This window comes from Petromyzon marinus, chromosome 47 (genome assembly GCF_048934315.1).
Source record: "Petromyzon marinus isolate PM22_M1 ecotype Great Lakes invasive population chromosome 47, UKy_Petmar_22M1.pri1.0, whole genome shotgun sequence".
Classification (NCBI taxonomy): domain Eukaryota; kingdom Metazoa; phylum Chordata; class Hyperoartia; order Petromyzontiformes; family Petromyzontidae; genus Petromyzon; species Petromyzon marinus.
This window is the reverse complement of record NC_133713.1, coordinates 12230702-12512750: the sequence shown is the minus strand read 5'-3', so window position 1 is coordinate 12512750 and position 282049 is coordinate 12230702. Positions and strand designations below refer to the sequence as shown.

General features: G+C 48.4%; 7 protein-coding genes across 11 annotated transcripts; 5 read left to right on the top strand and 2 right to left on the bottom strand.

The window, feature by feature from the left end:
* The first annotated feature begins 4227 nt into the window (after positions 1-4227).
* LOC142931058 (nuclear cap-binding protein subunit 2-like) lies at positions 4228-8521 on the top strand. Its single transcript, XM_076074411.1, has 4 exons — positions 4228-4434; positions 4837-5018; positions 5682-5820; positions 6588-8521. The coding sequence occupies exons 1-4, from the start codon at positions 4318-4320 to the stop codon at positions 6687-6689; spliced, it is 540 nt and encodes a 179-aa protein (XP_075930526.1). The 5' UTR covers positions 4228-4317; the 3' UTR covers positions 6690-8521.
* A 128-nt stretch (positions 8522-8649) lies between these two features.
* LOC116952556 (immunoglobulin superfamily member 10-like) lies at positions 8650-35116 on the top strand. Its single transcript, XM_076074410.1, has 9 exons — positions 8650-10316; positions 16356-16534; positions 17274-17403; positions 19292-19688; positions 21440-25447; positions 26035-26968; positions 27283-27799; positions 28537-28936; positions 30802-35116. The coding sequence occupies exons 1-9, from the start codon at positions 10311-10313 to the stop codon at positions 31944-31946; spliced, it is 7716 nt and encodes a 2571-aa protein (XP_075930525.1). The 5' UTR covers positions 8650-10310; the 3' UTR covers positions 31947-35116.
* A 15506-nt stretch (positions 35117-50622) lies between these two features.
* LOC116952607 (transmembrane protein 126A-like) lies at positions 50623-60221 on the top strand. The gene is made up of 5 exons (XM_032972128.2): positions 50623-50778; positions 52706-52894; positions 53844-54037; positions 55978-56092; positions 57419-60221. Exons 2-5 carry the CDS (start codon positions 52737-52739, stop codon positions 57609-57611), a joined length of 660 nt encoding a protein of 219 aa, XP_032828019.1. The 5' UTR covers positions 50623-50778; positions 52706-52736; the 3' UTR covers positions 57612-60221.
* A 1193-nt stretch (positions 60222-61414) lies between these two features.
* LOC116952606 (5-hydroxytryptamine receptor 2B-like) lies at positions 61415-172871 on the bottom strand. Of its 2 annotated transcripts, XM_032972126.2 has the most exons (5): positions 172396-172871; positions 112926-112987; positions 104713-105944; positions 69355-69555; positions 61415-67393 (listed from the first exon to the last, which is right to left on the bottom strand). In XM_032972126.2, exons 3-5 carry the CDS (start codon positions 105407-105409, stop codon positions 66441-66443), a joined length of 1851 nt encoding a protein of 616 aa, XP_032828017.2. In that variant the 5' UTR covers positions 105410-105944; positions 112926-112987; positions 172396-172871; the 3' UTR covers positions 61415-66440. The 2 variants fall into 2 exon arrangements, with proteins under 2 accessions (XP_032828017.2, XP_032828018.2); XM_032972127.2 differs by lacking the exon at positions 112926-112987.
* Positions 172872-192566: 19695 nt separating this feature from the next.
* Positions 192567-210711, bottom strand: CCDC152 (coiled-coil domain containing 152). The gene is made up of 8 exons (XM_076074409.1): positions 210505-210711; positions 204182-204287; positions 202791-202859; positions 202375-202439; positions 200762-200864; positions 199028-199155; positions 198262-198351; positions 192567-196918 (listed from the first exon to the last, which is right to left on the bottom strand). Exons 1-8 carry the CDS (start codon positions 210541-210543, stop codon positions 196796-196798), a joined length of 723 nt encoding a protein of 240 aa, XP_075930524.1. The 5' UTR covers positions 210544-210711; the 3' UTR covers positions 192567-196795.
* Positions 210712-213732: 3021 nt separating this feature from the next.
* Positions 213733-254838, top strand: LOC116952619 (uncharacterized). 4 transcript variants are annotated; one of them, XM_032972156.2, is made up of 31 exons: positions 213733-214051; positions 217958-218067; positions 218255-218455; positions 220668-220792; positions 221855-221948; positions 223494-223607; positions 224104-224244; positions 224627-224714; positions 226626-226721; positions 227561-227634; positions 228910-229066; positions 229957-230210; positions 230363-230522; positions 231105-231232; positions 231763-231863; positions 232284-233340; positions 234488-234683; positions 235984-236199; positions 237317-237592; positions 238531-238628; positions 240426-240627; positions 244164-244436; positions 245209-245390; positions 245800-245947; positions 246291-247096; positions 247621-247740; positions 248906-249017; positions 250577-250783; positions 251337-251445; positions 252914-253013; positions 253901-254838. In XM_032972156.2, exons 2-31 carry the CDS (start codon positions 217960-217962, stop codon positions 253934-253936), a joined length of 5979 nt encoding a protein of 1992 aa, XP_032828047.2. In that variant the 5' UTR covers positions 213733-214051; positions 217958-217959; the 3' UTR covers positions 253937-254838. The 4 variants fall into 4 exon arrangements, with proteins under 4 accessions (XP_032828047.2, XP_032828046.2, XP_032828043.2 ...); XM_032972155.2 differs by having other exon boundaries at positions 230339-230522; positions 245209-245378; XM_032972152.2 differs by having other exon boundaries at positions 230339-230522.
* A 2663-nt stretch (positions 254839-257501) lies between these two features.
* Positions 257502-278733, top strand: LOC116952442 (pseudouridine-5'-phosphatase-like). The gene is made up of 4 exons (XM_032971785.2): positions 257502-257683; positions 267153-267371; positions 274560-274789; positions 275635-278733. The coding sequence occupies exons 1-4, from the start codon at positions 257623-257625 to the stop codon at positions 275821-275823; spliced, it is 699 nt and encodes a 232-aa protein (XP_032827676.2). The 5' UTR covers positions 257502-257622; the 3' UTR covers positions 275824-278733.
* The last annotated feature ends 3316 nt before the right edge of the window (positions 278734-282049 follow it).

Genomic DNA, 282049 nt, shown 5'->3' with positions numbered 1-282049 from the left:
GATTAGTGTCCAGGCTAGTCAAGGTCAGACCATCTGCATCAGTGAGATCAGTGTCCAGGCTAGTCAAGGTCAGACCATCTGCATCAGTGAGATCAGTGTCCATGCTAGGCAAGGTTAGACCATCTGCATCAGTTAAATCAGTGTCCAGGCTAGTCAAGGCCAGACCATCTGCACCAGTGAGATCAGTGTCCAGGCTAGTCAAGGCCAGACCATCTGCATCATTGAGATCAGTGTCCAGGCTAGTCAAGGCCAGACCATCTGCACCAGTGAGATTAGTGTCCAGGCTAGTCAAGGCCAGACCATCTACATCAGCGAGATCAGTGTCCAGACTGGGTGACTCAAAACCAAGGTCAAGGACCAGAAAATGTCCTTGAGCTGCTAGCCTCAAGGCCGAGGCTTGGTCTCGAGGTCCCAAGACTGCTCTTCGCAGCCATCTACAGCTACCTACGGTCAGAGGTGAATCAGGTGGCTCAGTGGTCAGGGTGGAGAGGCAGCAACACTGACCCAATGTCTGGGGTTTCAGTTGGCTGTGATTAAACATGTTCTCCGGTGTAGTGAGTTCATGGTCTCAGCCTGATCACCAATGACTGAACACACACACAGATATATTCCTTTTGCTGCTTCACTTCAGCTGAATAAGAGCGCTGTGTATTTTTTTACAGTTTGGCTGTCATGCACCATTGTCATGCGAGAATATTTTTTACGTCGCAGAACCCGTGGGAAAAGTACCACCCCAATGCGTGGCTTACAAAGGTCACTTGAAGGTATCTCGGAATTGGTTTCGTGACATCCCGCTCCGTACACTTATCTAGCACGGGGTGATGTACTAATTAGCGAGAGGTCTGATTCTTTGTCTTATGACATGTCCAAATTACGAGTCACGTTGAGGTGTGAGAAGAGCACGGGAGAATTATCTAGAGCCGGTGTTTAGTTTGTTGACAACAGGTACTAATTTCTGGCTAGGTGGACGTATGAGAAGCTCACGCAAGGTTAACCAACATTACATGACTTTGCTATGAAATGCATAGCGTCTGCATACAGGGCATATATGTTGAACTTATTTTGCAACGTAAGCAGACAACTGTGCGCTCTATATATACTGTACTGTGTAATACTGCCATGCTTTTGTCAAGCACACAGCCCCTCTGTAATTCTTCGTTATGAGGCAATTTATTGTGGAAGTCTTAGGGATCCTACATGCCCTGACACATGCCTTGGCAGGGTATACTTTACATAAGTTAATTTCACTTACGTAATTTTTACAACTCGGCTCCTACTACGCTTGCAAAATGTCGTGGTGTTAAATGTGGCGACCTTTGATGTTCTAATAAAAAATATCATAAAGTGCTTTCATCAGGGGGGAGGGGGTTACCAACTCATAAAGTTTACCAGCGAACAGTCCATTAACATATCAACTTTATTCATAATAAAGGTTTTTGGGTTAGATCGCGTTATTTATATACTACACCCCTTTGTCAATCCACTCTCCTTTGATTACGATCAGTCCCATTACCACAATCATGTCAAGCATGGGCATTTGCTTGACCATACTTCACCATGCTGGTCAGTGCCAGTTGGTGAAGGGGTGGAGAGAGGGAGTGTCTAAGACTTCAGATTTTACTGAATTGCCACAAGTGGATGAGTGTGTATATTGTATGTTGAACTTGTGTATGTTCAACTTCTTTCGCAGTGAATGAAGACGGAACTCCTCACGCTATGGGTTAAACCTTCAACTTAATGCAAGGCCTCTTTTAACCAGTGAAAACCAACATGTACTGAATGTATGTTGAACTTCTTTCGCACCGTACGTATCAAACCGCACTAATCGGAGATGCGGGGGAAGGACAACAAACTAAACACGAAAGGCACAGTCCTGAAATGTCAATTTTTTTGTTTTGATAGGGCACACCTTCTACGTAAATCAAATATCACAATGCAGCATTTTCTTTGCTAGAACTGAGCACCAATGTTCTGCGACTCAATGTGGAAATCCACCGCCCCACCACCCTTGAGTACCCAGAACATTGTGGTACAGTATTCCATTGAGATTTATCAGACAAAATGCACGCGTTGCGGTTTTCAATGCATGTAAAAGGTGTGCCCAATTTTTTTTTAAGAAATCTGTATCGCCCACTGAATGATATTTGTACACCGCCTACAATCGATGAATCACTCTTTGGTTCTTTCGGTAAAGTCACGTAGAAATAAATAAAATAAAATAATAATAGAATACGTTTCGATTGCAACACAAGCAACCATCATCAGGTACAAATGAATGAGAAAACAAATATAATAAACTTGGAAATATAGTGCAATACAACACAGAGATTCGGCCAACAAATGAGTCAACACCCCACCTGGTTGATTACGTTCTTCCAAAGATTGCTAAATTTAAGAGACAAAACATAGACACGGAGACACAACAACAACGGCCATTCGCCACTAAGTGGCGGTGACGTCACCACGACGCTTGTGCCAGGCCATGTGCACCTTGAGGCCACGTGAAGTGTCCAACGCCCGCGGGCAGGAGGTCACGGGGCAGACCCAGGTGCCACGGGTCGACTGAGATGATTGGCTGGTGCACCACCTGTGCCCCCTACTGTGCCAACCTGCTGTGCTTTAGCCACCTGGCGCTCCGCTCGTTGTTGTGAGCGTTGCTCCTCCGCCCTCCGTTGTTGTTGGAGGGCGACTGCCTCCAAATGCCCAATAGCGTCCTTCACGAGCCTCCTTCACAGAGGCCGATCTTGACACGGCTGGTACCAGTCATCGGCAAGTCCACTCAGCTCCACGTCCTCCTGTACCACATCACTCCATCTCTTCTCTAGCCCGTGCCGCGCCCGTTTAGCCCCCTCGATCCGGCCGAACAAAAGCTGTTTCGGCATGCGGTGGCTGGGCATGCGGGCTACACGACCCAGCCAACGCAGCCTTGCCTGCCGGAGGAGCTCACCGATGGGACCTTGCCCAGATCTTTCAAGGATTTGTGAGCTCCTCACGCAATCCAGCCTAGTTAAACCCAGGATGGATCGTAGGCAGGCCAGCCTAAATGTTTCCAACCGGCGAAGATGTTCCATTAAGTGGGTCCACGTTTCGCAAGCATAGAGAAGGGAGGGAATGACCGTGGCCGAGAAGACCTGAAGCTTAGTGCGGAGCGACAGGCCAGGTAGCTTCCACACAGCGTTACGCAACCGATGAAAAGATATTGCCGCTCGACTGATTCGGAGTGAGACCTCTGCTGTTAAACTGGAGCCGGTCATAAGCACACTGCCCAGGTATGGGAAACTCTCCACTCTCTCCACAACTGCCCCATCACCGATTGGGAGTTGTGGGGGTGGAGTGTCCGATGGTACAAAATACCCAGGCAGGTGCTTAGTTTTGGTGGGGCTGATGGTAAGGCCCCCTCTCTTAGTGGCACGCTCCAGTCTCAGCAGCAGCGTCTCCAACTCCTCCTCTGAATGAGCAGCTATTACCAAATCATCGGCATACATAACGTGGTTGAGCAATAGGGAACCATCCCTTGACCGCACCCGGGCATCGATCAGCCTCCCATTATATCTGTACCAAATGGAGATTCCCCCGATACAGCTATTGAAGGCTTCACGAACTACGTGGTCAAAATAGATGTTAAATAATGTGGGAGCCAGAGGACATCCCTGTCGCACCCCAAGGTGTACAGGGAATGGCTCTGACTCCCGGCCACGTAGTTTTACCCGGGCCCGCTCACCATCATGAAGGTCCTTAATGATCGTGAGCAGAGGGTCAGGTACTCCAAAAGCACGAAGAACGACCCAGAGCCCAGGCCTACTGATGGTATCATAGGCCTTGGCCAGGTCAATAAAGCAGAGATGTAGGTCTTGTTGGAATTCCCTACACCTCTGCTGTAGCAGACGGACAGAAAATGTCATCTGTGCAGGACCGCCACGAGTTAAACCACGGAGACACACAGACAGACACACAAGCAGACAGAGGCTCACACAGAGATTACTGCCCATAGCGGCTGGAGGAGAGAATGGACTTATAAACAAGCACAGTAATTTAATTTCAATGAAATATTTAAGTTGATTTCTTTATACGTGACTTTACTGAAAGAACCAAAGAGTAATTCCTGCAGTCACGAAAGCTTCGAAAATAGTTTGAATCGTTCTTAAGATCACCCCAGGCTACGTTGTGGCACGGCAGTGGGTGGCGCTGTGCGGCATTAAAGGTTCCGCTCGGAACCTTTTACTGCCCCCCCCCCATCGCTATAGAACCCGCCACAGTTTCCTCTCCACGCCGCCCGGAGCGGGCGACTGGGACCCGGCCGCTCGGGACTCCGTCGCCATGGCCGCTGCCGCCGCCTCCGCCTCTTCCTCGTCGTCGTCGTCGCTACCACGGCTCGCGACCCTCGAAAGCGACTCGTACGCCGAGGTGACGCAGTACCGCGACCAGCACTTCAAGGTGAGGCTCGTTGGCGGAGCAGAGGGAAGGAGGCGGCGTCGCTGCCAAACGCAGCCCTCGACGGGTCAGGAGTAGGCCAGGCCCGAGGCCTAGTGCGAGCGCCTTGCCTACACCCGCCACTTTATCATCATCACTGTACGCTGTGTATGTATGTATATTGAACTTCTTTCGCACCGTGCGTGGTCAACCGTGCTAATCGAAGGGTGCGGGGGAAAGACAGCAAACTAAACAGAAGTAGTTCTATAAAGAAGGGAGTTTTCAATGGAGATGAATGACAATTGCATAGGCCAGGTCGCTTTCTAATATATTGGAATGAGACATCTCGTGCTGTTTGCTATTACTTCCTTTTATTACCGTTCCACGTGTGTACCAATGCTTTGACTGTTCCTTGTGCCAAAAAAGGGCAGCCGTACGGAGCAGGAGGAGCTTCTGAGGAGGAGCTGCACGCTGTACGTGGGGAACCTATCGTTCTACACCACCGAGGAACAGATTCACGAGCTCTTCGTCAAATGCGGCGACATCAAGCGCATCATCATGGGGCTTGACAAGGTCAAGAGGACCTCCTGTGGGTTCTGCTTCGTCGAGTATCCTTTGGTCTGTGAGAGGCCGTCACGTAATAGTATTGTACATTCATTTACCCAGAAACGTCTCGCTGACTCTTGAGTACGTTTTTTAGGAAGGCACTATTTGTACGTATGTTGAACTTTTTATCGTATGTAACCAACCGTGCTAATCGAAGATGTGGGGGAAGGACAACAAACCAAATACAAAAAGCAGTTATAAAGAAATGAGTCCCTCCAAGCACAATACTCCAGAGCAGCTCCCCTCCCATTCGCTGGCTCAAGAGGGTAGCTGCCGATATTCTTGACTGAAGCTTTCGTGGCTGCAGGAATTCATATTCTTTGGGTTTTTTGGTAAAGGCACGTAGATATCTTTGGGTTTTATTTTTTTGTACGGAACTGGATAATTGATGTGCAGCGTTGTGGGATGCAATCGCATGAATGACGCTCTATAAAATGAAATTATGATATACATTTCAGTTTATATTATTTTTTACCCATGTGACTTTACCGAAAGAACCAAAGAGTATTTACATTTCAGTTTGTCGAGAAATTAAATTGGGTTGTGTTCATTCATAATTTTTCACATAATGCACGATTCTCTCGATCCCCAGTGCCACTGTGGCTTGTGTGTGACGAAGTAAAGCTCCAATGTCAGAAAACATTTTCACCTTCACTCGAGCCAAGGTACTACATCCGCTCGGATGCGGAGAACGCCCTGCGTTACGTGAACGGCACGCGGCTGGATGACAGGATCATCCGAACGGACTGGGACGCGGGATTTAAGGAGGGCCGCCAGTTCGGCCGTGGCAAGAGTGGAGGCCAGGTAACCCTTGACTTGTTTGTGTTCTACTGCACTTGTAACAGTAAATCGATACAATTCTAACGTGTATGTATGCATTGAACTGTGTATGTAAATATGTATGTCTTACGTTTTAGGTTGTTGAATAGAATGATATAGCTTACAAATGACAACACAGAGGAATAATGGTATTACAAACCAGATATTGCCATTGAAACAGGAAATACAATTGAGACTGCAAATTCCATTCGACTCGATTGATTTTAAAACGTAATTATGTACAGTTTAATTAAATCTTAGGATTCGGGGCCACAATTCAATGTTCTTTTTTGCAGTTGGTATCATAGAATATTTAGTGTTTGTGAGGTTCACATACAGTATATACAATAAAATAATCGTTTCTCATGCGCATGTGTCGTAATGTTAATTTTAACCATTGAATAAATATCATTGCATGCTGCTGAAGCATTTCTCGCCAAGCAAAGATGATTATTTAAGTTAATTGGCATGGTCAGAAAAGTGTGAAGTTTCAATATGGCCTAAATGTATTGTCCTCATCGAGTAGCGATAATGATATCCCACGGTGATGATTAATAGTGTACTGGTACCCATTTGGACGATAGCGTTAGCTCTGTAGAGGGCAGCAGAGTAACGTTGAAACATTAAATTTTCACATTTGGATAAACGTCACTGCTTTGTTTATATTTATACCTTTGGTCATGCTTTAAACAATTCTCCCTCGTTTACCTGTTTAATGTGCGTGTGCGTGCGTGTGTGTTGATTGGTTTCAGGTACGAGACGAGTACCGGACGGACTATGACCTCGGCCGTGGTGGCTACGGGAAGATTGCCCAAGTGCAAACCATACAGGATCGCGGCGGCATGATTTTCTAGAGTTTGAAATTACAACAAACTACGCAAAGCATAAGTCAAGTAAACCAGGAGACACCAGAACATGTCAAGTCATGTATGCATACCTATGAATAAAACAAAATGAGGGCATTTTTTAAATTACATTTTATTAATCTTCATGCGCTCAATTAAATTTCTTGAAAGGCCACACAATGTTCAAAGGTGATGTAATTTTTTATTTTATTAAAAGGTGTTTATTTGTTTAGGTTCTACATTGAAACATTGGTCCTGGCAGTCGACGATGAATGTGTTAAACACATTATGATAAACTTAAATACGATTTTTATGACATTAAACATCCTAGTTGGCCTTTGCAAAAACGACTCGCTCAGAATAATTTACCAAATAAGCTTTAGGTGTGGATAACCACTAAGACGTGCACATTTACACATGCACCGGTGAACAAGAGATCGAGAAGTTGAAGCATCATCAGGGGGAGCAGCTTGATGGTGCACTGAGACACTGCACTATGCATCTGGCAGCCTGAGCTTGATTCCTGTCCATGGCTAACATCAGTGGCGAGTGGTATTGGAACAGGTTTTGGGTTGTGCCCCCCTTTGCCAACCCTCACTGACCAACATGGTGAAGTACGGTCAAACAACCCCCAATGACAAGCACAGTTGTGGTGAGGTCTTCAGCAGTGCATTGGAAGTGGCTGAATTTTTTTTTCCAATTACAGAATGGAGAATGCATATGGATAATTGGCCATGTCTCCCAATAGAACATTGTGATTGAAATGGTAAAGGTGGAGAAGCATGAGTCTCCCTTGTGCACACAGCCTGTGCAAGTGGTGCAGGGCAGCACCTGAATGACCTGTAGCCATTGCTGCCAAGGGCAGGGCTTGATGCAGGGGTTCCCGAACTCCCTCGCGACCCACCATGGTACAGGTATCCCGTGATTTACGAAAGGGATGCGTTCTTCAAAAAGACGCGTAATACATATTTCGTAAATCGCAACGACTTTTTCCCATTTAAAACTAAAAATTATCGGTGTTTCGGATAGCCATTCCAACTGTACCCCGAATTTTACTCCTAACCTAAAAACACACCCCTATATATTTTCATAATACATAAATAATAACAAATATGAAAACGATTGAATAATGAAAAACAAAAATAACCTCTTCAGGGAACTCGGGCAAAAGTTGTTGGAATTACTGTAAAGGCGATGTGGAGGCATCGCTGTGTCATTGAAGGGACACCGTGACACTAGCAGATGGATGACGCAGCCTTCCGGGTGCTTTTTTGATGATCTCGTGGCGCGTGCTGTGAAATTTTGTTAATGCGGAAATTCGATTTTGTCAATTGAGTAATATCCATAATTTGTCAAATGCATCCAAGGTAAATTCCGTAAAACGAACGCTCGTAAACCCAGGGATACCTGTACATTCTTCCGAGTTTACCCCCCTTTAAAATAAAAATTTCTTCTCATGCTTAATTTCGAAACACGTCAAGTGGGAGACTTAGACATGATTTCTATCTTCATTTGAATCGGCACTAGATAACGTGGAATGTGTTTCGCTATCATCGAGGCGTGTGAAATGCGCATCTATGTAATGTGTTTGAAAGAAGGTGAATCGGTAAACATGGAAAGACACCGCTGTGGTGGGTGGCCAAACCCTGGCCCAGGTGCTTCACGTTGCTGGCTCCTTACCTGGATAATCCAACCTGTCGGGTGCTTCAGAGGCTGAAGCAAATCTCTGCAGCCCATATTGGACCTGCGTTGTCTATGCTCGCGTGCGGTGTGTAAATACAGATTGCGAGTTGTATTGATTTGTGTCCCTCTTCCACAGTAAACATGTACAATTTTGTTAATTTCTGCATCGTGGTCAAACTGCATAATCGTTCTCGGAGGAACTGCTTAAGTACAAATGGTGTAGGGCTTCGGTTGGGGGTCTTAAGCGTTAGGAATGTTTTGGTATTTATCTGTTATAGGCGTTTGCAGGTTTGATAAAACACTTCTGTGATGGGTGGTTGAATTAGCTCGATTATGGTTGTATTTGTGGGAAACGATGGATGTATGAAGGTCCGTGAATGTTAGAGACAGCCGATTGTTTTTGCAGATGATTGGGGCTCAGGCAATGATGGACACGTTAACTGTCATCCACTGTTGGATGGCAGCCTCACCACGCCGTGTGGGTTGAGGGTTTTTTCCTAACCGTGATTTACTTTGCTCATCAATGCAGGGTCTTGTACACCGTAGTCGCCCCTTCTGAGAACTATCCAGACACGATCTCCGTTGGCTTCCAAGATGTTGCAAGCTTGGGCTCATATATATGCTGTTTAGTCATACAGGAGGCAACGAGCTACAGAGTGACTTGTCAAACAGACTTTAAACAAATCACATTTGTCAATAACTGTCCGATAGCATACAATTATGTATTGGGGCCATATTTTTGTCACCACTTTTAAAATGTTACTAGGATGTTTCATCTTCTGCCCCATCCATTGTTACCTTTCATTCATAATGACTACGCATCTCTTAACGTTGCAGAAAACGAACACAGATTTGGGGGGAGAGGGGTGGGATTGTTTTCCATGCAGGTTTGAGCGACCCGAGTTGGATAGGCGAGCCCCACTCGAGCGTTTTCCGCATTGTGCGGTTTTTCACCATCCATGATTTTTTGGGGGGGGGCGTGGGGTTCCGGGAAACGTCCGTAGATTGCTACCTCTGAACCCCCATTAAAGAAGATCAGCAGTGAGTTTGCGTGGTCGGGTATGGCCCATGGTACAAAAATACAATTTGTAGCTGTCAACCTCACCAGCCCCTCCATAGCCCCACGCCCTGGTCCCCTCCAGCCCATGGGTCCCCGGTGCGGTTGCACCGCCTGCACTCAATAGTAACGACACCTGGTCCTATGTAGTAAGTCAATGGGTCGCAATGTAAGTGGGTGACTTTTTAAATCTATTAGTCCAGTGGTGGCCAACTGGCATCTCCCGAGCCGCATGCGACTCTTTAATCCACCACATGCGGCTTTCTGTTGAAGGGGCATCACGTAGAAAGTAGATACTATAACAGTAGGAAAGAATGAATGTCTCCCGTGCTGTGCCGAAAACTCAATAATTACAGTATACACTGATATATATACACTTGGCTCTTTGCAGAAAACATGGCTACTTTTTTGGCTCATGGTCTGTTGAGAGGTTGGCCACCGCTGTATTGGTTAGTGCTGGAGCATGCTTGACAAGATCCCTGGTCTCAGGAATACAATCCTTTTTATCTCCCCCCCCCCCCCCCCGTATAATGCCTCCCCCCTCTTAGTAGGCCGTCCCATGGGGTTTCTCCAGCTGAGATTTCCCCAGTTGCGGTTTCACTCCGTGAACGCTTTAATAGCTACGCCGCCTCTCACACGACGAGGGGAGGGGCAGGCAGGGCTCTCTCTCGATAAGAGAGAGCGAGGAGGGTCGACGGAGTCACTGCTGGCAAAGAGTGGGGAGCAGAGCTCCCAAGAGCTACTGAGCGGGGGGAGGAGGAGGTAGTAGTGGTGGTGTTATCTGCACGGACTCTGGGCTTTGGCACGAACAGAGACTCAGATTCTGGAGGAGCTCCGGACGGAGCAGGAGCGAAGTGAAGTCCCGGAGTGAGCGCCGATTGGGAGATTTGATGGCGGTGAGTCGGCTCGCCTCCCGTGACACGCGCGTTTTCACCGTGACGGCCGCGCGCATCCACCTCCTTTGATCCGCTCGAATTGATGGCACGCTCGCGATAAGTGTTGATGATGTCTCGTCTCGGGCATGCCGCCACATTTTCAAGAGACCAACCCGGACCTGTTTCGTAAGTCGTTACTGGGTCTATAAAAAGGGTCAGCAACCAAAATAACAATTAGAGCCTTTTGAAAAAAAACGGTAAAATAACTAAATATTTCAAGAGCCGCGATCGCGCACGTGAATAACGTCTAGAATCAGTCCTTAAAGAGCCACTGCATGCGGCTCCGAAGCCGCAGGTTGCCGACCCCCTGGTCAATATCATTAAAACTGTGCTGATGTGTACCGTAAAAAGTCAACAACTCCTGCCACACGATCTCAGACGCCATCTCCCGGACTGTCTACGTCGACCACAGTTATAATGGCTATTATAATTAATTACTCTTTGGTTCTTTCGGTAAAGTCACGGAGAAAGAAAAGAAAATGAATAATAGAATACGACGTTTCGATTGCAACACAAGCAACCGTCATCAGGTATGAATGAATGCAAGCTCGGAGAGAGACATAGAGAGAGAGAGAGACACACACACGGACAGAGACGCATACACATAATATAGTTATAATGCATATTAATTATTATTCAATACAGTTACAAAAAATGGATATACGTGTAATGTGTTTTCAAACTCAGTCACGGTATAATGGCTATTATCATTTATAATGGATGGAACTGCAGTTCAATATGATTTCGGCTGTAATTGCATTTAACATTGTATTTGTTGATAACTACTTTGATGTAACCAATGGGATGTGATTATAACTGGATAAACCCACAACTCATTCCAGTGCAGTCTCACGCCTTGTGTGGCGCCTGCTGCTGAGGTGGAAGTATCTTGAAACATACATAAATACAATTAAACGTTGCCTTGAAAACCTAAAACATCAACATATTTATTCTATATTAATACAATCACCTAAACCTTAAAAAAACGCGCATTTAATCAACCTACTATATAAAATCCATTAATCAAATTGAATATTATTACTAATTGTATATGGTTATATCTGTAATACAGTAATTGTATATTACAACGAATTGGATATGATTGCAACCAATTAAATGTTTAATATAAAATTGCATTCGTAATCACAGCCAGGAGTCATCCAGGTGTAACCTATTGGCTATGATTACACTGTGTAACACATTTTTTTGTTCCTGGGTAGTAAGTGTTATAAAGTACAGAACATGGCTATTATTCCCCACAATCTTTGCTTTTGTGACAAGGACAGCGATATTTTGAAATGTACCTATTTTCAATGGGAAAACAGGCGAATTTGTGTCTTTTCGTTCACATAATTCAGAAAAAAAACATGAATCAAAAGTCACATGTATTTGTACTAAAGTAATACAAAAATGACTTCAAAAGATTTAGACACCAAGGCGCACTACCACAGGCGGGACTGGCCACAACGGACCGAGTTCTCTGTGGGGAGGAACAACGTCAAGTGGGAGCCACTGGTGGACCCCCAGAAGGTGCTGATGTCACCACTGCACATAAAATTGGGCCTTATCAAACAATTTGTCAGAGCTGTAGATCAGGAGTCGGCAGCCTTCAAGTACCTTCAAGACTTCTTCCCTAAGCTGTCTGAGGCAAAGGTCAAAGCCGGTGTCTTCGTTGGACTACAGGTAAAGAAGATCCTGGAGTGCAATGAATTCCCCAAGAAGCTCACTAGTAAGGAGAAAGCGGATTGGAACAGCTTTGTCGCAGTGGTTCGTGGCTTCCTGGGCAATCACAAGGTCGAAAACTATGTGGAGCTGGTTGAGACTCTGGTGAAGAACTACGGCACAATGGGCTGTAGGATCTCCCTCAAAGTCCATATCCTTGATGCTCATTTTGATAAATTCAAGAAGAACATGGGAGTGTACCCGGAGGAGCAAGGTAAGCACTTCCACCAGGATATACTGAACTTTCAACGCCGCTACCAAGGACAGTATAACAAGAACATGATGGGAGACTACATTTATGAGCTGATTCGTCAAAGTGATTTACAGTATAATCATAAATCTCGAAAAACTACTCACTTCTAAATCTTTTGTAGTAATTTTTGTATAACTTTAGTATAAATACATGTTCATTTTGATTCATATGTTGTTTTTTTCTGACTTTATGTGAACTAAAATATACAAATTTGCCCGTTTTCTCATTGAAAATAAGTAAATTTCAAAATATCACTGTCCTGGTCACAAAAGCAAAGTTTTGGGGGAATAATAGCCATTTTCTATACTTTTTAGGCATAAGCAATTACGACAAACACTTACTACCTTGAAGAAAAATTGTGTTACACAGTGTTATGAATGTAATTGGATATTGTTTTGAAAACTGTACGATTGGATGCAATGTATCACGTTAATCTTGAGAATAGGTTTTATCCTTTTTTCTGGCAACAAACAGGTGTTAAGATATTAGACCACCAAACTGAAACCTTTTACAAGGAATCATGTCTGCATTAACCACAATACTTTTGGCGTCCTCTGGTCTAACACCGTTTTGAGACGAGGCTCAATAGAAAGCTGTCTCTGGTGTGGACCAATCAGTTTCAAAGATATTGCATCATATATTATCAGAGTATTTTTTTTTGCATTCTAACCACAAGTATTGTGGTTAATGCAGACATGATTCCTTGTAAAAGGTTTCAGTTTGGTGTTCTAATATCTTACCAACTGTTTGTTGCCAGATAAAAGGGAAAACCTTTTGGCATCCTCTGGTCTTACAGCGTTTTGAGACTAGGCTCAAAAGAAAGCTGTAAGGGAAAACCTATTCTCATATTTTGGTACTGGCAAAGGAGGTCCCATCACGTTAATCTTATTTGTTTAAAATGAACACCCTGTGGCCTAAATTCATTTATTTACGGAGATGTTTTATTGTGAGGGCGTGTGTTCACTTGTATCCACGCTACAAATAAAAAATATATATATTTACCTTCTCGTCGAATAAACATCGCTGTGAAGTGAAGATTAAGATCATCTGAAGCATATTTGGGTATTTCGGTAAAGTCACGTAGATGGGTTCAAAATAAAATAAACAAAAAACTACGACGTTTCGATCTCAACACAAGCGGTCGTCATCAGGCGAATAATTAAATCGTCTCCCAACGTTGGTGCTGTCCACGCAGCACGCACCATCAGCTTACTCACTGCAGGCCGAGTTTACCTACAGGAGAGAGGTCAAGAACAGGTTCAGATCCACAGCCGTCTCGATGGAAATTGGAGGATCTTTGAACTCGTGTGAACATGGGTGTGTAAATCATCATCATCATCAGCAGCAGCAACATACGGGGCTTGGTCATTAAAGAGGACGTATTTCGAACTCCTGGCTTTGACATTCCTCCTCGAAGATACTGGCGTAACTATCAACCCCATCAAAACATCCCACACCTCCGATGATCACGTTTGTCAACATACGGTAGGAAAGAAATTAAACGTACATTCTGTACAACAGGCCCATTTGCACATCTTCAGAAATGTAAAATTAAATACGCGGGCCACAGTCGTGCGAATGCGGCCATGCAACCCAAACTATGGACCATATTGCAAACCCATAGAGACGCATAGAGATACGCAGAGATACACTAAAGATAAGCCACAGTAATGCCATCTCATGGCCATGCAACTCAAACTATACACCGTATAGTAAAGTCGCTATAGTGTGCCCTCCTTCAACGGAAGAGGAACAGCAAAGCGACACCAACTCACTCTTAAATCCCTCTCGTCGTGGCGAGTAGCAGACCTCTATATTGGTGGCATCGAGCTCATGAACGCATTCTCATTCGGAAGAATATAATTGCCAAACAAAATTGCATAGAGCAGCCGTCTAGCTGCTATGTAGGCTGTTTTTGATCTCCCAACTATCTCGATGCATCGTGCGCGAGTGTCCGACGGAGACTGCATTCCCTGTGATCACGACCAGCGGCTATCATCGGCGTTCTACTCCCGAACACTTTGCTGCCGTCGCGCGCAAAAAATAGCATTTGCCACGAAGACGCACGCTTTTTGGGTGCGTCTTACTTTCCGCGGCGTCTTACAGAGTGGAAAGCGCCACTCTGTAAGATGCCCTCCAGGTTGTCAGGCGCACGCGCACACAACGCGCAGTGCGCCCTGGAATTCGTGGCTCCGCTCGGGCGTGCGTCAACACGTTCCGTCTCCCAGCCCCCCGAGGCTCCCCGAGCTTCTTGAATCGCAAAGGACGTTGTTGTTGTGTTGTGTGTTGTTATTTAAGCTACAAACCGAAAGCTAGAATCTTGAGAAGTTGCGGGTGAGTCGTCGAGTGAGATGAGGCTTCATGTGTCGTTCATCTGTGGCCCATTTCTGGAAATGTATAGCCATACGAAGGCACCGCGACATCAGACAGACACGAATATAACAATATAATATAGAAAGTATGAAATCCGTTGAAAAGAAAATACATTTTAAAAGCACGAGTACAATTCTTAAACTATTTTCCACCACCATAGCCATTATTGTGTTACTTATATTCTCGACGATGATGTAAATTATTATTTAATATTATGTATTATCCAGTTTTGTTTTAAAAAAATAGGACCCGTATCTCTAACACAGAGGGCCCTTGCCTCTAAACATCTGGAAGTTCGTTCACCAGGATTAGTCCAAGCGAGCAGCCTGACTCTTCTGATGAGACATTGAATGTCAGCAGCAGCCCAGAGTTTGCTTGTGTTGGACCAATCTTGCTGATATGCACTTCCAGAAAGCGGTGTAAAGCCGTGGTTGTGTAAAACACATTTTGCGATGTTAATTTGTAGAGACAGTTCTTGTGAAGGTCAATCCAATCCCCATGACTGACGACAACATCGTGCGATGGCCTTCATCTTCATCCAGCAGTGGATTTACAGTGCGCTGTCAATTATTAACTTAGGGTATTCGGTGTTTTTTTTAATTATTCATATTTTCATTATGTTGTCAGGGTCTGATTTCATTAAGGGTTGAGGTGTTAAATTTCAAGCTATGAGCAGCAGCAGGTGTGTAATGTACACGGATGGCGATCAGCTACGCCTGCAGGCGGGATGCCCCCACCTACCTGCTGATGATGATCACTTGAGAACACGTAATTCGTTTCTTGGGTGAGGTAACGGGGGTGAGGTAACGGGTTTGGAGCCTATCAGCCCGCACGAATGCACGCTGGACGTCTTACGCACCGTATGTAGCAAGCCGTGCTAATCGGAGGTGAGGGGGGAGAACAATAAACTAAACACAAGTTCTAAATAAATTAGTTTTCAATCCAAACGATTATTTAAAAGTGCAGCATAGCTACCAGTGGCTTCCTAACATCGGAAGGGAGAGCGTTCCAGACGGCCGCAGAAGCGCATCTGAAAGCGCCGTAATGATGCAGTGGCCGACGACTTTGTTCGATGGCTGAGCCAAACGCTGAGGATCAGAGGCTCGGGGGAGGGCGCAGTGGCGGATGGGGCCCGACCTTTTGCGAGGCAACCTAAGTTCAATTCCCGGCCATAGCAAACTAACATCAATTGCTAGTAGTTGAGGAGGCTGCTAGTAGAGGAGGCTGCTAGGTGAGGAGGCTGCTAGGTGAGGAGGCTGGTAGGTGAGGAGGCTGGTAGGTGAGGAGGCTGGTAGGTGAGGAGGCTGGTAGGTGAGGAGGCTGGTAGGTGAGGAGGCTGGTAGGTGAGGAGGCTGGTAGATGATGAGGCTGGTGGGTGATGAGGCTGGTAGGTGAGGAGGCTGGTAGATGATGAGGCTGGTAGATCATGAGACTGGTAGATGAGGCTGGTAGATGAGGAGGCTGGTAGGTGAGGAGGCTGGTAGGTGAGGAGGTGAGTAGATGAGGAGGTGAGTAGATGAGGAGGCTGGTAGATGAGAAGGCTGGTAGATGAGGAGACTGCTAGATGAGGAGGCTGGTCGGTGAGGACGCTCGTAGGTGAGAAGGCTGGTAGATGAGGAGGCTGGTGAATGACCGGGCGACTGTGAACGCAGGGAATGGCCGTGCCGTGGCTGCTGGGCGTGGTGCTGGCCCTGCTGGATTCGCTCCACGGTGTCGCGGGCTGCCCGCGCGCCTGCACGTGCTACGTTGACACGGACGTCCACTGCACCTTCAGATACCTGCACGCGGTGCCGCCCGGCCTGCCCGGGCACGTGCAGAGAGTCAACCTGGGGTGTGTGCGCATCATCACCATCGTCAACATCATTACTGCATCATCATCATCACCACTACCATCATCATCAGCATTATCATCAACCTCATGAGCATCATCACTACATCGTCATCATTATCACCATCTTTATCATCTGCATCTTCATCATCATTGTTACTGCTTCATCATTATCATAATATCAATATATCATCAATCCTGAATCGCTGCATAATGCATAATATTTATCACTGCCACCATAAATACCTTATCAGCATTAACATAATCACCGTCCATAATAATCACAAACAATGTGATTATCATCATCATCACAATCATCGTTATCCATACCGCTAAGAGGATTGGCTGGATCCTTGACCATCGGTGCGTCGCGGTGGCTAGATGTTAACTACCTCGCCTGGTATTCAGGAGGTTGTGTGTTCGATCGTAACCCTGACGCCTGCTGTATATTTGAAGTTTGCGTATCTCTCTCCGCGTGGTCGTGTTGATTTTTCTCCGGGTCCTCCAGTTTCCCCCTCCACATTTAGATTCAGCACTCGTTTATAGTATTTGGTTGCTATAAATTTCCACATTTTAAGCCACTCCGTTGAGCTATAATTAGTGATAGCCATGTCGCTTTTGAAAAAGAGCTGTATAGCGCAGTGGCCTTGCCTGGTAAAATACAAACAGTAGTTTAGTTTGATGTTTTAGTTTAGACACGGAGCGATGTGCAAATGTCCCGTGCTCGCTGTTTGCCCCGCAGGTACAACGGCATCCTGCAGCTCACCGAGCAGTCCCTTCCGGGCCTTCCTCACCTGGAGATGCTGCTTCTGCACAGCAACAGCATCCAGCGGCTCAACGGGAGGGTCTTCCAGGACCTCAAGTCTCTCACGGTCATTGCAGCCCACTCGCAGACAGATCATAGTCCGTAATTATCTGTAACTTAGCGCTGTGGAGGGGAGGTGTTCGTGCATCACGCCGATGTTTGTGGAGCTGCCAAACCCAATTGGGGCTGCGAGATGGCAGGACAGTGACGATTCCGTACGACCAGCGAAGGTCGACCATGAGACATTCCTCTCTGAAGTGATAGTCATTCCATTGTTTTGTCTGAGAGTTCGTGAATTGCAGATACGCCACAATCACATCAGGTATCAAAACCTTCCAAGGTTTGTGCACAGCCAGTTAAGTGCTGCCCATTGTTTCCATGGAAGGTGAAACCCAGGACATGGTGGTGTTGATGGAATCGCTGATTAGCTGTGTGTAGTGGAAGCCGGGCAGTGTGGTGGTGGTGGACTCGCTGATGAGCTGTGTGTAGTGGAAGCCGGACAGTGTGGTGGTGGTGGTAGGCTAGCTGATGAGGTGTTTGTTGTGCATGTTGCTTGAAGCCCACCGATTGCTCCACACCATCTCCATGCTGTAGTCTGCAATCTTGTCAAGTTTGTGCCGCAGGCTTCCAAAGCGGCCGAGTTCTGGACCTCAGCCGTGGACTCGCGACGTTGTTCAGATCATCCCTGCCCGCCAGGAGGTTTTGGATGGCTTCTGCTCAGTCCAGCTGGCAGAGCGTCGCAGCGTCGTGAGAATATACGGTGGCACGATATTTGACAGCGCAGCAAACCAAGGGGAGAAATGCCGTAGATTTTAAAGGTCCGCGATAGTTCGCATCGTGATGTTCCTTTGAGTATCGATAGTACAGGAAAGAGTTTTAATCAATTTGTAAGGATTATCTTAGTGATATTCCCTTGTATGCGTAGGTTTCCTCCAATAACTCCAGTTTCCTCCCATGTTGTTCAACACTCATCAATGGGATTAATCAAACGTAACATTCAGCACCCTCTTGAAAGCGAGTCGGGACAATCAGGCTTTCCCGACTGGAATGTTTACATTATTATTTCTATGATGATGTCATGGTGTGAGGGTTCCCACACTGGACTTTCGCTCCAGAGGTCATCGGTTCTTTCTCCTGGCGAACGAATGGGGCAAAGTTTCTTCAAAGTTTATTAAATGCACCCCGCCTCTGTCCACCCAGCAGCATACAGTATATGGGTACACTAAAGTTTAGACTATCAGCAGGTCACGTGCAGTGGGGTAAGGTGTGGGTAATCCCACCTATTCCAAGATATCTAGCCATCCTGGAAGAATAGGCCAAATACCATATAGAGAGGTGCTGAAGAGCTTCATCTATTGTAGGTTTTTCTTTTTTTTCGCTGACAGTGGCATGTGTAAGGAATTTCAGGGCTGCCTTTTTCATATTTTACCTTTACCAATCGTGGCAAACTTTATTAGGATAAAAAGTTTAGTTTGCTGGCTGGCTGGCTGCAGAGAGGAAGGGATGGCAAGGGACCAATAGGTGCTCACGCCCAAAGCACGTGTGAGCTGCTGTTATTATTATTAATACAGGAATACCCCGGTTTACGTCGGAGATGCATTCCTGAAAGGTCCGACGACGAACATTGAAACGACGTCAATCAAAGTGATTTACAGGGTGCGGTGGAGGCGGAGGCTGAGAGGCGACAGATACGAGAAAGGACGGACGATGCTATTGGCGATGTGAGTGTGTGTTAGGTAGCGGTGGTGTTAATAATGAAGTGACGACGTCTTTGTGAAACGACGTAAAAGGGGGAGACGTAAAATCGGAGAATTGCCGTATTTCAATAAATCGATGGCAGCACGATGACAATTACCTTGACCCAGCTGTGTTGACGCTGCCAACTGATGGCCGTGTCCGTCCCCCCCCCCCCACCCTTCCGTCTCTGCCCACCGTCGCCATCGACTCCGCCGCAGCTGCTGAAGCTGAGCCACAACAAGGTGCGCTTGCTGGGCCGCGAGGCCTTGCGGGGCCTCACGTCCCTGCAGCGCCTGCACCTCGACCACAACCAGCTCGAGTTCCTGCACCCGGAGGCGCTGGCGGGCCTCGTGTCACTGCGCTCGCTCTTCCTCGAGGGCAACCGCCTGCGCCAGCTGCACCGCGACTCGCTCGTCACCTTCTGGCTCCCACCGGGGCGCCTGCTGCCAGCCTCCTCCTTGCGCCAGCTGCACCTGTCGGGCAACAAGCTGCGCTCGCTGCCCCGGGGCCTGTTCTCGTCGGTGGGCGAGCTCGAGCAGGTGTTCCTGCACGACAACCCTTGGGCCTGCGACTGCGGCCTGCAGTGGCTCCTCGACTGGGACCGCAGTGGAGAAGGTGCGGCGGCCGCCGCCGCGGCGGCGGTGCCGTTAGCGGCGGCAATGGACCTTTGGCCCACCCGTGCGACGGTGGAATGTTCCCGCGAAGGTCTCGTTGATGCCGCGGTGATTGATCGATCTATTGATCGACCGATTCGTTTATTTGCTAATTTGTATTGGCGACGCGCGTGCAAGTTGAACGTAAAGAGGAAGTTCAGAGAGGCGTGCGCGGGAGAAGGGGTTGAAGAGAGAGGGGGAGCAGTCAGCATGAGAGGGCGAGTGAATTCCAGGTGACGTTCAGCCATGCCTGGTTCGAAAGATGACAGCTTGAGAAGGAGGCCACGTGAGGCAGATGGGATGGTTCAAGGTTAGTTATCAGAGGTTAGGTACAATTCACTCTATCGTAACTTGTGTGTGTGATTCAGCACGGTGTAATGGCTAGAACACTGGACTTGCAATCCAAAGGTCGCCTGTTTGACCTCCTCGCACGAGAAATTGAAACAAACGATGCAAGTTTCTTAAATCAAAATCCCTCTGCCTCATGATTTGTTGCTCGAGAGACCAGGAGATCATTCGTTAATAGATGCTCAGTCGTCAGGTTGATGGCATGAGTCGTGAATTCTCACGTAAGCAAGTGGGCTGCGTGAAGACTGTCATCTACCACTGCCCCTTGCCTCTATCTACCCAGCAAGTTTCGATGTCGACACCGGTCAGCTTTCACTTATGGTATTGGTGTTGATGGCGATCACGATGCTGTTGATGATGTTGATGATGGTGACCACAGTACGATTTGATGGGGAGAAAAGACGACATTTCTCTAGCAGCTCTGTATCTCATACGTGGCCGACAACGTCCTCCCCGGGGGGAGAGGGGGTGCAAGGGGGGGGGCGAGGGGGTGCGAGAGGGGGGCGCGGGGGGGCGACGGGGGGCGACGGGTGGCAAGGGGCAGGTTACATTTTCCCCACCCTCGAATTAACGATTGTGAATTGAAATTTTGACTTAAAACTTCCGTGACTGCAGGAATTCATGTTCTTTGTTTGTTTCGGTAAAGTCACGTACATAGAAAATGTATTTGTGATAGCCACACCGAAAGAACCAAAGAATATGATTGTGAATTTAACATTGTGCAGGATTGAGCCCGGATATTGCTCGAACGGGGAGACTGCTTGGGAAGAGCAGTTGCTTTGGCATTGCCGTGGGGTTGCTGTAGGGTTGGGGCTGGCTGCGTGGTGTGGCCAGGGGGGTGGAAGCGCAGCAGTGTGGTTCTTAAGTCTGTCACCACGGAGACGATTCAGTGCTACCCCCTGCCACGCGTGGTTTTGTGTTCTCTGGCTTCTCGGCTTTCCTCCGGCAAGAAATTATGGCCTCTCATTGTTGATGCTGGCCAAACATCTCATGGTAGCACTGCAGCATTGTAGCAGCACCCTCCTGGAAAAAAGAGTCTTGAGACTCGGCGAGGCTTCCCGAGGTTAATTGCAGTCTAAATGTTATCATTTCAAAGTGAAAATGCAATATGATCTGCAATGCAATATGACCTGCTATGTATTCAACTATCGTTATTATTTTCAATTAATTGTCGATCTACTTTGGATGAAGGACTCTTCATGCCATATCTGTAATGGGGATCGTTTAACTATACTTCACCACGCTGATTGTACCCCCCTCTCACCGATATTTCCCCACTGGATATTTGACAAAACGCACAACGCTGCCAGTGACGACGGTGACGGTGATGATGGTGATGACGCCCGGTTGCCTTCTCACCGGCAGAGCTTCTCAAGTGCAAGAGGGAGCGAACGCAGGGCGGGCGACTTTGCCCGGTGTGCGCCAGCCCCACCGCTAACAGGGGCCAGGAGCTTTTCACCGTGCCGCAGGAGGCCGTGTCCTGTCGGCGTCCCTCCATCGCCTCGCCCCTCAAGCTGCGCAACGTCTCGCTCTGGGGCGACGCGGGGCCCGACGGGCCCCAGGGCCGACCGCTCGGCAAGGTCGGCCTCGACCTTTCCGACAATGGCGGTAACAGGGGCGGCCTCACTTGCGACGCGTTGAGGCCGGGCGGTGGCGGCGACGGCGACCGAGGCGCCAAGCTGGACGTCTCTGAAGGGCGCCTGTCGGTCCGGGCGACGATCGCGGTGCGCCTGGCGTGCACCATGGAGGCCGGTGACATGGAGAGCTTGTGGAGGATCCTTGCCTACTACAGCGACAGCCCGCTGGTGCTGCGCAGGGAGAGGACATTCCCCAACGAGCGGGAGTCTGGGCCGAGCTACGCGCAGGCATCAGACAACGGCTTGGGCTTCTTCAGCGACGTGCGAGCAGTGGTGAGCGGCGACCTGCCCTGGCTGCTCGACTCGGAGATTTCCCTGAAGTTGAACAGGCGGCTGACCTCCGCCACGAAGCTCTATCTGGACGCGTCGGTGGAAATCAACGCGACCTATGACCTCTCGGACCTGCCGGACAAAAAGAGCCCATGGGTGATGATCAGAAAGGAGGACGCCGCCGAGTCAGGGCTTATCGTGCCATCGGGGGCCATGCTCGAGATCGAGTGCCAGTCCTGGGGCTTCCCCAACCCGGGCGTGCTCTGGACGTTCCCCGATGGCACTCAACAACCGGCGCCGTATGACGGGCCCGACGGGCGGGTCACGGTGTCCGCCGACGGCACCCTGACCGTCCGTCTGGCAGTTGCCTCTGACCGGGGTGTCTACTGCTGCGTGGCAAGGGCCAACGAAACGAGCGACGCCGTGACGTTCAGGGTGGAAGTCGTGGACAGCAACGTGAACGAGCGCAACGCCAACGGCGCCGCCCTCACAGCAGCGAGGGGACAAATGCTGGTGCTCCCGTGCGCCGCCATGGGGAGTCCGGATCCGGAGGTCGCGTGGGTGCTGCCCAATAAACACGTTGTGCGACCATCGCCGTCGCCGTCGGACGGGACGTACGTGGCCGACAACGGCACGCTGGTGGTACCAGAGGTCACCGAAGGCGGGTTTTACCAGTGCGTCGCTATCAACAAGTTGGGCACGGAGCGACTGGTCCACAAAGTGAAGGTCACCGCGGCAAGCGGCGAGGGTGGGCGCGTGACGAATGAGATCGTGGAGAGTGTGGAGATGGTGACCTCGGTCGCGCCGCCCACAAGAGCGCCGGATGACCTCGCCGCCGGGCGTTACATTCTACAGGAGGTCACAGAGGGGCATGGAGTGACGGCGAGGGCCCGGCACACCGCGCCGGGGCCAAGCGTTGCGATGCAGGGACGGCGCGAAGGACCGACGAGCGCCACGATGGAGAACAAAGACCTTGACAACAACCTCAATGATGATGATGATGACGATGAAGGCGAGAGATCGCTGAAGACGGAGACGAAAACTCTAGGTTCCCGCAATCGAACTCACTCAACACTGTCGAGATTTGACCCTGGCTGGTGGGCGAAGGTGCTGGAGAATGTCCGCAACAAAATAAGTCCCCGAGTGAGACCCACACTGTCGCTGCTGCCCCACACAAAGCCACCACACACAACCTCTCCCGCCAGGATAGAGGAGGAGAAGGAGGAGGGGGAGGAGGAGAAGGAAGAGGAGCAAGAGGAGGATAAGACAGAGGAGGGTAACAAGGATATGAACTCAGTGGAGGAGGGAGGTGGGAGGTCGCGGGCCAATGATGAATTGACACGTGGGAGCGATGGTAGGGCCGAGGCTGAGAACGAGGAGTCGTCGGCGGACGATGTGGACGTGGCCGTCACTAAGTTTAACTCCAACCCCACGCCACAGACTCCATATCTTCCTACCACTAGACCGGGAATAGTTTATGTACCCCGTGCTGGCCTTTCACCACCCATCAACCGGATCTTCACACCCAAGCCACTGGGAGAAGACAGTGCGATGGAGCCCAACTACGATCTGAATTCATTCTCAGACGGTACGGACGGCCAGCGGGCCAAATGGCACGACATCCGTCCGACAGAAAAAAGTGATACGGCCACCGTTGCACATATTGGGGGTGAGCATCAAGACTTTAAAGAGGAGGAAGAAGAGGAGGAAGAAGAGGAGAAAAAAGAGGAGGAAAAAGAGAAGGAAAAAGAGGAGGGAGAAGATGATAAAAAAGAGGAGGAAAAAGAGGAGGGAGAAGAGGAGGGAGAAGAGGAGGAAGAAGAAGCAACAAATTCCTTCCACCAAGAAGAGATGCACATGGACAGACATCACATGCAAGATCCAACTGCTCGCACAGCCTCACGGGAAAATGCAGCCACGCCCTACGAGCCTGGCGTGGATGAACTTGATGGCGGCAGCGTAGTGAGGGACACGTTCAATTCCCCTCGCACGGACGAACCAGAGGCTCCGACCAAATCACACGCGGCTCTCCCCGGGGACAAACGCGCGCTCGCCGAGGCCACCTCTGTCGATGGTCGAGTGTCATTGCTCGGGAAGCATCGCCCCGGCGACAGCGGGCAGCCAAGCTCCCGGGGCAACTCGGTCGAGACGAGCAAGGGCGGCGGCGGCGCAGGGAGTGAAGGAGGTGGAATGAGAACTGGAGCGCGGGGGAGCGCTTACGACAGGACGCTTGGCCATAGCGAGGAGGTGGAGCGAAGGTATGGCCCGCGCATGACGCACCGCTTGGGGGAGACGCCGGGCGGAGCGGCCGGGCGCAATGTGGAGGCCGCACAGCCCACGCAGCCCACTGGAAAAATGGACAGTGGCGCCACGTTGGGCCGAGCGGACAACATAGGCAGATCGGGCAGGCACAGGGTAGAGACTCAGGCCGTCATTATGCCAAGACCATCGCACGCATTCCCCATGCAGGGAGGGAGGGATGAGCAGTCGCAACAGGTGGGTGGAGCAAGCACAGGGCATGTGGCACGGATGCACGGGTCGGCAGGCAATCGACTCCATTTGGGAATCGCACGGGAAGAGAGGCCGCTTCACCCCGGCGGTGTGCAGGGAATTAATCACTCGCCTCGCAGGACGCACAACCCCATAACTCATAAGCCGCAATCTCGGCAGTTCCACCCACAGCAATCTTGGCAAGAACATCACCATCGCCACAGCAACCACTACGTGCACGGTTACTCTCCCGCGCGATATCACCCGCTTTTGCCAAAACTCTGGAATTTTTACCCGAAACGGTTTAACGGAGCGGTGACAAACAGACCTGAAATCACGGCGCTGGTTGCAAAACCCACGCCACCTTTCCGCAAGGTGATTTCGACCGAGCTGGAGGATGACAGGACCAGGACATTTTGGAATCCACTTCCGCCAAGGCCGCACAGCGCCCCGAGGGTCGCCGTTAACTCCCTCGGCACCACACTGACAGCGACCGAACGCTTTGAAAATTCCCAGGGCGGCGCTGGAGCTCAGAGGTCAAAAAATTGGCACCCAAGCAGACGTGGCTCTGGAAATCACGTCAGTGGTGCCCTGACCTCGGAAGCGAAAGCCATAGAACGCCCCAGACAAGCTTCGCCGCGCTCACAATTACCAAATCTGGGCCCGAGAGGAGGCATGAGGCCCACGCAGCAGCTGCCGACACCGCCACCGTTGGCGCGACTCACGCCGCTCTGCCCCGGCTTTGCCCGGCGCTTTGGGACGACGGGTTCGGGCGGCGGCGGTTCCGACGTGGGGCACGCGCGGAGAACCGACGGTTCGGACGCGGGAGCCTCCAACGATGTTGTGTTGGACAGGCGAGGGGTGGCTGAGGAGGCGCCGAGTGTCACCACGGCGGCGGGAGCGGACGCGTTCCTCCCGTGCGGCACTGTGGGGGGCGGTGGCTCCGTGGACGTGCGCTGGATCAGGGCGAGCACAGGTGCGTTGTCATCGTCGCCCCCCCCCCCCAGCCCTCCCGCGTTTGTGTCCACCCCCATCGCCGCTCTGTGCCCGACTACACACCTTTCACTTCACCGCCAATGGGCGCATTGCGACGCGTCGATTTATCGATTGAAATCGAAGCTCGCGCTCAAAACGCATGCACGTGCAATCGAGCATAACAGTAAATCGTTTTTAGTTATTTTTTTCGCGTTTCTTTACATCCAGGTCGTTCACAATAATAACACCGCTTATGTTTGTAGAACTTATTTCGCACCGTACGTATCTTACTGCGCTAATCGGAGGTGCAGGTAAGCTCACGGGTCGATATCTAGAGACATTCACTCTGGTTTTCATAATGTTGATGATGATGACGATGTTTAAAATGTTGACGATGACAGTAATGACATTGACAATAATGAAGCTGTTGCCAATGACGATAATGATGACATTAAAGAAAATTATTACTCTTGACGTTGAAAATAATGACAATGAGACGACGATGATTATTATTCTACTCCTGCCGCTGTTGCTGCTGAGTAAGCTGATGATGACATTGGGCGATAATAATGATGTGCACGCGTCCAGGATCCATCGTCGCATCCTCCTCTGCCCCCTCCGGCCGCCGCGTGGTCGTCCTTCATGACGGCACGCTCGCCGTCCGCTCCGCCTCTCCCGGCGACGCCGACCGCTACACCTGCGAGACGCCGACGGGTGGCAGCGGTACCGACAGGGCGACCGTTGCGCTGCGCGTGGAGTCACACCCGCCCCGGGTGCTGTCCCCCCGCTGGCGCGAGCTCCGCGTGTCCCCGGGCGGCACCGCTGAGGCCGAGTGCGCCGCGCAGGGGAGCCCACCACCCGCCATCTCGTGGATGCTGCCCGATCGTTCGTCCGTGGCGGTGGCAGCGGCAGCAGTGGCGGCGCAAGACGGCGGCGGCGATGGGGGGCGCGTGTCCGTGTCGGAGCGGGCGACGCTGATTGTGCGTGACGTGCACCCGTCCGACCGCGGCGACTACTCCTGCGTCGCCAGCAGTGCGGCCGGCACCGACGCTGTCACCGTCCACCTGCACGTGCTCCCTGCCAGGCCGACGGTGGTGCGTGGTGCCACCACCGTGTCAGTGGCGGCCGGGCGGCCGCTCTCGCTGCCGTGCACCGCCTCCGGGTGGCCGGAGCCAGCCGTGAGCTGGGCGCTGCCGGGGGACGGCGGGCAGCTGCTTCCCAATCAGCGGAGTGGCGCGGGGTCGGGGGCGCGGGTTTTCGCCAATGGCACGCTGCTGGTGCCGGCGGCAATGTGGCGCGACGCCGGCACGTACAAGTGCACGGCCGCCAACGTGGCCGGCGTCGACAGTGCTGCCGTCATCGTCACGGTGCTGGGGCCGCCCCGCGTGGCGGCGCCGCCGCCGGGGGACGTGGCCGTGCCTTACGGGGGCGCCCTCCGCCTGCGCTGCGTGGCCGAGGGAGAGCCGCGGCCGGTCGTGGTGTGGCGGCTGCCGTCAGGCGGGACGGCCAGCGCATGGTTCGCGTGAGTGGCTCTTCTCTCGCGCCCGCGGTTTCCAACAATGCTCGAAATCGTTCATCCACGAGCTCTGTCTGTCTGCCATGGTGGGGCATGCTCGCTCTCTGAATGATAATTCGATGCGAGTTATGCGAGGGTACAGTTCCGTTGCCACTACGGGTCTCAACCCTACAAAAAACCGGCCGAATTAATTGCGTTGACCCAAATCCCTGGAGATGAAAATCAACGTTTAAAGGATCCCACAACTCACCCCGCCACTCACCCCACCACTCCGCTCCCTCCCACCCCTTCCCCTTGCTCCCCGCCTCCCCCCCGCCCAGTGCGGATCGCCGCATGCGTGTGCTGCCCGACGGCAGCCTGGCGCTGGATGGCGTGGTGGCGTCTGACGCGGGGCGCTACGTGTGCACGGTGCGCAACCGGCACGGTGAGGACAGCGCTACAGCCACTGTCTCCATCACGATGCGCCCGGCTCGCATCGAGCGCCACTCCGGGGACACCCGATCCTCCGGTGGCAGCAGCGGCAGCGTCAAACAGAGCGTGCGTCACGGCGCCAACCTCCGCTTCGACTGCGTGACCTCCGGCTCGCCGCAACCCCGCGTCTCATGGAGCCTCCCCGACGGCGCGGTGGTGCCGGCCGATTTCAGAGCCCAAGCCAGCGGCGACGGTGGTGCCGCGGCGATGTTGGCTGCAGGCGGCGCTCGGCGGTACGCGGTGTTCGGCAATGGCACACTGGCGCTGAGCAGCGTCGGCCTGGCAGACAAAGGGGACTACACGTGCTACGCGGAGAATGCCGTGGGCTGGGACGCCATGGTGGTGCACGTCGCCGTCGAGGGACAGGTGGGAGGCAGCAGAGCGCTGGTGGTGGCGGCACACTGGCAACATTATGGTGAAGCTCTCCTTAACTGGCGCCGTGGGATTACCGGCGGTGCAAATGCACATGTTGCAGCCCACAGTTGCCAAGTGATAGCTTTACTCATCCATCGTCTCCATTACTATCATCTCCACTGCCTTCACTCGCTAAGGAATTAATCTGGGGAAGTGACGTGGCCTTCGCGGTCGCGTGTTCACCGCTTGTTGCACGGACTCGTGGTTCTGTTCAAGCGGCCGCCCCGGTTAATATTGCAGTGTGAACCGTAACAATTCTAAGCACCGTCTGGTTCACAGCGCACAATCAAGATCCCGTGGCGTAAATTCTGAAGAGTTGGCCATTGTGGGCTGGCATCGTGGTCCAAATGTACTCAATTCTGATCATATATCCACAGCAGTAAGTAATCATCACCCCCTGCCAGGAAAGGTTAGCAAAACCCTCCTGAAAAGACTCATGAGGCTGCTATAAAAACAGCATAATCATAGAAAAATATAGCTCAATTAGTTATTTGTCACTGCCTTGTCTGGTAAGCACATTAAACATGGTCAGAGTTGTATATGACGTGTTAAATCTTTCCATCATTATGACAACCATCACCATCATCATCTCATCATTAACAACATCATCAAACATCATCGCGGCCATCAACACCATCGCCTCCATCATCATCATCATCACCACTGCCACCGTCGTTGGTATCAACCAGGCCCCACAGATCCAGGACAAGCCAGAGCGAGCGGTCGTGCGCATCACGTCGGGAGACTCTATCGCCCTCGAGTGTCGCGCTTCGGGCGACCCGGCCCCGCTCATCACGTGGCGACTTCCCGACGGCTCCCAGCTCCCACCGCCATTGTCGCTGCCTTCCTCACCGCGAAGGCCTCGCTCGCCACGCACGCCGGGCCAAGAGGCTCCGCGCCGGGCGGCGCTGTCGGTGCGTGGGAAAGACTCGGCGTTGGAGGTGCACGGGGCGCGGATCGCCGACGCTGGGCGCTACGTGTGCGTGGCGCAGAACGCGGCTGGCGAGGACTCGCGTGCCGTGCGGCTCGATGTGCTGCCAGCGCCACCCTCCATCAACGGACGCACCGGCACCAGCCCCGAGATCAAGGGTGAGACTCGTTGCCCGGTCCCCTCATCGCCCGGTCCCCTCGTCGCCCGGTCCCCTCGTCGCCCAGTCCCCTCGTTGCCCAGTCCCCTTTGTATGTATGTGTGTGTATGTATGTATTTTTAACTTCTTTCACACCGTACGTAGCGAACCATGCTAATCAGAGGTGCGGGGGAAGGTCAGTAAACTAAACACATAAAGCAGTTCTCAAAAAATGAGCTTCAATCTAGAGTTAAAAGTGCATAGCTCCAGTGGCTTTCTAATATCGGAAGGAAGAGGGTTCCAAACGGCCGCAGAAGCGCATATGAAAGCGCGCGATGCAGTGACCATCTTTGTTCAACAGCAACAGTGATCTATCTACTGGATGATGGCATACCTCAACAGTTTGCCATTCCTCATGGGTCCACATTGAAATGATTCACGTGGCTCCTGCACACGAGCCGTAGAGTTCCCTGGCTGTGCCGAGGTACTATGCGAGCACCACTGAGATCTTGGCTTGAAGCCCTTCTGCAGGCACTATCTATCTTTTTTCCCCTCTCAGCAGGCTCATAATGGCCAATTCATGGCACCAAGCCATAATCTGAGCTCTTTGTGAAGAGCTCACAAAGGCGCTGTCAGACATAATGAACCTGCATTGCTCACATTCTGCTGTCAAGCTCTGTAGCTGGGTTCATAGTGGCCATGTCAGGGCACTGAGCCAGCACTGCAGAGACCCTTTGAGCCTTGAAGTTGGTGGGTGTCTCTCTGTCTCTCAGAAGGCTCGTCATGGACACGTCGGTGACAGTGAGCCAGTGCTGCTGGCATGACGCAGGCGTCTCCAGCGTGGCGAGCTCTCGGCAGTGCGTGACGACCGACGTTGCGTTTGCACAAAACGACTGGACGAGGCAACACGATCCACGGAAAACAGCGGTGCCCTAAAACCATATGGCCTCTAAGGCCTCAACACTTGAAGCTGACCCCTTTAACCCATTTCTGATCGCAGTGGGACCCGGGGGGTGGGTTGTGATCCGTTCGCTTGAGAATCCCTGCGCTCGATAAGTAACAGGACAACGGGGCTCAGTGTGGTGACACAAGTACAGGTTATCCTGTAACCAGTCGGTGTGATTTAGCCAATGACCGGATTAGTCTTAAACAACGTCCAGTCTCGTCGAGATCTCAGAAGGTAAAGCAGCGTTGAGCCTGCTCAGTGCTTGAAGGTATTGGCTTGGGCTGCAAGGCGGTCACTAGGTGGGTACAGCGATGGATATGTATTTACGCGTGTTGAACTTCTTTCGCACTGTACATAGGCAACCGTGCTCATCGGAGGTGCGCGATAATTTAATCCATCCGTGTGGAGCTTTCGGTGCTATTCTCATGCACCAATCGCACGCTTTCAGATGCATTGCGCACTTTCAGATGCGCTCCTGCGGCTGAACACCTTTCCTTCCGATGTTATGAAGCCACTGGATCTATGCATTTTTTAATAATTGAAATTGAAAACTAATTTCTTTATGAGTGCTTTTTGTGTTAAATTTGTTGACCTTCCCCCACACCTCCGATTAGCATGGATGGCTACGTACGATGCGAAAGAAGTTCAATATACATACATACAATCAGTACCCTAATTTCCTCCCACAAATGCGCATTAATATATAACAACGCAATGAGAGGCTTTCCTAAACAAATAGAAGGTATCACCGTCATTCCATCCCCCTTACAGGCCTGTGCTACGTACACCTCATAAAACACTAGAACAGTTGCCGCTGGGATCCCCTTGGCAGGACATTGGAATGGTTGAGATTGGATGTGACGTTAGGGCGTTTGAGTCGCGAATGTTCGGAAGCGCCCTACGAATGCCAACCCTCCGTATCCTCGATGTTCCTCCCGCAGACTCGGTGCCGCAGGGTGCGCGCAAGCTGCTGCCCTGTGCCGCGGACGGAGACCCCCAACCCCACGTCGTGTGGATTACGCCCTCCGGCGCCTTCCTGCCGGTGCCACACTCCTCCGGCCGCCTGCTTACCCACGCCAACGGCTCTCTGGAGATCCGCTCGGCGGCGCGCTCCGACGCTGGGCGCTACGCGTGCGTGGCGCGCGGGGCCGACGGCAGCAGGGACGCCCGCCTCTCGGTCGACCTAACCGTGATGGGCGCCCCCGCCCCACCCTCCTTCCTCGCACCCACCACCGAGCGTGTCGAGGTCGCCCCAGGGGCCTCCGTGGCGCTGGCCTGCCCGGCGCGTGGGGAGCCGCCCCCGCAGACGACGTGGACGCTGCCCGGTGGTGCCCAGCTGGCCCGCGGCAGCAACCGCGGCGCGCGCTTTTCGGCGGGCCTCGACGGCGCCCTGCTGGTGCGTGGCGCGACGCTGGCAGACACCGGCGTCTACCGCTGCTCGGCACGCAGCCCGAGCGGCGTGGCCGACAGGGTGGTGCTGCTGGAGGTCGGGCCGCAGCCGCGGATCACGTGGATATCAGGCAGCAACGTCGCGGCGCTCGTCGGCGACACGCTGTGGCTGCACTGCGTTGTGGCCGCCGGACGCGCATCATGGCGGCTGCCGAGCGGCGTCACCGTTGAGGTCCCCCGCACGAGCGGCCGCTACACGCTGTTCGCGAACGGCACGCTGTCGGTGCGCGACGGCTCGACGCGCGACAGCGGCGCGTACGTGTGCACCGCTCGTGGGGCCGCCGGCACCGCCGCCGACGGGGAGAGCCGGACGGTGCGGGTGGTGGTGGTGGCGCAGGCCCCACGCATCGTGGACGGGCCGCCCCCCGCCGTGGTGGTGCTCCGCGGCGCTCCGCTGCGCCTGCCGTGCATGGCGAGCGGTGCCCCCGTGCCCGAGGTACGGTGGGAGCTGCCAGACGGGGCGCGGCTGTCGACGGGGACCCCGGCGGCGCACTCAGCGCGGAGCGGCCGCTACGTGCTCGCGCGCGGCATGCTGGTCGTGGCGGCGGCCGCGGTGCGCGACGCCGGCTTCTACCGATGCTCGGCAAGGAATGCCGTCGGGGAGGAGTGGCGGCGCACGAGCGTGCGTGTGGTGTGACGCGGAGTGTGGGGGCCTGGCCCTCGGGGCGGCCGCCGGCGACCATGGAGAGACTCCATTTGGGGGTTCTGAGTTCACCTCTCGATCACAAAATTGGCGGGGTTTTATTCAATAGGGATTTTGGAGGAAATTAAGCAGCAGATAAAAAACTAATTAATTCATCCTTTAAATAAATGTATCTCACGCACAGGAAATAAATGTATGCCGTCTTTTAAACTTCACGGATTCACTTAATTTACAATGCAGAGAATACAGTTTAGGCTGACTCCCCCTCTCTCTTGCCTCTGGCTGGAAGAATCAACCTATCCACATTAATAAACCAGGAAAGGGCTTTAAATAGGCTGTGACACGTTATGTCCAACCATGGATGGTTACTTATTGTGATGCTTTGGTATAAATGCACGCATAAATTACAAGACGCAATACCAGGTGTGTCCGTGACAGAGAAACGAGCCGCTTGAGAGTATAAAGATGTCACTCGACTCATGCAAATACGTGGGGACCACAGTGAGGCACGCACTACTGGGTGTTATTGACAATTAGATTTTTAGTACATTATTGGTTCGCTGGTTGAAATTCTTACCTTTCCGATACATGCGTCAATATTGTTTGTAATTTGAAAAAAAAAAATGTGCATGCAGATGTTACTTGATTTTTAATGTTTTTGGAATGAAACATGCAAGACGGAACAAGCCAAACTCAGCAATCATTGGAAAGATGTCATCAACCACTTTGGGTCATGACTTGACTTGTGTTTTCTTGGCAACCCCCACCGTCAGCAGTGTGGAGCGAGGTGCAATGATTGCCTGGCGGCCCTTTGATTGGTGGACACCCACTGCCGGTTAATTGCTTTCTCCTACATTAACATTAGCTGCCCCGCCCATGCTGCTGACACACTTGGGCTGCGCCCATCTCTAAACCTTTATAATCAGTTTGCCTTTAGAGGCTAACCCCTCTTTTCCTGATGACGCCTGCTTGTGTTGTGATTGAAACGTTGTGGTTTTTTAAAAATATTTTTCTAATTTTTCTATCTACGTGACTTTACCGAAAGAACGTAATAACAGACGGAAAGGATTTGATTCTTGAATTTAATTTTGACGATCCCTTGATTTATTCATGACAATTCCCCAAATAGATTGTGATAATCCCTAGATTCGTGACAATTGTTTCTCTTCAAAGTGACTTTACCGAAAAAACTAAGAATATGAATTACTGCAGTCACGAAAGCTTTAAATCAAAATTTAAATTCCCCGAATAGTTGGTGGCCATTCTACAGATCATGGGCAGGGGGGGTTGCTGTGGGAGTGAAGTCATCGTTGCTCTCCCATTAGGGGTTATGTGTTTGTACTCTTAGCTCTTATGGAAAATGTTAAATTTACACTTTTTATTTTTTTTAAAGCAAATGTATTTTAAACTGTATTGGTGCTTAATGTGTGCATTGCATGCACATGTTTATGAGTATGATATTAAGGTAACGGAATTGCTTTAAAACGACCATGTATTATAACGTGTTAACTTAACTCTAGACTAGAAGAGGGGGGTTGTATAATTTTATTTAATGTTTTATATGTTAAATCTATGCATTTTTTCTGAAAATAACTGCAGGATCGAATTTGTAAACCAGAAATATTCTGTGGAAAAATATTAAACTTTCTCTTCACTTCTGTGTTCTGTCAACAATTTTTTTGTACATGATTCCTCATTTTTCGATTTAAAGCTTTCGTGACTGCAGGGATTCATATTCTTGGTTCTTTCGGTAAAGTAACGGAGAAGGGAAATAATAAAATAATAAATAATAAAACATAATAAAACATATTGTTTTATTTTTATTATTTAGGAATCATATTCTTGGTTCTTTCGGTAAAGTCACATAATAAAGAACCAAGAATATGATTCCTCATGTGACAGTGATCTGAACGTTAACTTATCGGAGACAATCTGTTTTAACTCGCTGACCTGCCCACACTGGACGTCTGTGAAACAGAGCTTCATAGCTCATCGGAATCCTTCTGCAGTCGAACTAAAGATTTTGATAAGAATGTTGAATAAACGCAACCAATGAAACATTCAGTTTAATTACAAAACAGGTGTCCTTGAAGCCAAAACATCAATGCCGTCAGCAACAACAACAACCATTACCGGAGGGAGACCTCCACGAGTGAGCTAACTAACTAGCTCGGGGCGCAGTGAGGGTGCAGATTTTCCGCTGTCGGTTGACCCTGCCAAACCTGACGCTAAATGACCCGAGATCCACATGGCCTTGATTAATTGTTTACTCCTGTCCCCCCATGCTGCTTTAAGAGCTCTGTGCTACTAAAACTTTAAAAAATGTGTTTTACGAAGTAAAGTCCCCTGAACTATGTATCTCTTTCTGAGAAGCGACCTGGCCACAAATGAAAGTTCAACGAAGTGGCTTATGTGGAATTTATAGCAGCCAAATACTCTAAACGCGTGATATTGATTATAAATGTGGAGGGTAAAAGCCGCAGGGCCCTGAGAAAAATCCACGCGACCACGGGGAGAGCGAGACACACAAACGACAAATATACAGGCCCCAGGGCCGGCATCATACGCACGACCTCCTGTGTACCAGGCGAGGTAGTTAACATCTTGCCACCGTGGCGCCAAAGCTGTCACCATCTCACACCTCTGATTAGCACAGATGAATATGTACGGTACGAACGAAGTTCAACATTCACGCATACCTGAATACACCTCTCACGTTCATCACGATTTTATTTCCGTTTCCACGGCGGTGGAAGTCCTCTCAGCCGAGTTCACGGCTTGGGCAGCCGCTCCATCCTCAGTCTCGACCACAGTGATGACGCTTCCTGCCCAAGGGCCACTCGAGTTTTTAAATATTTTTTTTGTCGTAAGAAGCCAATGCGATTGTCGACCGCGTGCGTCCTCCGATCCGCACGGTCTTGCTTTGGGTCTCTCGGTGCGATTACAAGCGTGTGTTCTAAATAATTAGAACAGACCCGACCCCCCCCACCCCCCCGCATTTGAAGGCGTGTTATCACCTAGTTATTTTTACAGGCGTCGTTATCTTCAATCACGTCCAGGCTCTTGCATAATTAGGCAATGTGTGTATCTTCATCCTTTATTTCGCCGTGCGTTCTTGTGGAATGTTGATATTGATATTTTAAAATAAAGTGAGAGGGATGTGACGTGGATTTTTCGTGTAACTTTGTTCGGTTTTCTTTCAGATCACAAAGTGGTTTATTTCGGCATCCTAGGTTTAATGTTTTGGCGACGGGGTGAATCTGACACACCACACGTGTTCGTCGTAAAATCGGGTAAGGTTGCCCCATGTGTAAAAATAACTAACTTTTAACATGCTGCCGATAGTCATACAAGTAAAAGTTTATAGTGGACACAATGAGTGCGATCGCCAAAGAGTAACATCTCACCATGGTGCCGAGATGTTAACTACCTCGCCCGGTATACAGGAGGTCGTGGGTTCAATCCTGACCCTGACAATGCCTGTTGTATATTTGGAGTTTGCGTGTCTCAACACAATCACGGTCGCTAGGAGATGTTAACTACCTCGCTTGGTATGCAGGAGGTCGTGGGTTCGACCCCAACCCTGACGCCTGTTTCTTTGGCGTTGAGTTTTTTGGCTATCAATTTCTACACGATCTGATATCCAGGTCGTTTCTGAAAAAGAGCTACATAGCTCAGTGGGAGTTACCTGGTAAAACAAAACAAAGTTTAGTTTCATAGAATATAAAAAATAATAGTGACAGGTGGCCCAGGGGTTCGAGTAGTGACTGGAATCCTGGTTTTGTGTTCTCGAGTGTAACGAGTTGATTGGCTCTCCTCAGAGCCGTGGATAAACATCTCGGCGCACGGGCCTACGGGTATCATCCTCGCGCCCCCCCCCCCCCTTTCCGACCCTACCGCTGTTGCTGCTGTTGCACCCCGGCACACAAAATAAACGTTGAGCCACCACCACCGCTTTTGGTTTCATTACCAACACCTTGGGTACACCCCCCCCCCGCCCCTTGGCAGAAGTCTGTCCTGCCCCTGCAGAGGGTTGTCAACCGCAAGTTCTGCTCGTGTGTTCGAGAAAATATTTGCCGGAAGGGCTCCCTTTGAGCCGCGTCTTTGATGTTACTTTGAGTATCCCAGCGAGTGCCCTCTGGCAAAGGGGAGCGTTTACTTAAAATAAAAGCGCTTTGCGTCCGCAGAGAGACGAATCTCCGCTGTGCGGTGCCACGTTGCCCGACGATGCATCCACCGACAGCTCGCCCACAAAGTGGACGGTCAATCTGCGCGTCATTCACACACCGCAAATGTTTCGCATCACGAAACGCCGCCACAGCGGCAACGGGGTTTTTTCTTTTTATCGGGGACTGTAAATAATAGGACGTGAGATTATGGAGAACGTGCACCGAGGGTGAGTGTCACAAAGAGGTTTCGCTTTAGTCAGGTTTTTCAAAAAGCATCCATACGCACGGATTGTGTCACAATTGTCATCCCGTGTTTGTCTTAGAAAGTGCATGGAAGCCTTTCGATTTAAAGCTTTCTTGACTACAGGGATTCATATTCGTGGTTCTTTCGGTAAAGTCACGTAGAAGGGAAAGACCCAAGAATATGTATGGAAGCCGATGGGTATCTGTCAGGCAAAACACGATGGCATACCTATGAGTGAAAAAAAGTCCCTTTTTCACTCTGGTGTTTGTGCAACTCTGATCAATGAGGCCAGCTCTGAGAAGAGCAAGTCTCTCAACTCAACACAACGTTATAGTCAAGCGTCATTCATGTTGGATCGTTGCAAAGGGCGGGCTAAACTAAAAAACATCGAAACCATTTTTATTTTACAAGGTGATGCCCACTGAGCTATATAGCTCGTTTTCAGACGCGACCTAGCCACAAATGATATGCCAACGAAGTGGCTAATCATGTGGAAATGGGAGGACGCGGAGAAAAATCCACGTGACCACTATTCGAGAGACACCGCAAACTCCAAATACACAGCAGCAGGCGTCAGGGTCGGGATCTAACCCACGTCCTCCTGTAGAACAGGCGAGGGAGTTAACATCTCCTAGCCACCACGGCACCCTCTGATTGACGGAAGGCAGGGCTCATGCGCGAACGTGTTCGAGTTGCTAATGTTACGTTCCGGATGGCTGGTAGCGGCAGGATATGTATTTGTTTTAATAAAATCGCCTCTCTGTGGGATTTGCTGCGGCTATGGATGAGTTGAATGTGCTAACCCTGGTCATGCGAGCCAGTGTTGCAGGTGCTGTTTCAGCACTGCGGAAATACCGAGTTCTTCAGGCGCAAGAAATAAGGGCAAGCGATGTCTCCTTCGCGGAGCTGCCGCTGCACATAAACAAACATACAAGTCGTTATGACACAAGCCAATGGATCCCATAGTATTGTGGGAGTGCATTATTTCAGCAGGCTATCCTTACTTATATGCGGGCTCTAGGTTATGCAATTTTGCGTATATGCGACGAACCCATGTCTACCCACAATTTGCTCTTGGTGGATTGAATTCACTGGACATGCGGCTGTGGTCGGACGTGCGACGACATTGCGTACTGACATACTGTTTGTGTATTGTGTGTGTACTGTGTTCTCTGTGTGTACTGTGTGTGTACTGTGTGCAGGGCCGGATCATGGTTCCGTGAGACCCCTGGGCACATGTCTTTTGGAGCCCCCCCCTCCCCCGCTTTCCTATATTGGTGTCTTTTTTGCCTTTCTCCTCGCAAAATCATCCACTGGATCGTCAAAATCTAGCTGTCTAACAAGGTCTGACTCTATTGACATAAGTGACAATGAGCTGAGACGTGTTTGGCAGATGCTACTCCGCAGCTATTTTTTTTATTCTGCCTAAAAGGGAAAATGTCCACTCACCCTGGCAGTTTGTCACTGGCAAAGTTAAAAAAGCAGAAGTGTCACGAAAACATTGGGGAACACTGAATGCAGTTTAAGTGCCTGCAATGTCTCAAGCAATTTAGGTCGGCACTTGTCACCCTCAGAATCAGAAATGAAAAGCTTGAATTGGATGAGTTCGTTGGAAAAGTTCATGTCCATGTCTGATGGATTTGCAGCGGAGAGTGCATTTACCTTTTCACTATGACATCACTATATTCTTGGATCTTTCAGTCAAGTCACGTAGATAGGTTCAAAGAAAATAACAAAAAAATAACAAAAAAATAACAAAAAACTACGACGTTTCGATCGCAACACAAGCGGTCGTCTTCAGGAAAAGGGGGGTTAGCTTCCAAAGGCAAACTGTTTATAAAGGTTTGAAATGGGCGTAGCCCAAGTGTCAGCAGACAATGATAATGTAAGTGGTGGGCAGCCAACCCGACGGTGGTTGGTTTTCCACCAATCAAAGGGCTGACAGGTTAAAATTAGCATGTTAAAGAGAGATTAGCATGTTAATGGAAGATCGCAGCGCTGCAACCAAGGGGTCGGTGCACAAAGTGACTGTGAAAGTGCAAGTTTGAAATGGGCGTAAAGCACAACTAACATCGGAAGGTGGTAGGATGGGAACATCATAGCCTATTATGACTTAAATTGGTTGATAACGTCCTTCCAATGATTGCTCAGTTTGCACCCATATTCTCGGTTGAAATTGTGTCTGTGTCTGTAAATATGGATGGCTTCATGAACTAATCTTTGTTGATAGCCAATGGGTTTGCAAAGTACCTTCGTCTTAGAGAAATCTGTTTCGTGTGAGCCCACCGCATTAAAACAATGATCAGCCACGGCCGAGGTATTGGTCCAACCGTGTTTCAGATCCGTCTTATGTTCACTAACACGGTCCGAGACATGTCTCTTAGTTTCTCCAATGTAACTACTGCCGCAGACATGTAACTACTGCCAAACACCCAGGGGCCTAGTGGTCAGCTTGGGCTGTGCCCACTGAGGGCTCTGGCGTTCAACTTCCTTCGGAAGTATTGGGCCATGCACCTTGTGCGGCCCGAGGCTTGGAGCCCCCTGGCAGTCCGAGGCCCCGGGGCACTGGCCTCACTGGCCCGGTCCATAATCCAGCCTTGAGTCTGTGTGCGCAGTGTATGTACTATGTCCGCTGAATATGTAATGCGTGTGTACTGTGTGTGTAATAGTGTACTCTGTGTGTATGGTGTGTACTGTGAGCCTCTCTATCCACGAGGTTTACGTTCTTGAAAACACTCGCGAATGCAAAAACCTTGTCCCAATGCGAACAATGGTGCTACGTTCCTTGGTACGAGTGAACATAGGGGGAGAAATGTTACACGTTTAACAACACTACAATAAATTAGACTGTGAAAGTGCAAGTTTGAAATGGGCGTAAAGCACAACTAACATCGGAAGGTGGTAGGATGGGAACATCATAGCCTATTATGACTTAAATTGGTTGATAACGTCCTTCCAATGATTGCTCAGTTTGCACCCATATTCTCGGTTGAAATTGTGTCTGTGTCTGTAAATATGGATGGCTTCATGAACTAATCTTTGTTGATAGCCAATGGGTTTGCAAAGTACCTTCGTCTTAGAGAAATCTGTTTCGTGTGAGCCCACCGCATTAAAACAATGATCAGCCACGGCCGAGGTATTGGTCCAACCATGTTTCAGATCCGTCTTATGTTCACTAACACGGTCCGAGACATGTCTCTTAGTTTCTCCAATGTAACTACTGCCGCAGACATGTAACTACTGCCAAACACCCAGGGGCCTAGTGGTCAGCTTGCGCTGTGCCCACTGAGGGCTCTGGCGTTCAACTTCCTTCGGAAGTATTGGGCCATGCACCTTGTGCGGCCCGAGGCTTGGAGCCCCCTGGCAGTCCGAGGCCCCGGGGCACTGGCCTCACTGGCCCGGTCCATAATCCAGCCTTGAGTCTGTGTGCGCAGTGTATGTACTATGTCCGCTGAATATGTAATGCGTGTGTACTGTGTGTGTAATAGTGTACTCTGTGTGTATGGTGTGTACTGTGAACCTCTCTATCCGCGAGGTTTACGTTCTTGAAAACACTCGCGAATGCAAAAACCTTGTCCCAATGCGAACAATGGTGCTACGTTCCTTGGTACGAGTGAACATAGGGGGAGAAATGGTACACGTTTAACAACACTACAATAAATTACAAAATACAATGTCTTGTTGTATTCCCTATGATGATGGGGATGGTGATTTGATGACGATGGAGGTGGTGGTGAGGAATTCAAAAGGATGACTCCTCGGGAGATGCAGGCGTTTGACAACCACGCTGCACAGTTCTTTATCATTCCAGCACTGGGCAGTGCGAGCGGCAACACGCGCCCCCATAATTGCATTCGCCTTCTTTTAATGGACCTCGTTTATACCAAAATGTCTGAACGAGTGGACTGTCATAAGAACTCTGTATGAAGTAAAAATGCACAGCAGCGAGTTCAGAGCGGGATCACTACGAGACCGAGAATACAGAGAGCAGCCGACGGAGCGTGCCAAATCTCCGCAGACCATTTCACGTGCAACGACATTCTGCACGAATCTCCCTCGTGCCGGTGGTCTCGCAAATACTGGAGACCGGCGGGTCGCGAATAGGGAATTGGTATACATTTAGTAACTAGGCGGAACCCCCGATTCCAGAACTCGCGGATGGAGAAGGTTTACTGCACTGCGTGCGCGACCTCGACAGGCAGCGCTCTCGTGCGATGCATTGTGGGCTGGGTGACTGTACATGATCATAATCAGAATATTTACTCACATTGCAGGAGGAATCCGATGAGCTACAAAGCTCTTTTTCACAGATGTCCAGTAGGGTCAGGTCAGAACGTTACAACAGCAAACAGTACAAAAACACAATAGGAGTGCAAAGTACAATAAAGGCAAATGAATCACCCAAAAAATGTATACAAATAAAACTGAACTCTTTTTTATATTACCAAGTCAGGCCCACTGAGTTACTAGACTCTTCCCCAGAAGCAACCTGGCTACAAATGATAGCTCAACGAAGTGACTTATCATGATGTGGAAATGGAAAGCCCTTTTTGTTTGGAACACATCTATCCCCGCATAAAGCGAGGTAAGAACCTGTATTCTATTCTCAAGAGAAATGCATTCTGCACGAGTTACTCTGGGCCTATGTTTTGGGATGATTTTCTGGTCACTGATGGGACGATGCTGCATTTTTTTTGCTCATGAAAAATAAAAGTAAAGACCACTCCGGTCGTCCGTTTAACTTTGCCGAGTCACCGGTCTGCGGGCCGAAGGTCAAGTCGAATAATTTGTTTTTGCACGCGACCAGCAATGGCACAGAGCCGCGAGTAAACTCACTCCGGGCAGTAAACACGCCGACTGCTTGGCTAACGTTGGCGCAACGTTGGCATGTGGTCAACAACCATGAACCGACGTTGGCTCAACGTTCTATGTTTACTGGGTACCTGCCCTGATCGCACAAACAGCGCCACCCCCCATTGAAATAGCCACAGTTAATAATACAAATAACACATCGTTCACATTGACGTGCAGCCTCTGGTCGTCAAAACATGTGGAATGCGTCCAATCTCGTCAGCTGCCAGAAGCCAAGGAAAATTGGGCTTGAAAAACGCTTGGGTGGGCCACCGCTGTACCTACGTGGTGGGCATGAGAGGGCAGCGCAGCAAGATCCATCTCCGTACCGCACTTCTATGCTTCGCTATTCACGTTCTGTGCCTTCACCAACCCGCACTCACAGCGCGGTGAGGTATGGCCAAGCGACTCCTATGACCCGCGTGGCCTGGCTGAGGCCGTCGTCCAGCGGCGGATTGACAAGAGGGGCACATGAATGTCAGATCGCACATCAGATCTACGCTAGATCTACGTTAAATCTACGTTCAATCGCACATCAGATCTACGTTAGATCGCACATCAGATCTACATTAGATCGCACATCAGATCAACGTTAGATCGCACGCGTGCACGCTGGGCTGCAGCGAGCGATCTTTGCACGGGGAGCTGCGCTTTGTTTTGCACGAGCCAGGCGGTGGCGATGGGGAATCGTTCCCTGCCTCCTGTCTCGCGACCGAGCTAACGAGCGCTGGACAAGCAGCGGCTTGTGCTGGCGGAGTCGCACGCAGGTTGCCGGGACACGACGATGACACCGTACATTTTGCCGCGGGGGGAATTTTTTGTATCCAAATACCATGAAGTGTTTACAGCTTGGCGTGGAGGCAACGTTATTATTATTATTATTTTGTGTTTTACCCTTAGTCTCCGGTTACTCCTTGAGACCTCCTTATGCGCCACACAGCATTTTGGTTGTGATGTAAACGAATAACAAAATAGCACATTCGGAATTATTAATATGTTAATACATTTGTTTAGAATCGAAATGCCCTGCCACTCAAAGAATGAATGAGTCAGGAGTCGCATCCATGCTTGTTTGCTTGTTCAGAGGCTTTGGGTCGACGTTTATCAACGACCTTTTATGGCCCCTTGGCTTGAATCCCGCACTTCTAAAGGCGTCAAGGAAAATAACTTGGGAACAATTCTGTCGCTGATGCAAAAACATTGCTCTTGAATTTACAATGTAAACATTTGGGGAACAAAATGTAAACAAAAAAATATATTGGTGGCCCCCAAGGACAGATGGCGAAGGAGGGGGGGGGGGTTTGATGTGGGAGTGAAGGTGGGCGATGAGCCTAAGAATATGTGGAGGAAGAGGGATTAGAGAGAGACTAGGGAGAGCTGTGAGGGATAGTGATGGAATTGGCGAGGGCGTTAAAAAAGCCAGCGGAATTTGCAGAGCGAAACGATGGGTCCGCCCAATGCCGCGCCAACTAGCCGAGTGAGCCAAGTGTCGTTTTGTGGGCAGGTGTGTGTGTGTTTGTATGTTGAACTTCTTTCGCACCACACGTAGCCAACCGCGCTAATCGGACGTGCCAGTATCATTATACACTGCATGCACTGGAATTGGCTATGGCTGACAGACACATTTAGCCCAAATTGTCGGTTCCCGTCATAACTGGAATGTTGGAGGTCAGATTCCGATCTCGACGAAAGAAGAGCTAACAACGGGTCACCTCGGCAGTTTGCGCCCAATATTGTCGTCAAGATGAGAAGCAGACGCTCTTCATCGGGAAGGTGTTTAGACTCACTCAGAGACCCACAGACTCACACAAAGACCCACAGACTCACACAGAGACCCACAGACTAGAATAGAGGCCTATCGGCTGACAGGGAGACACACAGACTAACACAGAGACCTACGGACTCGCACTAAGACCCACAGGCTCACAGCAACGCGACATAAGCCAACAAAAATGCACAACAGCAACAACAAGTCCACAGGCACACAATTTTACCGTCCTTCGAAAACCCGTAGCGCCGCCCCCATCTCCGTCCGTCCGACCCAACACCCCCGCGTGTCCTCCACAGTAGCGACGCCGAGATTCATTTCGCGCCAGAGACAAACCCCATGTCACTCGGCGAGCCGCTCGCTGTGACCAAAACATGCCTCGTACCTGTCGGCGTTTGCCCCCCCCCCCACGTCAGTGGCGACTTAAAAGCCCCCTGGAATGTCCCCTTCTGCTGCCAAGCGGCGTGTCAAATCAAGCCTCTGCCCTTCTGCCGCCTCCTTTGCGGTAACAATCTTCTCGCGTGCGACATTTAAAGCGTGTCCCGCGAGAGCCAAGGGAATCACTCGGGAAGGGCAGCGTGGGGGGGGGGGGCGGGGGAGCTGCGTTCAGGAATGATTTTGAAGTTGGAGGGAGCGAGTGGCCTGAAGAATGTTTTAATGTTTTAATTGATGGGCAGGGATCATTTCTCCACCCCTCCCCTCTGTCCATGAGTTTGGAGAGCAGTTGTCCCTTCTAACCCCCACGTTACCCTATCTGTGATTCGTAGCAGTTTGAACCGGGCGTGGTGGCGCACAGCATGGGTGGACAGGAGTTAACAATTCACCAAGGCCACGTGGATCTCGCATCATTTAGCGTCAAGCTTGGCAGGGTCATCTGGCAGCGGAAAATCTTCTCCCCCACCGTGCCCAGGGCTCACCCTTCAGGATTAATGGCTCGAGGTTAAGGTGCTGCTGGAGCGCTACGGGTTCGAGTTCTGCTCACGGCCAACACCGGTGACGATTAGCTGGACCGATTCTGTGCATCCCCTAGGTCGACTCGGCCTCAAATGAGTACCTGGTGCGGTGTGTAGTAAGCATCGTCACTCAGGCGACAAAGGCAGCCGGGTGCGGTGCTGGCCACCCCACCCGCTCGTGTGCGGTACCGGCCTTTATAGGTGCTCGCAAATAGCACTCGCCCCAAGAGTGTGTCAAGGCTACACGGGGGATCTTTGTCATTGGCGCCTTGAAGAGTAAGGGCAGTGCCTTGAGTGTGCGAGCTTCAGCACGGGCGTGTTAAGCCGATCGCCTGTGAACCGTCTGACTTTCACGTGGATTTGTGAAATCCACGATAAATAATAACAAACTTGCGAGTCATCGCATGTTTCTTACCCGCAGAAATGAATCTGCATGGAACGATTCTTATTTCAATAATAACGGCGCCTCTTAGTGGAGAGCCTCCGCTGTTTCGATACACGTTGATCGGGTGGGTTCCCGATACACTGAGATGTGTGGCCAATTCCTCTTTCATTAATGTTTGGCTTCGCGTGGTGAGGAATGACAGCTACACTAATGTATTATAAGTACAGCATGTGCGTGAGGAGTGTATATACGTGCTACTAATGGAGACTTCGAATAAACGGTCATGGGTATGAGTCCACACACGCATAATGAACATTCATATACATATACCTGTTCTGTATAGTATCAGGTAGTGTGCTTTTCCCGCTTTCTATCAGATTTAGCGTCACACTCTAAGGGAGTTGATTTGCTTGCTTCACTGAGGATGGCGGTCATATATTTGTAAGTGTATAGAACGAACCAAAGTAATGTGTAACTTTAATAGGCCCGACCTATATAATGAGTAGACCGCCTCACTCTTGGCTGCAATTTTTGGGAAGCAAAAATGTGGTCATTTAGGTTTCCGCTCGATTATTGTTGCTTGACTCAGAGAGGCGTGAGGAGGATGCACCAAAGACGAGCGAGCGGGAAAGGCAGCAGCCACGCGGTGAGCCGGCGTCACCAAAAATTGCCCACGCTCTGCTGTCCTTTATATATTGAGGTGCGAATGACCAGTTCATGAATTGTTTACACGGAGGAAATAGGAGCACCCGGAGAGAAAAAAACCCACGCGTCCGAAAAAAACCCCATGCTGTACATCCACTTATGCGAAACACCTCCGATTAGCACGGTTGGCTGCGTACGGTGCAAAAGAAGTTCAACATAAGGCACGTACATAACAAGCCTCCATAACGGTCCCAACTACTTCGCATACCTGTCAACCCATACGGTTTACTCCGTGTTCTTGTAACAGGGAAATTTCGTTTTCAGGTCCATACGGCGTACAGCCGTTTCAATACGGGCAAAATTTTGTTTTTATGTGTCTATGTATTTGTGTTTCCCCCTTGTGATGGGACGGGGTGACCAATAAGGTCTGAATTGGTCTGTAATACAGTAGGCACTGATAAGGGGTTGACAGTTATGACCTCGGCATTGACTACCCCCTACACGCACCGAGTTGAACAGGAATAACCCCGATGTATGGAGACAGAGGATTGGTAGTTGGTAATGAGCAGACGGGGATCAGGGGAGGGAATCGGAGAAGGCGCCGTGAAGACACGAAGGACGTCGGTAGGCGTGAAGGAAGGAGAGAGCTGTGGATGAAGGAGGGAACTGGGTGTCGAATAAAAGAAGTGGAACCGTGACCTGTCTGCGCGCGTTGGCGAGGAGAGTGTCCACTACATATGCATGTAGACGTACAGCCCTCCTGAATAGTCCGATGCCGGATGAGGGCCTATCTGTGCCATATCGATCGTGGGGATAATTTATCCAGATTACACCACGCCGCTGCATACGTAAGGGCATAGAAGTAGAGTATAATAATGGATTTTGCTGCACAGCACTCTGCTGCCCGGAAGTTAGCTCCACAGCTTATACCACCTGTTATGCACGGTGGTCAAACACCCAAGCAACAATCCAGGCTCAATTTCGTTGCTATGACCATATCACCTGGAACACACCCGATCTCATTAGATCTGGAAAGTTATAAGAATATACTCGGCCATATTCGGAGAAAAGTGCAGCTTGTTAGCTCTTCTAATGCATCGTTAGACTTGACATCATTCAGCTCTCCAGCCCTACTATATCATTAAGAGTTTACATTGATGGATGACACCATGTAAAATTAAACTATTACCTTCATATTGTCGTACATAAACGGCTATCTGAGTGCAAAAACACTCTTCCATAGTTGCCATTAACAAACAGCGCCTAAGACCTCCAGTGTTTATGTAAAAATCCATCCCGAGTTCCGAAGTCCGTGAACCATGTCTGGACAACTGCCGACCACATGGGTTTTCGTATAAATCATCGCCGCATGCCTACAAACACGTGCCCGCAGCGCAGCCAAGCTATCTATTCTCCTTGGGTAGCAGTGGCGGTGGTGGTGGCGGTGGCTATGCTGTACTGCGCTGCCTGTAATCCAGCGCTGTGGAGGCAGCAGCAGCGAGGGTTGGTGGATCGCCGCAGAAATGTTGGAATACTCACTTCCAGTAGGCGTCCAAGGTGCCACATCCTGGCTTGTCAGCAGAAGGGAGTACAGCAAGAGTGGACTAATATAATGTGGAAGTTAATGGAGCCTATGCACTTTTACACATAAATTGGAAACTAATTTCTTTCGAAATACTGTTCGTGTTTAGTTTAAATTTCGATTTAAAGCTTTCGTGACTGCAATGATTCATCTTCTTTGGTTCTTTCGGTAAAGTCACGTAGAATGAGAATAAAATAATAAATTGATAAAATAAAATAACACAATAATATTCTCACGACGTTTCGGCCACAACACAAGCGGCCTTCATCAGGTGAAGGGGGCGAGACTGTCTGGTAGGACAGCGCTGGAGTGAGAGAGCCACGTTCAGATCACGGCTTTTAAGCTGTGTGAGAGGAACAAAGAGCCCTTACGGAAATTTGAGGGCTCTTTGTTCCTCTCACACAGCTTAAAAGCCGTGATCTGAACGTGGCTCTCTCACTCCAGCGCTGTCCTACCAGACAGTCTCGCCCCCTTCACCTGATGAAGGCCGCTTGTGTTGTGGCCGAAACGTCGTGAGAATATTATTGTGTTATTTTATTTTATCAATTTATTATTTTATTCTCATTCTACGTGACTTTACCGAAAGAACCAAAGAAGACGTGTTTAGTTTGTTGTCCTTCCCCCGGACCTTCCGATGAGCACGGTTGGTTATGTACGGTGCGAAATAAGGTCAACATACAGACATCATCTGTCCCTTCTGTATGAGATAGAGTGTTGCCCCCTCGCACGCGTGGGTTTCATCCAGGTGCTCCAAATTGTGGTTTCGGCTCACTGCGTGGCTGTCCCTGACTTTCCCACTCGTCTGTGGTTCATCCTTGCGCCTGCGAGTCGTCCTATCTCCACGCGAGCGAGTGAATACCGTGGCGGCCCAGCGTTACAAGTTGAAATTATTCCACGAGCGATAAATATGCAAAGACGGGACCCACACCTCACAGGGTCTGGCCCTCTTCAAGGCCTGACGCTGCCCACCCATTTTGGCCCACAAGGCAAAGGAGCTCAGCGTGGACACAATCGGTTCGAGTCTGTTGGAAAGGAGAAAAAAAACCCCCACCAACAAGTAAACACGAATGTTCGTGAAAAGAGGTGGAAAATGATCGACTGCGCAGAGCTGCACCTGCAGGATGTTCAACCACACACGGGGTCATTGTTTGTGATGTCCCAAACAAAAGAACAAAATAATAAACAGTTGATCGGCGTCCACCTGGCGTTGGCATAAAAATGTCAGCGGTGAATTTGTTCCAAGCGTCGGTTGTTCTCAAGATGTACCGCACGCGAACCAGAATAATTTTTCAGCACACGCCGGTGATGAGAGCAATAAAGCAAGCGGAATTTTAAACTCGTGAATACTCTGACAAAACTATGATGGAGAGATGATCAAACTCCAGCCACATGTGGGGACTATGGAGGCTTCAGTGTACCTTGCCGGAAAAAAAATGATTGCTGCAAATGGCATCGGTTTTGGAAAAGTGTGATGGTTTCCTTCCTAAAAATATGCCAATATACTCTTTGTTTTTTTTTCGGTAAAGTCACGTAGGTAAAATAGAATAAATTAAAATAAAAGAAAACAATAAATCACGACGTTTCGGAGGCAACACAAGCTTCCGTCTTCAGGTGGAACAGTCACAGCAAGATTGCTGCATCAAAAAAAAACAAAGAATATGAATCCTTGCAGTCACGAAAGCTTCTAATCTAGAAATATGCCAATATGTTTAATAATTATCATTGTTACGCGGTTGTTTTTGTACGCATCTAACACGTACATACATAGATTTCCGATATGCATTCTAGATAATGTTCTAGAAGGGATAGAAAGCAGAGATTTGGCAGAAACATAGTTAAGCTGTTCTAAGGACTAAATACAATTCCAAAACAATAAACATCAAACTTGGGCTCCCAGTAATTTTGGCCTGGAATTTAGATTGGTTTCACACAAGTATTAAATATTTTTTGTTTACAATTTTTTTATATTTTACTATAAACTATTTTAATTTTAGCAGGTAAGGCTCTTTTTCAGAAGCCACCTGGCCACAGACAATAGTTCAACGAAGTGGCTTATCATGTGGACATTTATAGCAGGAGCCAAACACTCTAAACGCACGTTGATTCTCAAATGTGGAGGGAAAACTGGAGGACCCGGAGAAAAATCAATGCGACCACGGGGAGAACACACAAACTCCAAACTACAGCAGGTGTCAGGGTCTTGATCGAACCCACGACCTCCTGTATACTCGGTGAGGTAATTAACATCTCGCCACCGCGGTACCCTATTGGGACAAGTTCACCCAAGAGTTCCACATTGCTTTCCGGGTCGTCCAGTGTGGAGATGGAGGGATTTAATGTGCTCGTATGTATGTTGAACTTCTTTCACACCTTACGTAGCCAACCATACTCATCGGAGGTGCGGGGGAAGGACAAAAACTAAACGCAATAAACAGTTCTAAAGAAATTAGCAATCTCGATCAGGGGTCCCCAACCCCCGGGCCGCGGACCGGTTACGTTCCGTGGCCTGTGAGGAACCGGGCCGCAGAGCAGGAGGTGAGCGGTGAGTCCGCGCGTGGCCCGTCCCCATTGTTTTATTTACCACTTCCGTCCGCGCCTCTTTCCCGCACTGCGCACTTGTCTCAGTCACAGTGTTGGTAAGCCCACAAGCTCTAACCCCTAGTAGCCACAATGAGTAAAAAAAACAAACGTCGCTGGAGAGCTTCTTTGAAAAGGGGGAAAGACCCAATGATTAACCCCCCCCCCCGTCCGTGAAAAAATTGTCTTCCACGAAACCAGTCCCTGGTGCCAAAAAGGTTGGGGACCGCTGATATCGATTATTTGAAAGTGCATAGCTCCAGCGGCTTCTTAATATCGGAAGGAAGAGCGTTCCAGACGGTCACAGAAGCGCATCTGAAAGCGCGATGCGGTGATCATCATTGTTCAATGGCCAGTCAAAAGCCGCTGCTGTGAGGTTGACCAGAGTTCGCGCGATGCTTTAGGTATCGTAGTTCAATTGTGGCAATAACTTCGTGTGTAATGATTGCGACCTTATAATGTATTCGTTCGGCAACCGGAAGCCAATGCAGCTAGGCGAGCACTGGACGGACGCGGCTGGATCTTGCGGCACTCGTCACGATCACGTTTGCCAGATTGAGACGGATTGTGGCACAGCGAGACCGCGAGGGATGGCGACGGTGTAATTGGGAGGCCTTCATGCAGCAGTGGATAGAGCACCGGATACTCAAACCAAATAATATCAACAATGTATTACAACTGCTATTCGCGCTATTCTCCAACGCATGGATATCACGACGGCGCTATATTTCACATTGTCCGCTGAAGTTTTGCAGTAGGCGGCGGTGTTGTGCTATGAACCACCCAAATTTCGTACATTTACGGTGTTAATTTTTCAAATTTAGGTTTAGTCGGTGACTCTGGCACGCAATTGCCTACTCGTTTTAAAATAACGTCACGGGATCTTTCACATCCGTGTCGTGTTCATGTTTAGTGCACGCGCGCGGTATTAACCGGGGTGGCCGCGCGTGAGAACCGTCAACGGCGCTACCGCTGGCCCAATCACGGTGGCGAGATGTGAACTCCCTTGCCTGGTATACAGGAGGTCGTGTGTTCGATCCTGACCCTGACGCCTGCTGCTGCTGTATATTTTGAGTTTGCGGTGTCTCTCTCCCAATGGTCGCGTGGATTTTTCTCCGGTTCGTCCGGGTTTTCCCCTCCACATTAAGAAACGTGCGTTTGGAGAATTTGGCTGCTGTAAATTTCCACGTGATAAACCACTTTGTTGAGCTATCATTTGTGGTAGGAACGCTTCTGAAAAAAGAGCTATTTACCTGGTAAAATAAATGAAAAATGTTTAGTTTCCATTCATAATCTTCGTTCTTTCGGTAAAGTGACGTAAATAAAAAACAAAAAAATACAATAAAAATCATCAAAATAAAATTAAGGCGTCCTTGTGGACTGTACCATATAAGAAACACCCTCGCCACTCAACCGTCCCCTTGCAGCAACGCGCACCGCCTGAACTACGGTAACTTAACACCACCACTTCCCCCCTGCTCAGATTCGGAAATGGTTTCGCCCGGGAGGGACCTTGATGTTCCTCGTCAGCTTCCGTAGGTCACCATGGCGGCGCCCGTGTGCCCTGCTCCACGCGTGTGATGGCTCCATGTGACTGCGGCTCTGCCGTGTGACAGCTCCACGTGTAACGACGGCTCCGAGCGTGTGACGCGGTGAGACTGCGTACTCTCTCCCCGAGCATTCGTATATATTTGTTTTAAGTTACCCCACCTGAGCGTCGAGATCCAGCTGTTAAATTGTACCTCGCGTGAGGCTGTTGTACCTGAGGTAACCAACAGGCCGACACTGCACCAACATCTCCCTAGTGAATGCAAAGTTCATGACAAAAGTCTTGAGTCGTGCGGCTGTGGCCGTGCAACCCAATGCAGTGCTCCGGCTCCGTGGCCGACGGTGCGGCATTCTGGGAGAGGCGCCTGCCACGCACAGGGGGAAGGAGACGTCGGCGACGCGTTTGCTTTGCGCGGTCGTTTGGTGTTTGTGTGAACGTCGCCCGAGAATGTGAAGAGATCGGTGGGGATGTGTGTACGTGTGTGTGTGTGCATGCGTGTGTGCACATTTCCTATGATTACTGTTGTTACATTGTTTTTATAGCTTTATTTTGGTGATTCGAAAACATATGGTTAATCTAAATTGTCTTATGGTTGTCGGTGTTGGCTTGCACCACGTTGATTTTTGCACACAGCGTTTTTCTAAGTTTTTTTTGTGTGGAATATTTGCTGGTTTATTCCAGGATGTTTCTGTTACGCGTTGTCGCTTTAAGATGTTCTGTGTTCAAATTTTGTTTGTTGCGGTTGCACCCGACTTAAGAGCCGCATGGCTCACAGGGCTATACCTAATAAATGAAACTTGAAACTACGGCTCGGATAGTTACCCCGTAGTTTGTTGCCCCCCCCTCCCCCAGCACCTGCAATGAGCACGGTTGGCTACGTACGGTGCGAAAGAAGTCCAACATACATAAATGATACATGTAATGGGTTCAACTGAGTCGCAGACGTAGACTTTAGAGACAACACATTTATTCAGTTCTAACACACGGGGATAACTTCCCCCTGAACAGAATAACAACCTAAGGTGGTGACCACCAGGCTAACTACACTAGTTACAACGTAACTGCTACTATGGACCGGGACCAACGACTTCGGCCCAGGTCCACGTGTTGGAGACTCGTTGAACGGAGATCGTAGACGAAGGGTTTCTTCCAGGATGAACAACAACCCTGGTCCCTCTCGGAACCCGACTTATATTCTCTGTGGCGTGGCCGGCTCCGCCCTTGGCCACGTCTACATTCCAGAATCCTCGGGAAGGATCTGGGTCCCAATCACGTGACCCCCCCCTAGCCCCCTCTTGGTCCCCCTCTGTCAGCTTAACCGGCCACGTGTCCTCGCGGGTCAACCAGAGTGCCATGGCCTCACACAACCGTATCCTTCGGTCGGCACCCACACACCCTGTCCTGTAGGGTCGGCACTGCACTTAAAGCGTGGTGCCATCCAGCGCTATTAATCAGCGCACACCGTGCCCCTCTAGGGCCGATACTACATCCACAACATGGTGACATCCAGCGATGTCACTACACATACAAGAGTGGAGACGTGGAGAGTGAACGACGGTACGGTTGCGACTCCCGTTGTGTAACGATCTGAGTAATTATTTCGTGATTCGGGTGGCAAAAATCGATTCTTTTTCTTCTTTGAATTACGTATTGATCGTCATTTTTGAGTCGTTGCTACGTACGTCACGTGGGTATCTTATTTTGAGTCAGGTGAGACACGTGCGCTCACGTACGTGGAAACAATCTCTCCACTGGAGTCGGCACGCTGCCGTGTGGTGAACCCAAGTACACGCAGCGCAAGATCTCTTCTGCCGAATAAGCCCCGTGATTGTGTCACTTGGAAACATGATTACCAAGCATCAGGCACGTGCAGCGTGTAACTCGCACCTTAATTTTGCATTGGAACGTAGAACATGGGTAAAATTGGAAATGGTGGGTGGTGTGTGAGGAATGGAGTTTTTTTGCCAACCTTAGATCCTAGAACTGAGTGAGACGCATCACCCAACCTATCACTTCCTCCTCCTTCACAGCGAGAGTGATCAATCGTGCCACGTGACTGCAATGAAGATGACGACGACGAGGGAGGAGCTGAAGGATGACATGGGCTGGGACAATGAGCTGGAAAATGATCTGGAGCAGCCCCGCATCAGCCCTGTGACGGGCAGGGAACTGCGGGCGAGATTGCTCGATCAGATGGAAAAGCTGTCTTCCTCTGACAGGTAATGGCCCCGGGGAGACGTGTTTAGAACTGCCCCAGAAATACCCCAGCAAAATTACACTTAACTATCCATGTTGTGGTTTATTTCCGTTTGCTGATTGTCAAGGTTGTGAATTAACCATACTATTCCCACTGATTCATACCTAAAACTAAACTATTTTTTATTTTACCAGGTAAGGCCACACTGAGCTATATAGCGATTTTTCAGAAGCAACCTAGCTATCACAAATAATAGCTCAACAAAGCGGATTATCATGTGGATAACCTTCAACGCGCTTGCTCATAATATGAGCTGCCACTTCACTCATTGCATGTGACAGACTAATTTAAGAAGCAATAAAAACAAATGACATTCTAAGCTTTAACCCCCATTTATACGTATGTCAGCAATACATATTATTTATACCCTAATTTAAATATGTTTAGAGTTATTAATATTTTTTTCTTTTATCCGAGCCACTGCTGATCATTGACAATTTTACTTTCTGTTGTGAGCAACTCAAATTCTAAGCAAGCATTGTGGAGGGAGCGTGGGTTTGGTGGATTGCACAAATGTTGCGAATCTCCCTTCCCGTACCCTGACTCACCAGTAGAAGACGGAATAGGAAAAATGTGAACTCCACCTGTTCCTTCTGTACGGAATAGAACGTTTCACCCTCGGGTGCTCCGGTTTCCTCCCACATGTAAGGACCTAGTTAAGTGTCCGAAAACACCTTTGTATATTAAGGACCGCAGAGCTTGGGCAATTGTTGTTGGTTGCTCATCGCGTGGCTGCTGCTGCCTTCCCAATTGTCTGTGGTCACTTGCGCCTCTAGAGTCATTGTCTCACTCCAAGAGCGAGCGCTAGATCTGTGGCACCGGGGCATCACAAGTTGACATTTTTATTCGGTGTATATTTTTCTTCTCGCGTGCATTCAGAGCATGTCTTTGTGCTCCTCGCGTGTGCGCAGAAAGATTTTCAACAACGCGGCCCCTCTGATGGGGGTCGGGGCGGCAATGGGGGGGTTGGTGTCCAACTCGATGCTCCGTACGCTGATGCAGGTGCGCGAAGCTTCCCTGGCCTCCGCCCTTCCCAGCGCGTTCATCCCCTTCCTCACCGTCACCATGATCCACCAGGTCGTCCTGACCGAGTCTTTGTTGGGCGGTGAGCACCACACCACCGCACTGCACCACCACATCGCACCACCGCACCGCACCACCGCACCGCACCACCGTATCACATTCCGCCCCGAATCACGCATGGCCCTGCACGCTGACCTTGCCACCACCATCACTTCTTCTTCTGTCCATCTCGAACGATAACGACTGCGGCGAACAGCTAACATTTTTGCTGTGTGCTGGTGAGATGAGAGGCCAACCCTTGAGCGGACCTATAGGGTTCATCCACCGGAGTCATCAACCAGCGCTGTTGATGCCTTCGCCGTGACCCTTACACAGGTGCTGGGCTTTGCCCATGGGCCTCCTGCGAGCTAGCGGAAGGAGCGCTCTAAGGTCCCGTTCGTATTCCATGGCCTACACCGCTGCCTCAAGCCACTACGAAAGGCCATGGTGTACGAGGGAAGTGCTTCGCTAACCGGCGTGCCGCGGCAAGATCCCAGTAGGCGTTCTGCGGTATTTTATGAATTATAGGAGAGAACCTCGTTTATACGCAAGCTGGCACAGATGAACTCTCCTCCATAATGTTCAGTGGCCGATGTAGCCCCCCGCCCGCGCACCTCCCGCCCTGCCCTCTCCATTGGTCGTGTGTGTGCAGTACGGCAGCAGACGGCCGTCGGTCCCCACCTCCGTCCCTCTCAACTCCCTCATTCACGTGTGCGCAGTCAGGCAAAATCGGTGTAGCCCTGCAAGTTCTTGATCACGGCACTGCTGACGGGAAGGCCTCCACTAGAGCTCGAGAGAGCCCCACGAGTGGAGGGTATTTGGCCTACTCTTCCATATCTTTCATAAGGTGGGAGTACCCACACTTTACCCCACCACACATGACTGCCGATCCACTCACTGTGGTGTACCCTTGTACACTGCTAGGAGGACAGAGGAAGTGGTGGGGGGGGATTTAAGATACTTGCCCATCATGTCACCTGCCATCCTGATTGATGGAATCGAACTGGCGACCACTGGATTGCAAGTCCAGCATGGGAAGCCATCACCTCCGATTAGCACAGTTGGCTACGTACGGTGCGAAAGAGGTTCAGCATACATACATTACGCTGTGGTGGCACCAACCCTCGTAATAATACACAAACAAATGGCCAAAACTTTTCCGACGCAGTGATTTATTTTTGGTGAGTGACCGATAAGGCCTACCACCATTGCTTTATTCTGCTTCTTTACTCGGGAAAAGCCTCACCGAGTCTCATGGCGCTATTTCATGAGGATCCTGCCAAGTTTTCGCAGTAGGGGGCAATTATTGTTTTGTAGATTCCATTCGAGTCGTTGGTAAATGGCGTCCCCTTCCCAAACGATGTCACGGGATCTTTAGTGTCCGCTGTGAAAACAGGTGGTGCATATTTTTTACGGTTAATGCACACTACCGCGGTACTAATTACAGCAGCCGGTGGATCTGAACCGTGAGGCCGTGCGACAAGCGGTAGGCCCCGGCGCCATCCTAAATGATGGCTACCACCGAACAATGACAACGGAGCGGGCCGTACGGATTGAACGTGTTTGCACATGCCGGTCAGTTCAAGCATTGTTAAAATTGAACTGGATTCCATCGTGGATTCCATCACTTTTTGAATCCGATGAGCCATAATTTTGAACCGTTCTGCCGAGTGGACGTATATCATAGCTGTCAACCCATACGGTTTACCCGTATTCTTGTTTCGGGAAATTTAGTTTTCAGGTCCATACTGTGTAAAGCCGTTTAAATACGAGACTTTGTAGGATGAACGTTGATATTTATAAGGATACGGGGTGACCAATAAAGTCTGAATTGGTCTGTAATAACGTAGGCACTGATAAGGGGTTAACAGGTATGGTATAATTTGAATTTAAGCACGGTGCCATAACGGCGACTTGCGACGTGGCTAACGTACCCCGTGTATTATCGTGCGTGTGCGTGCATCTCTGCACACACGTGTGCAGGCCGCCTGAACTGTGAACTCTGCGCTACCACACGTGGCATACTCATCGGGGCCATCGGATCCGGCGTCCACCCCATTGCTATGGCACTGTTGCTCAACGGCATGCTCATAGCCAGGTGTGTTGCCCGGACACAACGTCGCTCACGATTTAGAGCGGGGAAGGGTGTACCTGGGGCCCCCGTGACTTCACTTCACACGGCCCATGGCCACAATGAGGCCTACCACTTGCCAGTCGCACCTCCGATTTAGCACGGTTGGCTATGTACGGTGCGGAAGAAGATCAACATACATACACACTTCACAATGGCCTGCAAGGCGATATTTATCCGTCACCGCGAGCAAATTAGCCGCTCATTCACTTCTCTCTCTGCAATGACCTCTTGCAGTTGGAAGAGGTTACTGAGGTGTGTGTTAATCTGTGGCCTGCTAAAGGGTTTTGAAAGTCCTATTTAGACCTGAGTAAGGAAAAAAGGTTTTCCACCCCTGAGTTACAGAAATACTTCCAACTGGAGGTGGCCGTGTGGCTCAGTGGCCAGAGCAGTGAACCGGTACTTTTGAGATGATGGGTTCGAATCCACTGTTTGGTCAACGTCATATATATTCCATGCATATACATGATTTTTTTCTAACTTGTTTTGTTATTACTCTTGAGTCACGACCCCTTCCTGATAATGAGACCCACGGTTCAAAAAAGCTGCTTTATATGACTACAATGCACCTGGTTTAAGAGGTATTCTACCCTATCACCGCGGTGGCAAGGTGTTAACTGCCTCGCTTGGAATGCAGGAGGTTGTGAGCTCAATCCTCCACCCTGGTGCCTGTTGTATTTTTGGAGTTTGCATGCCTCTCTCCCTGTGGTCGTGTGGATTTTTCTCAATGTCCTCCAGTTGTTCCCTCCAGATTTAGAATTTCCACACAATAAGCCACTTCGTTGAGCTATCATTTGTGGCCAGGTTGCTTCTGAAAGAGAGCTATACAGCTCAGTGGGCTTTATTTGGTAAAATAAAAAATAGTTTAGTTTTAGTTTTCTGTCATATCGTCCTTCCCTCTGTTGGAGAATGTGTAAAGTGTCGTCGTTTTGCGTTGGTACTTAGAGAAAGTCATCAATCCACTGCTGGATGATGGACTCCCCATCTTTCATTCATGGGTTTTTTTTTACCATACTTAATCACTCCGTTCATTGTTGTTTGGTGAAGGTGAGGGAGCCAGTGCGGGTATTAACCTGCCACCGATGTTAGCCCTGGCCGTTAACGTTAACATTCACTCCAACTTTTACTTAACTTTCACTTCAACCATAACCGTGATCGATCAAGGACAAGCACAGTCAACATTTATGATGAACGCACAACCCGTTAGATGTGGTCGAAGGAAGGCGATGCTTATTTAAAAGAAAAAAACGATCATGAAATGTCTACGTGCGACCCCCCCCCCCCGTCCTGCAGGTACCGCCCGTGGGATGCGCCGACGCCAGGAGAGGCGCTGCGCCACATGTTGAAGCTGTCGAAGCCGGTGATGCGGCGCCTGACGCCCTTCATGCTGGCGCAGGCCGCGTTCGGCGCCTACCTGGGCTCGAAGCAGTTCAGCGTCTACACGAAGCTGCGCTCGCTGCCGCCAAGCGAGGACCTCCCGGCGTGAGCTTGCGGCGCACCCCGGCCACTCTTGCCGCGACCATCGGGTCGGAGGTCACGCGGCAAGGGGGCTGTGTTACGGGAGAGCGATGGCTCGGACGGACGAAGCGATGCCCGTTGGCCAAAGTCTTCGCGCGACTCTGATCCGGAATTCCGTATTCGCCGTGAGTTTAAAAGTTGGCCCCCTAATTCACTTAGTTGTTTGGGAAGTTTATGTTTGCGTGACACAGCAGGCGCGTGCTCGCGATTTGATGAGTAGTTCCGATGCAGGGGTCACGTTGCGATCCGACTATGTTTTATGTTGCCGTTGTGGTCTGCGTAGCGCTTTCTAGTGGCAGCAGTGCTGCTGTGAGTGCTTAAAGCACGGGGTTTCCGAATACCAATAACTAGTACTCACACGCATGACGCGATGTGTGTACGGTGAGCGTGAGAATAAAATAAAGTTGACGGATCAATGCATCTTAACTCGCCAATTAAGCAGTGCACTTTGCTCCCGACTGGTTTCACCGAGACCGCCCCTTAAGTGATCACCTTCCAAATAAGTGCTGTTATCCTATAAAAAAAGTTTTTTTTATATTTGTTTCAACTTTATTTTGTCTTTTTATTCTGTTTGCACTATCGCCATCATGATGTGCGATGACGTGTCCACTTTAGGACTCTTCCAGAGCAGCGCGTCCCCCCGAGTGTTGGAAAACGGCCCGTGGAAGGATATATCAGAGAACTGCTTCTTCGATCACTGCAAGTGACCTAATAACATAAACTTGAGGATAACTGTACTGTCACATACACACCCTGCAACACAGAAATGTTTGTCGTATGGGAATCAAACCGATATCCTTTTAATTCACGGAGCCAGAATATAGCAAAAAGTAAGTAAAAAACGAATATAGCAAGATGGGTTTTTTATAGTAATTTGTGACTAGACTGAGACTGGCAGCTCACTCCACACTTTTTAGTGGGCGCCTAAAACCCAGATTTAGCACGCAGGATATCAGCATCGCTGGCGTCAGTGCTATTAAGCCTCGAGTCACGTGGCCACCTCTTAAGTGTCTCATTGAGGCTTCAACAGGGTTAGAGCAGCATTTTGAGGGTTGCTCTTAACTCTGTCCGTTGTCTCAACTCGCAATTTGCTGTGGCATAAGTTATACATTTTTAATTATCCAATTAATTTATTCGTTTGAAAAGTTGGTAAAATCCTGGAGCAGAGCATGATGCGGTAATGGAGACAGAAAATTGAATCAGAATGCCGCCACTTTAACTCAACTAAACTATTTTTATTTTACCAGGTAAGGCCCACTGAGCTATATAGCTCTTTTTTCAGAGGCGACCTGGCCACACATTACAGCTCAATGAAGTGGCTTATCACACATACATTTATAGCAGCCAAATACACATGATGAGAGAAACACGCCAACACCAAATGAACGTATTGGCGGTACACCGGTGCGCAGTATATAAGAAAAAGCAATTTTTTCACTATAATTATTTATTTTCTCATGATTCGCAGCCCCGGACAGAAAATATTGCGGGGTAGTGTTGCGGCAAAATCAGTTCTCGTGACGTCGAAGCAATCGGAAGACGAAATTTGTGAGCGGCTGCCCACAAAGCTTTGCCGTATAGCAGCACCCAGCCTGATGACGATTGGCTCCCATGTTCAAAAAGGAAAAGATTTGACTCCTCGTGCCCTAGACTTGGTCGGATGGTTCCTCGATTCATTTCTGGTATCATTTCTTAGCGGACGGTGGCATCAAAATATTGATGCTCGTCACGTTTGATTGGGAAAGTAGCTGCTAACTCTAAGTCAACTTTCTGATGGAAAATATGCCGCTCACTGAAGGGGCAACAGAGACATGGTAAGACTGTTTTATGAGGATCGTTGTGTTATCCTGCACCGGTGTACTGCCAATACTTACAAATATAGAGGCGTCAGGGTCGGCTTGGGGCCGATCTCGTACCTTTGCTGTCTATAACTACACCTCGCATTTTAGTTTTGTTTACCAAGTTTGCTGAGCACAGATTAAAAGAGCCGGAATGAAAAATGGGTGGCCACGCTCATGGGTATCTAGCAGATGTTTTCAATTTGACCACGAGGAGTTTTAATTTGTGAGTATAACACTCAGTGGCAACCGAGTTCTCCCATTAATTATTTTCTCGCAAGCCCATGTGAAGGCTTTTGTGGGTCCCTCGTTATTTTGGTTTAATGGCTTTTGGTGCCAACTTTGGGGAGCCTCTGCCTCGCCAATTAGCGCGTTTGGCTACGTGCGGTGCGCAATAAATTCAGCGTACATACCGATTGATGCCTGTGGCCTAGCCTAAAGCTGTAATAACCTGCCGCCTGCTTTTACAATGCAATGCAGGTCGTATTCTGCATTCATACGGCGGCTAATATGTGACTGTATCTTAAGATCAACACGGTTGGCTATGTACGGTGTGAAAGAAGTTCACCATACATACAAGATGCTTTGAAAAGTAAACAGAAAAATCCTGCGGTTTTTACCGTTGCATTTTTTGCGACACAAAACACCGTTTGTGCAACTGGGTTAAAAAATGTTCCCGTATTAATCGTCAAGAATAAATGTTGCTGTGAAAAAAATAAAAATGTGACTGTCGCACAGAGGGCCGTTTTTGTTCAAGTGGTGTTTTTGCAGTGAATTTTGCCCAGCGGTTGAGCCTCCAAAATAGATCCGGAATGAAGCCGGACCACGTGTGGGCTCGTGGGGGACACCCCAGGCTGGACCTGGTGCTGATCGCGGATCGTCGTCGCTCTCGATGACGCGGACCGTGTCTATCCAGCAGCAGGAGGAGGCCTGGCTAGGGGCGATAGATCGCAGCGACGCCTGGAGGAACCTAAATTCTAAACGGGCCCCATTGATGGCTACGCGACTATAACCGCTGCTTTTAAGAGTGACCTCTTGCAGTCAGGCGGGATTGTCAACAGGGGGCAGTGCAGGCAGGGGATCCAAGCCTGACCACTCCAGTGCATTTGCCTCTTGGCCACGAGCAACCAACTCGCTCCGTTAATTTATTGCTGTTTACAGTTTTGCTAAAAAAAGTTAAGTTGGCATGCCAGCCTAGTAAGGGAGCCAGAATTTGTTTTGGTTTCGACTGTACACTGTGTACTCGCAAGCGTGGGTTGACGCCCATGTGCTCTCGTTCTATAAACTTTTTTTTATTTCACCAGGTAAGGCCCACTGAGCTATGTCGCTCTTTTTTTCAGAAGCGACCTGGCCACAAATTTGATAGGTCAACGAAGTGGCTTATTATCACGTGGAAATGTATAGCAGCCAAATACCCCAAGAGGATGTTTCTAAATGTGGAGGGAAAAACCGGAGGACCCGAAGAAAATTCTACACGACCAATTATCGCTCATGATTGGCAATTGGCCGGAATCGTTGAGAAATCATCGGGATCGGTTGGAAGCAATAATTATGATTTAGACTTTTAACGGTGCCCCTCCGCCACACGGTATTCGCTCGCTCTACGGGAGAGGGCGACTCGGAGACACGAGGAAGAACCACAGACGAGCGGGAAGGCAGCGTTTATGATTAACAGGCACCAACAATTGCCCTAATTCTGCGGTGTTTTTATATATGAAGGTGTTATAAGCCAATTAGTGTTCAGAGGTATGTATGTTGAACTTCTTTCGCAGCGTACGAAGCCAACCATGCTAATCAGAGGTGCGGAGGAAGGCCAACAAACAATGTCGCTGTTTCGCATCCTGGCGATCCACCAACCCCTCACTGTTGCCCCCCCCCCCCCCCGCAGTAATAAAAGGCGTCGATGACGTTTGAAGCAGAGGAGGTCAGAAGACACCGCTGTAGGTACACCGCCTACTTTATTAGTCTCATTGACAACATTAAACGGCTTCCTCAACAAACAAAAAACGGCAATTACATTCGCATTGTACTCTGCCTTTTATAATTTCATATATTTATTTTAAATACTGTACGTAGAAAGCACCGGGTATATACACAAGTGCTTGGAAATATAAACGTCTTCTTAATGTATATATGTACATTGTGCATAAACCGAGACCTCGTCGCGCGGTAAGACGCACTTAAATTACGCAGACAACATTCCTCGTTTTACACCGTGGAATCAAAGAGGTGGCGTGAAGATTTTTTGGGTCTCAACGACAAATACAGTCGATGGAAGCTCTCCGATGCCCTTGTCGCGGCCGTGGTTTTGTCGGCGCAACGTGTCCAACGTTTCACGCCCGTACCCCGGCGTGGTTTTGTCGGCGCGACGTGTCCGACGTTTCGCTCCGCACGTGTTCGCTAGGGGGGGGGGGGGCGGGGGGAGCTTCTTCAATTAACTGAATTCAATGGACGGCAGCGGAAACGTCTGACGTCGTGCTGACGTTCCGCGCGGCTCAACCGGGAGAGCGCATCACAGATTGTGTGCAGCGCAACCGCAAAGAACCTCCATGGTTTTGCGTTACGGGCAAACAATATTATGGACTGCAACGATTCTTCCCCCCGCGACACTTCAGAGTTGCCATTCTATTGAAGATTCGTTTGTTGTATATTTTTTGTAACTATATTACGGTAAATGGTAGCAACCTCTATTGCTCAGCAGGGGTCATGCGAATCGACGTGTGCAATGCGAGCATAAGAATTCGTGATTAATCGATGGGTATCGGCCCACTACGCCCACGGTTGACTTCTGCAACGCAAGCTATGACGGGAAGCGTACCGTGACCGCGATCGTTTTTGATGTGCTATTTAACTCAGCGGTCTTTTGGCAGTGGCGGTTGCTGTGGTTGATATTTCACCTGGCAACTGATTCCTGCTGTTCCATGTAAAGCGTTTCCATTGAATCTTTTTGTAAAATTTTAGTTTTTTTTTCCCGTTTCACAAAGTCACTCCTATTTGTGCTTGTCGGAGTCGTGTGGCGGTGAAACTCTCTCTCCCGAAGTGGGAGCGCGTCATCTCGTGCGTTGGAAAACGGCCCGTGGATGGGGATATCACAGAACTACTTCTGAGATCCCTGCAAGTGACCTCCCTCCACGCACTAGAGGGCGCTGCGTGTTCCGACACGCCCTGCGACCAGATAAACTTTTGTTGCATGGCAGTCAAAACTCTAAAGTCGGTGTTTCTCGGAGCTGGGTTCTAGCCAACATTTTAGCGATACACCAAATTTAATATGACGTTTTTTTTGTGTGTGCGCAGTCATTGGTGGCCAGGCTGACACCCTGGAGTCGAACCCAGGTCCTCAACGGTACTGGCTCAGTGTGCTACCTCAGCTGTGGTTGGTTTTAATTAGCCTTGCAATGAGCAGGAGGGAATCTCCTTTTGCCGGTTTTTTCTCCTCCTCCCTAAGGTTAAGGGGGTAAACAGCGTTTCCACTTCATATTAACACGTAGGCTTTCGCGACAAATATTACGACTCATAAATTATTTTTGGGTCAGATTGCGCAAAGTAAAATGTGCATCGTACACACTCCTCCACCCGACACAGGCAATTAATAAAGCTGATGAACAAACGTTGCAATTTATTACCGCTTCAGCAGCACCAGCGATTATGTTGGAAAGCAATCCAACTGCCTGATGATGCTGGTTTAAACTACCAGCGTGAGTCCGTACGCAATGTTCAACGTGGTGTGGATCGCTCTCCAACAACAGCACCCACCCACCGGTGTATGTATGTTGAACTTCTTTCACACCATACATTGCCAATCGGAGGTGCAAGGGAAGGACAACAAACAACACAAAAAGCAGTTCTAAAAAAATGATCAATCTAGATGTAAAAGTGCATAGCTCCAGTGGCTTCCTAATATCAAAAGGAAGAGCGTTCCAGATGGCCGCAGAAGCGCATCTGAAAGCGAGCGATGCGGTGACCTTCCTTGGTCGATGGCCAGACAAAAGCCGGCTGCTTGCGAGGATGGACCGGAGTTCACGTGATGGTTTATGCTCCTTGACAAGATCAGCAAGATATTGTGGTTCAATTTGGCAAGCACTTTGTGTGTAATCAGGGCGACCTTATAACAAACTATTCGTTCGGCAAGTCAATGCAGCTCGGCGAGCGCTGGACGGACACGCTCGGACCTTGCAGCACCTGTCACGACATCGGTGTTGCTGCTGAAGGAGTAATCAATTGGCCACGTCAGTTCAACACGTGACAACTTTCTGAACTGGCTGTGTCGGGCGAACGAGGGAACACGGCGCACATTTTACTTCCACGGCGAACTGACCCGAAAGTCAATGGTGCAATGTTTCCCATTTGCCCTCTGTAAAGTGGTACATTTAATTATCTCCCAGCACGAGTTAAAACACCTCGGGTGTTGATTTACAATTTTGTGTGGAACCCCATGGGGTGCAGCTCGAGCAGCAGAGTAACAAAAACCCAGGCTGCCGTTTGTTTGCTTCAATAACTTTTAATTTCAGCTGGAGCTGTCCGGGGCTGAGCTCTAGAAAGATTTCAACGACCCACCTCCCGCAACTTCCTAGGAAAATATTACTTGAGAAATTACGCCGTGGTTTTAGTGTTAATACGATTCACTTCCCTCATTATACCGAGATAACTGCAGGACCTATGAACAATGTCACTTGCATCCCCCTACAATATCAGGAGAAATTCGATCCCTAACCGTCTCTGCTCTTCCACAGGTTAACAAATAAATACTATACAAGTGATTTAATATAGCGGATGGAATAATACGTTTGCAGGTAACGGTTGAGGCTGGAAGACCTTTGTCATGAATAGGAGATGATCTATGGTCGTATAGAACCTTGTCTGTCTAAATACATTCTCACACACAAGTTGTGTGAGAACCCGTATCCCGTTCACCAATGTACAGAGCATTGAGTGGTAAAAATGAGGTTACCAGGGGTAACGAACGGGTCATGTAATGATACACCATCCCTCCCCCTCCCGGGAATTTCAATGAATCGTCACGATCTGGGGGCGCCCAAGATTCGAATCGATTTTTTTCTCGTCTCATTTTCGCCGACTCGTTTTCATCTTTGCCGTTGGTTCCGTTTTGTCATCGTGGGATAACCCCGGCCGGCTTCGATCTTCCGCGAGGCTCACGCAAACCGTGGCAGCAGCTGATGCGGACACTTATTGATGACAAAGCACGGACGGAAGATGAAAATCTCTGGCAGTGTGCGGCGACCTTGGTCACCCTCAGCAGAACCTAGGGGCATTGAGAACGACTCGATGGCCGGTTCACAAACACGGAGGAGGAGGAGGAGGCGTCGTCATCGCAGCAGCAGCGACGCACTGCTCCGCTACTCCTGACGCAATCGCCCGGGCTCAAACGCCTCCTCACCGTGACGCTGCAGCTGTCGCTCAACATCCACACCAGCCGTACGCAGAAATCCCGTTGGCCTAAAGTGTTATCACCTCAAGATGTTGTGTATTTTGCGTACGTTTTTAAAATAATTAATTCTTAGAGGAACGATCCCCAGTGTTTTAGACCAATGTTTCTCTCATGCAGCGTTTCTCAAACTTGTTTATCCCCTCGGACCACTCAGCCCCCTCCCCTGGTGACAAAATGTATTCCCTTCTCTCTCTCTCACTAAATACCATTACTACAACATGATTCATATTACTGGAACATGAAAACATTATTTGTTTAAATGCAGCCAAAAGGGCTTTTTTAGAGGGGGGGGGGGATTTATATGTCATGGTGAGGCTAGTTTAATCTGTGTAGTTTACCTGACTTCAATTTTTTTAATTATTAAAAAAATATCAATGTCGGTAACAAAAGTTGCAAACGTCGTTATTGTCTAGATTAAGCTGAGTTTGCGATACAGCCCCGCGGATCACCTGGAGGAGCATCGTGGACCGCCGGCGGTGCGGTGACCGCACTCTGAGAACCGCTGCTTTAAACAGTTGATTGTGAGTGACCACTGGACTTGAGTGACCATAGATTTTGAAACCCAAATACTTCTCTCGCAATACCCGCATCGGATCGCGCCTTTAAGAATTGATTACTCTCCATTCGTATGCGTTACGTGGCATCAGTTCCCGTGACCCCTGAAGATATTCCGCTTCCGCCAAAATGCCAAAACAAAGCCAAGCCTTTGAATCAAGTCGTGACCTCGGAATTGCAAAACTGAGATGCTGGATTGAATGAAAATAACATAAAATAATAAATTCTTATTTTTTGTTACCTTCTTTGAACCTATCTACGTGACTTTACCGAAACACCCAAAGAATATGAATTCCTGCAGTCACAAAAGCTTTAAGTCAAGATTTTAGATGCTGGGCTTGAATCCGGGTCACAGGAGCCACCCGTTGATTAAACTGGTTTCTCAAGGTGAGTTGATGGTTTCAACCCGGCAGTCACCAATGACCACACGAACAAACAACCCCCCGTTCTAATTGATTATGCAATCGATTCGATTGAACTTCAGCTCTTTGTTAATTAAAGGGATCACTTTGACTGCCATGCGACAAACCATCTCATTGCGGAAAGGAATGTGGAAATTGCGTTCCCGACCGTTTACAGCTTAAGAGGCCACCTGGAAGGATTGTTCCGTGAAAATTATTTTCCATCGGCCATTCTCTGACGCATGTTGCAAGCTGCTTCGTGAGAGTTCCAAAATGGAGTCAATGCGTCAAGAAATGGGAAGAGAAGTAAAACGTAACAAACACCTCACAAAAAGCACTCTTCATGAACCCTGAAATTCTCAAAACGAGGTTCTGCTGAACCTGAAACACAAAAACAGATGGAAAGCGTGCAAAAAATTTACTCAGCAGCTGCAGTCCCCTTTCCCATAGAGCAGTGGCTTTTTTTCCCCATCGGTCGCAAACGGCAAAACCAGTCCTCGTATAAGTGCACACACGCGGTCACGGCGCCACTGCAGCCGCCGCTGCCAACCGCCGAGTCACACGCAGCTGGTCCCCTCGTAAACGTGCCGGGCGACCGGCGCCGCGTCCGCCGACAGCGCCGCCACGCCGCACCACTCCGCCTGCGAGACGGCGGCCTCCGACAACCGCCGGTGCCGGTGGCCGTTGTGGTGGTGGCCGGCGCCGACGACGCCGATGGCGGCGCTGTCGACGGAGTGCAGGCGCCCGTTGGGCGCGAGCGACGCCCGCCGGCGCGAGCCCAGCACCGTGGCCTGCGTGAGCTCCTTGGAGGAGCTGCGGTGGCGCGCGCGACGAAAGTCGCAGGCGACGTAGCGGCGGAACGCCTGGCGGTACGTCTGGTTGAAGAGCGTGTAGACGAGCGGGTTGACCCCCGACGACACGTAGCCCACCCACACGAATATGTCCATGAGCTTGGCCATCGCCTCGACGCTGCACAGCGACTCAGGGCACAGCGCCGACGTCACGTTGGTGACGAAGAAGGGGCACCACATGACGAGAAAGAGCGTGAAGACGATGCCCAGCACCTTGGAGGCACGCCGCTCGTTGCTGAGCGCCTGCGCCGAGCGGCTGTGCGCAGCCTGCGTCCTGCGCAGCGTGCCCATCGAGGCGGCGACGGCGGCCGCGGCACCGCCGACCGCGCTCAACCGCTCGCCGTCGAGCAGCGTCGGCAGGCGCTCCAGCGTCTCCTTGTGGCGGAAGATGACACGCTGGTGCTCACTGCCCCTCCTGGTTGACACCGACGTCACGGCCGATACCGAGCTGCTGCCCCGGCTGACCTCCATGAGGCCGACCTGTCCGCGGAGCAGCCGGATGGTGAGCACGTAGATGACGACCATGATGAGCAGAGGGAGGAAGAACGAGACCACCGAGCCATAGATGATGAAGTTTTGGATGTTCAAGATGCACGCGCCGTTCACGAAGACGTGCTGCTGGTCCTGCAGGCCCAGCACCGGGATGGGGCTCGCGATTCCTGGCCATGCGGCGACACGATCCGGGGGGTAGGGAGAGTGAAACGGAGCTCACCCATGCCAGGTGCGGTGTAGCCAGCATGCCTCACCACTTGCAGAATCGTCGCGATTTTAGGTACCACAATTCACAATTGAAAAACCTGCATGTACGTATTTTTTAAAGATCGTGGTAAATGGAGTGGCCTTTAGTGGCTCCAGGGGGTCGTGTGAGCCTATCACCTACGACGTATATATGGTCTACGGATTGGATTGACCAGTTGACCGATCCGCGTAGTGTGAACGCGGGAATCGGTTTGATCGATGAATCGATAGAGGCCTTGTCGGCAGAGAGGCAGGTCAGGTAAACGAGCAGGCAGGTAGACATACCCGATCACATCACCCGGGAATGCGACCAAGCCCATCATAACGTTAGAAGCTAAGCAAATTTGAGCCTGTATCGTGCTTGGATTGGTGGCCACTGTGCAAAAAACAGCGCTGCCATTGGCTGCGGGCTATGTCGTGGGCAGCAGAGGGCAATGAAGTAAAATCCGTCATTGTACTGTACCTCTATGCCTCCACGTCTATGCTCCCCGCCTTCACCAACCCACCCTGACCAGCACAGGGAAGTATGTTCGAATAGCCTCCGTGACCCGCACGACGTGGGGGACCATCCAGCAGTGGAATGGCAAAAGGGCTGTACTGTACGTGTACGTGCAGCTGTATAGGCAGGCGGATAGGTAAGTGGTAATAGGTTGAGAGGCCTAACGGCTCTGGGTGAGTACCAATCGAGACATTAACCACGAGTCCTGTGTTCGTTCAAGGGAGACATCGGATAAACACCGGGTGGAAACGGAAATGCAGGGCACCATTATTTTTTGTTCCCCCACAGAGGTTAATAAACAAAAATACGGCCAAAAGTTAAAATCGAATCGTAGCGCCACACGAGATGGAGCATTGCAAAGTGCCAAAAACCAGGAACAAATTGTGGTTTGTGGTAAATAAAATACCGACTGCTGTAACCCAGTGTGCGGTAATCACAGAGACTAAGCGGCAGGCCCGGAGGTGATCCCACTGCATACAAGTACTGTACGTGTGTACGTTGAACTTCTTTCGCACCGTACGTAGCCAACTGTGCTAAGCGGAGATGCAGGACTGATCCTCGCGGAGTCTCAAGACCGACCGCGAGGAGATGATTATTTTTAAATGCACTTGATTTATCAAGGTAAAAACCTCACTCCAGTGTCTGAATATATATACATATGTTGAACTTCTTTCTCACTGTATGTAGCCAACCACGCTAATCAAAGATGCGGGGGAAGGACAACAAACTAAACACAAAAATCAGTTCTAAGGAAGTTCGTTTTCAATCTATATTTTAAAAAAAACGACTTCCTTCACGAGGGTTCAGAATTGGGATGTCTGGCCATGACCATTCATGAGCGGTTTGGCTTCATGCGATAGGAAACCGGAGAACCCGGAGAAAACCCACCACACATCACGAGGGGGGGGGGGGTGCCCTAAACATCACCTTGGGAGATATCGCAGCCCCACGCCGACCAACGAGCTGTGGTGGCCACCCGCCCAAGTACTCACCAGACTCGTACCTGCTTGCACCTCCGATTAGCACGGTTGGCTACGTGCGAAATAAGTTCAACACACATCTTGCACCCGTATCGTGTATCGTCTTTCGAACTGTTTGTTGATGTAACGTCTGTGAAAAAGAGCTTCATAGCTCATCGGATTATTCCAGGATAAATAAAGATCATGACACTGAATTGCCCCTTGTTTGTCCTCACAGCGAACAAACCTTCCCCACAACGCCCTGTGCCAGGAACATTTGATCATTTAACTTTTAATATAAAATAGTTGTATTTATATATATACGGCTTTTTGGCAGAGACTTAAAAAAACACATTCCGAGCATTGCGGTAAATAAGATAAAAACGAAACGAAAATCGCGACCGCAAAGGTTTGCGCGGCTGACCAATAGATATGGCCCACACAGCGGTGATCTTGAGCAGCGTCTTGCTGCGTGAGTTGAAGCGGCTGTGCTGGATGGGCCTCTTGATGGCGATGTAGCGGTCGAGGGAGATGGCGCACAGGTGCATGATGGAGGCGGTGGAGAAGAGCACGTCTAGGAAAACCCACACCGGGCACATCTCGCACGGCAGGGGCCAGCGCATGTCTGGCGCGCACACGGGGGGAGGGGATGTTAAATGTGCACGTCGATAACCATGGTACAACTCCATCACCGTTGCCGAGGGGACGGATTTTTCACGTTATATTTTTTTTCGGTGGTCGCCGGCAGTAGGCTGCAGTAGGCGGCACCTGACTGCAGTAAGCCGTAGCCGTAGCGAGGGGTCGGTAAATGGATGTGGTGTGCTGGGCGTGGGAACATTTTCCAGGTCCCTGACCTGGACAGATCCAGCTGAAAGAAATACCGAGCTATTCACAATGAAGGGATTTTTTGGGGGTTAGATCGAGTGAGTATAAATGTTTAGTTGACCCACCACCACCCGACAGCCAATTAGTAAGGATTGTCACGTGATCAAAACGTGCCAATGAGCTATTACTTCAGCACATCGGTGTGATGGCGAGTAAACCCACAAGATTTATAGCTGTTCCTCCGTGGTGCCGGATCTTTTAAATATGATTTGTGGAGGTGACTCTGACGTCAAATGGACACTAAGCCAGCACTGTTGAGAACCTGGGGTCGATTCTGGATTTCTGCTGCCAGCAATGAAATTGGATTCTCGAGTGCAGTGAGTTTATGCTTTCGGTTGCCAGTTACTGCCCAAAATAATCTGTGACATTCAATTGTTTTTTAATGTAAATCATCAGCTTGACATCCATGTGATGAGCATTTCTGTCTGTAGCAGGGTATGTGGAAAATGCAGTAGGGGTTAGTGTGGATAAAAGTGGTTACATGAAGATATCTCAAAATAAGTTCAATGATATCTCCTTCCCCAGTCCAGTCCCTAACACAGGGTAAAAGACTAACCTGTGGGCGTTCTGAATGAGCACTTTATGAGACTAAGATTCGTATTTTCAACAAACTAACCATAAAAAAGCATTCCACTGTATGTTGATTGACTGTGAGCAGCCAATAATAGGTACTTCATATTCTCTGCATACTCTTAGATCAACATAATGTACATGCATTATACACATACATTATGTATTTAGATTAACTGTGAATTTAAAAAAACAATGATAGGTATGGCATATTCATTATATGACTACAATGACCCCCCTCTGGTCTTCACTCACAGTGATGACATCACTGTGAGCAGAAGGAGGAATTCTTCACAACTCTGGCTATCGCCTGATGATGCTGGTTGTTTTAATCACCAGCGAAACGTCACGGTACTCGAATTGTTAATGTTGTGGGTTTACTCTCCAACACAGCGGTGTGCTGAACGAGTAACTAATTGGCACATTTTGTTAACGTGACAAACCTTACTAATTGGCTGTGCCAGGTGGTGGCGGGGTTTAACATCACATTTATATTTATGCGATCTAACCCAAAAAAAACCTCTATTAAGGACCGTGTGTATAGTATGCACTCAGTACACTGAACTAATCATTTGTGGCTGAAAGCCTATTCTTGCTTTTTTCAAATGACTCAACGTTTTAACTTTTAAAGCCTATAAGTCTACGAGTAAGTGTAATAATAATAATGATGATACCCTTGACCACCCAAGAAAGGCCTCGCTGACTTTGAAGACGCGGCTTTTATTCGTTTCAGGAGAGTCCCGCGCTTGAGGTGTTTTGGCCAGATCCACAAACGAGCACCTGGAGACATTCCACCGGAGGTCGTGGATTCTATCCCTAAATGACTCTGACTACTGTGACGTTTTTGCCAGGTCCTCCGGTTTTTCCCCTCCACGTTCATAAACGTGTGCCTTTAGATTATTTGGCTGCTATTGACTTCCACATGATAAGCCACTTCGCTGAGCTATCATTTGTGGCCAGGTCGCTTTTGAAAAAGAGCTATACAAGCTCAGTGGGCCTTACCTGGTAAAATAAAATAAAAGTTTAGTTTAGATCAATATCAACACTCCACTTTCTGTACTGCCATCTCTTGGTCAGGTCATTTCATAGCCCAAGCCTGCAACACCTGGCATTCCAGAGGAGCCTGCCGCTACCCAAACAAGTGGCCATGCTGAACGCTGCTTAGCTTGGGATATCATGGTGCGAATGGCGGTTGGTGATTGGGCCCAGGGATGCACTGTGCAAGGGGGAGTGTATCGATAGTTGACTGCTGTCTTGCTGTGGACCGGGTTTGTTGTTGTTTTGCTGCCTTTCCCAAGCTTCCATTTGGTGTTGACGAATGGACAGGAATTTCGATACTTGTGCAATTTGTATTTATTTTTAGCAACTTGCTTACATTTTCTCGATCTGGCACTCATACCGTGTGTTGTATTGTTTGTTGATGTAACCCGCTTTACCCGCGCCTACTGAACATCTGTGAAAAAAGAGCTTCATAGCTTATCGGTCTCTTCCAGGATAAATAAAGATTCGGATTCTGAGTTGCCCCTTGTTAATCATCACAGAGAACAAAACCTTCCCCAAAATGCACTGTGCCAGCAACATTTGATCATAAAAAACTTTTTTTAATTTTATATATAAATATATGAAAGTAATACTTGTGATTATTGAAGGATTTGTCTGCTACTACAGTAGCTACTAAGAGTGTAACTATTCATATGTCAATTTAAAAACTGGTCACCAGAAAACAATTGTTTTATTTAATTCTAATCAGGCGCCCGTGGTTTAAAGTTTTTGTGACTGCAGGAATTTATATTCTTAGTTCTTTCGGTAAAGTCACGTAGAAGAGAAACAATAAAATAATAAAAATATAAAACAATAAAATTCACAAGCAATCACAGCAAGAAAAATTTTAAAAAATTCTTGCTGTGGTTTTCACACCTGATGATGATTGCTTGTTTTACAGTCGAAACGTCGTGAGAATTTTATTGTTTTATATTTCTATTAATGTATTGTTTCCCTTCTACGTGACTTTACCGAAAGAACCAAGAATAGGCCCCGTGGTGTTAAATGCAGTCTCCAACCCCTATTATCCACTCTATCTCTCTCCGCTCGGGTGTAATGAAGGGGGATCATTCCCAAAACGTTGCCAATTAGAAACTTTTTTTTTTATTCTAAGGCCACATTGTCGTTGACGAGGGTGGATTTGATCGTGTCAGCACAGCAATAAAGTAATAGCTATAAAGAGCAGAGGTTTTCTTTTTCTTGTAAGTTTAACATTGCAGCGCTGACTTGGCACGAAAGGTATTTAAATAAATAACCAAAGCACTCATATGAGCATTACGTGCATCTTCCCTGCATATTTGGCATTTTCAGAAATAAAAATTATCACGTAAAAGGACGCGTCGCTTCATTTCCTTGATCCCATTCCGAGGGGCTGCGGACCTTGGCCGAAGGTTGCGGGGCCGTCACGGTAGGGAAAACAAAAAAACCCCAAAGGTGCACATGCACACACACAGACGTCAGCGGCGGTCAAAGTCGGGCCATGCTCCGGCGTCTCGAGCGCTGCCGGGACGCGTCACGCACGGTAGCGCGGGGTGCGGCGAGAAAAAAGAAATCGCGCAGCCGATGAAGAAACTTCACATGGGAAGAGATCGATGGGGAAAAAAAAAACTCGACAATTTTTTATTTTGCCAGGTCACTGAGCTGTATAGCTCTTTTTAAAAAGCGACCTGGCTATCACAAGCCATCGCTCAACAAAGTGGGATTATCACGTGGAAATTACGAGCAGACAACACTATAAATGCACGTCGATTCTAAATGTGTAGGGAAAAACTGGAGTACGCAGAGAAAAATCCACGCGGCCGCAGGGAAAGAAACAAGCAAACTCCAAATATACAGCAGGCGTCAGGGTCGGGATCGATCCCACGACCTCCTGTATACCAGGTGAGGTAGTTAACATCTCCTAGCCACCGTGATGATGATGAGAGAGAGAGACACGCCAACTCCAATTATACAGCAGGTGTCAGGGTCGAGATCGATCCCACGACCTCCTGTATACCACGTGAGGTAGTGAACATCTCGCCACCACCACGCCCGTTCCAAGCGAATCCACCCGGCGACACTCGAGAAAATCTACCCTCTTATCTGGGGCAACCATGCAGGTGTGACGCACCGGAGAGCGCTTCTGCTTGAGTAAAAATTTCCCCAATGTCAAACGGCGAGGACGGTTTATTTCTGTCATGAATTTCTGTTCGACCGCCCGTCGTTCTCTCGTTTACTAAAAATTCACGTGAAGCAAGCCTGTGCTATGAAAAACGATTTCCGGGCCCGGCTCCGAGCGGCCCAGACAAACAGAGGGCCTGACGGTTCAGCCGCTCGCTCGGTCTCCAAAAAGGGCGGGCCCGCGTCCGACGCTCGCGACAAACGAGAGCGCGAAATCGGAGAGGTCCCACGCCGGTTTGACAGCTAAATGTTCCGCGGCAATTAGCCCCCTCATGGCTTGAGCCACTTCGCAGCATTGGCAGCGTTAACAAAATATAATCACCATAGTTCGTCAGGGGAGAAAATGACGAATGTGAAATTAAAGGAAATAAACGACTTTTGTGGTGTCGGAACGTTCCAAGGAATTTACGGAGCACCTCGCCAGCACAGCTCTGGTACATATATGTCTGGGGCACGGACACAATTCGTTGGGAAGAGCAAACTGTCGTGCACCCCGGTGTTCGTTTGTTTTCACGCTGCCTGCAATAAGCCACCGACGGCACAAGCAGATTTCCCGAAATTTGCTGAGAGAATGTTCAACGCCGTCGCGATCGTAATTGCGCGAAATGGCTCCTTCCTCCGCATACGTCCCCCCTGCCCCTGAGCTCACAACACCCCTCCTCAACTGGGGGGCCTCGCAAGCGCGAAGAGCACGGGAAAATGCTGCTGAAGCTCCGTCTGGGACAGGGAAGTCTGGCTAAGAAATCGTCCGGGCCCTTCTGCCAGCAGAGTGCCTGAATGCAGTGGTTCCGGGGAAAGAGGGGGAGAAGTCTTTAACAACCCAAGGGGCGCCTTCATTCCTTCCCACCTACTGAAGATGATTTTGCCGCAAAACGGCGAGGTTAAAAATCTACAAAATTACACTGTATAACAATTTTTTACTTATTTTTTGTTCCTGGGTAGTAAGTGTTATTTCCTAATTGCTTATGCCTCAAAAGTACAGAAAATGGCTATTATTCCCCACAAACTTTGCTTTTGTGACCAGGACAGTGATATTTTGAAATTCACCTACTTTTCAGAACATTCCACACAGATTCAATGCTGAGTAAACTTGGAGTAACTTCTAGAACATTCTAGAACTTTCTAGTAATATAATAGTTTAAATACAGCGGCCTTAAGCCCACCAGTTAATTTTAGTTCCAGCTGCCTAAGTGGATACATATCTGCATTTTTCTGAGGCGGAATCAAGAGGCTGCAAGCATCCAGCAGACGCATTTTGCTATGTCTGCGACCAATTAATCAAGACAAACGCTGGGCACTTCATTTCACCTGCGAGCAATTAAAAAATCTCTGGAAGGTACGATGGAAAATTGTTGCTCGGAATTTTATGTTATAAAATTAGTTAAAAATGTAAAAATTATAAAAGTTTTAAGTTTTAAAATGTTTTACAATTTTCAATGTTATTGAAAAAATATATCATATATGAAAAATGTTGCGAGAAGCTCTGACACATTAGTCATGGGTGAAATAATGTATGTTTGTACGATGGTACAGAGGGGAAAAGAGAGCCATGAAGTTCGCTATCCCAAGAATTTGGCGGGAACCCACTGACCACTCAAGCAACTGTTACTTTTGCATGGTGGGCCCTTCAAAACGTCGGATTGGCAAGAATGCACCTGCTATCACATATCCGGACCTTCTTTCATCACCCCGGTGCCACACTTCCATGAGCAACCCACCCACTCCTCCGGAGAGAGAGCAGCCATCTTTAGAAGAGAGCAGCAAGTCAGAAAGCGAGGAAGACGTTGTAGATCCAGATGACAATTTCAGAGGTGGAGCTGAGGAGAGAAACCCATACTACCCCTAACAAAAAAGACCTCAACGACTTGAACAGAAATCTTGGTCTCACCAAGTCCAATGCCGAGCTTTTGACGTCTAGGCTAAAGCAGTGGAACTTGTTGGATTAAAGTGTGTAAGTCACAAATCAGAGGTATCGTCACAAACCTTTTTGCAGCTTCTTCACCCGTCAAGATGGGCTCTGCTTCTGCCACAATGTGACCAGTCTATTTGAGGCAATCGGAATTGCCTGTTTCCCAGAATGAGTGGCGCATCTTCATTGACAGCTCATCCAGGATCCTCAAAGCCATGCTGCTCCATAATGGTAACAAGTAACCGTCTCTTCCCTTGGCTCACTCGGTGCACCTCAAAGAGGATTACAACAGCATCAAGACCTTGCTGGACGCCTTGAAGTATGATGAGTATGGCTGGGAGGTCATCGGAGACTTCAAAATGGTGGCATTCCTGATGGGTTTCCAAGGCGTTTTTACCAAGTTTCCCTGCTATCTTTGGCTTTGGGACAGCAGGGACACCAAGGCGCACTACCACAGGCAGGACTGACCGAGTTATCTATGGGGAGGAACAACGTCAAGTGGGAGCCACTGGTGGACCCCCAGAAGGTGCTGATGCCATCACTGCACATCAAATTGGGTCTTATGAAACAATTTGTCAGAGCTGTAGATAAGGCGTCAGCAGCCTTCAAGTACCTTCAAGACTTCTTCCCTAAGCTGTCTGAGGAAAAGGTCAAAGCCGGTGTCTTCATCAGACCACAGATAAAGAAGATCCTAGAGTGCAATGAATTCCCCAAGAAGCTCACTAGTAAGGAGAAAGTGGCTTGGAACAGCTTTGTCGCAGTGGTTTGTGGCTTCCTGGGCAATCACAAGGCCGAAAACTATGTGGAGCTGATTGAGACTCTGATGAAGAACTACGGCACAATGGGCTTTAGGATGTCCCTCAAAGTCCATATCCTTGATGTTCATCTTGATAAATTCAAGGAGAACATAGGAGCGTTAGGAGCATACTCGGACAAGCAAGGCGAGCGCTTCTACCAGGATATACTGGACTTTGAACGCCGCTACCCAGGACAGTATAACGAGAACATGATGGGAGACTACATTTGGGTGCTGATTCGTGGAAGTGATTTACAGTATAATCGTAAATCTCGAAAAACTACTCACTTCTAAATCTTTTGTGGTCATTTTTGTATAACTTTAGTATAAATACATGTTCATTTTGATTCATATGTTGTTTTTTTCTGACTTTATGTGAACGAAAAGACACAAATTCGCCCGTTTTCTCACTAAAAATAGGTAAATTTCAAAATATCACTGTCCTGGTCACAAAAGCAAAGTTTGTGGGGAATAATAGCCATTTTATATACTTTTTAGGCATAAGCAATTACGAAATAACACTTACTACCCAGGAACAAAATTGCATTACATAGTGTTATAAACGTGTTTTTTTTGTATTGGCAGTCACGCAGAAGCACAAGTCCTAATATAATTTCACTGCACTCGTCAATAAAGCAGAGCTGAGCTTGGACGGGAGACCATCCTGGAACACCAGGAGTTGTCCAGGAAATTGCGGTACAGCGATGGATTTATGCGGCATGGATTTCTTTGGTTAGGTTTCTGTGATCTCTTCCCACAAGCCACTCGTTCATGTGGAATTGGTAAAAGTTTTCAATTCAGGAGCCTCGTGAAAAGAAAATTAGGACTCATGAGGTTTTTCCTGGATCAGTAAATGGCATTAATAATAGATTCCCTTGCCTCCTGTACCTCCCTCCCCCACTGGCTTCCTTCCATCACCAATAGGGTCAGCTACAAGGTCACCTGTTGCCAGTGCTACCACCACGCCTCTACCTTCGGTCATCAACCAAATCTCTCTTCGCTCCTCTCGCCCTGCACTACGGCTCACGGTAAAAATTCAGCAGCAGCAGCGCGACTTACAATCTCCTCCTCTCTACACGAAGAGCAGAACCGTGGCCACTGCCGGGCATCGTTTCTCCATGGCAGCCCCACGCCGTCTGGAATGCGGCCATCATCGTCCCCACCACTGCTGCTGCTGCACATTCAGAGCAGTAGCAGCAGCAGCGGCGGCAGCGGCGGCAGCGGCGGCGGTTTAATCGATACAAACTTATAAGAGGCCCCACCACATATTATTAGAAGCTGTAGCCTAGGGGATAGGATATGACGTTGAGTGTACCTGTGTCGAGGGGCACCGCCCATTCCTGGGTGCATTTGTTTTTGTCTAGGTGTGATGCTGTGTAATGGCTCTCGTGCGTGCATTACAAATGCCTTCTTAAGCCCCATACAGGTTTTGGGAGTTAATCAGTAGCGCAGCTTCCCATGATTTAAGTTGTTTGCTCGGTCCGCGGCATATTTTTGAAAGATGGCCATATTCAAAGCTTACTCTTGTAAACGTGGCCCGCGTTGACGCTCCAAATGTATCTTGATGTTGGCTCTGAAAGAACAGAAATAAGAATAGAGGCTGGCACAAGAGACACTGGTGTGAAGCTTCGTTTATATTTATGGACGTCTTCGCTCTCAGAGCGGGGCCAAATTTCAGTGACAATGAGCCTATTTTATTTCGTGAAGTTCTTTTGTTTTCTTCAGCGCAACGCGGATGACGCTTGGGCCAAGACCATCAAAATCGCTCCACTCGAGAGCTCGGCCTTAATCGCGAACAGCCGGACCCCGCAGTCAAACTCGCCATTTCAATGATGCTGGCTCTAACCACGGCCATCGTCAGCTCCCCAGAGCCCGTCCGACCACCTCATAGAAACGATTTAGTTTTTGGCTGCAGTCGAGAAACGAGACGCGGGTTTGCCTTCCCCTGCCAGGGAAATGTCCCCCACTCCGAGCATGTTCAAACATGGAACCCGCTAAGGCACCGATCTGTTTCGGTGACCACAGAAAACAAACAAGCAATAACCTCCTTGAGTTTCAATTAATTTACGAGCTCAGGCCGGCCTGCTAATTGCTGCTAGGCAGCCCGAGCATCATGTTCGTTCGTGACGTGCGCACACTGGGCCACTTGTGATGACTTCTCCGTGCCAGTGCTTTTCATTTTAGTGCCGCCTCATTAACAAGAAATCCGTTGCCACAACTCCCCCAGCCCCCATCACAAACCCCCAGCGCCCCCCCCCCACCACCTTCCCCCGCCACCCTCCCGCCGTCTAGAACCACGAATGGCTGCGGTTGAACTTGACGGATTCAGATGAGGGGAGTGCCACGACCCCCTCGGCAAAAATTCTGCAATAAATGTTCCCCCCCCTTGGTGGAGTTCCCCTGGCAGCGGCTTTGGCGCCGCCTCTTCGTTCGTTTTCCACGGTACAGCAGCAGCAGGGCGGGAATTTTTTGTTCTCGTCCTCAACAAATAAATACGAGGGAGCCGAACTACGTCGGCTGGGCCCGGGGTAAACACGGGGCCGTGGGGCGGCACAACAAAAGTAAACATGCCACGCGCGTTCGCCGAACGGAAATAAAGCAACAGCTGGAAGGAGACAAAGACACCACCGGAGAAACGCGCAGCCGGAATGGTTGCTAACTCACGGCGACGATCGAAGGCGGACGAGGATCAGCGTGAAGATGTAAGGAGGGGAGAGCGAGAGCGGCACTCCATTGCGTTTGGAAATTGACAACGAGAAACGACGGAGCGCTGGCTCGGTGGTGGGGGTGGCGGCTACGCACGTGGCCTGTTACCTAGCGCCGGAGGCAAGCGAGGGTTGGCCGATGGAGGCGGAAATGACCGCCACGCAGTGAGCCGGCGCTAGCATTCCTCTCCAAGCTCCGCGGTGCTCTATATATCGTGGTGTTATCGGCCAATTAATGAGTGTTTACATGTGGGAGGAAAGCGAAGTATCCGGTGAAAGCCCACGGGTGCGAGGGGGAAACGCTCTGTCCCATGGAGACGAAACAGATGGGGGTCCACACTTGCTGTACCGCATTCTCGTGGCGCGCACAGGAAAGGGGATTTTCACAACCTTTGTGTGCGGAGATCCACCAACCCTCGCTGCTGCCTCCACAGCGCTGGAGGGTTACAGGCAGCAAGCCCAGGTGCAGCATAGCCACGAGCAGGCCACCAAATCAAGTGCACTCTTCCACAAACTCCTCGTAGTCTCAACAAAAGCTCCCTTCATTCTAAGCCATCGCCGAACCAAGTTGCCATGGCCACGGTAAACGCGCTGCCGGTGACATTTGCTCGTAACGATTGCCCAAAACGTGACCCCCAGCGTATCATGGCCCTTACAAAGATCTCCCACCTGGCAGCTTCGATTTTTATCTTACTCCCCCCTTTCAAAAAGGTGCCACTCGGTATTAAGGAGCGAAGCGTCCAAAAAAATAAAGTAACAAAAACTGAAAAGCAGAATCGAAAAATGCCAGCGCTAGGCCGGTGAGACACGAGAGACGTTAATATGTTCTGATCCTGTCTGCGAGCAACTGCATTCCCTGCATTATCGACACGATGTGACCTTTCTCTGCCTGGCCTCTAACTCGCCCTCTGGATGTCAAGTCTGGCTTATGCCACGCGTTTCCGAAGGTCACAACAATGGCTTCTCAAACGCCTCTCCCCTCCCCCAATTTCAACATCTATCAGTGTTCTACTTTAACACTAACACACGTACACCAATGCACGTGTACTAACGGGCACGTACGAGCGCACGTGCTAACCACACACATGCAAATGCATGCCAGATTTGTAGCACAGTGCTGTAACTATTAGTCCGCACAAAAAAGGCAAAGATCCCCCTTATAGCCCTAACATTTTGTTGGGGCAAGTGCTGTTAGCGAGCACCTATGAAGACTGTCACGGCACACGATGGAGTGGGTGGCCAACACCATTCCCGGCCGCATTTGTCTCCCTAGTGGCAATGTTTACACACTGCACCAGGTACTCATTTTGAGGCTGAGTCGACCTAGGGGAGGCCCATGACCTGCTCAGATAATTGTCACCAGTGTTGGCCGCGAGCGAGAATCGAACTCGGGTCGCCAGGTTCGTAGCGCCTCACGCTAACCGCTATACTACCGCTCCCCACACACATACACACATGTCCATATACATTAACACAGGCACACGGATAATGTGTTTGTATGTACATATACGTACATACAAACACATTAAAAACCCCGACTTTTTGTGATCGGCCAGTGGGAAACAAGAAAATCCCAGAGCAGCAACCGTAGCACGAGACTCCTCCTGTCCATGGAAGAGTTTCGGCTCACGGGGGGGGGGGGGGGGGGGCGAGTGCTTTTCAAACGCCCGTCATTCACGCACCCACCAGTCACGCTTCGGGCATCGGGGACACTAATGGAGCCGGCACCACCGAGACCCTGGGTTAAAATCACAGGTCGCCACCTTAACCACCGTGGACCGCAAACCCCTGCGTATTCCTCAGGCAGCACAAAGTCTATTATTATCAAAACGGTGCTCCCGTGTACTACAGAGTATTAAAAACATTTTACAGTTCTCAGAATTTTCAACAATACCACAAGAAATGTACCTCCTCCGGGCTCTGGAGACCACCTGGAGAAAATTCCAGGTATGTATTGACAATAATGGCGAACAAGTGGAAACTCTTTGAATTTTTGAAGCTATTAACATACATTTGTCATCATGTTACAGTGCATTATCCATTCTTTTTCCATTAAAAAATGTAGTCCCATGTAAGTGTTAACATTTTTTTTAAGTGCCCTCTGCAATGTGGTTCAACACAAATTACCGGCATCGCCATATCTCAATACAAATCAATTATTGCTGCCAACCAAACAAAGGTGCCAATTTTCCGGACGGTACCGAGGGTGAATCTTGGACAGGTGGAGACCCTGGTTCAAATCCAGGGTTCAACTGTCCGTGATCAAACCGGGTGTGAGCCACTCATAATTTCACTGGTCTCTAATGAACAGATAATTGATAGTCTCAGCCCAAACTAAACATCGTCACATGCGATGTCATGATGGTTTTCCACTTCATTTGGCTGTGTCCCACACTTTTTGCAGGGCATGTGAAAGGTGTGCCCCTCGTGTGGATACAGAGGGCTCATGAAGTGACTGTGGAAGTCAATCCATTATGTAATCTTCTGGGTCATGTTTGTCTGCCCCAGAGAGGCGCGAAATGGAAATGTCCTTGTCACATGACACTACGCTTACGGCATGGTGAGAATAAAACTCGGAAAAACTTTATTAAAAAATGCGGTAATCTTTTACAAACTGGTCTTTGTCCCCGCCATCAGACCGATACCATGGCACATTAGCACTCCGCTCAATGCACACAGAGAGAAACGTCACATATATAGTTTTTTTTTAATACAATAGCTGTTCTTTACGAGGATAAAGCACGAGGAAGCTGACACAAGTGGCCGTGCGTCCACACGGCACGGCAAGAAGCACGCAGCGGCGGTGCCGTGCCGGGCGCCGTGCGCCTCCGCTTGGCACGGTGCCAGGAGCGCCACCCGCCGGGGTGACCGGGGGGTGGCGCCGGTCACGCAGCAGAGACTCCCCCCCTATGCCCCCCCCATGCCCCCCCTCCCCCCACGCGCCCCTTTGTGGCGAGCGCCGCTCTCGTGCCAGTGGTTTTTTTCTAGATAATAAATCCGCGTTGAGATGGCGCAGATTTCCGGTAGGGGTTTGTTTTCTTCTTCCCTTCATCACCTATAGCTCTCTTTTTGCTTTCATCTGTTTCTCCAACCTTGCCTGCCCATACATGGAATCATATTCATTTTTGTTAGGGGGGAGGGGGGGGAAATGAAAGACTTTTTTTTTAAAGTGGCCACCAGTTGCGGGGGATTCCCACCACCCACCACCGCGTTGCCGACTGGACGGCGTCCGGCGACGGGGCTGTGCTCCCGCCTCGTCGGCCGCTCTCCATTATTTCGCTGGGCCGTTTCAAGAGCAACTTGAGCGGCGCTCTCTCGGATCGCGCGCGGGGTGGAACTCAGCAGCCACGCTCGAGCGCCCCGTCACGCCGTCCCCTTCATCATCATCGTCGTCGTTTCTCGCACGACGGGGAATTGCCGTGTGACAGGTTTCTGGCTCGAGAGTTTACAATGTCATAAGTGCCCGCTTAGCCTGTGTACGTTAGCAGCGGCGGCTGAGCTGGAGGCAAGTGCCGTGCGTGTATTGTTGATGCGCGAGTGATTCATCGCATTGCAGGGTGTTTTAATGTCCTCACAAATTATCTTCGAGTTGGCCATCTTACACTTTTAATGCCTGCCAAGCGCGTTAGAATAACACGCCAAGCAGACGAGGTTGCATCTGAACCTGCGAACCGCTACACTCAGAGAAGCGATTTGATTGCTGTCCATTTGGTCCCACGGGGAGAGGTGGCTCACTTTGAGAGGCGGGCGTAGGAATATTCAAAGGTTGCACTGAGAATGACGTACACGGGTGACACACTGCGTAGGTAATGATCCACCCCACATTGTCATGACCAGGGGTTTGCAATTATTTTCTCTCTCGTTCTTTCCTGCCTCATCTGTATTGTTTTGCCGTTTTATTTCCGCAATCGTGCAGTTTTGCTCACTCCGTTTAATCGTGAGCATAGCATAAGCATATCTGGACATCTACGTAAAAAGAGCTTCATAGGTCATCGGATTCCTCCAAACTAAATAAAGATTCTAAAACCGTGACAGTGAACGCCCCAACGGGGGCAACGTCTGCGTGAAGATTTTAATGTCGCAACAAAATCGCCGATGAGCAGCTGCAGTGTTTGTTTCAGCAAGCGGCTCCTCGTGGGTCGCATAAATAGCCCCCTCCACCCACCCACTGCGGCCGAATCACACGCAGCATCATCAACTCCACATTCCCACAAGCGGGCTGCACTTTAACGTGGATTAATAAACAAGTAGTTCAACTTTTCGTTGGGCATTTTGCGACGTCTTTAATGTCCACTGTTGAGTGCTTCAAGATGAAGATCCCCCCCCCCCCCCATGTCCTCAGCAGCCTGTTGGGGCAAGTGCTGTTAACGAGCACTTATTAAGGCTGGCACGGCATACGAGCGGGTGGGTGGCCAACACCACGACCGACCGCCTTTGTCTCCCCAGTGTATACACACTGCATCAGGTACTAGTTTCAGGCTGAGCCGACATAAAAGAGGCGCAGGACCGGTTCAAATATCCGCCACTGTTATTGGTCGTGAACAAAAATCGATCTCGGGTCGCCGGGCTTGCAGCGTGGTGTGCTAACTGCCGCGCCACCGCTCCGCCGAGCGGTTCACGGTCACCATTTCCTCGCCGCAACCTGTCGGATCGAGCCACGGTTCCTCAGCCCCGCTGCCAGAATGACCGCATCAGCAGAAAGGGCTCTGATTGAAAACTCGGCCTCGCCTGCGACCACACAGTGAGGATGGCGTCCGCGCGTGACTCTACGGGTCAGAGGGTTTAACAAAGCAACCCGAGGGCCTTTGTCGCAATCACCAGGAGGCTATATGCAAGGTTAGTCACACATCATCAGATTTATGGAACTCCGGGGTGCCCCCTTTATTACTGAACATTATTGCTACGCTCTTGGGGGGTATCATGCCAGCCAGCAGTGCAAGTCCCAAGTTCCCGTGAGTGTGCCCAGCCCTGCCCTCAACGCAAATTCCCCGTGCCTGGTAGCTGTACGGGCTGTTGAATATTTAGATAAACGCCATCGGGTTTCTCATGAGTTATGGGACCCCGTTGGAACACGCTGGCTGGCAGAAAACAGCTGCTGCTCGTTCAGCACAGTTGAAAAGCAGCTGCTGAACACGTAAAATATTCATCGACCGGTAGTGAATTTGCTTTTACACATTTTCAAATACTAATGCTCTGTATTAACAATGATTTTTACTTTGCAAACAGCTCATTTGCAATCACCATGGGCACTGTTTTTTTTCCCAAAATGCAGTGCCCATGGTGATATATTTTACGTGACTTGACCGAAAGACCCGAAAAGTATGAATTCCTGCAGTCACGAAAGCTTTAAATCAATGCAGTTCTTCATGAAAATGTGATCGTTAACATTATCATTAAAATCAAGTTAAAGTCACGTTGAAGAGAAACAACAAAATAACAAAATATATATAAAACAATAAAAAATTCTCACGACGTTTCGACCATAACTCAAACGGTCATCATCAGGTGTGTCGGTTTGCATAAATTTATTTTTAAAACGGCACATTTATTTATTTATAAAAAACGTTGGCGTCACGCACAGATTTACCATGGAAGTCGAAATAGATGGCAAGATACCTTTTTTGGATGTCCTAATTAAAAAGAGACCTGATGGTTCAATGAGCCACTCTGTCTACAGGAAAGCTACCCATACGGATGCTTATCTGAAACCGGATTCCCACCACCATCCATCACAGAAGAATTCTCTCATCAAGACTCTGTATCATAGAGCCCAATGCATATCCGACCAGGAACACATAAGCAGTGAACTCAAGCACGTACACCAAGCTCTTAGGGCTAATGGTTACTCCGACTATACAATCCGCAAAGCTATCACTCAAACCATGAAGAAGAACCCTCTTGAGGAGCCTTTCAAAACCATCACTTTACCCTACATTGCTGGGATCACAAAAAAGATCTCCAAAATCTTGAATAAACACAAGATCCAGGTCCGTTTCAACACATTACATAAAATCCGTGATCTGGTTCCGTCTGTAAAAGATGTGATTCCGGACATACAATACCCTGGTGTCTACAAACTAAGTTGCCTCTGTGGTAGTAGTTACATTGGAGAAACCAAACGCCATGTCTCGGACCGCATTCGTGAACATAAAGCAGACCTTAAACACGGTAGGACCAACACCTCGGCCGTAGCAGATCATTGTTCTAATTCAGTAGGCTCACATGCCATTGACTTTTCCAAGACGGAGGTTCTTTGTAAGCCATCTGGCTTCCATGAGAGATTCGTTCATGAGGCTATCCACATATACAAGCACAGAGACAATTTCAACCGAGAAGATGGATTCTATCTTAGCAATCATTGGAAAGATTTGATAAATAATTTCAGTTCTTGATTGATTGTTCACGCTTACAGTGGCTTTCAGACAGCATACATTATAAAAAATTTCGTCTCCCCCCTCCTCTTTTTAAAAAAAAATAGATGGACTAGTCCTGGGCAAACTGCCAATCGCTGCGCGTGACGCAAACGTTTTTTATAAATAAATAAATGTGCCGTTTTAAAAATAAATTTATGCAAACCGACACACCTGATGATGACCGTTTGAGTTATGGTCGAAACGTCGTGAGAATTTTTTATTGTTTTATATATATTTTGTTATTTTGTTGTTTCTCTTCAACGTGACTTTACCGAAAAAACTAAGAATATGAATTACTGCAGTCACGAAAGCTTTAAATCAAAATTTAAATCAAGTTGTTATATCCACTGCTGGATGAAGGCCTCCACAAACTATGACCACGTCTCATAGCTACCGCAATCCGTCTTTCCCTCTCCATCCCTGCGCAGGAGGTGACCTCATGGCTCCATCTCCACGCTCGATGTCCTCTCAGTAGAAACATCCCCTACCTTGTCTGCTGCCACTCAATCAATTAAACTTCATTATTATTTAATATAGCACCGTGCACAATAATAACAACGTCACGGAGTGCTTCGCAAGTACACAACAACCGCCATTTGCCACTAAGTGGTGGTGACATCACCACAGCGCTTGTGCCAGGTGCCAGGCTATGCGCACTTTAAGGCCAGTGTCGAACACCCGCTGACATAATGAAATGTAGACATCACATTATGTCATTAACATTTCACATGGGAAAAAAAATTCTAAAGTAAAACAGTTCAACCATTCCTTACAGAATCATTCACTCTAGTGACTCCAATTAATAAGTGCCAATTTATTACATAATCTATGAATAATCTCATACTTTTATACACTCTGTCTGTCTGGCCTTTTTATTTAGTGGCTATTAATGGTTAAACCAGTATTTGTGTTCATCTATCAGCGGAGAAAGAGACAGAAGGTGAGACGTTGAGAGACAGGAAGAAGAAGACGAGAATAAAAACAAAAATATTTTACCAGGGTAAGGCCCACTGAACTGTGTAGCTCATTTTTAATAGCGAACTGGCCACAAATGATAGCTCAATGAAGTGGCTTATCACGTGGAAATTTATAGTAGTAGCCACATATTTTAAACGCGTGACATTGATTCTAAATGTGCAGGGAAAAACCGGGAGAACCCGGAGAAAAATCCAAGCAACCACGGGAAGAACATTCAAACTCCAAATATACAAATGTTAACTACCTCGCATGTATACCAGGTAAGGTAGTTAACATCTCACCGCTGTGGAATGGAAAACACGCGCAGGAAAATTACCTTCAAGAAGAGTAAGTGGGCATGTGCTGAAAGGGATTTTGGCCGACAGTCAAGACATAATGATGGAGTGGCAGCCACAAGGAATATAACGCATCCGAGAGTACATTTATCGGTGAGATGGAGCAATGAAATCAGCTCGTGCGCAGGTACCAGACGGATCACTACATCGCAGGATTCGAGCAATGTAGTTGACGGCTTGGGGAGACCTTCATCCAGCGGTGGATTGACCATGGCCCATGACGATATAATTTCACAAGAGCACACCTATGTGTACAATCAAAAGCAATGCCGTTTGAGAAATGTCACGGATTTATTTCAGAGATGCCATTGGTCAAACCCGGCGAAGACACCCATGTCTCGCCATTGGTCAAACCCGGCAAAGACAACCGCGTGTCGCCATTGGTCAAACCCGGCGAAGACACCCGCGTCTCGCCATTGGTCAAACCCGGCGAAGAAAACCGCATGTCGCCATTGGTCAAAGCCGGCGAAGACACCCGCGTCTCGCCATTGGTCAAACCCGGCGAAGACACCCGCGTGTCGCCATTGGTCAAAGCCGGCGAAGACACCCGCATCTCGACATTGGTCAAACCCGGCGAAGACACCCGCGTCTCACCGTTGGCTGCGCGCGAGAGCTGTGACGTTTAGTGCCGTGTCAACGCGCGTGCAGCTCCCAGGCGGATTGATCAGAAGTGACACTGGTGAGTGTTCTCGCAGATTAACGTTTAAATGGAGCTGGTGAACGGGGCCCCTTGACTCTCAGCACGAGCATCTTTCCCCAACAGGGGCCAAGCCACTTCTGCGATGAATTCCCCTTGCATGATTCAACAACAACTGCAGCCAGTGGATGAGCATAACCCGTGGAACTGTTCACCCCCCTGGCAATTACTCATTCGGGCTGACATCGAAACAGTGCCATCACGCGCTGTGGTGGCGAGATGTTAACTCCCTCTCCCGGTACGCAGGAGGTCGTGGATTCGATCCCGACCCTGAAACATGTTCTTCCCGTGGTTGCATGGATGTTTCTCCAGGTCCTCCGGTTTTTCCCTCCACATATAGAAACAATGTGCCCTTAAGAGTATTTCGCTGCTATAAATGTCCAGGTGATAAGCTACTTCGTTGAGCTATAATTTGTGGTCAGGTCGCTTCTGAAAAATAATGAACAACTCAGTGGGCCTTACCTTGTAAAATAATTAATTACATGTGGCAGTTCAAAGAGGGAATGTGCCAGAAAGGACGCCCGTCACAGAGATCATTTATTTTATTTAAGCTCAAGAAATTAGTCTCAAAATCATTTTTAAGTGGGTCCTGCCAAGTTTTTTTCAGTAGGGGAGGGGGCGATATTGGTCTGTGTGTTATCCCATCTGTATAATTTTCAGGCAACCCTTCAGCATTGGGATGTTTGGCCAATACCAAAGACATTGTGCGTTTTATTTTAAAACTGACCGAGTGATGAAATCAGCTTGGGTGCAGGCACCACACGGATTGCTGCATCGCAGGTGGAAATATAACAGGGTATGAAAATTAGCATTTCTATAAATATATACTGCGATACAATTGAAATATATCGATATCATTATCGGCCATGGTCTATCTGCTGCTTGATAAAGGCCTTAACTCCACACTTTCCATCCCGTGCAATCCATGTCTCCTTCCTTGGCACGAGCCGTTTTTATCGCTTCGTCTCCATCGTGATCATTTCTCTCAGGCGTGTTGCCTCCTTTGACTGCCATTCCGGGGGTGTTGACTCAGCACATAATTCGTACCTCCGATTGGCACGGTTAACTATGTACGGTGCGCAATAATTCCAACGTACATACGAACCGTTCACGCTATATTTCACTACGTTCTACCCTGTGAGTAAGTGCCTCTGAATGTGTTATGCTTGGAACGAGGATTGTCCCTGTTGCTTGTTACAGCTCTGACTAAGTGGATTGAGGGGGGGGGGGGTCTTTATATTATTTACACATGTGATCCTGTTGAGCATCATCGCCCCTTGCGATGGACACCACGGTACTGGACATCTGTGAAAAAGAGCTTTATAGCTCATTGGATTCCTCCAGTATGAATACGGATTTCGACTCTGTACTTGCTTAGTCACAGACGGAGCTTAGCATGTGGATGCGTTGACGAACCGGCTTGAATCGAATCTTCCCGATGCATGCGTCACAGAGCGCGTGTCCGGATCGATTAATTTAGTTTCGTACATCTGTTGCGCGTGCATTCGTTCGCATGAACTCGATGATTTCCCAAGATGATTCGGCGTATGCATCGCGGCTCTCGGCTTCAACCGTGAGCCCCCCGCATCGTGAGAATTTGCGGTATCGCGATGCAGCCCATGGCGGCGGAGGAACAGCGATGAATCGTGGCGTGCTCAGTTGGTGATGCCGACTTGCAATTGAGTCATGAGTAATTTTTGTTTTCAGGTTTCAGCACCAGCATTAATTAGATTTGCTAATAATAAAGTACATTTGTAATGCACCGTTGCACAGTATTTGCAAAAAAAATGTTACTATTTTATTTTACCAGGTAAGGCCCACTGCGCTATGTCGCTTTTTTTCAAAAGCGACGTGGCCACAAATGATAGCTCAACAACATGGCTTATCACGTGGAAATGTATAGCAGCCAAATACTCTAAATGCATGATATTGATTCTAAAATGTGGAGGGAAAAAATCGGAATGTAACTGGAAAAAAAAACTAAAATAAAATAACTTTCGTGGTACCGAAGCTCCCACAAGGCCATACAGGATGGCGTGTGGCACAGTTTGGCGCCAGCTATCGTAGAGTGCGGTCGTGTCGCTACGGTTCTCTGTGGTGAGTAACAGTGCCTTTAAAAACAATGGCGCTACACATCTCTAAATAAAATGTACGCTGAACCACTTGTGCGTTCCGAGATTGAGTGGTGAACGGGACACCACCCACCCTGCAACTTGCAGTCATCTCGGAATGGGAAAGGGTTAAGGTGTTATGAGCAAATTAATGAGTGCTTAAGTGTAAGGAAACCAGAGCACTCGCAGAAAACAACACGTGTGAGGGGGAAACACGCTATCCCAGCAAATTTGCTGTACTGCATTATTCTGGCAGAGCCAAGGTATGACTCCTCCACAACACTGAAGGGAAGGGAGTTTCACATTTGCGTTATCCACCAACCCTCGCCTCCATAATGCTTGATTACAGGCGTGAACGGTCACCGCTGCCTTTTCCCAGGATCGCAAACAAGGTCTTTAACATCAACTTACGTGGGAAATCTCACTCTGGCAAAAGTTCCGTGTAAATTGCCCGGGCAGCTGTTGCAGGGGATGAATCGTCGACTCCGTGCAAACTGGCACGGCGTGGACAGAGCGCGCCAACTCAAGCCTTCTTCCTGGAATCGCTGTCTACAACTTTCCTAGCTATTTTTAGTCAGTTCTTATGTCAATTTCCTGGAAGTGAATGGGTTTCACCTAGAGGCCAAATCACTTGGTATGGTGCCCTATGCCATCATGCACCTCCGATTAGCACGGCTGGCTACGTACGGTGTGATAGAAGTTCAACATATGTACATACATCATGTGTTAGAAGCTCAGCAGCTTTGGACCTGGGTAGTGCTTTGGATGGGCAACCAACAGACATTGAATAAAAGGCTGTTGCCGGGCTACTTCGTGGTGAGCTATGCTCCCACATCTGTGGATTACAAGCATGAACAGCCACATTTTTCTAGGGTCACAGTTTCCATTAATATTCTGATTCTATGCTTCCTGCCTTCACGAAATCGTGCTAACCAGCGTGGGGAAATATGTTCAAATAATAAAAAAACATCCCACAAACTGTATGGTGTGGGGAGGTACTCATCCAGCAGTCGACCGACAAAGTGGATACATTTATATGTGATGTATGGACATGCAAAGGCAAACATTCCCCGTGTAGGCTTTAACAGGCTGTTGGGGCAAGTGCTGTTTAGCGAGCACCTATGAAGGCTGGCACGGCGCACGAGGAGGTGGGTGCCTGGCTGCCTTTGTCTCCCAAGTGCTGATGTTCACACACCACACCAGGCACTCATTTTAAGGTCGAGTCGACCTATGCAAGGCCCAAGTGACGGTTCAGATGTTCGTCACTGATGTTGGTCGTGAGCGGGAACTGAACTTTGGTCACCAGGTTGGCAGCGCAGCGTGCTAACCACTGTGCCACCGCTCCCTTTATTTTCGTATGAACGAGTTCACCGGTTAACAGGTACTCTGCGTGCCAATTATAAACTCCACCCTTTAAACTAAGATATTTTAATAAGGGCACATGTTAGCAAGGCCACGCACTGCGCACTGGGATCTCGCATTCCAATTCCAACGGAGTTTGATGCTTGTGTAGTCACATCGGGGATGTCACTTTATGGTGCCGGCCTGAGAGGGCCATGGCGTGCGATGTCCCTACATCGTGGACAGCACCGGGTGGGTTGCTGTGTGAGGCCGGCTCTAGCACAGCACAGTGTGCGATGCACTGTCATCGCGTACACCCCATAGGCGGGTGTAGTACCAGCCCTAGCGGGGCTTGGTGAGCGCAGGGATAGCGCGGGCACCACGCACAGCGCGTAGTGCAGGCTCCCACAAGGGGGAGCGGGAGAGTGTCAGCCCGGGGGCAGGGTTGCCCTGAGCCGTGGTACTCTGGTTGACCCTGTAGACACGTCATCCGGAGTGTCCACAGAGAGGCCCCCAGGTGGGGGGGCTAGGGGGTGATCACGTGTCCGGGGAGAGCTCTCGAGAGGGATCGAGAGGGAGCTAGAATGCTCGAGAAGGCGGGCGGGGCCAAGGGCGGAGCGGCCCCGACCCGGGGAGGATATAAGGTGGGTCCCTGGGAGGGACCGGGGTCGCTGCATTCTACAAGCTGAAGCTCCACGTCTACAAGTTGGAAGCTCCACGTCCTACGAGGCATCAACACGTGGTCGGGAACCCAAGTGAGGGTCTGACCCCTCGTAGCTGTAACTCCTACGTATAGAGTAGTTAGCTGGGTGAAGGGGCAGTTACCCCTTTGTGTTAGCGGGTTGATATTAATATAAAAGTGTTGCCTCTAAAGAACAACGTCTGCGACTCAGTCGGACTCACTGCACTTGCCGCCTTATTAACGGCGAACGTGACAGCTCAATTGGGATAAATAAATAGGGCTTGCGCGAACCTTGGGAGGGCGGGAGGCTGACTCAAACCACTGCATCGAATTAATACACGGGTCACCGGGATTGTATGCCACTGCTTAAAGACAAAAATCTTTTGCGCAGACTCTCGGGGCGAGTGCTGTTAGCGAGCCGCACCAATGAAGGCCGGGACGGCACACGAGGTTGAGTGGATGGCCAGCACCACGCCCAGCCGCCGTTGTCTCCCCAGTGGCGATGCTTTTAAGGCTAAGTCAACATAGGGGGGAGGCCCAGGACTGGGCCAGATAATCGTTACCGGTGTTGGCCGCGAGCGGGAATCGAACTCGGTTCGCCAGGTTCGTAGTGCAGCGCCCTAAACGCTGCACCACCGCTCCCAAACACAAACGACACAACGCACGCCCCACTCACACATACACGTGCACGCAATGGTACTAACAAAAGTGAATAGTCTGAAACACGTGCCACGGGGGCAAGCAATATGTAACCCAACTCTTAAAGAATCGTTATACGTTGACTCTTGACAGCATTCTTTCTGGAGGATCCCTCCTGGAACCTTTGGGTCAATTAACATTGCAGTGCCTGCGTGTGCAGGACACCCACGTGCCCAACGCACGACAGCTAGGGTATGAACAAATCACCCGGAGAGCTAAGCAGGGGTTGAGCCTGGATTATTCTCAGATGGGCGACCTATGTGCATCACGAGCGTTGAAGGCAGCTGTGTGGCTACAGTGGCAACATAGGGCAATGCAGGGAAATACATCAATCGTACTTTATCGTGCCAACGTCTGCACGTGCCCCACATTCACCAACCGGCACCGACCAAATAACTCCCACGATGAGCGCAAATACAACTGGGGTCGCCGGGTTCGCAGTGCATGCGAGTGGGGGGGGGGGGTCGTTAATGCACGCCAATGAGCCGAGTCCACCAGAACCCCCGACCCCCATCTCCAGAGGACAAAGACAAAGATGCTCCATACAGCTCTAAACAGGCTGTTGGGGCAAGAGAGCACACCTATGAAGGGCCGGCACGGCACATGAAGGAGGTGTGTGGCCAACGCCGCGCCCGGCTGCCTTTGTCTTCCTAGTTTCTGATGTTTTACACACCGCACTGGGTAGTCATTTAAGGTTGAGTCAACCTAGGGGAAGCCCGGGACCGGTTCAACCATTCTCCACTGTTATCGGTCTTTGACATCAGCAACAACAGCCGCCAGTCGCCACAAATTGGCAGTGAAGTCACCACAGCGCTTGTGCCAGGCTAAGTGCACTTTGAGTCCGTCACATGAATTGTCGATGGTTCGCTGCTGGCAGGTCACGGGACAGACCCAGCAGGTGCCATGGGTTGACTGATTGAGATGACTGGCAGATGCATCACCTGTGCTCGCCACTGTGCCATCAGCACAAAGACAGGCACCATACACACACTTACCGAGCACACACATGCACCACACACAGGCACCGCAGTCACACATGCCCAACGCACACACACACGCAAAGCACGTATCGCACGCACCACACACGCACGCACTGCACGCACTCAACGCTTAAGCGCGCCATGCCCTCTCCTCCGTGGATGAATAACCACAGTCTGGCCGCTCCGCCCGGCGTGGAGATTGGACCGGTGTTCGGTTCGGCCACTTTGCCCGCGGGCATGTCGTCGCGATGGGGTGGGTGCGTAATTGTCGTCTGGCCGCCTTTTGATGACGGACGACCCGGTGGAACGTGGGGCCCGTTCTCACGGAATTGTTTTTGCCCGTCACCGCGGTTTGCTGCCCCTACTTGGCCGTGAAGCGATAGATTTACGATTCGTCCCAAAGCGGGTGCGCAGCACGGTGGAGGGACGGCCCCATGTTGCCCGGCGGGGATCTCACCTGGTAGCGGTGGCAATAAACAACCAGCACCGCTGGCAACGCGTGCGGTGGCAATGTATGTGGCGGCCGAGAAAGCGTTGCAGCAACGTCGATTGTTGTATCGTACCGCTATGCTCCCCAGCGGTAAGGCTACTGACAATTTTTTCTGCTGTCCAACCAAACCCGGACATAGTTCTCAGCACGAGATCGATTATCATCGCTGTGCAGACTGTAATAAAGTTGAACATGGCAATAGGATCGAGAGGAGCCAGTTGAGTTGGTTCAGGCACCTGGTAAGGATACCCCCCGGTAGGCTCACCCTGGAACTCTACCGGGCAGCATGGCCGGCCCAGGTCACGCTGGCAAGACGACGTGGCTCGGCTGGCCTAGGAACGCCTGGGAATTCCCCAGGAAGAGCTAGAATCTGTGTATAGTAGTGTAGTGTATAGTGTAGTAGTGCTGGAATCTGCCGCCAGGGAAAGGGAGGTCTTGACCGCCCGACTCAATACGCCACCACCGCGACCCTCACCAAGACAAGCGGATTGAGAAACGAACGAACAGCACCAGTGGTACTTGATCTCGGTACAAATCAATTCCTGCTGCCGCTACCCGAGCACAAATGTCAATTGCCGGACTGTACTAGGTCACGCTGGGACAGGTCGCAACGCTCTCCCACGTCCACACTCTCCACATTCACAAAACAAGCACTGTCCAGCCTGGTGAAGCATGGTCAAACAACCCCCACTCGTCCATCAGTGCCCTTCCCCCTCATCTCCGGTTAACGCAGTTGGCTACGTACAGTGCGAATGAAGTTCAACGTACATATATAAGTACAGTGGATTGACAAAACAAGGTTATGTATAATCATACTCTTTGGTTCTTTCGGTAATCATCGTTATTATTGTCTACCCATGTAGGAAAGTCTCACCGAGTCTGAAGACTCATTTTCAGGAGGGTCTTGCCAAGTTTTCACAGTAGGGGGATGATGATTGTTACATATATAATATATTTATATAAAATCCCAAATGAGTCACTTATGGTCTCATAAAAAAAAGAAAAATGTTGGACCATGACACCGACACACAATGGCCTAGTCATGCGAATAACATCACAGGATATTTAACGTCCACTGTGAAGCGGACGGCGCATATTGTTACTGTGGCCACCACACCTGCAGTAATAACCAGGGCAGCCGCTGGATTCGAACTTTGATCCTGCACAAGAAGCAGACAACACGCTACGGCTAGTCCTGATTTCATGGGCCGTTCAGTATTTCCAGGCCATGCCTGCTCCAGCTGGGCCACAAAGCTCGCGTGTTTGTGAGCTGCGTGGCTTGACAAGGCACAACTGCGCAACAAACCCGCCCCCCCCCGAGTTCAATTCCCGGCCATGGCTATCGTCAGTGGCGAGTGGTATCTGAACAGGTCCCGGACACCCGCTTCGTCGTTCCACACTGACTGACCAGTGTGGTCAAAAGAACGGTCCAAACAAACCCCATGGACCGACACGGCGTGGGAAGGACTACACATCCAGCAATGGATCGACACGGGCCTGCGCATTTATAACTGTGCAGTCTGTGTAATCAATGAACAGCCGCGTTACCGCCCCCCGTTATGATGGCTTATTTTGCCTCTCAACTCTAAATCATTCCTGGGTGGTTATGCTTCGTGATAAAAGTTTCTCCCAATTAGTTACTACAGGGAAGCCTTGAATTTTGTTGGTAATTAATTGCTACGTTTGTTTACTTTGGATTGCCGTGGTTGTTCGAGTGTGACTTTTTCTCCAAAATGAGCCACTAGAAGTTAATGAGGCTGATTTTGATTCAATCGATTCGGTCAATTAAGTAAATGAGTGTACTAATTAAATGATTACAAACATCAATCACGCACTTTTCAGAATGGTCGGAAATAATTGGAATATGCTATTTAATTACAAATGGTATTGTTTCAATGGAATGAGATGCGATACTGTAAGCCTACAAATTGTAATGTATGACAATTATTCAAATGCTTAGAGAACAAATAGTTTTTCATTTCAATATTTAAATTATGGTTTTCTGAGACATTGGAAAGTCTTTTCAGTAACCAACATCTTTTTTTGTAATAACATAGTCAATAACAGAGACAAAGATCCCCTGTACAGTCTCTTACAGACCGTTGGGGCAAGTGCTGTTAACTAGCACACGACGGGGAGGTGCTTCCAACACCCCACTCCCGACCACCTTTGTCTCCCCCGTGCAGATGTTTACACACCATAGCAGGTACTCTCATTCATGGCCGAGTCGACCTAGGGGAGAAGGCCCTGGGCCAGTTCAAATATTTGCCATTGGTGTTGGTGGTGGCTGTGAGCGGGAATCAGAGCTCCGTAGCGCAGCACGCTAACCACTGCGCCACCACTCCCCACAGTAAACCATGATTCATACATTCAGGTCTTATATAAATAATCACTTTTTTTTACATTTTTCCGTGGATATTTTTTCCATGAGTTACAGTTGTGGAATAACAGCGAAAGAAAGCCATGCTAAGGACAATTCAATTAGAGAAAAAAAAATCACTGCAGCGATGAGAAAATAAAACCAAATAACTTCACGGAGAATAATAAGTTGATCAAGAGTGTAAAACGTTGACGCTTGGTTGATGCCAGTTTAGCGTTTGCTGTCACACCTCAATCCTAAAAGACAACCCACAAATCTATTTTGCACAGGCACTGGCCAAGCGGTGGCCAAAGCGGCCCAACTATTGAGCGTGCGGGCGGTGCGACTGCGACCGTGGTCAACGATGGAGCGGGGCCTGGGGATCGAGCCACGAGGGGGGGGGGGGGTGCCCATTTCATTCCTTGCTCCAAGGGCCCATGCCAACCTCGCGACAGCACTCCCACGCAGCTTTCATGTCGAAAAACATAAAAAAAACTAAACAAATCAGACAATACCTGGACTGGGCTAAATATACCCATACATCACAGGCGCTGGCTGGCTTCAAGCTGACATTGTCACGTGGCACCCAGCTGTTGTTCCCTCATATTTTCCTGCCACAGTATTGCGTGCCCTGTGTGTGTGCGTGCGCAGTGGTTAGCACACTGGGGGAGTGGTGGTGCAGTGGTTAGCCCACTGCACTTCGAACCTGAGTTCGATTCCCGCTTGCGGCCAATGTCGGTGACGAATGTCTGAACCAACTCAGGCTAGGTCGACTCGTACCTAGGGAGATAAAGGCGGCCGGGTGTGGCGCTTACCACACCACCACCTTGTGTTCCGTGCTGGCCTTAATATATACTCGTTAACAGCACTTGCCCTGACAGTTTGTTGAAGGCTATACGTGGGATGTTTGTCTTTATCCTCGAGGGGGGAGGCGGTGCGTGGGGGGAGGGGGGGCGCTGGTGGACTCAGCTCATTTATGTGCATTAACGACCTCCCAACACGCATGTACTGCCCAGAAATTATTTCTAATGTGCAGTATTTGTAGTAATAGTGGGAGCGGCGATGCTTAGTTTGTGAGCTGTGATGGTCTTCCTCAAATTCCTCATCGTTTAGCCGCCCCCTGCCCCCCCCCACCTCTCTTTTTCTCGCTGCGTTTTCTCCCTCGTCCCCCAGAGTTCCATTTTCGACATTCTTTGTCTCTCTCCCTGCTCAGTCACCATCTGCTTTTCCATAGCCACTGCCACAAATTCATTTCCCATTACTTGTTCACCCGTGGAGTTTTTTCGTGCATTTGCGGAGTGTGCAGTGCACGCGCGTAGACACTTTTGCATTTTTAGGATTGCTTCATTGGAACACTTCACCGTGATCTTTTGACAGTCGCTGTTGTGACATCGCCTCACAGATGGCCACCGTGCAAAGAACACAATCATTCGCTTATGCCATCAAGAAACTCCCACTTCATGGGCAATGACGTTGTGTGGGTTACCAAGTTATCCCAGGACAGCTCCCCCTTAATTAATCGTGGGCCCCACCGAAAAGTTAACGAGAGAAACAAAAATAGTGCGTGACGCGGTTTAACGAGTGTAAACGACAGCCAAGCTGTTGCCAATGTGTGGGGGAATTTCAAAATCGGAAGCGTCACTTGTGGAAACAATTCTCCGTGAACGTCTGTTTACACCGATGGCTCGAGGGGAGAGGCCACGCGGGCCAGCCTGGCACATGCCGTGAGGTCAGAGATGGCTACTCACAGCGGCGGAAAGTTCCCAATTCTTAACGGCCGTGACGAAGAGCGAGAAAGATATATGAAATGTAAAATATTAAATCCACAGCGGTGACATTTACGTGATGGGTTGTGAGATTTATCCGAGAAGGGAGTCAGCGGCGAAAGTTGTGAGTTTAACCACGCGGCTCACTATGCGAGTGCTGAATGCCGCTCCTGGAGGCGAGATGTTAACTGGTATGGAGCACGTCATGGGTTCGATCCCGACCCTGACGATGCCTGCTGTATATTTGTGTGATGAGATGTTAACTACCTCGCCTGGTATGGAGGACGTCGTGGGTTCGATCCCGACGCTGACGATGCCTGCTGTATATTTGTGTGATGAGATGTTAACTACCTCGCCTGGTATGGAGGACGTCGTGGGTTCGATCCCGACGATGCCTGCTGTATATTTGTGTGATGAGATGTTAACTACCTCGCCTGGTATGGAGAACATCGTGGGTTCGATCCCGACCCTGACGATGCCTGTTGCATATTTGGAGTTTGCGTATCTCTCTCCCCCGTGGTCGTGTGGATTTTTCTCCGGGCCCTCCAGTTTTTTCCTGCAAATTTGTAATCATCACGCGTTTAGAGTACTTTGCTTTTGCTATAAATTTCCACTCGATAAGCCACTTCTTTGAGCTATCATTTGTGGCCAGGTCGCTTCTGAAAAAAGAGCTATATAGCTCAGTGGGCCTTACCTGGTAATAATAGTTTTAAAAGCTCTGGCTCGTAGCTCTTGTGCTATCTTCCAGGCAATCACCAGACATCCCATCCAAAGTAAACAGGGGTGGCCCGATTTCAGGCTGCAATAACCCAAGTTCACATTGATCCGTGTCCCGGAATTCTAAATTGGAGCAATATTGCACACATGGGGATGGCTTTGCTGACAGAAACTCCAGAAAGATGCTGGGGGAGAAAACAGCAAGAGGCAGGAAAAGGAAGAGGCCGATTGACATCTTGAAGAAGTGAATGGGAACGCACGGCATAGGCGAACACAGAAGGAACCTACACCACAAACGTATGTCCCCCACCGGGAGAAAGTTCAACAAGATTAAGATTCAGAACGATGTCAAATATTAAAACAGCCTCCTTCCTCGTATGGAAATCCGGCTATTGCCTGCATATTTCTTTGGGCTTTCACGCCGAATGTAAATGGATGGGAAGGCGCGATTCGAGAGGAGGCTCCTGTACAGAGATGGCCGGATAAAACGCTGTTGTTTGGACGTCAGCCGCAACGACGGACCGCAGAAAAAATGTAAATGTTTGCTATGCTCTCTTCCATGACTGCTGCAAACATCTAAATATGGAGTGTGCAGTGAGCCGTTTTGAGGCGTGCCACAGTTTGCCAACCATGGTGAAAGTGTACTTGTAAATCCTATACATTAGCCGCAGCAATCTCGCGGTCAGCCGCGGCTTTTACTGTGCCGTTGTATAATTAACTCAACGTGCGCGTAACCTACCTCACATTGTAGGGAACTTAAGTCGTCTGTCTTCGAGTCGGCCTGTCAGTAACAGCGCTCGCATGGGCCATCGTCATTGTACGGAGCCGAAGGAAACCGGGGAGCAAAAGGTATTGGTGATGAGCTACGTACGACCTTTTGACTCGAGAATCACGAACGCTTTCATGAAAACGGCGCAAACGTTTACGGCGCAAACGGAGTCCTTGGATGGATTAAAAATTATATTTCCATGGGCATTGTCAAGCAACGCACGCGTGCTCTGGATGAAATGCGACCGTTAAGCCGTTGCGCGTCCACCAACAGTTGGTGTCCAGCTGCCATTCGCTGGATTTGAACCCTGTCTTCGAGCCCTTCTAGAGTCGTGCACTGCGCCCCAGCATGCTTGCTTTCCTAAGCAGTGCGCGCACAGCGTGTCTAATTAGACTGGCAAGACGTCTGTAATGTAAAGCCCCCCCCCCCAACCACCCCCCCACCATATTCCATTTGTTGCGTTTTTTGGCGATCTGCTCACCAATGTCAGTTGACTTTTGCGCCACCCATGAGTAGATTGCTGCGAGGTGAACTCTCGCGGCGGAGTTGGTGCGGCTCACGGAAGCGAGATCACGACTTACGAAAACCCATCGATTGACCATTCTTTTTTTTATTACCTCCGCAGACCGGGGGGTGGGGTGAAATTTTCCCATGCACCCCACTGCAGACAAGTGTTCAAGAGCGTGGCAGTCGAACCAATATCCTGAAGCTCAGAACTGGAATTTAGGAAAATTACGTGGGAAAAAAAAGACATTTCATACGACGGACATTTTTTATTCTGGTGTGCGCAAAAAATAAACTCGCTAAAAGCCGGAGAAGCCGGTTTCAATCGCAGGCGACTGCAACTTGGTCTCATGCCCTGGACCTCAGCAGCAGCGACTGAACACTCTTGCCCACGAGCCACCGGGGCCTCCTCCGCTTTAGGCAACGCTTCACCAGTGCCAATGCATTTTCTGCAACTCTGGAACGATCACTGGACATTAACGAGTTCTGTCACAGCCCCCGTGTCCTCACTCGAGTTGAGTTTTGCAAGTAGCTTTTTCAGATCCCTTGTAAAAGAGACAATGAAATCCCCCCTAAGTTAAGGCACTCAGAATAGCCACAGACTTTACAAAGGGCCTCCTGCCTCCAGCTCACAACATGTGGCAGCAATTACCGCTAATTTGTGTCCACATCGGTGGAGTGGCTTACGTGAAAATTGGAGAGTGCACTTCAGCATGTAGGACTTAAACTATTTTTACAATAAACTCTTTTTTGTTTTTGTTTTACCAGGTAAGGTTCACTGAGCTATATCGCCATTTTTTCGAAATGATCTGGCCACAAATGATAGCTCAATAAGTAGTTTATCACGTGGAAATGTATATCAGCCAAAGACACGTTGATTCTTAATGTGGAGGGAAAACCACACCACAGGAAGAGAGAACATGCAAACTCGAAATATACAGGTGTCAGGGTCAGGATCAAACCCACGGTCCTGCATACCAGGCGAGGTAGTTAACATCTCATAGCCAGCGTGGCACGCCGTGACATCTGGAATGTCAACAAACCAAAAGGAATTTCTGAGTATTATTTTTTTAAAGTCATAATCAAAATAAAACAAGTCACTGTTAACCTGTCCGGCCATGTCGTGCAGCCTCTTGACCGGCATCGTGCCAGCCCAGATGTAGTTCTATTTAATTTTGTCGCAGTTTGAGGATGGGTGGCCTGGCCCAGTGCCGTACAGCCTCCGGCTTTACTGCCAGGACCTCAGTACTTAAGAACCGTGGAGAAAATTAATGAGTTCTGTCATTGCAATCCCCACTGGCGCAAGCCTGAATCTAGTGCTACTTGTGAATAACAAAACTTGTAATTGTCTCTCTCCCTAACGTGATCTCGATTGTGTCCTGTCACGAGATGAAGAATCCATTTTGATTTCTCACAAAAGCAGTGCGACCCTTCCATGTTTGACAATGGCTCCTGGAAAGGGGATATAACGGAACTACCTCTGAAATTCTAGGCGACCTCTAAGTTCACAACGTAGGGGGCAGCACTTTTCCACTTGCTTTGTTACAGACAGCAATGTTCATGGCACGACAGTCAACCTGGTATTCACATTTTCACAGATGCGGTGGTCTTTTTGTGTAAGTGGCTTATCACGTGGAAATATATCGCAGCAACCAAATACTCTGAAAACGTGATGATTCTAAATGTGGAGGAAAAAACCAGTGGACCTGGAAAAAACCCATGCGACCACGGGGAGAACACAAACACCCAATAAACAGCAGGCGTCAAGGTCGGGATCAAACCCACGACCTCTTGTATACCAGGCAAGGCAGTAAACATCCCACCATGGGTAAAGAAATCTGAGCCACCCCGCCGCTTACAAACTACAGTGAGGGAAAAAAGTATTTGATCCCCTGCTGATTTTGTATGTTTGCCCACTGACAAAGAAATTATCAATCTATAATTTTAATGGTAGGTTTATTTGAACAGTGAGAGACAGAATAACAACAAAATCCGGAAAATCGCATGTCAAAAATGTTATAAATTGATTTGCATTGTAATGAGGGAAATAAATATTTGACCCCTCTGCAAAACATGACTTAGTACTTGGTGGCAAAACCCTTGTTGGCAATCACAGAGGTCACATGTTTCTTGTAGTTGGCCACCAGGTTTGCACACATCTCAGGAGGGATTTTGTCCCACTCCTCTTTGCAGATCTTCTCCAAGTCATTAAAGTTTCGAGGCTGACGTTTGGCAACTCGAACCTTCAGCTCCCTCCACAGATTTTCTATGGGATTAAGGTCTGGAGATTGGCTAGGCCACTCCAGGACCTTAATGTGCTTCTTCTTAAGCCACTCCTTTGTTGCCTTGGCCGTGTGTTTTGGGTCATTGTCATGCTGGAATACCCATCCACGACCCATTTTCAATGCCCTGGCTGAGGGAAGGAGGTTCTCACCCAATATTTGATGGTACATGGGCCCGTCCATCGTCCCTTTGATGCGGTGAAGTTGTCCTGTCCCCTTAGCAGAAAAACACCCCCAAAGCATAATGTTTCCACTTCCATGTTTGACGGTGGGGATGGTGTTCTTGGGGTCATAGGCAGCATTCCTCCTCCTCCAAACACGGCAAGTTGAGTTGATGCCAAAGAGCTCCATTTTGGTCTCTTCTGACCACAACACTTTCACCCAGTTGTCCTCGGAATCATTCAGATGTTCATTGGCAAACTTCAGACCAGCATGTATATGTGCTTTCTTGAGCAGGGGGACCTTGCGGGCGCTGCAGGATTTCAGTCCTTCACGGCGTAGTGTGTTACCAATTGTTTTCTTGGTGATTATGGTCCCAGCTGCCTTGAGATCATTGACAAGATCCTCCCGTGTAGTTCTGGGCTGATTCCTCACCGTTCTCATGATCATTGCAACTCCACGAGGTGAGATCTTGCATGGAGCCCCAGGCTGAGGGTGATTGACAGTTCTTTTGTGTTTCTTCCATTTGCAAATAATCGCACCAACTGTTGTCACCTTATTCTTGGTTCTTTCGGTAAAGTCACGAAGAAGGGAAACAAGCTGCTTGGAAATGGTCTTGTAGCCCATTCCAGCCTTGTGTAGGTCTACAATCTTGTCCCTGACATCCTTGGAGAGCTCTTTGGTCTTGGCCATGGTGGAGAGTTTGGAATCTGATTGATTGCTTCTGTGGACAGGTGTTTTTATACAGGTGTAGTGGATTAACACGCGCATACAGGGGGAAATGGTAAAGACACGCGAGTTATGGACAGTGTGGTTACGTCGGGCCGGCCAGGTGTGGCGGCGGGAAACTGTGCGGTAATGACGGGCCAATTAAGCTGGAGAGCGATGTACGGCTGTGATTGGCTGGGGTTGTTGTCAAGGGCGGAGTGGCGCCGGGATGTCTGGGAATAGAGGGGTCAAGTAACAGGTGCGGGGTGGACGCGGGGCGTCGGTGGCACGCTGCCTACTTAATTAGTTGGTTATGAGAACGGGGATATATTCGGGAGACGGGAAGAACGGGGGGAGTTGTGGTTTGGACTGGAACGACTCAGGTGTGAGAGAAACGGGGAGAAGATATAGGAGACAGAACAGCTAGCAGTGGAGCAGAGACAAGCAGAGACAAGGAGTGACTGAGAGGGATAGATACAAGCAGAGACAAGGAGCAACTGAGAGTGATAGAGAGAAGCAGAGACAGAGTGAGACAGAGGGAGACAGAGAGAGGCATAGATACGGAGAGGGTACGGAGAGAGACAGGGAGAGATAAACAGAGTGAGACAGAGAGACAGAGTGAGACAGAGGGAGACAGAGAGAGACATAGATACGGAGACGGTACAGAGAGAGACAGGGAGAGATAACCAGAGTGAGTCATAGAGAGACAGAGGGAGACAGAGAGAGACATGGACACAGAGAGAGTACAGAGAGAGACAGGGAAAGATAGATGGAGTGAGACAGAGAGAGACAGAGTGAGAGACGGAAACAGCGATGCAGAGTGGGAGAGAGACAGAGACAGCGAGCGACGGAGAGAGACAGTGGGAGATAGGGGAGGAAGCGGAGCGAGCGAGCTGCGGCAACAGAGGAACTGTGAAGTTATCGACGTAATGTGGAGAGTTGTAATTAAAGTGGTGTCAGAGAAAAGAATAAAGTTGTCGGCGTGAAGTCGACCACTACACAGGTAACAAGCCGAGATTAGGAGCACTCCCTTTAAGAGTGTGCTCCTAATCTCAGCTCGTTACCTGTATCAAATACACCTGGGAGCCAGAAATATTTCTGATTGAGAGGGGATCAAATACTTATTTCCCTCATTAAAATACAAATCAATTTATAACATTTTTGACATGCTTTTTTCTGGATTTTTTTGTTGTTATTCTGTCTCTCACTGTTCAAATAAACCTACCATTAAAATTATAGACTGATCATTTCTTTGTCAATGGGCAAACGTACAAAATCAGCAAGGGATCAAATACTTTTTTTCCCTCACTGAACAAGTTCTAAAAACTTTGAAGAAACCACCATTACAAAGAATGGCTCTTAAAATAGATAATTTGTTGTGTTACTTTGTTGTGAACACACTTTTTTTTATTTACTACGCACTTGTAAGCAACATCAACGGGCCTGGCAGACACACGTGGCTAGTGGGAAAGTTACTGTGTACACACGCATGCACGCGTTCACAAATGCACGCACGCGTTCACAAATAAAGGCACGCGTTCACAATGCACGCATGTGTTCACACACGTGTTCACAAATGCACGCACATTTTCACACGTGTTCACAAATGCACGCACGTGTTCACACACGCACGTACGCATATGTTTTCAGGCACTTACCCACGTGTTCACGGACGCACGTGTTCACGCACACGCACGTGTGTGCGTGCGGCGAGCAGACAACTCACTGTAGAGGATGTTAATCACGGAGATGGGCATCACGGTCAGCCCCACCAGCAGGTCGGCCACCGCCAGCGACATGAGAAAGTAGTTGGTCGCCGTCTGCAGCTTCTTCTCGAGCCACACGGCCAGGATGACCAGCAGGTTGCCGCCCACCGTCAGCACGACCACCAGGAGGAAGAGCAGCGCCGGCCAGTTGAGCTCGGCTCCGTCGGGCCCCGCCACAGCCGCCGCGGTGGCACAGGCCAGGCCCGGCGACAGCACCGTGCAGTTGCCGCCGCCGCCGGTGCCGCCACTGCCGGCGCCGATGCCGGCGCCGGCGCTGCAGTTCTGGGCGCCCCCGCCCGGCACCGGGGTCGGCGTCGGAGCCGAAGCGGTGGAGGCCGGCACCGTGGCGTTGCCCCAGGGTGGCACGCTCTGCTCGGACAGCAGCCCCGCGATCAGCGTCTGCACGGAGGAGTTCAGGGCGCTGGCGCGGTTGCCCGGGTCGGCGGCCGCGGTGCCGTCGCGCAGGAGGTGCCGTGGCTCCCAGGGCACTGCCGCCATCACCGGCCCTGCTGCCGTCGCGGCACCGCCGCCATGTGTCGTGGCAAAGCGACCCCTGGCCGGCACACTCGCATTGTTTGCGAGAGCGGACAGCAGTAAATAGCCGGCATCCGCCATGCTCATGGCTCTAATCTTGTCCATGCTGGCAATCCGTGGCATAACCAGGCTCTCGGCGTGTGTAGTGGGGCGCGCTGCGCGAACGAGTCATGCCGCGGGGACTCCAAGTGCGGACGTCGCAGGCGCGACGGCCTTCTGTGTACGCATCGTGCACGGCACGCAAATCATCAGTCTTATTTCCTTTTTATAGCCCTTTATAATCTAAACAGAGGACAATGTGTATCAGTTTATTGCACCTGTGTACACCGAGGGACGGTGACGCGCAATAACATGCCAGCGCCCGAGCGCCGTGTCGGGCAGTAAATTTCGTGGCAAAAGCTTGGGTCGTCTCTCACTGAAGGAAGGAGGGCGTTTACCTCCTGCGGTCTCGTTCGCCACTATCGCCACGTCGCTTCAGGTCGCCCCTCCAGCCGACTGTCGCACGCCGTGCTCTGGACCTCGTGCCGCCTGCCGCGGCTGGCGGGGAGACCGGGGGCCGCGGCTCGGCCGCGGTGGCCGTGTGTCGCCGACGATCCTCGCGATGAGGACACCGCACGGCCCGCTTGGGCTTCCCCGTGGATCATTGCTCACGAGCGATCTGCGGGAGACAAAAAGGCAGCGGCGATGGCACAGCGCTGAGTGGGCACCGCGGACGTGGATGACAGATTGTTCTGGTGACCCGTCGACTGCCAAGTGCCCCCTTGTCAGTTACGCGAGGGAAAATGTTACGAGGCATTCAGACGGGATAGCACTGCGATGAATTTACCAGGCGCACTGAAAGATGAAATGTCACCTTTATGGCTGGCAAATGTTGAGAAGATATGGTTCATTCATTTAGTCATTAATTCACTCATTCATTGACTCGTGATCATATTGATACTTGTCAAACGGCATTATTGTTGATTCTGAACAGAACAAATTGTGTAAAAAATGTCATCAGCCATGATCTATCTGCTGCTGAATGACGACATCCCCACGTCCTCGCTATCTGTCACAGTCCTGCAATGCAGCAATCCATCGGCACCCGAGCTAGTTTCATCACTCCAATTGATATAAAACGATTTGGCACCCCACTGCTCCTACTGTGAAGTTTGAAAGTTGGGATTGTGCTCTAGGATGTGTGTAGCAGACCTCATTTGTTATCATCACTTTTTTGTTGTTTGTGGGTTTTATTTTGGTACCATTTCTTAATTTGTTTATTCACTTTAGATGTTGCTTGGTAGTATATTATTAATTTGCTTGGTAGTGGCTGCATATAGGATTTGGTACTTATATATAATTAATGTATGGCTCTATGGGATGCTATTAGCATGAATGGGACACCGCGGTGGCTAGGAGATGTTAACTACCTCGCCTGGTATACAGGTCGTGGGTTCGATCCCGACCCTTTTGCCTGCTGTATATTTGGAGTTTGCATATTCTCCCTGTGATCGAGTGCATTTTTCTCTCAGTCCTCCAGTTTTCCTCCACATTTAGAAAGATGCGTTTAAAGTATTTGGCTGCTATAAATTTCCACATAACCAGTCCATTTGTGGCCAGGTCGCTTTTGAAAAAGAGCTACATAGCCCTGTGGGCCTTACCTGGTAAAATAAATATATATTTTTCGTTTTTTAGTTTTAAATTTAGGCTGGGGGCCCGCAGGGGGAACAGCTCGGTCGCCCATCAATCGAAGCCTCAGCCTGGGAAGGCAGAGAAGGCCTGCGTCCCATAACACCTGCGTCCTGAGGTCACACAGTTCTTAAGGGGATGTATGGGGCCACAAACCACGAACATCCTAAACGGGACTTGAGTTAATCGCCATAAGACGTTAACTATGCACAAGAACTTCATATAGAGGTTTTTTTCTAAACACATGTAATGATTCATTTATTGAAATCAATTATTTTGCTCACGGTACATCCAGCGTAGGAATATATTATTTACAACGTGCTCTAAAATACCTTTTGGCTAATGGGCGAACAAGACGCAACCAAGTAAACAGAAGTTGCAAACTAGATCGACAGGACAAATCGAGCCCGTAACAACAAACCAAAATAAAATAACAGATCCTTCAATCGCGAGCACAGAATGGAAAGGCAAACCATGGAACCGCTGCAGAGGAGAACCGCAACGGGCAAAGCACGACCGGGGCGTGCAAGCAGAGACTTCCAGTTCCAAAAATATCTCAAACACATAAAAAAAACGAGTCAAACAGAATTTAAAATTAACGGGACCTCTGGAAGTTGAATAGACGCCACGCACAAAACCAAAACTGTGCCAGGGCGCAGGAGGAATGAAATACGTGGAACAACCGCCGGCTGCTGCTGCCATCGCTGCTGCTGCTGCGTGGTGTGAAGGACGTCGGTTTGTAATTTGTGTTTACTTGGGGGGAACTCGTGGCGGCGACTCGTGGCGAGAGACGCACGCGACCGTCTCATTTGCGCATCAGCGCCGTGCCACTGCCTCCGTCGGGCGGCTCCGCACGGGACGACAAACTCGGCCGAAAAACCACACGGGCCCAAAGGATCTCCGCGCACCGTGCTGGCCACGCACTCTTCCGATTGGCCGTGCCCCCTAGCCACTGGAGTTATCCACTTTTAAATCATCGAGATTTAAAGCTCATTTCTTTAGAACTGCGTGTTGTGTTAATTTGGGATGTCCTTCCCCCGCACCTCCGATTAGCATGGTTGGCTTCGTACGGTGCGAAAGAAGTTCAACATATACTACACACAACACCTCTTCCTATTGTCTGCACTTTTCATCATCATCCATCATCGTTAATCGCGGCTCGGGTGGCTCAGCGGTAGAGCGAACGTCTCGCAGTCGGAAGGTTGTGAGTTCAACTCCTGGCTGGGGGGTTGACTCGTCCCATCACCCGCACCTCCGATTAGCATGGTGCGAAAGCACTTCAGCATACTGTACATACATCCCTCCGGGGTCGATTAAAAAACGTACCACTTTGTGGGGAAGAATCAACCAGTGCTAGTTCTATGGCTCGACTCGCCCCTGCAGTAGGACTGTGGAGATTACACCACCAGCTCAGAGATGAGCACCAGTGCCTCAATGCTCACCGGAGCAGGAAAACCCCTGTGACTTTTGACTGTTACTTTATTATTTATTCCACACCTCTCACTCGGTACATTTGAGGTGCCACAACACGACGGCGTTTGAGCCATAACAAAAGATAATCACTCGGTCAGGAACTGATTGGAAACCAGAGACAATGCGCAGACGACGCAGAATTAACGGGGACGCACGGTAAGAGTAGCGTCCCGGGAGATTCATCCTCGTTATCTGTGCTTATCTGTGCTCTACGTCGCGGAAACAAGGAGTAATTTGAGTGTAAATGCTGACAGTCTGCGAATGCACATTCTCGTGTGCATGCACGCATTAGAAATATGGACACTGGTGATGAACATGGAACAAAAAAAGGAGAGTGCGCAAAGAAGTGTGGAGAGGTGCGTGCCTGAAATTACATGAAACAATTTTTTTTGTTTTACCAGGTAAGGCCCACTGAGCTCTATAGCTGTTTTTCAGAAGCGACCTGTCTATCACAAATGATAGCTCAAGGAAGTGGCTTATCACGTTTACATTTCTAGCAGCCAAATACTCTGAACGCATGTTTCTAAATATGGCAGGGAAAAAAAGCTGGATGACCCGGAGAAAAATCCACACAACTACGGGGAGAGAAAGACATGTAAACTCCAAATATACAGCAGGCGTCAGGGTCGGGATCGAACCCATGTGTCCTGCACACCAGGCGAGGTAGTTAATATTTTGCAATCGTGGCACCTGCCACCGTACACTGAAAGGCTGGAAGTGGAACGCATGGAGTAGAGAACATACGCAAGTGATAGACGTCATACCGACTGAGAACCAACGACGGAGTGATAGCCAAAGATGGAAACACGCCCCAGAGTACGTCCGCTGCGGAGATGGAGTGACTTGACCGGCCCACGCACTGCAGGCGCCAGACGGATTGTTGCACTGCAAGGCCGCGAGAGATGGCGATGGCTTGCAGAGGCATTCGTCCAGCAGTGGATTGACCATGGCTGATATTTTCATTTACTGAAGTCAAAGCCCCCCTATGTTGTTTCGAGTCACAGCATCTTATACTCCTGTGAGTAGTGAACAGGGCTTATTATGTGCATTCGGAAACGATCAGAAGATGTCAGGAGTAGGAGGCTAGCTTGCTTTGAAAGTTTTCTCCAGCTGTAATCTACACAATGAGCATCAATCCTCCAATTTATTGCAATAATCTCTTCTGTTGCCCTTAGACCATTGTCTAAAGGATTGTTGTGTTACAATCTTTTATTGCTTTTTAATTTGAGGTGGCACATTTTCCACCCCTCCCTCCCATCCTCCTCTTTATTATTAAACAAACCCATTGTAGTTCGCCCATCTCCTGGCCACTTCATAGCAGCTACCGATCCTGTAGCAATCAACTCCAAGCATTAAACGGGTTCACACGCACACGTTCCTGACGATGTCGTGACACCGACGTAAGGAGCCGGATCGGGAAGCCTCTTCCACGCAAGAACCGAGCTTTTGTGAACACTGGACGATAGTGCCGGACATCGGTCTCCGGTGGAGCATCGCTCGTGCAAGCGTTGTCCAAATGTTGCTTCTTGACATTTCTCCCCCACCTCCGGTTTTCTCGTAAACCAAATTGATCGGCGCGTTTGCCCGCGACGGTTACGAGTCGGTTTGATCGGCTCTGTCAGGTGGTGGAGGGCTGTGTGTCGTGAAAAAAAATTGACACATTACCTACACGGCGATCTACCCCAATGAAAGCTTCGTAATTGTGGATGGCAACCGTTAACGCCTGGTAGCCTGTAACACCTGGGAACGCCGAGCAGTCTCCCTCCCAGGTATTAACCAGAGTCAAGCTTCCTTCGCTTTTGAAATCCCGCGAGGCTCCGCACCCACACGCGGGTTAACGTTCATCACGAGGCATGCGCGAACGTGGAATTAATTTATTTATTTCGCATTCATTTATTTATTTCGCAGCTGTAATTCGTGATCTCGGTGGTGGTTCTAGCCGAGTTCCCCGACGCGGAATGAAACCCCCTGGAGCCACCAGCCCCACCTGCGTGCTTGCGTGTGTGTATGTGTGTGTACGTGCGTGTGTACATGTGCGTGTGCGCGCATTTGTGTATGCGTCCGTGCGTGTACGTGCGTGTACGTGCGTGTACGTGTGTGTACGTGCATACGCGTTGCTTGCATCTGCACTGCGAACTCTGCTCAGCTGCTCTACGTAACACCGCCAACGATTTCGTCCTAGGGCGATTTGAGTCGTCGGATAGTCTTCAATTTCAGCTGGAAGATTGCAATGTGGGAGGGTGGTGGTGGAGTGAGCGAGCGAGGGGTCGTGCAGGTTAGTACGGCACCGCACGACGACCTGAAGAACAATGTTCCATTCCTGGTCACTCGCTCACCAGCAGTCAGTCACCTCGTCATGACTCTTCTACCGCTAGCGCCATGGTTACTGTTCCCGTGAACTTCACTCGTTGGTTCCTCCACCCACATACTGAGCAGGCTCGCTGGTTCGTCTTAATCACAACCACCACCACACACTGCAGGGCACAATAACACACTCACTCACAGACCTCCCAACCTACCCACTCACACACCCACACAAACACTCACTCACCCACCCACCTATTCGCACACTCATCCATCCACCCACTGACTCACCCACCCAGCCTCTCACACACTTATCCACTCACCCATCCACTTACACACCCACGCACTCACTCACAAAGACACCCCCTATTATAGCCTGAACAGACTGTTGGAGCAAGTCCTGTTAGCGAGCACCTATGAAGGCCGACATGGCACACGAGAGGGTGCGTGGCCAGAATCACGGCCAGCCGCCTTTGTCTCCTCAGTAGCGATTTTACTACACACTCAATTGAGGCCGAGTCGAACTAGGGGAAGCCCAGGACCTATTATGATCATTTGTCACTGGTGTTGGCCGTGAGCGTGAATCGACCTCGGGTCGCCGGGTTCGTAGCGCAACCACGCTACCGCTCCCCACTCACTCACCCACCCACTCACTCACCCACCCACTCACCCACTCACCCACCCATTCACCCACCTACTCACCAGTGACGTGCGGTGAGGTCAATGGCTGGGGAGGCACTGGCTGGTGTCAGAGCCAGATTCACACACTGAGGGGTGTGTGGCCTCACTGAGGGGGCGTGGCCTCACTGAGGGGAGCATGTTAGACACGTCCCCCTCAGTGAGGCAGATGTGATAGCTGCCTCCCCTGGTGCTTTTTCATTGCAGTTTCATGACGAGACCAGCGAGCCTAAATATCTTCATACACATACGTGAAATAAGTTACCTGGAGTATGGAAGGTGAGGACATGAAATGAAGGGGTCTACAAACATTACATTGCTGACACACAGAGAGATAGTAAGAGGCTCGCGCTTATTGCCCGCGCTCCATCCAGTTACTGAGGGGTTGTGCAATCAGAGGGGAGGCTGAGCTCGTCGCTGCCTCACCTCTCGTCTCTTCCTGTATTTGCAGCGGAGCTCCGAAAATTTGGCGATTTTGACTATAAAAATGATTGGAATCGTACAGAAATGACATTTATAACACACATCAGTGGCAAAATCTTAATATTTATTTTATTTGATTATTCTTTTTTTTTACTTTTTGTAACAGCTATTTTCATTGGAGTATGGTGAGGCTCTGCCTCCCCCTGCCTCCCCTGACCGCACATCCCTGCTACTCACCCACCCACTCACCACCAATCTGCATTTCCCAACGCTTCTCTTTCTGCTTCTTCTCTCGCACTGCTCCACTTGGGAATTCCCTTTCCCCTCATTATCATCGTCATCGCATCTATTCCCATACTTTTATAAAAGACTGGAATAACCATGGCTCAATTAAAGAAATGTGACACTCCTCATCTATTACAACTTTGGTAAGCGATATTTGTTGCTGGCCACTAACGTTTTGTTCCTTATATTAGCTTGTACTCGGTGTTGAAATTTACAGTAAACATCTCTTTGCGAGAGATATACGACCCGGGGTTTTGGAATCCCGCTTTTTACTGCCCTGCGCTGACCGGCGCGGTGAAGTTTTTGCCAAACAGACCGCACGATTGACGCGGTGGCGTGGATTCATCCAGCAGTGAGTTCTCAGCTAAGGGTGCTCACGCTGGCAACAGTGAAAGCAAAAAGGCCACATGGCTGAACCAACGGGCTTATGCTCACTCTCGATGAAGGGAGCAGATGCCTGCTGTATCTATCGATTTCAAAATCACCGATCCTTTACCGTGAGGGTTAACTCGAGCAGAGACTGTAACTTAGCGGAAGTGCTGTTTATTTGAGCCGGCTCAGTTTTTACGAGTTTGCACGCCTTGAGTGAGCTGCTCTCGCCGATGAGACCAAAAAACATCGCTTGTGAAAATGTTTGGAAGCGTGCTAAACCTGCCGGGTTTAACACGGAGCGAATGGCGATGAAATTAATCTTATATATGAATCCGCTCGTAATGATCTGCTTTAATAATTAATGGCGGTTGTTAATTTTTTTTTCCAGGAATTTCACCGAGCTTCAGGTTTACTTTGCGTCGCGTGCGCGCTTTACCTTTTGGAATCATCGCCACTTTGGCACGGCGGCACCACACCAATGATTTCTTTGCTGCTGTTCTGCAAACGGTAAATTAACAAAAACGAGAATCAATAAAACCTGCGGCCGATATTCTCAGCCAATTACTTATTGCTTTTCACTTTCCAGCATCCTTCAGATCACATGTCCTCAAAAAACAATTACATTTTAATGCTGAGCTTGCCAAGCAGTTCAGGGATCAGAGAGAGAGAGAGAGAACTGTGCTGGCACCGCTGGTGAGGCCTTGGCCCTAGTGATTCAACGGAATTCTCGAATGCAGCCGAGTAAAAGTACCTCATTCCGGCCACCAATGGCTGCGCAGATGGCTTTTTAATTTGTTTTTGCTCAGCACTGGTCTACATTCCCGCTCTGAAAATTAACAATACCGGTTTTACTGCAATGTGAAAATGTATTATCAGGTACAGAAACCCAACACACTTGTCAACTACACTGTGGATGACTGGAGTTCGCGTGATGATTTATGCTCCTTGACGAGATCAGCAAGGTATTGTGGTTCATTATTGGCAAGCACTTTGTGTGCATTGAATGCGACCTTATAACAATGTATTCGTTCGGCAACCAGAAACCAATGCAGCTCGGCGAGCACTGGATGGACACGGTTGGATCTTGCTGTACCCGTCACGACACGTGCCAAAAAATGTTTGTAGACACCACTGCTTGCTAATGTTTACGCCAGATGTGACTGACGAACATGTTAAAGTGGTCTCGCTATTTCTGCTTGTGCACCACAGCAGCAGCAGCATCACCAAATAAATGGTTTCACTTCAGGTAGAGGCGCAGCCCTGCAAATCTTGCTCACGCCACTGCTGGCGGAAAGGGTTCCACTCATGGGACCCCTCGAGTTTCTCTCTGGAGGGTATTTTTGGCCAACGATTCCATGCTGGCCAGACGTCTTGGAAGAGGAGGGAGTTCCCCCCACACTTTACCCCACCATACGCGACCCTGCCGACCAACCGTACCCATTTATGTTGCCTGGGTGGACAGAGGCGGGAGGGGATTTATGGAGCCTGCTCCCATCGTTTCAGCTGCCACGCCTGGAGATCCAAACCGCGACCTCTGCCTTGAAAATACAGTGTGCTGACCGTTACGTGGCGGCGGTGGCATTAAAGGAGTAAGATATCCCCACTGAAATGGCCCTGGAAATCTGAATTTTGTTCCCGGATCACGTATTGAATTCTTTGGGAAATACCTGGGAATTGTCTGGGAATTCTGCAGCATTTCCCGGGCGCAACGGCTGCGCTCTGCGAGATTTCCGAGTGGATTCTCCATCTCACGAGCACAGTGCTCACATCGCAATCGGAATATTGCCGTCGGGGGGAAGGGGGGGAAACAAACCCAAAAATAGCAAGAAAATACAATTCATTTTTTGTATTCACAGGGTGACCAAAGGGGGGGAACAGGGCTGATGGAATGTTTGTTGACCGCGCGTTTACAAGAAGCGAGCAAAATGCGAGCACAATGCGGACACAAATTACAGTGACAAAAACAATCCAGACAGCCGTGGTCACAAGCACGCTCATGCGGCGACGACGAGGACAACGACGACAACAACGACGATGACGACAACGACGACAACAACAACGATGACAACAACGACAACAACGATGCGGGGGGAGGCCTCTCAGGCCGGGGCACGGGCCGAGCATGCCGGGGGCATACGAGCGGCGATACATTTTCCAGAAGTGTCCCAAACGCACCAACAGTTGAAACGTGAATAAAATAAAAATACAAAGAATTTACCCGCGGCAATTGAGACGATCGCCAGTGGTCACGACCGTGGAAACTGTATTCACGCGTCGCCTTTTTGTGATGCGTTCCCCCCCCCCTCCAGGTTTAGAATCAAGGTCACCACTTCACGTGGCCTCATTGGGGCTCCGCAAGCCTCTCCTCAGCGTGCCTGGCAAGGCGATGTTGAATAATCCTTGCCAGGACCTTTCCCGGCACACTGAGGAGTGAGATGCCCCTGTAGTTGTTACAGTCTGTCCGGTCTCCTTTCTTAAAGAGGGGGACCACCAGGGCATCCTTCAAATCCTGCAGAACCCGTCCAGTGGTCCAGACTGTTGTTATGATGTCATATAGGGTAGTCTGTGCACAAACGCCACCCTCCCTCAGCATTTCGCTTGGGAGATCATCTCTACCCGGTGCCTTTCCTGGTCTCAGACACCGGATCGCCTTCAGTACTTCCTCAACAGATGGCACCTCAGCCAGCCACTCACAGGGGGTGACTTCTTCCAATATTTGAGGCACTGCAGCCTCAGCAGGATCATCCCCACTTTGTGCCACGATGTTTTCCTGGCTGAGGGATTTCCCCTCCCCCAGGACCTCACAGAAATGCTCAGCAAATCTGCAAACCTGTTCCTGGGGGTCAGAGATTGGATCACCGTTTTTTTCCCTAATGATGGTAATAGGTGTGGCGCTGCAGGTTACTTTTTTGATGGAGTTAAATAGAGATTTGTGATCGCGGGCCACTGAGGCAGACTCCATCTCCTCAGCAACCCGCGACCACCACCCATCCTTGCAGCGCCTCACGGCTCTCCGAACCTTCGAGCGAAGGCTGCGGTAAGCCTCCTTATTCTCTGACGTGGGATTCTGTAGCCGATGACAGTGGGCCTGTCGCTTTTTCTCAACCATCCTGAACACCTCCTCTGTCAGCCAGGGTCTCTGTGGAGGTCTGGACCGCGTACTCAAAGCAGCCACTGCAGCTGCATGAGTCACAGTTCTAAACCTCGCCCATTTACCCTCGACATCAGGAGGAGTGGGGGACGATGCCAACCCCAGCCACAAGCAATGATGAAATTCTCGCTTGCAACTTTCATCAGATAACTGAGACCAGGCCACTTTAGTTTGGAATGGGGTCCTGGGTGTACACCCACCACCGGAGTGGAAGAATGGCAGGCGCATCTTACAGATGACTAGTCGGTGGTCATAGGGCAGATCAGCTCCACGGTAGGTCCTGGTGTCAAGGACATGTGCTCGCATCCGCTGGTCCGTCACTATGTAGTGCAGCAGATGTTCTTGCTTGGACCCGGCATGCATCCATGATGTTGTGTGGATGCGCCGATGCCGAAACAGCGTGTTGGTAATTACAAGCCCATGGGCTGCACAAAAATCTAGCAACCTCCTACCGTTGTTATTGAGCTGATCTGGCCCATGCCCTCCAATCACTCCAGACCAGGTGCCAGCATCATGACCAACTCGGGCATTGAAGTCACCCAACAAGATGACTCTAATTCTAGATTTGAAGCTTTCGTGACTGCAAGAATTCATACTCTTTGGTTTTATTCGGTAAAGTCACGTAGATAAATTAAAACAAAATAAAATAAAATCACGTCTTCAGGTGGAAAAGTCAGACTTTTCCACCTGAAGACGGAAGCTTGTGTTGCCTCCGAAACGTCGTGATTTTCTTTTATTTTGTTTTAATTTATGTACGTGACTTTACCGAATAAAACCAAAGAGTAAGATGATTCTATCCTGAGGGGCCACTTTAGCCAGCACCTGTGACAGGAGGTCATAGAAGGCATCTGACTCATCGGCTTTGCCTGCATCCCTCCACGGATGTTCGTCTTCGGTGGGGGCATAAGTAACCACGACCACCACTCCTCGCCTCCGGTTGATGGGAAGGCGCGCCCAGAGTAGCCTGGGGCTTACAGCTTCCCACACCTCACCGCCACGCTCCCACGCCCCCTTCATTCTTTTGTTCAAAAGAAGAGCCACACCCTGTTGTTTGGCAGTCTGCTGTCCCAGAGGACTGTCCACCCCTCATGGTGGCAGGAGCCAGAACCGGTCCAACGGACCTCCTGAATGCCACAGAGATCCAGGCGGTACAGGTCCAGCTCCCAACAGAGGAGTGGCAGCCTCTCCTCCGCAGTGAGCGTTCGAACATTCAACGTGGCCACACGAAGTGGCTTTTCATTGTTTCTGGAGGAGCCCCGAGGGTAGAGATTAAATCCCCTGGCTCCGCCAATTAGGGTTTGGCCAGGAGACGTCATAGACGCCTGTCCCCCCGGGCCTCCGGCACAAGTTTATTAGTTATATATTTCAGTCGTGGTTTAGTGGCACATTTTTGAACGTGGAGGGGTTACCAGCCCCTCGCACCCGTCCAGAGCCCCCGTTTAGCCACTGTGGTGGTCACAGACGCCATAAGGGGAGGAGCCAATCTGAATTGGCCCTCTCCCCACAGCACTGTCCACAACAGAGTTGCCCGTCCGGCACCGCGAGGAGGTAGGGGTTGTTTTGTCGCACATACACACATTGACGCACACACACACATGGAGCCACACACACACCACACACACACGTGGACTCACATGCACACATCGACATACACACACACACGATTACTTTTATATTAACTACGTTATTTTTTGTGAGCAGGACAGTGACATTTAGAAATGTATCTATTTTCAAAGAGAAAACGTGTGCATAAGTGTGATTCCCTCCCATTAAATACATGGTCGCAATCATAGCCATTTTATATATAACAATTTTAAAGTAGCGCTTAGTATTCGGGGAGAAAAATCGTGTTACTTACATTACTATCATAAAACATTGGTAAATCCCTATCATTTAATAAAGAACAGTAATGGTAATGAGTAAACAGCAAAGGCTAATACATTTTTAAAGGGAGCTGCAAATGTGTGTGTGTTACCTTGTGGCGACAAGAATGAGATTTGTGCCCTCTCCACCTAAAGTGTGTATTTAGTACACAACAATAGTAGTCGGGGATAAAATTCGTGTCACTTAGATGAACCATCATAAAACATTGGTTAATGCCAATCGTTTAATATTAAATAACAGGAATGGTGTAGTGACATTGCGGGATGTTTGGCTCTCCAACGGTGGGGTGTTGGTTAACTATAAATAGCCAGGTACCACGCTGTAAGTCCCGCCGTGAGCAAGCGCTATTCCTTTTTCACATCCGTCAACTTTTAATAAGTTTAATTAGCGATTTAGTGCAATTGTTTTGCGCTATTTATTTATTTATGATGCGTGCACGACCATACAGTGAGGGAAAAAAGCATTTGATCCCCTGCTAATTTTGTACGTTTGCCCACTGACAAAGAAATGATCAGCCTATAATTTTAATGTTAGGTTTATTTGAACAGTGAGAGACAGAATAACAACAACAAAATCCAGAAAAACGCATGTCAAAAATGTTATAAATTGATTTGCATTTTAATGAGGGAAATAAGTATTTGACCCCTCTGCAAAATATGACTTAGTACTTGGTGGCACAACCCTTGTTGGCAATCACAGAGGTCAGACGTTTCTTGTAGTTGGCCACCAGGTTTGCACACATCTCAGGAGGGATTTTGTCCCACTCCTCTTTGCAGATCTTCTCCAAGTCATTAAGGTTTCGAGGCTGACGTTTGGCAACTCGAACTTTCAGCTCCCTCCACAGATTTTCTGAGATTAAGGTCTGGAGACTGGCTAGGCCACTCCAGGACCTTAATGTGCTTCTTCTTGAGCCACTCCTTTGTTGCCTTGGCCGTGTGTTTTGGGTCATTGTCATGCTGGAATACTCATCCACGACCCATTTTCAATGCCCTGGCTGAGAGAAGGAGGTTCTCACCCAAGATTTGGTGGTACATGGCCCCGTCCATCGTCCCTTTGATGCGGTGAAGTTGTCCTGTCCCCTTAGCAGAAAAACACTCCCAAAGCATAATATTTCCACCTCCATGTTTGACGGTGGGGATGTGCTTTCTTGAGCAGGGGGACCTTGCGGGCGCTGCAGGATTTCAGTCCTTCACGGTGTAGTGTGTTACCAATTGTTTTCTTGGTGACTATGGTCCCAGCTGCCTTGAGATCATCGACAAGATCCTCCCGTGTAGTTCTGGGCTGATTCCTCACCGTTCTCATGATCATTGCAACTCCACGAGGTGAGATCTTGCATGGAGCCCCAGGCCGAGGGAGATTGACAGTTCTTTTGTGTTTCTTACATTTGCGAATAATCGCACCAACTCTTGTCACCTTCTCACCAAGCTGCTTGGCAATGGTCTTGTAGCCCATTCCAGCCTTGTGTAGGCCTACAATCTTGTCCCTGACATCCTTGGAGAGCTCTTTGGTCTTGGCCATGGTGGAGAGTTTGGAATCTGATTGATTGATTGCTTCTGTGGACAGGTGTCTTTTATACAGGTAACAAGCTGAGATTAGGAGCACTCCCTTTAAGAGTGTGCTCCTAATCTCAGCTCGTTACATGTACAAAAGACATCTGGGAGCCAGAACTCTTTCTGATTGAGAAGGGGTCAAATATTTATTTCCCTCATTAAAATGCAAATCAATTTATAACATTTTTGACATGCGTTTTTCTGGATTTTTTTGTTGTTATTCTGTCTCTCACTGTTCAAATAAACCTACCATTAAAATTATAGACTGATCATTTCTTTGTCAGTGGGCAAACGTACAAAATCAGCAGGGGATCAAATACTTTTTTCCCTCACTGTACCAACTCACGCGCCTTTGGTGGGGAGGACAGCCTTTGCCAAGTCGCACGCCTTCGGTGGGAGTGAGGGGGACATTTTCTTTTGCGTTAAAAATGCTATAAAAATACACTAAACGCCCAGGTGAAGTCTTCACTGTGTGATGCCCCCCCCCCCACCCCGATGCGTGCATTTACTACTATACAGTCGGTAGATGCTACCACTATAAGCCATAGATATTACTGTAGAGCGGCCGGCTGGATAATCTAGGCGAGGCCGGAGGCTCTGCATGGGACTAGGCCTCACCATGCCACTCTGTCAGGTGAGTACTTTGTGCTATAGAGTCGATAAATACTGCTATAGAGTCAGCATGTACTACTGTAGCGATAGTAGATACCACCACAGTCGGTATGCACTGCTGTAATCATAGCAGGTACCACCACAGTCAGTACGCACTGCTGTTCGATTTTTAAGAGTAGTTTTGAAATATTATTTTGGTCTGGGCAACGCCGGGTATATAAGCTAGTTTAAACCCAAAAAAACAGCGTGCACGTCAGACTGTGGCGCCTACGAGCGCGCGTCAGCGATGTTCAGTCAACGTTCACTTTCAGGAAACTCGAGTGACTTGACGTGCCTGGTGACGTGGGCCAGTGAATGGTACGGAGCATGGACGTTTTGAGCCGTCAAGCAGGGAGTTCAATTTCGTCGGGGTTTGTTTTTGTCTGGTAATTGATAATTAATCACTTTGGATTCGCAAAATTATGAAGCGAGGAACATCCTCACAGATTGTACTCCTGAACTCCTTGTGTCGAGGAGAGGGTCGCCAGCTGTCCAGGCTTGACATGGGACAGTCCAAAAAATTGGCATCCATATTCGGGTGTCAAGAGTTGCATCGTTCAGAAATCTGTCGTGTTGAACCTTATGACAGATTGCTGCACGGGTTTGTCAGACCCTTGTGCTGACTGAGAAATATGTCTGGGTTTGGTCTACCGTGGAATAGGTGGCGACCCGACTTCAGGGTTAGAGAAATCTTCATTCTATGAGCCAGAGGAGTGGAGCCACACCCCTGCCGCCTTGTTTCCTTGTTATTAGTCAGCTCATATTCGCCGGCTAATCAGACTCGGCCCAAATTCTCTCGACAGATTTGGCTTTCACGGGCTTGCCTGAATTCCTGACGTTAGAATTTGGGCCAAGTGGAAATACATTACTCGACGTGCTTATCGAAAATGTTTAATGGTAGTGACCAATTTTTAATCTACACTTACATTTTTATTAACATTTAATTTAAACAATAAACGGTTACATTTTTATTTTGTCAATAATGTGATCCTGACCTTGTTATCATTATCGTCATCATCACCATCGTAATCCATCCCTCAACCGCAGTGGTCACGGGGGCGCCGCTGTTGCCTCCGGCCGTCAACTCTATTCACTTTTGCCTCTCCTTGAACTGTTACTCACAAGCTGTTCTGGGACAATCTAAATCCCACGTACATCTTGGAGAGACCAATTCTTGCGATAACTCATGGAAATGCCACTTTACTTAATAAATTTGAGTTATCCCGATAAATTGCGTTCAGGCTGACTGGCATGGATTCCCGTGGACTGGCATGGACTAACATGGACTGGCATGGATTCAGGTGGACTGGCATAGAATCCCGTGGACTGGTATGGAATCCCGTGGACTGGCATGGAATCCCGTTGACTGGCATGGAATCCCGTTGACTGGCATGGATTCCAGTGGACTGGCATGGATTCCAGTGGACTGCCATGGACCATGGACTCCCGTGGACTGACATGGATTCCCGTGGACTGGCATGGACTGAAGTGGGCTCCAGATGGCTATCCGTGGGAACGAGATAAAAATTTGTTTTGATCACCAGTCTCGCGTCATGCCAAGGGACGACCCTGCAAGATGACACCGCGGAGTATTTCTAGAGTCACTTCACCAAGCCTCACCCACCACCGGGTTGGTGATCCATCATGCTGCATGAGGAATAGCTCACTGCGTGTCAAGGTAATGATGTCAATTATATATCCAGAGCAGCCTCGCTGGGTCTCAAGATTGTTTTCCAGGAGGGTCTTGAAATGACAAAGTTTGGACAATTCCATCCATGTGTGCTTGGCTTGTGGGTGGGTGAAAACCAGAGTGCCCGGAGACAGCCGACGCATACAGCCCCACACCTACAATGCTTTGCAAGCCTTGGTGGCCACCCATCTGAGCACGAGGCAAGCCCTGCCCAGGCTCAAGGCTGCTTAGCTTCCAAGATCCGTTGAGATCGGGTTTATTCAGGGTGATCTGGCTGAAGGCAGTGTCTCATGCATTTCATTATGACACGTTTGCACTTCTTAACTTTCAGACATGAATGAGGTAATATTGAGTGGGGAAAACAAACTTGGAAATACAGTGGGGTGTTTGAGAAGTCATTAGGTTGTGACTCTCAACTCGCCACACTTGGGAACCGGCTCTTTAACACACTCCCCTGAATCCCGGATTTCAAATAAAGTGGCTGAGAGTTCAAAGTCACCATGAGTCCCCCTGAGTGATAGCAGCTTCAACAACTCAACTCCTGAAGCTGTTTTAGCCCTGTTTGGACAAGCATGCACCTTGCCCATCTATCCAGGCGGCCAACCGAGACCCCTCGCAAAATTCCAAACTGCTCCAGTTCAAGTTCAGGAGATCATCCATCAAGGCCGATGCAAACGATACTACAGCCACGACCTGACCCTCTATTGCTCCCTTCTGACATATCTCAGGGCTGATACCTGATCTCCAAAGTCAACGCTTACTTTTTCCCACCTCCCGCCTTCGGGGTCGACTCTAAGTTCTCGTTACGTTATGTTCCACTGAGCCAGAGGTGGCCGGGTGGCTCAGTGTGGTCTGAACGCCGAGCCAAAGTTCGAATCCTGGGTCTCAGCCGCTCGTTATTAAACTAGGGTCTTAAGTTCAGCACGGCTGTTGATGTCAGTGCAGTTTCCAAAGACTGAGCAAAAATTAAATACTACTGGCAAATTGCACTTGGTTTTTCACTTCATTTAGAGAGCAATACAACTATTGGGTTGAATGCCACGCGATGACCATTTCCCTGAAGCAGTGAGTGTGGAAAGTGCTGCACCCCCTAGTGTGTGGATAAATAAAGAATACAATTTGAAAGGATCACAGAAGTAGTTCTGGGACATCTTTTGCAGGCCATTATCTAATGCACAGGGGTGATGCACCGCTTTCTGAGAGTTCCGAGCGGTTAATATTTGTCTCACGACACGTTTGGAATACAATTGTGGGAAAACGTCCCTAAATAAGCAACGCCTTGAGCATTTAAAACTCGATCCACGAGATCCGTGCGAGGTGTGTGTGTTTATTTTGGGTAGAAGTAAGCTGGTCCTGTTTTCTCTGGGCAATTCGTCAAGCCAATAAATCCATTGACTGGAGAAGAGGGGCCCAAGTGTTGCCCTGCTGTGCAGCATGTTGATTTTGGAAGGCCCCAACTCTTTGGTATTGTTTGTTCAGGGCTGAGCCATTATTTTCCGTTCACCCAAATGTGGTGTGGTGTTTTGTTTTTTGCATACTGGCACCTGAATCCGAGTTCACCTGAAGTGTGGAACAAACCCCAGCGTTTGTGCGAACTTCATTACTCTCGTGGAGCATTTGTATTTATTGTTGCAATGCATTCATTCGGTTTTTCATAACCAGAAGATGCCTTTTTAAGTGTAACGGGTTAAGTTGGCATACTCGGCAAACTCTACTGAATGTGGCGGCTGGCTGCAGATTTTTAAGCCCTTTAACCGATTAACGATTGTGAAAATTAATCACACCGGTTAAAATTACATTTCCGCATGTTTTGCTTTTAAAATTGTTTTTATGGGGAAAATTATTTAACAATCAGCAGCGCGGGCAAGCGCACTTCTGTCCCCGCACGTTACAAGTGTTCACGTAAATAAATAAAAAATATTGTTCTCGAGTAAATAAAATAAGAGCAATGGGAAGAGAGTTTATGAAGTTCCAAAAAAATTCCGCACTGTGAATGTTTTTATTTTATCAAAAATAAAGTTAATAGGTCCATGCATAGCTCATCATCAAGTCAAAGGTCATAGGTCATGCATAGCTCATGATTAGAATGAGCCTGGACTCGACCCTGTGTGATGAGCATTGCTCCAGTGCGAGTTCTGGCTGACTCACAGATCGACACGCTCAATAATAATGCAGATTTGTATGATTGAAGGTAGGTGACGTCTTTGACACTATTCTACATTAGCTGGCACAGACTTTAAAAAAATAATTATGCTGGTTTTCTTCAGATTCTTACAAAAAAATCTGAAATGAACAAACACAATTCCCGATCCAATTAAAGTTCGTCATAACCTAAGGGGCCATCCATTGAGTAGGCATGCAAAAATCTGTCAAAACTTGACCCCTCCCTGTACGCACGCGTACTTTTTACATCCCCCCCCCCCACCTGCGTAGGTACGCCTGACCCCCCCCCCCCCCGCCCCCGAATACTATAGAACGGCCGATATTTAATCCACGCAGAAACGATCAAGGATAAATAATATTAACGTGTTTAAGCAAACAGATAGTCCACCGCCGGACTATCTAACTCATTTGAAGGCCAATGTACAAATTAGAAGGCCAATATACAAATTATCGAGGCTTCACACCCCCCCCCCCCCCCCCGTTTCCTATGCCTACGCACATTGTCAGTAGACACCCCCATACACAACAAGCGAACACATTTGGGTTAACCCCCCTCCATGCGTACGTATTAAATGGATGGCCACTAAAGGCTCATAATAGAGTGATGCAGACTCTGCTATTTTAGTTTCATTAGCGTGGGTTAAATTAATACACGCATGCATGCGCTAATCGATGCGTTAGTAATGTAATATCTGCCAGTGGAATATTAATGATTCGCATAGAGGCTGTCGCTTATTTATAGGCATGGTGGTTCCCAAACACAGATGCACTTATCCTGTCACCATGAGTCATGTGTCGAGACGTTACTAAAGTACGTAAAGCCACGCTCGAGCCCGTCCGAATATTTTCATTCTGTAAAACATTTTAACTGCTCCCCGTACATTAAGCTACTTGCTATTAAAAAAAATGCATAGCGACGCGGCGCGCTGATAAATAATATACATTAGGAGCGCTCGACACGCCCCAGACAACTCAACCAACCCGCAGGCAGACGTGGGACATCTGAGGTCACGCCGAAGACTTCACGGCGGAGGGGAAGGGGGGTCACGACGATGGGGGGGCTTTGGCTGTTGTTTGCGGAGGTGCAAGAGCTTCCCAAAGCGGGACGCGCGAGATGAAAATTACTCCGTGTTGTGGTGGCGTGGGGGGGGGTTCAACCTTCGCACAATGCCATTAAGAGCTCCCGGTGCACCACCCTCTTCCCACTCCTCTTCCCTGTCGTTATCTTTCCCCTCACCCTTCCCTCCCCGTGTCAACTTCCACGTTCTCGTTCGTGGTCCCCACCTGGATGGGGCAGAGAGCCCAAATCTCCCCCCACCCCCACCTCAATAATCACCCGGAGCAACGAACTCGGGCTGCTGCTGATGCTGTTGTTCGCGAAGTTTCTGCCCCCCCCCCTCCGTACTGCGATCGGTGCTTAGTAGTACCGGGCTCGCGTTGAGTTGTCATTTAAAAAAAAAACACAAAGTAAATAAATAAGAGCTGCTGGTGCCAAGTGAACGCAGTAGAGGCCCTGGGGGTAACGAGTATCCTCAGATAGCCCAGACAACGGCCGCTTCTAAAAGCTAAAAACATTCTAATGGGATACGGTAAATTGGTAGCAGATCTGCAAGGGCGGCGGACGCGGTCGCCAGTGCAGGTAACGAGCATCTTGCTCTGGTGCTCTCAGCCCGTCTGTTTGGACATATTCACGAGACGTGCTTCAGTGGCTAAAAGGGACTTTTTAATTCTTCCGTTACCTGTCCACAAAAAATGCCTCACCGAGACCCGAGGCTCTTTTAGAATTTCAAGAGGGTTCCATGGCTTTGCGTCGGGAGGTCCGAAGCATCGCTCATCCCTTCTGTCGGGCTGCACCTAAATTCAAGTGCAATTTAAAAGCTGCGAATGTGAATACAGTACAATTTGGCTATCAATATCGGCCCAAGAAAAACATGATTCCTCATGATTCCTCAGTCTCATTGGCAACTTTTAAAAAGGCAATCCAGTAAATAACCGTAAATTAACCTGAGAATGGCTTAACAAGCAATATCATCCATAATATACAGTAGGTTGTTTTGGTTAGATCGCGTAAATACAAATGTGTCGGTAAACCCGCCACCACCCGACACGAGCAATTAGGAAGGTTTGTCACGTAAACAGAACATGCCAATTCGTTACCAGTACAGCACACCGGTGTGTTGGAGAGCAAAGCCACAACATTTACAACCTGAGTACGACGTTTCGCCAGTAATTACAACTTGCATCATCAGGCGGACAGTCAGATTTGTGTGGCTGTCCGCCTGGTGGTGGGTTTAACGACACATTTATATTCACTCGATCAACCCCAAAAAACCTATACTATGAACCTGAGAATTAACTGCGGATAAGCACAATGAGAAAGTGAACGTTTATTTTATTTACATTCTTAACCCTTTTCCGTTCCGAGACATCTGAAAGTTGCAGGGTGCGTGTCCCGTTCACCGCTCAATCTCTGAATGCGCAAGCGGTTAGCGTTGATTTTGTTTAGAGAGGCGTATCACCGTCGTTTTTAAAGACATTGTTACTCACCGCAGAGAACCATAGCGACACGACCGCACTCTACGATAGCTGGCACTAAACTGAGCCACACGCCCTCCCGCACGGCCATTTACTTCCGATTCCGTTCAGAATTTATTCCGTTCCAATGACGTATTGTACGTACGTCATCGGAACGGGAAAGGGTTACAAGTGTGCGGTGGCAGCCAATGCTGGGATTGTAAACGTTAATAGATATGAGCATTTTTTTTTTTTACAAAACAATCGGCTGTATGATTGTAGTCATATTTAATTCACAAAGGGGCGGGCAGTTACTGGTAGAGGGGCAAAGCGAGGTCTTAAGTCTGTACTAAAACTAAAAAACTATTAACTATTTTACCAGGTAAGGCCCACTGAGCTATGTAGCTCTTTTTCAGAAGTGACCTGCCTATCACAAATGATAGCTCAACGAAGTGGCTTTTCACAGTGGACATTTATAGCAGCCAAATACTCTAAACGCATGTTTCTAAATGTGGAGGGAAAACCAAGGGGACACGGACAAAAATCCACGCGACCGTGGGGAGAGAACCCACGACCTCCTCTATACCAGGCAAGATAATTAACATCTTGCCACCGTGGCACCCGTGGCAAGCAAGGATGAGTGCTTTTTCAACCTTCCATATTTCTATGGCACAGACCAATGCGTCCACTGTTGACTTCCCGTGAAGTAGCGCTCACTTTCATTGATTCCATCGGGATGATGGTGTTCAGTATTGCTCAACGACATTCACCCCGCCATGACTGAGTGAGTTCATCGTACACACTCTGACGATTTTCTAGAAAGGCTGGAATGCTGAAATTTATCATAAATATAGTGGAGTTTAAGATTACATATAACTGAAAACTAATTCCGAAAACCAGAAAACAGTGTGATATTTGGCATTTAAAAAAAAACAGAAAAAGGCTGCTTTTACTCATAAAGCGGAGCCAACCCCACAATTTAAATGACGTATTGTCTACTGCTAAACACCAATATATATGATCGACCTGACACGACCGAACCGAGCAACACTAATGGCAAGCCGGTGAGGCCTGCTAGCGGCCGAGAGTGTTGTACTTGTTCTAGCGGTCTTTGCACAATCCTGGCGCGTGCAAAAACCTCTGGCATCTCAACTCACCTCACCGTTTGCTACCCCGATTGACCCTTTCTCAACAACAACACGGACTGATGCTTTTAGTGGAGATCAATCACTGTGTGTCTGTGTGTGTGTAGTTTCTTTTGTCCCGCTGTCTTGACTCACAATGGCCCCGGCGTTGGCCTTTCTGAGTAAACAGGTGTTGAGACGCATGGCCTCCTTGTCGTGCCGCAGGTACAGCCCCTCCTGTCGACGGTGAGATCGCTCAACCGAATCAATTACCAACTCCCCCCCCCCCCGTCTCCGCGTGTGGATAGTTTTAAAGCACATTCAAGTCCTGTCGGCCTATTGGCTTTCCAGATGGAGATTATCCGAGAGTGTTTTGTTTAATCAAGGAAACTCTGGACCGGGTTCAACCCTCCAAATTTCATCAGTGGAGTCAGGCTTGTTGATTCAGAATAATAAAAACTGCTGCTGATTAGCCGGACGAGTGTGGCAATAGAAACTCCATTAAACACACGCTGCCGGACAACGATCACAGCTCCGCTCATATTTGCTTTCACCCATAATGCTGCACAGCCTCGCAAAAACTGGGTTCGTATTCGGAATAACAATCGTATCGGTGGCCCAACTGCGATGGCCGGGTGGGTTTGCCGGAGGGGCTCGGCCATTGCGGGCTCGTCAGCAGCGCGGCAAGGGTCCGTTGACCCGCGCGGGCTGTGCGGAGAGAAGAGGGCGGGTGGATTAAATGTCAGCCGGCGGCAGAGTTGAATTTCTGTGTCGCTTGCCGAGCGCGCAGAGCCAGAGTGGGGAGCATAACCACAGGACCGGCGACGGTAAGGGGTGTCCGTAAAACATTTATTTGGCCAGTATCAAAGTATGAAAAGTAAGAATAGCTTTTACCACTTTCTGGCCATAAAATAGGAAGTGTTAAGATGTTCAAATGCCAAATGGATACCTTTTGCAAGGAATCAAGTCTGCATTAACCAGAGCATGTTTCTTTGCGTGTTTTACCACAAGTACGTGAAAAAGAGCTCATAGCTCAGTGAGCTTAACCTGGTAATTAAAATAGTTTGGTTTCCGATCTGTGCCATGGTGGGTGTTATACACCGACTGAAAACACGTGTTCTATTCCGAGTCAGGTGTCGTTTGAGCGTTTTGGGATTCATGAGACTGGCCCTCGACTCAGCGGCTTGTCAGGGTTGTTACCCCGAGCTCTTAATGATTCTCGTCTCCTTGCTATTCGGTCACTCATCGCGACTCGTTTTTTTACTGTGGTTCGCATAGCGGCCTCTAGTGGCTGGAGAGGGTCACACTACCCCATTTTATGCAAAGTTTACGATGCAAAAAACATTCTTAGACACACGATTTCACTCATCATCACGAGCATACGAAATAAGGTTTTGCACCCTCGGTAAAAACATATTTTTCTAGTCCACTTTGTTGAAAGTCGATTTTAATTAGCTGGCCATCGAACAAAGACTGTGGTCACCGCATTGCGCATTTTCAGACGTGCTTCGCGGCTATTTGAAAAGCTCTTTCGATATTAGGAAGCCACTTTAGCTATGCGCTTTTAAATCATCTAGATTGATGAACTTATTTCTTTAAAACTGGTTGTGTTTAGTATTGCCCCCCAACACCTCCGACTAGCACGGTTGGCTATGTACGGTGTGAAAGAAGTTCAACGTACATACATCGGAGTGGATGACCAAAAAAACCCGGACGTTAGTCTATAAACTGACACGAGGGGCATACGGCATCTCGTTTGTGAGGCTGCTGCCCTGGCTGTCCTTGGCTGTCCCTGGGGCTTGTTGCTGTTGTTGTTGGTGCTGGCCTGTTGTTATTCCTCCCGACCTCAATCCCTACCCATCCGCCACTGCCCGCCCCTACCCCCCGGTTCAACCTTGTGTAGTGAATGGGGTATGGGGGTATGACCCTCCCAATAAACATGCCAACATTAGCATGTGGTTGGAACCGTCGGGCCGACGTCGGCCCAACGTTCCATGTATACTTGGCTGGTGCGTGTGTGTCTGAATGTGAATTACACAACGCTTGTGAACGTGAAATAGCACTCTCTGCATGACATTGGGCAACCATCAGGTGCGTGCATCGTGAGCCGAAGATACCAACTTCATGCGATGCGTCATTATGCGATGACTGTTTGCAGTTCACACTTTTGGGCCACGCGGGTTTTAAACGAGCGTGGTGATACATGCCTGCAATCAATGGTCGGACAGACCACTCAGATCTGTATAACTTCAACCACCCACTGGCCTACAAAGTGGCTAGGAGACCTCTGGCCTACACGGTGGCCAGGAGACCTCTGGCCTACAAGGTGGCCATGAAACCTCTGGCCTACAAGGTGGCCAGGAGACCTCTGGCCTACAAAGTGGCATGGAGACCTCTGGCCTACACGGTGGCCATGAAACCTCTGGCCTACAAGGTGACCAGGAGGCCTCTGGCCTACAAGGTGGCCAGGAGACCTCTGGCCTACAAGGTGGCCAGGAGACCTCTGGCCTACACGGTGGCCAGGAGACCTCTGGCCTAAAAGGTGGCCATGAAACCTCTGGCCTACAAGGTGGCCATGAAACCTCTGGCCTACAAGGTGGCCAGGAGACCTCTGGCCTACACGGTGGCCAGGAGATCTCTGGCCTACACGGTGGCCAGGAGGCCTCTGGCCTACACGGTGGCCATGAAACCTCTGGCCTACAAGGTGGCCAGGAGACCTCTGGCCTACAAGGTGGCCAGAAGACCTCTGGCCTACACGGTGGCCATGAAACCTCTGGCCTACAAGGTGGCCATGAAACCTCTGGCCTACAAAGTGGCCAGGAGGCCTCTGGCCTACAAGGTGGCCAGGAGGCCTCTGGCCTACAAGGTGGCCATGAGGCCTCTGGCCTACAAGGTGGCCAGGAGACCTCTGGCCTACAAGGTGGCCAGGAGACCTCTGGCCTACACGGTGGCCAGGAGACCTCTGGCCTAAAAGGTGGCCATGAAACCTCTGGCCTACAAGGTGGCCATGAAACCTCTGGCCTACAAGGTGGCCAGGAGACCTCTGGCCTACACGGTGGCCAGGAGATCTCTGGCCTACACGGTGGCCAGGAGGCCTCTGGCCTACACGGTGGCCATGAAACCTCTGGCCTACAAGGTGGCCAGGAGACCTCTGGCCTACAAGGTGGCCAGGAGACCTCTGGCCTACAAGGTGGCCAGGAGACCTCTGGCCTACACGGTGGCCAGGAGACCTCTGGCATAAAAGGTGGCCATGAAACCTCTGGCCTACAAGGTGGCCATGAAACCTCTGGCCTACAAGGTGGCCAGGAGACCTCTGGCCTACACGGTGGCCAGGGGATCTCTGGCCTACACGGTGGCCAGGAGGCCTCTAGCCTACACGGTGGCCATGAAACCTCTGGCCTACAAGATGGCCAGGAGACCTCTGGCCTACAAGGTGGCCAGGAGACCTCTGGCCTACACGGTGGCCAGGAGACCTCTGGCCTAAAAGGTGGCCATGAAACCTCTGGCCTACAAGGTGGCCATGAAACCTCTGGCCTACAAGGTGGCCAGGAGACCTCTAGCCTACACGGTGGCCAGGAGATCTCTGGCCTACACGGTGGCCAGGAGGCCTCTGGCCTACACGGTGGCCATGAAACCTCTGGCCTACAAGGTGGCCATGAAACCTCTGGCCTACAAGGTGGCCAGGAGACCTCTGGCCTACACGGTGGCCATGAAACCTCTGGCCTACAAGGTGGCCAGGAGACCTCTGGCCTACACGGTGGCCAGGAGATCTCTGGCCTACACGGTGGCCAGGAGGCCTCTGGCCTACACGGTGGCCATGAAACCTCTGGCCTACAAGGTGGCCATGAAACCTCTGGCCTACAAGGTGGCCAGGAGACCTCTGGCCTACAAGGTGGCCAGGAGACCTCTGGCCTACACGGTGGCCAGGAGATCTCTGGCCTACACGGTGGCCAGGAGGCCTCTGGCCTACACGGTGGCCATGAAACCTCTGGCCTACAAGGTGGCCATGAAACCTCTGGCCTACAAGGTGGCCAGGAGACATCTGGCCTACAAGGTGGCCAGGAGACCTCTGGCCTACACGGTGGCCATGAAACCTCTCGCCTACAAGGTGGCCAGGAGACCTCTGGCCTACACGGTGGCCAGGAGGCCTCTGGCCTACAAGGTGGCCAGAAGACCTCTGGCCTACAAGGTGGCCCGGAGACCTCTGACCTACAAGGTTGTGGCCAGGAGACCTCTGGCCTACACGGTGGCCATGAAACCTCTGGCATACAAGGTGGCCAGGAGACCTCTGACCTACAAGGTGGCCAGGAAGCCTCTGACCTACAAGGTTGTGGCCAGGAGACCTCTGGCCTACACGGTGGCCAGGAGATTGCTGTGCAAAGGGTGTATCAAAACCATTGGTACAGAGCTTTTGAGTACTGTACTGAGTACTTTTCCTTGGTACAGTGAGGGAAAAAAGGATTTGATCCCCTGCTGATTTTGTACGTTTGCCCACTGACAAAGAAATGATCAGTCTATAATGTTAATGGTAGGTTTATTTGAACAGTGAGAGACAGAATAACAACAACAAAAATCCAGAAAAACGCATGTCAAAAAAGTTATAAATTGATTTGCATTTTAATGAGGGAAATAAGTATTTGACCCCTCTGCAAAACATGACTTAGTACTTGGTGGCAAAACCCTTGTTGGCAATCATAGAGGTCAAACGTTTCTTGTAGTTGGCCACCAGGTTTGCACACATCTAGGAGGGATTTTGTCCCACTCCTCTTTGCAGATCTTCTCCAAGTCATTAAGATTTCGAGGCTGACGTTTGGCAACTCGAACCTTCAGCCCCCTCCACAGATTTTCTATGGGATTAAGGTCTGGAGACTGGCTAGGCCACTCCAGGACCTTAATGTGCTTCTTCTTGATCCACTCCTTGGTTGCCTTGGCCGTGTGTTTTGGGTCATTGTCACGCTGGAATACCCATCCACGACCCATTTTCAATGCCCTGGCTGAGGGAAAGAGGTTCTCACCCAAGATTTGACGGTACATGGCCCTGTCCATCGTCCCTTTGATGCGGTGAAGTTGTCCTGTCCCCTTAGCAGAAAAACACCCCCAAAGCATAATGTATCCACCTCCATGTTTTACGGTGGGGATGGTGTTCTTGGGGCCATAGGCAGCATTCCTCCTCCTCCAAACACGGCGAGTTGAGTTGATGCCAAAGAGCTCCATTTTGGTCTCATCTGACCACAACACTTTCACCCAGTTGTCCTCTGAATCATTCAGATGTTCATTGGCAAACTTCAGACGGGCATGTATATGTGCTTTCTTGAGCAGGGGGACCTTGCGGGCACTGCAGGATTTCAGTCCTTCATGTCGTAGTGTTACCAATTGTTTTCTTGGTGACTATGGTCCCAGCTGCCTTGAGATCATTGACAAAATCCTCCCGTGTAGTTCTGGGCTGATTCCTCGCCGTTCTCATGATCATTGCAACTCCACGAGGTGAGATCTTGCATGGAGCCCCAGGCCGAGGGAGATTGACAGTTCTTTTGCGTTTCTTCCATTTGCGAATAATCGCACCAACTGTTGTCACTTTCTCACCAAGCTGCTTGGCAATGGTCTTGTAGCCCATTCCAGCCTTGTGTACGTCTACAATCTTGTACCTGACATCCTTGGACAGCTCTTTGGTCTTGGCCATGGTGGAGAATTTGGAATCTGATTGATTGCTTCTGTGGACAGGTGTCTTTTATACAGCACTCCCTTTAAGAGTGTGCTCCTAATCTCAGCTCGTTACCTGTATAAAAGACACCTTGGAGCCAGAAATCTTTCTGATTGAGAAGGGGTCAATTACTTATTTCCCTCATTAAAATGCAAATCAATTTATAACATTTTTGACAAGCGTTTTTCTGGATTTTTTTGTTATTATTCTGTCTCTCACGTTCAAATAAACCTACCATTAAAATTATAGGCTGATCATTTCTTTGTCAGTGGGCAAACGTACAAAATCAGCAGGGGATCAAATACTTTTTTTCCCTCACTGTATGCACAAGGTTTATCTGGGCGTTTCAGTTTCCTCCCACACGCAAATCACTCACGAATGGAATTGGCCATTCATCCCAATGTAGCAAGACCCTCTGGAATAAGCGTCTTGAGGCTCAGCAAGGTTTGTTTTTGACTGGATAAACAAAGGGGAGTACAATTTTTAAGATTAATTCGCCTGCGCAAATCGTGATGTAACTTGGTAGTAGCACCCCTCGGGGCTCAACATCATATATATAACTGATGGGTTTGTTTCCTATCCATCACATTGGCTATGGCCGCCCCACACGTCTGATGATGTGCATCCAAGGTGGGATCAGTCAAGTGCAGGTGGCACCTGCAGCTTATGTTGATGCCCCCCAAAATGGAATTAGTCAAACCCAGGTGGCACCTATAAGCTATGCCACCTGCACCATGTGTGTGAGAACACTCTAGAGGTGTAAGAAATCGCCGGTCCGTCAAGTGAGATAGATTCTTACGCCTCCCCCGACATTCGTCGAATCCCACATATGTCTGGGTTGTGCCAATTATATCCAAATCAGCTGTGCCCACGGCACTACGTGCCTTGGCATTGCATTTACCGCTCACTCACCTGACTTATCACTCCCCCAACACTCACACTCACCACTAATCTGACACCACCTACCTGACATCACCACTCACCTGACACCACCTATCTGACACTAACCACTCACCTGACACCACCTACCTGACACCACCTACCTGACACCACTCACCTGACACTCACCACTCACCTGACACCACCTACCTGACACCACTCACCTGACACCACCTACCTAACACCACTCACCTGACACCACCTACCTGACCAAGTGCAATGGGGGTAATGGTGGTACTGTACAGTGGTCAGCACAGTGTATTATGAGTTAGATTCCCTGGCATGGCTCAGGTCTAACGCCACCCACACCGACCAGGATTGTGAAGTATGGCCAAACAACCTTCGTGACCGACATGGCGTGAGGAGGTCTTACTTGATGCAACCGACGAGCTGACACGAGAGCTGTAGATTTGTATTACTGACGCTATATGTTAATACTGTATATGCACATTCATGTTCATGGAGCAAACCGAAAAACGACAAAATGAGACTAAAACGAAAGAGGCGAAACAAACTAGATGGGTGTAAAACGAGACAAATTCAGTTTTCTCGATTCCCAGCCAGGAATTGTGTGAGCAATCATTCAAGCCCCGGGAGCAGGGGGTGGGGAGGTGTAGGAGCTGAATCGTTACACCCCCGAGAAAATATGAAGGTGTCATGACGATGGAAGGTGAAATCAGAGTAAATATTTGCATCACTAAAGCACATGAGGAATGTGACGAGGGTTGAGGTTTGTGAGGGTACGAGCCAGGCGGCCGCGGACCATGGCGCCGTGACTCACGCGAGCGGAGCGTCGTGCATTTTATACCCCGTGGATTATTTCCCAAAATAAAATCCACAGCACACGAAAACGACATCAGGAAACACCGGTCGAACCCCCACCTCCCACGCATTATGAAGATTTAAATATCCCGTGAGATTTGCTTGAATAATTTGTTTTGTCTTAATTTAACATGCGCTGTTCGCGTCACAGTATTATGTAGAACTTCTTTCGCACCGTGTGTAGCCAACTGTGCTCATCGCAGTGTCGCGAGGCAAAGTCGTAATGCTCGCATTGGCCCATGTTATTGAACAAGCTTCTCGAAGATAATACCGCAGAAATACTTCTGAGTTCCGACACAGCAACATCGATTAACTATCTCTCTGGCATCTCCATGTTCGTCTGCCATGAAGAAGGTCCATTGTCCCAAACGTTGTCGATTTTCTAGAAAAACATTTCCCTTTTAAAAGGTCACTGTGTTATTGACAAACACGTAGAGTTGCTTGATGTTGTTGGTGGTGGTGGTTGTGAGTTTTCCTCCAATTGCTACGGCTGCCCTCACGCCTTCTCACCTGCCCGGCCACTGGTAGTGTTCAGTGCGTGTGTGTACGTACCGTATGCTGAACTTATTTAGCACCCAGCAGCAGCCACCAGCAGACCCACCTCTCTCTCTCTGCCCAACCCCCCCCCCCCTCTATATTTAAGGCCTCGATACAGAGGCATTAAGTCTCTGTGTGTCTATGTTGTGTCTCTCTCTGTGTCTGTGTTGTCTCTCTCTGCTTGTGTGTCTGTCTGTGTGTCTCCGTGTCTGTGTTTTTGTTCTCTCTCTCAAATTTAGTTCTACCTGATGACGGTTGCTTGTGTTGCAATCGAAACGTCGTACTCTATTATTTATACTCTTTGGTTCTTTCAGTAAAGTCACGTAGGTATAAAATAAAATAAATCACGACGTTTCGGGTGCAACACATCGGAGGTTAGCACGCTCGTTCCTCAGAGCTAACATTTGCCAAATTAAGGGAAACATCAAATGTGCCGTGACACGGCTGGTATTTGTGGGCGGTTATTGATGACTGGGCTGAGAGCATTAACTCACTGCACTTGACAATTAGGGTTTAATCACGGGTGGCCGCTGCCTTTATTCAGAACGCCCGCGCTGGCACTGTGACATGGTATCGGCCACCAGGGCCGCCTCACCGTGTGGCACGACCTGCTATGTGCCACCACTGCCCTTTCCAGAGCTGAAGGCAAGAACCGCCGGATTCCTTCTCCCCAGAGCCTCGAGCCCCCATCCCAATCTGGGAGCAGATGCTTCAGAGGTGAAACTGCCGCAGGACAACACTTGACGCATTGACGACGATAATTATTAGATTGTTTTTATATAAATTTATTAATTCCCTACATTATGTCTATAACCAGGTGAGAGGCCACTTTTTGGAGGAAGATCTGGAATTCAATGAGGACACTACAAAGGCAAAAAAATCTGAACACTCAAAACAACAAATGTAGAGGTGGCTCAGAGGTCAGAGACACAAAGCCAGCACCGATGAGATCCTGCGTTTGAATCTGGGTTTCACGCACTGCCTGCGATTAAACTGGTTTCTCAAGTGCAGTGAGTTGATGCTCATAGCCCGTTCACCAATGCCTGTACAAAATCATCAGCTAAGATTTAACATTTTTGGATGAATTCCAAATCTGATAAATATTTTTTCTTCCCTTTTTGAAGGTCTTGCGACCGAACGCCTCTGCAGCAGGGTGTGTCGAAAAATACAGAGCACCATCGTGTGTGTACATCTGCTGTTCTCTCTCAGGCGGAGAAGACGCACCGCCCTGAGAAGGCCCGGACAGACACTTCATCTCGTGACGTGACGGATGCAAACACGCAAAGAGCTCATTGGTCTACACCGTCTCTTGCAGATCCTGCGCGGATCGCGTTGGAATCAAAATCCGGGAGCTTCTGCCTGCACGCCGAAAAAACTTATCTTCGTAGCTTAAGCCGCGCGTCTCGCTCGCAGCATGCTCTGCAGACAGGAGGCCTTATACAACATAAAGCACCGGTAGGGACCGTGCATCATTTCAATCGCCCGCCTGGCGCATTCCAAACATTCCCCGAGGTTATCGCTCCTAAATTGAGCAACATCACCGCGTCCCTTTCTAACCGCTGGGCGTAGGATTTATTCCCGGGAGGAAGCTGTCGACCGCCGCAGGACAATTGCCAAATTATTTTTTTCCTTTTTCAGTCAAAGCCTGTTGGTGGCGGGGGGGGGGTGGTGGAGGGGAGGTGGGGGGGATATGGCACATCCTCCCGTGCTCCCAGGGCAGACCGCGGACACAAGGAAACGCACTTAGGTTTGATGAATGCCGGTCCGGCGAGAGGACTCGTGATTCCTGCACGGGCGGCGACCTCTCAGAGGCCAACGTGCCAGCGAGCCGACCAAGCAGCAGCACACGTAACGGGAAGACGAGTTCCAAATTTTATTGAGGTTATTTTATTTGCTCCATTTATTGTTGTTGCTTTTTTAAGTCCGCGACTGCCAGCGCGTCGTCCGGAATTTAATGGTGGAACTTCCACATTCTCATGGCAGGAGGACAGTCTCGTTGCAGGACTACCACTTTCATCTTCCAACAGTAGTGATGCGCAGCATGCGCATCTTTAAGGCGCAAACCATGCTGGGACTCCTGCCAGGTTTAACTGTTGACACTCTTTTGTATGTACACTATCACAATGCCATATTTTTTTATTTCAGGAGGATCCTGCATTGAGAAATTTGACCAACCCCTTTCGCGAGTATTTCGGTCTGTAATCACTTCCCTTACTGAGTCATTCTCTTGTAATAATCTCAAATGCCACCTTTGTTCTGCAGCCTCATAATGCACTTCCATGGGAGCCACTGTGTGAATAGTAAATGGCGATGATGGTGGTGACGATGAACACGATGATGATGATGATGAGGCAATTATTAAGTTGACTCAAGAGTGATGTACGTATGTTGAAATTCGTTCGCACCGTACGTAGCCAACCGTGCTAATCAATGACTGCCCGCGTCGAGGCCCCAGTGGTGGCTGTGCACGTGATCAGTGATGCAGCACTGCTGCAAAACTCGCTTCCCGTGGGTGTCGAGGTGCCGTACCCTGGCTCGCCAGGTGAAGGCAACGCAGCAAGAATGTGGAACTTCACCAGTCCCCTTGGATGGGACAGGGTGCTTCCCCCTCGTGTGTGTGGATTTTCTCCGGGCGCTCCGGTTTCCTCCCACGCGTTAATTGGCCGATGACAACTTAATAAATCTTGACTTAAAGCTTCCGTGACTGCAGGAATTAATATTTGTTGGGTCTTTCGGTAAAGTCACGTAGATGGTTCAAAGTGATGACGATCGCTTTGTGATCAATAACGTCGTAGTTTTTTGTTATTTTCTTTGAACCATCTATGTGACTTTACCAAAAGACCCAAAGAATATGGACATCTTAATATGCAGAAGGTCGCAGAGCTCGGGCAGTTGTTGGTAGCGCTGGCTACTCATCCACCACGTGGCTGCTGCCTTCCCGCTCGTCTGCGGTTCCTCCTCGCGCCTCTGAGTCGTTCTCTCTCTGTACGAGAGCGGGGAGCGAACGCCGCGTGGCGGCAGAACGTAAATTGTAATTAGAACTCGAAACTGCGAGTCAAGCATAGCAAATAAACAAACGACTGCGGCAACTGCGTAGACTGGAGCTGTGTACATTGGCACTCTGGGAACTGCTGCTGGTGGTGGCGGTGGCAGAGGTGGTGCTGACGTCAGTTGTATAGCCGGCTGTGTGGGCATGTGAAAGTAATCTCGGAGAGAGTTACACACAAAATTAACTCTGGAAAAAATCTTTCCGAAAACGCCACTCGCACACTGGGGCAGTTGTTCCGATCCGCGCGCGTGCCACATGTGACGGGTGTTCCGGTGCTTGAGAGAGTCAAAGTGTGACATGGCCTTGACGTTTCCAGATAGTTTTTTGACAACTGAAATGAAGGGATGAGTGGATAAGTTAATTGCCATATTTAATAAATTATTAACCTGACACTGACATGCGTTAGAATTACAATTGCAAAAGTTCACTGCTCAGAGATCTGGTAATGGCTTCGGGATGTACGACATCATTAATAAACAGCAATATTTAAAAGTGCTAATTATTAACGTAAACACATGCAGTTGTTCGTTTGCTATTTAAGGCCCAAGACTGTAGGGCATGTTTACAATTCTGGCAACTGCCTGATGATGCTGGTTGTAACGATCAGAGACACGTCTGTACACAATTGTTAAACGTTGTGTGGATCGCTCTCCAACAAGACAAACTAAACCATCAAATATTTGTATTTTACCAGGTAAGGCCCACTGAGCTGTGTAGCTCAGAAGTGACTTGCCCATCACAAATGATAGCTCAACGAAGTGGCTTTTCATGGTGGACATTTATCGCAGCCAAATACTCTAAACGCACGTTTCTAAATGTGGCGGGAATAACCGGAGGACCCGGAGAAAAATCCACGTGACCACAGGGAGAACATGGAAACTTAAAATATACAGGAGTCAGGGTCGGAATCGAACCCATGACCTCCTTTATACCAGGTAAGGTAGTTAACATCTCGTCACTGCGGCGCCCAAATTACGATGGTGCTGCTGAAGCTGTATCGGTAATCAATTTGCCCATTTTTTAATCACGTGACAACTTTATTCATTGGCTGTGTTGGGTGGAGGTGGGTGCACGACCCAAAAACGTCAATTGCCAGTCATAAGATGTTGACATTTATGATTAATTTGTCTAATTTTGTTACGTAAATAAGACACAAACTACGGTGTATCTTCATATCACTCTGCATAGCTTGCCGTGCACAGCACTTGCCTCGATTCACTTGTTGACGATTTGAATGCAAGTACAGAGACATTTAAGAATTGGGACATTAATTTAAAAAATAACAACTAGACTGCTGAAGTGTAGTTTAATTCAGAGTGATCTTTAATAAATGACAAGACTGCTATTAGCAAGGGTGGCATTTTATACTGATTGTCGGAAATTACAGGCATGGAAGAGTGAAGTACGGTTTAAATGTGGCTCATTAAACCCTGGAAGCAGCAGTCATACTGTATATAGCGCATGCAGCGCTGGATGCACTTTACTTTTGAGTTTTACACAGATCGCTTTGAGGAGGCCCTGTGTGTTGATCCGCTAAAGCAATCTCGTATTTCGGTCAGCCCAGCTTATAGCACCATACGTGTCTTAGTCCAACGCGCTATTCGTGAGTCGTGAAATCCGCCCGTGTGATGAGCCGCATGGCCCCGAAGTTCAGAGCGAGCCGTTGCAGACTTTGCCGTTGAGATTTTTGAGCTCCGACAAATGAAGTGAACACAACTTTTCTGCGTCTTTAAAATTCGTTCGAAAGTGGGACAAAAGTCAACAGCTTTAGCTGTTTTGAAAAGTGATTATTTTTTTAAATGTGCCAACGCGAAATGTTCGCGATTTCCGTTGCTAACGTGAGTAGACATTTTTGATACGACTCAACGTCTGCTCACAGGAAACTGCTCTTGTTAATTCGGAAGTATTCATGTAACATTCTTTATATGTCTCAGTGTTCTCAGAGCCCCACAGTGTAAAGTGCAATCCCTAACTCTCACCCTAACTCCAAGTCGGTCAATCTCCCTGCCCCCCCCCCCCCCCCTTTCTCTCTCTCTGCTATGAAGATGGCCCATTGCCCAAAACGTCAGCTCCAATTGAATATTTTTGTCTGCTATCAAGCCACACTCACGGCGGACGCAAGGGGCGAAAGGTTTTTAAATCGTATTTCACTCGGTGCTCTCCCACCGAACGCCAACCGGCAGTCTCGCGACTTCGGCCGCCGAAACGCGATCGGAGCGCGCCGAGAGACGTTGGAGTGACGTTGGTCGGCCACCAAATAAACTCACTCCGTGTGCACATGGCACTTCGCGAGACCGAACGCACGATTAGGATCTAAACAGGCCGGGCGAGCCAGCGTGTGTGTGTGGTGTGGTGTGTGTGCACTGGTCGACTCAGCCTCAAATGAGTACCTGAGTAACTGTTGCGATGTGTAAACATCGCCACTGGGGAGACAAAGGCGGCTGTGCGTGGTGCTGACCACCCACCCCCTCGTGTGCCATGCCTGCCTTCATAGCTGCTCGCTAACAGCACTTGCACCAACAGTCTGTTAAGGCTATACGGGGATCTTTGTCTCTGTTGAACTTCTTTCGCACCGTACGTAGCCAACCGTGCTCATATTCTCCCCTCACCCCTCCACCCCTTCCCGTCCCTCCCCTCCCCGTCCATGAACCCTAAGTACCCCTCTATCCGAGTACCCCTCTATCCGAGTACCCCTCTATCCGAGTACCCCTCTATCTGAGTACCCCTCTATCCGAGTACCCCTCTATCTGAGTACCCCTCTATCTGAGTACGGCTGCTAACTGGGGGTGTAGCGACGCGTACGTTGACCCATCTCAGAATCGAAGCTTTTAAATTCGTGTCGGTGTTGCGTGTGTGATGGGATCGCGTCACTCCTGCAAAGCCACTTAACAGGCACTTCCATTCACCGCTATGTTCATAAATAAATAACAAATAATTATTGAGTGTAAAATCAAATCGCGAGCGTGACTCGGCGCATTAAAAACTGCCTCGCTCAGCACTTGAGGAGCTTTGTAATCAACGCCACTGCCGTCCGGTTCAACACCGCATCCATCCTGTCACAGAGACAAAGAGTCCCCGTATAGCATCGAACAGCCTGGTGGGGCAACTACGGTGAGCGAGTAGCACCGAAGAAGGTCTGCACGGCACACGAGGGGAGTGGGTGGCCAGCACCATGCCATGCCGCCTTTGTCTCCCCAGTGGCGATGTTTACACATCGCAAGTTACTCATTTGAGGCTGAGTCGACCAGTACACACACACCACACCCACACACACCGAGGGTCACCCGGCCTGTTTAGATTCTAATCGTGGGTTCCGTCTCGCACCCTCCGATCGGCCTCCAATGGCCTCCTCATTGTCCTGGTCCTGCCCCTCGTCTCTGGAACCGGACACGAGGTGAGCGTCGCTCCTCTGTCTCGGCTCCGGTCGTGTGGCATTCACTCTCCTCATAGGCTCATGCCCAATGACTCACATAGAGACTCACATAGAGACCCACAGACACATAAAAACCCACAGACTTGCACAGAGACCCACAGACTCACATAGAGATCCACAGACACACATAGAGACCCACAGACTCACATAGAGACCCACAGACACACATAGAAACCCACAGACTTGCACAGAGACCCACAGACACACATAGAGACCCACAGACTTGCACAGAGACCCACAGAGACCCTGTCGCAGCTCTGGTCGTCTGGAATTTACTCCTTCCTCCTTTCTCACTGCGCCGCACATCAGCGTCAGTGTCATCACCTCTGCCAAAATCTCAAGACTCTTCTCTCTCTTTTTTTTTGTTCATTCTCCCGCGCCTCTGAACGTCCTTTTTTTACGTTACAATTCTACGCGCATCGCAAAATCTCCGAGTGAACGAATGAACGAGTGTACTTTGAATTGCCACGGGAGCGAGCTGCGGTCTCTTCCCACCCCAACCTCGATGCGCTCTTCCCAAACGACACCTCCAGCCGTTATTCCGCGCGAGAACCGCAGCGAGCTGCTCACCCACCCAGCGCTCGACTGTGGCCGCAAAACCGAAAACGTGGCTCTGGGAAGACGAACAGTGGTGATGGCGGTGGCAGTGGCAGTGGCGGCAGATGCTGCGCCTGCCCTACGATGCGAATTTGCCGACACGCTTTTTGTGTTTGTTTATGCGATGGTCAGACGAGCAGACCGGGCCCCCGAAACTTCTGAACCAAAACCCGTGCCTCGGGGTCATATTTTGATCACCTTGCCAAAATATTTGGGCCACGCAGATGGATCGCGGTAATCATCAGAGCGGTACGAGATAAAAATAGGTCAACTTCCTGTAGCTCGGGTACAAGGTGGCTGCGCCACTTAGGCGCGGGCGTTCATCACGTCCTTTCGCACCGGTGTGTGAATCGAGAGGCCACCGCTGAGTTTACTCGGCGAACCAAAAAAGCGCCGCTTTTGATTTATGCACCCCAGAAACCTGATAAGTTAATCGATGATGTCCATTTGATTGCCATTTCACTTTCCCAAGAACGAGAGCCGGAGTAGGTGGCAGCGTGTGGCAGCGTCTTTGCCGTTGCAGTACCAACGTTTTGGAACAGCCTCGTTCGCTCCCTTCGCATCGTGAATCTCCCTTCAAAAAATATCCCGAAGCAGAAGATGAGAGTGCTTGATACAGACGCTTTTGCAGATTTGATTTGCAACTTCGATTCTTACCCATGTATCGATAGTTACATTTTAATTTGCAATTTTATTGAGGGACTGCGTCGTTGTCCTGCTGTGGTCTGGGTTTGTTGTTGTTTTGCTGCCTTGCCCAAGCTTGCATTTATTGTTGAAAAATCGGAAGAAATTTAAAACTTTAGCATTTTCCACTTACATACTAGACGTATTTATATATTTAGTGACTTGCTTACCTTTCCCATACGTTGCACTCCCCTATTGGTGTTTGTACCGTCGCTGTAACTTTCTCGCCCCCGTGCCACCTACCCGGACATCTGTGATAAAGGAAAAGAAGAGCTTCATAGCTCATCGGATTCCTCCTCGGAGTCCAAATAAACATCCCGATAAACGTTCCAATAAGCAACTTACTTTTCACCTTTTTTCCCTTTTGAACCAAGCGTCCCATTTTTTCCCGAGCCACGAAACTAAAACGTTGGCACCACTGTCACACCGCACCGGTGCAACGCTGCCCCCACCGGTAACATCAGACCCAATTTGCCCATCGCGGAGTGTTTACCCGCAGACGCGCGCAGTTTCTTAATTTCATTTCTGTTTCTCTTGCCGAGTTCTGCGATTCGTGCCTCTTCCGCTGAAAGCATAAAACCATAAACGCAGAAATCCTGGCCGCTCGCCTCCTTTTCCAAATGAGGTAAACAGTCGCGGGGGAAATTGTCTCATTACCTCGACCGTTAGCAGGACGCAAAAAAATGCCCACACGATTCAGATCTGTTTTTGGAAAAGTCTCCCACGTCACCTGTCTGCTGCTTTCCTCAACCGTTTCACGCCAAACACAATGAGTTTAAGCAACCTGCACGTAATAAATCTTGTTGATGTTTTGAAAAAGGCTCTGTGATAGTGTTATGGACTACAACTAAAGTACCCAGCCCGTCGTTGAGAGACTCAGTACTTACAGGGTAGTTTAAAAGGTGGGTACCCAGTGCAAACACTAGAAAAAACATTCCCACGTTCGTCCTCGCGACAGACAAATATACTGCAGGGTGACGATTTGGACAATGGCCCTTCAGAGCAGAGAGAGAAAGTGGGGGGAGCGGGGGGCAGGGAGATTGACTGACTTGGAGTTTAGGTGAGAACACTGAGACATATAAAGAATGTTACATTAATACTTCTGAATTAACAAGAGGAGTTTCCTTTAAGCAGACGTTGAGTATCAAACAATTTCTACTCACGTTAGCAATGGAAATCTCTAACATTCCGCTTAGGCACATTTGTTAAAAATCACTTTTAAAAACAGCTAAAACTATACAGCTAAAATTGTTGACTTTTGTCCCACGTTCAAACGGATTTTAAAGACGCAGAAAAGTTGCATTTGTCGGAGCTGCAAAAATCTCAATGGCAAAGTCTGCAACGGCTTGCTCTGAACTTCGGGGCCATGCGGCTCATCACCCGGGCGGATTTCACGACTCACGAATAGCGCATTGGACTAAGACACACACGCCGCTATAAGCTGGGTTGACCGAAAAACGAGAAGATTGATTTGGCGGATTAACACAAGGGTCACAGGGCCTCCTCAAACCCAGTGACTTGTGGTTGGAGACCTCACTGTACACTGCGAAGCCCTGAGACAAACTGGAAGAAAAAGTGGAATCTGGCAAAGGAAATAGTTTGGAATTGACGGCGTGATGATGTTTTTTACGTTCGTAAATACTCAGATGTAAACAAAAAACATTAACACGCCCAAAAATATACTTGTCGCATAAACCGATTAAAATAAATGTATTAACTAGTGAATGCCAACGTAGTGCATGAGAAAGTCGACATTGCCACGTGAGCATGGTGCTGCATCGGTCCATTGCACTGTTACATGAGCAGCTTTCTGAGTGAGGTCACCTGTATAGAGGTGTACATTTGTATGCTTGTAAGCGGTTTGGTCAGGCTGGGTGGCGCTTGTGTCTAGAACACCTTACCTCACAACTTAAGGTTGCAGGTTCAAACTATAAATTATTTCTATTTTACCGGGTAAGGCCCAGTGAGCTATGCAGCTCTTTTTCAGAAGCGACCTGGCCACAAACGATAGCCCAATGAAGTGGCTTATCACGTGGACATTTAACTGCAGGACCCAGAGAAAAATCCATGCGACCACAGGGAGAGAGACATGCAAACTCCAAATATACAGCAGTAGCAGGTGTCGTCAGGGTCGGGATTGAACCCACATCCTTCTGTATACTGGGCGAGGTAGTTAACATCTCCTAGCCACCATGATGATGATGAGAGAGACACACAAACTCTAAATATACAGCAGGAATTAGGGTCGGGATAGAACCCATGACCTCTGGTAGGACAGGCGAGGTAGTTAACATCTCCTAGCCACAGTGTTAATGATGAGAGAGACTCAAACTCCAAATATACAACAGCAGGTGTCGTCAGGGTCGGGATTGAACCCACGACCTTCTGTATACTGGGCGAGGTAGTTAACATATCCTAGCTACCATGATGATGAGAGAGAGACGCAAACTCTAAATATACAGCAGGCGGCGTCAAGCTCGGGATGGAAACAATCTTTCTTCTTAAATTAAGAAGGTTCTTCAATTTAAAAGACAGGCCCCTGCGCTGTAAAAAGTGGGATTTACCACCATTGACTCCAGGCCATCAATAGATATGAGCACCGCATGAACTAGGTTCATGCGCACAATTATCCCGCACCAATATCAACGTGCGCAGACAGTCATGACCGAGAGACTGATGCAAATGCTCACGATGTCCTACAAGGGTTGGAAAGCTGAAATTTGGCGCAAATGTAGCAACATGCATATAACTGGAAGGCGATATCGGCCGACTGAAATCGGCCGATTAACGAGTTGCTAGGTGGATCGTCAACATCGCGAGATCACAAGAGACGGCGTCGGCTTTTGGTGAGGCCCCTCGTTCAGCAGCGGCTAGACCATGGAGGGTGATGATCGCGATGACGATGATGACACACGTGGCCTATTTATGTGTTGCTGCGTGTGCTGCCGCGTGTTAATGCGTGTGTTGCTACGTGTCTGAATGCGCGCGCGTGTCGCTCGCGTACACACGCGAGCACTGTAGGTCTGCCGCGGAACTGCGACGGCGGGTGCTGGCGCTCGCGGAGCGAAGTTTACATTCTGAACAAAAATATTTAGGTGGAAGAGAGAAGCCAACCAATAGCGCGCTCATTGGAACCTCATAACAAATCAGCCCAGCGGTGATAAGAGTCAGGCGTGGAGAAACGAGTCTGGACTTCGCGCGGCTTCACCCTGCTGCTGCTTCCTCCGCTGCAGTCGTTTTGTTCCCCTCCGGGCGGTGACGCGGCCCCAGCGATCGCGGCTCCGGCACCTTGCCGCGGTTTGAATCCAGCAGGCCGCCCCGGTTATCGCTGCCGTTGCCGCGTATGAACGACTTGGCAGGTGGCCGTCATGGATCGTCGTCGCCCGACGGTCATTCGAGACGAGTCGGCTGTTTGCATGCCGGTGCCGTTTGGCCAGTTTGAAAAAAATCACACCGCAAATCGCTCGATTTGGATTAAACACAGCAGCGTTGGTCCCCACTGCCAGCCGACAGCCGGCTGTGACAACATCGCGGCTTCCTTCGTGATAGCCTTGCGCCATAACAACAGCGCGAATACCAAATGTACTCGATTGTTATTATTATGTTTCTTTAACACATTTAGGTCAAGTGATTATTCGTCCATGTTTGGCGCTTGATAATTTGGTACTGAGCCTCGCCTTGGTTTTTCTTACTATTTATAAAAACTGGAGAACAGAGATGTTTTAAACCACATTAAACTTGTATTTAATGGCTTACTCTGGAGCAAGGTCTTATGTTTTAATCATTGTAAAAGACCAGTATGTGAACTCCCATGTCAGTAGTTGTGTACCAGTATTTATTTGTAAATAAGACTTCATTTCATTCTCACACGACAATGAACTAACGACAATGACAATTTGATTTAAATAAGGCATCTAAATGAAACCGCATATCATTCATAATCATCGCGACGACAATGACGCTCATAATATAATTTACTTTGACAATACAACCACAAGAGTAGGAATGATAGTGATTGATGGTTAATAGTATCCCACCGAACAAGTAAACAAAACACGTCTTCCATTTCCACCTGCATCAAAAATATATTTCACGAACTCCCAAGCAGCCACGCTCCATGGCAATTTGAGAGATAAGTTCCGCTCGCTCCCCTCGTAAGTGATGAACAACAGCGACATGGGGCTGCGTGTCGGGAGGGGGGGGGGGTGCTCGCGAGTGACTTCAGTTGTCGCCTCCGTCCGGCAAGTCACTTCCGCTGCTGCTACCGCCCAGAGTCGTTTCTAACATCCGCCGGTGTCAGCGCGGTTCGCACCAGTCGCCTGACCATGCCCGGAGAGGGGACGCGCCGCTCCTTTCCATGGGCGTGCGCGCTCCGGAGAGCCGTGCCGTGGTAGCGGCCGAGTGGCGACATTTAGGATAAAATATTTGCCTTTGGTGCGCGATTGAGCGGCACATGATTTACATTTTATGACGCGAGTCAATTTATTTTTGTTGCTGTTGTCTTTAAAGCAAGTGCCTCTCGATCTGTCAGAGGGTCGTTGCAGCGACGGGGTGGTAAGTGCGTACTCGGGGGGGGGGGGGGGGAGCGCTCAGTGGCACGCGCGGTGCGCCGGCGTAAATTCCTGCTATCTTCGCATTGCAGCCACGGCGGATTGGCTCCATTCATCACCGACATCACTGTCGACTCCCCCCCCCCACAACTCCCCCCCCCCCCGTGCCTTCCCCTTCCACCGCTGTCCCAGCGCAGGTTGGAGAGGAAGCCGAGCCGGGATTTAAAAACGGCACGAGCGCTGCAATTTTTGGGACAGGAAGTTTTGACAGTCGCTGAGAAGTTATTTGCTGAAAGACCTAAGCAGCCCCCTCACTATATATACCCACGTGGCAGTGCTCTCAAATTTTATGATGACAAAAAATAACGGGAAGCCTCAATAATGGTTCGTGTAGGCACGCAGTGGCGCTGGTCACAGCATTGCGCGTTCGTGCTCGGACCAGGAGCCAGCTTCACATCTTGACGGAAATAGTCCAGTCTGCGTCGCTTTTGCAAAAAAGCAAACGCAGATGAAGATAATCGGCTGATAACACGTAATGGATCCCATAGTCCATCTTAATAATTATAGACCAATCTTGATTTGAAGCTTTCGTGACTGCAGGAATCCATACTCTTTGGTTCTTTCGGTAAAATCACGTGGGTAGAAAAATAAAATAAAAATATATTACGACGTTTCGATCGCAACATAAGCGGTCGTCCTCAGGTGGAAAAAATAATCCAGCAGTGGAACTGCTGAACCAGCAAGAGAGCTGTTACAACAACAAGAGGTTATACATGTGGCAAAGGGCAAGCAGGTGGGGTCTGAGCTGGAAAGGAATTCCATCCCCGGACGCAAGCACGTCAGTTGAACTGTCAGTTGAACTTTGAAAAGGAGACTTGAGCACGTCAGTTCAACTGACAGTTCAACTGACGTGCTTGCATCCGGGGATGGGATTCCTTTCCAGCTCAGTCCCCGCCTACTTGCCCTTCGCCACATATTTAACCTCTTGTTGTTGTAACAGCTCTCTTGCTGGTTCAGCAGTTCCACTGCTGGATTATTTTTTTCCACTTGAGGACGACCGCTTGTGTTGCGATCGAAACGTCGTAATATATATTTTTTTCTACCTATGTGACTTTACCGAAAGAACCCAAGAGTAATTGTAGACCAATCTCTATTTCACCATTTATTAAAATATTCGAAAAACAATACTTAAATTAGAAATAAACTGCTTCCAAAAAAGTCACAGGAAATGGTCTGGTTTTTGAGAGGATCACTGCACCACCACAGCAATGATGGATGTATTAAATGTTCTCTTCAGTCACCAGGATAAAGGCCACTACTCCTGTGCACTACTTGTCAATAGCCTTTGACACTGTTGACCATGATATTCTACTCACAAGCCTTGGCCTAGTTCGTCCATCTATAACGTCCATCTAATTGCCGTTTAACTATCCCTAGAACGAGAATTAGAAGAGGTGACATATGTAGCCTCTGCCGTTGCAGCACCAACGTTTTGGAACAGCTTCGTTTCCTCTCTTAACATCGTATTTGCCAATGTGATGTGTAGTGTTGATCCTGACCAGTGTATCGAAAGTTCAACTTTAATGCGCCCTTTTGAGGTACTATCTGAGTGTTGTTGTCTTGCTGTGGTCTGGGACTGTTGTTGTTGTTGTTTATTTGCTGCCTTACCCAACCATGCATTTATCCAATTTGTCCTTACATATTTTATTTATTTATATGTATTTTTTTCAGTGACTTGCTTAGCTTTTGAGATTATTTAGATAAATTTGCTGCTATAAATGTCCAAATGATGGGCTGCTTTGTTGCAATGTCATATGTGACCAGGTCGCTTCTGAAAAATAAGTTAATACCTCAGTGGGCTTTGCCTGGTAGAGTGGGGATGGGTTAGTTGTTGTATTTATTTGTGTTCGAGTGATTTGTTTACCTTGCTTGTACTTTGCACTACTATCATGTTGGACATCTGTGAAAAAGAGCTTTATAGCTCATCAAATTCCTCCAGGATATGTAATGACTGATGCTTTTGAGTTTCATGTTTGCAAATAGAAAGAAACCCAAAGTGCCCAGAGAAAGCCCCAGGCACATGAGGGGATACTGCTGACACCCCACTGTGAATACGGTATGCCAGACCCTTTCACTGTGCACAGCGAGTCACTAACACCGCACCTCACTCCGCCACCCTAGCGCCCCGCGTTGTTGTTGCTGTTGTCACGCACCCACACTGATCCCTCAGAGACCAGGTTGTCAGTCTATCCCATAAATACCCACATAAGAGACTCGTATTGTCAGTCTAAAGATCCCATCAGAGAGTGGGACTCGCTGTTGTATAAACACCTCATCAGAGATCAGTCCATCAGTCTATTGCCCAGAGACCCCATCAGAGAGACCTTGGGCTCTCAGTATATTGTATAGTCACATTTATCGGTCTTTGTTGAATTTTATATCTTCAAGTCAGCGATGGAGTTTAATATTTTATGGAGATTTTTTTGCATTGTTAGACAATCAAAATATATCCTATGGTCATATGTATTTCATCATCATTATCAGCCATGGTCAATCCACTGCTGGATAGAGGCCCTCCCCAAGCTGCCACCATCCACCAGTGATCCGGCGATGTAGTAGTCCACCGAGCACCTGCACACGAGCTGATTCCATCGCTTCGTCTCCTTTGAGGACGCACTTTTCCAAAGCGCTCTATAGCTTGGCCGCTACAGCCATCATCGACCATGTCGATCATGTCGACCACATCGGCCATCGTCCCATCGAGGGACACCTCCTGCCCAAGCCCCCACTCACTTTAGATTGACAAACTCATTTCTTTAAAGCTGCTTATTGTGTTTGGTTTTCCTTCCCCTGCACCTCCGATTAGCGTGGTTGACTACGTACGGTGTGAAAGAAGTTCAACATCCATACAAACTATACTATACACTACAATTCACTACACTATACACTACGCTTTACACTATACACTCCACCACTATATTCGATTTAAAATACATTTCTTTAAAACTGCTTTTTGTGTTGTGGTTTGTTGTCCTACCCCCGCACCTCCGATTATCACGGTTGGCTACGCACGGTTCGAAAAAAGTTCAACATACGTACGTACATACTATTCTCGTGACACTTACTTTGCTTGCTATTCCTGAACAATATTCACCCGCCACACGTGTATAGCCTACCCCAGAGTTCTTCACTAATTTTCAGAGGCGAGGACCACTTTCGCCAATAAAACATCATCAGTGTGAGGGCCACCGCACATTTGAAACCATTGAGTGGTTGACAGCAGCACGGTGATGGTGATGGTGGGGGTGCTGTCACGTGTTGTGTATTGTCGGGGGCCGCACGTCAGGGGCCGCACTAAAGGCCACCAGGGACCGTCAGTGGCCCGCGGGCCTTTCGATGAAGAACGCTGGGCCTACCCGCTCAACACAGCCTACTACGCACAGTGTCATCAATTAATGGCAGGTGGAAGAAACGAATGCAGTAATCGGGTCCGTGCCGAGGTCACAGCATTTGGACCGACGGTTCGGTCTGCTTGGCACTGCAGGGGAAAGTTGCCCCATTCTCGTTGCCAGATATACAGGTTGGTGTAAAAAAATAAGTCAGAAAGGTTAGCAGATGTACGAATGCCCCAAGAGCTGTGGGGATTTTCTACTTGAAGAGCTTTGCCTTGCAAAGTCTGAACTTCAAGGGGATATTTCATAATTCGTTTATACGGTCTCATGGATTTGCAGTGTGGTTGGATTAAAATAAAATAAATAAATAGCGGTGATGAAATGTGTTATGCTCATAAATTTTGCCACTCACTGTACTTAGTTTAAAAAAATCGTAAGATGTATATCTTTTTAAATCCAAATTCCACTTTATTGCAGAATGTAAATTTTATCCAGATCCTGTCACCACGTGTGGCGGATAAATCACTTGGCGCGACACCGCTGCATGCACAGGCGTGGTTACACGCAGCCCTGACTCTCTCCCTGGCCACCCTACTCACCAACACTTACTCACACTCACTCGCTCCCTTACCATCACTCGCACTCTCACTCACACTCTCCCTTACTCTGACTCATACACTCCCTTACTCTCATTCACACTCACTCCCTTACTCTCACTCACACTTTGCCTTACTGTCACTCACACACTCCCTTACTCTCACTCTCCCTCACTCACACTCATACACTCCCTTACTCACACTCACACACTCCCTTACTCTCACTCACACACTCCTTTACTCTCAGTCACACTCTCACTCACACTCTCCTTTACACTCACTCACACTCCCTTACTCTCAGTCACACTCTGACTCACACTCTCCCTTACTCTTACTCACACACTCCCTTACTCTCACTCACACTCAACAACAACCGCCATTCGCCACTAAGTGGCGGTGACGTCACCACAACGCTTGTGCCAGGCTAGGTGCAGGTTGAGGCCACGTGAAGTGTCGAACGCCTGCTGGCAGGAGGTCACGGGGCAGACCCAGGTGGCACGAGTCGACTGACTGAGATAACTGGCTGATGCACCATCTATGCCACCTACTGTGCCAACTTGCTGTGCTTTAGGCACCCGGCGCTCCGCTTGTTGTTGTGAGCGTCGCTCCTCCCCCCTCCGTTGTTATTGGAGGGCGACTGCCTCCAACTGCCCAGTAGCGTCCTTCACGAGTCTCCTCCACAGAGGCCGATCTTGACACCGCTGGTACCAGTCATCGGCAAGTCCACTCAGCTCCACGTCCTCCTGTACCACAGCACTCCATCTCTTCTCTAGTCTCGATCCGGCTGAACAAAAGCTGTTTAGGCATGCGGTGGCTGGGTATGCAGCTACATGACTCAGCCAACACAGCCTTGCCTGCCAGAGGAGCTCACCGATGGGACTTTGTCCAGATCTTTCAAGGTTACGCAAGTTCCTCACACAATCCAGCCTGGTTAAACCCAAGATGGATCGTAGGCAGGCCAGCCTAAATGTTTCTAACCGGCGAAGATGTTCCATTAGGGGGGTCCTCGTTTCGTAAGCGTAGAGAAGGGAGGGAATGACTGTGGCCGAGAAGACATGAAGCTTCGTGCGGAGCGACAGGCCAGGTAGGTTCCACACAGCGTTACGCAACCGATGAAAAGTTAATGCTGCTCTATTGATTCGGAGTGAGACCTCTGCTGTCAAACCGGAGCCGGTCCCAGGTATTGGAAACTCTCCACTCTTTCCACAACTGCCCTATCACCAATTGGGAGTTGTGGGGGTGGAGTGTCCGATGGTACAAAATACCCAGTCAGGTGATTAGTTTTGATGGGGCTGATGGTAAGTCACCATTGGAAACCTCATTTGCCAGTAACAAAATATGATAATTGTTTTTTTACCCTTTTATCTGGCAACAAAACTGACACCTTTTTTACAAGGAGTCATGTTTACATTGACCACAATACCTGCGGTCGGAACGCAAACAAACAACAACAACTCTGATAATGTATGCACTGTCCTTGAAATTGATTGGTCCACACCCGAGACAGCTTTCTTTAGAGCCTCGTCTCACATGGTGTTGGACCAGAAGACGCCAAAAGGCGCTTCAACTCAAAGACAATGCACCATCAGAGTATGAGAGCTCGGGGTAAGCATTTACACCATTGGAAACCTCATTTGTCAGTAACAAAATATGATAATTATTTTTTTACCCTTTTATCTGGCAACAAAACTGACACCTTTTTTACAAGGAGTCATGTTTACATTGACCACAATACCTGCGGTTGTTTTTTGTTTGCGTTCCGACCGCAGGTATTGTGGTCAATGTAAACATGACTCCTTGTAAAAAAAGGTGTCAGTTTTGTTGCCAGATAAAAGGGTAAAAAAACAATTATCTGATGGTAAGTTCCCACCGCTTAGTGGCAAGCTCCAGGTTCAGCAGCAGCGCCTACAACTCCTTCTCTGAGAGAGCAGCAATGACCAGATCATCAGCATATATAACATGGTTGAGCAATAGGGACACATCCCTTGACCGCACCCGGGCATCAATCAGCCTCCCATTCTATCTGTACCAGATGGAAATTCCTCTGGTACAGCTATTGAAGGCTTCACGAACTACGTGGTCGAAATACAGTGAGGGAAAACAAGTATTTTATCCCCTGCTGATTTTGTACGTTTGCCCACTGACAAAGAAATGATCAGTCTATAATTTTAATGCTAGGTTTATTTGAACAGTGAGAGACAGAATAACAACAACAAAAATCCAGAAAAACGCATGTCAAAAAAGTTATAAATTGATTTGCATTTTAATGAGGGAAATAAGTATTTGACCCCTCTGCAAAACATGACTTAGCACTTGGTGGCAAAACCCTTGTTGGCAATCACAGAGGTCAGACGTTTCTTGTAGTTGGCCACCAGGTTTGCACACATCTCAGGAGGGATTTTGTCCCACTCCTCTTTGCAGATCTTCTCCAAGTCATTAAGGTTTCGAGGCTGACGTTTGGCAACTCGAACCTTCAGCTCCCTCCACAGATTTTCTATGGGATTAAGGTCTGGAGACTGGCTAGGCCACTCCAGGACCTTAATGTGCTTTCTTGAGCCACTCCTTTGTTGCCTTGGCCGTGTGTTTTGGCTCATTGTCATGCTGGAATACCCATCCACCCAAGATTTGACGGTACATGACCCTGTCTTTGATGCGGTGAAGTTGTCCTGTCCCCTTAGCAGAAAAACACCCCCAAAGCATAATGTTTCCACCTCCATGTTTTACGGTAGACAGCATTCCTCCTCCTCCAAACACGGCGAATTGAGTTGATGCCAAAGAGCTCCATTTTGGTCTCATCTGACCACAACACTTTCACCCAGTTGTCCTCTGAATCATTCAGATGTTCATTGGTAAACTTCAGACGGGTATGTATACATGCTTTCTTGAGCAGGGAGACCTTGCGGGCGCTGCAGGATTTCAGTCCTTCACGGCGTAGTGTGTTACCAATTGTTTCCTTGGTGACTATGGTCCCAGCTGCCTTGAGATCATTGACAAAATCCTTCCGTGTAGTTCTGGGCTGATTCCTCACCGTTCTCATGATCATTGCAACTCCACGAGGTGAGATCTTGCATGGAGCCCCAGGCCGAGGGAGATTGACAGTTCTTTTGTGTTTCTTCCATTTGCGAATAATCGCACCAACTGTTGTCACCTTCTCACCAAGCTGCTTGGCAATGGTCTTGTAGCCCATTCCAGCCTTGTGTGCTTCTACAATTGAGAGGGGGTCATATACTTATTTCCCTCATTAAAATGCAAATCAATTTATAACATTTTTGACATGCGTTTTTCTGGATTTTGTTGTTATTCTGTCTCTCACTGTTCAAATAAACCTACCATTAAAATTATAGACTGATCATTTCTTTGTCAGTGGGCAAACGTACAAAATCAGCAGGGGATAAAACACTTTTTTCCCTCACTGTAGATGTTAAATAACGTGGGAGCCAGAGGACATCCCTGTCGCACCCCAAAGTGAACAGGGAATGGTTCCGACTCCTGCCCACGTAGTTTTACCCGGGCCCCTTCACCATCATGAAGGTCCTTAATGATCATGAGCAGCGGGTCAGGGACTCCGAAATCACGAAGAACAACCCAGAGCCCAGGCCTAGTGATGGTATCATAGGCCTTGACCAGGTCAATAAAGTAGAGATGTAGGTCTTGTTGGAATTCCCTACACCTCTGCTGTAGCAGACGGACAGAAAATATGGCATCTGTGTAGGACCACCCTTTCCTGAAACCACATTGGGGCTCTGCAAGCCTCTCTTCAGCGTGCCTGGCAAGGCGATGTTGAATAATCCTTGCCAGGACCTTTCCCGGCACACTGAGGACTGAGATGCCCCTGTAGTTGTTACAGTCTGTGCGGTCCCCCTTCTTAAAGAGGGGGACCACCAGGGCATCCTTCCAATCCTGCGGAACCCGTCCAGTAGTCCAGACTGTTGTCATGATGTTATGTAGGGCAGTCTGTGCACAAATGCCACCCTCCCTCAGCAAGTGCTGTCAGTAAGTACCTATGAAGGTCAGCATGGCACATGAGAGGGATGTGGTGTGGCCAGCACCATGCCTGGCCACCTTTGTCTCCCCAGTGCTCGATGTTTACTACACACCACACCAGGTCCACATTTGAGTTTGAGTCGATGTATGACTGGTTCAGATAATCATCACCGGTGTTGGTGGCTGTGAGGGGGAATCGAAATCAGGTCGCCGGGGTTCAAGGCACCGCTACACCACCGCTCCCCTACGACCGACACCACCTCCGCTAATTCACCACCACATACCCACGCACACACACACATGCGCCCGCGCACCCACCACCCACCACACCGACACTCTCCTGCACAGCTCCACCGTCCACGTCACATTACATTATACTAATCACGCCCATTAGAATCGACGATAAAAAATGCCATTAGTAATTTAGAACAACCCATAAACCCTTAAGTCGGAGGAGGGGTGTGTTAAATCCCGATAGTCTCCTATAAAACAAACAGCGGAAACGACGCCCTCGACCCATGGACCGCTCCGTGGCTAAGTGGCGGCACAACATTTGCCCGCATAATTTGCCGCTAAATCAACGGGTTTCTTTGTCCGGCACATTAACGATACATTTCAAACGAGATTGGAGAGGATTGAGGGAGAGAGACAGAACCTCTTCGATACTTCCTCACTTAAAAAATTATAACAATAATCATCGTCGGATGTTTGAAATACAATTGCAATATGCTGAGTAAGGAATTCCTAAAATGTTATTTTTTAATGCAAACTGCTCAACGTCGAAATTAATGTTAAGCCGCGGAGTGCATTGGTCATCGCCGTTTTATGATTTATTAGCTCTCATATTCTTAGCTCTTTCGGTAAAGTCACGTTGAAGGGAAACAATAAAATAATAATATATATATAAAACAATAAAAATTCTCACGACGTTTCGACCATAACACAAACGATCGTCATCAGGTGTGTCGGTGATCACGACCGTTTGTGTTATGGTCGAAACGTCGTGAGAATTTTTATTGTTTTATATATTTTATTATTTTATTGTTTCCCTTCAACGTGACTTCACCGAAAGAGCTAAGAATATGAATTACTGCAGTCACGAAAGCTTTAAATCCAAATTTATTAGCTCTCGTTTAACATTCGGAAGAAATATTGCATTGGCACATCCTGAACAATTATGCCCCTAATTGCATTCCCGTCAAATTAACTCTGATTAGCCGAGTGGCGGGTGGCTATGCACGTGGCCTGTCCAGCACTGCGGATGCAGCAGCGAGGGTTGGTGGATCACCGCACACAGACGTTGTGAAACTCCTTTTTCCGTAAGCGTCGAGGAGGAGTCGTACCCTGGCTCACCAGGAGAAGACAACGCAGCAAAAATGTGGACTCCACCTGTTCGATCTGTATGGGATAGTGCGCTTCCCCCTCACACGAGTGGGTTTTCTCCGGGTGCTCCTGTTTCCTCCCACACGTAAACATTCATTGGCAGAGAATATCTCAATATATAAAGGACCGCAGAGCTTGGGACAATTGTTGGTTGCCGGCTCCTCGCCACGTGGCTGCTGCCCTGCCGCTCCGTCTGTGGTTCCTCCTCGCGCCTCTGAGTCGTTCTCTCTGGAGGAGAGCGAGCAGATACCGGGCAGCAGCGGTACGTTCGTAATAAATTTCAAATCGAAAGTAGTGGGTGTTTCCAACTTTCTATCGGCTTTAGCATCACATAAGGTCGCACTCACTACACACAAAGTGCTTGCCACAAATGAACTGCAATGCCTTGCTGATCTCATCAAGGAGCATAAACCATCACGCAAACTCCGGTCATCCTCACAGCAGCGCCTTTTGGATAACCATCGAACAAAGATGGTCACTGCATCGCGCACTTTCAGATACGCTTCTGCGGCCATCTGGAACGCTCTTCCTTCCGATATTAGGAAGACACCGGAGTTATGCACTTTTAAATAATCTAGATTGACAACTCATTTCTTTAGAACTGCTTTTTGTGTTCCGTTTGTTGTCCTTCCCCCGCACATCTGATTAGCATGGTCTGGCTATGTATGGTGCGAAAGAAGTTCAACATAGGAACATGCTTCCAAAAGTAGCCGGAAAAAATAATTATTGCAAAATGAAAAACCAAAAAAGTGGAGAGAATGTCCCCCTATTTGGAAATTCCAATTTTAGTTTTGGGATATTTTCTGGTTATATCCATCGACTTCTGCAATATCATTGGAATTCACATCACTCAGTCACTGACAATTGTCTTGTAGGGTAATAGACAACAACAATAATAATCGCACAACATCAGTTTATTTTTTGTTGTTTCATTCATGAAGATGAATTGCAACAACAACTGCAACCACTGCCATCACAAACCGCAATGAGGCCTTGCGACGTTACCCGCTGAAAAGAAAATAAAATCCGAACAAACAGCCATGACCACTCCCGACAAACTTGACCCAAATACGAATTTTCTCTTAAATTCCTCCTTGAAAGGCGGAAAGAGGCCAATTATGTCTCACCCAGCGATGTTAACTCCCTCGCCTGGTATACAGAAGGTCGTGGATTCCATTAGATTTTTGGAGTTTGCGTGTCTCTCTCCCCGTGGTCGCATGCATCTTTCTCCGGGTCCTCCGATTTTTCCCTCCACATTTAGAATCATGCATTTAGAGTAGGCTGCTATAAATTTCCACGTAATAAGCCACTTCGTTGGCCTATCATTTGTACTAGGCAGGTCGCTTCTGAAAAAACAGCTATATAGCTCAGTGGGAACTTACCCAGTTAAAATAAATGGTAGTAGTTAGAACCAGTTAACTTGTTTGTGGCTAACCCCGTAATGCTTCACAGACAACTCGGAACACGCCGCGGTGGTGGCGTTGTCTCCGTGCGAGCGTTCACCCCCCCTCTCTCCCCCGTGAGGCATGCATTGGTGAAGAAGGATTCTTTGTTTGTTTACAGGTTTGTTTGTTTACTTGTTTGTTTTACAGGGTTGTTTGTTTACAGTGTTGTTTGTTGACAGTTGACTGTGGACGCTGATGGGTGGAGGCTGTGACTTCAAGGTGGGGCCATTTCAAAATTTTCTCTCTCCGAAACCCATCACACACCCCCATCCCAGCACCGGCTCGTCGCCCCATGCTCGTGCTTAACAATATATAAATAAAATAATTTTTACAAAAAAATTCACCAGAGTCGTTTGCAGAGAATGTGGCCAACACACCTGACAAAATAAATAAAGTGTGTGCTCTGCTGTTTTCGTAGGGCGTTCGTATTACTGTCGTGCGTTCGCGTGTTTGGTGTTAGTAAGGCAGCCATTTCACGTGGCGTGTTGGAGTGTGTTGTGTTAGTATGGCATGCTTTTTAATTGTTGTGTGTTTTGTGTTAGTATGGCATGCTTTTTAATTGTTGTGTGCGAGTGTGTTTTGTGTTAGTAAGACATGCTTTTTAATTATTGTGTGCGAGTGTGTTTTGTGTTAGTAGGGCATGCTTTTTAATTGTTGTGTGCGAGTGTGTTTTGTGTTAGTATGGCATGCTTTTTAATTGTGTGCGAGTGTGTTTTGTGTTAGTAGGGCATGCTTTTTAATTGTTGTGTGCGAGTGTGTTTTGTGTTAGTAAGACATGCTTTTTAATTGTTGTGTGCGAGTGTGTTTTGTGTAAGTAGGGCGTGCTTTTTAATTGTTGTGTGCGAGTGTGTTTTGTGTTAGTAAGACGTGCTTTTTAATTGTGTGCGAGTGTGTTTCGTGTTAGTAGGGCATGCTTTTTAATTGTTGTGTGCGAGTGTGTTGTGCTAGTAGGGCATGCTTTTTAATTGTGTGCGAGTGTGTTTTGTGTTAGTAAGGCATGCTTTTTAATTGTTGTGTGCGAGTGTGTTTTGTGTTAGTAAGACATGCTTTTTAATTGTTGTGTGCGAGTGTGTTTTGTGTAAGTAGGGCGTGCTTTTTAATTGTTGTGTGCGAGTGTGTTTTGTGTTAGTAAGACGTGCTTTTTAATTGTGTGCGAGTGTGTTTCGTGTTAGTAGGGCATGCTTTTTAATTGCTGTGTGCGAGTGTGTTGTGCTAGTAGGGCATGCTTTTTAATTGTGTGCGAGTGTGTTTTGTGTTAGTAAGGCATGCTTTTTAATTGTTGTGTGCGAGTGTGTTTTGTGTTAGTAGGGCATGCTTTTTAATTGTTGTGTGCGAGTGTGTTTTGTGTTAGTAAGACATGCTTTTTAATTGTTGTGTGCGAGTGTGTTTTGTGTTAGTAGGGCATGCTTTTTAATTGTTGTGTGCGAGTGTGTTTTGTGTTAGTAAGACATGCTTTTTAATTATTGTGTGCGAGTGTGTTTTGTGTTAGTATGGCATGCTTTTTAATTGTTGTGTGCGAATGTGTTTTGTGTTAGTAGAGCGTGCTTTTTAATTGTTGTGTGCGAGTGTGTTTTGTGTTAGTAAGGCGTGCTTTTTAATTGTTGTGTGCGAGTGTGTTTTGTGTTAGTAAGACATGCTTTTTAATTATTGTGTGCGAGTGTGTTTTGTGTTAGTATGGCATGCTTTTTAATTGTTGTGTGCGAATGTGTTTTGTGTTAGTAGAGCGTGCTTTTTAATTGTTGTGTGCGAGTGTGTTTTGTGTTAGTAAGGCATGCTTTTTAATTGTGTGCGAGTGTGTTTTGTGTTAGTAAGGCATGCTTTTTAATTCTTGTGTGCGAGTGTGTTGTGCTAGTAGGGCATGCTTTTTAATTATTGTGTGCGAGTGTGTTTTGTGTTAGTAGGGCATGCTTTTTAATTGTTGTGTGCGAGTGTGTTTTGTGTTAGTAAGACATGCTTTTTAATTGTTGTGTGCGAGTGTGTTTTGTGTTAGTAAGACATGCTTTTTAATTGTTGTGTGCGAGTGTGTTTTGTGTTAGCAGGGCGTCTGTTTCACTGCTGTTTGTTTTAACCCGTCGAGCCAAGTTCGATTCCCACTCACGACCAAAAACAGTGGTGAATATTTTAACGGGTCCTGGGCCTCCTCAAGTCGACTCAGCCTCAAATTGGTACCTGGTGCAGTGTAGAGTAAACATCCCCACTCGGGAGACAAAGGCGGCCGGGCGTGGTTCTGGCCACCCCGGTGGTTTACATTTGGGAAGGAGGGGGGTGTTCATGAAAGGTGCGACGACGAATATCGGAACGACGCAAATCATCGAAGTAATTCACGGGGTACGTGTTGGTGGTGGAGGCGAAGGTCGAGCGGCGATGGATGAGAAAGGACGGACAATGCTGTCAGCGACGTGTGTGCGGGGTTGAGGTGAAGCTCACGGTGAGCGGTGCACCATGATACCATGATGTGTCAAAGCAAGGCACCCCCCCCCCCCAAAAGAAAACGTCACAAATGAGCGTCAGCAAGCCCCCACCCGGCGATCTGATGCATTGCCCGCTAATCGTGCTCCTAATCAGATTCCAGCGTCAACTACCTCGATCGACCCGTTTATATTTTTTCCCAGGTTTCATTTGCCTCGTTTGTACGACAATTGGCAGACATTGTCAAATAAGCAGTTGTTCCACGCAGGCTTCGCGTAAAGCATCGATTAAGAATTTAATGAAATGCAGCACAGCTACACGTCTCGAATCCACACCAGGGGCGTGCCGGTGATATACTCTGCACCGAGCGTTCGTCGCAAGTCAGACTGCTGCAGGTGGAATTTAGCCACGGTAAATGGCAGAACCGACGTCATGATTAAGCTTCGTGTCAAGCGCTTTGAGGCATAGTGCAAATTGCGCTCTTCTAGAAAACTGGGTTTATTATTCGTGCTATAATTATGATCGTTCGTGCAGTCTTTGGTGACCGGCCTTTTACCATCAACTCGCTACGCTGAGAAGGCCAACCTTGCTTACTCAGGAAGGGGCTGAAACCTGGATTGGAACCCAGGTTTTCACCAAGCGGTGTCGGCTCACTGTTCTGCCACGGCATCAGCCCTCTCAGGCACGCGGTGAGCCTGAGCGAGCGAGTGAGCCTGAGCGAGCGAGTGAGCCTGAGCGAGCGAGTGAACCTGAGCGAGTGAGTGATCCCCGTGCCCCCAGGAGCCGGGACGAGAGCTGAGCTGCCGTTTGAAATCCGGACGATTGTTACGGAGCGTCGAGCACCCTCTCCCCCGTAGAGCGACCGTGCTGGGCAGAATGGAAAGCACCGATCCAATTATTTCAGAATCGTACGGTACTGACAGCGCTGAATAATTAGCGTGATCCAGCAACCCAGAAACCTTGACCGGCCCTGTCCGTCACGGGCGCCCCAATCGCCTGCCGTTCAGCAGAGAAAGGCAAATTTAAAAATAACCTTGTACCTTTTTGATAATTAAACTGAATAGTCGGGAGCGAGGTCACAGGTCGTCCATGTGGTCGAGCTAAATGAGGGCTGGAGCATGCCGGTACGTGGATCGTGGCAGGAATCTGCGCACGTCCCCGTTATCCCCCCCCCTCCCCCGTACCGATGGCGGCGGCGCTCTCAGCGTTTGGTTTAAACCGCACCACAGAGTCACGGTGCAGGAGTGGCACCATGAGCGGCAAAAACTGAACAATCACTAGAAAGTTAAATGGGGTCCTGGAGAGGCAGGGTCAGGGGTAGGGATGGTCAGTGAGAGGGTTGTTTAGCGGTAGGGTGAGTGGTTGGCCAGTTGGCGAGTGGTAGGGTTAGGAAGAGTGGTTGGGTAGTTGGTTAGTGGTAGGGTTAGTGCGAGTGGTTGGCCGATTAGTTAGTGGTAGGGCTCGTGTTTGGTAAGCTAGTTGGTTAGGGTCAGGCGTCGGGTTGCTATTTGCTTAGTTTCTGTGATCTACCCTGAATCTGCTCACAGCCCTCCTCCCCAGTGCAGCCCGTGGAGATTTCGAGCGTGTGGCCACTTTTCCTTTCCGGTGTTGCGAGAGCAGCGCCCGCTTCCAGTTGTAAAAGGCGGCCGTCAGTTCCAGGAAGACCGACGAGCGAGCGAGCAAGCGACGGGCGGTGCCGCTCCAGAGTACCATGGCGCATGAGGGTCCAGGCCAAGGTGGGAGGGGAGGTCACGTGGTTCACGTTAAAAGTAAAATCATTACAGCGTCGTGAATCAATGCACCTTTCGTTAATGTTTTAACTATAACAAACATGGGAATAAGTCAGTTTACCCTGGAAATGCTTCACCCAATCTGAAGGCTCTTCACCATCGGTGTGTGTGGCCAAGGCAGCACTGTTCAGCACTGCCATCACATCGCCACAGACCTGCACCTACAATACCTGGCAAACCCTGTTGGTGGTTTTCGCATCCCAGTGTAATGACAGTAGAGTCTACCTGCGGTGTGAGTGGACTAGTGGCCACGGGAGGGACGGGGGAGTCAGCTTGCAGTACGAGTGTACTGGTGGCTACGGGAATGATCGAGAATGGGAGCAAGGCCAGGTGACGGATGAGATGGTAGAGTGCTGGTGGAGCAGGCATCTAGCACAAGCGAAAAGGTTTGGGAAGGGGGGCATGTTTCGATTTAAAGCTTTCGTGACTGCAAGGATTCATCTTCTTTGGTTCTTTCGGTAAAGTCACGTAGAATGAGAATAAAATAATAAAATAAAACAATAAAATTCTCACGACGTTTCGGCCACAACACATTGGAGTTCTGTCATCCCGACAGTTTTTTGTTCCTTCACCTGAAGAAGGCCGCTTGTGTTGTGGCCGAAACGTCGTGATAATTTTATTGTTTTATTTTATTATTTTATTCTCATTCTACGTGACTTTACCGAAAGAACCAAAGAATAAAGGGGGCATGGCCTCGGTCCGTATTTAAGATAGATGCGCGGGAGACTCGGGGCTGTTGAAATGGGGTCTCTGCCTGTTCGAGTGAACGTGTCTCACGCTCGGAGAGAGACACATATATAGAGAGAGAGACAACACAGACGCGGAGAGAGACACATATACAGAGAGAGACACACACAGAGAGAGAGACAAACACACAGAGAGAGAGACACACCAGAGAGAGAGACACACATGGGGTAGAGACATATAAAGAGACACACGCAGAGAGAGAGAGACACACAGAGACACACAGAGAAACAACGCCTCTGTGACGAGGCATTATATATAGAGAGGGGGGTTGGAGCAGAGAAATGAGCGTGTCATTGAGAGCGGCAGGGGGAGAGAAATTGGAAGTTTGAGAAAACAAACCTCGTAAACTTAGGAATGTAATGCAATGCAACACAGAGTCGGCTAACACAACAGTTAACACTTTACCTGGTTGATTACCTTCTTCCAAAGATTGCTAAATTTGAAGTTAAGTGTGAGTTGTCTGTATGTGTCTCTCTCTGAGCTTGCATTCATTCACACCCGATGACGGGTGCTTGTGTTGCAATCGAAACGTCGTATTCTATTATTTATTTTATTTTATTTCTACGTGACTTTACTGAAAGAACCAAAGAGTAATTTCTGCAGTCACGAAAGCTTCAAATCAAGTTTGAACGTGTCTCATCCAATAAAGAAACCATCTCAAGACAAGTGTATGTCACATCGTCTTTACACAAGTACTAACCAAGTACTAACCAAGTACTAACAAGTGTGTCACATCGTCTTTACACAAGTACTAACCGAGCTCAATATCGCTTAGCTTCCGAGATCTGATGAGATGGGGCACATTCGAAGTAATTTGGTTACAGGCAATAAATTGTTCAGCAGTTGTACATCAATTGTTCGTTGTGGCTTGCACTGGATAAATAGAAAGACAAGCTTGACTTAAACCAGGTGAGAGACGATTGAAACCAGAAGTCTCTTTTCCAGGGGAGGCTTGAGTTTAAAATAACTACGGCACACCGTTAAAAACCCTTGTACAGGGTTTAATGCAGCAGCGCGATTCGAAAAACATCGGTGACGGTTCCAAAGAAAAATGTAAAACACTACCGATTTAAATATTTATCGATAAGGATCGGATAAGACCAGTTGTACGTGGTCAGCCCCACAGTGAACAGCATGACAGCACGAGGGGACAGAGCCAGACAATCGTTAAAACGTAACTCGGGCGGCAAGGCGCGGAGCTATTACAGCTCCTTAAATGCCCCAACGCACCAAGTCGGCGGGGTAGGTTCAACAGCCCATGTCGTCATGTCTAACATAAGACTAAACTGAGCTATATAGCTGTTCTTCAGAAGCGACCTGGCTATCACAAATGATAGCTCAACGAAGTGGCTTATCATCTCGTGGACATTTATTGCAGCCACATACTCTGAACGCATGTTTATTCTAAATGTGACGGGAAAAAACAGGGGAACCGGATAAAAATCCGCACGACCACGGAAAGAGACACGCAAACTCCTAATATCCAGCAGGCATTTGGGTGGGGATCGAACCCACGACCCTCCTGCGTACCAAGCGAGACAGTTAACATCTCCTAGCCACCGTGACATCCCTCCATTGTCCCTGTGATTCCGTCTCTGTGTAATTGCCTGTCTATAATGTGCATGACTGAACAGCAAAACAATGTGTAGTGCGATGTAAGTAACTGTTTGTTTACTGAGGGGTTTGTCTGAAAAACCCGAAGTGCAGTCTCCACCTCCATCTCTCTTCCGGCCTCTCTATTTACGAGGCCCCGTTGACGGAAATGTCGCCCACGACGGGTTTCTATTTTTTATTTTCAGGCCGCACAAACGCACACACACGGTGCTGCTGGCGAGGGAGTCGGGCAGCGTTGCGGTGAACGTGATCGTCGCCACGCTCTGGTTGGCAATCGGACGCCATAGTTCGGCGAGGCTCTCCGATTTCAGCGCCAGGCAACGGGTGGCCGAAGAGGGGACGTGGTGTCTCAGAGCACAGCCGTGATTATAACAATAATCACCACCTACCACCTAATCGCCCCTAATGCACCCGATCATGTCACATATTTGACGCTAAGCTAAACTAAAACTATTTAAAAAAATATTTCCATAATACTTTTTATTTTTTTGGGTTTAGGTCACGTAAATATAAATGTTGTGTCGTTAAACCAGCCACCACCCGACACAGCCAATTAGTAAGGTCTGTCACGTAAACAGAACGTGACAATTTGTTGCTAGTACAGCACACTGGTGTGTTGGAGAGCAAAGCTACAACATTTACAATCTGAGTACGTCGTTTCGTCAGTAATTATGCTGTACTCAGATTATAAATGTTGTGCATTTGCTCTCCAACACACCGGTGTGCTGTACTAGTAACAAATTGGCATGTGTTATTTACGTGACAAACCTTACTAATTGGTTGTGTCGGGTGGTGGCAGGTTTAACAACACTTTTATATTTACACAATCTTACCCAATTTTTTTAATCGATATTGGTGCAAAAGCCTATTTTTCATTTTACCGGGTTAGAGCCCACTGAGCTGTATAACTCTTTTTCAGAAGCGACCTGGTCACAAATGAAAGCACAAAGAAGTGGCTTATCATGCGGAAATGTATAGCAACTAAATACGCTAAACTTGTGATGTTTATACTAAACTAGCTGTACTACCCGGCTTCGCCCGAGACTTGGATTCACCACACCCGGCCGCCTTTGTCTCCCCAGTGGCGATGTTGACACACCGGAGCAGTTACTCGTTTAAGGCTGAGTCGACCTAGGGGAGGCCAAGGACCGGTTAAAATAATCGTCACCGGTGGTGGCCGTCAGTGTATTTTTATAATCTTTGCATGGTGTACAGTCTGGAAAGTACCCACATGGCAAATTTCAAGTTTGTTGCATGTCGGGAAGTACTCTAAACATTTTGAACAGACACATTCACAACTTTGCCTTTTATATATTTGGAGATGGAGAGAAAACCGGAGGACACTGGAGAAAAATCCACAAGACCACGGGGAAAGAGAAAGACAAGCAAACAGGCGTAATGGTCGGGATCGAACCCACGACCTCCTGTATACCATGCGAGGTAGTTAACATCTCGCCACCAATGGCGCTCCATAAGCAGGGTCGAGGCCGGCCAGCGCTTGGCCGGGACACTGCCTGGTAATTCCCCACGTGTCGCTGATGACCGTCCACCGAGGTCGGACGGAGGGGCTATGTGAAGCGCACGTAGCCACCACAGACGCCACCGCGTGGCTCACCGGTGACGCACTCGCCGAGTGAAAGCGAGCATTTCAAGTACGGAAGTGAAATTCTAAAATATATCCGTGCAAAGCTTTCGCCGTTATTACCCCTTCGTATGCGTGCACGTCCTGCGGGTACTCTCTCACTTAGCCGAGCGGCGGTGGCTATGCATGTGGCTGCCCGTAACCCAGCGCTGTCGAGGCAGCAGCAGCGAGGGTTGGTGGATCACCGCACCCATGTTGTCAAAGTTCCTTCTTCCCGTGGGAATATCGAGGAGCCACACCCCTGGCTCGCCAAAAGGGAGTACAGAAAACAATGTCAACTGATATCATCTGTCCTATCCGTATGGGATAGAGTGTCTCCGGGTGCTCCGGTATCCTCACACGTAAACACTCACTAATTGGCGGAAACCATCTTAATATATAGAGAACCGCGGAGCTTGAGCAACTGTTGATGCCGGATGGATCATCGCGTGGCTGCTGCTGCCTTCCCACTCTTCTGTGGTTCCTCCTCGCGCACCCTCGTCGCTCTGTCTACGAGAGCGAACGACTGCAAAGTTGAACTTCATTATCGTCATTATCATCATCGTTCACAAATGCCAAAACACTTATTCGTGGTTAATGGCCGAACATCTCCAATGTAAAGACCAGCGGGGCCCCCGTTGACAAAACACCAAGAGAGAGAGCGAGCTATGAGACTCAGCGAGGGCTTCTTGCGTAAATAATGGGGGACATTACCATAATTGCAATCAGTGCCGCTCGCAATGATGGGGAGAAGACCCAAGGTTAATTCGCTTGCTTGTTCAGTCGTGAGCGCGGCAATCACGGCCAAATGTTCTCAGAGCCCCGAGCACTCCGAATAACGTCGCTTCCTTATTCACAGAGCGGCGTGGCGACGGATCAACGGAGGAGCTTCGTCGCCACGGCTCATTCCCCCACCCGCGAAGGAGTGAATAATAAAAAAAAACGTTTAAGGCGACCCTTTTCTTTACGAGGCGCCGTTGCGTAGCGCGCATTCGCCCGCGCAATCTGGACGTTAAATTAATAATTACACTTGTTTCTCGCTTTGTCAGAATCTTGATTTAGACTGCAAGAGGAAAGAAACCACACATGCACGCTCAATTAAAGTGAGAAGTCAGCCCGAAAATTGTTCCAAGTTTTCATGTAAAAGAAAAGCTGAGAGCCGTGATTGTCATGTACGTTGAACTTCTTTCGCACCGTACGTAGCCAACTGTGCTAATCGCAGGTGCGACTGTAGTAAGATAGCGGCGTTGAGTAACCGACACAACACGAAACACGAACTTGCACAGCGCGAGTCGGAAAGCGACGCACTGCTGCGGCTTGCCGAGTAGATTGCTCCGATCACAGGGGACGTGAGAGATGGAGACGACGCGGGACAGGCTCTCATCCAGCAGTGGATCGTGGCTCACGACGGTGATGATGAAATGCGATCACATGTCGAGACTGGTACGGAAAGCAAGAACCCAAAAGGTTCAAGATTTGTTGCCGGGGAGGGCCGAGTTACCATTCCATGTCATTAGGCGAAGGCGGTGGTGTTGCTGTCGCGTATACAGGCGGTGCAACTGCACCAGAGCCTGGCACGGGGTCATAGGAGGGGGGGCAGGCGCCAGGCTATGAAGAGGGGTGGCGGGGTGGGGAGAGGGGGGGGCTGTATAGTGGGCCCCCATTTAATTGAATTCCTTGCACCAGGGCCCATAACCAACCACGCCAAGCCAAGGTGTGAAGGGGAAAGTTACGAAGAGCAGAGCTTTAGGGAAACATTATTTGGGTGCTGATGAAAATATTTGGGCAAATGGACACGGTCATGGGCAGAGATGAAGCAGAAGAGCAGAGGACTATAATTCACATGATGGCCCATAATTTATAACTACAGCACTTACTGAGCGCTGTAGTAGAGCATTGTGGGAAACAAGATAAGTTAAGAAAATTAAACTTCTGTTCTCTCTCCACATAAAAAATAAAATACTGTTTAGTCTATGGGCTGCTTGGCCTAGCACACATGTTAACAAGCAGTTTGTTTTCAGGGTGGCAGCAGACTCTAGACGGGTTTCAAACTTCTGGGTCTCATCAGCCGAGTCCCAACACGTGATTTGCCAGAAGCTTTCGCTTTCACGAGGAGGGTACTGTAATACAAAAAAACAGCGATGCTTCGAAATAAATGTTATCCAGGCAACCCACCATAACACTGTCACGTAAATACAAGGCACGGGGATTTATATAAATGAGCAGTCCCTTTTTGGAATTTAGAATGACTGATATGCCATCATCATCGGGCATGATCTATCCACTACTCGATGAAGGCCTCTGTGTAAATAAGAGGTTACATAGCAGTGGATAGAACATAGCTGATGTTCATGGCGATAATGGTGGAGAAGCAGAAGACAATCACTCGTGTCGCGAGACGTTATCGAGACGACTTTTTTACGCGGGATAGTTTGTGGCTGCACAGAAAGGCAACTCAGAACCTCCGACGAGCACGGTTGGCTAAGCATACAGACATCAAGCCGTGCCGACCAATGCCTTGCAAAGCCACCTTCCTTTCCTCCTCCCTCCTCCTCGAAGACACACCGGTGGTGGAACCACCAACCGCATCGGAAGATCAGCAACAGGCCCGATGCGCACATCTCCTTCGCAAATGGGAAACTAAAGACGCGCAAGCCACGCGGTCGAGGAATTGCGGCCACGCAACCCGAACTACGGACCATATAATAAACCCACAGGGACTCGTGGAGATGCATAGAGACTTACCGATATAGAGACCATAAAGAAACATAAGAGACCAGCCACACATTTGTGCGATTGTGGGTGGCCATGCTACCCAAACTATCGACCATACTACTGTAGTGAGTTCAACTTAGTCGCAGACATACTCTTTGGAGGCAACACATTTATTGATACCAACACAAAGGGGTAACTGCCCCTTTACCAGATAACAACCTATGGTGGTGGACCACCAGGATACACCACACACTATGGTGGTGGACCACCAGGCTACACTACACACTATAGTGGTGGACCACCAGGCTACACTACACACTATGGTGGTGGACCACCAGGCTACACTACACCCAATGGTGGTGGACCACCAGACTACACTACACATTATGGTGGTGGATCACCAGGCTACACTACACACTATGGTGGTGGACCACCAGGCTACACTACACATTATGGTGGTGGACCACCAGGCTACACTACACCCAATGGTGGTGGACCACCAGGCTAACTACACACTAAGGTGGGACCACCAGACTACACTACACACTATGGTGGTGGACCACCAGGCTAACTACACACCATAGTGGTGGACCACCAGGCTAACTACACACTATGGTGGTGGACCACCAGGCTACACTACACCCAATGGTGGTGGACCACCAGACTACGCTACACACTATGGTGGTGGACCACCAGGCTACACTACACACTATGGTGGTGGACCACCAGGCTACACTACACCCAATGGTGGTGGACCACCAGGCTACACTACACACTATGGTGGTGGACCACCAGGCTACACTACACACTATGGTGGTGGACCACCAGGCTAACTACACACTATGGTGGTGGACCACCAGGCTACACTACACACTATGGTGGTGGACCACCAGGCTACACTACACACTATGATGGTGGACCACCAGGCTACACTACACCCAATGGTGGTGGACCACCAGGCTAACTACACACTATGGTGGTGGACCACCAGGCTACACTACACACTATGGTGGTGGACCACCAGGCTACACTACACACTATGGTGGTGGACCACCAGGCTACACTACACCTAATGGTGGTGGACCACTAGGCTAACTACACACTATGGTGGTGGACCACCAGGCAAACTACACACTATGGTGGTGGACCACCAGGCAAGCTACACACTATGGTGGTGGACCACCAGGCTAACTACACACTATGGTGATGGACCACCAGGCAAACTACACACTATGGTGGTGGACCACCAGGCTAACTCCACACTGTGGGGGTGGACCACCAGGCTAACTACACACTATGGTGGTGGACCATCAGGCAAACGCCACTAATTACACTGCTGGGAGTAGCTACAACGGACAGGACCCCAGCTTGGGTCCAGGTCCACGTGTTGGTGACTCTTCTCGGACGTAGAACGTAGATTCTTCAGGATAACCACAGCAGCCGGTCCCTCTCGGGGACCCGGCTTTTATCTTCCACGACCACCTTTGAGAACCCTCGAGCAGGATCTCGGCCCAGACACGTGACCACCCCTAGCCCCCACCTGAGGGCCCTGTGTAGACTTTACCGGTCACGTGTCCTTCAGGGTCAACCAGAGTGCCATGGCCCTTAGTAACCCCATTCCCATGGCCGGCACTCTCGCACCCTATCCTGTATGGGTCGACACTGCACGCAGAGCGTGGTGATAAGAGTCTATCAGAATTTTTTAATTAAAAAGTTATATAAAGTGGACCCCCCCACACAACGAGTTTACAACTTGTGAACCATCCCCGAAAAATGTTACTCCCCCCAAAAAATACATTTCTTTTGTAGGCATATATAGGCATATATACTCTATATGCCTACATCCGTCTACCCCCCCCCCCCCACTGTTCAGACATGTCTCAGTCTGACTCGTCGGTTTGGTCAGGGCTGGTAATAAACGTAAACATAAGTTGCTCTTATTAAATAGTCCTGCGCATCGGTCACGGAATAGTTTTTTTGACATTTTTCTTTGCATCCAATGAACTTTAAGGTACAACCCAGTCGTATCTGACAACATTGGGGGTAAGATGACATCAGTGGGGGCGACCAGAAGCCCTCCGCAGGCGCTCGATAAAGTCGGCCCATAGGCTACCGGAATTCTTCTGGTCTAACAAACCACGGTGCAGCAACAACACTCCAACACGAACTCTCGCTGCTGAAACCCTCTCGTCGTGGCCAGCAGCAGCAGACCTCGACATTGGCATCGAGCTCCTTGAACCACATCACCGACGCCGCCGCCGTACGGGACAGAAGAAGGCCACCACCCACGGCGTGAATACGGGACTCGGGGGACAGAGGGACACGAGAAGGGATAGAGGGGCTCACACTCCGCGCGAAAGAGGGAGTGCGAGAGGTGACCAGGCAAGTCGGGTTCTACCGCGTGTTCATCGGCACGATGGTCCGAAGTTTCGCTACCACCCGCTTGGCAGCTTGTTGGGGAGAGCGAATTTATTGACTTTTCACAATTGTTTGAATTGAATGACGCTCCCAAGCCAGCGACGTGGGAGCGAGACGTCGTGGATTCCCACCATCATCGTCAAATGGCACAACAGCAGCGTCGACACGCGGGACGCACGCCGCCAACGCGCCCAGCGGGGAGGGACGGGCGCAGTCCGACTCCAACCGGCGACAACAGCCGTGAACAAAACACGTCTCGATTTGTCTGACTGCCCTGGAGTGCGAAGCGCAATCCCAAATTACAAGGCAGTCAATCCCATCTCGTTTTGCTCTCAAGAAGGGCCGTTGCCTGAACCGTCGATCCACTATATTTGCCTGTTACAAAGGAGTTTTAATCACGGATGTGGTAGAGTTGATGTTATCCATGCGTACACACCCAATGGTCAATACAAGCCCTTAATTTAGTTGTACAATAACACAGACGCAGAAGTATGCAGCGATTACATCACATTGTCATATGCTTAATATACTGCTCATGTCATTTCATAATATGTAACAACACTTGTTATGGTACCTGATTATGAATACATACAGTACGTATTATATTGACGTGTTTTCCCAATACCTTATAAATACATGGCTGGGTAAGGTACAAACATAATCGCCCAGGCAGAAACATTTGTTGAGAAATCACTGCAGGCAAGAAACAGGATTACAGCAGAAAGTTCGAGTGGAGTTTACATGCGAACTCACCGCACGGACACCTCCTTGGCTTTTAATCGAAACGGGAGACTGCGTACACGAAAGGCGCCAATCCGGAACGTCCTTGTCCTGAGTGGCGATCCATCTCCTTCAGACTCCACTCCACGCTTTGCCTGCCGATGATGATTCTCGCTTAACTCGACGGAATGTTCGCCTGATAGAGCACGTGGGTGGGTGGGTGAGTTGGCGTGTGTGTCAGTGGGTGGATGAATGATGGATAAATGGCTGAGTGTATGGGTGGGTGGATAACTGGAATAATTGATGGCTTTGATGACCTGATATTTCAAACTCAAGACTGTCTCGCCACACAAGAAGCCGACCACGGGAAGAGCCCTCCCTCCCACACACGAGTGCTACCAACACGCAGTCCTCACTCACCCGCCGCTCATCAGCAATGAGAAGCAGGGGTGGAGCTACGCGCACTGGGTGGGAGGCGAGCAGCGCAGGCAACAGCTGTTCTCATCGCACCTCTCCCACCCCTCCCGCACCAACTCACTCCCACCCCACCCCCCTGTGCCCCGGGCACAACACCCACAACAACAAAATGTCAAAACAACAAACATCCTGCACCTTCCAGCCCCCACCACCCAACCGAAGCGAATTCGTTTTGAATCATCCCATCACAGCGCTGGGTATCCTGTGCCACCCACCCTCCCACCCCCGTGTGATCACGTAGAGTTGTGACTTCTGTGGCCGAGGGCAGGTTCCTTCGTTCGAAGGGAAGTTCTCGGCGTATGCGCCTCAAAGATCGCGAGTCCGAGCCGCGTGGCTCCACACGAGGAGTCGTGGTCTGTGACCTCCCCGCAAGCAGTTTTAATGAGTCGATCCGAGACTTGTTTTATTCGGGGTTTTTTGTATTCCTCTTTGTTTTAAATATTTTAAATATGAAAGAAAAAAAAACACGCGGTGTGAGTGCACGAAGTTGCGGTAGGTCGACTCAGCCTCAAATGAGTAGCTGGTGTGTTGTGCAAACATCGCCGCTAGGCAGACAAAGGCGGTCGGCCGTGGTGCCAGCCACCCACCTCCTTGTGTGCCGTTCCGGCCTTAATAGGTGCTCGCTAACAGCACTTGCCCCAACAGTCTGCTAAGCGTATACGGGGGGTGGGGGTCTTTGTCTTTGGTACGATAGTAAAATGTGTGTTAAACGGACATTATAATCGTCATACGAAGCACCGCCGCATTGCAGGGCAGGCCTGAAGCGCGCATTTCAGATGTATACACACTCAGACCCGTCATTATTATTTTGTATGCACCCTTCTGAATTGTCTGTTTAATAAATCTATTCATGACATTAAATGAGCACATTGCTACACATGTAGTGTAATAGCGCCGGCTGGTGGACAGTGGCGGCAGCTGTGGTGGACAAAGCACACAACGCCGGCGTGTGGGCAGAGCGGAGGAACTGGGGCAAGGGTCACGGAGGACCCCGTCTGCTGGAGGCCCCTGGAACCTGCTGGCGGGTTCGAGAAGGGAGGCGCGGTCAGGGCAGAGCCAGACTAAAATTACTCAGACTAAACTGCCCATCGCCTAACATTGCTCATAGACTAGCATCATATACTAAAATTGTACCTGAACTAACAATGCACGTAGACTAACATTGCCCATAGATTCACAAGTTCTTGAGTAATATCAGGGACAGAGCTGAATGGAAGGATGGCTGTGATAGCTGACGCCTTTAAGAAAGGACACGAGTCATGGGGAGAGATAGAGATGGAGTATTCTCAGAAGATTGTTGATGTTCATAATTACAGGACGACATTGATACAAATATTAAATATCTCACCCAAAATGCAGGGTACTTAAATAAGCCTTACGTAAAAGCCCACGGCTAATGTACCTTAAACTAGCCACAAATCAAGGCCCATACAATTCCAGTGGGAGCCAATGGAACATTGCTGACATACCTTACATATTTTTGTATTGTTGGCTTTTGCGATAGAAATATGTTCTTGCAAACCTACCAAGAATATGAATCCCTGCAGTCACGAAAGCTTTAAATCAAAATTTATACTTGCTATCCGTGAAGTGTTTGCACCGTGATGGATGGTTGCCCTTCATTGCTTTACTTGATACTTCTGCACTCGCTTTATATCAAAACACCTTCAGATTTTATCCCCCTGCACTCCCCCATCCCAGCGGTGCAACCAATCAGTCCCACGCGTTTCTTTCGAACTCATTTTTGTGTTTAGTTTGTTTGTCCTTCCCCCGCGCCTCCAATTCGTGCAATTGGCTTACGTACGGCGACAAAGAAGTTCAGCATACAGTCGTTGTTTGTTGCTTTCTTTGTTTCGGTTCTATTTCTTAATTTGTTTATTTTTTTTTATTTTGCTCAGTAGTTTGGGAGTTTTCATTTTCTTGGTCGTGGCTGCATATGCGCTTCGACCCTTATTTATATAATTAATGTACCGAGTTACGAGATGCTATTCGCATGCATGCCGCTACATAATATGAAAGGAATTATAATTTTGTTGATTCACTGTTTTTATGGCACAGCATTGCGTTACATTATACTGCACCCGATTGATTCTCACATTCTGGCCACGTGTGGGTGCGTGTGTGGGGTCACACTCAACGCTTGCGGTGCGCGCGGTGGCTCGCGTGACCCCACGCTGCCCTCTAGTGGTCGCCTCTTGGGGTTCTGCGACTCCTTGAGTTGCCAACTTCAGGTCTGGCCGGGCCAGGGTGTCTCTGTCTTTAAGTGGAATTGGCATCGGTCTCCCGCCGGTGACGATTGAAAGCATTTTGGGAGGTGATAATAATAATACGTGTAGGATAAAAAATAAAAAAAATATCTCCCGGGATAGCTTCAGTCGGAGTTGGAAACCCGAGCTGCAACCCTCCACAATCAGGACCCAGACACTCATATAGATACCCATACTCACATAGAGGGCACTTAGACTCATATAGATACCCATACTCACATAGAGGGCACTTAGACTCATATAGAGACCCATACTCACATAGAGGGCACTTAGACTAATGTACAGACCCATACTCACATAGAGGGCACTAAGACTAATATAGAGACCCATACTCACATAGAGGGCACTTAGACTCATATAGATACCCATACTCACATAGAGGGCACTTAGACTCATATAGAGACCCATACTCACATAGAGGGCACTTAGACTAATGTAGAGACCCATACTCACATAGAGGCCACTTAGACTCATATAGAGACCCATACTCACATAGAGGGCACTTAGACTCATATAGAGACCCATATTCACATAGAGGCCACTTAGACTCATATAGAGACCCATACTCACATAGAGGGCACTTAGACTCATATAGATACCCATACTCACATAGAGGGCACTTAGACTCATATAGAGACCCATACTCACATAGAGGGCACTTAGACTCATATAGAGACCCATACTCACATAGAGGGCACTTAGAGTCATGTAGAGACCCATACTCACATAGAGGCCACTTAGACTAATATAGAGACCCATACTCACATAGAGGGCACTTAGACTCATATAGAGACCCATACTCACATAGAGGGCACTTAGACTCATATAGAGACCCATACTCACATAAAGGCCACTTAGACTCATATAGGGTGTCATTGGCAAGAAAAAGTGCGAACTCCTGTGCCGTAAACGGCATGTATGTATGTTGAACTTATTTTGCACCGTACATAACCAATAGTGCTAATCGGAGGTGCGGGGCAAGGGCAGTAAACTAAACACAAAAGCAGTTCTAAATAAATTAGTTTTCAATTTAAAAGTGCTCAGTGGCTTCCTAATATCGGAAGGAAGAGTGTTCCAGACGGCCGCAAAAGTGCATCTTAAACCGCGCGATGCGGTGACCACCTTTGTTCGATGGTCAGCCAATAGCCCCTGCTGCGAGGATGAGCGGAGTTCGCACGATGATGGGTTATGCTCCTTGACGAGATCAGCGAGGTGCTGGGCGCCACGGTGGCTAGGAGATGTTAACTCCCTCGCCTGGTATGCAGGAGGTCGTGGGATCATTCCCGACCCTGACGCCTGCTGCTGTGTATTTGGAGTTTGCGTGTTCTCCCCGTGGTCGCATGGATTTTTCTCTGGGTCCTCCAGTTTTTCCCTCCACATTTAGAAACACGCGATTAAGAGTAGTTTTTCCCCTTCACATTTAGAATAAACATTCCCTTGGAGTATTTGGCCGCTATAAATGTCCATATGATGAGCCACTTCGTTGAGCTATCATTCGTGGCCAGGTCGCGTCTGCAAACGAGCTAGATAGTTCAGTGAGCCTTACCTGGCAAAATAAAAACAAGTTTAGTTTTGTAGTTCAGGCGGTGTTCAGCAAACGTTTCTTTATTGACGATCCACAAGTAACGCAAACCGCTCACAGAGCAGGTAACACACGCGTCAGCAAACTCCGCACTCTGAACTGTCCCTCCTGCTCCCTCCCTCCCCTTACATCCCTCGGTCTCCCCTCCTTGCCTGTCAATCATTGCCCAGGGACTGTGGTCCGAAGATGATCGTCGACGGGCAAGGCGCCTCCGTGTCTCCTGCACGCGTAGCCGTGTGTGGACTCTTCAACACCTGTGTGTACACGGGCGCGTGTGTGCGCGCGCTTACTCAAAACAGAAAAAAGCAGCCTCAGCTGGGCGCGTCGGGTTCCAGGGACTCGTCACTGGTGTAACATGTATTTGAATCGTCGTTTTCGCCTGGATGTTCTTCACCGGAGGAGGAGGAAGAGCGATCCTGCAGGAACTCTCACTCTCTGCTGCAGCCCTGTCGTCGCGGTGAGCAGGCCTCGGCGTTGTGCCGTCATATTCAATAACAGTCCGGAATTAATTTAGTAGAAAGGTCACGCTCTTTTATTGAATCGTCAAAAGCAGTTGCATTTGATTCCTATTTAAAGCTTTCGTGACTGCAAGGATTCATCTTCTGGAGCGCTGTCCTCCAGACAGTCTCGTCCCCTTCACCTGATGAAGGCCGCTTGTGTTGTGGCCGAAACGTCGTGAGAATATTATTGTGTTATTTTATTTTATCAATGTATTATTCTATTCTCATTCTACGTGACTTTACCGAAAGAACCAAAGAAGACAGTTGCATTTGGTTACATTTAAATTCATAAATTGCGTCGCTTTGGAGAATGTAAATCACAAATATATAACAATCAGACGATATATCTCCTTCACGTTTCTGATTCTCCACATACAAAAACAAAAGTTTTCCCTACACGCCCCATGAGCCGCACGGCGTTCTGGGAATGCGTAATTTTAGCGGCGCTGATTCAAGACGAGCAAACTCTGGATCGGTTTTGAAATACGACGTCTCATCAGCAGTCAAGCCTCGCGTCATTCAATGCTGGTGAACTGCTGAACGATGCTGATGATCTTCTTTGGTTCTTTCGGTAAAGTCACGTAGAATGAGAATAAAATAATAAATTAATAAAATAAAATAACACAATAAAATTCTCACGACGTTTCGGCCACAACACAAGTGGCCTTCTTCAGGTGAAAGGAACAGAGCTCTGTCGTCCCGACAGGTCTGTTCCTTTCACCTGAAGAAGGCCACTTGTGTTGTGGCCGAAGCATCGTGAGAATTTTATTTTATTAATTTATTATTTTATTCTCATTCTACGTGACTTTACCGAAAGAACCAAAGAAGATGAATCCTTGCAGTCACGAAAGCTTTAAATCGAGATGCTGATGATATCAGGAATTCCCAGAAGGCTTGTGCGGCTGATAAGGGTCCGTGTAAAGTTATACGCGATTATTAAATGCGAAGGAAACATCGATTTAAGGAAACATTGCCTAGCTACTCGATTATTAAATGTTGATATGAGGTACGCGCAATTCCATCAATCGGGTCGGGAAAGGATACGCTGGTGAGCATAGAAGCACAGTACAACGATGGATGTTTTTCTCTTGCACTGCCTTTTTGCTGCCCCCCCTCACAGTCGTCATCGCCGACCGAAACGTGAACAAGAATCCCGTCGCTGATCCATTCTCTCGCCACGCACGCTCGAAATGAACGCAGCTCGTTATTCGGGCGACCCGGAGGTGACTTGGGGTGTGCTGGGTAGATTCCATTCATCCTCTCACGCTTCATATGATAGGGTTTTTTTTTTTTTGGGGGGGGGGTGTTAGATCGCGTAAATATAAATGTGTCGTCAAACCCGCCACCACCTCTCAGGGTTCTACACCCGAGGGCAGCCCTATGGCTTGTGGGTCCCCTGCCCCGTCCCCTTCAACCGCACTCGCCCCTCCCCTCGTGGTGAGCGAGGCTACCGTGACACTGCTCGTGTGCAGCTTGTCTACATCGCTAAGGGGCCGTCCATAAATGACGTCACGCGATTTTGGACGATTTTTGACCCCCCCCCCCCCCTTCGTCACACGGCGTCACAAAAGTCACATTTCTCAACCCCCCCTCCTCCCCCTCGTTACACATCGTCACAAATGTCTGACACCCCCCCCCCCAGCCCCTAGGTGCGTGACGTCATTTATGGACGGCCCCTAATGTAAAAGGTCATTTTTATAAATAAAAAAATAAAATTGGACCTAGGATTCTTATTATTATTGAGCTTGATTACCCAGAAAACCCTCGCTGAGTCTCGTGACTATTTAAGGAGGGTCCTGCAGAAGTCAGGAGGCTGTGTTACTCCTACGCATGGTCCTAATCGAGACATTAGCACGGAATTTTGTTTCATTTGGACCGTGACGCCAGCACGCGACAGCTGCCTCGTTCGGACGACGCCACGGAATCTTTAACGTCCACTGCGAGCAAAGCAGCCGGCGCACGGTTCACGCACCCCGCAGGGTTCATCCCCCCTCGAGATGGAAGATCTCATTTGCTAAGTGGTTAAATAAATTGGGTGTGAGGGTCCATGGCATCTCCACCGCGAGATATGAGATGAGGCTAAAATGAGGCCCTCATCCTGCCGACCCGTAGCCAGACTGCTGACCTGAGAAGACCCCCCTGTCGAGTTATGATTGGAGCAGAAATCAAGTTAAGGGCACGCTATTTGTTTTATATTCCATTCAAACAAGGATAAAAAAAACATCCTACCACAGCACGTGGCTTGCAATCAGACCCAGAGCAGCAAGCACAAAGTGAAACTCCTGCCCGGTGAGCGCCGGCTCAGCAATGGTGAGCAGCCCCCCCCGTAGCAGTAAGTGTTAATAGAGGAGTCGCTCAGACATCGGCGGAGCCCGTTTAGAATGGAAAAGTTCCTCCGGGTCTCGCCGTGATTCGTCGACCCCCAGCCAGGCCTCCTCCTGCTGCTGGATAGGCGCGGTCCGGCGTCATCGACCGCGACAACGATCCGTGATCAGCACCAGGTTCAGCGTGGAGTGTCCCTCATGAGCCCACGCACGGTCACGGTTTAGTCCGGATCTGTCGTCAACTCTCGACCGCAGGGCGAGGCGAGGCCGAACGTCTGTCTGGTCGTCTGGTCGTTCAAGACGGAGCTTCGTGCCCGAACTAGGCCAAGACATGCTTGGCTACGTACGGTGCGAAACATACGTGCATACATACACGGTGGTGTTAGATGAAACCTATCGGGATGTCACGGCGTGTTTTCTTTGACGAAGTCAGATCCACCTGGTCCACAAGGATGACGTCACGGCGTCGTTTGTGACGAAGTCAGATCCACTTGGTCGACAAGGATGATGTCACGGCATCGTTTGTGACGAAATCAGATCCACCTGGTCCACAAGGATGACGTCACGGCGTGTTTTCTTTGACGAAGTCAGATCCACCTGGTCCACAAGGATGACGTCACGGCATCGTTTGTGACGAAGTCAGATCCACTTGGTCGACAAGGATGATGTCACGGCGTCGATTGTGACGAAGTCAGATCCACTTGGTCCACAAGGATGATGTCACGGCGTCGTTTGTGACGAAGTCAGATCCACTTGGTCGACAAGGATGATGTCACGGCGTCGTTTGTGACGAAGTCAGATCCACATGGTCCACAAGGATGATGTCACGGCGTCGTTTGTGACGAAGTCAGATCCACCTGGTCCACAAAGATGATGTCACGGCGTCGTTTGTCACGAAGTCAGATCCACCTGGTCCACAAGGATGATGTCACGGCGTCGTTTGTGACGAAGTCAGATCCACCTGGTCGACAAGGATGATGTCACGGCGTCGATTGTGACGAAGTCAGATCCACCTGGTCCACAAGGATGATGTCACGGCGTCGTTTGTGACGAAGTCAGATCCACTTGGTCGACAAGGATGATGTCACAGCGTCGTTTGTGACGAAGTCAGATCCACCTGGTCCACAAGCATGATGTCACGACGTCGTTTGTGACAAAGTCAGATCCACTTGGTCCACAAGGATGATGTCACAGCGTCATTTGTGACGAAGTCAAATCCACCTGGTCCACAAGGATGGTGTCACGGCGTCGTTTGTGACGAAGTCAGATCCACGTGGTCGACAAAGATGATGTCACGGCGTCGTTTGTGACGAAGTCAGATCCACTTGGTCCACAAGGATGATGTCACGGCGTCGTTTGTGACGAAGTCAGATCCACCTGGTCCAAAAGGATGATGTCACGGCGTCGTTTGTGACGAGGTCAGATCCACCTGGTCCATAAGGATGATGCTGCTGTGCCGTTTACAGCACGAGATGGAGAGCCTGGAGATGGTGGGTGACGGACGCAAGCAGTGTCCAAGGTCTCTGAATCGACCACCTCGTGAGAGCAACCAAACCGCTTCCTTTGGTTCTAAGGCATTGCTCTTTGTAACGTTTTTTTTGTTTGTTTAAGTGAGGGGGAGGAAGCGACAAGTAGCCAGGCAAGGTCCGAGACCATCTACTCGCCAAACCTGACAACGCAGTTTAATTACACCGCGGCTGGTACCCGGACTCGAACCCAGGTCTTCAGCGGTGCCAAGCTTAGTCCTCCAGAGACCTCTGAGCCACTACCTGGCTGTCGTGATGCAACATTTAACAACAACAACAAAATCATGGGGGGGCCGCTTTCACTCTCACTCGCCGGGCTCCCTTCGAACCAAACAAAGTTAACACGCGGTCTGCAGCTTCCACAAGAACAAAATGAATCCAAAAGTTTTAAGTTGGCCTAAAGAGTCGATGTGTGCCCGGCGTTGGGGCAAGGGGCAGCCAAGGGGATTAGAGAGGGGGGGGGGGACATCGCAGATTGGCAGCTGAAGGGTGGCTTGTGGCTGGGGAACCGCACTCAGCCGAGTAATATTTCCATGAGACTTGCATCTCTGATTGATTCTGAGTCTCGATTTCATTCAACAATAGATGTGGGGTTTTTTTCAGTCCCGTGTTTGCCATCTGATTTATATCGCTTCTCATTTTCTTCCGTCTCGTTTGCTCCGTAAGCCTTAAGCGTAACGTCGATATATCGGCGGCGTAAATTGTAAATACGATGAACGATTCTTATGCACTTTAGTCCATGCAAATACATTGTGAGTTTAAGAATCAATATTAATTGAAGAATAATCGATACGCCTCCAAAATGAACGCGCGAGCATGCAGTGCAGCATCGCAGGACCACGGTTCATGGCGACAGCACGGACAAACGTCAACCCAGCAGTGGACGGTGGCTTTATTTGCAACCCACTCTGAGCCTCTGCAACTTGGGCGTGATTGCTCATGCGAATCTGAGAATCGTGTTTGCTTGCCGAGCTGGACCCAGGAAAATACTGCTGGTAAACCCGTGTGTGTCTCGTTACTCATTGCCGTGCCGTTGACCACATTGCCACGTGGAGGTGTCCGCACTCTCCGCGTGGCCCCGTCCCCCCACGCGCCGTACCCTCCTTGGAATAGAACGCAATATTAAAATTGGCCAAGGAGACATTTGCCGTCAGCAACACACACACATATATATGTCTGTACTTATAACCGCGTCATGTGAAGGTCCTGCTTGAGTCTCAAAGCTATTTTGAGAAAATCGGGCATTGTTAAAAATAATTGAAGTCATAGATGTTTTTGGGGTGATACTAAGCTGTTTGATTTTGAGACCATAACGAAACGCGAATGTTAAAGGAACATCATAATTCAAGCTGAGCATAATCGCATTTGATTCCAACTCGTCTGTTGTAGGATCGGACTGATGCTATGTGGTGAAGGGTGGACAAGCCTTTCTTAAATCCCATTGCTCGTGTGGATGGTTAGCCTATATGAGAGGAGGATAAATGGGTCTGGACTTTTTCATTATTAGTTTTGTCTCCCGCTGTGAACATAACGGCTGAGGCATCATTCCATGATTGAGGGACAGTATTAAATTTTTGTAAGCACGTTTAGTGGATAGGTTGGCTAACTTTGTTCCAACAAGCGTTCTTGATTCTACGATAGTGTTCACGGTTATCCCACACGGTCTGGGAGATTTCCTTTCTTTCACGTTGTGAACGGCAGTCGCTACTTCTTTAGATGTTACATTTGGAACATTTTCCTCTTCTGAAAATTGAGACAATAGCCGATGAGGATGCTGCAAGGAAGTACAATGCCACCCTGGGTGGCAGAGTGGCACAGTGGTGACACGTGCTTCATAGCAAGAAGAACCTGGGTTCGATTCCCGATTGGGGTGTCTTTCTGTGTGAAGTGTGCATGTTCTCTCTGCTCCTGTTCTGTATGGGCTTTCCTCAGGGTTCTCCGGTTTCCTCCCATCGCTAAAAAAACCCCACATGCAGTGTAACTGGCCTTGGCCAAAAACATCCCAATGCTGCAACAATTACCTGCTGATTATTCAAAAGAGATTACGCACAGCAAGAATGTGCACGTATGTTGAACTTATTTCGCACCGTACGTATCCAGCCGTGCTGATTGGAGGTGCGGGGAAAGGACAATAAACTAAACACACAACTCATTTCTAAATCTAAAGAAATGAGTTTTTCTAAAGAAATTAGTTTTCAATCTAGATTTAAAAGTGCAGCCCCGGTGGCTTCCTAATATAGGAAGCTTCCAGCAGCAACATCACCTCCTTCTTCAAAAACAAGGCAGGACCCTCCTGAAACAAAGAGGTCTTGAGACTCGGTGAGACTATCCCGGGTAAACAAGCGCCACAATATCTGTAAAGTGGCGTGGTGTGTGATGCCGCACCACAACTCGATTTGTTGACACGAGCGTAACGTATTGGTGGGGCATGACCCATGCTTTCAATAGATTAATCTCTCCGGAGTTGAATGTAAATGTTTCTGCTCCCACACACAAACTCCAGTAAACACGATACAAAATACAAAGAGAAATTCGGAACAGATTTACCGCCGTGTTTGAGACTGCCCTGCGCGTCGTCGAATATTCACGTGTCATATCGAAAGATAGTTAACTCATCACGCATAGTAAAAGTTGCCTGACTTGACAAATTTTGTCTCCGACAGATTTTGTCTGCACCCGGAGGTGGTCGGAGTGGCTCAGCGGTCAGAGGACTGAGCCGGCACCACTCAGATCCCTGGGTTCGAATCCGGGTTTCAGTCCCCCGCGATTCAACTGGGTTCTCAAGTGTTGACAAGTTTATGGTCCCAGACCGGTCATACAAAAAAAATGATCACATTCAGTTTGGTTTTTCATTCATTTAATTGGCAAACATCCAGCAGTGACAATTAAATAATTTAATTGTGGCTTAACTACAAAGCGAAAACACATAGCAGGGCACGTGAGAGAGTAGTGTGGCTAAGAGGCCACTTACGAGTCCTCAGAAGTAGTTCTGTAATATCTCTTTCTGTGGGGTATTAACAAATCTCCAGCGTGTGGCTGCGGTCACCCAGAACAGACCATGGAGAGCGTATGAACAACTCAATTCCCGATTCACTAATTCGAAGGATGAGGCATCATCACGCGATGCACCACACCGCTACTCCTGCCGCGATCCTCCTGCCCCGTCACCTCAAAGTTATATGATCGTTGTCGCTCTCAACGAAGAAGGAGGCCTTCTGCGGGCCGCTGTTTAGCGCGGGGTGATACGCCGCTCTGTGACACGTCAGGATGGACAACATCATCTCATCGCATAACACTGAGGGCACAATCGTTATACAACTGCGATAACACGGACCTCGTTTTATTGTTTTTTTAACAGATAATTACATTCGAAATGCTGTTCTTGTAAAAAGTGCTAAATTATCCGAGGTCCCCTCTGCACAGATCCCGACCTGGTAGAATTCATTTTCATGAACTGATAGGTGGCAACCGTTGACTTAATTGAACATCTCTTACACCATTGTTGTCGCCGTAGGGAGCCTGCCCATTAACATTGGGCTGCCTCGCAAGGCGAGACTACTGGACTGCAGGGGCCGCTAGTAATGAAATGCAAATTGTATTTCATGAATCTGCGGTCAGCAGTGATGCAAATTCACAGACTGCATAAAGTTACCCACCGACGAGACGCCTCGCCGCTATGTATGATTAATGTTTGGAGCGATGCAGTGGAGCGAAAAAACTGTCACTGCTACGCAAAGGTAATTTATCAAATAATAATGATAATTTATTAGCCAATAGGCAGTGATGATTCGACCCACAAGCCAATCGGTAAATTTTCACGATTTTGAGCGTCACGATTTGATTCACAAATCGATACATTTGTTTTGTTGATGCCTTAATCTTACATTATGTGCTCTGAATAAGGTCCATTGCCTGAAATGATACCCGTTATTTCGTTTTTGTTTTAAGGCCACAGTGTTATTGAGGAATATGTTGACCTTTTATTGCATTCTTTATATCGTCTCTTTCTAACACGTAGGCTCTTTTTATAGTTTTTGTTTGTCTTGCATAATCTTATTCTCATCTTAACCTAAATGTGTCGTCCGTATATATATTACATGTAATTTTCTTAAATGGTAAATGATTTATTCTCACACTGGATTCAACACACTGTGATATGCTAAGGATTAGTTTTAACCCCAATGAATCGATGACTCGTCATCACACGCCTGGGCATTGCCATATAAATTTGACAATATCGTGTGACGTTCCGGTGGAGATTACCACGGGCATCATCAGGTGTTACAATTTGCTGGCTTTTCAACATTCCAGTAGCTGTGCTGGTAAACCAAATCAATCCGCGCGTTTTCCCGTCACGTTACAAATTGAATTGATTGGCACTCTCGTCGGGTGGTGGAGGGCGATCGTTATACAATTGGAATTATACGATCCAATTATGAACCATAATATTGGTCGTGAAATCCTACGTAGATATAAATGTATGTATATATTATTTTAAATCGAGTTTCCTCAAGTCTTAGAAAAATGACGTTCAAAAGTCAAATACAATTTTGCAACTTTAGAATAATATTAATATAATATATAATACAGGTTTGGGGGGGGGGGGTATTTGCTCTCCAACACACTGTTCTGCTGTACTAGTAACGAATTGACATGGTCTGTGTACGTGACAAACCTTACTAATTGTCTGTGTCGGGTGGTGGTGGGTTTAACGACATTTATATATTTACGCGATCTAACCCAAAAAATATATTATGGGTGATATTGGTCGCTAAACCCTACGTGTTAAACTATATAATATATTTATAAAATATATAGTAATATAACAATAATATTATAAATCCTCAGTCCAACGCAGGGACATGGAGTCAATTTCAGAAAAGGTCACTTGCTGAGAAAATAAAATATTGAGATATTGAGACGGCTGAAGCCGTAAGCTTGTTTAATGCAACTTGTGGTTGGCGTAAGGAATATCAATCAAGCAGCAGCCGGCTGGGCTTTCAATGGATTTATATTAAATAACCTCCCCACCCTTGCTGAAATGCTAATTGGTGCATTTAATAAAACTGGAAAAAATACACTGAAACACCCCTTTGATGCAATGGTACATTCCATAAACTATTAGACAACACCGCTGGAACGCACTATTATTTAAACTTTAAAAGGGATGTTTTTGCGACGTTTTGTTACAGCATTATCGACTCGAGCAGTGGACTCAGAAAGTTTGTCGGTTTGCAGAAGAATATTTTAATTATTCATAAGCCAAACTTGGACGTTGCATTAATGTGAGCAAAGTTTGTCAATGTTTTATGCATGGGTGTGCAAGTTCAGAATTAATTGAACACGTAACTGTGGTGCCACAGCCTCGGAGCATCTCTGTAAGCACCGCGACTCCCCCCTGGCCCCCACACTGAGCACACACACTGAGCAATCACACTGAGCACACTGAGCAGACACACTGAGCAACCACACGCAGCACACACACTGAGCACACTGAGCAACCACACTGAGCACACACACTGAGCAACCACACGCAGTGCACACACTGAGCACACACACTGAGCACACACACTGAGCACACACACTGAGCAACCACACGCAGTGCACACACTGAGCACACACACTGAGCACACTGAGCACACACACTGAGCACACACACTGAGCAACCACACGCAGCACACTGAGCACACACACTGAGCACACACACTGAGCAACCACACGCAGTGCACACACTGAGCACACACACTGAGCAACCACACGCAGTGCACACACTGAGCACACACTGAGCAACTACACGCAGCGCACACACTGAGCACACACACTGAGTGTCCTGGCGGGGGATTGCCTGGCACGACGGGTTTTAATCCAAAGGGTCCCTAAGAGGAAAGTCCCACGGTTTCCCGGTGCCAGGAGATTGGCCGACCCTCGCGGGACAGGTCACATTGCGGTGCCCCTGAGTTGGCTTAAAATTGTATGGGCGCAAAAAGGTTCACCGGGCCAGCCGCAATGAGTCATTCACGACATCGGGGGGGGGGGGGGGGGTGGAATATTGAGCGAGCAGAGCAGACCATGAGGTCAGGGGATCGAAGCACCACGACCTCCCATGATAGGGAATATGAGGGTGATTCGGTCGTAGGCAAATGATGCTAGGTAACATATATAAGAATTATCCTGAAGTTTTAACTAAAATATTGCACATTTTCAGCATTGTAATGGATAAAGATACCCTGGATATTTCTTTGCGCTCTTTTCAATTATCCTGAGGAATTACCAATTGATGCCTTTTTAAAAATGCTTTTAATGATAAATAAATAAGACTTGTGTGGTTTGATCGAAGTGTAACTGATCTGGGCCGACCGCGGTGGTCGCTGAGGAAGCGTCCGCTTCTCGGGGAGCCTCCTTGAGCACGTCCGGCCATATTTGACAACCTCCGCCAGAGCTGCCGGGAAAGTGGATTAAGCGCAAATAACAGCTCACCAGCGACGCACAACGCGCACACCCTGGGTCACCCGGCCTGTTTAGATCCTAATCGTGGGGTTCGTCTCGCACCCTCCGATCGATCTCGAATGGCCTCCTCCTGGTCCAGCCCCTCGTCTCTGGAACCGGACACGAGGTGAGCGTCGCTCCTCTGTCTCGGCTCCGGTCGTGTGGCATTCACTCTCCTCATAGGCTCATGCCCAATGACTCACATAGAGACTCACATAGAGACACATAGACTCACGTAGAAACTCATAGACGGACACAGAGATCCACAGATTCACACAGAGGCCCACAGACTCACACAGAGACCCACAGACTCACACAGAGACCCACAAACTCACACAGAGACCCACAGTCTCACACAGAGACCCACAGACTCAAACAGAGACCCACAGACTCACACAGCTTTGTCTGGAAATCACTGCCTGCTCCCTGTCCACTGCGCCGCACATCGGCGTCAGTGTCTTCCCCTCTGTCAGACTCTGAAGACTTCTCTCTCTCTCTCCCTCTCTTGAATAGATTCTCGCGCCTCTCTGAACTTCCTCTTTAAAGTTAGATCTATGCGCGTTACAAATGTTATTTGCGAACAAGAGATGATTTCAGTCCTAAACGCAAATGGAGACGCGTGTCACGTTGCCCGTTGTATAAAGTGCCCGGTGTGTTTTTAATTACACTCACGTTGCTACTGGGAGGAAAATATACCCTCTGGTTTTCGGTTACTGTCAGGTGCTATTTGTGTTTGCACACACATCGCTGCCATGCAGCCTTAAGGTGTATGCATTTGTATCACCAGGAAGCGAAACTAAAACTAAACTATGTTTTATTTTGCCAGGTAAGGGGCACTGAACTGTACAACTCTTTCTCAGAAGCGACCTGGCTATCACAAATGATAGCTCAACGCAGTGGCTTATCACGTGGGAAGTTATAGCGGCCAAATACTCTAAATGCGTGGTGTTGATTCTAAATGTGGAGGGAAACCCCAGACGACCCGGAGAAAAAATCCACACGAGCACGCGGAGAGAGACACGCAAACTCTACAGATACAGCAGCAGGCGCCCTAGGGTCGGGATCGAACCCACGGCCTCCTGTATACCAGGCGAGAGAGTTCACAACTTACCACAGAGAGAGAGACACGCAAACTCCACATATACAGCAGTCGCCAGGGTCGGGATCGAACCCACGGCCTCCTGTATACAAGGCTAGGGATGGAATTTGCAAGTAAATGTAAGGCTAACAAACGTAAGGCTAGCAAACACGTCAGCTATTTAAATTTACAGAGGGAACAAGGTGATAGAGAGAAAAAAGATTTAGCAATCTTTGGAAGGATGTTGATCAACCAGGTAAAGTGTTAACTGTTGTGTTGGCCGACTCTCTGAGTTGCATTACATTTCTAAGTTTGCTAAGTTTTATATATTTTTTCTCTCTATCACATTTTTCCCTCTGACGTTTACTAGCCTTATGTTTACTCGCCTTACATTTACTTGCAAATTCCATCCATAGCCCCGCCCACCCTTGGGTTGTACCCACCACAAACGTATATCACCTCTGGTTGCAGGAGCTCTCTCGCTACATGTCCTCCTGCCTCAGCAGTCCGCCTGCTGTATTGTTTCACCTGAAGACGATGGCTTGTGTTTCTATCGAAACGTCGTGATCTATTAGCTATTTTTCTGCCACTTTACCGAAAGAACCAAAGAGTATGTGTTAAGATGTTCAATCACCTAAGAGATACCTTTTGCAGGGAGAGCGCCAAAAGGCGAACAGTACAGAAGCAATGCAATTATCAAAGTATTAATAACTCGGGTTGAGCCTTTATATATATCTCTAGTGTAAGCAAGTCAGTTTCACAGGCAATGCATGTATTGTTTTAGAATGGTTATTTGCATGTGATGCCACAAGTATGTGTAGTTGATGCAGACTTGATGCCTGGCAATCGGTGTATATTTGGTGTTTGAACATCTAAACACCTGTGTTTTTGCCAGAAAGGGTAAAGTCTATTCTTGTTTTTTTCGTCACTTTGATGCTGACAAAAAGGTCCCATAGATGCATCTCTTACATTGGCTGCGGGATCACAGACGAGCTGGAAGGCAGCAGTCAGGCAGTAAGCCGGCGATACCACCAATGGCCCAAGCTCTGCAGTCCTCTGTATAGTAAGATGTATTCAGTCAATGAATCAGTGGCCTATACGTGTGGGAGGAAACCGGAGCACCCAGAAAATATCCACGCATGCGAGGGGGAACACTCTATCCCATACAGATGGGACAGGTGGAGCCCACATTTTTGCTGTGCAGCGGAGTCATGCAGAAGGGAGTTGGACAACATTTGCGCGATCCATCATGTCTCGCTGTTACCTTCACAGTGCTGGATTATAGACATGAATAGCCACCACCGTCTAGCGAATAGATTCTCGGTCGTGTGAGTAGAAAACAACCACGGTGTGATTATAGTGATTATAAGTCCCTTTATGTACCCAGGAAGAGCCTCAATGAGTTTCAAGAATGTTTTTCAAGAGCTCTGGAGTAGGAACGTTGGCCAACTGAAGACATGGGTGGTTTGCGTTTGTGAAACAGGCCATTATGTACGTGGCGTCATCGAACAATACCGTAAGTATATCAATCGAGGAACAAACATTTTTCGCGCGGATAAGCATGTGACGTGTGCCAATTTCATAATCCACATCCCAGAAAGGTACTCACAACATGAACATTAAAATCAATAACCACAGTTCCCGAGCACGTAGCAAAATACTAATCTCTGCTGGCTCTCACCGGTTATATATATGATCTATTTATATAGATATTAAAATATATGATTAATATTACGTGACATATTTTTACATGATACATATTAAATACATAAAACACATCTATAATTATATTACTATTGCTCACATATGTCCTGAGTCACGTGAGGACTCGGGACACGGACAGGCCTGGGCGTGCTCTCGCGACGCGGCGCCACCCGCACTGCGCTCTGGCCAGACGCGGGCTGTCCGCGCTGCGAGCTGTCCGGACGCGAAGGGAAGAGGAGCTGGGTGCGTAGTTTATGGATCGATGAAAGGATCTGCAACGCTGCTCTGTAAATAAAAGATTTTCTTTTTTTGCTCACAAAGTTCACTGCGGCGCATCCGTGAACGACTGTCGATGTGTCTTTGTCCGAAGAGCAGATTTTGTTTGAAAGCGCGGATCTGACGGAGCCATAACTGCGTGACCTATGGGGCCAATGTGTAATCGTGACCGCTATAAAAGTTTAAACAAACTTCTCTTTTTTAAACAGTTTTCATTTCTCCAACTGTGCAGCTCTAACGCCCACGGTTTTGCTGCCGTGCTGGCGAAATGATCTCGTCCAGATCGTAGTCAAGCAGGCCCTGGGCTTCCTTGACCCTGGTGGCTAGGAGATGTTAACTACCTCGCCTGGTATGCAGGAGGTCGTGGGTTCGATCCCGACCCCGACCCCGACGCCTGCTGTATATTTGGAGTTTGCGTGTCTCTCTCCCCCGTGGTCGCGTGGATTTTTCTCCGGGTCCTCTGGTTTTTCCCTCCACATTTAGAATCATCATGCGTTGAGCTTATTTGGCTGCTTTAAGTTTCCACGTGATAAGCCACTTCGTTGAGCTATCATTTGTGGCCAAGTTGTTTCTGAAAAATAACTACACAGTCCAGTGGGCCGTACCTCATAAAAAATATAGACCTCTAGGTATGGGAGTGACCACCTGAGTTGCAGTGAGCGAGCGGAGTTGGATGCTTGGTAAGAATTGAGCAGTGTGATCAGATGTGGGGGAATGTACTCGTCTCGACCGGTGGTTTTCAACCCACAGGGGGCTCACGAAAGACATTTGCGTGGATCATAAGGCATCCTTCTCCCCACGTCTCTCTCTCGCCGTTTCTCTCACCGGGTCTCTCACCCACCCCGAGTCTCCTCTTGCGTTTCAATCTCTCACATGTATTCCTAAATCTCTCGTTATGATTATTTATCACACGCGTTTAGCCAGAAAAGCCTCACTGAGTCTCATGACGTTTTCAGGGGGGTCCTACACATATTTGCAGTGGGGGGGGGGGGGGAGGGAAAATTATTGTAGTCCAACTGCGTGATTGAGTAATATGCGGATAATTGTTCAAAGTTGGTCAAGTTGGACCACGACTCAAGACACACACAATGGTCTTCTCTTCTTCGAAAGATGCCAGGGGATCTTTAACGTCCACTGGGAAGCGGACCCGCAGTATTAACTAGGGCGGCCACTGGACCAAAACCGTGAACCTCTGCAACAAGCGGCGAATCCGCCACTGCTGGGCCACGTCACCACCCTATGCATCTACCACGTGGGTCTCTCTCCACATCTCTGTTCCTTATTCCTCGTATACCTGATAGTCTCTCGCCCTTCGCATCTCCAATCCCGTTGTGCCTGTCTCGTCTGTGTCACGTTCATCCCCGTGTGCACGTGTGGATTCGTGATTTTTAGTCAAAGAAAACCCCTCAAAGCCGCCGGACTAATTTCTGGGACAGCCTTTCTGGCGATGGGGGGGGGCAGCATACTGCACATGATCTCTGCACAAACTTCTTATTTCGTATGGCTGCTGATGTAGATGCAGAGCAACAACTGCAATGTCACATCCAGGTGGTCAAGCTGCAGTCAGGAGTGGGAGAGGAGTGTATCGCTCTGATGTCTTCTTCGTCTTTGTGGATCGGGCATTGTGTCGTTATACGTTGTACGCTCTAGTTCTGGATGACCACAGTCACACACTACTGGAGAGTTTTAAATGTTCCATTTGTGCATCATCAGGCATCCGAATCTACTGCTGCCATGGTTTTTGGGGATGCAATTTAGGGTGGACCATGAGCTTCGTGGAATATCAAACCCAGGGATCTTCTGCATAACATTGTATAGTTACATGTACATGTATTGGACACCTCGCACACATAAAACGTAAAAAACGATACCTAAATATGTACAATGTAATACGCACAATGTATATTAACACTGAAACGATGGCAAGCGTACGGTTTAATCCGAGTCATCTATCATCACGATAAACACAGACGGAAGTCTGAAGAGATGTTCTCACGGGCTTTGAAAGTGTATTTATTTTGTTTTTGTAAAATACGGCAAAGTTGGCACGTGAACGAATGTGCCAATTCATTACCGTTCCTGCACACCAGCGTGTTTGTAAAGCATTACGCAACATGCAACAATTGGGCACAGACGTCTCGCTGTTGTATTCAAACAGCCCAAGCAGAGCACCGAAAACAATCAGGGGCATCATCCACACAGGAACGGGCTCACCGAATTCCATACATCAGCTAAGTACAGAGCATTATATTTGCAATTGCACGCAAGCTTACACATTGTATTTATTTTACCATTTCTGGAGACAGAATTTCCTAGTGTTGACAAAGGCATCGAGAATCCCCTCCCTGCACATTGGCAAAAAACGTTAGCGCGTGGTACGCCTATACGCGCGTTTATGATGGTGTGGTCATCATTGAGGGCTTAAAGCGAGGGCATTTGGGGCATGCGGAGGGGTATGATCGAGTCGGTTCTCTAAACTTATACAAGTCAGAATCAGGTTGGGGGTATAACACAGGGGGTGGATGACATAGTAGACGCTCTAATCGCACCTCCTTTTCACACGGTTGGTTACGTAAGGTGCGAAGTTCAACATGCACACATACGCAGGTGGGAGACGTATGATAGGTGTGTGTGTGGGAACGAGACACGGTGTGACCACGAGGTTCAGTAATTTGATGCTAAGTGTATTAGTAAAGAGTGAAATAGTGATATGTGTACATGTTACATATAACACGCGTGTATCGACTGCAGGACGCAGTGTCCTGCTGCACGTAGCTTAATTAGTTTCACTTGGATATATTTTTCTATCTATTTTTGTAGCCTTTCTCGCTTAGCCCAAATGTTTATTGTACCGTATGTGCAAACGCACATATGTACAGATGTGTGTGCTCCTGCATGGGGAGCACGAGTATAGTTGTTAGCGCACTGCGCTACGAGCCGATAGCTCGATTCCAGCCAACATCGGTGACTATTAATTTAACTGGGCATGGGCCACCCCTACATCGACTCGGCCTTAAGATAAGTAGCTGGTGCGATGCATAAATATCAGCATTGGTGATACAAAGGCGGTTGAGCGTGGAGCTGGCGATACCACCCACCCACTTGTGTATTGAGTTTGCCTTCATAGGCGCTTACCAACAGCACTTTCCCCCAACAGTCTGTTAAAGTCTTCTTTGGTTCTTTCGGTAAAGTCACGTAGCAAGATCAGAAATCGCTGCAACCCTCAAAAACGCTAAGATTCCACCTAGCAACATCAGCAAAGATGAACCTACGTGACTTTACCGAAAGAACCAAAGAAGACGAATCCTTGCAGTCACGAAAGCTTCAAATCGAAAAGTCTGTTAAAGCTTTACGGGAGACCTTTGTCTTTACGCTCATGTGTGTGTGCCCGTGTTTGTATAAGAACGTTCTACTCGTCTCACACCACGGAGAGGGGGTAAGAGTCAAATTAAAAAGTGGAACGGGAAAGCGAAAGGATGCCGGGACGGCAAGTTCCCCCAGGAGAGGCAAAGGTGGCACACGGCTCGAGATGAGCAGCAGAAAGACAGGAGGAGGAAGGGGAGAAGGAATGACGTTGCCAAGGTGTCAGGGGTGGGAGGGTGATGATCAGACGGGAGGGGAAGAGAGGGAAAGAGAATGAGCAAGCAAAAGTGAGATGAATGGAGCAGTGTCTGTTTTCACTGGGGGCTCCTGGGAGAGATTCAGTGGAGGTAGCCACACGTCACATGGTTTACAGGAGGCTTGAGCCGATTTAGATATCGCGGTGTGTATTCCTTCATGTGCATGTTTGCAAGTACTGTGTATGCGTGTGGACACACTTTTGATTACATTTACATGTTTGCATGAGCTCATGTCAATACGTGTGTATTTGGGTGCTTATGTATAGCTGTGTATACGCCTAAGTTGGAAATTTGGAGACTGGCGAAAATAGTTTATTTAATATCAATAATTTTTAATCAACGTTGACTCCCGCTGTTTGTGCTTAACAAGGAGATGCGAGCGAGTGGATTAGGGTGCAGGGACACTAAGTGGAGGCCTCTGAATACCTGGGTTCGAATCCCGATTTAGGCCACACAAAAAAACACACGGTACATTCCAGTGTGTTGATAATTTTAAAAGCACGCACCACGAATGGGTACACCAGACCAGACACGGCTCCCTGTGATACCACAATCAATGTTGTCCAAACAGTTACAACCTTCGAGTGGCCAATGTAATTTGCATGGGCTATGGCTGGGCAGTAAGGCCTGGGGTGGCCCAGTCTCTGTGTGGGAAGCATGTTTAGCTGCTGGTATGAATGCTCCAGAACGCAATGCTCCAGAATAATTTCTAGTCCGGTTCTCTCTGTCACGGAAGTCTTTCACACATCCCGCATCCCAACTTATAACTGCCTCTGAAATGCTATGCCGCAAAGGCTCTGGAGTTCATTCTGTAGCTCCTCGTTGCGAGCATTGCCTGCCATTGTCATTTCCTACACTCGATGTTCTCGACAATGGGAAACAGCGGAGTAAATCTCCCCGCACTGAAACCTTGAATTTCCAACTTCTACACTGCACCACAGGGACCGATGAACTTGTGCCTCCTGATGGATGAGGAACGGGAAAAATATCAAATTCATCAATAGCACTGTCTTAAAGTGAAAAATAAAGCGACGTTTCGGGCAACGGCCCTTCTTCATTGCACACAAATCATTGCCTTAAGATAAATTTGCTATGAAGGTGAAAGGTCACCTATTATGTACTTTCCCATTTAAGGCAGTGTAATCGACGAGTGTGTTTTTGTTAATTGTGCTTGCGCACCGCTGCCAACGCAGCATCGCCAGATAACTTAATGAGGTGCTTGGCTCAGCATAACGTGCGCAGGGAACCGGAGACGGGAGGTAGTGAGCTTGCTACGTCGCCATTCTCACACTCGCGGCATTAATCAGCATAAGGCCCCGTACTCTACATGAAACAAATGGGATAAGCAGGCAATCCATTTCCTTCATAAATCTCTCCCCACATAAAATATACAAGTATTTTTTTTTACACAACCCACCAGCCCCTCCGGGAGTGCACGATTTCAGCAGCATTGACCTGATACAAGCAAAGTGTGTAGCGGTTTCGAGATGTGTTCACCAGCAGTTAGGTGTTGCTTGAATGAATGCTGGTGATCTGCCAGATGTAAACGTCAAGGAACCCATTTTGAGTCAAAATATACTATGTGATTATTTTTCAATCGATGCATGGGCTTGTTTCTCATAGGCACGGTATACAAGAGGGCAAGTAATTAATATGGAAGACCAAATTCATTTGCTATCTTTTTTTCTTGGCCCAAACCTGGAGCCTTTGTGATTTATTTACTTATTTTTCAGACATGAGGCAAGAATGTACCGCACTACTGATTAGAAACGGCACGTGCTGAAAGAATGACAATCACTGGCTGAGGGTGGCTGCTGCAAGAATCGGTCCTGTTGGGATGCAAGTGGCGTGCGTGACTTTAATTTGTTTGCACCCTCAAAGTTCCTTCGCGAAATTGCCTCGGCTCTGTTACTTGAGTTGCAACAATGCGTCGATTGATTTGGATGTTTAAGCTCGCCAACGCACACATCCAATCGCGTGTAAGACTCGAAGCTTATCCGATTCGTTTATGTTGTATGAGATAGCTTCACGAGACCTCTGCAGCCGTTGGTGACTGCTACATCCACCACAATGTGAAGGAAAGAAAGCTATTTTTAAATAGCAATGCAGAGATGCAAAAATCCATTAGGGTGGGAGGGATTAATCATTACTCCTCCGCCTTTTACCACCCACCAACTCATTCCTGCAATCAGCACTGAACAGTCTGCAAGAATGCCAGCTCAAAACCCGAAGTGAATACAACAATAACATTATCGCGACGGACGTCTTTCCGACAGAGACTAACTTGACAGGAACAGGCGACATATGAAAAGGACGTCACTATGCAACGTGTGTGTTAGCGCACATAACAGCAAAAAAAACACACTGGTACAATGCACCACCAGCAAACAACAGTTACAGGCACAGATGTCAGAGCACTCCACTTCCCATGGGTAACACCACACACCTGCCCTTCTGTGCCATTCACCAATTGACAAACCGTGCCCAGAAACAGCACCTGCTGGATGCCTCTCCCGGTACGCGCGAGTATCTCCGCCCTATGTTTCGTGCTAACGATGCCACGCTGCAAAAAGCACGTTGTACCATCGGGCGGTTACAGCCTTCGTCTCTTTGGCAGCGAGTCTTGCTCCATGTGCAGCCTGTGCTCCAGTTGCACCACCTGCCTCTGCAGCGCCGCAATCTCCTGGTCCTTGCTCTCTTGAAGGTGCTGCAGCTTCTGTGACGGGACAAGCGGGCGCGGGACGGGAGAGGGGGTGAGAGCCATGCGGGGGACAGGAGGGGAAAGGGCTGTGCCACGGGCGAAAGGTGGCAGCAATTGCAGGGCCAATTTGTACACTTTTAAATAATAATAAAATAACTCTGGATTATTAATACAATGGAAAGTGTTTTTTTTCTTTCGTATGCAATTAGGTCAAGACTCTCAGCAGAAAGAATGTTTCAAAATAATTGTAATATTGTCATTATTCCATGTTATTACCATAGCTTGTGTTATTAGCATAGTTCATTTTGGTTACAGACGCTGTTTTCTTGAAATAAGGATCCTGCTATAATACCTGATCAACGGCATCGTTAACAATGAAACATGAACCGAAAAATACCCAGCCACTAATTAAGGCGGTAACCCATCTTCAAAGCCAAGAGCCATTACGCTCTCTAGCATGTCCTTTGATTTCCCCGAAAAATCAGCTTCTCTATAGTTTTTAAGGAATCAGTGTCATTAGCGATGATAGTGGTTTGTTTAAGATTGTGCTATATTAATGGTTTCTCACTGTCCCTGAGATGTTCATTTGATATAAATATTTACAAGCCATTGACACACCGTCCTCGGGTCACCGTGATTTTTTTCAACCTAAATTATATTATATTCTTGGGTCTTTCGGTAAAGTCACGTAGATAGGTTCATAGAAAATAACAAAAAACTACGACGTTTCGTTTGCAACACAAGCAGTCGACCGCTTGTGTTGCGACCGAAACGTCGTAGTTTTTTGTTATTTTTTATTTTCTATGAACCTATCTACGTTACTTTACCGAAAGACCCAAGAATATGAATTCTTGCAGTCACGAAAGCTTTAAGTCAAGATCTAAATTATATTATTGCACGTAGCAATGTGTTCAAGAGCTGAATGCCAACGTCAAGGTTTGCTGGCCACGACGAGAGAGCTTCAGGAGACAGTTCGTGTCGTTTTGCTCTTCCTCATCCTTTGAAGGAGCGCGGACTACAGTGGTTTACTCCATTGTCCATCGTTTGCGTTGCATGGCCACAATTGCACAGTGACAAACAAAAACTAAGTTACAATCATGAACACATGCATTACGCGAGTGACCTCATCCTCTACCACCTGGTCACTTCTTACGTTAGCTGGGACACCACGCTTTGTTGACCAGGGAGCAGTCACTCATTGCAATTAGCATGAACTTTCAAAAGTCAAAAGGTCATAGGGCGTATATATAGCTCATATTCAATACCATAGGTCCCTAGTTTCTTCTCAAGTGCTCTGACCGAATGATGGACAAATGAGCTTTCGTTGAAGTAAAGCATTTTAGCCCCGGCCAGAACACCTGTCTGAAGATGTCGTGGTTGGAGGCTCCGCTGCTCCTCTGCTTGCTGAGCAGAGCGGCGCTTTGCAGCTTCGCGATCTTGGTGTCGTACTGCCGGAGGGGAGAGAGCGCACGGCAGAGCGGCGCACGGTAACGCTCGCTGGGCCGGCGCGAGGGCGGTATATCCACATGTGGCGATGCATCGACAACAAAAAATATCGGCGAGTTCGTCAACAACACCGCGTCCTTAAAAGGAAAAAGTAAACAGGTGATGTTTCGAGAAATGACCCTTATTCACAGCATTTGAGAAGTCGGAGAAGTAGAGTGGCCTGATTACTGACTACTGCAAAGCCTGAACAGCGACCCCGGATCGTGACAATTCATGAAATCCCTGGGCAGCTGCCGAATCATTGCATGCGCGGAGTACAAGGCAGTGTGCTTGGCGTACCGTGTTGCTGTGCAGTGCCGTGCAGTTTGTACCCAGCATGTTCCTACTCAGACAGCAGGAATCTGTTTTTTAATGACGTTTTGAAATTCTGTATGTCGTCGATTAATTTGTAATAAAACATTACAATCTTACTATCTCAAGAGTCTTGTAAACAAAACAACCTTCATTTATGCTTCAGGTTTTGTATTTATAGTGACACAATTCACATCCGTAATGATGCGGGCAGGGGGGGTTCTATTGGTGGATCCAGTTATCCATGGTAAATGACGCCTGTCCTCCGCACGGTTATTTTTTTTTGTGAATAAACACAAAGAGGAAGCGCAGTGCGGGGTGCCGTGCCTCTACTTGAAGCTTGAGAAGCTTGGCTCCCTTCTGTTTCTCGACGTCGCTCAGCCGCCTTGCGAGTGTCTCCACCTCCTGCTGCCGCTGACCGATGACCTCCTGCAGCCGCCCTGCCTCCTCCGCCACTGAGCGACCACACGCACAGGGCCTCTGCTCAGCCGCTGCCTCTCACACGCTCGCCTACACCACAGCTTCTTGGTATGTTCGTGTGTCGGGTGAAGGGTGCCCACGATGTTTTGCATTTCGCACTCCCACGGGGCCAGTGGCTTTCGTGTTATTTCTTGTCTTAACAAATGTTATTCCAATTAAGCAATTGGCATTATACTGAGGTTAAAGTATTTGGAGGTTTTTTTTTCAGAGCAGTACATCATCCTGTGTGTAAGAGAACAGGCCACAGAAGGTGATATCACATAACTACTTTTGAGAGTCCATCAATAATCTATATTAGTCACACGAGGAGATGCCCTTTCTCACACACCCTACACAGAAAATAATTCATTGCACGGAATTTTAGCTAATTGAAAAACCAAATTTATCGTATTTTTCTTGCAGTCACTGGTGACTAGGCTGGACTCACTGCACTTGAGAACCCCATTTGACGGATGGCCAAAACCCAGATTCAATTCCTGACTCCCAGCAACACCGGCTGAGTGCCCTCAACCCCTTAGAACCAACCTGGCCACCTCCCCAACAACTGGCTTCGATGCACAGACGCTCGACTGAGTGTGTCACACACAAGGAGTTCCAAATGCTTGCTTGGCATGATCAGGCAATGACAAAACTGAGCAATCACAAAGTGATTTTGCTCTGCGCTGCCACGAGGTCAGGGGTCGGCAACCAAAATAACAGGAGCCATTTATTTCAAATTCGGTTAAAACCTCAATATTTCAAAAGCCGCAATGTAGTCTTTAGAAGAGCCACATGCGGCTCAAGAACTGTAGGTTGCCAACCTCTGCACTCAGGGCAGGATTAAGATTGTGTAGGCCCCTGGGCTACAGATACTGTGAGACCCCCACTAATATTTTCAAAAGGAAAACAAAGTTGAAGAAAATTTTAATTTATTTTTACAAGGCTAACAACAAATAAAATTCAGCATTCACAAATTAAATAACTTTTCACTTAATCTCTGGAGGCCCTCCAGCTGGCGGAGGCCGCTGGGCTGCAGCCCCTAAAGCCCCCATGCCTTAATCCGGCCCTGCCTGCACTTGGTGGACAGGAGCACGAATCGATTTAGACTGGTGGCCAAGGTTAAAGGAAGATGAAGCCCCAAAGAAAATCAACTGCTTTCTACTAAGTATATATACCCATACTGTGTCCCAAGTTGTGTGATACAGTTTGAAACTTCGCTCATGAGAAGACAACACTTTATAAGTCGTGGTCAGTTACTCCCATCACAGTACTCGAATGACGTCGCGAAATTGACACGTTAAAATCAAAGCCATGTCAAAGTGATGCCACCCGAAGGCCATAATGGCACACTTCACCATACAATATCCATCTATTACTGCATTGACAAAACTATAAGCGAATACCTTATTAAGTTTGTGATATAAACAAAAAATCAGCAATTGTAGTTTACATGCATGTCGGTAACATGTGCGCCAGGCCAGACTAAGTCACCCGATGTGCACCAGTGGCGCTTGGGCCACTCGTCTGACATCCCCGTCACAGTCGTCCCAATCGGCCGTGGTTTAGCCAGCAGCCGCTGACGACCCAGAGGCATTGACTTACCCCTGCGCTCCGCCTCCTGCTGCGTGGAGGCGAGGAGCAGCGAGTGGTTCTCCTGCTCCACCAGCCGCTCCGTATTCAGCCTCCGCAGCTCCTCATCATGATGCTGGCATGGCGTGGATGTGCAAAACACAGAACAATCAACATCGAGCACTCACAAGGGGACGCCCCTAATGCCATGTGAAATTAAGCAAGTTACAGAACAATCAGTGGCGATTCTTGGACAGTCAACAGGGGATGCGAATGGGGGCACCACCGCCACAGAAACAGGCAGAGGTGTGGTGATGTCGGTAGTGACGATGGCCACTGTCACTTTACCTCGAGCGCCTCCCTCCCCAGCCACCCTGAGGATCTGACTCTGAATGGGGGGGCACGTTTGGGGGAGGCACTGCTGGTCATAATGGGGGTATGGTCCCCCCCCGCCCACCTCTCTCTCCCCATAGAATAGCCATTGAAATTAAGAAATCAATCGACTTGCTGTTTAACACATAGGCTTTTGCGACCAATATTATCCACAAGAGTTATTTTGGGTTAGACTGCATAAATATAAATGTGTCATTAAACCCGCCACCACCCGATGCAGCCAATTAGTAAGGTTTGTCACGTAAACAAAACATGCCAATTCGTGACAAGTTCAGAACACCGGTGTGTTGGAGAGTAAACCCACAACATTTACAATGTGATGGGGGTTTAAGGACACATATTTAATCGACTTTCTGCTTCATGACTCTTGCCGCTGAGTAAAGAGACGTAACAAAATACTGAGAATTATTAAATTTCTTTTTACATAGTCGGGATAAAATAATAATAAAACATGGGCGTTTTAAGACGTAATGTAAAAAAGACTTCCAGACTCAAATTCCCTAAAGGACCGAGGAAGGGAATTCCAAAATCGTGGAGCCTGACTGTAAAAAGTTCCGTCTTCATTATAACAAAATCTGGTCTTTGTAATCATATTGAGAAGTGGACCAGAATCAGCAGATACAAGTTTTCACAGTGGAATATAAAACTTAAGCAGCTCGGTGAGAATAAACAACGCATCTAGGGAAAAAGTGATGTGGAGGCCCAGTTGGAAATCTTACTTTATTTCAGAGATTAAACTGAATGCTCAGTTTATTAACTTAGAATGGAGGCCAAGCTTTCATCAAGCGAGTAGTAATGTGCTGCACTGCTCTGTGTCCATTAACGAGTTCAACGTATCTACTAACAGCACTGGCAGAGCTGCCAACCACCTGATTGGTCCTAATTTGTGTTTTAGTTTTTTTTACTCATAGATGACATCCTGAGTTCTCAAATGTAGAGAATTTATGGTCTCCACATGGTCAACGATGACTCATCAAAATAAACAATCCCATCACAATGAACAATGTTTCCAATTAATTTGGCACGGTGCAACTCCAAGGACTGAACAGTGCTTGGTTCGATTGCTTTGTGACAAACACCTCTGTAACAGGGCTGGCGAGAGTGCACCACCACCACCTAGTGTGGATAGGAGGCAACTGAGAGTAGCTCAGTAGTAGTTCTGTGATAGCACCTTCAATAGAACATTCTCAAAACAAAAATAAAACAGTGGGGTGACGTCACTCAGTTTTCTGTAAGAGTTATAACGTAATCACCGTCTGCAGTTCTACCAAATCCAGCTCCTTCTCCTTCACTCTCTGCTTCAGGGCCTCATTCTCATCTGCGCACGTCAGACCACATTGAGCCACAGTTGACTCTACAGCGTCTGATCCCTGCTAACGCAGAGCACCACTCAATGTGAACCAAGTCTAAATACTAAATATGTCAACACAAGGTCAATAGGTGCCGTGACACTAAAAGCGCATGAGAAAAGGGATAACATTGTAAACTATCTGTGATTACCAAAGCGTAAACGTTTTGCATGTCCACGATGCCGGTTGGCTGAACTGCTAATGCAGGTAAGGTTAGTGAGGATACTGAGACACATTCAACTTTAAAGGTGCAATGTAAATGTGACTGTGGGTGACGATATGTGGAACATTGGTGGTCAAACAGGTGCCGCTTAACCGACCTTCAACATCCAGGAAGCGGTGCAGTGACTTCTGCAGGCTGTGCACAACGCCCTGCACCCTCGTGCTCTCTGTCACAAACCAAGGGTGTTAAAGAGTGCGCAGCTGCGATTACAGACACAAATGGACGACCGTCGCCGAGGTTAGGCAACCAGCTGTGGTACCGTAATCAAAGGACGCAGTAAACGCGTGGCAACAAGCAGTGGGTACAACCTAACGTGGAGGAGGGGGGGGGGGGGCACCCCTATTCAAGCGCTCAAAGTAAAACTCCATAACCTCGGGATTGTAGGAGGCTTAGGGAGGTGAGGAATGAACTGGACAACTGCTGAGAGATCCAGCAGCAGCAGAAGAAAAGAGATGGCGAAATGCAGTGGCGTCAACAGCACGGTCCGTGATGACTTCTTTAGCTTGAACTCCAGTGGCTCACTAGCCTGAGGAATTGCCTCGACATGGGGCATTGCATGAGGGGGGCAACTGCTATTCATTAGCATTACACCATGCCCTCCTTCGTGGCATCCTTATAGAATCGCCACTGATCACCATGAACATACACCTTGAAAATTCCAAACATCAGGAGGCTTAAGTGCTACAGAGCTCTTGACATTCAGATAGTTCTTGACATGAAAGCTTCTCACTGGATCTCCAACCTTCGTATGTCACCGGATGCGATGATTGTCAGTGAATAGGAGGCATGTAATGATGCATTATCATGCACGTGATATATCAATTCCCGAATTTTTTTTATTAATGTCAACTATGCACGCGGCCTCAGACAAAATCACCCAGAATACGCCCATCTCGTCCGACCTCAGAAGGTCAGTGGGATTCGGGCTGGATAGTGGATTCAGCCTGGATGGATGACCACCATGGACACAAACAGGCTCTGGGATACTTGAAAGGCAGCGGGGCGTAGCGGAGAATTTTTTTTCTTGTAATCTACTTCAATGCTCCCATGTCTATGCTTCCGCCTTCATAAACTGGTCCCAATCAGCATGATGAGGTAAAATCAAACAACCCCCATGACCTACATGGCGCGAGGAGACCTTTATCCAGCAGTGGATTGACAAAAGTGCTGTATTTGTACACATTCTACATATGCAAATGATGAATCAAGGCTAACGGAGCAGGTAAGACTGTACAAACGAGATTATTAAAATAGCGAGAGACAATATAAACGAGACAGTCAACAAGAGACGTAAAAAAATATTTGCAAATCGAATCGTGACCACTGAATCGTGACAAGTGATGAAATCACTGTGGAGGTGGGGGGGGAGTCCTCCCATGCCTAGTGACTAGTGTGACATGTGATGATGATGTGATGTCGTGATGATGATGTGATGATGATGTGAAGATGTTGTGATGGTGGAGCGGCTACGAGCTTGGATGGTGGCACCTTCCCGCAGCTGAGACTCGGTAGCCTGACTAGCGGACAAACGCCACTCGGCCTCTTGCAGCCTCCGCTTCAGAGTCGAGTTACTTCGCTCTGCTGCACAAACATACTGAGAACACGCAGCACGTTACTCAGTCTTATTGTACATGGATGAAAACACGCTACACCATACAAGTCTAACATGCTGGGAGCACAAGCTTACAACATGTTACATCACTTTATCGCATATGGAGAAAGAACACACTACTTATATTCTTAGTTCTTTCGGTAAAGTCACGTAGAAAGAACCAAGAATATGAATCCCTGCAGTCACGAAAGCTTTAAATCAAAATTTAACACACTACTTACTATACCATGCCAGTCTAAAGCATACCCTAAAGACTCATTACACAACATTGTGTGTAACGCAGGGTAGGCTACATGGATCCGAGTGACGTCACAAAATTATCCAGTAGAATGTCTGTACACACGCTGCTAACACCATCTAGAATTCCACCCCATAAATTGGTTTTGAAAAAAGGAACCATTGTAATGCCGATTATAAATCTCAACCCCTAAAAAGGATTACGCATTGGCACACGGTCTGGTGATTCGTGAAATGCATCGTCATTTTGTTGTGGCTGAAATAATTTCAGAATCCAATTGTGGAGATATTGTCTTCAGTCCCAGAATTGATCATGCACCGTCTGATGTGCATTCACCATTGATTTTGAAGTGAAGGCAGTTTCCAATCATCCCGGAATTTGCTATCACTGTCAATAAGTCACAAGGGCCAATGTTTGAGCACGTTGGACTTTCTCTCCATCCTCGGCCCCCTCTTGTTCTCTCTTTATGTCAATGACTTGGGCACTGACCTGGATCATTCCAGGGTAAATCTTTTTGCAGATGACACGATAATGATTACTGCTGGCCGCTCTCCAGATGACGTGATTGCTAAGCTCCAGGGTGATTTCAACAAACTACAACATCAGCTAGTTGCTCTTAAACTAGTCCTAAATACCTCCAAAACCAAGGTGCTATGCTTCTCACCAGGACTAAAGCAGGAAGTTACTTTTCCCCAATTACATTGCTTAAATAATTATCAAATAGAGCAAGTCAAGATCTATAAGTATCTTGGGGTCGTCCTGGATTCAAAATTGAATTTTGAAGATCGCATTGATTACATTGATAAAAAGACAAAATAAAAATTGGTTTTCTGCATCGACACAAGCACTGCTTCTCCCCTATGTTCCGTTTGGAATTGATAAAAGCTACCATACTGCCTCTACTTGATTACTGTGATATTGTGTATAATTCAGCCCCAAGTACTGTACTGAAGAAGCTTGATTCCATCTATCACTCGGCCTTAAGATTTGCATTGAACTGCCCATATAGGACTCACCACTGTGATCTCTACATTGGGTCAAACTTAACATATCTTAATGTTCGACGGCTTGTGCACCAGATCTTATTTATTCACGATGTACTTACAAAAAAATCCGCAGACTACCTGCTGGATCTCCTGTTTCAAAGAACAAATTTGACCTCAGGTCTTCGCTCATTTACTACCTTCACATTCCCTACTGCCGTACAAAAACTGGAGGAAGGGCCTTTGCTATTGATGCCCCCAGGGTCTGGAATGCTATTGCCAATAAACTACAACTTGAATCACAACCTATGAGATCTTCACTCAAAACTGCTCTCGAGGAGTTGTACACCCCTAGCTGCCACTGCTATTCAGTGGCCTAAAATAAAATAAAATGTTTCGCTCCGGATGACCGCTGCAAAGTATTATCTGTATTTTGATTTAGTGTGCTGATCTTAAAGGTGCATTGAAAATGTGATACTCCGACTGATGCTCCTGTTGTTGTGGAGTGACTCATGCAGCCAGCTATGGCTCTAGGGCAGTGGTTCTTAACCTGGGTTCGATCGAACCCCAGGGGTTCGGTGAGTCGATCTCAGGGGTTCGGCAGAGCCCCCGCCACGGAGGTCCGGACACACTTGAATTATTGTGTAAATTTGTGATGACACACACGGCCCGCTTGGCCATCACTGGCTGCAGATGATCATGCTACACTGCTTGGCCAATCAGCGCTGCGGGGAATTTAGTGCGTACTCAGTAGTCAACGTGTGACTGTTGTTGTCGTACGTCGTGTGATTTCTTTAATATTTTATCCATACTAACTATGTCGGGCAAAAGAAGTGGTCGGACGAATATGTACAACATGGATTCTCATGTATCACGGAACGTGATGGGAGTGAGCGTCCTATCTGCATGATTTGCAACGCCAAGTTGAGCAACTCTAGTCTTGCACCGGCAAAACTAAAGGAACACTTCTTGAAGCTGCATGGAGACGGGGAATACAAGAACACAACACTTGCTGAATTCAGGGTGAAGAGAGCCAGATTCGATGAAAGGGCCACTCTGCCTGCTCTTGGATTTGTACCTGTTAACAAACCGATCCTGACAGCATCGTACGAAGTTGCTTACCTGATCGCAAAGCAGGGCAAGCCACACACCATTGGTGAAACACTTGTGAAACCAGCTGCATTAAAGATGGCGAATCTGATACTCGGAACAGCGGCCGAAGGTAAATTATCCCAAATTCCCCTTTCAAATGACACCGTCAGTGACAGAATAGAAGACATGAGTAAAGACATCTTGGCTCAAGTAGTCGCGGATCTGATTTCAAGCCCGGCAAAATTCAGCCTTCAACTCGACGAAACCACAGACGTTTATGATCTAAGCCAGCTTGCTGTTTTTGTACGCTATGTGAAAGACGACATGATAAAAGAGTTTTTATTTTGTAAGCCTCTTACAACAACAACGAAGGCAGCCGATGTGAAGAAGCTTGTGGATGACTTCTTCAGAGACAACGATCTTTCATGGGATATGGTTTCTGCAGTTTGTACGGACGGAGCTCCAGTCATGCTGGGAAGAAAGTCTGGTTTTGGTGCGCTAGTAAAGGCCGATGCACCACACATCATTGTGACGCATTGTATTCTGCACAGGCATGCGTTGGCAACAAAAACCTTACCTCCAAAAATGGCAGAAGTATTAAAAACTGTGGTGGAATGTGTGAACTATGTGCGAAAAAGTGCTCTGAGGCACCGCATCTTCAGTGAGCTGTGTAAAGAAATGGGCTCTGAATTTGAGGTACTTCTGCTCCATTCTAATATTCGGTGGTTATCCCGGGGACAGGTGCTGAATCGTGTTTTTGCCATGCGTATGGAATTAGCCCTGTTTTTGCAAGAGCACCAACACTGCCATGCAGATTGCTTCAAAAATCCTGAGTTCATTCTCATTTTAGCGTACATGGCTGATATATTCGCAGCTCTCAATCATCTCAATCAGCAGATGCAGGGTGGTGGAGTCAATATCATGGAAGCGGAAGAACACCTGAAGGCTTTTCAAAAAAAGCTACCGTTATGGAAACGACGAACAGAGAACAATAACTTCGCAAACTTCCCGCTTCTGGACGACTGTGCAAGTAAGATCGAAGATGTGTCTGGAATCGGAGATATTTCTGTATCCACGGAACTGAAGCAAACAATTGCCACGCACTTAGATGAGCTTGCAAAGTCTCTCGACGGATATTTCCCTACAAGAGAGTCATATCCAGCATGGGTGAGACAGCCGTTCACGTTTGCTGTTGAAACAGCAGATGTCAATGATGAATTCCTCGACGAAATCATTGAAATTCAGCAGAGCCAGGTTCAACAGCAACTCTTCAGAACAACAACGCTCTCAACGTTTTGGTGTCGACAAATGAACAAGTATCCAGTTATTGCTAAGAAAGCCCTGGATTTTTTTATACCATTTGTTACAACATATCTTTGTGAGCAATCCTTTTCGAGGATGCTGGACATAAAAACGAAGAAAAGGAACAGACTTTGCTGTGAAAGTGACATGAGAGTGGCACTTGCCAAGGTGAAGCCACGCATATCTGAACTGATCTCTCAAAGGCAACAGCAGAAGTCACATTGATTTCCAGGTATGTAATTTGTTGTGAGTTTATGCATTGTGTTGGTTTTATTCTTTGAACAAGGTAATGTTCATGCACGGCTCATTTTGTGTACCAGTAAAAAACATATCTATGTCTTGAATTTGAAAAAAATCACATTTTATTTTTCACTAAAGAGGGGTTCGGTGAATGCGCATATGAAACTGGTGGGGTTCGGTACCTCCAACAAGGTTAAGAACCACTGCTCTAGGGTTTGGTGTTACATGTTATTTATAGTGTATTGTTAAAAATTCGGTCACAGTCCCTATGATCACTGTTACATTGCATTCATGGCTTTATTTTGGTGATTTCGAAAAGTTTTTTGGTTTGGCCATGTTTTTGTTTGTTGTAGTATGGAGTTAGACTGATGGACTTAATCTAAGTTGTCTTGTGGTTGTTGTTGTTTGACTTGTATCCCACTGGGATTTTTGCACACAGCGTTGGTGTACGGTGCTTTTTCAGGAATATTTTGCTGCTTTTTTCCTGGATTTTCTGTTTGCACAGTCACACAGTCACTTTAAGATGTTTTCTTGTTCATGTTTTTGTTTTGTTTGTTGCGGTTGCACCCGATAAAAGAGCCGAATGGCTCACAGGGCTATACCAAATAAATGAAACTGAAATCTCAACGAAACTATTTTTTTCCCATGGGCAACTTTATGTTGCTTTGTCAAGATGCAAAAATCCAATCAACATCAAAGTGCTGATTTGATTTTAAAAAACGTAATACAATCTTAAAATTTTAGTATTTATAATATAGCATTTAATTTGATGAACCCGTCACATGACGGGCAATTACACAAGTGACATGTCACTTTGCGTTATTGTACATCGATAAACAACACCAGCAAAAGCTTGGGAACGACTGACCACACAATGGGAAAACTTGTCATACTTCAGTTATACAATCCACATATTTACTTTTGGCGTTCATTCAAAATCAATTTTCAAACACTGATGACGCACTGCACCCCAGTGATTGATCTGACACCACCCAATCATCACTCAACAAACTATCATCACTGAACATTACCTACCAATATTTTTTAAGCCATTCTCTATAAACCGCAAGCATTTCCTGTGGATGGTCAGTCTGCTGAAACGTCGAGATCTTCCTTTACAAGCAGACAGGCAGAAAATATGGCATCTGTGCAGGACCGCCCTTTCCTGAAACCGCATTGCAATACCTTACGCAACACTACAAAACCTTACGCAACACGTGCACACCATTTGTTTCACTATAACCCTCCGCCACCTGACAAAAGGCACATTAAATTGAGTTGTCACGTGGTAAAATATGCCAACTGATTTGGGGGTTTTCCATCAAATATTGAACGGCAAGCAAGAGCTGTGCTTTTGCCTGACGATGCTTAATGTGTCCTCCAGCGAAACGTCGAACAAACACGGTCAACATTTTTCCAGGTCTCTTCAAAGTTCCCACCTCACTCTCCTCCTCGTCGTCTGATTTTACCGAACATCCCAAATCACAATCGGCACGATTGTGACCACTTGATTGGATTGTTCAAAATGTTGTGCATTATACCTGCACGGCGACCGAACCCCAAAAACAACTCTGAATAATAATAAATATATAAATATTGCCGTTCAGAGCCTACGCATAAACATATAGTACAGTAATACACTGTGGGATCGTATAGTCGTACAGTGGCGCAGATGAAACATAAACCCTAAAGTGGTATTCACGCTAAATGCACAAAGTACATTTAATACGAGCAGTGCAAGCAGTACTCAGCCACAACAGCCCGCTAATGTACTCACAATAACTGTACTGATATTTAATATACGGCATATGAATATACTGTAAGATTGTGGTTCTTACAATGCCCTCATGTAAATCAAATTTGTATCAAATGTCCTTTATAATACTAAATTATACGTATATTAGCTATTGCATGATATGCTGTACATAAACCTAATGTACAAACTTTAATAGTTTTATTACACAAAGCAACGTTAAAGCCTTACAAACAATATGTAACTATCGTGACGTACACCTCTAACAAAACAACTTATAAAACACTTTGAAGGTAAACAATTGTGTAAGGTCAATTATTGTAGCAAGTTATTTTATGTAATACAAACTGCATTTCCACAGTATTGTAATTATTTACTTAAATTCGAGGCTGCTTGCGTGACAGGTAAATGATTAAGCCAGATTCTAAACATTACATAATGAACGACAGTTTTTATTTATTATTTTCAGTTTATTTATTTTGGTATAGCCCTGTGAGCCATGAATAGTAATCTAAACTTGAAGTAACGACCTACACATTCAGTAATAAGCTTCTTAAATTACAGATAAGAGATGTTAACGAGAGTTCTCGCCTCTTCCCAAGCCTGGAATTCCTCCAGCAGCCGCGCCATGTCGCCCACACTGCCCAATGGACGAGTCCACTACTTTCACACACCCCTGTTTGCACAGTCACGTAGTCACTTTAAGATGTTTTCTTGTTCGTGTTTTTGTTTTTTATTTGTTGTGGTTGCGCCCGATTCAAGAGCCGAATGGCTCACAGGGCTATACCAAATAATTAAACTGAAACTGAAATAAATAAACTGAAAAAAACCCTCTCACCCAGTCACTGTGACAATGGACGAGTCCACTACTTTCACACCCCCCCCTCCCCACCCACAGTCACTGTGACAATGGACGAGTCCACCACTCGCACACCCCCCTCTCACCCACAGTCACTGTGACAATGGACGACTCCACCACTCGCTCCCTCCACACCCAACCACTGTGACAATGGACGAGTCCACCACTCGCACCCCCACAGTCCCCCTTCATCTTTATTTAGACTGGAGGAATCCGATGAGCTATGAAGCTCTTTTTCACAGATGTCGAGTAAATGTTCACACAGGCTACAGATGTCCCACACAGGCCTTCATGCACCAGTGGATAGATCATGGCTCCAGTCTAAATAAAGATTCCGATAGCTGAAGATAATGTGAACTTGTAACGTGAAGCACAGTATTTGCTCACTCTCGTTGAGAGAGAATGACTCAAAAGCACGAAGAGGAAACACAGACAAGCGGAACCACACCAACAATTGGCCAAGCTCTGTGGTCCTCTATATATTTAGGTGCCATTTGCAAATTAATGAGTGTTCTGCACGTGGGAGGAAACCGGGGCACCCAGAGAAAACACACGCGTGTAAGGGGGCAACCCTCTATCCCACAAAGATGGAACAGATGTAATCCACACTTCACTGAACCACATTCTCCTGGCGAGCCAGGGTATGGCACCTCCTCGACGCATACGGGAAGGGATTTTCACAATATTTGTGCGATCCACCAACCCTCGCTGCCTCCACGATGCTGGATTACAGAACCACGCGAATCGCCACCACCGTCCAGCAACAGAACACACGACTGCCACACGTACGAAATCCTCAACGTGGCTTCCCCCCTTCAGTCGAGGACTGGCTCACTGGGCATGAACTATCTACCCTACAGGGTGGTCCAGGTGTATTGTGTCCCCCAATTAAGTGACCGCTAACATGTTTTTTTCTTTGCATGTTCATTTAGGTTTTAAATAAAACCTCGTGTTAAAAATATAAAGTTTTAGAAAATTAAACGAGGGTCACAAGACATCTGGACCACCCTGTACAATGGTACCGTATATATTTGCCCAGATATTATGGAACGTTGTTGGGCCAACGATTACAACCATATGCCAACGTTCACACAACGTTGGCATGTTTGCTGGGTAAATGTCACCTGCACTTACTGAACAGCTATTGTTATGCTCCAACAATAACAATGCTCTTCTGTCCAACAATCGTAGCTATTTAACTGTCCCGAGTACAAACCCCGAACAGGCACGCTACCATGGGGACATGGAGCTTGTACAATATGGCACGATCTCACCGACATACAATGCCTTCTTCAGTCTCAACTCACTACCAGTCTTGTTTTAAAACAAACACTGGCACAACATGTTTAAACTAATACTACATTGACTTAAAGCTTTCGTGGCAGCAGGAATTCATATTCTTTGGGTCTTTCAGTAAAGTCACGTAGATAGGTTCAAAGAAAATAACAAAAAAAACAAAAACTACGACGTTTCGCAACACAAGCGATCGCCTTCAGGAAAAGGGGGGTTAGCTTCCAAAGGCAAACTGTTTATAAGGGTTTGAAATGAGACGTAGCCCAAAAGTCAGGAGTCAATGTGAATACGAGTGGTGGTGGGCAGCCAACCCGACGGTGGTTGGTTTTCCACCAATCAAAGGGCTGACAGTTGAAAATTAGCATGTTAATGAGAGAGTAGCATGTTAATGAGAGATTAGCATGTTAATGAGAGATTAGCATGTTAATGGTAAATCGCAGAGCCGGCGCGCCAAGTGGCTGTGTTGGTGTGAATCCCCTGAAAGCACAACTAACATCGGAAGGTGATAGGATGGGAACATCATAGCCAATTATGACTTAAACTGGTTGATAACGTCCTTCCAGTGATTGCTCAGTTTGTACCCATCTTCTCGGTTGAAATTGTGTCTGTGTCTATCTATATGGATGGCTTCATGAACGAATCTTTAAATTTTGATTTAAAGCTTTCGTGACTGCAGTAATTCATATTCTTAGTTCTTTCGGTAAAGTCACGTTGAAGGGAAACAACTAAGAATATGAACGAATCTTTGTTGATAGCCAGTGGGCTTGCAAAGTACCAACCCTCTGCAATATTTCACTGGGTGCGATTTTCACTTGTATTATGTACAGTATAAGCTTATACAAGCAGTCATCGACTTACAAACACAATTAGTGTCTGAGATCCGTTCGCGAGTCGGTTGTTCGTAATTCGAGAAATGCGTGTACATGTAATGTGCATACGTGTCCGTTACGTGTTTGCTTTGTATGTGGTGAGCGGTGGCGCTACGAATCCGAGTTGGATAGTCGCTGACGACCAACACCAATGGTAAATATATGAAACAGTCCTGGGCTTCCCCGAAGTCAACTCGGCCTTAAACGAGTATTGTACTGGGTGTAGTGTTTTTAAACATCAGCTCTGGAGAGACAAAGGCAGCCTGGCGTGGTTTCCGGGCGCACCACCTCCTCGTGTGCCGTGCCGGCTTTCATACTTGCTCACTAACAACAGCACTTGCTGTTAAAGCTATAGGGGAGCTCTTTGTATTTGTTATTGCATGTGCCAACTGATCGACTGATAGATACAACCCTTGCAAAGGCTATCTTTTTCTTCCATTTAAGGGATTTTCCAGGTGAAATTTTGTACCATTTTTGAAAGGAAATTGCAAAAAGAGAGATGGTTTTATCGTTTGATTCAGGATACTCTTTACATTTCTTCAGTTCGAACATTTTTTCATTGCGTGCTTTTTGTTTATAAGTTTTCGAGCCGTGACTCAAATATAAATATTTTTTTGTAATAATTAAAATGCACTGCTGTATGAGAACGTCAACCCGCATTCAGGAGGCGGAACTCCACACCAACCGTCCATCCCACTCTTCCCTCCATCCTAGTTTGGATTACATAGTCAGGATGCGCCGCTGTGCCTGAGATTATCTTTCCCGATTGGCTGAAAGGTCGAGAAAGAGTCGCGTCGGAGCCAATCAGGCGGCGGAATCCGATAGCCCGAGCCAATGCGTGGTGGCGATTCTAAAGAGCCCGTTCCCGCCGTCACTCGCGGTTATTTCAAACTGCGCTCCCCTTCCCTTCACAATTCTCTTCAAACTTAAAAAAAAAACGTATTTAGTTTTTTGTTTCGACGTTCGGATTTTTGTTGTCGTTAAACCATCAAATGTGGGAGAGGCGAGCTTAAGCGGGTCGACTGCCGATGAGCGGTTGAAAGAGCGCTGGAGAGTCTGCGGTGCCAGAGGCCTCTTTCCCCTAGGCCTCTCGCCAAGGCCGGAGCCCACGGCGCTGGTAAAGCGGCACCACGCACGCACGCGGTCTCACGCGTTTCGTGAGGAAACTTTTCACAAACATTGACCGCGGTGCTGTCGCTGTAATGCACTGCAGCGCCGCTGTGAACGTGCGACCTCCCGGCGCGGCAGTTGACAACCTCGCACGGTGTCTCACGGTACCGTCTCCCTCCACAGCGTCTGTCCACCCAGTAGTTGTCTCATGTTGCCTCTTGTGTTGGCAGAAGCGATGTGTTGAGGGAGCTCTCTTCTCGCCACGACGAGAGGGCTTCAGGAGAAAGTTCGTGTGGTTTTGCTGTTCCGCCTCCGTTGAAGGAACGCAGACTACGGTGGTTTAAATTTTGATCTAAAGCTTTCGTGACTGCAGGGATTCATATTCTTTTTGGGTTGGAAAGAACCAAGAATACGGTGGTTTAGTCTGTGGGAGTTTGTGATGCATGGCCGCAGTGGCGTTACTGTTGGCTTCTTGTATCTTTGATGTTCCGTTTATGAAGATGTGCGCGTCGGCCCGTTGATATTCCGATGCGGTTGATGGATACACCAGTGTTTTCGAATAGGAATGTCAAAAGCCAAGGAGGTGTACGATGTTTAGGTCTCGAATGAGGGGTAATTTTCTGGACGGTCCGCGTTGTTTCCACATTGTTCTCAGAGCAGCGTTCCTCCGGATCTAGATGACATTCTGGGGCGATGAGAACACGATCCCGGAAGGGGGATCGTTAATTGATTCGGCCGCGAGGTACATTGTCGAGGTCTTGGTTGGTGGTTGTAGATGATTTTCGTTGGCAAGAAAATGTGTCGTAAACTCACGTGTAGTTTGCGTGTCTCAGCGGATATTGGATGGCAGAATGTGCGCCAGAACAGCGAGCCCTGGGTGTTGGTCTCGGTTTCAGCCTTCCGTTTGTGATGCGCATTGCTTTATTTAATTGTGCATCTAGCAGCTTTCTGTACGAGCTGCTTGGGACTTGGCTGGAGCGCAAGTGACTGCCACTAAGTGAGGGGGTGGCAGTTTGCAGCGCATCAGCTGAAGCGCCCCCAGGTCGTTCCTTGCAAGCGTCTCTAGCAGGGCGATTTTTGATTTGGTCTTTTAAAGTTCTTGAAGGTCAGGCTTGTGTCCATGATAACCCCTAAATATAATGGAGTGGTGTCATAGCGCACTAGGCTACCACATAACGACACATCAACGGTGCCGTCTTCTGCATGATTGGTCAGAGGGAAAGCGTCTGCTGTGTTTTTTGAAGCATTTGGTCGGAGTCTCCAGCGACGGAAATATGCCTCCAATAAAATTAGAGCAGCTGTTAGGAGATTGGCAATGTTTGCGTTGTTTGTGCCCTGTGCAGCAAAGGCTATGTCATCTGCATATATGAACTCGCGAGATCATACTCTTTGGTTTTTATCGGTAAAGTCACATAGGTAAAATAAAAATAAAAGAAGACAGTTATATCACGACGTTTCGGAGGCAACACAAGCTTCCGTCTTCAGGTGGAACAGTCACAGTAAGATCGCTGCATCAAGTGGGGAGGCTCTGACTGCCTCGAGCTTAAATACAGGTTAAGGGGGGGGGGGGAGGAGCCAAGTAAGGGACATTGATGGGGTGCGGGGCTAAGTTAATCCGTCTTTTGTTGAGGGTGATTTGAAACACGGCAGAACGAATTCGTCGGCCGTAGCTGATCATTGTCTCAACACAGCGGGTTCTCATGAGATTGTTTTCTCCGATACCAAAGTACTATACAAACCCCTCCCGGTTATTACCAAAGATTTGTCCATGAAGCCATCCAGATATACAAACATAGACACAACTTCAACCGAGAGGATGGTTTTAAATTAAGCAACCACTGGAAAGATGTCATAAACCAAGTCAAAACTTGAGTTACCTTATAAGCACACAGCATATTCTTTCCGAACTTTTCAATTTTTTGTTTCCATTTTCCATTGCCCCCGTGCAGTGCCCCACCGGATCCACCGCACCCTCAACATAACAAAAGACGGATTAACTTAGCCCCGCACCCCATCAATGTCCCCTACTTGGCTTCTCCCCCCCCCCTTAACCTGTATTTAAGTTCGAGGCTCTCAGAGCCTCCCCACTTGATGCAGCGATCTTGCTGTGACTTCCACCTGAAGACGGAAGCTTGTGTTGCCTCCGAAACGTCGTGATTTAATTGTTTTCTTTTATTTTTATTTTACCTACGTGACTTTACCGAAAAAAACAAAGAGTATGAATCCTTGCAGTCACGAAAGCTTCAAATATAGATTTCGCGAGATCATGTTCATGGCATATAACTTACATATATTAAATAATGATGGCACTAGTACCATGCCTTGAGAGAGTGCGTCCATAGTTCATAATTCTCTTTCGGCCGTGTTTACCAGTGAGATGTACCCTGAAAGTTTGGCGTCTCATGGTTTTGGCCAACTTCAGCAGCGGGCCACGATCGTCAAACGGTGCAATAGGCAGCAGATGCGTCAATCATTACCGTGCCAATTTTCTGCTGACTCTGGGAACCAGCCTCAATGTTCGATATCTGACAGGTTCGGGAGGCAGTTGGTGATCAATAATGGGGGAAAGTCTGGCAAGCATGTCACGATACCCAAGCAGTAATAGACGGTCAATCGGCCGCTTTTGCGTGGGTGGTCAGCATGGAAGAGTAGGCCGAATACCCCCTAGAGGGGCTTTGTAGAGCTCCTTCTGACGGAGACCCTTCCGCTAGCAGTCGTGGATAAAAGAAAATCAGGGCTGGACCTTTAAAATGTATTAAGTTTACAGTACGTTGTCAGCAGAGGGACTTGCGGACAAATCCATTGCGTTGTGTGGTTCTATGCTCCAACGTCTGTGGATCTCCTCGCCTTTGTAAACGTGAATCGACCACAGTGGTGAAGTATAGTCAGGTCGCTCCCCCATGACCTTCACTGTGTAGGGATGTCCTCAAGCAGCAGTGGGTTGACAAAGGCACTGAACATGTATAATATTAAATACAAATCGCTTTTGTTCACACGCGCATGCCTGGGCTTTGTACTCGAACTTAAAACTCAGTTGCGTCATTCGTAACGGCGATTTACTGTATCGTATTACTGTAACAGCGGTGCAGGGATGTCACCAGAGGGCTCTGGTGGTGCTCCTAACTGTGATTTTTAAAGGCTGTTTTATCTGTAAACAGCCGGGGTATGTGTATAATAAATCACGGCAGTTTATCTTTATTTAACGATTACATAAATTCACCACAATAACCGATACGGCCGGGGGAGCAGTGGTGCGGTGCTTAGCACAAAGGTTGTGGGTGCGGTGCTTCCCACACCACCGCCAGGTGCTCCGTGACGGTCATAATTGGTGCTCGCTTACAGCAAGGGTAATTCACCTTTAAAGCACACCTGTGCTTAAAAAACACAGGAAAAACACCCATTGTTGTACTTGTGGTATCTGTCATAAAACGATGTGTTTATCATCATCAACCATGATCAATCTACTGCTGGATTAGTGCTCCTCTAAGCTGTCACCATTTCTCCTGTCTACAATATAATAATTCACCTAGCACCTGCACATTAGCTGATGTCATCACTCCATCTCTCCAGTGTAGTTGGACGCGTTCATTCCTTTAATTGCCACACCATCATTTTTTTTCCATTTGCTATCATCCCTTCAGTGTAAACGACGTCATTAACCTGCGTATGTTCTCAATCCATGTGGGCTTTTTTCCATGTCTCACGATGTAATTTCAAGCATGCATCTTTGCACACTTGTCAGTCTTTATTAAGTGTTTGGCTGTTGCAGTCCACGTTTGTGGATGATATGTCATAGCAGATTGTACACACTAATTACATTTTTGTGGTTGTACTAAACATGAACGTAAAATCATGATTATGCACACATGAGCATTGTTGCACTTATCAATTCGGGAAAATGCGCTTGTTACAGAAATGAAGCGTAAAGTGGCGCGGTCGCGGAAGCTCCGATTGAGCCCAAACGAGGAGGCGCTGCTGATGAAGGCCGAGTACGAGAGACGCAGGAAGCTGAGGCTGCAGCAGGTGAGCCATCCTTATGCTGCACGGCAACTCTCGCTTTGCCGCAGGTGCACCGAGCCGGGGCTCGGGGGGGGAACCTTTTCTTTCCTGAGAACTTAAAAAAGAACGTTCCAGTGGCCACACAATTTGTAGTGAACACGGGAGCGCACTTCCACTCGTGAGAATGCGGCACTTCCGCTTGGCGTTGCAGGTCCGGGAGCAAGAGCGGAGGATCGCGAGCCGGGTGCGCGAGGATGTGAAGCAGAGCCATGAGCAGCAGGTGCAGCAGCTCACTGAGGAGCTGTGCGTCGAGTGGCACCGTGCGCAGAGGGAGAGGGCCCGAGTGCTGGAGCGCATTTACGCGGCCAACGTCGACGCCATCGGGGAGGGCCACCGCCACGCCAAAGAGAATGTAAACTGTGCCCTCTGCACTCGCTCTCACGTGAGGGTTTTACTGGAAGGAATGTTATTGGTGTGGACCGAAATGTTACTTGGTCACAAAATAGTCGTCGCTAATTCTTGCATGTTGCTTTGGAGCAATATGGGTTATGTACATACGTTGAACTTCTTTTGCATCATACGCAGCCACCCGTGCTAACCGGAGGTGCCGTGGAAGGACAACAACACTAAACACAAAAAGCAGTTCTAAAGAAATGAGTTTTCAATCTAGATAATTTAAAAGTGCACAGCTCCAGTGGCTTCCAAATATCGGAAGGAAGAGTATTCCAGACGGCAAAGCAGCAGCAATGACCAATACGTGGATAGCAATCCACGTGGGAATTGAACATTATTTACGGTGGAATTTAGGACAAATAAAAAACAGAATAGCATAAGCATCTTATAGTTTTTGTTAACGGCAAATAAAAATCCCTAAGAATTAATACATTAAAAAAATCTACCAATAGATGGCAGTAGTACTGTATGTCCATAGAATATTGCAGGGTTAAATCTGGTTAAAAGTTCGTCATAGCTTTCTGGTGGATTGCGGAGCCCGTTGAGGTCCACCAACATAGATCACAGTGCCTGGTTTATTAGCCACCGCTGGGTTGTGTATGTATGTTGTATGTACGTTGAACTTATATTGCACCGTACGTAGCCAACCATGCTAATCGGAGGCGAGGGTGACGCACAGCATATATATGAGTAGAACTCCGAGTAGAACTCCGTTCTGGGTATCCACATGGACTTGAAAACTAGAGGCTGACCGAAATTCGGTTTCGGCGCCGAATGTTGGCAAATGGCCTCTTTCGGCATAGTTTTGGTTTTGGCTGAAAGTAGATTTTTTACTTTCGGTTTCGGCCGAAAGTCAATTCTTAACTTTCGGTCTGGTTTCGGTCGGCCTCTAAACTACACGCACGCATGCGACTCCGGGCAGCGGCGGCGGCGGTTGATGGCAGACGCTCCTCACTCTCTCCGGCGATCGCAAGCAGCGCACACACGCACACTCAAGCAAGGATGGGGGTGAGAGGGGTGTGGTGGTGGTGGGGGGGATAAGACAGACGATGGAGAAGAATAAGAAAAAAATCACTTCCCCCCCCCCAAAATCACCAAACTAGCGAGCAGCAGCAGCAAGCAGCACACGTAGCCAGCACTTACAGCAGCAGTCCACCAGGAGCACTTTTATTTGAGCGGCTCAGAGGCTGGGCTCTCACAGGCAGCTCGAGGCACGCACCACACACAGGCGGGCGCACGCACAGCACACAGACGTGCGCACGCACAGCACACTGAGCAGATTATAGCAGCGTGCTAATGCCAACAGTGTGCATACGCGCGCGCACGCTCATTCATCTGCCCACCAGCCACACACACACCAACCCACCCACCCCTCCAATGATCCAATTCAACCCTCCCACCACCCCATCCCACCCCACCTCCTCCTCCACATGGGTTCCACACAGCAGGAGGGGGCTTGGGTGTGTGTGCGTGCGTGCGAGTCTGTGACGCGTCTAGAGGCCGACCGAAATTCGGCTTCGGCGCCGAAAGTTGGCAATGGCCTCTTTCGGTATAGTTTCTGTTTCGGCCGAAGCCAAAAAGTTAACTTTCGGTTTACTTTCGGTTTCGGCCGAAAGTAAATTTTTAACTCTAGATTTGAAGCTTTCGTGTCTGCAATGATTCATACTCTTTGGTTTTATTCGGTAAAGTCACGTAGATAAAATAAACAAAAAAATTTTCTTTTATTTTGTTTTATTTTATCTCCGTGACTTTACCGAATAAAACCAAAGAGTATAAATTTTTAACTTTCGGTTTTGGCCAAGACCAGAAATTCAGTTTCGGTCGGCCTCTATTGAAAACATTTGTTTAGTCCATCCACTGCCGAATTAAGGCATCTCTTAGGCAGCGCAATCTCATGGTCCTGCAGTCTAGCTATATTTTTTTTATTACATGGCCAGTTTTTTTTCGCAATTGACGCGCATTGTCTAATTATAAAAAAAAAAATTGTACCTATGACCGAAGTTCTCATAGTCTCTGTAATGTCAGTCCCCTTTTACCTGCGTCGTATTTACCCGTATAAATGTTGTTAATTCAGGGAGGGGTACGTTTTACTTTCCGGTGCGTCTATTACTCTGGAGAATAAGGTAAAAGTTGTTTTTATATTTTATCGAGCGACGCCGCGTTGTCGCTAGGAGCCGGACCTGGCGGCGATGGCGTCGGCGGTGGCGGAGCAGCAGAGCCGTGCAGTGGAGCGGCACCGCGGAGCTCTGCGAGAACTCAGAGTGCAGAGAGAGCGGCAAAGCAACGAGAGCAACAGGTGTGGCACCCCCCCTCACCCTCACTCACCCTCACCCCCCCCCCCAAAGGCAATTATCCCCCGTATAGCCTGAACAGACTGTTGGGGCAAGTGCTGTTAGCGAGTAGCACCTATGAAGGCCGGCACGGCACATGAGGGGGTGGGTGGCCAACACCACGGCCGGCCGCCTTTGTCTCCCCAGTGGTGATGTTTACACACTGTACCAGGTACTAATTTGAGGCTGAGTTTACCTAGGGGAGGCCCATTAACGGTTAAGATTAATGGTCACTGGTTTTGGCTGTGAGCGGGAATCGAATTCGGGTCGTCAGGTTGGTAGCACAGCGCGCTAAACGCTATACTACCGCTCACCCCCCTACCCCCCTCACCTCCGTGGGCTGTAGCCGATATGGTGTTATGATTCGCCTACCACCACTGTGTTTTGACGATATGTTGTGATTCAGGGCCTTTGATCAAATCACATGGAATGAACCCGATTTATCATCATATATTGGAAGCTAAGTCGGGTTGAGCCTGGATAGAGCTTGCATGGGCGGCCAACTTGTGTATAAAGCAGGTGCTTCAGGCTGCTGTGGGACTATGTTGTCAGCAGAGGGCACTGTACCAAAACCCTTGTTGTACTGTCCTATGCTTTCACCCAACACTGACCGGTGTGGTGAAGTGTGGTTAAATAACTACCGCGACACGCACAACGTGGTAAGGCCATCGTCCAGCAGTGGATCGACAATGGTTTAACGGCATTCAATTTAGGATTATATTTCTCGTTTACGCAGTGCACTATGTACCCAGCAACCTGAGTTTTATTAACAGCTATGAATAACATTGTTGGCGAGCGATATCTGAATAGTTCCAAGGCACCACGTCACGAACGTTGCTCTGACCAGCATGGTGAAGTCAATCTGTCCCCATTACACAACTGACAGCTATTCATGACCATGAGGGTATTTTGTAGGCATGTAATAATGCACCAATATAGCAATTAAAATCCAATCATGGCCCCGAATGATGACGTTTGCGGTTTGGCTTGCTTGTGAGTCTTAAGAGGCTGTCCATGTTGCTGTGCAGGTTGCTGCGGGTGCGGAGAGAGGTGCTGGGGGTGGAGAGGGAGAGGGCAGCGGTTGTCGCCAAGCTGCCTCCTCCGCAGCCCGAGCCCCTGGAGGTTTTTTCTGAGCCTCAACTCTTTCTTTCCCTATGCTTCCCATGTTGACGTTATTGTGGTGTAATAATAGCGAGCGCACTGGACTTGCTATTCAGAGGTCAGCGTTTGATCCTCTGCTGCGGCAGTTGAAACGATGGGCAGGTTTATTCAATCTCCCGTGCCTGTGTTCACCCAGCTGTATACATGATTGGTAGGTTGTGTGTGGTGGGTTTAAGTGTGAGTACTTCCAACCTTTCCAAGATGCCTGGTCAGCATGGAAGAGGAGACCAAATTACCCTCGAGACGGGTTCTCTAGCCATGAGGCCTTTCTGCCGGCAGTGGCATGAGCAAGGCAATTGCAGGGCTGCGTCTTTCCTTATTTCAAAGAGATGAATACGTTCAAGGTTACACTTTTTGCCTCGTCATAAAAATCGAGAGGTGCTTGCATGAATTGGATGGCTAATAACGTCACGGAGCACAGAGCTGGCACCGTAGTGGTCCTGGGTTTGAATCCAAAGATTCAGCCGCCCGTGATTAAATGGGTTCTCAAATATAGAGATTTGAGGGTTTCAGTTTCAGTCACAAATCATTCGTTGTGCCCCTGTTATGGGTAAATAAAGAGGGCCGTTGAATAAACTTTAGAAGTATTCCCATGAGGTCCTATTCTAGGACCTGTCCCTTGACGGGGTAATGTTTGGATTTCGGAGAGAAATGTTAACTTCTCATGACGCGACACCAGCAGCGCCATTAGTGTAATGGAGAGGAAAACACGAAACGGAAATTTTAAGGAATCTTGGACTCACAATACAGAACATAGAAATCCATTATTGAATTTTGGGTTAAGTCCATGTAATAATCTTGCCAAAGCTTGTATCATTTAAAAGACTCCCCACCACCTACACAGCCAAACAAATTGTCATCTTTAATGTGCCAATTATTTTTTCAGTGCACCAGTTGGTGAATAATTATTCTGACGACCAAATACAGCAATTTAATACAACGTATCATTTGAAACGACATCAGATATCATTGGGACAAAATGCAAGTCAGAATTAAAATTCTGAAATGTTATCTTAATTAGGTTTTGCCAGGCACTCTTGGCATGCATCTGTAATCCAGAATTGTTGTGAAACTCTCTTCCCGTGCGCATCAAGATGTCGTACCCTGATTCGCCAAGAGAATGTACAGCGAGTGTGGACTTGTCTCCATCTGTCCCATATATTTGGGTTGCTCCCTCACATGTGTGGGTGTTCTCCATGTGCTCTGGTACCCCAACAAATATAAGCACTCATTAATTGCTAAAACTCTTATTCTATACGCGCCTCCTGTTTGAGGATTACGCACTTATTATTAAGACGTAACTATAACAATCGATTGATATGTAAACTATAATTCATAATATTGTCTGTTGAAAAACTATGTATCATTGACACATTTTGATTAAATAAATTCAATACAATGTGTCATTGAATATGTGACAGACAATTACACTAGTTCATAATATTGACTAATCAAAACCTGCGTGTCAACGGGACGTTAAGTTAGTCGCGCACGATGTCATTGCAGAGGCTTGCGAAGAAGCGGAGCACACTGGTGAAGATGTACGACGTTGAGTGCTTTTCCCAGACCCATTACCACCTGCTGGAGCCTTGCGCCGACCGCGAGATTGACACTCAGCAGGTGCGCCCTGCAATTCCCGCTTGTTTGCGCTTCGTTGGAATATTCTTTACACGCTGTGCAACTCAGCTTGCATGCATCAGCTCTTGCAATCTCTGTCAGTAACAGGGGGGTGGGGGGGGGGGTTCAGAATAACCACGGTGGCGAGATGTTAACTACCTCACCTGGTATGCAGAAGTTCCTAGGTTCGATCCCGACCCTGACGCGTGTATATTTGGAACTTGTGTGTTCTTCCCGTGGTTGCATGGATTTTTATCGAGGGTCCTCTGGTTTTTCCCCTCTACATTTGGCTGCTGTAAATTTCCAAATGTTGATAAGCCACTTCAATGGGCTATCATTTGTAATAGCCAGGTCGCTTCTGAAAAATAACTATATAGCTCAGTGGGCCTTACCTGGTAAAAGAAAAAAAGTTTTAGATTATTGTTTAACCATTGGCTTGCCCCGCGATGCCCCATTTGGCGACGTCCACCGTGCTCGCGTTACCTATCCCGCGTGGCAGGTGAATGCGCGAGCGGCTGCCGCCGAGGAGGAGCAGAGGCTGCGGACGCTGCAGGAGCAGACGGAGCGGGAGGCCAAGGAGAAGTCGGAGAAGGCGAGGTTGCGCGGGTCGCATGCCCTGCGCATGGTGCTGCTGCAGCAGGTGTGTGCCCGCACACCTGTGTGTGCATATGTCGTCTGTGTGCACACACGCTGTGTATACACACACACCATCGATGATTATCTGAACCGGTCCTGGGCCTCCCCTAGGTCGACTCTGCCTCAAATTAGTACCTGGTGCAGTGTGTAAACATCACCACTGGGGAGACAAAGGCGGCCAGGCGTGATGCTGGCCACCCACCCATTCGTGTGCCGTGCCGGCCTTCATAGGTACTCGCTAACAGCACTTTCCCCAACAGTCTGTTAAGGCTATATGGAGGGGGATCTTTTGTCTTTTGTATAGGACGTGCAAGTGTCTTTGTGTACTCGTTCGTTTGTAGCTTCACACTGTGATAAAACACGGGCGTCTAATTGCTCACCCGCAGGACCGAGACCGGCTGATGCAGGAGCTGGAGGTGAAGCAGCAGGGAGACTGGAGGCGCAGGAGGCAAACGGTGTCCCAGTTGCCCACAGGTGGGCTGCGCATTCTTCTCCTAGCGTTTGTTAAACACGAAACGATCTTGATTCATTGCCACGATTCTGCGTAATGATTTACTTGATGTTTTTGTCTCACTGGTACCGTTTGGGCTTGGTCGATGCAGTGCTCATGATGGGCATCAATAGGAGAAGCTCATTATGAGACCTCCTTTGCCAGAAACAAGATATAGGAATAGGTTTTACCCTTTTAACTGGCACAAAAAAAACTGACACCTTTATTCAAGGCATCATGTTTGCAATGACCACAACACAAGCAGTCAAAATGCAAACAAAAAAGACAACTCTGATAATAATATGCACTGTCCTTGAATTTGATTGGTCCACACCCGAGACAGCTTTTCTTAGAGCCTAGTCTCCATTGGTGTTGGACCAGAAGACGCCAAAAGGCGTACAACTCAAAAACAGCGCACTATCAGAGTATTGAGGGCTCGGGGTGAGCATTAACATTATGAGACCTCCTTTGCCAGAAACAAGATATAGGAATAGGTTTTACCCTTTTAACTGGCACAAAAAACTGACACCTTTATTCAAGGCATCATGTTTGCAATGACCACAACACAAGCAGTCAAAATGCAAACAAAAAGACAACTCTGATAATAATATGCACTGTCCTTGAATTTGATTGGTCCACACCCGAGACAGCTTTTCTTAGAGCCTAGTCTCCATTGGTGTTGGACCAGAAGACGCCATAATTCAAGGACAGTGCATATTATTATCAGAGTTGTCTTTTTTGTTTGCATTTTGACTGCTTGTGTTGTGGTCATTGCAAACATGATGCCTTGAATAAAGGTGTCAGTTTTTTTTGTGCCAGTTAAAAGGGTAAAACCTATTCCTAGGAGAAGCTCAGTTAAGATTTTGCAAGAAGTGGCATTGATCATTATCTTCACATGTCCTCTTTAAACCACGGGTAAAACGGTGCTTGTAGTCTAAAGTTGAGGTCGCTAGGCTAGTGGGAGTTACCCTCGCATGAATGAGGCATGAAATGCAGGTTCAATCTTGACTTAAAGCTTTCGTGACTGCAGGAATTCATATTCTTGGGTCTTTCGGTAAAGTCACGTTGATAGGTTCAAATAAAATAACATTGTTCCTTAAGACGACCGCTTGTGTTGCGATCGAAACGTCATCGTTTTTTTTGTTATTTCTTGTTGTTTTCTTTTAACCTATCTACGTGACTTTATCGAAAGACCCAAGAATATGAAATGCAGGTTCATTCTGCTGTATTGAAGTGAGGAGATAATTTTATAGGAAAGTCCATATGTTATTTAATTACATAGGACCCTTATATTTTTATGAGGGTCCTGCATGGGAATGTTTGGACAACACACATTTGACCTTAATTCAGTTTAGTTGTGCCTGCTTTGACCAATATAGAAAGTTACAGATAAAATGTCAAGGTCTTCCTTTAAAGTGTTTTTTTGCTCAAATAATAATTCAATTTCTTTACCAATTTATGTTTTTTTGCAATTCCGTTGACGAGTGTATTGCATTTGCATGTGGGCGGCAAAATGTAGTAACATGCGTTTCGAGTATTTGTCTACTATACATTTCTACGTGATAAGCCACTTAATTGGGTTTTCATTTATGGCACGGTCGCTTCTGGAAAAGAGCTACATAGCTCAGCGGGTCTTACCTGGTAAAATAAAAAAAACTATATAATTTTAAACGGGGAAAACGCACCACGCATACTACAATGTGTCCGCACATTCAGATTCACAAACCCACTTGCTGTACTGCCATCTATTGGCCGCATCGCAGACCAGCCCAGCGGGTTTTGGATTTGGACAGGTGTCTTCGTGATCCACTAATCCTCTTCTTCGGAGCGCTGGGTCGCAGGCGTGCGCCACCCCGCCTGGCTGACCGAGAGTCTGCGGGCACGTTGTCCTGCAGGCCTGTTTGACCCACCCCACCGGCGCATTGAGATCCGCCAGGAGCAGCAAAGGGACATGGAGGAAGCCTTCGAGGACCTCTATGCCGGCGGCGCGAGTGAGAGAGAACGTCCTGTGATTGCACATACCATGGAACCTCATCGTGCAACATGTCCTCGAAATTATGTGGATTGATATACCGTGGCCTGAATGAATAAAGGCCCATAAAATAAAAAATTCAAATCGCTTTCCCAAGGCTCAAAAAAATGTTACAGCATACACATCGATACTGATATGTTGTAAGCAGTGTCTCCACGCCGCGCAGACACGTCACACATCAGGCATTCCCGGGTAAGTACCGAACCGTGCAGCAACGTCTGTAACATTGGATTGATCGTTCCATATTGGGCTTGTGATTTTCAACAGTTTAGGCAATGTTTGTTTGATCATTCTTTCATATTGCTATTTATATTTGTACAGCAGTGAGTTAGAGACTAACAGCCTCAACAACTGACACGGTGTTGGGAGGCCTTCATCCAGCAGTGGAAATTATATCATCACATCTTGTGCCTGGACATGCCCAGGAGCAGGGAGTCAACAGCACCGGCAGCTTTGGCCTAGGGGTGGTGGGTGCTGTAATTTTCCAAACAATTTCAATGGAATAAGCAGCACTGATTCAAACTAAAAGGTGAACTGGCAACCCAGTAGTGATTCACAAGCAGTGTGCCACGGCAAAGTCCCGGGTGTGCCACGGTAGTTTTCTAATTAGAGAAGCTAAGAAAGACAAACTCTCCGTGCTGTTCAGTGGCTGATCCAGCCCACTCCCTTGGTTGTGACCACCCACCCAGGACGACAGTGTGCAACAAAGGTCGAGCAATCTCGAAAGTGAGTCCCTTGGAATGAAATAGTTTGAGAATCACTGCAGTTATGTGACCACAGGATTGTTTTGTGTTGCAGGGTTGCGTGCCGATCCGTGCCTGCGCCCAGACCCAGACCCTCTACCAGCACCGTCGGTTTGCACCCAGGACGAGGCAAGTCGCAATGTCCCTAATTGTTAGCGGTTTGATTGGCATGGAGAAATGAATGTGCATTGCTTCAGAATGTGTTTTGTTTATTGCCTTGTTCTTAACAAATTCGTTTGTGTTGGCACAGACACAAGACACTTTACCACCATCAGCGCAAACTGTTATTAGCATCCACTTTGTCATTCACGTTTACTTTATTAGCATCCACTTTGTTTCTAAGAATGCCGTAGGAATGCAATTGTAGAGGCAGTTAACGAGAGGAGCTTGTGATGCGTGAGGTTTACATTCAGGATGGTGGAGGGAAAGTTATCGGGACAGCAACTAAGGGCAACATCTAAAGCCAGACGATGGTGAAGGTGACGTCGTATCGTCGGCAATGTAACAACGCATTGACTATTCTTAGCTCTTTCGGTAAAGTCACATTGAAGGGAAACAATATATATATAAAACAATAAAAATTCTCACGACATTTAAACCATAACACAAACGGTCGCCATCAGGTGTGTCGGTTTGTGTTATGGTCGAAACGTCGTGAGAATTTTTATTGTTTTATATATATTTTATTACTTTATTGTTTCCCTTCAACGTGACTTTACCGAAAGAGCTAAGAATATGAATTACTGCAGTCACGAAAGCTTTAAATCAAAATTTAACGCATTGACTCTTTGATTAAAGTTGAATCTTATGCGCACGATGCATGCATCAAATTGTTCGGATGAAATCCATTCGTTTTCAATTTGTGTACATTCCCCTGTTATGGGTTCTTGTGACCCCTGAGGTGCTCTGTTTACCCCAATGTTAAAATAAGTATCGATTCTTGAATTGACTGGTGACCACGGATTGTGACAATTCATTGAATCGACAGGTGGTGAATTGTTTTAGTCCTGCTGTAAATGTATGCTTGGAATTACACTGAGATGGAAAATGAGAAACAAATGGATCGGAAAACATACGCAGGTGAAAGACATCATCACATTGAGTTTCAAGAAAAGTGGGCTTGGCCTGGACACGTTGTTGCCGGGGTCGATGGCCAATGGTTGAGGCTAACGATTTTATGGAGTCATGGTGGCGAAATGTTCACTACCTCACCTGGTATACAGTAGGTTGTGGGCTCGATCCTGACCTTGACGCCTGTATATTTGGAGTTTGGGTGTTCTCCCCGTGATCATGTGGATTTTTCTCCGGGTCCTCCGGTTTTTCCCTTCACATTTAGAAACATTCAAATGGAAAGGTGCGATGGCTTCAACAACATTGACCGTGATCACCCCTTGCCCCTGATAGGAGGTCGAGGAGGTTGATATTGCAGAACACCCGGATCACAGCGGGCTGGTCATCCGTGAAACGGAGCTAGAATCTGAGGTGGCGCTGGTAGGGGAGGAAGAGGAGGAACCCACGGCCGGGCCCTCTACTGCTCATCCTGAGACCAACAAGGCTGCAGGTACCCATTGCTGCACGAGCGGGTGCAGCCAGCACTGTATCACCAGTGCCATTGTCAGTAACTACTGTCAACTCGGTTAGCCTGGGTACGGTAATAACAGGGAGGGTGGCCAAGATGAAACAAAAACATGGTGTAATTCAATAATGATTCATTTAGGCTATACAATGTACTGTTTACCTATGTAGAATGGGGGTGAAGATGTAGAAGGTGTCGTCTATTTTTATTGCCTATGTAGGTAACGAGTTTACTTTCTGACGTGTTTTCGGTCACGTGGGCAATTAATTCGCTGATCCTGGATAAGTCAGGAGCAGCGCATGATTAAACCAGTCCGCAGGAAGATGTATTTTTCACGCAAGTATGGTTTATCTGCAACCCAAATTTTTCACCCACGGGTAATCGTTAGTTAACCGAATCTTCCGAGCTCATCCATTGAGCTGTGATAAAATCAAATGATGAGTACATTCTTACTAATTCGTGCTGTGGTGCAAGACCATCAAGAAGTTGCTTTGCTTCACAGACGAGCATCGTTTGCAGTAGTCATAGTAATGGGTAATGTTGCTCTGTCGCTTTGTGGCTTTACGGCAATAAGTTAGGAAGAGCACGTGCCAGCCAAGTGGCTCAGTTGTGAGAGCGAGTGGATTGCAATCAGAAGGTTTCGAGTTAAAATCATGCTTAGGAGTTTACTCGGCCCATCACCCTTTTGAGGTCGTTAAAATAGGTACCACTACATGAGGAAGTGAACCGCGGTTCTACGTAGACTTGCCCCTGCCATAGAAATGTGGAATTTCCACCACTAGCTCATGGGCTGCGCACTGCGTCAATTCTCATTTGAGCAGGAATTTATTTTTAACACCCAATGAGGTAATCGCCCTTGTTGGGTCCGCATGCAGGAGGAGAGGGCGTCGAAGGCCCCCGTCGGCCTACTCAAAAGGCCCTGAGCCGCCTGCTGGGCCGCATCAACAGCCAGCGCGAGCAGTGGCTCTCTCGGGCCCAGGCAGGGCCTACGCAGCCCGTGGATCCGCCGAAGGGGCCCTCGTGGACGGAAGCAGAGGACGAGAGCGTTGTGGCCGGGGCGGTCTCCATCGTCCGCCCACGTGAGCGGCTCGACACTAGGCAGATGCCCACCACGCAGCGCCACCAGCAGGTTCGGGAGAGCGTAGTGATGCACGCTCGGTGTGGCGACGTGTCCATTTTTGTTCTTGGCTTGCTGGCTGAATCACCGCAGTAAGTGGTAGATGCGTAACGATTTACTCTCTCGCCCCCTCGATTCAGTTGTCGGATGGTGCTGGTATTCAGGCGTCGTTGCTGGAGGAGCAGAAGAGGCAACAGCTGCTGCTGCTCGAGCAGCTGGAGCAGCAGAAGAGAGAGCTGGAGGCTCGGCTTGAGCAGGAGCGCAGTGAGCTGGAGGCCCCGGAAGTGCGCGCACACACATGGCTTTCTGGTCGCATCCCGCCCGGTAACTCGGCCTCTGTGTTCGTGTGTCTCTGCCAATATCTTCGTGCCCGTGGCCTCTAGCACTTGAAATATAAATTATGAGGGCAGTGGCTATGATCAAATAACCTGGACCACGTCCGACCTCGTTAGGTCTCGGAAGCAAATACGATGGATCGCTAATACCCCTTTTCGTATTTATTTATGTATGTATGGTGAACTTCTTTAGCACCATACGTAATCAACTATGCTAATCGGAGTTGTGGGGAAGGAAAATAAACTAAACACAAACGTTTCCAATGGTACATCTGTGCCATGCCAGCGCAGGTTCTCTCGCTGTAGGGTGGTTTTTCACTGACTATTTTCCAAGTCGAGCCAAAACCAAATCGTGTTACGCTAGCCTCGCATGACATTTTTATCTGGCTTAGGGCCAAGCAGGGCCAGGGACAGAAGAGGTATGTGTGTAACGTCAGTGGTACGGTTCGGATTCTCCAGTGGAAAAACAGCCAAGCGCCTCCTGAGCTGTGCTGGGATGCTCAGAGCGGATCTCTGTTACACATTCGATAAGAAGTTTAAGGGACGTGTGTGTGTGTGGGGGGCTTTACAGCCTCCAGGGTGGAAGTCAAGGCACCTGAGCCTGGTCGGCTGGACAGAGAAGCACGGGGCATGGATGATGTGGCGCAGGAGGAGCAGGGAGAGCGGGCAGCGACTCTTCCTCGTGCACTTCACTCCCTGGTGATTGAGAACGGGGACACCTGCTGTCACAGTCGGACCGAGCCGCCTCTTCAACCAGGCGTTTTCTGATTGAAGAGCCACTTGGTCCCACTTAAATCAAATGTGTTTGCTGATTGAAGTTGAGAATTAATTTGGACTGAGTTTATTAGGGCCCAATTGTAGGAGCCACTCGAACACCCGCTTGTCTGGTGGCATGGTCTAACTCGTGGGTCGGCAACCAAAATAATAAGAAGAGCCATTTTTCTCGAATTCAGTAAAAAAATATTCCAAGAGCTGCAATGCGTGTGAATATGCGAGACGGCGGTCCTTAATAAATAACGTCACAAAGTAGTCCTTAAAGAGCCACATGCGTCTCCAGAGCCACAGGTTGCCGGCCACTGGTCTAACTGGATCACAGGCGTACATCACTACTTGCATCACATAGGCTCATTGTTGAGTACGATTATGTTGATGCTACTGAAATTGATAAAAAAATATATATTACAAAGCTTTGTGATGTAAAGTTTTGCTTTGGACTATCCCTCCCCCAGGACACGACACCACGGGGGGCATTGGAGCCTGCGCTGTCCAGGCCAGATGAGCGCACTCTTGCCGTTCGGCTCCATCAGCAGTGGCTCGTGCAACAGAACAGGTGATTCCCACGCTCACAGATCACAGCAGAGGACCCTGCCACCCAAGTAGCTCTGAAGCCCCTGGGTTTCAGAGCTACTTGGGTGGTGTCTGCTTCTGTGGGCTGTTCTTCAACACAAAGGGTTGCACTGCGAGAGATTCGAATGACGCTGAGAGCACAGTTGGGATAATACTGAGGGAAAGGGCAAACAAATAAGAAATGAGCAACCCATCCAGCTATGAAGTCGAAGTGTTCTTTATGAAATCATTAATCTGTGCACATTTTCAATGTATTCTGGCGATTTGCGTCAAATGCTGGGCACTTGCTTTTCAAGTGAGATTGCTGCTTTTGTTTAATTTCCCTATATTTTTTAGTTTGAATGGACAGGCTGACCAGTGCACTTTGACCATCATACACAGTAGCTCGTTTGCCCCCTCACAGGATGCATCAGCAGTCTGTTGAGGATGCCCGTGAGAGACTCAAGGAATACCAGGAGGTGCTCAAGAAGAGGTACTCTGCCATCTTCAGCTCTGCGCCACCCACTGCTCAACCCGTGGCCATTCCTTCACCCCCGGTCGCTGCAGCTGCTGCCCCGCCATCACTTCCTGTCAGCGGCCCGCCCCGGGTGGCAGCACCTGCTGCCGGCGCCTCACCGCTTGCGCCCGACAGAACCGTTGGCGCGTCGCCCTCGGGCGCGGAGGCGTCGCGAGCGGCGATGTTTTTGGACAGGCAGTTGACGGGAACCGACCGACCATGCGTGGACACCTCGCTGCTGCCGTCCCCACGGTCAGCCGCTCCTTCGCTTCCGCTGAGCACGGCGGCCTCACCCGTGGAGCTTTCGTTCGAAGGCCGCGTCCCGGCCTCGCCCTCTCGGCCGCGACAAGCCCAGCTTGCGTCCTTCGTGCCCGCTGCGTTCCCGCTCGGCAAGCCGCGGCAGCAGAGCAGGGTGACGGTCCCTGGTGCCGAACCGCCGCGACGGCAAACGCAGTCTGACGCTCGAGCACAGGTAGCGCGTGGCACCACGGCCTTGTGGCGGGGACTTCTGGAACCCCCCACTGCAGTGGAATTGACAAACCCCAAACAACTTGTCCCGTTCGAGGGAAAGTCCTCGACGATGCCGGAATCTACGTCACGAGGAATGCTCAACTTCGAGCCGGACGAGGGAGGGGCGGCCGCCCCCAGCGTGGGACCGCGGGGCCGAGCGGTTCCCTCGTGGCTCGCCGGGCACTGGAATTCCCTTGCCGGGCGAGCGGCGTTGCCAACCGAGCTTGAGGCGCCGTCGCCGGTGGACTCCAATCCCCCGTGGCCGGCGGAATCTGCACCTCGGCCGTGGGATGCCCGGAAATTGCCAGCGATGCCGACTCACAAATGGGAGGGCGAGGGCGAAGTGCAGAGGTGGACGCAGGGCGCTCGGCAAGACGAGGAAGGAGAAGGAGGAGTGTGGAGCAGCAATGAGGGGGTGCAGCAGCAGCGTGACCTATCTCGCTCCACAGAGGAGGTGCGGTAACCACATTCTGTAATGTAATGTCATTTGTCGTATTGTGCTTGCAGCAGCTGTGTACAGCCTTTGTAATATATAAAGTGCTTCCACTATTTTTGATATTATATACCTGCAGCAAGTGTAATGCTTTCCTATTATGTTTGTTAAGTTCTTGTGGTGCAAGATAAGTTGCCTAATCAGTCTTGGAATAGTTTGTGTCAATGTATGATTAAGAATTTTTTTTACTGAAGTAAATTGTTGGGTGTGTCAAGAGCTCATGACAAAATCACCTGTAATGTGCCTTTTTATCTTCACATTCCGAAAGCTAAGCAGGTTTTACACCTCGATGATGCTTGCATGCCCACTATGCAAATGGTTGTTATAGTTTGCAAGGCTACGTGGTGGGCAGCAGAGGTACACTGCATCATAATCAATCATGTGACTGTACTGCTATCCTCCCAACCCGCAGTAACCAACATGGTTAAGTCTGGTCACATAACTTCTGTGGCCCGCAGCACGGCATGGGGAATTGCTCGCTCGTCGGTAGATTCACAAAGGGCTCCACGTGCAATCATATACAACTGTACACGTGTCATGAGCTTAAGGATTGATGTTCATAAATGAATCGATGCATTTTTCCACAGCCATTGGATAAGATCTTGATTTAGGGATTTAACGTCGGTAGTCTACACTTATACTGCTTCATGGTCTTTATGCCTGGGCGGTGGTGGCTATGGCATGCCTGCAATCCACCACTGTGGAAGCGATGTTGTTGAATCCCACACATGTTGTGAAGCTGCCTTCCTGTGGGCGTCAGTGTGCCATGCCCTGGTTCGCCAGAAGAAGATGGTATAGCAAGTGGCCTGATTTCCGTCTGTTTTCATCTGTACGGGGAAATTAGTGTAACCCGCTTTCGCACCCTCCGGTTTCCTCCCACACACGTGCTTAAATTGGCTGAAAACATCTCGAAATAAAATGTAATAACCCAATGCAGGACCCTCCTAAATAGTCATTGGACTCGATGTTTCTTTCCTGGTAAATAAGTAATTATTAGTCTGCCATCGTCGGTTTTAACAGCACGGGTTTGTCTCCCTGCCTACATTGCTCGCTTACCGGTGCTCCGACGCACATGGAGATTTAACATGCGTGCGTTTGGTCATCACAGATTGGCGTCGGCGGTGAGAGGCCGGAGGCCGCGTGGGAGCACTCTGAGCTGGCTCAGCGGTACGACCTAATGTCTTCCCTGTTCCGAGCCCTGGAGGGGCCCGGTAGCGCCAAAATTCCGGAGCGGAGCCATCCACAGGAGCTGCACCACATTGGTGAGGAGGCAACGGAGCGCGGCGCCTTCAACTGCTTATCTGGTGAGCGTGGGGACGTCCGTGGTCATGACCCAACATTTTAAATCCAATCTCTTTGCCTCTGTCAGAAGTCTGCCTATTGGTTTGAGTAAGATTTTCTGAATTGTAGTTTGGATGAAGATTGTCGGGATGTTATTTATACTACATTTAGGAGGTGTTGGGTTTGCAAGCGTTTATCTTGGGCAAATGTCCCTGTAGCCTTTGAACTGGAGTCGGCAGATCAAAAGTCAATGTGCAGAAATGGGGTTACTCGAGCGACCCTGACAGCCATGTGACTGCGGTGAGACACAGACCATGGAGCCTCTATTGGCCTGCCAACCCTTCTGGAGAAGCTTTGCACTGTTGAGGACCTCCCCAGGGCTACAGACTGGGCCACAGCATCGTCATCTTGTGCCTGATTCTGTAAAATCCGTTAACTGTGGTGGCAAGACATGAGAAGCAGTCCTTTGGTATTACCACAAGCATAGTTTGCTCCTGGATTGTTGTTATTAAAATGTAAACATTATGGTTTGACGAGGTAATGGATCTGAGTGTCTTCCTGTTGGAATATCAGTCTCATTCTGATAAGTGTAAAATAAAAAGGCAGTTCAATTTGCCAAACACTCTAAAATACAATAATTCTAGTTTATTACATTTTTCTCAATACAGTAACCTAGTAAAATAAAATACATGTTGGCGTTACGCATGTTGAACTTCTTTTGCATTGTACGGAGCCAACCGTGTTAATCGTAGGTGTGGGGGAAGAACAACAAACTAAGCACAAAAATCAGTTCTAAAGAAGCGTCTAAATGCCTCTCAAGACATCCAGAAAGGTAAACAATTGCTTATTTTATGGAGGCAGTCCTAGGCAGAGGAAACCGCATGGAACTTACACTTGTTCAACACAAATTACATTGTAATGCGGTAGCTACATAGCCTCTGGTGTTGCTGCTCATGCTGGTGTCTGATTTGCGTCTCGCCACCATGGCGACCATAGTGGCGACATGTTGATTGCCTCGCCTGGTATACAGGAGGTCTTTGCTTCGATCCTGACCCTGACGCCTGTATATTTGTAGTTTGCATGTTTCTCTTCCCATGGTCGCATGGATTTTTCTCCAGGTCTCTCCGGCTTATCCCTCCACATTTAAAATCATGCGTTCAGAGTATTTGGCTGCTATACATTTCCATATGATAAGCCGCTTCTTTGAGCTATAATATGTGGCCAAGTCGCTTCTGAAAAATATCTGTATAGCTCAGTGGGTCTTACTTGGTTAAAGAAAAAAATGTTTTAGTTGGTTGTATTGGTGTCGTGCCCGTGCCTCAGAGGGCGAACCGCTGCCGGCCGCCGTACCGCTTCTATCCGGAGCTGGCGGGCTCGCGGTGGGCGTGGATTCCGTCTTTCACCTGGGGCGGCCCGTCCGCGAACGGCCCCCCGTGGCCCGCTCACGCCTCGGCCTTCTGGGACTCATCGAGCAGCATGAGCTGAGCGCCATCCAGGAGGTGGACACGCCGCGCAGCGACAAGCAGCGCTCTGCCCTCGGTCAGCACCCGCCGTGCACCCACACTCCACTGACACGTGCATCATCGTCACATACACCGGCTTCTCTCGTCCACACTCCACTGACACGTCCACTCCAGGGACGTGCGGTCAGGGGAGGCAGGGGAGGCAGAGCCTCACCATACTCCAATGAAAATAGCTGTTACGAAAAAAAGAATAATCAAATAAAATAAATATTAATATTTTTCCACTGATCTGTGTTATAAATGTCATTTCTGTACGATTCGAATTATTTTTATAGTCAAAATTGCCAAATTTGCGGAGCTCCGCTGCAAATACAGGAAGAGACGAGAGGTGAGGCAGCGACAAGCTCAGCTTCCCCTCTGATTGCGCAACCCCTCAGTAACTGGATGGAGCGCGGGTAATAAGCGCAAGCCTGTTACTATCTCCGTATGTCACCAATGTAATGTTTTTAGACCCCTTCATTTCATGTCCTCGCCTTCCATGCTCCAGGTAACTTATTTAACGTATGTGTATAAAGATGTTTAGGCTCGCTGGTCTCGTTATGAAACTGCAATGAAAAAGCACCAGGGGAGGCAGCTATCACATCTGCCTCACTGAGGGGAATGCGTCTAACATGCCTCCCTCCGTGAGGCCACGCCCCCTCCGTGAGGCCACGCCCCCCTCAGTGTGTGAATCTGGCTCTGACACCAGCCAGTGCCTCCCCAACCATTGACCTCACCGCATGTCACTGGTCCACTCGTCTGATCTTGCAAAGTGGTCGATGAAACTGTTGTGCAGACGCTACTATTTTCTTCTTTCACAAAACCAGATATTACTGCCAGTTGCACAGCTATTTAGATTCGTCAATAAAAAGCAAATTTATAATTTCTGTACATTTTCATTGACATTTATAATGCTTTAGGAATTTAAAAAAATTGCTATTGTTGCATGGTGTTTCGTGAAAAACCTTTGGGGGTTGACAGTACCCTGCATATCTAGAAAGGATGGGTAACCACTGTTTGAGAAGTGAGCTCTCTAGAGCTACCAGTAATGTCGTGAGCAAGTCACAGCAGGGCTGCACCTTGACTGCATCTGTGCGACTGGACGTAGCAAAACACCCTTGCCATGGCGCCACTGCTGTTTAATTTAATCGCAGGCCTGGGTGGCTCGTTGCTGGAAGCGACCGCGGACAGCGAGTTTGGGGCCTCGTGCCGGGAGAGACTGCGTTTCTCCGGCGCCCTCGGTGAGGATGAGGTTGAGGAGCTGGGCGAGGACAACTCGTACAGGGACGGGCGACTGGAGGCGTCGTCTCGGGTCTCGGCCGAGGGACGTCCGCGCTCGTACTCCCCGGGCGACTCCGTCTACGGTGACGGCGGTGACGGTCGCAACTGGAGGGACGTACTGCTTGCTCCGTCCAGCAGCACGTGGGACGGTAGGTCCCGCCTCACTTCTCGCTACCCACGTTGAGTAAACTTAAACTAAACTTAACTTAAACTATATTTATTTTACCAGGTAAGGCTCACTGAGCTATATCACGCTCTTTCAGATGCGACCTAGCCACAAATGTTAGCTCAACGAAGTGGCTTATCACATGGATATTTATAGCGGCAGAATTCTCTAAACGCGTGATGTTGATTCTAAATGTGGAGGGAAAAACCGGAGGACCCCGAGAAAAATCCATGCGAACACGGGGAGAGCGGCGTCAGGGTCGGGATCGAACCCATAACCTCCTGTATACCTGGTGAGGCAGTTCAAATCTTGGCGGCCTGGTGCCTCTATGGTCGAATAAGGTCATGGTCGTTATCGAGTTCAGCATCATCATTGTCTGTGTCATGAGCTTTTTCCTCGGCATCATCATAATCATCATTACCATCATCAGCATTGTCGTCACTCCCATTGTCATCAGAATCATCATTATTAGCATTGTCATTAGCATCATCATCAGTATCAGTGATTGCCTTTGGACTGCTGGATGAAACCCAGATGTCGTGATTGCTCATATCTGCAATGTCACAATCTGTCTCACTTATGCACATGAACTGATCCCATCGTTCCTGCAACTTGTAGGCGCCTGCAAGTTGCAGGGTGGGTCCCGTTCATAGCTTAATGTTGGAACGTCTAAGTGGTCAGCGGTAATTTTATTTGGAGATTTCTAGCACCGTTTTTCAAGACATTGTACTCCCCACAAAGAACTATAGTGACATGACCGCACTCTACAATAACTTTTTCGCTGAAGTTATTTTATAACTTTATCGGTGAAGTTATTTTATAACTTTATCGGTACCGAGGCTCCCATGTACGTTATCGGAATGGGTAAGGGTTAAATATTTGGATATTCCTTCTCTAACCTTGTCCTGTTCCATTTTCCAGGTTCAACTCAGTCACCTGCAGTGCCGCCTGGCATTTCCGCTGACGTGAGCCTGGGAATGCCATCTTTCTTCAACGGAAGCCGTCTCCCACACACCGAGGTTTCCACTCTCTTCCTCGCACATGTTGTGGTTGTGCACTGCGGTAATGTCCGTGTCGCGATGTTACGCATCGTTTCAACGCGGTCGTTACTGCGGGATGTCTACCGCAAGCGCCAACTCTGCTCCTTCAGCGTCGTTGGTTTCACGGCGAAAGTAGAATAGAAGCAGCGGAAGTAAAAGTGTAAAGAAGGTTGAACAGGTTCAGGATTCTCTCTGAACTATAATGTCATGTATTTATATTGAACTTCTTTCGCACCGTACGTAGCCAACCTTGCTAATCGGCGGTGCGGGGGAAGGACAACAAACTAAACACAAAAATCTGTTATAAATAAATTATTTTTCACTCTCATGAAGAGCCTATTTCATCAAAGGATGATAAGAATCAATACAAGTCAAGTGAGTCATGGTGGCACCCTATTGACATCCCTGGTTTTAATTCCCCAGTACCGTGATGTATTGAGGAAACGATAACTGAGCACCTGACCATGATTTTAAAGTATTTTTGTTTGTTCTCATTCGTAACGCTTTAAACTTGTTGGAAAGCCCAGAACACACCGTGTGTGCCTGCATGAAGTATTTGTTTTTTGGGTTAAAATTTCCGTAAATGCTCAAATATGGCTGTGTTGTGATTTCACATCGCGTGCAAGGCATGATGGGAAGACTTAGTTTCACAATCGGACCTTTTGCTGTCTAGAAATCGCCGTTTGCATGTGTTTTTATTTTCAAAGTTGGTGTCTGTCCGTTGACGCTTGTGTGGATTTTGGCTGTTGCCAGACGGTTTGTGGACCTACAGTGCTTTGTCCCCTCGGAGGCCAGTGATGGCTGCAGCATCGCAGGCCAATGATGAAAACTTAGCCAAATCTGACCCTGCTTCTGGGCCCCGCGCCCAGAGGAGAGTGGGGCTGATTGCTCATTCCCGAGAAAAGCATTACCTCTGAGCCCGAGTTCACGTCTGTCTGTGTGTGCGTGCGTGCGTGTGTGTCCGCGTATTTGTGTGCATATTTGCACATGTCTTTGTTGTTTTCACTTTGTGATGGTGGGTGTTGTGTTGTGTGTATAGTTGCCCTCTTTTGTTTTTCTCGCTGTGTATTGTCGGCGTGTCGGTGTGCTGTGTAACATGGAAGTGTGTTTTGCATCTGAGCAATGATGACCATAAACTGTTCTCGACAAGAGACTGCCAACGTGCAGACTCCCCCGTGAAGTTCTCTACACTTGAACTGAGCTCAGATGCAGGCCACTGTTTGTTATTATCCATTGTCACTCATTGATACGGTGGACCTTTCATTTAACAACATGGCTTATTCACCAACATCATAAGGCAAAATAATGTTGATTTAGTTATTCAGAATGTATGTATGTTGAACTTCTTTCGCACCCATACGTAGCCAACCATGCAAATTGGAGGTTCGATTGTAAAGTAAGAGGACTACAAAAACCTTGGTCTTGCTTCAAGGACAATGTTTGAAAATCTTAGAAATGCTTTTGAGCTCACTCAATTATCTCGTTATACCACATTTTACTTTTTTGTCAAATAAAAAAAAACTATTGGACAGCAGTACACAAGTACACTGCCGAGTGAATAAAGGGCGTTGTTATTATTCTTGGTTCTTTCGGTAAAGTCACGTAGAAGGGAAACAATAAAATAATAAAATTATAAAACAATAAAATTATCACGACGTTTCGACTGCAACACAAGCAATCATCATCAGGTGTGAAAACCACAGCAAGAAATTTTATTATTATTTATTAATGGAATTGCTGTTGCATTTCTGTCACCACGGCTGTACACGTCTCAAGGCATCTCCCAGCTACGTGGAATGGCAGACCCCCGCAGAGGCCCGGGCCTCCCTGGGGAAACATGCAGCCTCTTCTCCCTCGGCCTCTCCTCCCTCGGCCGAGTCCCCCGCAAGCAGCGAGTCTCTGGCCACCACCTCCCCAGCCTTGGGCGCCATCTCCAGCGGCAGCCTCGTCTCGCTCTCCAGCGGCCGGCTGAGCCAGGGTGAGTGGCACGCTGCCGAGAGGTAATAGCAGTGAAGGCTGCGTACGGCGGTAGCGATGGTGTGACTACGTGCTGGAAGCGGTGGCGCAGTGGTTAACGTGCTGCACTTAGGACCCGGTGTCCGGGGTTCGATTCCCCCTCATGGGCAACACCGGTGACGGTTATCTGAACCGGTACTAGGGCTCTCCTAGCTCAATTCGGCCTCAAATAAGTATCTGGTGCCGTGTGTAAACATTGTCACTAGGGAGACAAGCCGTCAGGGCGTGGTGCTGGCCATCCACCCCCTCGTGTGCCGTGCTGGCCTTCGTAGGTGCTACTCGCTAACAGCGCTCGTACCTGCCATTTGCTGAGGCTATAAGGGTGATTATTGGTGGGGTGGCCGTTAGGGTGATCCTTGGTGGGGTTGCTAAGGATTTAGGCTATGTGGTGCTGCAATCTAATGGTTTGCCAAAGAGCAGGGGTAATGAAGCTTTCTCTGACTGAGGGCCCAATAGGCCTTTCAAATACTTGTTTACACAGTAGACCTGCAGTCTACAGGTTGTTGCTTCGATCTCCCTTCGTGGCAGTTGAAACAATGGGAAATGTGTCTTCTTGGTCCACTCCCCCTGTTGCTGTCCTCCCAGATGTAGGCACACACAGAATTGAGAGATTGCGTGCAGTTAGAGCAGGGGTCGGGAACCTTTTTGACTAAGAGAGCCATGAAAGCAAAACATTTGGAAATTTATTTCAGTGAGAGCCATATAATATATTTTAAAAGTGAATTCAACTAAATGTCAGTATAATAAGCCTCTGAATTTATTCTTTTAAATAATGTTGTTATAACACTCACCATTAATGCGACTTCTGGTGCTGCATGGATTTGCTGATGTCTTTGTAGTCGGGTTGGTACTTTGTAGTCGGGTTGGTACTTGGTGAGGTTAAGCTTCATGCAAGCGTTGAGGCTTTCATCCATTAAACGTGATCGTAGGTTGGACTTGATGTTTTTAAGATGTGAGAATGACTGCTCACATGCATACGTAGATCCAAACATGGTCAATACAGCAATACTCACACGCTGCAGTGTGTGGTATGTGACAGGAAGCGCGTTCCAAGTTTTGAGAATCAGCTGGTCTTCGGGTTGGAGTTTTTTCATTTCTGTCCACATGTGCTTGCTCGCCAACTCCGCTTTCTGTCGTGTGATTCTTTCCAAATCTTCATTCAGTGACTTGAACTTATTCACCCACATGTCTAAGGCCTTCAGGTCAGCCACTTCTGCTTCAAAATCTCTGACGGAGACACCAGGGATGTAATTCAGGTCGGCTGTGTTCAGTGAACACTCGTTTGGATGGGTGATGAACTTAAAAAGACGAGTGTGCTCACGAAATTCTCCAAAGCGTGCTTTGAAGGACTGTAGGAGACTGGATGTGCAGCCAGCTAGCTGGTGGAGATCAAGGTTTTGAATGGGCTCACTTGCTGTGCATGCATCTTTAAATTGGCTCAGTTTTTCAAAATGTAGTAAACGACCTGTTTCAAGATCCGTGATGAAAAGCTCCAGCTTGTTTTCAAAAGCAAATGCAGCTTGTTGAAGGGATAACACTGTATTTCCAATGCCTTGCATTTTCACGTTGAGCTGGTTCAGATGTTCAGTCAGATCTACGAGATAGTAAAACTTGAGGAGCCACTCGGTGTCGGCTAGCTCAGGATGCCCGACGCCTTTCATTTCAAGGAAAGTCCGGATTTCGTTCAGGCAAGCCGCAAAACGGCTAAGCACCTTCCCTCTTGACAACCAACGCACATTGCTGTGCAAAAGCAGACCAGGATAGTTATTTACAACTTCATCCAGCAGTGTTTTAAACTGGCGATCATTTAAGGCTCGGGCAACAATAAAGTTGATCACACGAATGACCAGCGACATCACTTCGCCAAACTGCCTGTCACACATCTGAGCACAAAGTGCCTCCTGGTGTATAATGCAATGGAAACTTAGGATGGGTCTATTTTCATGTTCACGGAGAAGCGCCACAAATCCTTTGTTTTTCCCCACCATACACGGAGCACCATCAGTACACACTGAGAGAAGTTTATCCATAGGTAGACTTTTTTCTTGAGCAAACTCCATGAAAGACTTGAATAAATCCTCACCTCTTGTGGACCCTTTTAATGGCAGAACAGCAAGACTTTCTTCGCGCAGTGTGTCACCAACAGCATATCTTGCAATCACGCTGAACTGCGACAAATGGCTCACGTCTGTTGACTCATCCAAAGCCAGAGAAAAGAACGGCGCTGCATTTATGTCCTTCAATTGCGTTTCCTCCACTTTGTTTGCCATCACGATGGAACGATCATGAACAGTTCTTGCCGACAGAGGCATGTCTTGTATCCGTTTGATTATCTTGTCTTTGTTCGGAAGATCATCAAAAAGTTCATTGGCTACATCCAGCATGAACGTTTTAGCATACTCGCCATCTGTGAATGGTTTTCCGTTCCTCACTATTGCTAAAGAACCAGCAAAGCTAGCCGAATTATAGTCACCTTGCCGGGTCCATACGCGGAGTTGCTGCTGGCTAGCTTGCACCCTGCTCAGCTCTTGGCACGCTTTCTTTCTGCTGTCTCCCGCAGGGTATTTTGATGCAAAGGTAGCGTGGCGCGTGTCGAAGTGCCGCTTTACATTCGACCGTTTCAACGATGTAATTTTGTCATTGCAAATTAGACACACCGCAGAACCCGCTCTCTCCACAAAGGCGAATTCTTCGGTCCATTCGTCCTGAAATGTACGATACTCGTCGTCTTTTTTTCTTTTCGCCATCTTCTTCGTCGAAGGGTTAGCTTTGAGCTAATGACCGAGCAGACGCAGTCTCAGACTGATTCAAAAGGGGGCGTTTACCTGTTTTACCCAGCAACGGCAAACGTAGGCCAGTATCATCCAATTAAAATAATGGACAATTGCTCCTGCAGCCCTGAACAGGACATGCGCAGTGAAAAATCGATGGATGGATTAAAACAAGTGAGAATATTTTGTTTTATCTGCGAGCCATATGCAATCATCAAAAGAGCCACATCTGGCTCGCGAGCCATAGGTTCCCGACCCCTGAGTTAGAGTTTGGGTACTCCCACTTCATCCAAGACGTTTGGCCAGTGTAAAAGAGTAGGCCATACAATGATAATAATTGACACTAATTAGGTGTCTTTCACAATGTCTCAAGGTGTTGTGCATCAAAAGGACAACGAATATAAATAAGGAACCGGTTGGCAACAGAAGAGCCAGAGAGGAGCAAAGCCAATTATAGGAAGGCTGTTTTAAAAGAGACGTATTTTCAGTTGGGAAATATCAACACTGTCGGAGAGCCTGATCTCCAATGGTCGGGAGTGCCACATTCCAGGGGGGGCACCAGTCTGGAGTTCCACAACCGGGAGGCCACAAGTAGGTAGCTTACTGTAGTTTATAGGCCTTTCTGCCAGCAGTGGTGTGAGTAGGCAATTGCAGGGCTGCACCTTTACCATGTTAGCATTTATTATAATTTATTTTATTTGAACGGATGCTGCATGTCAATTGATAGAAACGCTTGGGGAAGACGGGGCGCGGGAGGTCTGGGCGAGGCCAGCTGCCACCGCGGACGGGCCGCGGGGCCCTCCGGCCACACCAGGCAGTCGCCTGGGGCCCGGAGGCCAACAGGGAGACCCTGACTGGATGCTCTTGCCACACGGCCCGCACCGTGCCGCCCCGTCTGAGCACAGCTCCATCTACGAGATCATAGCCAAGTACACGCAGCCAAAGCACCAGCAGCAGGGTGCCCAGCCGTCGACGGAGCCGCGCGTCGCCCCCTCGCACGGTGAGTCCTTGCTGTGGCCCTGCTCACCGATGTTAACTACCTTGCCTGGTGGTATACAAGATGTCATGGGTTCCATCCCAACCTTGACGATGTCTGTATAAATCTTGACTTAAAGCTTTCGTGACTGCAGGAATTCATATTCTTTGGGTCTTTCGGTAAAGTCATGTAGATAGGTTCAAAGAAAATAACAAAAAACTAGGACGTTTCGATGGCAACACGAGCATTCGTCATCTCTCTCCCCGTAGTCACGTGTATTTGTCTCCGGGTCCTCTGGTTTTCCTCTCCACATCGAGAATCAACTTGCGTTTAGAGTAATTGGCTCCTATACATTTCCATGTGATAAGCCACCTTGTTGAGCTATCGTTTGTGGCCAGGTCGCTTCTGAAAAATAGCTATTTAGCTCAGCAGGCCTTACCTGGTAAATAAAAAAAAAAGTTTAGTTTTAGTTCCAGGCATGTCTTCTGAAATTACATGTGCCGGCTTGTATTGCGGAGTAGATATAAAGTGGTTGTGCAGCAGTGCGCACAGTGGTTAGTGCGCAATTTGCCTCTAAACCCGGCATCCCGCACTCACCAGCGTAGTGAGTATGGTCAAATAACCCTCGAAACCTGCACGGTGCTTGGAGGCTTTTATCCTAGCAGTGAATTGACAAAGGGCGTTAGGCATACGTAGACATAATGACATCACGGGACCTACCTGGGCATAATGACACGTGTACGAGAGGAGATGTTGTTCATCGCCCTCTCGGCCACACCTCCACCACGGCCGGCAGAGCCTCTGGCGGAGCACCCGGAGTCGACCGACACGTGGGACCCCAGTTTCGATGCGGGGCTGGACTTGAGCCGCGCGGACGCTGGGGCCCTGGAGTTTCAGCCTCTGGCCGCAGGGCCCGACTACACCCTCGACACATCCTCGCTCGCCGGCGACACGCGCCCCTCGCAGGTTCACTCTGCCGTGCGTTTGTCGCTTTTGCTTTGATTTAACAAACGCTATCTTGGACGTCTTTCCATTAGACGAAGAAATCACGAGTGCCTCTCGCTGGCTTGTGTGCAAACCTGTGCGTTCGAGAACGGCCCGCTGAAGTGGATACCACCGAACTGCGAGTGACCTCTCGTCTAGACAGTAGAGGGCAGTACTTTCCCACTCTTCTACCGGGGACAATTTTCTTTGCGTCGCATTCAAACTTATATTTTTAATTCTCATAGCTGGAATTGAGACCTTCAACTCGCTACGCTTGAGAACCCAGTTTAATAATAGCCCCTGGTGTACGATGAGGAAGATTGATTAACTTTTTGACTGTGAAGTAAATTTGTGGTACTGTCACCGATGTATCGACTTGTGCCTCCACCGTCTCCTCTCCCAGAGTCTGGCACTGTCTGGCACCGGTTCAGGGCTCAGTCGGATCTCGGGTACGTTGTCCGACTCGTCTTGCCCGAGCGCATCCCTCTCATCCGCGCTGAGTGTCGCGTCTAGCCACCCTGGACATCGCGAGCCCCAGTCCAGGGAGCCAGGTAAGACCCCCTGGGTATCACAGTCGGTTTCACCCGAAGTGTTTTAAACCACGATAAAAGCTCACGAAGCTATACAAAAGAATTTGTGTTGTGGTTCACACACTGCACTGGGAAGCCAGCAACCAGAGTTTGATTCCCAGCCATGGCTAACATCAGTGGCGAGCGATATATCTGCATTGGTACTGGTGCCAACCCATGCTGACCAGTTTGGTCTGGTATGATTAACAACCCCCCATTGACAAAAGGCTAACACTTAAACTAAATGTATTGTGGCACTGTTTTTAAGAACTTAACTTCGTGACCACGCGCGCAGGATTTTGACGTTTTGCTCATCGCATGACAGGCGAGGACGACGACCCCTCCTTCCGGGCGCTCCTGCCGGAAATGACGCTGCACGATTGCAGCCTGGCCACACAAGACACCTCATCCAACTCCACCCCTTCCGGTGCCTCGTGCTCGGTTAGCAGTCCCGCGGGGTTGGTCGTGGCTGAGGGCGGCGCCTCCGACACGTCACACGTGGCGCTGGGGCCCGACGAGGGGTCCTCCGGCGGGAGTGCGGCCACGCTCGTGTCCGTACCGAGTCGGTCTTTGCCGCCGGCCACGGGAAGCCTCCAGCGAAGCTGTACGTTCGCAGCATCCGGAGAGACGCAGCAACCGCCCCGTGGCGACGACGACAGCGTATCGGCTCGCAACACGGACACCACCGGAGCCTCTGACCGACCGAGTCCGGACGCGTCGTCGCTCCCTGAGCAAGCACTCCTCGCGACGGACGACTCGCCCTTGAGCGAGTACACGCTGGCGGAACACTCCAGCAGCGCCACCGCGCGGTCGGATCCCGAGCTCAACCGCGCCGATTTCCGGGCGTGCGCCGCACTCAGCGACTACGGCAGCAGCTTTTGGAGTTTGAGTTCGGATTGCGGCGGCGGCGGCAGCGGAGTCCCAGCAGCGGCAGCGGGCGGGAGCAGCCGGGCCGACGAGCGCGTGTGGTGTGAGCTGGCGAGCAAGCGGGAGGGAGGCGCGGGGGCCGGGTGGGACGTGCTATCATCGGGGGAGCTGGGACAGCAAGAGGAACTCCGTCGGATGGATTCCTCAGCTTCGTGGAGCCAGAATCTCTCACTGCTGCTCGCCTTCCCCGGCACGCGTGTGTGGGTGCGTACGAGCTGCGTGCAGCCGATCGTGCGCGCATTTTAAATACGATGTGCGCGTCATAGTGCGTGTTTGCTAACCGACTGCAAAGCTTTGTAACATATCACCCCATGTGACTGCATTGTCATGATGCGGATTCACGATTCAATTCTTAAACATTTTATATTTAGTTTTTGCCTTTGTGTTGTGTGTATTGTTCCTCCTTTTTTTGCCGATTTAACCTAAAATTACCGTGAGGACATTAGCATATAGTTTTCAAAAATCTAAAAATATATACATTTTTACACATGAGCATAAACATTAATTGTAATATATGAATTGCTGCAACGTTACACATGTCGGATTTCATACAGACCGACTTGGCACTGCCAGGAACCTTCATTGCTGGCGGTGGGGGCAGTGTATGAATAAGCAGCTGGAGTGTGGGGGAGGGGTGTGTGAGGGTGTGGGGTAGAAACTACCCTCAGCAAGCGTGGGAGGCTTAACGCTGCCCTCCCCTCTTCCTTCTCCCCCACGCGGGCGTCCAGGACTCGGGCCAGGAGACCGGGATCCTGGAGGAGCCCGAGTTGACCCTGGTGACCCTGACGGACACTGAGTCGAGCGTGCAACATGAGCTATCGCTGGACGTGACGCTCGAGGGCGACACGGTAAACGGACGCACATGACCGGCGATATTCCTTGTGATCGCTCCATGTCCTTGTCTCCGTCGAAGCTGTCAGGTTTACTGTACGACGGGACGTGAAGTTTGTTTTTTTATGATGGTTGCTGAGCACAGGCCAAAAACCCCCTAAATATCAATTGTTCAGCAGCAAACAGCACATTTGAAGGTGTAATTGATAAGAGTTAATGTTTTATTTTTTTATTGAGCAAGGTTATAAAAACTTGGGTAAAAAGACAATGGGAGGGAATTATGTGGATTCAACAAGTGGATCGAATTAACCACATCATAAGACTACATTGCCAGCAAAAGGGGTGTTAGATAAAAAAAATATTGTACTGTATCACTTTGTAACGTCTTTGCTGCCCGCCTTCAACCACCCCGAACTGGCCAGCGTGGTGAAGAGTGGGCAAATATCCCCCAACGAACCGGAAGACTTTGGGAGGCCTTTATCCAGCAGTGGATTGACATGTGTGATTCATCCATCGAGAGGGCTTATCTGAGCCTCACCTATGTGTTGACTTGGCCTTAAAAAATAAAATATCCTGGTGTTTTGCTTAAGTTTGGGGGTTTTTTTCGCACCCCTGATTATCACGGTTGGCTACATCCGGTGCGAAATAAATTTTCAAATACATACCATGGTATCATCACTGGGGAGACAAAGATGGCCAGGTATGGTGGTGGTCACATTCTACCCCCTTGTGTGCTGCCCCAACCTTAACAGGTGTTCTCCAAAAGCTCTTATCCTAACATTGTTTAAGGCCCGATAGCCAGGGTAGAAAACCTACGGCCTATAGGATGGATACGGTCCGCCACTATATTGCATCCGGTTCACAGCCACGTGAGGACTACCACTTAGAAACGGCCTGCATACATTATTTGTAAGCATCCCAGCCGCATGGCTCGGGTAATAGAGGGGAATATTTTCGACCTGTTAACACTGCGTGCAGAATTTTCATGCAGTCACTTTTGGTCGCCGAAAAGTTCCTCTTGCAGTGACTGAAGTGGGTATAAATGTCCAGCACGCCAAAAGTATTTACGATTCCTATTCAGCCCTCGGTATGTGAGGAAAAGGTTCCTCACCCGTGCTATATGGGATCGATCTTTGCGTGTAAATCTTCTCCCGAATTGACGATGCTATTATCTCGTTGCAGCAACCGCCTGCTGAGGACAATGAAGTAACGGGGCGGACGCCAGGCTGTGCCACTGATTCGCCGGGACAGCAGCAGCCGGGCCCGAGCACATCGCTTCAGTCGACAAGCGAAGGTGCGCGTCTCCGCTGGACGGTAACGCCTGCGTCGCCCATTCGGTCACGGGTACTGAGGAACCTTTGAGCCTAGCCAATGGTCACGCAGAGTGAGCCAGGAACGAGCTCATACAACTAAACTATTTTTATTTTACCAGGTAAGGCCCACTGAGCTATTTAGCTCTTTTTCAGAAGCATCCTGGCCCCAAATGATAGCTCAACAAAGTGGCTAATAATGTGTACATTTATCGCAGCCAAATACTCTAAATGCACGTTTCTAAATGTGGAGGGAAAAACCAGAAGACCCGGAGAAAAATCCACAAGACCACAGGGCGAACATGCGAACTCCAGAGGGGTCAAATACTTATTTCCCTCATTAAAATGCAAATCAATTTATAACATTTTTGACATGCGTTTTTCTGGATTTTTTTGTTGTTATTCTGTCTCTCACTGTTCAAATAAACCTACCATTAAAATTATATACTGATCATTTCTTTGTCAGTGGACAAACGTACAGAATCAGCAGGGGATCAAATACTTTTTTCCCTCACTAATTCGCAACCTTGTGACTAAAACGTGTTGAGCACAGCGCAACCCTACCGTGCATGCTACAGTAGATTCTCGGTGAACCGTTAGGGAAGAGTCGTATGGGTTTGCAATTATTTCGAGGTTATATGAACAATATTAAACAATCCAGAATAGAGGACAAAGGTTACCTCGCTTTTAATGTTACATATGTTGCAAGAGAGATGTGTGTTGAGGAGCAGCAGTGTAGCGGTTAGCACTACGCTGCGCTACGAACCCGGCGACCCGTGTCGCCGGGTCACTGGCGAACACCAGCAATAATTATCTGGACCGGTCATGGGCCTCCCCTAGGTCGACTCAGCCTCAAATAAGTACCTGGTGCGGTGTATATAAAACACCACTGGAGAGATAACGGCGGCCGGGTGCGGTCTTGGCCACCCACCCCCTCGTGTGCCGTGACAACCTTCATAGGTACTCGCTAACAGCACTTGCCCCAATAGTCTATTAAGGCTATATGGGGGATCTTTGTCTTTGATGTCAGTACAAATTATTTTGACATGTTGAAATGGGAGGTGGCAAGGTGGTTCAGAGGTGAGAGATTGCTGAGCCGCCACTGCTGAGATCTTGGGTCCCAAATCCAGACAGTCGGCTGTGATTAAACGAAGTGCTCAAATGTCGAGAGTTGATGGTCTCAGCCTGGTCACCAACAACTGTACAAAAATCCATCGCAGCAAATTTGGTTCTGTTCTCAATTTTACTTAATTTCTGCTCCGGGAAATGAACATCAGTTTCACTGTCATCAGATGAACATTTACTCTCATATTTAGCAGAGCAGGAGGGAAAATGTGTAGTCACTTAAAAAAAATATCCAAGGTAGCTCTGTGATATCCGCTTCCTTATCAAACACGAGGGGTTGCACTTCTCTGCAAGAGATCCAAATTAATACTTCGTCTCTTGACATTACGCCGATAGCCGTCACCGGGATGAACTGGGGAAGTTATTTTTTTAAACGTACAGACGCACAAATTAAAGTGGCAACGTGTCTGCCTGCCAGTGGTCGTGTCGGGCTGCGGACACTCTGCGTCCAGCCTGCAGGAGGCGTTCCAGCGGAGGAAGCAGGGCTTTATCGTGCAGTCGGAGAAACGCGTGCGAGAGGCGAGGAGGAGAGAGCAGGCCGTGCCCAGCGCCACCGCCCAGCGCGCCAGGGAGCGCAGCGGCAGGGAGCGTGCGGGTGGCGCTGCCACCGCTAAGCTGGTCGACGGTGAGTCAGCTCGTCCCCCAGGTCTGCACGTCTCATTAACGTCGCCATCATTAACTATGATCTGTTCACTGCTGGATGAAGGCCTCCGCAAACCATCACCATATCTCTGTTTTCCCAGACCCATCTATTGACCGTTGTTGTACCTTTGCGCTCAAACAACCGTCTGTATCAGAAAGAAAATGTTCTGCTTTGTTTCCATGGGTTACATTATATAAGGAGTTTTTTTCTGCCCACATTGCCAGCGGGAGTGGCTATGATCTATCCACTGCTGGAAGTAGCTCTCCGTGAGCCGTCGCCCTCTCTCCTGGCCACGCTATGCAACAATCCAGCTATTACCTACTTATGAGCTGCTTTCATTGCTCCATCTCTGCAGCAGACGTACTCTTTGCCATGTTCCCTCTTTTTGGCTGCCACTGTCGTTTGTCTTGACCATCGGCTATAAATCCCTTTTAGCGACGTGCACTACCCAAACCCACTTGCTTTTCTCAACGGTCAATATGACATCTCTACGATTGAACGAATGTCACGTGTGCGTGTTTGTGTGTGCGTGTAGTTCCCGTGTCTTCCCAGAAGTGCTCCCTGAAGAAGGTTGGGGAGGTAAAGGTGGTCACGTCCGCCGACAGGAAGAGCGCGGAGGAAGAGGCTGTCAAGAGGACGGCCAGGTACCTGGGCCCGTCGTGTGCGCTCGCGGGTTCTGTCTGTGATCTCACTGTCAGCGACACACAGACCGCGCTTCTTTGCGCTATGCATAAGACGGGCAGCATTTGAGTGCGTGCACCCAATCGCAAACAAATGCTACGCTATTATTATTGTTGTGCTTGTTTTACCCAGAAAAGCCTTGCTCAGTCTCAAGACTCTATTTGATGATGGGTCCTGCCAGGTTTTCGAAGTAGGGGCTCATGTTGCCATGTTCATTCCCAACTGAGTAACCTGCAGGCAACTCCTCAGCAGTGATATGTTTGGCCAATTCCAGTTACAGTTTGCGTTTTCTCTGTGCTGCGGCTATAGGAGGAAAGCAGGTATAACCGAACTGAACTCCCACTCATCTCCCCCCCCCCCACCCCGTTTGACATAGTGGACCACAGCTCTGGGGCTGGCTCATAACCGGCCCAAGGGAGGCCTGGCTGCTCACTAGGACTGAGAGCTCTTCTCTGTGACAGTAGCATGAGCAGCACAGGCCTGTCTTCAAAAGCACTGCTGTGTGTCATAATTGGTGAAATGTATCCGTGCTTGGTGTACAATGATGAGCAGGGCCGACAATACATTTGACGACGTATATGCTGACACGTAAATGTGCAATTCACCAGGCATGTAATGATTCTTTGATTATAATTTATTCTTCATGGGGAGGTTGCCGGGTGGCTTTGAGGCCAGAGCTGAGCTGCCAGAGCTGAGCTGCCACCGCTGAAGTCCTGAGTTTCGAATCCAGAAAGCCACCTGCGATGAGACTACCAATGGCTGCAACAAATTTCATGTAAAATGTGGTTCTACACATACATCGGATTAAAAACATATTGATGAACATAACTCTCTGTGGCAGTGACGGAGTTGGATAAATTGCCTCCCACGACTGTATGGAGCATAGTTCACTTGGAGGGGATCTCAGTGGTAGTTCTCCGGCATCCGCTTTTGTGTGCCATTTTCCAACGCGAAGAGTTGCCACTGCTTTGAATGAGAGGGGTGTCACGGTGGCAAGATGTTAAATACCTCGCCAGGTATGCAGGAGGTTGTGGGTTCGATCCCAACCCTGACACCTTTATATTTTGAGTTTGCATGTCTCTCTCTCCACTCCTGGTTGCGTGGATTTTTCTCCGGGTTTTTCCCTCCACATTTAGAAACATGCGTTTAGTATATTTGGCTGATATACATTTCCACATGACAAGCCACTTCATTGGGCTGTCATTTGTGATAGCCAGCTCGCTTCTGAAAAAGAGCTACACAGCTCAGTGGGCCTTACCTGGTAAAATAAAAATAGTTTTTAGTTTACAATTCTGAAGGGATTCTTGGTCTTAAGACATGCCCGGATTCAAATCCAGGGATCTCACCGGCTGTGCCAGCTCAGCAGGGCTCTAACCTCCAAGCCTCTCGGCCACCTTGGGCATTTCTCACTTTGAGTGAATGCCACTGCAGGTTGTACGAACGGCTAGAGGAGGTAAAGAACAAGAGGGAGGCGGAGCAGAGGAAGGACGTGTATACCAGGAATCGCGAGAAGGCGAAGGCATTCCACCAGGTGAGAATTACGGCACAAACTACCGCGTAAATCTCCCTGATGGTACGTGTTGTATAATCGTGCATCGAAGAATGTTGTACCTGCGCAACACTTTTTGAATATATTATATTCGAGATAACGGTGAAAAATGAAATAACCAAAATACTATATACTACAAATGAGTTGGCAAAATGAGACGGTATAAATTCAACTGCACAGTGGACCACCTGCAGGAGAGTGTATAGACAGAAAAGACTGTACAGACAGTAGAAATTAAAGTACAAAGGAAAGTCATTAAAAGTACAAAAAAATATGTTCAATTCAGTATCCAATCCATATTAACGTCCTCGCTGGCCTCTATTTGTGCTCAAAATGTTGCCTCTTATATTTTTATTTTAAGACCGCAGTGTCATTAACGAATTAGTTGAATTTGGTTTTTTAACACTGAAATTAGACTGACTACAAATGAGACAAACACAGGAATCAATTCTCGTATTGAATCGTGACCCCTAAATCGCGATGAATCATCGAATGATGGGAGCTGAATCATTGCACACGTCGTGCAAACCAACTCCCCATTGGTCTATTCAGTGGTCTATGAGCCACAGCTGAGAGTGAGCAGCGGGGCTCCATAATGTGAGTAGTTTGTGATCTGTGCCGTCGGATTTGGAATAATAGACTGAAGGGGCACATTTCCAAAGGGTTTTCACGAATCTATAAGTAGACTCCTGTATATTATGGACGTCAGGCTAATATTTATAACGCACCTTTTAAATAAAATGTAAAAATGAAAAACTCCAATGGTAGTCTTTCTGCAATCGTTACTGCTCGGAGTAACTTTGATGTTGGCATTCGCAAACTGCACTTTGCATAACTAATGTGTGCTCGTTTGTTTCTGATTTCTCTAGAAAACGCTGCAAAAATTGAGGAGCAAGAAGATGTAGCAGGGACGGGTATCGATTGAAATCGTGCACGCGAGTGTTTTTAATCTTGAACTATTTATTGACGTGTCCACTTAAATGTACCGTAATGATTCGTGTTTGTGTGGGAAAATTCCCTGTTTACAAAGTAGTCGTGGGCCTTTGGATGTGGCCTACACACATCCCGTCCAATGAACGCCGGCGGGATGTTTTACTTGTGATATATTTATTCACGAAAATTACTTTACACAAACCTCCTCACCCCCGCTTGAAGTGTTCCACACTGGGTGTAGTTCTCATATTGATACAGCACCGAGACTATTCTGTTTTCTTTAAGCTGTAGCATTTGAATCTTTATTAAAATGCGTACTTATGGGCTAATTTGGCTGTGTAGTTTCAGTAGCTTGTAAAAGCCGGTTTTTTCGTGATTGAAGGTAATGAGATTCCTGTGCTCATTAAATAATGTCAACAGACTTGGCAATACCGATGATTATCATGCTTTATCTTAAACCGATTCATGCATATCCATATACGCTATGAACAGGAGAACATTTACTTCTTCAATAATAATTTACAGATCTGTCAATTTTCTGCTGGATAAATGCCCCTCCCCCTTAACGCTTTGGCGACGGGGGTGCTGTTTGACCATACTTTACCACGATGGTCAGTGTGGGTTTGTGAAGGTTCGGAGTCTACCAGTTCAGATATCACTCGCCATTTATGTTAGTCATGGTGCGGAATCGAATTCAAGTCGCCAGTTTCAGAATGCAGTGTGCTAACCTCTGTGCCACCACTCCATCGCACTGTTTCCACACCAGCATTAGCATAATCTACAAGCATTCCTTCAACAACACATTCCGTTCTACAGTCCTGTGGTTTGATGTGCACCGATGATAACAGTTTGCAATAAAATGGTAATAAATGTTTGTTCAAAAAAGTTTCATTTGATGGGCTGTCGGTTATGCATATACTGCGTGCAATCTGTTCTAAGTCGAGTGTGTAGCTCGTCTTCAGATATCTTCAACTAGATGTTCCGGCACGCCTTGCCCTGCGGTCGAGTATCAGAAACATAGATGTGGAACAACACCCCTGATCGTGCGTGGATTCACTGCCCAAGGAGACGGCCACACTGAACCTGATGCTGCTCGCGGATTGTCGTCGCGCTCGATGACGCGGAACCATGCCGATCCAGCAGCAGGAGGCCTGGCTCGGGGCGACGGATCACGGCGACACCTCGAGCAAGATTTACACACTTCTGGGGCTCAGTGGTGGCGAGATGTTAACTACCTCGCCTGGTATGCAGCAGGTCGTGCGTTCGATCCCGACCCTGACGCCTGCTGTATATTTGGAGTTGGCATGTTCTCCCCGCGGTCGCGTGGACTTTTCTCCGGGTCCTCCGGTTTTTCCCTCCACGTTTAGAAACATGCGTTGAAGAGTATTTTGCTGTTATACATTTCAAAGAGCTAAGCCACTTCGTTGAGCTATCATTTGTGGCCAGGTCCCTTCTAAAAAAGAGCTACATAGCTTAGTGGGCCTTACCTGGTAAAATACAAGTAGGTAACATTTGACAACGGCCCCACCGCGGGCTTAGTGTTGCAATACAGTATTTGTACTGTACAATTAACTACACCTGCGTTGGGACTTGCTATAATTGATCAAATTAGCAAGTCCACCTGTGTGTGTGTCAGTGGGGAGCGGTAGTGTAGCGGTTAGCGCGCTGCGCGACAAACCCAGCTACCCGAGTTCAATTCCCGGTAACGGCCAACACCGGTAACGATCATCTGAACCGGTCATGGGCTTCCCCGAGGTCAAATCGGCCACAAATGAGTGCCTGATGCGATGTGTAAAGATCGCCACAAGCGAGACAAAGGTGGCTGGGGGTGGCTCTGACCACTCCCTCTTACCGTTCCAACCTTCATAGGTGCTCGCTAACAGCACTTGCTCCAACTGTGTGTTAAGGCTATACGGGGGATGTTTGTATGTAGTAATCAACAATCTTTGTTTCACTGTTTAAAAATAAGATTACAATTATCCATAGGCCTCTGGGCTTTCTGGAACAATGAAGAGGACTATGCTGGTGTGTCTTGGCAAGTCCAAACTGTTTGTGAGTTTGTTGCTTAAAAGCTGACGGAAAACAAACTTTTCCCATCGGTTGGTGAACCAAAATTCTGTATTTTACAGTACGTATGCATCAGACGGGCATATCATTTGATTATGCTCATATAAACACGTCACAACATGTATATGAAACATGTCAACGCGCAGCAGACTGCAGACCTTTCAAACCAGATAAGGTTACTTTAAAAGTCCATTGAGACTAATTATTTTTAAGGGAGACTTGGCTTTAAATAGGAATAGCAAAATCAATGCCAATTATAAAGTGTAAATGCAATTACGAATACAGTATTCGAAAAATAAATCGCATTCTTTTGGGGCATCTGCCGAGCTTCTGCGCAATGGGCGAAACTTTAATGTCTCTAATTCGTGAACGACGACGTAAACGGCATCGGGTGGCGGTTTCTTTGATCCACCGTAGGCGTTCTGTGATGTGTCCCAGTTCCCGCAGTCCCATCGTGGAATCTCTCTCCTCCGAGCCCCCCGCTTGTGAACTTAGGGGGCGTAGTTGTGTTGGTACGGAATGGGGTTCGTTGAGGACCACAGTCTCGCATCCCTTTTTCAGCTCGTCGTGTTGGGTCTGGCGGTCCGTCCAGTAGCTCGCCGAGCTGCATTGGCTGCGGTTGGCCGAACCAATACATTGTTATAGAGTCGCACTCATTACACACTAAGTACTTGCCACAAATTAACCACAATACCTTGCTGATCTCGTCAAGGGGCATAAATCACCACGCGAGCGGTCATCCTTGCAGCAGAGGCCGCGGCTTCTGGCTGGCCATTTTTCAGATGCGCTTCTGAGGCCGTCTGGAACGCTCTTCCGATATGAGGAAGCTACTGGTGCTATGCATTTACATCATCTCGGTTGAAAACGCATTTCTTTAGAACTGCCGTTGACTTTACTGTCCTTCCCCCGCATCTCCGATTAGCATGGTTGGCTAAGTACGGTGCGGAAGAAGTTCAAAATGCTTTGTCGTTCAATTGGAGGTCTTGTGGTGCGGCTATCGAGTGTGCAGGCGGTGCAACTGCACAGGAGGGGGCCGTGGGTAGACTGACAGGGGGCCCCATTTCATTCCTTGCACCATGGCTCATGGCAACCACGAGACGTTCCTCAATCGCTGCTCCTGTCCACGCATTAAAATGTCCTCATTTTGCTTGCAAAGCCAAACCCACTTGCAAAAGACGAAGGGTTTGGCAAATCTACAAATAGAGCGATCTCTGTGTTATGGAGGTCAGGCTTAGTTTTATAACGCATTTGTAGAGTCAGTCCTGAACTGCTTTTTGTGTTTAAGTTTGTTGCCCTTCCCCCGCATCTCCGATTAACGCGGCTGGCTCCGTACGGTGCGAAAGAAGTTCAGCTCGCATGCAACGACGCACAGACGCGCGCACATCCATGGCACACTCCCTTGGCAGGGTTGTGACCCCGTCCCCAACACCACCACGGCGCTGGTATGCGGGGACTCGACCAGCAGGGGGCGCGCGGTCACCCCACGCTGACCGCGGAGGCGGAGCTCTGAGCCGGCTCCACCACCACCACCACGGGTCGGGCAACAATCGGCGCGACCCCTGCGTGGTACGTGCACCGCCTCACCGCCACAATGTCTCCTTGCTTCAACCACGCGACCCACGTCATATTCGACATGGACGGCCTGCTCCTGGGTGAGTCTGCCCTTCTCCCCCCTCCTACCTACACTCGCACGGCCAGGTCCGCCTGGCACATGCGCTGCTGGGTGGAGGCCTCGACCCCCACCACCACCACCCACGCCGGTCGATCGTGCCGGGGGATAGGTGGGGCGAGGGGGGTTATTGACCGTGCTGGTGGTGAGATGGTGGTGGTGGAGTTGCGGGTTGGCGCCGCCTCCGACGCCTCCTGATAATCGCGCCACTGGCGTTTCGGTCGTGACCGAGAATCGAACTCTTCCCCGTGGGGTGCGGAGCGCAGAGCCCCAAACCGCCGCCGGGCCGCCGCCTCTAACGGAGGGGCAGAGGGGCGACCACGGCGCTCACAACAACGAGCGGAGCGCCGGGAGGATAAAGTGCGGCAAGGTTGGCACAGTAGGAGGGGGGGGCACGGCAAGTCTGTCGACCCTGTGGCACCTGCTGGGTCTGAACTGCGTTGAACTTCTTTCGCGCCGTACGTAGCCAACCGTGCGAGTGCCGAAGGCTCGCTCGCTGAGCCCCTTGTTGCCAGCGAGCCTTCGACACTTCACGTTGTCTCGGAGTGCACCTAGCCTGGCACAGGCACCGTGGGGACGCACTTGGCTCTGAGCCAGGCCGAACTGAATGCCGCCACTTGCGGCTAACGTCAGTGGCGAGTGACATTAACCCCGGTCACGTGACACACAAGCCTCCGCTTTCACCATCCCGTACTGACAAAGTGTAAAAAGACAAAGATCCCCTGTATAGCCTGTAACAGACTGGTTGGGGCAAGTGCTGTTTCTGAGCGTTAATCAGAGGGGGTTGTTTGGCCAGCACCACGCCCGACCGCCTTTGTATCCCCAGTGACGATGTTTACACACCGCACCAGGTACTCAATTGAGGCTGATTCCACCTCGGAGAAACCCAGGACCGGTTCAGATAATCGCCGTCGTTGGTGGCCGGAATCCAACTTGAAGATCCAGGTTCGTAGTGCAGCGGGCTAACCGCCTCACCAACTGCGTCTTATAATCTGGAGAATACGATCATGTTTAATCTATATTTAAACCATGTTGCGGTAATATTAGGAGCACAGAGGGCATGCCCGTTCCTCAATTATACTGCGGTCCAGCCAGTGCCGGATTAAGCTCGTACGTGGCCTGTCGCATGATGTTATAAAGGGGCTCTAAATAAAAAAAAACAAATGTGAAAACACAAATGTTTAACTTGCATAGTAAAGTAATTGTATTTTTTTCATTTGCTATACAGCCAGATAATACGACAAATCGCTAACCTTAAACACCCAGTCGTTCATAAAAGCTGAAGGTGGTATAGTACTATAGTAATAGAGCAAGTGCAGAATCACTGAACCGGAATTGATAGCTTGAAAGCATTTAGCGCGGGGCCCTTGAAAGTGCGGGGCCCGTAGCTACATGTGTAGTAGCTACTTTTGCTACGAGGATAATCCGTCACTAGGTCCGGGTCCACCCCACATTGCCATGAGCTGATAAGTCCACCTCGACAGGACCACGTGGGCGCGATCACCACGAGCAACTGCCAAAGTTCATTTGCTGCCATCCCCAAATGAGGCGACACTTTCTTTCGTGGCCGCGTGGGCAGCAGCTGCAGTGGGAGAGCGTTGTGCGCAATCGGTTAGCGCCGCTTGTGGTCAAACATGAGTTTTATTACGGGCTTGGGCTGCCACCATCAGTGGCCAATGACGTCTGAATCCCACCACCACCCCCCCCCCATGCATAGGGAGAGAGACCATCAGCCAGCGGTGCATTTAACAAAGGAAGAGTGGGGTCGCTAATGATTAACGACTGTTTCTACTATTAGAGATGATGAAACAACTGTCCGCCTGTTTGTTTATTTTCTTCAAAGCGAGCCGCGTTCACCATTGCGAAAGAAAAACGTCGTCTGGCTCTCACGCCTGTCCAGCGGTCCATTGTGCTGATTGGGCAGCTGCGCTATTCAGAATGGTTCAAGGTGAAACAATGCCTCTTCCCCACGATTGAGGAAATTACCTTACATTGGGATCGCCACCTTTCCCCCCACTTTGGACCAAGCCCGGACACACGTCTCAGTCAGCACGAGCTCAGTTACCAGAGTTGTGCAGTGCCCTGCAATAAAGTGTCGCTCAGCAATACCGGGACCAGATCTCGGTGAAAATCAACGCCTGCTGTCACCCGAGAGCACAGGTTTTACACCGAGATTGAAAACTAATTTATTGCGAACTGCTTTCTGTGTCATAAGTTTGTTGTCCTTCACGCGCACCCCCCTATTAGCATGGCTGGCTACGTACGGTGCGAAAGAAGTTTAACACACGTACAGGTTTCCAGTCCGGGTCAAACCCGTACAGGTGGCGAACCTACGTGACGGGCTGCTGACCTTGCTGCAGACCGCAGCAAGATCGTGCTGCGCGCATCTAATGCCTCACGTTGGCTCGCTTCGCTTTATATTCAGGAGCGAATTCGATCTCGTGCCGCTTGAAGGCCAATGGTGCCCTTCTGCCTACAAACCTCTTGATCTCTCATAATAAAGGTGTTTGGTTTAGAGCGCGTAAGAGAATAAATGTGTCGAAACCCTCCACCACGCGACACAGCCAATTAGTAAGGGATTTGTCACGTAAACAAAACGCCAATTCGTTACTACTTTATACTTACGCGATCGAACCCAAAATCCTTTATGAATACTATTGGTCACGAATAATATTGGTCGTGCTCTTGATATCTCTCTCTCGCGTCTGTGGGGTGATCGCACGTTCACCCTGGTGCCCCTCCGCTTGTGGAACTGCCAACCGTTGGCGACCAGGCCCAGGCTCTTGGGCCGTGTTCATGTCCACTTTGGCGTTATTCCTCTCCGGCTCTTCTTTTTAACACTCAGTTCCTGCTCCATTACTTTTGTCCCTTTCAAGCGTGGCGCCTTGAGACGTTGCGGACGTTGTGTATGGTGCGAAAGAAGTTCAACATACATCATAATCTACTGCAGCATAATCATTACTACTACATGAACTGCCCGTGTACATTGAGAGAAAAACAACAAAGCCTACGACGTCACCCTTACAGCACTTGCCTCTGTGCCTTGGCGTACATTGCTAATTTTGTCTGCACTGGGTGTTGCTCTGTGTTTTTTTATGTCTTTGCCCCCAGGAACCAGTAAAGGACTCAATTAATCAGTCACCAAATAAGGCGGCTCTCACTCGGTGCCTCGGTGTTTAGCTTCTGGTGTTGTGATTCAGAGTCTTGTGTGCTCTTTACTGTGGCACAATATGTTCTCAGCTGATACGGCGATAAAGTCCTCTCTAGCCGCACCACCGCTGATTAGCATGGTTGGCTACGTACGATGCGGTAGAAGTTCAACGCACATAGATGGGGTGGCCATATGACCCACACGGGAGTCCAGCAATCGCCATTGTCTTCTAACGTGAGTCATCTGTGTTCAAACTGAACACGTCAGGTGCTTTTCTCTGTCGCGCATTCTCGGCCACTTGTGGAACTTCCACATTCCTATGGCAGAGACCCGGTCATGCACTTGCTTTGCATGCTACCACGTGGTGGGGTGCTTGCGCGGGCAAACACTTTGTTAATACTAATAATGCATTTTATTTATGAAGTGTCAAAAGTTGCTGAGGGTTAGGAGAGTTGGCGATATCACGAAAGAGGTGAAATATAGAGTTGCCTTTTTTTAAGAAGAAGAGGCCGTCGAGACCACGCGCCTCGTACTCACGAAGGGTTTGAGGCGACTCGGTGGTCAGAGCGCCGAGCCAGAGCCACTGGGGCCTACGGTTGAAATCCAGGCAAGCTGCCTGTGATGAAGCCGGGTTCTCGAGTGCAGCGCTTTGCTTGTTTTATAATTATCTGTGATGGCTTTTTGTTTGCGGTGCAATTATTTGGTGACAAGGGCTGAGACCAGCAAAGCGCTGCACTCGAGAACCCGGCTTCATCACAGGCAGCTTGCCTGAATTTCAACCGTAGGCCTCTGCCGTCTGTGATGGCTTTTTATAATCTAATCTAGCAGCCCTTTTGCCCACTTCAGCAATTGTTTCTTGCTGTGGTTGTCCCACCTGATGACAGACGCTTGTGTTGCGCCCGAAACGTCATGATTTAATTTATTTTATTTTATACCTACGTGACTTTACCGAGAGAACCGAAGAGTATGGCTTTTTTATAATTCGTTTTTTCTCTCTCTCTAAATTCCAGCTCTGAGAATTTCAAATGTGGGTTCGGACGCTATGCAACCAATCGCACTGTCACATTCAAAATGGGTGGGGGGGGGAAATCTCTACTTTGTGAAGCACAAGTCGCTGGAAGGATGGACCTCAGACGCAGCTCTATGACATCCGCTTCCGTGGGCCCTTCTCTGAAACCAAGGGTCGCCCGCTGCTGTGCGGGAGATTCGAAGGGGTTACTTCCCATGGTGATGGCGATAGTTCAATTGGGATGAAATCGGGGGGGCGGCGGGGGGGGGGGATAACAAAATGATGGGGGATACCTGGGTTTAAATAAACACAGGCCTAACGGTCTGTTGTGCTAAATATGGATACATCGTAGCGGCAAGCCAAATGCTGAAAATGAAGACTCATGGTGAATCGTCGTAATCGGACAAAATAAGGGAAACTGGCTCATCTGCCTGTCTCACGCAAGCGATTGCATTCTGAGTCACGTGTCTATAGCAGTGTGACAGCGACACACACGTGTTGTGTGTGTGTGTTAAGCAGTGTGACACAGCGACACACGTGTGTGCCAGTGACGTGCGGTGAGGTCAATAGCTGGGGAGGCACTGGCTAGTGTCAGAGCCAGATTCACACACTGAGGGGGATGTGGCCTCACGGGGGGGCGTGGCCTCGTTGAGGGGCGTGGCCTCACTGAGGAGGCGTGGCCTCACTGAGGGGAGCGTGTTAGACACGTCCCCCTCAGTGAGGCAGATGTGATAGCTGCCTCCCCTGGTGCTTTTTCATTGCAGTTTCATGACGAGACCAGCGAGCCTAAATATCGTTATACACATACGTGAAATAAGGTACCTGGAGTATGAAAGGCGAGGACATGAAATGAAGGGGTCTACAAACATTACATTGGTGACATACTGAGATAGTAACAGACTCGCCCTTATTGCCCGTGCTCCACAAGTTACTGAGGGGTTGCGCAATCAGAGGGGAGGCTGAGCTCGTCGCTGCCTCACCTCTCGTCTCTTCCTGTATTTGCAGCGGAGCTCCGCAAATTTGGCGATTTTGACTATAAAAATGATTGGAATCGTACAGAAATGACATTTATAACACAGATCAGTGGAAAAATATGAATATTTATTTTATTTGAATGTTCTTTTTTACTTTTCGTAACAGATATTTTCATTGGAGTATGACAGGTGAGGCTCTGCCTCCCCTGCCTCCCCTGACCGCATGTCCCTGGTGTGTGGTATAATCAATTGGTGACACTGACGCGTGGCGGGGTGTGACGTCAGTGATGAAAGTGGCGCTGTCTCAGTCGGGCAACGCGATTGGTCCACGCGGCATCAACAACAGCAGCGTGAGAGCCCCTTGAGAGCACGAAGCTCGCGCGAGGGAGATGTGGGCCAAACCAGCACACGCGATTGTGTAACATTTGAACAGAATTGATTTAAACACAATATTTTTTTTAATAATAGGGTTTTTCCCCTTTTTTTCTCTGGCAACAAAACTGAAACCTTTTTACGAGGATTCATGTCTGCATTAACCACAATACCTGCAGTCAAAATGCAAACAAAAAACATCGTATGATTAATATATGCATTGTCCTTGAAACTGATTGGTCCACACCAAGGGACGGCTTTCTTTTCAGCCTCGCACCAATTGGTGCTCGACCAGATGACGCCAAAAGGCATCACACAGCTCAAAGACAATGCACTATCAAAGTAATGAGGGCTCGGGGCGAGCATCTACATCATTAGACCTCCTTTGCAAGTTCCAAAATATAATTAATAGGGTTTCCCCCCTTTTTTCTGGCAACAAAACTGAAACCTTTTTACAAAAAAATTTTGTTGAAAATATGTTTACACATCCCATCAGCTGCACGGAGTTTCTAGGAGTGCATCATTTCGTGCGACGTTTTGGTTTAAATGCAAAGTCTGGACCGGTTTCGACATTCAGTGTCTCATCAACTGAGTCAGGTTACTCGCTTGGACCATTGCTGGTGACCTGCCAAATCTGTATAGGCAAGGGCCCTCTCTCTCTTGTCAATGAAACGGTGTGTTTGTATTGATGAAATCCGACTTAAGAGCTTCTTAGCCCACAGGGTCCTTCAAAATATACTGAACTGAACTCTTAGCTATGCGCTCCAGGCTCGCCGCACCACGGCGTAATGCATAACGCCAAAAAATTGTGTTTTCTGCAACAGTGCTCACGATTATTTAGTAAATTGTAATTGAAGTAAGTTATTCAGATCAACTAAAATTAAGCACGCGAAAATGATGAAAGAACACCCGGAAAAAGCCCGCAGCGTGGGAATCGATAAACATTTGGGCAAATCCAAAGCCCCGGGCGGCGGCGGTGGTGGCGATGCTGCACGTGGCTGCCTGTAATCCAACACTGTGGAGACAGCAGCAGCAGCGAGCTGGGTTGGTGGATCGCCGCACACAGATGTTGAGAATCAGGAGAAGCCGATACAGCACACGTAGACTCCACCTGTCCCAGCTGTATGGGATAGAGTGTTTCCACCTCGTATGCGTGGCTTTTCTCCGAGTGCTCCGGTTTCTTCCCACACGTATAGGCCACTGATTCATTGGCTTGAATACATCTTACTATACAGAGGACTGCAGAGCTTGGGCCATTGGTGGTATCGCTGGCTTACTGCCTTACTGCTGCCTTCCAGCTCGTCTGTGATCCCGCAGCCAATGTGAGAGATGCAATTTGCAGGAACGACGACGCTATATATGCACACTATACAACTAAACATGAAACATTATTATCCTTGACCTCGATAACGAATCTGCTCCACTGTCTGTGATTATTTTCGGTGTTGCAAAGATATCGATCGGTAACGCTCGCGCGTGTCTCGAGGAGCGGATAATTGGCCGACAACAATTTTTATTTTACCAGGTAAGGCCCCGCTGAGCTACTACGTAGCTCTTTTTCAGAAGCGACCTGGCCACAAATGATAGCCCAACGCAGTGGGCGTCTCATCATCACAGGGAAATTCATAGCGGCAGCGAAATACTCTAAACGCCTGACGTTGAGTCGAAATGTGGAGGGGGAATAACCCGGAGGAACCGGAGAAAAATCCACGCGGACTGCACGAATATATAGTGGTCGGCATGGCTCCTTCTGCATGGCCCCTGCTGCATGGCTCCTGCTGCTCCTGCTGCTGCATGGCTCCTGCTGCTGCATGGCTCCTGCTGCATCTCCTGCTGCTGCTCCTGCTGCATCTCCTGCATGGCTCCTGCTGCATCTCCTGCTGCTGCATGGCTCTTGCTGCTCCTGCTGCTGCATGGCTCCTGCTGCTCCTGCTGCATGGCTCCTGCTGCTCCTGCTGCATGGCTGCTCCAGCTGCATGGCTCCTGCTGCTGCCTTCCCTGCTCGTCCGAGGCTCCTCCTCGTGCCCCTGAGTCGTCCCCCCTCTCTGTCTCTCTCCCCTCTCTTTACGAGTGCGAGGCGTAGTCATGTGGAGGAAGTTTTCCCAAAGTAATGTTGCCTGGACCGTGACGGCTCGGGGAGGCCGTTGTCCCACTTTAAATTGATCGCGGGTCATGATGATGACATAACAGGGATTATTTGAATCGTATTATTCTTGATGAGCAATAAACGCCCACGACAACGAGCAGATGATGTGGTGCATTCTGCTCACAGCAGGGTATAGATGGCCGCCTTTGTCTCTCCAGTGGCGATGGTGTGTAACAATCCATCGATTCAACTTATTTCTTACACTCACAATACATGCTTAAAATCGCGTACAATAATGGATTGTTTGAATTCGTGTAACTTACATGACAGTTATTTGCTCGCGTTGAATGCAATTGGGGGTCTGCAGAGCTGTACACACGAGACGGGGTCAAAAAAACTCGAAAACAATACAAAACAATACAAACAATACAAACAATACAAAACAAGACAAGCAATACAAAACAATACAACACAATACAAACAATACAAACAATACAAAACAATACAAAACAATACAAACAATACAAAACAATACAAACAATACAAAACAATACAAACGTGATGGTTAAAACGAGACGAATCAAATCTTGACCGCCAAATCATGAGATCACTGAAATTGAATCCCTTGAGTGGCGGATCATTACACGTGTGGTATTCACGCCTGGTATTCACTCCTGGTATTCACGTTGTGAAGGCTGTGCCGCCCGGGACATTTCTGGAACGTGACCTCAATTGGACAAGAATGTGGGTGGGGGGTCATCGTGGCCGGGGTTTAACCCCCGAGGAGCCAACTCAGCAGGGAGCCCCTAAAGACAAAGATCCCCCGTGTAGCCTTAACAGATTGTTGGGGCAAGTGCTGTTAGCGAGCATCTATTAAGGCCGGCACGGCACACGGGGGAGTGGCTGCCCAATGCTATGCCCGGCCGCCTTTGTCTCTCAAGTGGCAATGTTTACACACTGCACCAGGTCGTCATTTGAGGCTGAGTCGACCTAGTGGAGGTCCAGGACCGGTTCAGATCATCGTCACCGGCGTTGACACCATGAGCGGGAATCGAACTCGGGTCACCGGGTTCATAGCGCGGTGCGCTACAGCCGCTGCGCCACCGCTCCCCCACACACACATCCACATTGACATCCACATTGACATCCACATTGACATCCACATTGACATCCACATTGACATCCACATTGACATCCACATTGACATCCACATTGACATCCACATTGACATCCACATTGACATCCACATTGACATCCACATTGACATCCACATTGACATCCACATTGACATCCACATTGACATCCACATTGACATCCACATTGACATCCACATTGACATCCACATTGACATCCACATTGACATCCACATTGACATCCACATCGACATCCACATCGACATCAACATTGACATCCACATTGACATCCACGCGTGACCCAGTTCACTGAAGACGAGCTCAGGAGAAGGGGCAGCATTGAGATCGACCCTGGAGCCTCGCGTAAGCCTCACAATGCGTTTTGGGTTTTGAGGTCATCACGATCATCATCAACATCAGCCATGTTCTGTCCACGTGATGATAAGCCACTTCGTAGAGCTATCATTTGTGGCCAGATCGCGTCTGAAAAAGAGCTACATAGCTCAGTGGGCCTTACCTGGTCATATAAAAAAAAACCAGTGTTCATAGCTTCAATGAATTATTGTTCGAACAAATCCTATTTGCAGATGTGAACAATGCGTTTTTTGCTCTTGACAGCCGCCCATACCGAAGACCGACGGCGGCACGTGTTCGAAAACCGCTGCGGAACCCCGCTGCGCGCGACTGATTTGTCTCGACTTTTATTCTCTCTCTATCCTTCTGCCAGACACGGAGCGGTTGTACACGGGCGTGTACGAGGACGTGTGCAGGCAGTACGGCAAGCACTACTCGTGGGACGTGAAGGCCCAGGTGATGGGCAAGAAGGCCCTGGACGTGGCGCGCATCATCCAGGACGCGCTGGAGCTGCCGCTCACGCCCGAGCAGCTGATCGCCGAGTGCCGCGAGCGCCAGGCAAAGATATTTCCCGCCGCGGAGCTCCTGCCGGGTACCGTGTCGTGCCGAGAGTTCACAGGCGCCGTTACGCGGCCGTCGATAAGTCGCTTCCCGATTGTGCGTGGGTTGACGAGCGCGGAGGTGGGGGGGGGGGGGGGGGCGGCCCGTTTAGCGTGGTCGGCTACGTACGGTGCGGAAGAAGTTCACACCGTATGATGCGTACGTACGAAGGGTAGCACAACCGTGCAGGTTTGTTTCCCACACCACCGGTTGTGCTGCGTAGTCGGTGTGATTTTCGCTGATTGTGCCACGCGTTTTCGGCGTCGTCGTCCCCCACGTTTGGTTGCCGCCTGCTTGGGAGCTTCTCAAGGAACTGAATTCAGCTCCCGAAGGGTAGCTCCCGTCACGTGGAGCGACGGGGGGTACGGAGAGCCATTCAAAGTCGTGAAAGCGTCGTTATTATTTACCTACGTAGAAGTGGGGACGAAGGTACAGAACCTGTTGTCTGTTTAGGTGACTTCTTAAAGCAATCGGTTCGCTTACTGACATGCGTGCAGTCGTATGGGTAATGAGTCGCTGACTATCGATCAGTGAAGGGCAGCTTACAACAATAATGATAAATGGAAGCAGCATGCTCTTGTAGATAAATATATCTAGTAAATAATGTGAGGTAGCAACAGTGAATCTGCAACCCGGATAATCGGGAGTTGAACGTAATGGCACAGCAGATAGATTAGCACAGGCACACGGGGGCACACACACATACTGACGCACACATATTTAAAGACGAAGATCCCACATATAGCTTAACTTTTTTTTTGGGGCAAGTGCTGTTAGCCGGCATGGGACACGAAGGGGTGGGTGGTCAGCACCACGCCCGGCCGCCTTTGTATCCCCAGTGGCGATGTTTACACACCACACCAGGTACTCATTTGAGGCTGAGTCGACATAGAAGAGGCCCAGGACTGGTTCAGATAATCGTCACCGGTGTTGGCCGTGAGCGGGAATCGAACTCGGGTCGCCAGATTCATAGCGCAGCGTAGCACTAACCGCTACACTATCGTACACGGACGCACACACATGGACACACACACACGGACGCACACACATGGACGCACACACATGGACGCACACACATGGACGCACACACATGGACGCACACACATGGACACACACACACGGACACAGGGGACAAAGATCAAAGACAAAGATCCCCCATATAGCCTTAACAGACTGTAGGGGCAAGTGCTGTTAGCGAGCACCTATGAAGGCCGGAACGGTACACGAGGGGGTGGGTGGCCAGCACCACGCCCGACCGCCTTTGTCTCCCTAGTGGCAATGTTTACACACCGCACCAGGTACTCATTTGAGGCTGAGTCGACCTAGGGGAGGCACGGGACCGGTTCAGATAATCGTCACTGGTGTTGGCCGTGAGCGGGAATCGAACCCTGGTCGCCAGGTTCATAGTGCAGCGCGCTAACCGCTACACTAGATGTGGGCACGCGACGTCGCTGTTTGATGTAAGACGGAAGAACGGAAGGGGATGTTCCGCTGCACATATTGTGATCGCACAGATCGAGCGTAATCGATGAAATTGTCGTTGTTCTCACGTGCTGCCTTGGTTCGATACCCGGCCACAGTTAAAATCTGTTGCCAGTGATTTCTTAAACTAAAACTAAACTTTTGATTTAAAGCTTTCGTGACTGCAGTAATTCATATTCTTAGTTTTTTCGGTAAAGTCATGTTAAAGAGAAACAACAAAATAATAAAATATATATAAAACAATAAAAAAAATCTCACGACGTTTCGACCATAACTCAAATGGTCGTCTTCAGGTGTGTTGGTTCGCATAAATTTATTTGTAAACGGCGCATTTATTTATTTATAAAAAACGTTAGCGCCACGCGCAGCGATTTGCCAGTTTACCCAGGACTAGTCCATCTATATTCTGAAAAGAGGAGGGGGGAGACGAAATTTTTTTTTTTATATATATAATGTATGCTGTCTGAAAACCACTGTTAGCGTGAACAATCAATTAAGAACTGAAATGGTTTATCAAATCTTTCCAGTGATTGCTAAGATAGAATCCATCTTCTCGGTTGAAATTGTCTCTGTGCTTGTATATGTGGATAGCCTCATGAACGAATCTCTCATGGAAGCCAGATGGCTTACAAAGAACCTCTGTCTTGGAAAAGTCAATGGCATGTGAGCCTACTGAATTAGAACAATGATCTGCTACGGCTGAGGTGTTGGTCCTACCGTGTTTAAGGTCTGCTTTGTGTTCACGAATGCGGTCCGAGACATGGCGTTTGGTTTCTCCAATGTAACTACTACCACAGAGGCAACTTAGTTTGTAGACACCAGGGTATTGTATGTCCGGAATCACATCTTTTACAGACGGAACCAGATCACGGATTTTATGTAATGTGTTGAAACGGACCTGGATCTTGTGTTTATTCAAAATTTTGGAGATCTTTTTTGTGATCCCAGCAATGTAGGGTAAAGTGATGGTTTTGAAAGGCTCCTCAAGAGGGTTCTTCTTCATGGTTTGAGTGATAGCTTTGCGGATTGTATAGTCGGAGTAACCATTAGCCCTAAGAGCTTGGTGTACGTGCTTGAGTTCACTGCTTATGTGTTCCTGGTCGGATATGCATTGGGCTCTATGATACAGAGTCTTGATGAGAGAATTCTTCTGTGATGGATGGTGGTGGGAATCCGGTTTCAGATAAGCATCCGTATGAGTAGCTTTCCTGTAGACAGAGTGGCTCATTGAACCATCAGGTCTCTTTTTAATTAGGAGATCCAAAAAAGGTATCTTGCCTTCTATTTCGACTTCCATGGTAAATCTGATGGCTGGGTGTATGGAATTGATGTGGTCGAAGAATTGGTCTAGAGCAGGCCGGCCATGTGGCCAGATGACAAAAGTGTCATCCACGTACCTCTTCCATAAGGTTGGGCGCAGAGTGGCAGTCTGGATGGTGTCAGTCTCAAATTTCTCCATGAAAATGTTAGCTATAACTGGAGAAAGGGGGGAGCCCATTGGGGTGCCCTCAGTTTGTTTGTAGAAAGTTCCATTCCAAGTGAAGTATGTATTGGTTAAACAGTGTCTCACCAGGGGGGGTACCTCAGTGTTTAGTCCTTGATGAACCAAGTCTTCAATGATTGCAATGGTGTCAGGTACAGGAACCTTGGTGAATAAGGAAACTACATCAAAACTGACAAGCAGGTCGTCTGGGGACAGGGAAATACCCTTGATTGTCGATACCAGGTGAGTAAAATTTTGTACCGCAGAGGTGGTCTTTCCAGTGAAAGGACGCAGGATTTCAGACAAAAAACGAGCTAGTTTGTAGGTGGGGGAGCTGATAGTAGAGACTATGGGACGAAGAGGTGTATCTACTTTATGTATTTTTGGTAAGCCGTATAATCTTGGTGGCCTGGCAGCAGAAGGTTTCAACGAAAACTGTTTAGATTGATCAATTAATGCGGTTGAATCAGAAATTATTTTGTTGGTTTGTGTGACGAGGCTGTTGGTGGGATCTCTTTTTATTTTTGTATAACTACCATCGTCGAGTAATTCTTTAATTTTGTTGTTGTATTCTATTTTATCCATGATGACAGTAGCATTGCCTTTGTCAGCTGAGAGGACTATAATATCATTCCTCTTTTTTAATTTATATAATTCAAAATGCTCATCTTTGCTGAGGCTATCCACATATACAAGCACAGAGACAATTTCAACCGAGAAGATGGATTCTATCTTAGCAATCACTGGAAAGATTTGAAAAACCATTTCAGTTCATAATTGATTGTTCACGCTTACAGTGGCTTTCAGACAGCATACATTATAAAAAAAAATTCGTCTCCCCCCTCCTCTTTTCAGAATATAGATGGACTAGTCCTGGGTAAACTGCCAAATCGCTGCGCGTGGCGCTAACGTTTTTTTATAAATAAATAAATGCGCCGTTTAAAAATAAATTTACGTGAACCAACACACCTGAAGACGACCATTTGAGTTATGGTCGAAACGTCGTGAGAATTTTTTTATTGTTTTATATATATTTTATTATTTTGTTGTTTCTCTTCAACGTGACTTTACCGAAAAAACTAAGAATATGAATTACTGCAGTCACGAAAGCTTTAAATCAAAATTTTATCGCCTCTACGGGGAGGGTTTTCACATAACTTTAAGATCCTTCAACAAACTCCGGGATAAGAAAGCTCAGCTGATCGAGTCTCTCACCTTCCTGAAGAGATGCCGCGACTCTGGGGTAATACCAATCGCATTTACACTGACCTCTGCTGCTGTAACTTCTTCTAATGCGAAACGAATTCTTTTCAAAACTAGCTTAGCTCTTATCTCAGAAAAAATCAGACTTATACGCACAGAACTAGATCAGTTAGACAAGACACTCTACAAATCACACTTATCATTGACGGCAATAATGTCCACATCGGATTGGGAACATGTAGACAATATGACTGCCTCTTCAGCTGCTACTATGTCGACCAAATGTAAGGAAAACCCGATTTCCAAATTTAACCTCCTCTTCAACAAAAGACCGGACCCACACACCAAAAAGTTAGACGTTAATAAAGTCGTAATTAATCGCAGTAACAGTTCTATTTCCGATGGTCTGAAATCCGTTTTAGCTAAAGGTCTAAACTTTGCAGTCACACCTAAACACATACCAGTTAATGATATAATTGCCCAAGTAGACGTTGCTCTCAGGGGCCTGGGTCACATCGCTGCAGACGTAGCAAGATCTGAAATCGCTGCAACCCTCAAAAACGCTAACATGCCAGCTAGCAACCTCAGCAAAGATGAGCGTTTTGAATTATATAAATTAAAAAAGAGGAATGATATTGTAGTCCTCTCAGCTGACAAAGGCAATGCTACTGTCATCATGGATAAAATAGAATACAACAACAAAATTAAAGAATTACTCGACGATGGTAGTTATACAAAAATAAAAAGAGATCCCACCAACAGCCTCGTCACAAAAACCAACAAAATAATTTCTGATTCAACCGCATTAATTGATCAATCTAAACAGTTTTCGTTGAAACCTTCTGCTGCCAGGCCACCAAGATTATACGGCTTACCAAAAATACATAAAGTAGATACACCTCTTCGTCCCATAGTCTCTACTATCAGCTCCCCCACCTACAAACTAGCTCGTTTTTTGTCTGAAATCCTGCGTCCTTTCACTGGAAAGACCACCTCTGCGGTACAAAATTCTACTCACCTGGTATCGACAATCAAGGGTATTTCCCTGTCCCCAGACGACCTGCTTGTCAGTTTTGATGTAGTTTCCTTATTCACCAAGGTTCCTGTACCTGACACCATTGCAATCATTGAAGACTTGGTTCATCAAGGACTAAACACTGAGGTACCCCCCCTGGTGAGACACTGTTTAACCAATACATACTTCACTTGGAATGGAACTTTCTACAAACAAACTGAGGGCACCCCAATGGGCTCCCCCCTTTCTCCAGTTATAGCTAACATTTTCATGGAGAAATTTGAGACTGACGCCATCCAGACTGCCACTCTGCGCCCAACCTTATGGAAGAGGTACGTGGATGACACTTTTGTCATCTGGCCACATGGCCGGCCTGCTCTAGACCAATTCTTCGACCACATCAATTCCATACACCCAGCCATCAGATTTACCATGGAAGTCGAAATAGATGGCAAGATACCTTTTTTGGATGTCCTAATTAAAAAGAGACCTGATGGTTCAATGAGCCACTCTGTCTACAGGAAAGCTACCCATACGGATGCTTATCTGAAACCGGATTCCCACCACCATCCATCACAGAAGAATTCTCTCATCAAGACTCTGTATCATAGAGCCCAATGCATATCCGACCAGGAACACATAAGCAGTGAACTCAAGCACGTACACCAAGCTCTTAGGGCTAATGGTTACTCCGACTATACAATCCGCAAAGCTATCACTCAAACCATGAAGAAGAACCCTCTTGAGGAGCCTTTCAAAACCATCACTTTACCCTACATTGCTGGGATCACAAAAAAGATCTCCAAAATTTTGAATAAACACAAGATCCAGGTCCGTTTCAACACATTACATAAAATCCGTGATCTGGTTCCGTCTGTAAAAGATGTGATTCCGGACATACAATACCCTGGTGTCTACAAACTAAGTTGCCTCTGTGGTAGTAGTTACATTGGAGAAACCAAACGCCATGTCTCGGACCGCATTCGTGAACACAAAGCAGACCTTAAACACGGTAGGACCAACACCTCAGCCATAGCAGATCATTGTTCTAATTCAGTAGGCTCACATGCCATTGACTTTTCCAAGACAGAGGTTCTTTGTAAGCCATCTGGCTTCCATGAGAGATTCGTTCATGAGGCTATCCACATATACAAGCACAGAGACAATTTCAACCGAGAAGATGGATTCTATCTTAGCAATCACTGGAAAGATTTGATAAACCATTTCAGTCCTTAATTGACTGTTCACGCTTACAGTGGCTTTCAGACAGCATACATTATAAAAAAAAAAATTCGTCTCCCCCCTCCTCTTTTCAGAATATAGATGGACTAGTCCTGGGTAAACTGCCAAATCGCTGCGCGTGGCGCTAACGTTTTTTATAAATAAATAAATGTGCCGTTTACAAATACATTTATGCGAACCAACACACCTGAAGACGACCATTTGAGTTATGGTCGAAACGTCGTGAGAATTTTTTTTATTGTTTTATATATATTTTATTATTTTGTTGTTTCTCTTCAACGTGACTTTACCGAAAAAACTAAGAATATAAAACTAAACTATTATTTTAACAGGTAATGCCCACTGAGCAATGTAGCTCTTTTTCAGAAGCGACCTGGCAATCACAAATGATAGCTCAACGAAGAGTGGCTTATCACGTGAACATTTTCAGCAGCCACTCTAAACGCACGTTTCTAAATGTGGAGGGAATAACCGAAGGACCCGGAGAAAAGTCCACGTGGCCACGTTACGGGCGTCAGTGTCGGGATCAAACCCACGACCTCCTGTATACCAGGCGAGGTAGTTAACATCTCACCACCGTCACGCCCCTGGGCTGGCACTGCACCCCTCCCACCCCCCGACCATCCACTCGACCCCTTCACCATCCACTCGACCCCTTCACCAGCCCGCACTGGGCAGCATGGTGAGGTATGGCCAAAGACGGACCGTACACGACGTCGAACTAACGACGGCGTGCCGTCCGGTGACGAGCGCAGGCGTGGAGAGGCTGATCAGGCACCTGCACGGGCACGGCGTGCCCATGGCCGTGGCCACCAGCTCGGCGCGGGCCACCTTCCAGATGAAGACCACCAACCACGGCGGCCTCTTCTCGCTCTTCCATCACACGGTGCTGGGCGACGACCCCGAGGTGCGCAGCGGCAAGCCGGCGCCGGACGCCTTCCTGGTGGCCGCTCGCCGCTTCCAGCCGCCCGCCCGGCCCTCGCAGGTGAGCGGCCAGGGATGTGACCCCCGCCGGCGCACCCCCCTCTCCGCCTCAAGGGATAGACAGGAGTTGGGCGCCACGGTGGCGAGATGTTAACTACCTCGCCTCGTGTGCAGGATGTCGTGGGTTCAATGCCGACCCTGACTTCTCTATATTTGGAGGCTGCGTGTTTCTCTCTCTTTATCTCCCCGTGGTCGCATGGACTTTTCTCCGGATCCTACGGTTTTTCCCTCCACATTTTTAATCAACATCATGCGTTTAGAGTATTTGGCTGCTATAAATTTCCACGTGATAAGCCACTTAGTTGAGCTATCATTTGTGGCCAGGTCGCTTCTGAAAAAGAGCGGGACTTTAGCTGACGGTAAGGTTCACTGGGTGCACGTAGACTCCCCCTGCCTGTGACCCTCTCCTTTTCTCTTCCCCCCCTCCCTGGGTGAGGCAGGGAGCACATTCTCTGCCCCCCTTCACGGGGTCACAGGGTCACAGAGGTCCTGTCGCACCGACATCGCATCGTTGTTCCCCCACCACGTTCGGTGATTGGCGTTTTATATCGTATTGTACCGTATGGCACTGTGCCGTACTGTACCATACTGTACCATATTGTACCGCGTTGTAAAGTATTGTGGCGCATTGTACCGTATTGTGCCGGACTCGCGTAGATTTGCAATGAGAACATTAGCGACAAAAAAAAAATGCGGTTGCATTAATTGAAAAAAAAAAACCAAGTAAACTAAGCCACGGATGCCAGCATCACGGTCCCAATTTGCCACAGCGCGACGCCGCGGCCGGCGCTCACTCGCCCCCTTGACGCCGCCCGTCCGCCCTCTTCATGCCGTTGTCTTCGCCAGTGTCTGGTGTTCGAGGACGCGCCCAACGGCATGCGGGCGGCGCTGGCGGCGGGAATGCAGGTGGTCATCATCCCCGACGAGAACTTCGGCCCCGAGGACACGCGCGGCGCGTCGCTCGTGCTGCGCTCGCTCGAGGAGTTTGTGCCCGAGGCGTTCGGCCTCCCCGCGTACGCCGACCGGCGGCCCTGACGACGCGCGGGAGGGCTCGACGCTTCCCCCCGACCTCCCCTCCCACCTCCGATCGGCGCAAGCGCGACAGACGCGTGGCGCCGATTGTACATACGGCAGCTGTCCCACAGAATGATCACCATCGCAGTGGAGTTTACGCGAATCGTATTGCCAATCGGGTCCTCCTCTCCCAGTCGGCAGGAAACCTGTGGCTTTTTCTTCTTCCATCTCTCACGGCAGTATTATTATTACGATCTTGGTTCTGATCCAAAGAGGTATTGGCCGTACGTTGGCAGGGGAAGCGGGGGGGGGGGGGGGGCGCGATTTGCGTCGACGCGGGCCTCTTAGCGTCTCCGTTGAGTTTGACCGCAGCTTTAGGGCTGCGTAATTTACTCTCGCCCGGATCGCGTCCGTGCGTGTGGGGGTGTCACGTTCATGTAGATTTCTGTGTGTGTGGTGAACTCACCTGGTTTGTGAAACCTTCCTTTGTACGTTTGAGACCCATCTGTTTTCTGAGCCAAAGTTGTTTTGGAATTATTTCGTGTGTGCGCTCGATTAGCATGCTGCATCACGAACCCAGTGACGGCAATTATCTAAACCGGTCCTGGGTCTCCCGTAGGTCGACTCAGCCTCAAATGAGTACCTGGTGCAGTGTGTAAATATCGCCATTATGGAGACAAAGGCGGCCGGGCGTGGTGCTGGCCACCCACCCTGTCGTGTGCCGTGCCGGCCTTCATTAGGTGCTCGCTAACAGCACTTTCCCCAATAGCCTGTTAAGGCTACACGGGGGATCTTTGTCTTTGTACAAACACGTGCGTCTCGGTATGTGTGTTAAAAACCTGTTGGTACATAGTGTGGCTGTGTGCCCTGTTCTGTGGACACGCAGAAACTGGAACGCACACATTCTTAAATAACACAGGAATGTGAATAAGGCTTCAAAGAATACAGCGGGACTTGACCAATCCACACAATCCACCTTTTGCATCTCAAGTTGTGGGTTGGTTCCACGCTTAGTCAGTGTACTCTGCCTTTTGTTGCTGCCATGTGAGTACAATATGCAATTTCTAAACTGTTGTTCATACTTCACCATGCGTTAGAGTGAAGTAAACAGATTGACTTCTCTATCTTCGATTTATATTCGGCTGTCGGCCTCACTTATTGTGTGCTCACAGGACGCCGTTATGTCGAGGGAGTGCTTTTACCAATATCCTCTGTTCTGCCGGTGGTATTTATTTTGCCAGGCTGTTGATGAGACCTAGAAGGTCGAAACCAGGCCAGAGTATCTTAGATTATAAATTAACGCTGCTGCTGAATGTCAAGATAATCGGCAAGTCAAGTGACATTTTAAAAACTATATTTTATTCAATTTATGTGTGTTTGAGATCACAGTTGATGTTAATATAACATGGACGTGTACACTCGTGCACTGAATTTAATTTTTTTTATTAAATGAGAATCGGAAAGTTGATTTGTTGTGAATGCTGCTTGCCCTCTTATGGTAAGAAATATATTCCTTGCATAACTGATTGTTTTTATTGCTCATGATTTTAACGTGACTGATGAAGCACAGTCCAGCTATGAAATGACTACAGATTAACAATTTGCAACACTGATCACGTCCTGATGTCTTGCAAAACGGTTATTATCCTCAATGTTGTGAAACTAAAACAGCATTTTTATAACCTGTTCTATATATAAGCTGAGGATGCTACCGTGCTGTAATGGTTAGCGCACTGGACTTGGAATCCCCGAAGTTGCTGGCTCGTTGCAATCTCCCTGCGTGGCAGTTGAAACAATGGGAGAGCGTTCTCAATCCCCAGTACCCCCATCCGCCTGTGTCCAACCAGCAGTAATTGGTTACACGGAAGTTCATCGATTGGTAGGGGGCGTTTGGTGGGGTAAAGCGTGGGTACTCCCCGCCTCTGCTAAGACAACCCGTCGGCATGGATGAGTCGGCCACGTATACCCTACTGGAGGGGCTCTCTCAACTTCCCTCCAGTGGGAGGCCCCTTCCGCCAGCAGTAGCGTGAGAGAGCGATTGTAGGGGCTGCGTCTTTGCCGCGTGCATTGCCGCTTTGCAGTTACGACAACTTTTATGGGCTCGTTTCTTGGGTGGACAAAGTGTTTCCTCTTCGTCCGATTCACAGTGAACATGTGACCTTGTGTGACCTTGTGTGCCTCCTTCGCCGACACTGGCGGCAAGTCGGCCCCGAGGTCCCGAGCCTGGGCCCTCGCTGTCAAGACGCGGATGTAGCCGCCCTGTTTGCTGCTGGAGTTTGCACGACCAGTATTTGCCGTTAAATGGTAGTTGTTTATCGGCCAGAAGATTTACAGTGATTATTGATGTCGTGATTGTGTGTGGAATGAATCTCCAGGTCTCCCTTTGCAAAAGTAACATTTTGTCTCGGCGGGGTCGTCTCTGGTTTAAATAATGTCATTTTTATCGATACCGGTTGTATTTTTAAAGGACGCTGGACCAATTGAAATGTGTTTGTTTAAATCTAACCCTACAACACATTGAGGCCGTGCAAATGCTGGGTTTTTTTAATCTCAGAACAACTTATGGGTTTTTTTGTTACTTATATTTGTCTTGCTTGGCAAAAAGTAAAAAAAAATGTATGTGCTATTGTTAATTCAATTCCACTACTGTACTCTCCTCTTGAGTACCATACTAATGCTGATGAATACTTGTGGTTAATACTTGTGGCTAATTCCCAATATGGGCTGTTGCTATGCCGATTAAATAGCCGCTTGTATACGTGTTTTTAAAATTTTGAGAGTAAATCATTATTATAATTTGTCGTTTTTCCTATGCAAAATGACTTTTGAATGTAACGGCCGGTGGGGCCGGTCGTTGTTTATTTGGTGGAATGTCGGTGGTGCAAAATGTTAGCAACGCTGATTCATTAAAAATAAAAAAGCATAAACAGGCGTGTGCCTCTGTCTTCCTTGGTCCACACAAAGATGACGCTGATGGGGTGGTGGTGTTGTGTGTGAGCAAAGTTCCACTGCCGTCAGGAAGAACACAATTGCCCATTGTCACGGGTCACATGGTATTAAATATATATATTTTCTACATATTTAATGAAAAACATTCCACACACTTAATGTGGTTTTGCGTTACGTGGGGGGGGGGGGGGGGGGAATGTGTTTACATTTTCTACGTGCGGTACTGGAATCTCACGTGATGCCATCTTCGCTTGAAATTGTAGAAAACTTCTCAACCCACGAGTGCCCTCTTTTGACATTTCTGAGAATATCATCTTAGTGTGAATATCATTTGTTTGAATATCATCTTAGTGTGAATATCATCTTCGTGTGAATATCGTTTTCGTAAGAATATCACCTGAGTAAGAATATCACCTGAGTGAGAATATCACCTGAGTGAGAATATCACCTGAGTGAGAATATCACCTGAGTGGTGTCATCTGTCACTTCTGCAGAGCCCCTTCCTTCCCATCTCACATCTGCCACTTTCTTGCCCCATCTGCAGCTGATGTCCTCACCTATACCTCCGTCACCTCTCATCTCAATATTTTAAGTCATCTCGGTTGAAAGCTTATCTCTTTAGAACGGCTCATCTTTGTGTTTAGTTTGCTCTCCCTCCCACGGCATCTCCAAATTAGCACGGCTGGCGACAACTCCCCTCTATGCCCTCTCTAAATCCCTCACCTACAAACTCCAATGTGCAGTAATGCTGAATTGCGGTTGTCACATGTTTCCAGACATTTCAATCAGCCTACGCCAGCGGTCGGCAACCAAAGTGTGATGACGACTTGAACCCACTTGTCTTGAGATGGTTTATTTTATTAAGGAGCCACGTGCTCACACTCGGACAGGCGGAGACCCCCATTGCAACAGCCCCGAGTCTCCCACGCATCTCCCTTATATACGGTCCGAGACCACGCCCCCTGGTTCTAGACACTCGCTGTACCGGCTGACTCTACCGCCCTCTTCCGTCACCTGGCCACGCTATTATCGATCATTCCAGTTGCAATCAGTCCATTCGTACTGCAAGCTGACTCCCCCGTCATTGCATCCCGTGGCCACCAGTCCATTTGCACTGCAGGCTGACTCCCCTTTAATTACCTCCCGTGGCCACTAGTCCACTCACACCGTATGGTTGACTGCTGTCATTACAAGAAGAGCCCCCAGGCTACGGAACGCTCTTCCACGAGATATCAGGGATCTCTGAGTCTGTGGACATTTTTAAAATGCGCATTAAAACCTATTTATACGCTTTTTTATTTAGTAAATGATTCTTAAAATGTATTTATAATATACATTTTATGCTGAGCGTCTGCTGCTGCTGTATCGTGTACAGTTCTTTGAGATCCTTGATGAAAAGCGCTAGATGAATGTTATTATTCTTCGGTAGAAAAACAACCCCCTCGATATTTCAAGAGCCGCAATGCACTGTGTGGTGAATGAGACTGTGATGGTCTTGGGTAAATAACGTCACGAATCTGTCCACAAAATATTTTCCTGGAGGAATCCGATGAGCTGTAAAGCTCTTGTTTTACAGATGCCCTGGTGTGGCTCTGGAGTTGCAGGCTGCCCACCCCCTGGCCTAGGCCTATCACAACTGTGCAGCGCTGTGTATTGAATTGAAGTTAATCTAATGCATTGGTGTATTTACACAGGAAAGTCACACTGAGTCCAAAGACCTTTTCAAGTAAATGGTGATTCGTTACGCGGATGATGGCCTCATATAGCCAGCTGCCCGGCTGCTTTAGAAGGGAGATTCGCGGTGCGTGAACAGGACAGCAATAAAAGAGAAACGGCAACATTGCAGAGAAGGGGTACTAGGTCTTTGCGGTATATTGCATAGATAGCAAACGAGGTTGTACTGTGTTTGATGGCGTAAAGGAAACATGCAAGTGAAAAACAATCAGTGCAAATACAATGCAGGCTACAGGCGCACAGAGGTTCTACATTTTGGTCGAATCGTGACTAAACTTATGAAAATCGAAAAAGACAGTGCACACACGTGGGAACAAGAGGCGCCAGAAGAAGTTAGGTACCGGGTGCAAGTTTTACGAACACTCCGGTTGTTTTTACCCTTTTCTGCAGCCTAAACCACTGACCAACACCGACGATATTGCAGGTATGAACAAATACAAATAATAGGTTTTACCCTTTCTGGCAATAAAACAGGTGGTGTTAAGAGGTTCAAACACCAAATATAAACCTTTTGCCAGGAATCAAGTTACTGTATTAACCACACACGGTACTTGTGGCGAACATGCAAACAAACATGCTCTAATAATATATGGCATTATCTTTAAAACGGATTGTCCTACACCAGAGACAGCCTTCTTTGGGGCATAGTCTCACCAGTGTCAGACCCGAGAATGCCAAATGGTGAACAGTACAAATACATTCTGTGGTTCTTTCGGTAAAGTCACGTAGATAGAAGAAATAAAAGTAAATAAAATAAAAACTACGACGTTTCGATCACAACACAAGCGATCATCATCAGGAGGAAAAAGGGGGAATGCCGCTGAAGGCGGCTGTTTTTAAAGGTTTAAAAATGGGCGTGGCACAGGCGTTCTGGTGTCAGAATGAAGTGGGCGGGGCATAGGTGCCCTGGGGTCAGAGAGCACCAAGGTGAAGCACGGAAGGTGACAAGAAAACATCCAACCAGTTACCACTTAAAGTGGTTGATGACGTCCTTCCAGTGACTGCTGAGTTTGTACCCAACCTCGCAGTTGAAATTGTTTCTGTGTCTGTATACAGTTGACCCTCACTATAACGCGGTTCACCTTTCGCGGACTCGCTGTTGCGCGGATTTTTTTTTAGTGTAATTTTGCACGCTTTTTTTTTCCTGCATACAGTATGAGCGCGCATTGTGTTCGGCGTCCTGATTGGCTAAGGGAGAACCGCACATGTGTTCTGCGTCCTGATTAGCTAAGGGAGTACAGAATGCGTTCGGCTAGCCAGATTTACAAAAATGTTTGGGCTTGAAAACAGGTTTTGATCTTTGGTTTCATTTACTAATATTGTACTTATTTTTTTAAATCTGCGAAAGTTTTAACTTTGAGAGTGTTTAAATAAGAGAGAAATGTGAGAAAATGTTAATGCCTGTCTGAGAAAAGTGTATAAAAGTGTGTGGTTAGGGGTTTTACGGCCTTAAAACATGTGTAATAATTGTAAAAAATAAAGCTGATTACTTCGCGGATTTCGTCTATTGCGGGTTATTTTTAGAACGTATCCCCCGCGATAAACGAGGGACCACTGTATATAT

Excerpts from the sequence above, each read along its gene's own strand:
- LOC142931058 (XM_076074411.1), top strand. The coding sequence starts at position 4,318 with ATGGCCGCTGCCGCCGCCTCCGCCTCTTCCTCGTCGTCGTCGTCGCTA. Across the intron at positions 4,435-4,836 it reads ACCGCGACCAGCACTTCAAG|GGCAGCCGTACGGAGCAGGA; the intron begins GTGAGGCTCGTT and ends GTGCCAAAAAAG. Across the intron at positions 5,821-6,587 it reads GTGGCAAGAGTGGAGGCCAG|GTACGAGACGAGTACCGGAC; the intron begins GTAACCCTTGAC and ends GATTGGTTTCAG.
- LOC116952556 (XM_076074410.1), top strand. Across the intron at positions 25,448-26,034 it reads CTGGATCAGGGCGAGCACAG|GATCCATCGTCGCATCCTCC; the intron begins GTGCGTTGTCAT and ends GCACGCGTCCAG. Across the intron at positions 26,969-27,282 it reads ACGGCCAGCGCATGGTTCGC|TGCGGATCGCCGCATGCGTG; the intron begins GTGAGTGGCTCT and ends CCCCCCGCCCAG.
- LOC116952607 (XM_032972128.2), top strand. The coding sequence starts at position 52,737 with ATGAAGATGACGACGACGAGGGAGGAGCTGAAGGATGACATGGGCTGG. Across the intron at positions 54,038-55,977 it reads GACCGAGTCTTTGTTGGGCG|GCCGCCTGAACTGTGAACTC; the intron begins GTGAGCACCACA and ends ACACGTGTGCAG. Across the intron at positions 56,093-57,418 it reads AACGGCATGCTCATAGCCAG|GTACCGCCCGTGGGATGCGC; the intron begins GTGTGTTGCCCG and ends CCCGTCCTGCAG.
- LOC116952606 (XM_032972126.2), bottom strand. The coding sequence starts at position 105,409 with ATGCCACGGATTGCCAGCATGGACAAGATTAGAGCCATGAGCATGGCG. Across the intron at positions 69,556-104,712 it reads CGTGATTAACATCCTCTACA|ACATGCGCTGGCCCCTGCCG; the intron begins GTGAGTTGTCTG and ends TGTGCGCGCCAG. Across the intron at positions 67,394-69,354 it reads TGTGTGGGCCATATCTATTG|GAATCGCGAGCCCCATCCCG; the intron begins GTCAGCCGCGCA and ends CCGCATGGCCAG.
- CCDC152 (XM_076074409.1), bottom strand. The coding sequence starts at position 210,543 with ATGGCGCGGCTGCTGGAGGAATTCCAGGCTTGGGAAGAG. Across the intron at positions 204,288-210,504 it reads AATTCCAGGCTTGGGAAGAG|TATGTTTGTGCAGCAGAGCG; the intron begins GCGAGAACTCTC and ends GCGTGTTCTCAG. Across the intron at positions 202,440-202,790 it reads CCGCTTCCTGGATGTTGAAG|ATGAGAATGAGGCCCTGAAG; the intron begins GTCGGTTAAGCG and ends TGACGTGCGCAG.
- LOC116952619 (XM_032972152.2), top strand. The coding sequence starts at position 217,960 with ATGAAGCGTAAAGTGGCGCGGTCGCGGAAGCTCCGATTGAGCCCAAAC. Across the intron at positions 226,722-227,560 it reads CCTCTATGCCGGCGGCGCGA|GGTTGCGTGCCGATCCGTGC; the intron begins GTGAGAGAGAAC and ends TTTGTGTTGCAG. Across the intron at positions 233,341-234,487 it reads TATCTCGCTCCACAGAGGAG|ATTGGCGTCGGCGGTGAGAG; the intron begins GTGCGGTAACCA and ends TGGTCATCACAG.
- LOC116952442 (XM_032971785.2), top strand. The coding sequence starts at position 257,623 with ATGTCTCCTTGCTTCAACCACGCGACCCACGTCATATTCGACATGGAC. Across the intron at positions 257,684-267,152 it reads CATGGACGGCCTGCTCCTGG|ACACGGAGCGGTTGTACACG; the intron begins GTGAGTCTGCCC and ends TCCTTCTGCCAG. Across the intron at positions 274,790-275,634 it reads CGCCCGCCCGGCCCTCGCAG|TGTCTGGTGTTCGAGGACGC; the intron begins GTGAGCGGCCAG and ends TGTCTTCGCCAG.